The 280,659-nt window shown below is 42.1% G+C and overlaps 22 protein-coding genes and 6 non-coding genes across 37 annotated transcripts in view; 9 read left to right on the top strand and 19 right to left on the bottom strand.

The window, feature by feature from the left end:
* The window catches only part of LOC114450004 (glutamine synthetase), a 3,238-nt gene extending 2,820 nt beyond the window's left edge, over positions 1 to 418 (top strand). Inside the window, exon 7 of the mRNA XM_028427893.1 lies at positions 1 to 418. This exon is cut by the window's left edge and continues 625 nt beyond it. The gene's annotated coding sequence lies outside the window, so the exon portion shown is untranslated.
* A 30,841-nt stretch (positions 419 to 31,259) lies between these two features.
* On the bottom strand, positions 31,260 to 35,111 carry kncn (kinocilin). Its single transcript, XM_028427537.1, has 5 exons — positions 34,778 to 35,111; positions 32,629 to 32,697; positions 32,455 to 32,526; positions 31,950 to 32,043; positions 31,260 to 31,505 (listed from the first exon to the last, which is right to left on the bottom strand). The coding sequence occupies exons 1-5, from the start codon at positions 34,923 to 34,925 to the stop codon at positions 31,430 to 31,432; spliced, it is 459 nt and encodes a 152-aa protein (XP_028283338.1). The 5' UTR covers positions 34,926 to 35,111; the 3' UTR covers positions 31,260 to 31,429.
* Positions 35,112 to 36,068: 957 nt separating this feature from the next.
* On the bottom strand, positions 36,069 to 36,140 carry trnag-ucc (transfer RNA glycine (anticodon UCC)). Its single transcript has one exon. It is a non-coding gene; the product is annotated as a tRNA-Gly (tRNA).
* Positions 36,141 to 36,375: 235 nt separating this feature from the next.
* On the bottom strand, positions 36,376 to 36,449 carry trnai-aau (transfer RNA isoleucine (anticodon AAU)). The gene has a single exon. It is a non-coding gene; the product is annotated as a tRNA-Ile (tRNA).
* Positions 36,450 to 36,553: 104 nt separating this feature from the next.
* On the top strand, positions 36,554 to 36,625 carry trnaw-cca (transfer RNA tryptophan (anticodon CCA)). Its single transcript has one exon. It is a non-coding gene; the product is annotated as a tRNA-Trp (tRNA).
* A 1,138-nt stretch (positions 36,626 to 37,763) lies between these two features.
* On the bottom strand, positions 37,764 to 37,835 carry trnap-agg (transfer RNA proline (anticodon AGG)). Its single transcript has one exon. It is a non-coding gene; the product is annotated as a tRNA-Pro (tRNA).
* Positions 37,836 to 38,554: 719 nt separating this feature from the next.
* gigyf2 (GRB10 interacting GYF protein 2) lies at positions 38,555 to 50,131 on the top strand. 2 transcript variants are annotated; one of them, XM_028427536.1, is made up of 29 exons: positions 38,555 to 38,674; positions 41,081 to 41,131; positions 41,314 to 41,470; positions 41,619 to 41,714; positions 41,800 to 41,908; positions 42,324 to 42,429; positions 42,551 to 42,591; positions 42,684 to 42,716; positions 42,880 to 42,981; positions 43,316 to 43,527; positions 43,661 to 43,805; positions 44,114 to 44,365; positions 44,461 to 44,633; positions 44,786 to 44,942; positions 45,051 to 45,217; positions 45,380 to 45,474; positions 45,655 to 45,783; positions 45,864 to 45,991; positions 46,070 to 46,170; positions 46,308 to 46,448; positions 46,537 to 46,695; positions 46,774 to 47,022; positions 47,106 to 47,228; positions 47,365 to 47,607; positions 47,825 to 48,027; positions 48,169 to 48,320; positions 48,410 to 48,609; positions 49,189 to 49,333; positions 49,432 to 50,131. In XM_028427536.1, the coding sequence occupies exons 2-29, from the start codon at positions 41,094 to 41,096 to the stop codon at positions 49,497 to 49,499; spliced, it is 3,924 nt and encodes a 1,307-aa protein (XP_028283337.1). In that variant the 5' UTR covers positions 38,555 to 38,674; positions 41,081 to 41,093; the 3' UTR covers positions 49,500 to 50,131. The 2 variants fall into 2 exon arrangements, with proteins under 2 accessions (XP_028283337.1, XP_028283336.1); XM_028427535.1 differs by having other exon boundaries at positions 42,880 to 43,056.
* A 1,378-nt stretch (positions 50,132 to 51,509) lies between these two features.
* snorc (secondary ossification center associated regulator of chondrocyte maturation) lies at positions 51,510 to 55,787 on the top strand. The gene is made up of 3 exons (XM_028428133.1): positions 51,510 to 51,656; positions 54,963 to 55,130; positions 55,360 to 55,787. Exons 1-3 carry the CDS (start codon positions 51,581 to 51,583, stop codon positions 55,467 to 55,469), a joined length of 354 nt encoding a protein of 117 aa, XP_028283934.1. The 5' UTR covers positions 51,510 to 51,580; the 3' UTR covers positions 55,470 to 55,787.
* Positions 55,788 to 57,771: 1,984 nt separating this feature from the next.
* LOC114450159 (G-protein coupled receptor 55) lies at positions 57,772 to 62,180 on the top strand. Of its 2 annotated transcripts, none has more exons than XM_028428128.1 (3): positions 57,772 to 57,822; positions 58,647 to 59,379; positions 60,349 to 62,180. In XM_028428128.1, the coding sequence occupies exons 1-3, from the start codon at positions 57,818 to 57,820 to the stop codon at positions 60,547 to 60,549; spliced, it is 939 nt and encodes a 312-aa protein (XP_028283929.1). In that variant the 5' UTR covers positions 57,772 to 57,817; the 3' UTR covers positions 60,550 to 62,180. The 2 variants fall into 2 exon arrangements, with proteins under 2 accessions (XP_028283929.1, XP_028283930.1); XM_028428129.1 differs by having other exon boundaries at positions 57,793 to 57,822; positions 58,676 to 59,379.
* Positions 62,181 to 62,330: 150 nt separating this feature from the next.
* itm2cb (integral membrane protein 2Cb) lies at positions 62,331 to 67,452 on the bottom strand. 2 transcript variants are annotated; one of them, XM_028428131.1, is made up of 6 exons: positions 66,734 to 67,452; positions 64,838 to 64,966; positions 64,548 to 64,736; positions 64,348 to 64,458; positions 64,085 to 64,235; positions 62,331 to 63,478 (listed from the first exon to the last, which is right to left on the bottom strand). In XM_028428131.1, exons 1-6 carry the CDS (start codon positions 66,818 to 66,820, stop codon positions 63,387 to 63,389), a joined length of 759 nt encoding a protein of 252 aa, XP_028283932.1. In that variant the 5' UTR covers positions 66,821 to 67,452; the 3' UTR covers positions 62,331 to 63,386. The 2 variants fall into 2 exon arrangements, with proteins under 2 accessions (XP_028283932.1, XP_028283931.1); XM_028428130.1 differs by having other exon boundaries at positions 64,548 to 64,739; positions 66,734 to 67,448.
* Positions 67,453 to 68,753: 1,301 nt separating this feature from the next.
* On the top strand, positions 68,754 to 69,940 carry hes6 (hes family bHLH transcription factor 6). Its single transcript, XM_028428132.1, has 4 exons — positions 68,754 to 68,877; positions 68,971 to 69,057; positions 69,140 to 69,221; positions 69,466 to 69,940. Exons 1-4 carry the CDS (start codon positions 68,803 to 68,805, stop codon positions 69,885 to 69,887), a joined length of 666 nt encoding a protein of 221 aa, XP_028283933.1. The 5' UTR covers positions 68,754 to 68,802; the 3' UTR covers positions 69,888 to 69,940.
* Positions 69,941 to 74,648: 4,708 nt separating this feature from the next.
* Positions 74,649 to 97,527, bottom strand: per2 (period circadian clock 2). Of its 6 annotated transcripts, none has more exons than XM_028428122.1 (24): positions 97,385 to 97,527; positions 91,527 to 92,050; positions 86,453 to 86,545; positions 86,135 to 86,289; positions 85,497 to 85,618; positions 85,006 to 85,207; positions 84,143 to 84,194; positions 83,547 to 83,689; positions 83,262 to 83,340; positions 83,074 to 83,180; positions 82,831 to 82,984; positions 82,592 to 82,706; positions 82,308 to 82,457; positions 81,672 to 81,762; positions 81,417 to 81,594; positions 81,174 to 81,298; positions 80,806 to 81,012; positions 79,788 to 80,048; positions 78,701 to 79,599; positions 78,214 to 78,330; positions 76,513 to 76,720; positions 75,938 to 76,145; positions 75,140 to 75,290; positions 74,649 to 75,058 (listed from the first exon to the last, which is right to left on the bottom strand). In XM_028428122.1, exons 2-24 carry the CDS (start codon positions 91,922 to 91,924, stop codon positions 74,858 to 74,860), a joined length of 4,416 nt encoding a protein of 1,471 aa, XP_028283923.1. In that variant the 5' UTR covers positions 91,925 to 92,050; positions 97,385 to 97,527; the 3' UTR covers positions 74,649 to 74,857. The 6 variants fall into 6 exon arrangements, with proteins under 6 accessions (XP_028283923.1, XP_028283925.1, XP_028283924.1 ...); XM_028428124.1 differs by having other exon boundaries at positions 76,019 to 76,145; XM_028428123.1 differs by having other exon boundaries at positions 81,417 to 81,591.
* Positions 97,528 to 105,518: 7,991 nt separating this feature from the next.
* Positions 105,519 to 111,942, bottom strand: LOC114449646 (solute carrier family 12 member 9-like). Its single transcript, XM_028427461.1, has 14 exons — positions 111,735 to 111,942; positions 110,810 to 110,944; positions 110,417 to 110,554; positions 110,249 to 110,346; positions 109,694 to 109,895; positions 109,432 to 109,539; positions 109,125 to 109,236; positions 108,778 to 108,935; positions 108,244 to 108,326; positions 107,359 to 107,483; positions 107,050 to 107,242; positions 106,798 to 106,972; positions 106,555 to 106,701; positions 105,519 to 106,438 (listed from the first exon to the last, which is right to left on the bottom strand). Exons 1-14 carry the CDS (start codon positions 111,940 to 111,942, stop codon positions 105,519 to 105,521), a joined length of 2,802 nt encoding a protein of 933 aa, XP_028283262.1.
* Positions 111,943 to 120,311: 8,369 nt separating this feature from the next.
* clcn2a (chloride channel, voltage-sensitive 2a) lies at positions 120,312 to 154,468 on the top strand. The gene is made up of 25 exons (XM_028428408.1): positions 120,312 to 120,523; positions 133,244 to 133,412; positions 137,275 to 137,406; positions 138,542 to 138,670; positions 139,028 to 139,161; positions 139,456 to 139,536; positions 140,681 to 140,704; positions 141,127 to 141,205; positions 142,869 to 142,994; positions 143,526 to 143,610; positions 145,706 to 145,807; positions 146,406 to 146,490; positions 147,716 to 147,871; positions 147,944 to 148,013; positions 148,098 to 148,208; positions 148,509 to 148,722; positions 148,843 to 148,976; positions 149,090 to 149,319; positions 149,685 to 149,796; positions 149,921 to 149,967; positions 150,992 to 151,060; positions 151,507 to 151,545; positions 151,670 to 151,774; positions 152,096 to 152,182; positions 152,295 to 154,468. The coding sequence occupies exons 1-25, from the start codon at positions 120,473 to 120,475 to the stop codon at positions 152,808 to 152,810; spliced, it is 3,087 nt and encodes a 1,028-aa protein (XP_028284209.1). The 5' UTR covers positions 120,312 to 120,472; the 3' UTR covers positions 152,811 to 154,468.
* LOC114450357 (zona pellucida sperm-binding protein 4-like) lies at positions 129,556 to 132,875 on the bottom strand. The gene is made up of 8 exons (XM_028428405.1): positions 132,529 to 132,875; positions 132,268 to 132,452; positions 131,722 to 131,819; positions 131,435 to 131,592; positions 130,253 to 130,445; positions 130,028 to 130,175; positions 129,871 to 129,946; positions 129,556 to 129,731 (listed from the first exon to the last, which is right to left on the bottom strand). The coding sequence occupies exons 1-8, from the start codon at positions 132,800 to 132,802 to the stop codon at positions 129,640 to 129,642; spliced, it is 1,224 nt and encodes a 407-aa protein (XP_028284206.1). The 5' UTR covers positions 132,803 to 132,875; the 3' UTR covers positions 129,556 to 129,639.
* Positions 154,469 to 157,124: 2,656 nt separating the features above from the next.
* On the bottom strand, positions 157,125 to 162,140 carry fam131aa (family with sequence similarity 131 member Aa). The gene is made up of 5 exons (XM_028428406.1): positions 161,919 to 162,140; positions 159,258 to 159,369; positions 158,991 to 159,173; positions 157,889 to 158,029; positions 157,125 to 157,761 (listed from the first exon to the last, which is right to left on the bottom strand). The coding sequence occupies exons 2-5, from the start codon at positions 159,346 to 159,348 to the stop codon at positions 157,223 to 157,225; spliced, it is 954 nt and encodes a 317-aa protein (XP_028284207.1). The 5' UTR covers positions 159,349 to 159,369; positions 161,919 to 162,140; the 3' UTR covers positions 157,125 to 157,222.
* Positions 162,141 to 163,363: 1,223 nt separating this feature from the next.
* eif4g1a (eukaryotic translation initiation factor 4 gamma, 1a) lies at positions 163,364 to 180,451 on the bottom strand. 2 transcript variants are annotated; one of them, XM_028426891.1, is made up of 32 exons: positions 180,003 to 180,451; positions 178,104 to 178,230; positions 177,929 to 178,015; positions 177,696 to 177,728; positions 176,584 to 176,604; positions 176,138 to 176,317; positions 175,877 to 175,973; positions 172,524 to 172,675; positions 172,188 to 172,280; positions 171,658 to 171,733; positions 170,695 to 171,558; positions 170,504 to 170,592; positions 170,199 to 170,376; positions 169,982 to 170,115; positions 169,703 to 169,822; positions 169,196 to 169,585; positions 168,834 to 168,980; positions 168,515 to 168,751; positions 168,222 to 168,326; positions 167,850 to 168,143; positions 167,608 to 167,725; positions 167,422 to 167,524; positions 167,012 to 167,313; positions 166,788 to 166,909; positions 166,523 to 166,695; positions 166,267 to 166,392; positions 166,024 to 166,105; positions 165,846 to 165,944; positions 165,459 to 165,602; positions 165,291 to 165,372; positions 164,973 to 165,113; positions 164,362 to 164,543 (listed from the first exon to the last, which is right to left on the bottom strand). In XM_028426891.1, the coding sequence occupies exons 2-32, from the start codon at positions 178,176 to 178,178 to the stop codon at positions 164,362 to 164,364; spliced, it is 5,046 nt and encodes a 1,681-aa protein (XP_028282692.1). In that variant the 5' UTR covers positions 178,179 to 178,230; positions 180,003 to 180,451. The 2 variants fall into 2 exon arrangements, with proteins under 2 accessions (XP_028282693.1, XP_028282692.1); XM_028426892.1 differs by lacking the exons at positions 176,584 to 176,604; positions 177,696 to 177,728 and having other exon boundaries at positions 163,364 to 164,543.
* LOC114450517 (small nucleolar RNA SNORD66) lies at positions 168,407 to 168,483 on the bottom strand. The gene has a single exon (XR_003672090.1). It is a non-coding gene; the product is annotated as a small nucleolar RNA SNORD66 (small nucleolar RNA).
* LOC114450519 (small nucleolar RNA SNORD66) lies at positions 169,082 to 169,157 on the bottom strand. Its single transcript, XR_003672092.1, has one exon. It is a non-coding gene; the product is annotated as a small nucleolar RNA SNORD66 (small nucleolar RNA).
* Positions 180,452 to 181,687: 1,236 nt separating the features above from the next.
* Positions 181,688 to 186,403, bottom strand: tfa (transferrin-a). The gene is made up of 17 exons (XM_028426925.1): positions 186,271 to 186,403; positions 186,010 to 186,158; positions 185,534 to 185,636; positions 185,272 to 185,463; positions 185,045 to 185,174; positions 184,877 to 184,932; positions 184,623 to 184,786; positions 184,388 to 184,541; positions 184,141 to 184,304; positions 183,963 to 184,059; positions 183,849 to 183,869; positions 183,541 to 183,705; positions 183,275 to 183,425; positions 182,801 to 182,868; positions 182,532 to 182,716; positions 182,171 to 182,363; positions 181,688 to 182,041 (listed from the first exon to the last, which is right to left on the bottom strand). The coding sequence occupies exons 1-17, from the start codon at positions 186,308 to 186,310 to the stop codon at positions 181,998 to 182,000; spliced, it is 2,076 nt and encodes a 691-aa protein (XP_028282726.1). The 5' UTR covers positions 186,311 to 186,403; the 3' UTR covers positions 181,688 to 181,997.
* Positions 186,404 to 190,214: 3,811 nt separating this feature from the next.
* ubxn7 (UBX domain protein 7) lies at positions 190,215 to 196,795 on the bottom strand. The gene is made up of 11 exons (XM_028428292.1): positions 196,688 to 196,795; positions 195,202 to 195,355; positions 195,025 to 195,089; positions 194,871 to 194,936; positions 194,633 to 194,745; positions 194,195 to 194,341; positions 193,411 to 193,501; positions 193,105 to 193,235; positions 192,270 to 192,771; positions 191,773 to 191,852; positions 190,215 to 191,576 (listed from the first exon to the last, which is right to left on the bottom strand). The coding sequence occupies exons 1-11, from the start codon at positions 196,791 to 196,793 to the stop codon at positions 191,415 to 191,417; spliced, it is 1,617 nt and encodes a 538-aa protein (XP_028284093.1). The 5' UTR covers positions 196,794 to 196,795; the 3' UTR covers positions 190,215 to 191,414.
* Positions 196,796 to 198,456: 1,661 nt separating this feature from the next.
* ppp1r7 (protein phosphatase 1, regulatory (inhibitor) subunit 7) lies at positions 198,457 to 202,557 on the bottom strand. The gene is made up of 10 exons (XM_028428151.1): positions 202,463 to 202,557; positions 201,662 to 201,757; positions 201,422 to 201,477; positions 201,153 to 201,218; positions 200,928 to 201,058; positions 200,677 to 200,839; positions 200,459 to 200,575; positions 200,254 to 200,358; positions 200,064 to 200,150; positions 198,457 to 199,428 (listed from the first exon to the last, which is right to left on the bottom strand). Exons 1-10 carry the CDS (start codon positions 202,500 to 202,502, stop codon positions 199,252 to 199,254), a joined length of 1,038 nt encoding a protein of 345 aa, XP_028283952.1. The 5' UTR covers positions 202,503 to 202,557; the 3' UTR covers positions 198,457 to 199,251.
* Positions 202,558 to 203,069: 512 nt separating this feature from the next.
* On the bottom strand, positions 203,070 to 207,489 carry LOC114450183 (outer dense fiber protein 2-like). Its single transcript, XM_028428150.1, has 16 exons — positions 207,443 to 207,489; positions 206,952 to 207,123; positions 206,745 to 206,868; positions 206,524 to 206,655; positions 206,334 to 206,408; positions 206,177 to 206,248; positions 205,967 to 206,083; positions 205,691 to 205,876; positions 205,510 to 205,619; positions 205,301 to 205,436; positions 205,000 to 205,110; positions 204,720 to 204,824; positions 203,845 to 203,945; positions 203,602 to 203,764; positions 203,324 to 203,449; positions 203,070 to 203,243 (listed from the first exon to the last, which is right to left on the bottom strand). Exons 2-16 carry the CDS (start codon positions 207,113 to 207,115, stop codon positions 203,070 to 203,072), a joined length of 1,896 nt encoding a protein of 631 aa, XP_028283951.1. The 5' UTR covers positions 207,116 to 207,123; positions 207,443 to 207,489.
* A 173-nt stretch (positions 207,490 to 207,662) lies between these two features.
* Positions 207,663 to 209,125, top strand: ift22 (intraflagellar transport 22 homolog (Chlamydomonas)). Its single transcript, XM_028427960.1, has 5 exons — positions 207,663 to 207,871; positions 208,292 to 208,374; positions 208,493 to 208,579; positions 208,671 to 208,873; positions 208,959 to 209,125. Exons 1-5 carry the CDS (start codon positions 207,833 to 207,835, stop codon positions 209,105 to 209,107), a joined length of 561 nt encoding a protein of 186 aa, XP_028283761.1. The 5' UTR covers positions 207,663 to 207,832; the 3' UTR covers positions 209,108 to 209,125.
* Positions 209,126 to 212,868: 3,743 nt separating this feature from the next.
* LOC114449645 (retinoid isomerohydrolase) lies at positions 212,869 to 215,906 on the top strand. The gene is made up of 14 exons (XM_028427460.1): positions 212,869 to 212,956; positions 213,166 to 213,248; positions 213,359 to 213,509; positions 213,603 to 213,710; positions 213,795 to 213,936; positions 214,020 to 214,167; positions 214,395 to 214,476; positions 214,563 to 214,695; positions 214,776 to 214,915; positions 214,999 to 215,128; positions 215,209 to 215,323; positions 215,403 to 215,497; positions 215,575 to 215,686; positions 215,761 to 215,906. Exons 1-14 carry the CDS (start codon positions 212,946 to 212,948, stop codon positions 215,904 to 215,906), a joined length of 1,596 nt encoding a protein of 531 aa, XP_028283261.1. The 5' UTR covers positions 212,869 to 212,945.
* A 914-nt stretch (positions 215,907 to 216,820) lies between these two features.
* Positions 216,821 to 220,643, bottom strand: LOC114450275 (RING finger protein 11-like). The gene is made up of 3 exons (XM_028428286.1): positions 219,988 to 220,643; positions 219,433 to 219,602; positions 216,821 to 219,001 (listed from the first exon to the last, which is right to left on the bottom strand). The coding sequence occupies exons 1-3, from the start codon at positions 220,108 to 220,110 to the stop codon at positions 218,821 to 218,823; spliced, it is 474 nt and encodes a 157-aa protein (XP_028284087.1). The 5' UTR covers positions 220,111 to 220,643; the 3' UTR covers positions 216,821 to 218,820.
* Positions 220,644 to 222,172: 1,529 nt separating this feature from the next.
* On the bottom strand, positions 222,173 to 259,973 carry LOC114449953 (voltage-dependent R-type calcium channel subunit alpha-1E-like). The gene is made up of 48 exons (XM_028427838.1): positions 259,561 to 259,973; positions 255,074 to 255,337; positions 251,960 to 252,065; positions 251,403 to 251,542; positions 242,966 to 243,069; positions 241,944 to 242,102; positions 241,232 to 241,422; positions 241,042 to 241,145; positions 240,833 to 240,948; positions 239,609 to 239,662; positions 239,077 to 239,145; positions 238,764 to 238,973; positions 238,571 to 238,683; positions 238,350 to 238,462; positions 238,124 to 238,255; positions 237,810 to 237,879; positions 237,275 to 237,392; positions 236,777 to 236,844; positions 236,622 to 236,689; positions 232,750 to 233,510; positions 232,161 to 232,427; positions 231,830 to 231,956; positions 231,606 to 231,735; positions 230,357 to 230,416; positions 230,139 to 230,245; positions 229,722 to 229,733; positions 228,994 to 229,090; positions 228,741 to 228,901; positions 228,212 to 228,349; positions 227,918 to 228,119; positions 227,671 to 227,835; positions 227,346 to 227,456; positions 227,176 to 227,256; positions 226,795 to 226,914; positions 226,647 to 226,712; positions 226,450 to 226,541; positions 226,173 to 226,347; positions 225,976 to 226,103; positions 225,682 to 225,778; positions 225,451 to 225,556; positions 225,195 to 225,302; positions 225,009 to 225,109; positions 224,728 to 224,831; positions 224,552 to 224,651; positions 223,535 to 223,639; positions 223,036 to 223,174; positions 222,796 to 222,959; positions 222,173 to 222,700 (listed from the first exon to the last, which is right to left on the bottom strand). The coding sequence occupies exons 1-48, from the start codon at positions 259,971 to 259,973 to the stop codon at positions 222,173 to 222,175; spliced, it is 7,164 nt and encodes a 2,387-aa protein (XP_028283639.1).
* Positions 259,974 to 266,957: 6,984 nt separating this feature from the next.
* On the bottom strand, positions 266,958 to 276,491 carry klhl14 (kelch-like family member 14). The gene is made up of 9 exons (XM_028428094.1): positions 276,406 to 276,491; positions 274,680 to 275,580; positions 273,025 to 273,146; positions 269,929 to 270,018; positions 269,404 to 269,482; positions 269,072 to 269,262; positions 268,420 to 268,578; positions 267,291 to 267,448; positions 266,958 to 267,098 (listed from the first exon to the last, which is right to left on the bottom strand). Exons 2-9 carry the CDS (start codon positions 275,555 to 275,557, stop codon positions 266,958 to 266,960), a joined length of 1,818 nt encoding a protein of 605 aa, XP_028283895.1. The 5' UTR covers positions 275,558 to 275,580; positions 276,406 to 276,491.
* Positions 276,492 to 280,659: the final 4,168 nt, after the last annotated feature.

The following is a 280,659-nucleotide window of genomic DNA, read 5'->3' as shown; positions in this document are numbered from 1 at the left end:
AGCACATGGACACTGCAGAGTAGAGCTGCTAAGGCTGGAGAGTGTTGTGTAACTTAATAAATCTTGACTAGTTCATGTACTGTTTAATATATGTTGACCTGCCTTTTGAACTCTCCAGTCTTCAATGTTACTAACGTTCTCATTCCATGATGAAGTGTCTATTTTTAAATGGCAAAAGTTTTCTTTTTTGACACACACTGGGTCAACTTGTTATGGTACACTTTGTAGATGTCTGTACCCAGACGTAAGTTGTTGAAAATGTCGTGGATCTGTCCATAATGCCATTTGTAGATTTCCTCAAGGAGTTTTATCCTTTTGTTAACTGAAATATTGTAATGCACCTGATTTGGTAAAACATCCAGTTTACTGAACCTGGTGTTTTTTTATTGATACATTTAAAACTTTTATTTTTATCACACAGTGGCTGTATGACTCTTGACTTAAACGCTTTCGGAAGGAATCATTTTTGCAGCAGTTGGGTAACAGCCTTTTATTTTAGCTTAGCATAACAACTGGGGGCTTACATCAGTGTTTCCTAACCTTTATTGAGCCACATAAAAAAAAAAAAACTCCCACGGCACATCTGTTGATTTACTTATTACACTAACTAAATAGTCTTACGTTATTTATGTAATTGACATGGTTGAGGGTTAACGCACATGCCGAGTACACTGACCTAAGGTAGACCATAAACACACACAAAAAGTCGTATTTGCCTGTCACTATACGTCGCTGGCAAAGATGAAGACAAATTATTTACAGTAAGTGAATAATTTTCCCACCAATTAAGTGAAATTGGATAATTTCCCACAGCACACTGGTTGGGAAACACAAACCCACAGGTTTCTCATTGCCAGTATTTACGCTAAGCTAAGTATACACACAAACAAAGTGAAGACCTTAAGATTTATCCAGGTTACAGCCCTTTTTTCATATGCAGCACTAATAATTTTGTCCATATTCACTGCTAAAATTGTGAAAATAGTGATTAATTCTTGTTGCTTACAGCAACACTCAAACAGCTGATAGTGCTTTTTTACTCTTAACAGTAAAACAGAGTGCACCTAAAGGTGTCTGGTGAAAAAAGAAGAAGCTTCCTGGCCGTTTGTTTTTCCTTTGCCAAATGTTCTGGTGTTTCAGTCTGGCGGAGGTCTGGCAGGATCTCAACAGCAGCTTTGTTCTGGCTGGTTTTTTAGGATCTCGTGGGAAGTAACTGGAAACTTGCGTACTCATGCGACAGTTATTAGACTCATTTGCTCCTCCAGCCTCAGGCCAATATTCCCAGAAGTGCTGTGTCCACAAAACCACAGCACAGCAGTGTCAATTGTTGGTGCTCAGAACTAGACCTGTTTTGTTTGGGTCATGATATTAACCTAAAAAACAAAGCAGGAAAAAGTTTAGGTTTTTTATTTCACATTAGATTCATATTCACAAAATGTAACTATAATGCAAAGAACATATTCTTTCTCTTGTTTGTGTCTGCAAATTTAGCTGTAACAAAAAACCAGGAGGAGATTCTTTTAGGTTGTGTTGTGACAGGAGAAGCACACAATGATCTCATGGGACATAGTGAACATTCAGCACTGTTGTTTCCTCTCTCCTTGTAGAGAGGGGGGGTGGGGAGCTACACCCCGCCACAAAGGGCCACAACGTTTACATTGAGACCTTTCCCCTACATCCCAGCTGCCCTCACAACACAGTGTCAGTCAGCTCTCTGATTGGTTTTACCCAGGAACAAGTTAGCCAATTACAAAAGTCCAGGGCAGGTTTCTTTCAGGTTTCAGTGACATTTTTCTGGCCTGAAGACAGCATGTGCTCTAACTTTGTCTGTTTTCTTTTCTGGCTCCAGCTCAGACTTTTTTTTTTTGCTGAGTTCCTAGACTTAAAAACAAGCACATATTTGACCCTGCATGTAATACTCAGCATATAGAGGTTGTGCAGTACACTTAGAAAGCAGCAGAGGAATCATAGTTAAATCCCCCCCTCACACATACACAGCCATGCTAACACTAACAAGGCAGATATCAACACACATCTCAATAACAACCACTTCAACACACTTCTAACATTGCACAAAGCAGGAACACTATGTTCTTTTCCGACCACACAACACAAACTCTTGTCATTGTCAATATTTTTTTACATCCTTTTTGACGAGTTGCAAAACACTAGCACAGGTTATCTAGCCCCTGTCCTTCTCTTTGGCAGACTTATTTTGTATTGCTGCACTGCACTGATTCAGCTCTCGACTGCGTGTTTTCTTCCTCTCCCTGAACACACAAGTGTCGTAATGCCATTGCAGGATGCGGGGAGTTTACCACCCTGCTACGATCTGTGAAAGCCAACCTAATGACATTCAGTTACCATCTCAAAACCCCTTCCACTTCCTTGCTTTGAAGCTCAATTAGGGTTTCTGATTTGCATGCTGAATCCGAACCCCCTTTTCTGCCTGGGAAGCTCAAACGACCGGGGAGACACTGGACAAAGGATGGAGAGGGATGCTGCCCTGTTGCTATGACAACCACCGGAATGTACAGGCTGGATCGTGGTGGTTCTTGTGTGAAGTGGGAGAAAAGGGAGGAAAAAAAAAAACACATCCATGTTATGTAAGCAGAGGGAAAAAAACACGAAATGGGGTCTCATAAGTAGAGCTGCACAATAGACCCCCTGGCCAAACACAGCTTTAAGATGCAAGTCAGCTAGCACACACACACACACACACATACACACTATGGCTCACAGGCAGAGCAAATACCCTCCAATATGTTTACATCCCCACAAATTAAAACTGACATATTTATGTAGTATATAGTGCTAAATACAGAGCATGCATGTGAGCTGTCATTTTTACAGGTCTGTCCATGCATGTACAGTACGATTCTACTCATTTGTGTTGCAATGTTGTGTAACACATACTGGTTCAAACCAGTGCTGGCTCTTCTTTTGACACTGAAACAGAGAAGGAAAACTGTAGCTGGTTGATGTGTGTAAAAATGCTGCATAAATAAACTGCAGGAGATGGAGACGTCATGTCAGCGGAGGACAGAGACGTCTCATGGCTCATTTTTTGCAAAAAGCATGAATAATACTGTTCTGAGGAAAAACTAGAAGAAAGATGAGTTAATTGTTTTCATGATTTGACCCCTCTCCTACACAAGCACACAATATTCACACATTTACACACAAAGGGGATCACACATGTTCACATTAGATCTCCGAAAGACACGTGTGAACCCATCCCTGTGTAAACCAGACCACACTGCATGTTTACATCCACAGTCACACACACAGACAGATGCTGTAGCCCTGACTGGAAGCAACCCGATTGGCTGAGCACTCTGGTGTGATTGGGCTGCAGCTAGATCCCCCCCCCCCTCCTCGCAGCCAGTGGAGCTTACCTGTGCTGCGATTGGTTGATCCATTACGTATGACACAGTGACACAGTTTTGAGTGCACCACTGCTGCACAGACACAGTGTGCTTTTGTTTTTTTGTAGGTAGTCAAGCCAGATTAAAATCTGACAGTTTAGAAAAAAGAAGTTGAGAATGTGTTAGCAGCAACACCGTAAAATACAGACATCTGCTTGGTTATTTAAGTAGGAGGGAAAGTAACGCTCAGGCTGTCTGCATGCTCTTCCACAGGGATATTTGGCCAGACTGCCCTGAGTAAACATCTGTTACTGCATCCTCTGTGCTTCTGTTTCTTAGATGGGATTGTTCATTCACCATTATAACATATTTCTTCTGAGAGGGAAACAAGTGTTGAATTTATAATTAATTAAGTGTAGCCCTTTTTTGTTCACAAACTCTTCCTGTCACAAACAGTTGTGTTCTGTTCTGCCAAAGTTCAAACAGACCACAACTTGAATACTTGGCAGAGTGAGTGGCCAGATGCCAGGGCTCCAAACTCTTTAGGGCTCTGGCATGTGGCCATTCACCCCCACCTCTCTGAAAGCCTCCTGCTGATTTATCTGCAGGGGTCATCTTTAACACACAAAAACGAAGGATGACCCCACAGACCCCTTTACACAAGTCCACTTTCTGAGTAGGTTTCCACTTTATAATGAGGCTGGGGGAAAAAAACATCCATGTGCTGACATTTTAGGAGTTTGTTTTGTCTTCTACACTTTGCTCTTTGAAAAGTGAAACTAGGTCAAGTGCATTTTAGATATTTTCAGATATTAAACTTTATTTCTTTATGTGGGGACACTGGATGACATAAAGAAACAAACAAAATGGAAGCAAGAAATAAAAAAAGACTGCAAAACAGCACAAATACGCTATATTAGTATATATTTAAAATACAATTTTCAGCATGTAATGCAATACAAATGTATACGTTTAAGATAATTAAGTAAGGCTACAACATGTACTCTATAATTTCTACACAGTGTGTGCTGCTTCTTCAAGCCTTGTGATGCTAACAGCTGCTTCTCACATGACATTTATTACACTTAACTCATTTGGTTAAAACATTTACCCACAATTCAATTTGATTTTTACAAGACTGTCTCTAGGTGCTTTACAGAAAGTCAGAGTCTGAACACGCCAAGCAAGCCTCAGGTTGATGCCACTGTTTCAGGTCACTCCCAGCCGAACTTAATAAACTCCACCACAGAAAAATGACTCACCCATAAATTCCTGCTTACCAGAAACACACTCCCTCTCTTGAACACACACACCCTGTCCCCGCCCGCCTACCAGTATTCCTCACAGCTATGGTTAGGTTGTATTTTTAAGGTAACAGGCATCACACAGACAACAAGTCGATTCAGGAATGTGTACGTCATGTAAACGTGCTGTGTTGATAGTCAAGTTCAACAGAAATGTCGAAACAATGTGTCCTGTGATGTCACTGCTTTGTTTTTCTCTAGAGAAGAGGAGTGAGAGGAGTCAGTGATATTTTAGACATGTATAAATAATGTCTTTTTATAATGATAGGTCTGGAAACAACTGGGAAAAACACAACCTCCATGTTTTATCTGTGGTGAGACATAATGTAAAATCCTCTACAGAACAGAACATTACACTTCAGTACTTTACAAAACAGTCTGTGAGCTCAGCACCAGAGTAAACGTTCTGCTTGCCACCACTCATCAAGTTTGAGCTCTAACAGCTGAGATGAGACACATGTTCAGATTATGTCACTGTAAATGTGTGTGAGTTGTACCAAATTGTACCAATAAAATCATTTGAGTCATAAACGTTGTCATACATCAGATCGTTCACTCAGCTTCTCCGTGGTCAAAATACTACTCATACACTTTAAAAAGAGTTTGTGAGTCATGTTTAAAACGACAATCACAACTGAAAAAATGTTCTCAAGAAGTGAATCATATGCATCTCCATTGCTTTCAGGAGAACCCTGGCTTTTACCACTTTCTTGTTTGCTCTGCTGGTTGTTCCAGTCCGTGCCTTTGTGCAAACAATGAGAGCAATCATGTTATGATTAATACACTGGCAAATAAAACACAGCCAGTAGGTCTCACTTAAGAGAGGTTTAATAATGTAGAGAAAGTGCACAGAGTAAGAGGTGCACATGAAGTATCTGATAATAATTTGATGGGGATATAGTGCTAGGATAAAAAAGGTCTATTTCTAGAAAAGTTAGTTTGGTCAACTCTTTAATTTGGGACCTGTAGGGAGTTTATACGTCTGTTCAAATGGTGCTAAATCAGTGTATCTGTAGTTCAGAATCACTGGGTCATCAGCTGCAGCCACCATCACATGGAGCACTTTTAGGTGTGTTAATGTATTTTGCATATCAAAACACTCATGTTCCATGGAGTCTGGCATGGATCTACTCTCTCTGAGCCTGCTTTGCATCCTCTCATGTTTACTTCACTTCTAATTTTCAGTGTGTCAAAGCTGATTTGTTCCACACAGACTTTTTATTCATCAAAACCAAATCCTAAAGAGAATTCAGGTCACTGGAAGATATAAAAAACAACACAAACAACAACCAAAAACATGCACAAAATTACAGCATACTGATCATTAGCTTTATAACGAAGAATCAGATATATAAAGACACTGGTGATTGGAGATATTAGTACTACATCATGTACTCCATGTGCTGGATCAAATGAAACACATGGTCAGCAATTATGTTTTTATTATTTTATATGATTGATGGTGATTTGGGGGCATTACAGTGCACTGTATTGATAAATACTGACACAGCTTTTAAGGTTGTGATCAGATGAAATATTATTATTTGTCTGTGTAGCACTAGAAATGTAGTGGCAAGATCCAGTTAGAAAATCTAGTACACTTCCTGATATCTGATATACCGGTTCCATTGCATGCCATCTGTTGTATTTCCTTACTAGTTCTGCTGCGTAAGAAAAAAATGATGGCAGTTAAAAATGTCCTCTAGGAACTCAGTGAGTCTAGTAACGGATGAATTAAGGAGCTGGAGCAAGTTTTGGGCAGATTTCTCCAAAATTCAGACTGGGATGACGCTTATACTGTATAAATAAAGCTTAACTCCAGTTACACCCACACACAGGATGGAGGATATTAAGACAGGACTGACTCTGCATGAAGCAAACAACCTAGATAAATCCACTGTTTGCGTTTGGTGAACAGGTACCTCCTCAGGCTCAGAGTGTGGCAGTGGGAGAGTAAAAACACAGCTGCTTTGTCTTCTTTGTTCATCCATCCATGTGCTTCTGGTCCTAACCAGCTAAGACAGGAGAAGCCCGTTTGTTAGTTTCCCTATTGAACACCTCTCACTATTGTTTATAGGCATAACAGCGCAAATGCTTACGACTCATGTTGACCTGCTTTTCACCTCCTTTTAAGCATGCATGCACACATACACACACACATCTCTGGCCTGTTCATATTGGGGTGTGTTTATAACGCAAGCCTTTTAAAGGTGTTCCAAACTGCAGGGACAAACCACAATGTCAGAGTGTTTCTTCACACAGAGTGTCCGACCCAAGGCTTGATAACGCACACAGTCAGCTGGAAACAAGAGATTACACAGTATATAATCTTGATTGTGTTTGTTGTGCTGTTTAAGAAGCAGATATGACGACTTGTGTTACATAAGATGACCTGGCCAGGGTGAGGCGGGGATGACTCGACTTTGAGGTGTTAAAAGGATTAAATGCTCCTCAAATTTAGAAAGGACAGTCATGCTCCCCAGCTGATGAACTGTTGTAAAATCTGTGATCCCATGACTTTTTGTCCCTAATCTCCTTCATTATTTAGAGACATGATGGAGGATTCAGAACAAATATGACTGAAGCCAACAGATCTGGTGCTGGTAGACAAACTGACACGACAATGCAGCAAATATGTCACACAAACAAATGGTCAGCCATGTAAATGCAATTAACAATAAAAAAAATGTGTCCCTCAAAAGGGGGGTAAGGATGCTAACAAGTGGGTTTGCCTGATCAGGCCATTAGAGCTGACCAATCAGAGAACTGAGCTGAGCTCTTTAGGAGGGGTGCAGCCTCCACATCTTACAGTCAACATGCAGAAATAAATAGCACTAGCATCATGGACCTCAGTAGTTGAGCTGTACAAATGAAAACCATGGGAGTAGGCTTACAACAATCCTCCACACAAAGTCATGCTGAGGGGATGCTTCAGAAAAGCCACTAGTACTGAGTCATGCTAACACAGGTGTTTTGAGCACAGAAAACCCTGTGACACAAACAGTCCATATAACGAAGTGATCAACAGAGATATTTTGCTTCTGTGCTGCACCTGCGTTTATATACTTATTGCTGTCCACAATAGACTGATATTACATAACTTACAGAATGTATAGTGTGTGTGTGTGTAAGCAAATTTTACACACATGATTAGGTCTTTAACACACACACTGGCCCTTTGTTTAAAACCAACAATTCCCATAACTGTTGAGTTCATGTTTACATAATCCAAAAAGGCCCTCTAATGTTCTGTAGCCACTCGTGTGAGACGACGTTAAAAAAGAAGACGCTCACATGATGGTTATGATTTGATGATTATATAATGTTGACATTGTGAACGCAATGAAGCACGATCAGTGCATATGCTTTTCTGATTTTTGTTTTTTACATCAAAAGGATCAATCATTCGGTATCATCGGTATTCCAGCTTTTTCCAAGAAAACAGGAAGTTAAGACCTACAAGGACAACATGGCTGCCTGGATGGTGTCCACAATTTGTCTCTCTGTTGCACTCTATAGCACATTATCAGGTTAAAATATTTTCTTCTTCGAATATTTTGAGCAAACATCTGCAAAGCTAAGCTGTACAAATATTACCATGCTAACATGCTAAATTTAACCTGTGGTTCAGTGCTACTGTGCGTGTAGTGTGTGTGTGTGTGTAGCATGTTCAAATGCAATCAAAAATGTTTTTCTGGCTGTTTTGCCCACTCATATCTGACACTGTGCCACAATGCGTCCTTGCAAGTGTCACTAAAAGAACATCAGTGTTCACTAAAAGAACACTAAATGTATGCAATACTTGAGTCTTATCTTTATATTTACTACTAAAGATTTTTATTTCTATTTCTCATTCCAACAGAGATATAATTTGTGTTGTCATGAAAACAAACCAAGCTCAGTCTTTAATCTTTGTTCCCATCAGGGACCGGTTCAAATCCCACAAACAGACTAGCTGCTGCATGTTGTTGCATAATTGGCAGCAGTGTGTGATGGTTAACACGGCATCTCATGCGTGCATGTGATGGTTCTACACACACACACACACACACACACACAATTATTGTAGAGGATGTCAAATTGACTAATATTTCAGGCATGCACACTGCAATACGTACACGTTTTAGCCTTTCAATTAAGTATCCACTCTGCCCACAGTGTACAGTGCTAAACACCACTATCCGAGGCCAAAGACTGTGGACAAACCCTCCTGTAAAGTCTACTACTCAGTGTGGGAGGCTCCATCTGTCACAGTTAGTAATGTGTAAGTCTGCCTAACTTCTGGTTAATCCAAGTATGATCAAAGACGTGGAGATTGTTGAGTTAAAAGTATAAATAGTTTATGTTGTTTATGCTGTTTTAAATTATAAACAGTTCTGTTTGTTTTCTCTGTTAACACATAGTTTAATGAAGAGAATGTGTCTAAGGGGACCATGTTCTTTACTGACAGCTGGATCCTTATTACCTCTGCACTGCCATAAGCAGAAGAGACTTTGCTTGTGTATTAAGCATGATGCTGTGACGTCTGCTGCTGAATTGTGGTAAATATTTGGGTTAATGACTACTTATAAAGCTAGAAGACTGAGTTTACAGGTGCAATGAGGTTTGCAGTTTTGCTAATACATTAGCTGACCACCAACCATATGTGACAGTCAATGAATGCTGTAAATGTTGTACTTGTATTTGTTGTATTTGTTTTGTGCATTTATTTATTAGTCCTCATGGTAGTTTATAATGTATAATGAGAAGTGGATTTACTGAATGTATTGTCTTTTGGAGAAACTGCAGCTTTGAGCACCTATATGGGCCATTTCTCAGCTCCAAAGCTAATCTGTAGATTTGACCACATACCTTTGAAAAAACAGAATACCTTGCACATCTATCTTAGTTTTTGAAGTATAATGGTTTTCACCTATAGCCTATATGTGCAAAACAAATCAAAGCAGTGCCCTCTGGCCTTCTGGTGAGAGTGACTTGAACTCTAATGGTCACTGCGGTGTGAACAGAGAGGTCTCGGCAGTCACAGCAGGCTATAAACAGGGTCTTTTCACTCACCACAATAAAAAGACATCAATATTTACGGACAATGTAAAAATGAAGACCAAAACACCAGATAAAGCATTCGCTGACCACGAGTCCTCCTTCTAGCCCAGAGATTTAAAAATGATTACAGGAAAGCAGTGCCCTCTCCAAACCTCGACAACCCCCCTGAGCTCCTCTAAGATTAAAGGCTGATCATGTATCTGATGGTGCCACAGCAAGTTTCTTACTGCCATTAGTCTGTTGCAAGGGCCTAATCCCAGCAAATCCTCTATTTTCCTCAGTACATCCAGCACACACTACTGCCAGGCTCAACAACAAGTGCACTAAACGAGTGAAGTAGAGGCACAAGAAAAAAAACGACTGCTTCGCCCCGCTAAGGATTGTCATCGCTGCGAATCAATTTTCTCCTAATCCACCACCAGTAATCAAAATAGAATGATGCACAGCAGACGGGAATGACGCATTTTCACATAAGGCTGTGTTCTTGATGTACGTCTGCGACCTGTTCAGGGTAATAGGATCAGTGTAGTAGAGAGCAGAGGTTTTAGGGAGGTCAGAAGCAGTGGGGGGGCGGTTTCAGCAGGTCGCAGAGAGACCAGCGATTAGACAGATGCATGTCTGGCTGCTTTGAAGCTGAAAAACATGCGTCCGAGCATGTGTGGAGGGATCGAGGCCACATTTTGTGAACCATGAGATGCTTTTTACAACTGCTTTGGTGTCTTAAAATCAAATCAACAGATAAATTAAGAAGAACTTATACAGTTTTTTAAAAAACTGGTTTATAATAAAAAAATATATATTTTTTAGAAAATGTCCAAAACAGGAATGCAAACCAAAACAAACATTCAGGTGTTGTGTGCGTTGATTTACGTCTCTCATCACACACGTTTAGGTGCTTCTTGAGGTCACAGTCATTGTTACAAACATCATAATAGATTCCTGCATTTGAAAACAACACACACACACTGCCTGCAAGTAAAAGCACCAACCTTGAGACCTCCTCTGGGAGTGCCGGACTATGCAAAGTAAATAAAGAAAGCACACAAGAAGAAAGTACATATCACATTGATAATCAGTCTCAGTAAAAAAAAAACCGGCATAGCAGCTGTCTCTGCATGACGACCTACGTCAGCAGCAAGGTGAAACAACTCAGATTACAGGGTGGATAGACAGAACGTCAAAGATGTATGACTTTACGCAGCTCAAACAAAGCATGAAGGAGATGCAGGCACGCAATTCTACCTTTAAGATAAAGATATTTTATCAGTGTTATGGGCTTGTTTTCTTTGTTTACAACCACTTGCATGTGGCTTCCACTACCAAATAAGTTCATGTTCATGTCACTGACCTGAAAGCAGCCTTGACTCTGAGAGTCTCATTCTTACCAAACAGAAGGTTGAAGGTTGAAGGTTGAATCCTTTATGTCCTCCCACAGACGGGCTTAATGTTTTGGCACCTGTTGTTTTGTTGTTCTCTCACCAGACAACTTTTCACAGCACTGTCTGGACAGATAGAAAACAAAACAAGCCTCTTTATTTTGGAAACTTTCAAATACTTTATCTGCTGAGATTGCACATTCTCACACTATGCTTACAGTACAATCAATGTGAATGTACAATTGAGACAATTGTCAGAGTTTGGAGCTCTAGGAGTGGCTGGTGCTTTTCTTAATCAATTCAATCATAATTTGAAAGCTATATGCCATAATCGCCTTATTCTTCAATTAACTGAAGCTAAATAGATCTTTGACAAAATTTATCTTGACAAGGCTCAACAAAATTCACACAAATAATACACAAACAAAAACACATTTAAGGACACACAACCTACAATCGGTAACAACATTAAAAACATTGTCCTGTCAACAACTGCTAGCTTATACATGTAAGTACAGCTATTATCGCGCGCATGGTACCATGATAACATCAGATGGGCTACTGTGTCTCTGCAGTGTGATCGGATCCCAATCCAGTGCTGCCCAGAGAGTCAGCACATTTAACATGGACACTGGTCCCATAGAAAACATCCAACAACCAACCTGTGTGGTGCACTGCAAGAGGGGACCATGCAAGAAAAACAAATGCAGTAATCCATCCTGCTCTCTAATGTCTGCTTCCTCCCTACTTTATCAGGCTCTTAACAGACATATGACCCTTTTTGTGTGCATAGAATAGGAGGTTGGCACCAGCATTTCTTCTCATCTTTGGTGGTGAAGTTGTACACCTCCACATTATTGCATTTAGCAAATTGCCTCTTTACTCTGCTTCACTTACAGTTTTTGGCCAACGCAGTGTGCTGCCGGATGAAGTCACACTGTGTTTTAGCAGAAGATTGATCTGTTCCAACCTTTTTTGTTGAATGACCCTGAGAGTTTCCCCAGAAGCCTTTGCATTGGTAGTCAGCAGCACCACCAGTCGGGCCTCATTCAAATCAATGCATGGGCAGAGTTATTTCACACAGGGACAAAGTTGCTCTGAATGATACTTTTAACTCAAGTCAGGAGCAGGCATATAAAATGTTCGGTGGTTTGGTTACAGTGAATGAGCTGATTAAAAAGTTTGATTCAATGTATTGATTTTATGCAACAAATACTGATCTTTGTTCACACTGTAATTTAAACTCACAACCACGATTTTAGCCTCCAATCCAAGAAAAATCTATAAATCTAATACTGCAAGTTTTTATGTGACACTTTATATATAGACAACACTATATATAAAGACACACACGCTCAACGGCCATTTGTAAATGCCTAAAATAGCTCGAAATCAAGTTCACAGTGAGTGACAGGTGTGCAACATCCCCACCCAACATGTGTCACCATCAGTCTGAAAGGAGTTAGACGACATGGAGACACGGGCAGAAGGTTCTTGTAGTTAAAGTATTTTAAAAAACTACTCCAAACTGAACATGTGCTGCATGTCTGAAATGAAATGTTTTCAAAGCTGCTTCACTAAAAAATGTTCTGTTCCATTCAAATGAATGACACGTGCAGATCCTGTTACCGTGTGTAACTGAAAGTGTGAACAGATATTGCATCATCACCTTCACCTTCATCAGCATGATGCAATCTGTCACAAGTACTCATTTGGTCATGAAGAAAGACGTTACCATATGAAGGCGTGGTGCACTTCCTTAGAACTAAAGTGTGGGACATTGTGAAAATAAACATTTTAAGTTTGTGTTAAGGCCAGGCAGGGTGTGTGTGTGTGTGTGTGTGTGTGTGTGTGTGTGTGTGTGTGTGTGTGTGTGTGTGTGTGTGTGTGTGTGTGTGTGTGTGTGTGTGTGTGTGTGTGTGTGTGTGTGTTGCGCTATTTATAAAAAAATGATGTATAGGGATTTTGTTCCAAACGTGCAGTGTGCATGATGTTTTCTAAGTAACTGAGGTTACATGTATAGAAAATATAGCTTACATTAGAGCTTAAAAAAAGCAAATCTTAGTCTTATTATTTAAACTGTATCCCAGACTCTGAGGTGTCAAATGTCAAAACCCAGTATAACCACTGTGAACTGTGAAGCTAGGGATTGCCCTCCAGTGGCCAGAGGAGAGGAGGATTCACAGAAGTGCTTTAAAAACCACAAAGCACTCAGCTCATGACAAGAGAAGTTACTAAATCTGGTCAGATTATCACAATCTCATTACTTTTGTTTAATCTTTGTTTTGTGTTCTTTGTCTCAGCTGTACCAAAAAAAAAAACATCCAGTGCAGCCCATGTGCAGCATGGTAGAACGTACTGCACAGAAATGGCGGACGTGGTCAAAATGAACAGAAATGAACTAAAGACCCTGTGTCAGCATTAAAGTCTTTTATAAATCCTCCCAAAATAAAGTGGCCTAAAGAAAAATACTGTAAAACCTCACATCCTGGCAGCATAGGTCTGGAAAAACGCACCTTAACCTGGCTGAACTTTCCTCTTTTCTCTTGTCTGGACAAACTTCCGCCTCATCATTTTCACATCTTCTTTGTCACTTCGGTTCCCCAAAGAAGGTTTTCACAATAGCATACCAGAGAGGTCATTCATCTTAAAAGATTCACCACTCCTCTGCTGCTTTTTTTATCTTAAAGAGCTCCCTGCTAAACAGAGGCTCCGGGTAAGCACACACTGCTCCAGGTAAGCACACACTGGTGCTGTCTTACACTGCTAACCACACAGTGTGTCCCAGGATGGCCACCATACCGTGGGAACTGATTTGTGGAGAGCAGTGCATTGTAGCACAGGAGCCGCCAAGAGGGACAGCAGGATAAAACAGGAATTGTCTTTCGGCATGGACCCAATTCATTTAGCTGGCACACGGAGGCCTGTTCGTGTAACATCACCCGACTCAACCCGAACCGAGTCAGGCTAGAAGTGTCTGATTGTTCCTCTCCGGGATGCAACACTGAGCTCTATTATTCAACCTTCCCTGCTACAGCAATGTCTCAATTAAAACCTGGACACAAAGACAACAAGTGGGCTCTTTATGTTTCCAGAGCTTTGACTGAAAATCCCTTTAAGACGATGACACCTGTCTGCTCTGGAGGAGGCACTAGAAATTCCACACATTAAAGCATTATATTATGTAGTACTGTCTAAGTATATGTACAACCACAGTGAAGTGTTTAACTTCCTTTTTATGGACATTTTAGAGTTGACAGTACTTTATGGTCATCATTATGGAAAATGGTGTTGAACTTTAACTGAGTTAGGTTGTTTACTCTTTGAAAAAAGGAGGACTAGAGCTGAAACAGGTCAGTCAGTAATTACTCTGGAATTCAAAAATATGTGTAGTCAGACTAAATATGTTTGGTCTGTTGGACTAAATATTGCCTGTAGGAGAACTGAGCACACAGCATTAACATTGTTCAGAGTGGTCCTGTACATGTATGTGCCTTTAAATCCCTGAAAATTGGAAATAATGCTTTCAAATCCTATTATTGCTTTTGAACATTGCATGAAAAGCATACACACACACACACTTCCCTCAGACATGTATGAAATGCTTGTCTCAGTAAAAGGCTGATGGGTTGTCAGTAAATGTCCAAACTCATCATAACATCAGAACCAAACCAGTGCTGACACCACGAAATTTAGTTCGGAAGCACATTGTGTGAGCCTGTATGATAATTGGAGTTGGCCTTGCATGCCATTTATGTAAGAGGGGGCTTGTTTATTCATAGTTCAATTTGTGCAAAAGCTCCATTGGTTCTCAATGGCTCCATTATTAGGCGAGTGGTTAAAGCCTCTTTCAAACTTCAAACATAAGAAGCCTCCTACTCATGCAAACAGGCCCGGTGATCTGCAAAAAAACCCCTCGAAATATAAGCACTCGCATATATATGAGGCCGGCTCTCTGTCGTTATGCACGTTCCGCTCTCATTTACCTGGGGACCACATGAGAACGCTGTGTTCCTGGTTCCTGGTGCAATAAATATAATGTTTCACCTGTAGCCGTATACACCACAAAAAACATACGTACAAACCAGCTGAGGACATGTTACATTGCCACTGACCTGTGAGCAGAGCTGCACAACTCCAAAGAGAAACCGCACACAGCTGGGTCATTGTTCTGGATTGGGGGGGCACGGAGTGTGCAAATCCTCATTAGGAGCGGATGGCCGTAAGCCTCTTTGACTGTACTCTATGCACCGGCAAGCACAGGTAGAGCTCAGAGCTGCAACATAAAAGTGTACATTTAAATCCAGCAGAAACAGGTCAATACACATTTCAACACCAGTTCAATATACTGTGCAGGCTTTATTGTTACACCGTGGAGGAAAGGTGCCCCATATTTGTTGCAGTAAATTCAATTGAAACTGAATTTTGAAACTCATACACTGAGCTGCTTTGTAGATTTTTAGATACAGCTGAGCACCTGGCACTGTGTCAGGAGCAGCAGATCTGACACTGATGAACTGACGGGCCATTCATCACCTAGCTGTGTGAATGCAGTGTCTCTTTATGGCTTCCTGATTACGCTGATCTCACCATCATGCTGGCTGTGTCACATGGTTTGCCATATGCCAATCACCGGGCAAGCGACACTAACACCGGGCACAGTTATCCTGGCAACTCACACACAAAGCCTTTGAGCTCAGCTGGGAGGGAAAGCACTCAGCCCAGAGTGACACAATTATACCAGAAACAGGATGTTGTAAGGGATTTGTTGTGTTCATGCAGTTCTTTGGTGTTTGTACGTGATCGTTTTTGGCCACTTGAATTAAAACAAAATATTAAGTGTGTTGATTATCGGTGTGTTTTGTCAGTTTGTCAGTTAACATTGTTTTGCGTCAGAAACCCCTGTGAGACCCCAAGAAGACATGCATGGGAGTCCTATGGGTCCGCCTGTAGTAGGCCCACAGCAGTTTTGCCCACACATGCTCCATTTGGTTTAGCCTGTGCAACCCCCGCAGCAGTTTCCCACACAGGCCCCACGTTTGATTGTCAGTTTTGTCACATTGAGGTCGACACACTCACAGAGACTCTTTATAGACACAGATATAAACCTGTAAGATCCTTCGGTGTCCCTACAGTGCCAGACCTCTAAGTAAGCATTATGTCCACATGCAAGAGAACTGACTTTGCTCTTCATGAGTCAGCTGAGACGACGCCATGAGTCAGGAAAAGTGAAGGAAACAGCTGCTTCCTAGTGTCTCCTGAATTTTGTTTTATTTCCACTGTGAACCTGTAACAGCCTTTTATTGTTTCTGTGGAGCTGTAAGCACACATGGTCTGCCATATAGTCATTTGCATGATACACCATAAATCATGTTATTTACAGGAAGTGGCATCTCTAAATCGATTTGACCCGTGAATGACCAGCTGTTATTATAACTCTGTTTAGGGTGAATGCCAGGACTTTGACTTGTTTTCTTTCAGCCTCTCGGGTTCTGGTTTCCAGTTTCATGTGATTCTTTCTTTCCTTCTTTCTCTCGCTTTGTACAGCAGCAATTGAATCGCACATGTAATCAGATCAGGAGGAGGCGAAGAGCAGAGTTTTGTTCGGTTTCAGGCGGGTAACTGCCCACAATGATCGCATATTGAAAAGTAATTTTGAAAGGAACAGAATATTAACTGGTCTGTTCAGGGCCTTTATTAAAGCTTGTTGATCAGAGTAAAGCTCATTTAGATTTTTTTTCAGGATTTTACACAAATTAACCTGCATTTATTATCACTAGTGGTAAAACTGTTAAACATGTGACATCGAGGCTCTTTCTACTCCTTCTTTCTACAGACATCCAAACCAAAATCAGCACTGTGAACACCAAGTGCAGATGAAGGTGCTGCCATGTCAGTGTGAACCTTCACGCGCACACACACAAAGCACACCATTACAAACATGGAGCTTTTCTCTCTCTCTGCCACATCATCACTGTTTGAGCCCAAGGGCGTAGGTTTGGTCTCAGCTTTGGTAGGGACAATAGGAACCCCAATCACTGTACATCAGTAAGGTTATACCTTATATCAAGCAAATTTATTTGGCCAAAGTTGCTTACAACAGAAATTATGGCCTGACTGAGTTAACACTGGGTCCAAATGAATTATGAATTTGACATATCCTCACCTCAACGACGATTCATCATTGACCTGGCTTGCATCCGCCTTATGTTGTCTTTCCTGCACACAAATGATTGATTAATTATCTTTAATAGTAGCCTTAGTAACAGGCTAAACTATTTATTAACCTACCAATTTGTAGCAAAACGGGAGATGGTTAGCGTTTATACATGAATTGCATGGTTAATACTGTAACGTGTGGGTTAGTTGGTGCTTTAAAAGAGATGAAACGGGTAACTGTGCTACAGCGCTTTTAGTGCAGATTTTTCAATACACGCGAACTTCCTTGTTATTCTTGTCACGTGACTAAATTAACAAATCAGCAGCTAGCAGGACCTGACTAAGGCAAACGAATTAATACGAATCAGCAGATTCAACATCCGCTAAACTGTAATATAGGCCTAAAACAAATAAACATATATATCTAATTCATTAATATATTAATTCTGTTAAATTAATCTTGTACGGAAACATAAATAATCAATTAATTGATATAAAAATAACTTCTAATTTACAATATTATTACCCCTTGCTAATATCTGCCACCCTCTGTTTCAGCCAATGAAATTGCAGCATGGATTACCCTGTTGCTCTACCTCTGAAACAGACTACAGAATGCTAGCATATCAGGAAAACTACTAAAACTATTGAGTTGGCAAAAGTATGTGAATAAATTCACATTTTTCTTGCTAAATATTGGTAGAGGGACTATTTCGGCTCACATGGACCATGTCCCCATGCTCCCCATGAACCATGTGAAACCTGTGGACCTTTAACTGCCTCTGTTCGGATTTTCTATCTTAGCCTAGAGGCTTTTGTTATTCATGTCATCTTTTCACATCATTAAAATCACTGAAGTCTGTGTTTGTGTCCTCTGCTCTCTTCACACGAACCAGGTCAGCTGTCCATCACAGGTTTTAGATAACAGATACAACAGAACATGACGAATGACCCAGTTTGTGTCACAGCAAGTTGACACCTTTTTGTTGGTTACAGCATGGTTCGTATTGTCTAAACGTAGAGGGAGAGACGACACATACATGACTGGTTTTAATACACACAGACACACACAGCAGGCTCGTTGAGGATTTGCAGCTGAAGGGGGATTACAGTTTATTACACATGCCATCTCTGCCTGTAATCCACTTTAACAAGGCCTTATTTGCTGACATGATACAGATCAGACTTACAACTGAAAAAGAATGATTCATTCAATAAGGCATGGTTATTATTATTAGCATTGTGAACAGGAGCTGTGCTGCTATATCAACATCCAGTGCTACAGTCAGACCAAGGGATTAAGGGTTAAATCCATTTTGATGAACCTCTTTATCCTAATATCTGTAAAGTTATTGCCTTGAAGCTTTATTTTACACAATATTCACAGAATGATCTTACTAAACAAATATGGACATGTTTTTGGAACTTAGGCTGGTTTTGCATAATTTTGTAGGAGTGTGTAACATTTTAATAAAAATCTGTGCAATTTCTGTCACCAGACTGGTGTTTAAATAATATTAAAATCCCTATTTACAGCAGCAGAGTGGTAATCTATTTTCATAAAGTCCCTGGAGAAAAAGAACCAGCTCTGCACTGCACTTCACACATCTCAGTGGTTATGTAAGGGGCTTTGAAATCAACACTTATCTTGTGAAGCTAACATGAGGATTGTGCGTTCAGTGTTAAGCTGGTGCAACTATTGTTGACATTTCTTTTGCATTCCAAAGATGTATGAGGAGTGATTGATAAGGTCGTGGCCTGAAGGAGAAGTAAACACATCACATTCACAGTCTTCTTCTGCAAATCACATGAATGGAGTGAATGCATGACTAGTGTGCACCCCTGAAAACAGAGGCCATGTCTTAGACTGCAGACCTCACTGATCTCATGGCTCTCTTTGGAGAATAAGCTTTGGTGTTTCCACTATTTGTGTTGGCTGACCCAAATTTCATCTATGGCTACAAATTCCTGAAAAAGGTCTCTCAGTATACACCTTAAAAAGGCAGATAGTGATGATGTGGACTCAGCTGGCTGACGCCCTAATCATACAGAGGGTTGGATAATTGCATGGACAGGTCCTTGAAGATCTGGGTGGTATGCGCTGATTATGACTGTTGCCTCACAGTAAGAAGGTTCCTGGCCTGAGCCTTTTGTTATTGTTGAGTTTGCATGTTCACCCTGTACCTGGGTGAGGGACTCTAAATTACAGGGTTATCACAGAGAGAGAAGCAACTACTCACACCTACAGCGATAACCCTGCGATAGTAGCGAGTGGGATGGTGTGCCCTGCCTCTCGTCCATTGACAGCTGGGATCGGCTCTAACTCACCCTCACTTGTCAGTCTGTCATGATCATGGGTTGTTGTCAGTTTCCTCCTGTGTGGTGGTGGGGTTTCCACACTCTATCTGAACTCATGGACCTTCATAAGTATAAAGATGTAAAGATCAAGGTAGAGGATGACTGCAAAAAAGGCAAGGGATAACCCAAAAGTTAATTTCTGTGTGTAGCTACATGTGCATGCAGTCCTCACCTTCTGCCTTTGGTGTCAAACTTATTAAATTTGTAGCCTTTTACTCTGGTAATGTCACACAATAGCTTCTGTCAACAGTCTCCAAAACAGAACATTTCTATCAAAGGAGACCATGTGATCGTAGCACTAAATATTTACATTCATAAACCTGCCAACAGAACACAGCTACCTGGAACACTAAAGCCCATCTGAACGAACACATTGCTTCATCTGTTTGCTTTAAATTGGACGTCCACCAGCTGGTTGGTGTGTAGATGTACAGATTCTAGGTTTTGCTGTGGGGGTGTCTCAACGTGACCATGTGTCGGATCCAAAAGGAACAACAATCAAACTAGGATAAGGGGGAGGGCTGCGGGGACAATACCAAGGCTGTCCCCTGCAGGCCCCATGCCACATAAAGATCTGATTATCTCTCCTCCCTCCCAGCCTGTTGGCTGGCCTTGCAGTGGAGTGGACAGACAGTGGACTCAGTATTTCCCTTCCTCTGTTGAGCAGTGGGGACTCTCCTCCAGGCTGAGCCAGTGCACAGCAATTTGAGGGGAGCCGTTGTTTTGGAGAGCCACTGTGGGAAAGTCATTAAAGTGTAAAGCATCTCTCTTTTATTTCCTTTTAAAGGAGTCCTGGATGAGGCTTCCACTAAGGCGGTGGATGGTAATGAGTGCTGACACAGATCGGCCACCCCCATAGTGCCATGTGTGCCGATAGTTGCTGCCATGGCAAACCGATTCTCTATTAGAAAGACCAGCCTGTCGGACGCACAGTGAAAAAGGCTTCCTCTCTCCCACAGGTGGCCAGTGTCAACAAATACCATCAACCCACTAAATCAGGTCTTTTTCTTCAAGGACAGTGTGTTCTGTCACTTGATTCAGATGTTTTCAAAGGGCCATTATCACTTGTTATTATTCTCATCATATGACTAGAATGGCCTGATACCTGGCAAATGTGTCACTGCATGACTGGATGACACCAAGTCTTTGCAGAAGTGCCAGCTCTGCAGTTTCTCACTTGGCCACTTGAGTCTGGCTACAAAAAAACAAAAAGTCAAACTCCATGTCAAAACGTCCAGTCTTACAGCTGAAGAAATTCACGGTGGAAAGCCATGGTTTGACTTCTGGAGTGGATTATCTGCCTTGTGTTAAAAAGGATATTGGTGTGTGTTAAAATTCCCATTCTCATATGTGCTTATAGACATAACAACAACACTTTGCTGACATAAACTGTAGTACTTTTATGTCAGCACAATGTTGCGTTGTGCGGTGGGTGTTCTGTCATATGCTCCCCAGACCAGCCTGCCATTATTTATTTAAAGAGGACTTACCTGATACCCAACACATGGCTCTGAGCGATCCTGATACGACACCTTTCACTTGAACAAGACTCATTTACTCAACTATCTCCTCTTACTGATCGTATTGTAATTATTCCAAACAATATATACTTTAGTGGTGAACAACAGAGTGCGCAGGTAAGCAGAAAATGACCTTGTATCCTTTCTCTAGTGAAACAGCTCCATTATCATGGCATTACAAAACCACAACAGCAGACTTGACAGCACGCTGAGGTAAAGTTACAAGCAGCAGTTTGCATAGTAATCGCCCACAAGATATCAAATGTACAGGTGATGCACACTTCAGTTCAGTGCACAGAGATGCAGCAAAGTCAAAAGAACAAGCTGACATCAGTGTTGAGATTATGACAGTGTCCCTTGAATGTGGAGCACAGAAACCGGTCTGAAGCAGTCTGCTGTGGAGTGTTTTTCACTCATTGTTCCCTGAATTTCTTTGAAAAACAGGGACCTCTGCTGGAATGAAGTGGCACCACATGTTGTTTACAACCTTCCAACACCTCCAGACACCCCAACATAGGTTTTACTGGGTCCTGTGAACATAGGAAGCCTCTGCTTATCAAACACTAGTACATACAAGATGATACACACATTGTGTAACTTCCACTGCAGTGTGTCTGTTCATACGATGGTATGCTGGACACACATATTGCATATTTGACCAACGGTTACTCTTTAATGTTAGCACATGCCAGGTCTATTTTTGGCCTATCTATTGATTAGCTTGTTTAAATATGTATAAAGGTAAACATTCAAAGAACAGGTCAAAGACATCAAGATTACAAAACTGTCCAGTGTGCGTGCAGCAGCAGCATCACTGAAGCAACAGAGTGCCACACATTGATTGGCGTTGTTAATGGCTGGATGCAGAAAAGAGTGATTGATTTCACATGACTCCCGGTGGTCACCCTGTTTTATAATTTTCCCAGAACTGCACTGAGGTCCTCCCTCTGTCAGCTCAGTTGTGTACGTCTCCTTCTCACAGGGTCCACATATAGATTCATGAAAAGTGAGGTTATGCAACAGCCCAGGCCGCTTGAATATGCTGCCATTTATTTGAGGGTGAATGGAGGAGTTAAGAATGAGCAAGGAGCCCATTGTTAGCAATCATTTAGTATGCAGAGCACTGCAAGCATCACGGTTAGGGACCCTCGTCCAAGTATCTTTACCCCTCTGATCTATAAGGAGCTTTCTTCTCCAACAGCCCAGCAGTCATGAGGCCGCCGACACACGGCACATGGAGAACCAAATAAAACCCTATCTGTTTTCTAATCAAATCAAACCCATGTTGCTGTTCTCATCAACAGAATGAGGACTGAATCATTAGTATTTCCACCTACATGACTGAGCTTTGTGGAGAAGCAGAATTTTACACCTCCTGCCACCTGAACTGACAGCACATGCAGGTAACCCATGGCCTGGTTCAGTTTAGTCTAACCACAGGGATTCACCCCTGTTCTGTAAATCTTCCATCTCCTCCCTCCTCCCAGTCTGAATTTTGGAAGCAGAGTGAACTGGGTTAGGGTTATATAACCAGTGTCTGTTCTCATAGATCTTCAGCAGCTCGTCTTCCCCTAATCTTTTCAGCTTGATTACACCCTTCATCCCTCCCCCTCCATCCGTCCCCCTCCTCTACTGCCGACTCATTCAGCTGAGCACATCCATGCTGGAGCACAACAACAGAGCGTCAGGATCCGCCACGCTCCGGTTTAGAGCGGATGGGATGCTTATGATTGCAGGTGTGTGTGTGTGTGTGTCTGTGGCTGATGTTTTGATGGTTTGCAGCATCCTGTCAACACAAAGACTGGCTCCATCTGAGATCAGCTGCTCCACCATCGTACCACTGCAATTTCCAGACTTTTGTGCTGGTATATTTTATCTCAGCTTCATGATCGGCCTCAGTCATTATTACAGCTCCAGATATCTTGGTGATGGTGGCACTATCTGTCCACAAAGACAGACCGTACACACACGTCTGACATGTCAACAGTGATGTTGAACAGGGCTGTTCTGACATCTGATTTTCACTGCATGGTCGAAAATAAGTCAAATTTACTATATAAGGTTTAGGCATTAAAAACAGGTGTGTTCCATCTTTAAGGATGGAAATATCTACCGCATGTTACATGTTTCTTGTCCATAAGGGTAGCTGTAAGACCATGATGTGAAACAAAACTGTTCCATTTTAGCTAACAATGCCATCCTTCCTTGTAGAGAAGGATGAAATGGATGAATCCATAGTTCCATAGACTGTATATAGGCTACAGATGGACAACACTGTTCCACCTCCACCTCCTCAATTCTTAGCCAGCAACACCAACATATTGAAAAAACTGAGCATTTAACCAGAGACCAGTGTGATAAAAAGCTTAAAAAGACATAAATCATCTCTGAGGAGTACTTTTAGTTATTTTCATTGAGTCTGTGTCCCATCCATTAACATGGCTGGCTGCTATACTGCAGCCACCAGGGGCTGATTGAGGGCTCACTTTTGTGGAGCTGTTCTTTATTTAGGTCTACAGTCTATGCTCATGGTTCATCCCAGGACTCACTGTGAACTGGCTGGACAGTAACCCCTTCAATGTTAGCATCAACTGCAGGTTGCCAAGCAACAGGAACAGAGTTCTAACCAGCAGGATGTTTTTTGCAAACCAGATTGTCTCCTCTGACATCTTTAGGTGTCATTTTTGTGGTTGATGAAGGCCGTGAGGTGATTTTAAATGACCATATTGTCAAACATTCTCCCGTAACTCATCAGCATGCATGAAAAAACAAAGCCTTACTGATTGCTTAATGCATGACTGTGCTTATATAACTTTTTTTCTCATACTTGATTTTTTTTCAATGGAAATCAGACACGTTGTTCTAGTTTTTGTGTTGGATGATTAACAAAAGCTGCATTTTGCATTCTGAAGTTGTCCTGGATCGCTGCTGTGATAAAACGTCATTCAGGTCAGTGGCTTAGACAGTAAGTCTGCTGAAAGCATTTATCATTACCCATCATTTGGCGTGAAGCTGTCATGCAAGACAGGCTATCCAGGAATTACAACCTAATTTTAGCAATAAGAACTTTAAGCATTCCTACACTGTGAAACTGTAAAAGAGCCATTTGGCTGGTACTTAAAGGGATGGAAAGTCCAACAGAAAGTGGTCTTTTGACAGTATGAAGGGCACTTAGTATCACATATTTTTCCACATAAGTGCTTATAGAATCGATTTTAAAAGCAATCCGAGGACACCAGGTGACTCTGAGGTTCACTGGGGCAAAGGGTGATTTCCATTTGTTCCATTTTTTTGTGACAGGTAAGCTGAACTGTGGCGGTTAACCATGACCTCGCTCCCTGAACTTTGCTCACAAGGACCATAAACACATAGGGACCCGGCTATAGCCACAAACCTATTCACCTCCAAAAGGTAGTAAATCTCCCCCACTCCAGCTGGCTAAACATTTCATGTTTTGCAAGCCTTTTCCTTCAAGGCCAAGAGGTGGAAGACGCGGGGTAGTAACACCCTGACAGTGGCCCCATGGGAAATGTGTGGCTCAGTAGTTTTCATGTTTTCCCCAAATATTAACCGTTCTGGTGCAGGTTTAATCACAGAAAATCCAGTTCATTGGCTGCTTCATCTACTAACTTTAAACAGCCTCAACTCACCATCTGCTGCATTTTACTTTGTTGCTCCTCTAAACATATGTGAAAATGCATCAAGTGGTTCAGAAAAAAAGGGGAATCTCCATCAGTTACACCATCAGCGCTCATAGATCTTTGTTGGTATCACCAACATCAACCTCGTTTTACATTAATCCCACAATCAGAACTGTGAAATTGAATCAGCAGTTTTTTTTAGCCCTGAGACAAAGATCCTGAGTCCATTTCTGTCATCTGTGAGCTGCCTCAGAAACTAGGACAGCCCAGATCTGTGCCTTCATCATCATCTTCATCATCATGTGCAGCTTCATCAGCATTCTTTAAAATGACAGACAGCAGACGCTCGTGGTTCTTTTATCTAACCAGACATTGCTGCTTTGTGGAAAAAAAATTACATGTGTCATATTCATTTATACGCAGTTTGCAGTGTCACCAAATTTAGTTAATCTGCTGCAGCGTTGGTTCTCTGACAGCTTCAACAGTGATCTGCACACATTTGTTGTGATCTACTGACATCTGCTGGTTCTTTATGACATGGCAGCAGCATTTTATGTAACCTCTGTGTGGAAATTAAAGATGAGGCACCAGCGCCATCTGGTGGTCACTCATATACAAACACTTCGCAGAGGAGCCAGATGGAGCTCATATTGAGCTCTTTAGGCCATCTTGATGTAATAATGTGTTAAAAGACGAGGGTGACATTTCTCATCCTTCACGCTTTCATTTTCAGCCAGGCTGCCCTTATTGATGGTCTGGGACAAGATTTACCCGCAAAATTTGGTAGCAAGAGGAAATATTTAGTCAGGAAAAATGACTTTTTTATGTCACTGCTTTAGAATATATTGCAATATTCTTCTTCTTCAAAAATCATCACAGTCTAGAAAAATATCTGATCTCCTATCAGATTACATTGAAATCTCACTTTGAATTTTATCATATAAACAAACCCAGTTGGACATTTTTATTCATTTCACCCCATGGTAACACTAAGTGCAATGTAGCGAGTACATGATGACACGCATACATAATCAGCAGCCTCATGTTCTACTGAAAGAGACTGTCTTTATTGATGTCTTCACATCAGTCACATTTTGTTACTATAAATTATATTCACAAAAATAATTTTCTGTCCTTTACATGTTTATTTTCTTCTTCTTCTATCAGACTTTGCATCAGTGCTACACAAGTTAAAAATACACAAACAACATCAACAACAACGATTCACAACAGGGTGTTTTGCATTTTCATAACTCATTATTCTGAACATGCAAATTCAAGCCCAGCTCAGGAGAGAAGAGCTTCCACAGGGGGAAAAAATACAGAAGCCTTCTGAGGAGCTGCGTCACAAATCACTTCTGTTAACAGTGTATAAGGGAATGCTCTGGTCTGTGTGTGTGTGTGTGTGTGTGTGCATGCACTTTACAACAATCACATAAAAGTTTGTTGAGGCTTTGCTAACAATATGGAAATACAAATCCAGAGCCAAACAAAAGGCTGTCTGAAGAAAACTGCTGTTGTGCACTTTTATATATAGCCCTCATTATTTGATCCTGATAGCTCAGTCTAAGGCAACGTTCCTTTCAAAGGAAATCAGGGTTTGAATGTCTCCTTTGTGCAGTCAGGCTTATAAACTGACAAGAAGACATCACAGTGATGGGGAACACATACTGTGTATATAATCGAATATCTCTGTGTTATAACTTCTTGGCTTTCCAGTGTTTATGTTCAGAGGAGGTAACTATCTGCTGTCTGTGAAATATGCTGCAGATCCTCAGCATACACAGACTACAGAGTCATCGACAAAACTGCATCAAACTGTGTGCAAATTGCTGAAATGAAAAAAGTCAAGGAAAAAGGATGTCCACAGTGTTAAAGGTTCCAAATGTAAGAATCAGAAACCTGTGATGAATAGCGACACCTGTGGCCGGAAAGTGAACTGCAGCCAAACTAACAGCCTGAGCATCACTTCAGGCTGTTGCACAGTTGTTTACATGTCTACAACTGTATGTTTGTATTTTGTACCACAGCTGTATGAGCTTCACGTTGGACTGTTTACCTGTGTGTCAGTTGTTGAAACAAATGTTATAAAGAAAGCAAACACTGATAAACTGCACTAGCTTGCTCACTTGCTAATCTAGTTCAACACTGTCTGAGTGAATAACAGATCCATCCACGTTACAGCTAACAGCTCTTGAAGCAATATATAGGAATGAAGCAATTATCCACTGAGATATTATTTTGCTATTAACAGACAGCAGACAAGCTGCGCTTAGCCTACGCTCATCATCATCACTATAATAAAAAGCAAGGTGGCACATTTAGAGCCCTGATCAGTTCCGGGAATTTGGATAAATTGAATGCTGTTATGCTCAGACAGCATTTTGATAATAATAATAATATGAAGCAAGCTTGCAAGCTAGACCTGCATGGATCTGCCTTTGGTTCCTTCCTAACATTCATTTATTCAGTAATGTGCAGGCCTGCCAATTGTGCCATTTGTTTAGATGTAATTATACATAAATCTATTGACAGGCTATATGTGAATTAAGTAGAGGCTAGTTTTTACATTACTTTACAGTCCATTCAGATATTGGTAATACACCAAATTCTTTCATACAGAACCTTTAACACAATAACAGAAGCTACATCAAGGTAGAAGAATAATGCTTCCAGAACTAAATCTGAGGTGAAAGCATATTGCTTTGGGACCTCTGTGCCCTATAATATGTTATGCCCCCCAGAACAAGTTCAGCACTGATGATGGATCATAAAATGCCAAATGTCTCTGCAGGTGTACCTGTAGAAGTCAGCGTCTGACCTTTCACATGTAATCCTTTCAGAGTAAATAAATAATCTACATGTTCTGTTGAGCCCTCTGGTTACACTGCAGACAGCTGAGGTTTGTCCATTGTGAAAAATGACGTTTATGGCGTTTTAAAACTGTCCATAATGCCCCGCATTAAAACAAAGACAGCACGAGAGAGAGGTAGGAATTTGAATTCCAAAACCTATATGATCCACAAATACTTGATAATGTTTCATTATCTTTGCATGCTAATTACCAGTTAGCACAAAATAATCAAAAGCATACTTTGGACAACTTGTCACAACCAGAAATATGGCACTACAAACACTAGAAGACACAATCACACCCAGCAAGCCCTCGAATCAGACAGGTATTTACACTGGCAGCACACTGGCCATGGAAGGGCTCCTGCCCTGCTAGGTGACCACTTCCTCACATGGCAGGTTGAGCCTCACCTCTCCTCCTGCTGTTGCAGAGGCTGAGTACACAGCGTTGGCAGAAACACAAGAAGGGCCGTTGGCCTCCATGGTAAAGAGCCTGCAAGGTCCTTGCTGAAGGGCATCAAGAGTCTCCTTTTCATGGCTGGAGGACCGAGATGATGCAGGGGATGATGTTGGGCTGAGCTGCACCGCCGTAGTGTCCTGCAGCGTGTGCTCGCTGGTCTCTATTTCAAATGCCGCCCCACCAGCCAGCCCACCGTGTCCCATCAACCCCGTGCCCCTGCCACCCACCTTAGAGCCCCGTGAGCTGTTGGGAGGGGGGAGGCGGCTGCACACGCAGCAGGCCCCGAAGAAGGAAAAGGCCACCAACAGCAGGACGGGTCCGATGATGATTGGGGGGTTGGAAGAAGGCATCGGAGTGCTGAAAGCGAACGCTCCCACCAGGGTGATGTTCAGTCCAGCCAGCATGATGCATAGGCCACAGGCGCAGCAGAGTGCCGGAGAGGGCAGGCCATGGGGGCGAGACTTCCTCTTCTTCTTCTGGGGCTCCTTTTTAGGCACAGGGGTGCCGGTGTTTCTATCAGTGATGACCATGGCTTCTCCTCCAGAGTCTCTGACTTCTGTCTTCTATCTAAAATAAAAGATCATAAACATGTTGGTGACACATGGTGAAGTGAGATACCTTCAAATTACAGATATGTAAAAAAGAAAAAAATGACTCAACACATCAGCACAGCAACGGCAATGTCAACACAAGACGATGATTCTAGAGGCTGTACAAACATTGAGTCCAAAGGATTATTTGGTGTAAAGACTAAACATGACCAGCATGTTAGGATAAAAAAAACATCTCAGGACTCAGTTTAAGAACAGAGCATGTGATCTAACTGACAGACACATGAATGGAAAACACTGAGGAGATATAAAGAGGAGGAATCCATTCAGGAGGAATTCACCTTTTTAGTCCCTGTAGAAACATATTTCACATCCTTCCCTGTGACTCTTCCCTCACTATTCACAAAAGGTAATAAATTAAAATGGCTGATTTATTTCCCTGTTGATCTTTGGATGGAGTTAGATGGATGTACAGCTGCTTCATTCATGCCAGCTAGGCCACAGGAGGAAAGCATTTGGGCGCTAAACTGCAATCAAATCAGCCCTTTCACTCCAGCGTGCACCCATTCAAGAGCACATGAGGAGGGAGGATTTTCTCCTGTAAATATGTCAGTAAATCCTGCAGATGTTACAAAACAGCAGGTTTAAGCATGAGAGGCTCGATCACAGCGCTGCTCTGTTGCATTCCTGTGAAATCAAAGCGTAAAGAAACCATCTTACCCTTTGTGTCGACACGCTGAAGGTCTTTGCATTGTTCAGTCTGTAGATTTTCACCAGAGATCCCCAGTCTAATTACGGTGCGTAATTACTGAGAGGCTGAGAGGACGCACATACACTGAACGGAGGGTTTTCATCCTGCTTTGGTGGCTCCACAGTCCTGAGGGCACAAGTCATGAAAGCCATTCAGTGAGAGTCACGGCGAAGACACAGCAGGACCCGCTGAGGAGGAGCAGAATAAAATCCGACAGCAGACAGAAGATCACTTAGGTGAGATGGCATTTCTTCTGAGTTGACGCGCAGATGCAACACCGCGCGCTGATCCCGGTGTGGACAGAGACGCGTGAAGCACCTGACAGGTCACCGAGCGACGGAAACGGAGAGGAAGCAGCCAATGTGCTGTACGAGCCCCCGCTCCGGCAGCCGGTGGGAAGTCGTCATTTTTCATTACTCCCTATCAGATCTACCGCGCAGAGCATTTCCCCTCCTCCGTGGACCGCTGGACCACAGACTGGAGCCTCCTCTTCACTGATCCATCCTCCTCGTGTGTGTGTGTGTGTGTGTGTGTGAAGACTGCTGTCTACAGCTTATATTTCTGATTAATAAAAGATTCAGTAATGGATAATAGCTTAATTAACAGATAAAAATCATTCATTAAGATCTTTTTGTGTCTTGAATCTTTAGTAGACAACATGGAGTATTGAAAGGATCACGAGCGTGAAGCTGTAATAAATCATGTTTAAAGGATTGGGTGTGAAAACACATCTCACTCTCAGTGGTCACCATCTTTAACCTGACAGTTAGTTACAACACAACCATCTGGGAGGTCGCCCCAGGGAAGAGCCATGGCTTTTAAATCCTCAGCAGAGGATTGGATGAACTATACTATCCATCAGTCAGATAATGATGGTCTAGTCCTTGTCTCCTGTGTGAATTTGCCACACAGGAGACAAGGACTAGACCATCAGCCGTAGAGGGAACAAACAAAGAAGCTGGAAAGCGGTTGAAATGTGGACTGAGTTTGAGTCCAAACAAGTCCAAAATAGCTTCTTAGAGTGCTGATTGGTCCAAACCGCCACTGGTTAAGCTGCAAGCACAGAGCTGGGAGAATGGCAAGGTGGATATGTGAGTTTCTGGTCTTATTAATCTCTCAAGAAGCTCGGCAAATTAATGCCACCTAGCAAAAGAGGAGGAACTATTTGGATCTCCGCTGATGTGTTTGATATAACACACACAAATATGAACACTAACAAGCACATAATAAACGCAGTAACTCCATCTATGCATGCTAACGGAAGTTCATCTCTCAATCACTGTAACAGATTCTGGATAGAGCACAATTAGCTGCTCATCATCTGTCCCCCTGTTGTTTAACTTCACGCAGACACAGAAGGATGGTGTGATTTGAGGCCTGACAATCACACTGCTGGTTGTCATCAAGGCGCTGTATACTCCTCAGGGCTCCTGTTGCTGAAACTCATCAACACATCCCGGCATTATTCAGTCTCACAGCATGTTAGACTTTTTGTCAGGACACAGCACAGCTCAACCTCGCTGCTTTTCATGCAGCAGCCATTCTGCATGCGCTGTCCTGAATATCAAAGCATTATGTTTCGTTGCAGGGGTGCGGGTCACTGTGTTTATGCAACAGATGTACTGTAGCTATCTGTGCACATGTGTTTGCTTTGCTCTAACAAATACAAGCAGGGGAAGTTAAGCTAAAAAAAAAAACAAGTCCCATCAACACATAATGACTATAATGATTTCTTAATTGGCAGCGTGGCCAAGAACATTGTGTGATGATAAGCTGAGCTGCGCTGGAGCTGGACCACTGGGCTTAATTTACCTCACTAAGTGTCAAAAACTAAGAAAATACTCCAATAACAGCCACAAAGTAATCTTCGGGGGTGTTTAATGGACAACATGGGTTCACTTTGATGATATCATCTCAACTAACAGTTAACAAGGATAGAAATAAGATTCCAATCTGTGCTGTTTGTCACGCACGTCGGCGATGCTTGCTGCAGGGCGTTTGGGGGGGAGTTAGGTAACACGGGTCAGTTCTGTCACGTGCTGACTTCATGGTATGTCTTGATCAGTAGATGACAGCTTCAGTTTCCGTCTCGATAAGACATCTGGCATGTCTGAAGAAGTCCTGCAACAGACCGACGTGAGTCATGTAAGCAAAGGGTGTCACTTGTGTGTACTTGTGTGTGATTAAGCCGGTCTAAAACATCTCTGTAACGAACTGAGTTTTGTCCAGCTGGCTTAAATTAAACATTAAAAACAAATAAAACATTAATTTTTGATAGTCAGTGTAAACGGTATGTCACATGGGTCACAAATCTGACATGACTGAAGTGTCTGTGTTACCATAGCAACCGCATCCAAAGAGACTGTCCATGACAGGGAGGTGATACATTGTATGTTTAATTTTTTCAGCTAATAAAAACAGAGCATATGTCCTCATGAAAGGAGCTTTGTGGGCTCTTTCACTCACCTATGTAAAAAAAATACCTTGTTTTTCCATGTCATTCACAAAACCACATAATTACACAAGAACATTAATCACCGGTGAAAAAAAATGTCGGGCTCCTACCCCTCGCCTGGGTTGGTCTCTGGCATTGGTCCGCCATCCACAAAGGTCCCCATACGACTCTTAGAACGTTCTAGATTTAACTGACTCTGAGTCCCTGGAAAAACACAAGAGAGCAGCTGCAACATGCAGGTACACTGATGGGCATGCTTTACTAGCTGTGCATTAGTCTTACAGAATACTGTTAATATTTCGCCCTAAACTATTGATCCGTCTTTGATGACATGTATATAAGAAAAGAGCGAAAGAGAGAGAGGCAGCTCCTTTCTCTCTCTATTTCTCTTAATCTAAAAAGTTAGTAAAACGAGTTTAGATGTTTGTATTACATGGATGATCTCTCTACCCTGCCACTCTCTGGAGTGGTGTTGACTCTCCATGGTATCTACAGGTGTCAGAGTTTTGATCAGTGAATAGAGCACACAGACAGGACGTATCAGTGTCCGGTAGCTCCAAATGTTATGTGATAGCTGTATTAATTAACATCTTCTGGGAGATTCATTTCACTCACCTTCTCGTCTCAGTGTCTCAGCTGGTTGCTCAGGAGCAGGATTGGGAGTCGCAGGGTGGACTCTGAAGTTCCCTAAAGGGGTTAAAAAAATGTGTTTAGAGCCAACATGGTTCTCTGATGTTGGTGCCGTAAACAATAGATGCATCACCTCATTAAAAAAAAGAAATGACTTACCAAAGGATGGAAGAATGTGGTTGATGTTCAGCCAGGCTTTAATGAAGGGGTAGATTGATATGAGCAGACCTGGAGAGAACAGCAGTATGTTAATCGCAGCATTAGTGTGAGTATTTGTCACAATCCAAAGTTATTCTTCATCCATTTGCATTGAAAGATACTCACTATGAGAGCTGATTGGTTTGTGGCCCAAAGAACACAAGTAACGCAGCTCTTGTTACATGTATGTGCAGAGTGATCATGCAGAAAGTCAGAAGATGATACCTAAATTATTTCTAAGTCATTCAAAGTCTCTCCTATGGCCCGAGGAGGTCCCTGAAGACATGGGGGTGTTTCATCTTACAGCATCGTAAGAAGGTAAAAGGAGAGATGTCCAGAGAAGATGGACAAGATCAATGACAATATCATGAGGGATCATCCATGTTTAAGATCCATGTTATCCACAACAATCTGCAGATTCAGCACGTGTCAAAGGAAAATCAGCCCAATTTCTAACCGTCTAGATGTCCACTATAACCGGACTCACTGATCTTTAAAAACACCTATTCACATGCCCCCTTAGACCACTACCTCCTCCCCAGCAGGACCTTGGTGGTTCCCTTTGTCAGTGAAGACTGCTGTGGAACATTTTCTGGAGGCCCAGACTCACAAAAAAAGGGATGAGTATGCTCTATAACCTCTGGATTAAATGTGTGAATCTAGGACAGGATCATGTTGAAAGATGAATGCGTCAGATTTTCTAAAATTCAAACACTCACACACACACAGCCTCAAAAATCAATTTTTTAAAGAAAACTTCAGATTTCACACTGATGTAACAGCATAAACTGCTCTTGATGCATACAGAATGAGCCACATCAGGAGGTAAAAATATGCTTTTTCATAGAAGTCTTCATACTTGAAGACATCATGACCAACAATAAAATTGCCTGATGTAACATCTATTCCCACACTGTAATCCTCTTGACGTAGCCTTCAGATTATTTTCAGCGTACCAGATACAGAGTGTGATGTTTCTTCCTCTTCAAAGCATAAAGTAATATCTGAAGCGCGGGGCTCATGTAGCTCTCTGTGGCACTGCGCTCCAATTCAACACAGTTATTGATTTCCCTTATAAGCCAGAAGGGCTGGCATTAAACCCTGGCAGGTCCTGAGGGTGGCTGTGATGCATGTCTGTGCTTAAAATGTCATGAAACTGCAGAGGGAGTGAAAACAATCTGCCGAGAACACTCTGTTCATACTCATTAGTCAGCCTGTGTGTTGGAGGAGGCATCGTGGCACACAAGCCCCAAAACACATAATTAGATGCTGCTCAGCTGCACAAATGCTGCCCGAGCGAACGTCTCTGTGGCTGTTTTGATTAGCCAAATTCTTCAGGACGTCAGAAAAGTGGATTAATTATTGAAAGCTGATCAAATAATCAGCGAGAACGTGTTCCACATTATGCAGGCTGATGCTGCCTTCCTCAGATCAAACGTCGTACCCTTTGCTCTTTCCATCCAGGAAACCAGTTGAGACACTCCTTTATCTTGGCAGTGCAGTTCCTCCAGCTATCAGCTGGTTCCAGTTACACTGTTGTATCAGATGAACGGTGGATGGAAAATGTCACAGGCCAAAGATCCTTACCTGAGTATTTCTTTAAAACGATTTCTTTTTTTTTTATACATTATATATTCAAAGATCGTATTTTGAATGAAAAATATAATGGGCGTTTATCATAACTATTATTTTTACAGAAGACATTTAAACATGAGTCAGTGAGAAATGCACAGGTGTGAATAATAGAATTATAATTCTGCTTTAAGAAGGCATACACGTACTTTTGTACTTTTAAAATATATATCTCACATCTACATATACAGAAACATACTCTGTTAGATTACTGAGTCAATCATATTTAATAAATGCTTTAAATATTGTTGCATGTAATGTAAAGAATTATTGTGTTCACAGCTGTTTGGTCAATGCTAACAAGTTATTCTGCAGTTATCTGGCATTTGAGCTAAGCAGCTAGCTGCAAAGTTTTTAACTAAAGCATCAGGTAATTTTAAAGCCACACTAAAATCATGCTGGACCCTACATGGTTAATCAATCTTATCACACTACCAACAACAGTATGACTCCCTGAAAAGTTTTGAACATCACTTACCGAGGCCCCCGGCTCCCAGGAAAATACCTCCTACAGCATCAGCATCACACTCCCTGGACACCCCGATCAGGATGCAGCCTGCCACGATGCTAAGCAGGGAGGAGCCCACCCGGAGCCCATGGTACTCCCCAGGGCTGATGGGGTTCATACAACAGGTGGAGACCCCCCACCTGCCACACACACATACACACACACTCACCCCCACACACACACGGAGTGTATAATCCTGACTCTGTACTCTGGTTTAACTTGGGCCTTCCTTCCTCTGGCAACTTTACTGTTGTCTGCACAAGCCTCGCCCCTCCCTGTTTTTCACTCTTACTGACACAGAAACACTTTCTCTGGCAGCGCCTTCATCTCTTCTCTGTTTCTTAAGACGTCTCATGCATCTTTAAAGATGGAGTCTGGTTTCCATTGCCACAGAGAGCTTGGGGTGCTTATGATATCGATACACACACTACAAATCTGATCACAGACCTCTTCCTACCAGCACTGGCATCCAGTATCATGTGTGCAGTGAATACCTAGAGTGTAATTTACAAAAGATGAACGCTAAAACCACAAGCACGCTTGTGTTGGGCTGCCTTGGAGATGTGCTCCGTGGCATGGACTTATAGGTAAGACAATCCAGTGTGACTTCAAGCATGGAGCAGCATGGAGACACAAGGACAGAGAAGGGCAGAGGGCAGAGTGGAAGAGAAAGGGCACCAGTTACAGGGTTATACGATGTACTACTTGTAAGATTTGTCTGTGAGCTTGATGGAAATGTGTAATGAAAGGTTCAGAGAGTTCTCTACGGTGGGGGCCCGAGGCCATCCACAAAGGCATGCAGTTGCCATAGGAATAGCATATCCATGGCAACAGAGGGAAAAGGAGGGTAAGCAGGATTAACACCGGTGAACAGGATAACAAATGAATTTACTGGGTGAGAAAGAAACAGTGACACATTTCCTGTTTAACAAGTGAACTTCTTTCCATCTTTCTGCAGAGGCACAATCAATTCTGGTAATATGGTGGATGCTGGATACTGTTATTGAGCCAAGAAACTTTATGGGACTTGTGTATTTTTTATCACTTCAAATATTATATGCAAGGTCTTAGTAGGTATACAGTACAGTTTTGCTACAGTAAGTCTCTTGGTTTCAAACTAAAACTTATATGATACTATGTCAATACAATTGATACGTTTCCTACCTCTCTGCAGCCCTCACAACATATCAGAATAAAACAGCTCATCTAACCGTATGATGATAGAGTTTGAAAAAAATGTAGCATGAAGCATTAAAACGGCTGCGTTGGCCGGGAATCGAACCCGGGTCAACTGCTTGGAAGGCAGCTATGCTAACCACTATACCACCAACGCCACACTAACCATGTTGAAAAGGACTCTACTTCACGGAACACAGAACGAACGGAGACGGTACTGACAGATGTTGGAATGCGTTGGTCTCAAAAGAGGAACATTTTTAATTAACGTTGTACATTTAAATCTGATAATGTTTTAATGAGCAGCCGAACATCACTACGTTGGTTAAAGTAAAAATCGTTGAAGAGCCTTACTGCATTGCATACTGCAAGTCCTAACAAAAAAAAAATAATGGCCCGTACGGGGATCGAACCCGCGACCTTGGCGTTATTAGCACCACGCTCTAACCAACTGAGCTAACCGGCCACTGAACGCCAGAGTAGTCAATGTGTAGTATGCGTTTTCACTTGCACCGGAAAGACGTGTCGTTATGTGGGTTATCTGAGACTTTGTTGGAAAGGTGAAATATAGACCTCGTGGCGCAACGGTAGCGCGTCTGACTCCAGATCAGAAGGTTGCGTGTTCAAATCACGTCGGGGTCAGTTTGTTTTTATTACAGTTTTTTTGTATTTGATCGAACACTGGACTAGTCCTCTTTTATTATGTCTGTCTGTGTCTTATGGTCACAGACAGACATAATTAGGTCCCAATTAGTAAATTGCTACAAAAAACATACATACTGTTCAATTCTGTAATATCTTTGAATGACAAACTTGTGCAATTCTTGATTAAATGCACAATACAACAGTAGTAGGCAGCTTTACTGATAACGTTTAAGCTGGATCCATACTCCGCGAGACAAAGACATTTTCCCCCCCTGCAGACGTTACGCCCACAAAATGACGTCATTTTTTGTCTCTGACCGCCCGCTGATCCGCACTCCTGTGCACAGGGTCCGGGCCGAACTTTGTCTTTCAAGGCTGTGCGGCAACCATGCTGTGATTGGTCGGAATTTATTGTGGGCGTGATGAAAGTGGAGAAGCGCAAGAGCCTCTCCAGGTATATAGGTAGGTGTATAAACAGCGCTGATTCAACAGATTTAGATAAGACCATACCGGTTTGCATGATGAGCAATAAAAGAAAGAAAGAAAGGCAAGTCAGGGTGATTTGTCACCAATAACTCCAGACAGCCATTCACACATACCAGATGGTGACTGTTATTACCATTCTATATACTCCTACATACCCGGGCATAATAGGCTCGTTAACAATGTCTGTATATCTTTGCTATTGTTACTTTTAATGTCGCATCTTCACAGCTCATCACCGGACAGTTTGAAGTATCGCAGGCACATTGGAACACAGTAGATGTGCAAATGTGGTCATAAAGGGACAAACACTGAATCTTTGCTATTGATACTTTTAATGTCGCATTTTCACAACTCATCGCCAGACATCTCACGCTGTTGCAGGCACCCTCTCTGTATAATGCCCTCTTGCCATGGCACAAGTCCTTGTGGTGTGTTAAAAAACTCAGTAAAGTCTTTCCTTATAGTTTAGTGGGCGGGCCGTATGAGGAGTTCTGCACACACGCGTCTCGCGGAGTATGGTACCTCAGTGCGGAAAAGACCTTTTTTTTGTATCTCTTACCACCCGTGGAGCGCGTTCTCCGCTCTTTGTCTCGCGGAGTATGGATCCAGCTTTAGACTTGCAGCAATGACGACCAAAATACAAAAAAGAGGGCTCGTCCGGGATTTGAACCCGGGACCTCTCGCACCCTAAGCGAGAATCATACCCCTAGACCAACGAGCCAAGATGTTGCACCATTCAACAGTTACTCAGAAAATTATGAACACTTTGCATGTATAGCATGTCGTTAATTATGATTGCAAAGTAGACAACAAGGAGACAAAACAATGAGAGGTTGTGTGTACTGTGCTACAAGAGTAACAGCTTTTCATAGGTAATAATTTATGTTTGGTCTTTGTTTAGGAATAAAAACTCCAGATACAACCTCACAGCAACAGGTGGCATTTCTGTACCAAACACAGGCAGCAAGACAGCCACAGAAAAAGTGCTAGATAGATTTCTGTCTGGTGAAGCTAGGGATTTCTTCCTGACATTCGAAAAACCTCAAAACAAAAATTCAAAAATTAGAACACATTAGTCCATAAATAACCAAAACTATTTAGCAAAATGAAAAGTTGCCTCATTCTCTAGTGATAATTGTAGTTATTCTTTTATGCTATTTACCAATGTTGTGTACAGTTAACACACTTTATCCATGAGAGTCTCATTTAAGACTTTGGCTTGTGGTGAGTTGTGGAGTAGCAAACTGGCCCCATGTCCAACGTGGTTTTAATGTGTAAAGACTTAATACCTGATTTATTTAAACGTCACTTCATGTGTCATGGTTTATATGAGTGGGAATACAACGTAAAACACACTAATGATCGATACAGTAGCAAGATTCAAGCCTGTTTGCCAATACGTACCAGTCAGCAAATCTGTCCACGGCATACGGGTTTATATCTGTTGTCATGTGACCCATGCTCAGCCATCTTGTGGAAAACGAAGAGAGAGAGAGAGAGCCCAGAGAGAGAGAGCCACACAACTCGCATACAAACCTTGTGCTGTCAGAACAAGCAGAGGTAAGACAGCCAAAGTTAAATACACTAGCAAAGAAAATCGTACCTTTACGTTAAGTGTCATGTCAGACGGGCGTATACTGACGATCTGGGCTGCCTGTGATTGTAGTTAAACCACCATGTTTACTTGGCCTTGCAGCACCGGGCTCTAGTTCTCCGTGTGCTTGTCGGGGCCGTGTGAAGTGCGGAACGGTTTGACAAGGAAATGTTGTTGTGGATCCTTGCAACTCGGAAGGCCGCGTGTAGCAGTTAGCTAACCTGTTAGCCTGCTATCCACAAGTACTGAGGATAGTGATTAACCTGTGTCAGATTTGGGTTACATTCTTTCTACTTCTTCTGTGGCTGTGTATAACAAAGCCGCGTCGATACATATGTCGACATAGATGTACGAGGATTATACATTCGCTACGTTCGGATAAAACGCAGCTAGCTAGCTAGCTAGCTAGTTGGCCAACTACAGCTAGCTAACGCTAAAGCGTTGGCTGTCGTCTTGCTGGCTAGTGAAAAATACTCTGGAGTGGCACAAGCATGCTGCAGAGTGGCACTTTAACTACAAGTCTGCTGCCACGTTTTATCATACCTATAACTACACCGTCAACCTTTAAGCAACAGAAAATATGCTGGCTAATGTCAGGCACTAATGTCCAGTGGATCGTCCAAATATCATGCCTCTTGGACTGGTTAGCTTGCTCGATTAGCTAACGCAACGTTGGCCCTGTTAACCTTTTGTGAGTTCCATTTAACGTTCCCAGGTGCTCATTACTTGCTCGTAGTGAGTCTTGCCAAGTCATCTTTCATAGTATCAAGCACCGCTGACTTTGTATGATCTAAATTAGTAGGACGAGCTGCTCTGGCTAACGTTAACTCTGCCCCATGCTTTACTGTCAAAGTTAAACAGTTGACTCAGCGTTTTAAAGTGAGTAACAACACCGAAAACTATCCAAAAAAATTATCATCCGTTTTTTTGTCTGCTGTCAAAATGCTTACTCACTCCGAGTAGCTGTAACATAGCATCTAACGCAATCAAACTGGGAAACGTGATGTTTTGTAAACACATTGGTTACTTGGCAAAGTTATGAACTTCAACCATTTTAGCCGTAACGTTATGTAAACTCAAGTCAGTCAAAGGGTTTACAGTATGTTGTGCAAAACGTGCAGATGGGTAATGATACATGTCGCTGGTATTTATTGCTTTAACTTGCAACTTACACGTGGCTTATCCGGTCTCCCACACACTCGGTGCTATTGTGAGTCCACTGTCGCCTTTTGTGTCCGATATTTGAGGAACCACTTACACTTACATATAAGGCAAAAGTCTCGACAATGGAGACCTTGATGTTAAAAAGCATATTATCTCGTTGTCATTGACATAGTTGTTTTTTTGTATTTTGGGGGAGGGAGGGGGGGGTGGTTCTAAAGTAAACCCCGTTGTCAATTACAGGTGTCTGACATAACCTCCTTGCAGACCGTGAGACGTCTTAAAATAGCCTCAGCAGATTGTAATTGTACACGGGTTGTGTGCTGGTGGGATGGGCCGTATATCATGTGAAGCTGGAATTAGGTTTGTGCAAAATCGTATCGTGTGCAATTAACCGTAAGAAAAACTGTCACCGATTAATATTTGCCACTTATCGATTACGGCGATTAGTGCCGCGTCATGTCGACGAAGAATGCGCAACGCCGGCTACAGCTGTAGTGTATATAGTGCCGCGCATGCGTACGCGACACGCATTAGGTGTGAAGCGTGGAGCTTTGGTCGTTGCCATTGTGCTCCTTACGACCAAACTTAAGCGATGGAAGGCCGTAACAGGTTGATTTGCACAGACATACATTTAAATGAGGAATTGCCTGGTTTGTTTGTAATGTTCTTTCTGCTGCTGTTCTACAGTATGAGTGAAAACATGCACTAGTGTGTGACATATTCCAGTCACAGGTTAATTTGCACACACTTGAAATAATCACTGATGTGACTTTTTTTCTGAACTTATTTGTCCCGTTTAATTTTAATGTTGATATGCACTGCTCTGTGACCTTAAGATAAGAACATTTGAAGGACAAAGTTACTTTAAATGTTTGTTTCATTATTAATTTGAAGCAGTTTGTGCATCCGTTATCAATACATATTTCAAACATGGCTGGTTTGTGCCTAATCACTACTTACCAGCCTAACCTGTTAGAATGAAGTAGTTAACTTGACTGATGATTTGTCAGTATCATTTTAGAACAATGTGGCGATTTAGAGTCAAAAACTTGCAAGTGCAATTGTCATTTGTCTCATCAAATTAGTCGTTATTGGCTAAATGCCACAATTAATCGTGATTCTTTTTTTTGCCAATATCGCCTAACCCTAGCTGGAATACATTAAAGCTGCTACATAATAGCTTTTTTTCTCCCTTTGCATATTTGCAGAACTTCAAGAAAAATGGCTGAAACCCAGACACTTAACTTTGGACCAGAATGGTAATAGAAACTGCATGAATTAATGATCAGTCTGAGCAAAGCAATGTGTTTATTTTTAGGTTGTAAAACTAGTTTTCTGTCTCACTTAGTCCATACATGTTCGTACATGCTAGTTCAGCTGCAACATGGCCTCTCCTTCCTCTGTCTGTTCTGCCTTTACTACTTTGTCCTTCTCCCTGTAGGCTCCGTGCCCTGTCTGGAGGTGGAGGCAGCGGTGGTGGTGGAAACAGCAATGCTGTTGCCTCTCCACCCCTCTCACCTGCATTGCCAAAGTATAAACTTGCAGATTATCGCTATGGGAGAGAAGAAATGTTAGCACTTTATGTAAAGGATAACAAGGTGTGTATGTGTTAGATGTAGTGGTCATTATGATCTGTATACAGAGTATTTTTTCAGCTTTTGTCGTGTGTTGTGTTATAACAACAGTCTAGTAAAGCATTCTCCATAGCAACACTGAAATCTGTGATCCTAATTTCCTTTTTTCTAGATCCCTATAGACCTACAGGATAAGGAGTTCCTGCCCATATTGCAAGAGGAGCCCTTGCCACCTCTGGCACTCGTGTCCTTTACAGAGGAAGAACAGGTACAAGCACCTGTCATATTATCAGGTCACTGTCAGGTATGACTATTTGGTTGCCTTAATTCCCCTCTCATTTTTGTATTTGCAGAGAAATTTTTCCATGTCCGTAAACAGTGCAGCTGTACTCCGACTGACAGGACGAGGAGGCGGACCCATAGTGGGGGCACCAAGAGGCAGAAGTACCTCAAGGGGTAGAGGTAAAACTTAACTACCCTCATACACAAATGTGTTATTTCAAGGATAAGGAGTAGTTAATATAATGTATGTAAAATAATTATCCTTGGCCTTATGTTTAAAATGTGTTGGGCTATTCAGCTGCTCTGTTTGCAACAACTGTGGATAGTTAAGATGCCTTTAAAGAGCCCTCAGTCAGGGACAAGGGTTAACATTAGCACTCTATAGGTGTTGTGCTTAGGCAGCATACCTAAACCTCAGCTGCTTGTGAATGATATGCCATAAATATATAGAAAACCTGCTCTCAAAACACAATCAAGACATCAGCCTAACCTAACGTCTGTACCTTCTGAAGGCAGCAAAGTTGACCATAGTCATCAGCACCTCTCTTACCAGGTCATACTGGGTTACGTCAACATGCATGCATATGTGTTTTAGGCCGAGGAAGAGGAGATGGGGGATTTTACCAAAGAAGTTTTGATGATGTGGAAGGTTTTGGTCGTGGAGGGAGGGAGATGCATCGCTCCCAAAGCTGGGAAGAAAGGTATACCTGTTTAAAGCCATGAAATTTGAAAGTAATCTGACCTGGCTTTGCTTTCAGTGTGCATTTTATAAGCTCTTCACCCATGACTTGATGACATAATTGCTGTTATTTCTCTTACCAGGGGAGACAGAAGGTTTGAAAAGCCAGGTCGAAAAGACCCAGGTTGGTGTTGCATATTGTGGCTCAAATAATCAATACTTTTTTTTTTGGCGAATGCCCTGCCTTACTATTTGTTGCCCCTTCTAAAATTGCAGATGCTGCTCCGGGACATTTTCAGATTAATCATAGTAAGTGTACTTCAAGTTGAAACTACTAAAGGAATTTCACATGATTTGTGTCGATTTAAAAGGTGCTAAATAAACTCTTTTTTGTTTGTCATTGCATTAGATGTACTTTCAATTGTCAATTAAACTGTAAAACTAAATGTTTTTTTTTTGTTTTTTTTTGCAGTCAGAGGAAACTATGAAGACGGTGGAACAGGACTACCCCGGAAGCACGACTTTACACGCTCAGAGAGTGAGAACTGGCGTACGTCTCGTGATGATCAGAATGGTGAGGATGATGAGGGGGGCTGGCGACTGGCAGGTTCTCGGCGGGACAGTGACCGGTGGTGCCCCCCAAGCCCAGGTGGGCACTGCACTGACCACATTACCAATACATTTATCTTCAAAAGATAAATGTATTTGAGTATACTGCCCTGTTTGTTTTTTTAAAAAAAAGGTACATTTTATTTACCGGTAAGTCAGTCAGTCGTAAGGGGGCCATTGATTCCGTTCTCAGGTACATGGTGAAATCATAATGCCATCCATGTGTCCACATCATAAGTCGCCTGAATTAGTGAGATTTATGGTAGTTTTCGAATCCTAATTGATCTTGTTTTATTTAGATGGAGCTCGGCCAGCCGGGTGGCGGGAACACCCAGACCAACGTCGTCGCTTCCCATTTGATGCAAGAGAAGACGAGCGTGGCTATAGGAGGCCACGGTCAGGCAGCGGTAGCCTGGACGACGAGAGGGACAGTCTGCCAGAATGGTGTCTGGAGGACGCAGATGAGGAGGCAGGCACCTTTGACTCGTCAGGAGCCTTTCTCTCTCTCAAGGTAATGAAGGCATTCTCACTAGATACTATAGAAGAAATCATTTTTTCACTTAGCTGTTCAGTTACAGAGGATGGAAAGTTGTATAGGACACTATAGGCATGTTGTATTTTAAAACAAATGTTTGTGGTAACAGAAAGCTCCCAAGGAGCCTATCCTGGAAGAGGTGGAACTTGACTTTAAACCCTTGGATGAGTGTGAAGAGGCTCTGGAGGAGGACAGTCAGCCAAGAGAGACCAAAGAGATGGAAACAGAGGCCAAAAGAGAAGCTGACAGAAAAGGTTGGAAGTTTTACATTTTGCTTAGTTCAGTGATATGAAGATTTCTTAGAAGCAGTAGTGCAAGCTTGGTATTTATGAACGATCCAATCGTGTTAATGCTGGTTTGATGTATTATAATTACAGAAATATCTGTTTTAAAAAAATATTTTTGTGTCATTGTGTATAAAAGGAGAAAATATTGTACAATATGAAAGCATGTCAAAGAAGTAGAAAATGGGATTACGGTATTGACCACACTAGAACCGAAAAGTATTTTCAGATTACTAAACTATTTGGTTTTGATCCAATCTTGGGTGAACTATTTACAGAGTTGGCCAGACTGTCAGAGGAAGCTCCACCTGTCGCTCCACCTGTTGCTCCCCCAGTCTTGGAGCCCCAGGCTCCTATCCAGTCTTTGTCCTCTACTCAGCCCTGCAGAACAGAAGAGCCTGAAAGGCCAGCTGAAAGACAGCCTCCCCTGGAGCTCCACCCAGAACCCTGCAAAGTCCCCCTGCACGTCCCCATGTCTAATAGCATGCTGGAGTCCCTTCCTATGACCCACATTTCCACGACACTTGCAGGTGGGACTTCTTTCCTCAGTTTGATTTATCTAGTCAGGTGTGCCCCTGTGCCTAACGGACTAACATTTGCTGTTTCCTTGTTTTGTTCCATGCAGAAATATCTGCTCCATCACCCACCATCCAGCTACCACAACAGAAACCCATAGAGGTTCCTGTGGCAATGAACAATCCATTAAATTTCTCCTCAAGTATAATGGCACCTATTGGCAGGCCCTCCATTGTGCCACACGACACTGATGAAGATGAGGGATTAAAACACTTTGAGCAAGTACGTGATCTCTTAGACACTTATGGACATTGAAGGCAAAAGCATATTGTAAACACTAACAAGTGACCAGTGAAATGGCCTACTCAGCTGGGAGACTTTCCTGGTTGATGTTTAGTAATGTAATGTCCTTATACAATTCTTTAAAATTCCAGGAGGCAGAAAAGATGGTAGCATACCTACAAGACAGTGGAGTGGATGATGACAGACTTGCAGCAAAAACTTCAGAGAAGCCCAAGCCTGCAGGCCTACCACTTACCCACGAAGCTGCTCTTAAGTGGTTTTACAAAGATCCCCAGGGGGAGATACAGGGTGAGACTGTAGAATATTCTATGTACTTAAAATGTTGCTTCAGTTATTTATCTTATCTTCAAAACCCCATGTCACTGAATATTCTCTAATCTTTTTTGTGCTCCTCAGGTCCATTCAGTAACCAGGAGATGACAGAGTGGTTTCAGGCTGGTTATTTCACAATGTCTTTATTAGTCAAAAGAGGGTGTGATGAAGTATTTCAGCCTCTGGGCGAGATCATGAAGATCTGGGGGAGGGTACCATTCACTCCTGGTCCTGCACCTCCACCACTACAGGTATAAAACTGGGATCCAGTTGATTGCTTTTGTCAAAGGTTTCCTATAAATCAGCAGTGGCACTAGTCCTGCTAAATGACCTGTAGGGGGTGTTATAGTCCACTCTTTGTACCACAATGCATCAAAGTTTTTTTATGCAGCAAGTGCTATATTATGTTGCAGGGTGATGGTGATCAAGAGAGGTTGAAGAGGCAGCAGGAGCTCACTGCTCTCAACCTTTATCAGTTACAGCAGCTCCAATATCAATACCTCCTCAGGTATGCCAAGGCTCACATCTGACACTTTTATAACACCATCCTAAAGACTTCACACCTCATCCTTTGGAACCACATTCTCCACACATGCAGCATCACTACCTGAGACCTGTTGATCAGTTGAAATCCACTAACATGTCCCTTTCTCCATCTGTTTTTCTCTACCTGACTTCTCTCCTTCAGGCAGCAGTATGCCCAGGCCCTGGCCCAGCAGAAAGCTGCAGCTCTCAGCTCTGCCCCTATTCAACAGCAGCAGCAGCACCAACAGCAGATCAACCTGCTTCTACAGCAATATCAGGCTCTTAAGATGAGGTAGGCATCATGGCATTCATGTCACGTCTGACAGTGTAGTATTGCATTTATCAATGTGCCTACATTCTTATACTTTTTAGAGCATCTGAAAGCCTCCTACCTCCTGTTACCCGATCCCTGTCTGTACCAGACTCTGGTTCTGTGTGGGAAATGCAGAACCCGTCCTCTCAGGCTTCCTGCACACCAAACCTCCAAGCTGCCCAAAGCAGTAAGTTTTATTTTTTTATACATCTTAGATTTTAAAAAGCCTTTAATTTATGCATAATATTTTTATCTTTTACAATAGCATGGGATGGCAGCAGCGTATGGGATTTACCCATAGACTCCCTGGCACAAGCTCCAACTATTGAACAGATGCAACAGTTAGAAAAGGCAAAGTCTGCAAAGGTAGGAACAGCATTTCTTTATCTTATCCCTTAAGTTTGAGGATGAAATGATTTACAATAACAGTCTGAATTTCTAAACGCTTCATCTGGTGAATATTTTTTTGTATGTAAACCATGAGCATTTTTTTTGTCTGAAAGCTGGAGCTTGAGAGGCGTGAGGCAGAACTGAGAGTCAAACGGGAGGAAGAAGAGAGGAAACGTTTGGAGGAAGCCCTTAGGGCTCGGCAGGAGGAGGAACGAAAACGCATGGAGGAAGAGGAGCTGGCACGGCAAAAACAGGTTGACTATTTTAATACCATCTGATTCAACTGCAAGCTTTTTAGATACTGTTCTGTAGTTTCACTTTTCTTTGGTGGTAAATTCTTAGGAGGAGGCACTGAGGCGGCAAAGGGAGCAAGAGGAGGCACAGCGGAGGCAAAAAGAGGAAGAGGAGAGACTGGCACAGGAGGAGGCTCTCCGAAGATTAGAAGAAAGGCGAAGGGAGGAGGAGGAGAGAAAAAAACGGGAAGACTTCCTGCGCAAACAGGTATGCTGTCAAAAACTTGTTATATACTTTATACTTTCTGAAATCCTCTCTCTAAATGCAGTGTATATATTTCACCAGGAAGAGGAGCGCAGAAAGCAGGAGGAACTGGAGGCACTGCGGAAGCGTGAGGAGGAGAAGCGAGCAGAGGAAGAGGCAGCAGCCGCTGCAGCAGCAGCTGCTCTGGCCCAACAACAGGAGGAGCAGAAAAGAAGAGAGCAGGAGGTTCAAAGACTGCAGGAGCTGCAGAGACAGAGACAGCAGCAACAAGAGGCCCTCAGGAGACTGCAGCAACAGCAGCAGCAGCAGCAGCAGCTTGCACAAATGAAGGTAAGAGCACAAGATGATTGGTTGTCAAAAGTAAACACAACAAAATGTACATAAAGCTAACTGTATCTGGTCATGCTGCACAGCTTCCATCCTCTTCTAAGTGGGGACAGCAGACACCCAACACCATAAACCAGACTCAGAATGCCCTGTCATTGGCTGAGATCCAGAAACTAGAAGAAGAGAGAGAGCGACAGGCACGGGAAGAGGTGAGGACAAAGAGCCACACCCTCCTTTAAGTCAGCTAGGGATTGTTTAGCAGCAGCAAGTTGTCTGTCTTAGGTTATATTTCATCTATATAAAGATTTGTGCTTCATTCATGCTTCATGCTTCTCATCCCCACAGCAACGACGTCAGCAACAAGAGCTGCTGAAACTACAGCAACAGCAGGCCCTGCAGCAGGCTCAGCAGTCCCATGCCAAGCTGTCTGGATGGGGGAACATGGGCAAACCACCAGTTGTTACCAAGTCTTTGGTAGAGATTCAGAGGGAGGAGGCCCAGCAGATGAAACAGCGGAAGGAGCAACAACAACAGCAACAACAGCAACATGCCACTGTCACCCAACAGACCCGCACTCAAAACAGAACTGTACGTGTTATCAGAATCAGAATTCCTTTATTTAGCCCCGAGGGGAAATTAAATGTGGCTTACACAGGAGGAAAGCAGGAAAATCACACAAGCAAATTTCATTTTACATTTACATGAAAGGATGACAGGATAGTTGTCAATGTGTAGGGTGGTAAATCAATAATGAAACAGCTCTCTTTCTAGCGCTTGGTAATAATATGTACCCCTCTTTTGGCAGACGTCTCTGAGCAATTCAGTGTGGGGGGCTGTTACTGCCAGCAGCTGCACTAACTGGGGCTCAGACTCTAGCAGTATCTGGGGCGACACCCACAACTCAAACATGGGCTTTTGGGATGAGGCTGCGAAGGAGGCTGTCCCGCCACCTGCCCCCACCAAAAAAGGAAATGCACAGAAGAACAACAAGGGCAACGCCAACCTCAGGTATTTATTTAGAATGCCAAAATAAGAAAAGTGCTCTTAGTCACAGCCTCTGATAACATGCATGACTTGGTATATGATGGGTGTGAGTAATACACTCATTTGTTTTGTCTTCCTCCTTCATTTATTTGTGTACACATGAAGTAATTCTTTGAGTGGGCGAGCCAATAAGAAAGTTGAAGAGGAGGAGAAGCTGCTAAAGTTGTTCCAAGGTGTCAATAAGAGCCAACAGGACACATTCATGCAGTGGTGTGAGCAAACCCTGCACACCCTCAACACAGCCAACAATCTGGATGGTAAGTCTTTAAACATAACATAAAGTTATTTAACCCACAGCGATTTATGGGAGGCTGAACTCACATTATTCTGTCTGTCTCTTTGGCAGTTCCTACATTTGCATCCTTCTTAAAAGAAGTGGAATCTCCATATGAGGTGCATGACTATGCCAGGGCTTACCTGGGGGACACTCCTGAGGCCAAGGACTTTGCCAAGCAATTTCTGGAACGTCGTGCCAAACAGAACGCTAACCAACAGAAACAGGCACCACAGAACCAACAGCAAACCCTCAAGCAGCAGCAACAGCAGGTAAGCAAGACTGAAGCTGTACTGGTTATTTAAAGGCTGCGCATATGGGGTACCAAATGTTTCATTCCTGTTTGTGCCTTGAAGATCAAAATGAGAGATGGCTGTCTGGCACTCTCCCCAAAAATAGTTTTTGCTCTAGATAATTTTTTTTTCTGCCAGCATCGTCAGACCAATCAGAGCTGTGATATGACCATGGCCAGTTGCGTCATTCTCTGCTGTGAGTGGGTTTTGCGTCACCCCTTTGAAATAGCCCCAAAAGATCCTACCTGATCATCTGACATGCATGAAATCATGTGATGTCATTGTAAATTACGTTTTTCACTTTTTAAAATGATATCAGCAAGAAATTGCAACTTCTCTGTTTACTGGATTTTCCGAAACAAATTGTGCAGTTTGATCTGTCCACAGTTTTGCAAAAGATTTTCCACAAATTTGATTTATGTTGCAATTAAGTATCATCTACAGTCAATCTCCTGCTGTCAACACTTTAACCCTATTTGGTTGCTGATAATAGATTGTCCTGAATCCTACACACTGGCCCATTAACTAATGGGTTAATCTGTCGTTTATTTTGATAAGGATTCTGTATGGGGAGGAACAGGATCTTCATCACTCTACCAGTCCAACCACACAAGTGGGCAGCAGCAGCCACGCTTCGAGACCGTCACCTCAGGGAAGAAGAAAAAGAAGCAGAAGATGGTCCGGGCAGACCCCAGTCTTCTAGGTGAGATGAAACGTCTTTCTGCTAAATCTGACATTTCTGCCTTTTTTTTTTATTCCACAAGCTGATCTAACCCTTCTTATGTTTGTTTTGATTCTCAGGTTTTTCTGTGAATGCGTCATCTGAGAGACTGAATATGGGAGAGATTGAAACGTTGGAGGACTTTTAAGGGACTGCAGCTAAGCAAACCCCCCACTGACTGTATCCAGTTTGAACAGCCGCTGTCTGATCCTTGCCCCCTCTTCCCCTAACTGCTTCCACAGTGTTCACCTTTTTTTTAATTTATCAGGCATTCTCTGGTAATTTCTAAAAAAAAAATCCCAAACGAATTGTCACGTCTAAAGCAGGGTGTGTTTTCCTGTTGCAAATGGACCTATAAAAACTGGTGTGTGAAGTAATGACTTCTGAAGAGATGTCCGTGTCTCTTTACCGTTAGCTGCTCATGTAAAAACTCACGGTAACAAATTTTGGCCTCTATTGTGTGCTATATTATTTTTTAAGTGTGGATATGGGTGGGGTGGTACGGAAAAAGGTTAGAGGTTCCATTGTTTTTGTTTTATTTATTGAAAGTTTTCCCCCCTCCGCTTCAACCCCCCCTTTTCTTTCCCCCTTCCTACTTTTCGGCTGGGTGTTCATGGATAATGACGGAAAAGTGTAGAGCCCAAGGATTCGTGCCCACTTATGTCCTGTTTTAAGGACATGTTCAAAAGTTCCAAGTAGTTATCTATTTCTTGTAAAATACTAGGCTGTTTAAAGAATAAACTTTCAATTCTGCATCTGTATTATAATATATAAAAATGATCTGCTGGAGTCATACTTTTTTTATTGCAGTATGAAATAATAAAAAAACAGTCTGTTAACATCTGTGTCTGAACCATTCGGCAAAAGCAGATAATTCACTGGCTGTGTGTGTGCTCAGTACCCAGTCGCTACACTAAATCACATTTTACAGGGATCTTGTTTAAAGCTGGGGACAAATGAATTAAAACCAATCCCTGCCAGGTAGTAGGATTCACTCATTAATGTAAAAAAACACATTGAATCCTAAGAAACTGAGAAATTGCTTTATAACATGATTTCCCTGCTATACTGCTGCATGTATTATGCACCGGTATGATTAGTGTTTACATTGGATCCTCTGTTTTTCAGAGAACAGATATGCAAAGCTGGTGTCTTTTCAGGAAGTGTCACCTCGAGCTTTTTTTCACTCCAAATGACAAAGTAGAAATGAAACCATCAATTCCTTCTAATGAAAAGTGTCTACTGTTTTTATAAATAGGCAAGTAATGAGCGAGGAAGCAAGGTTTCCTACATCTGTTGCTTAACTGACTTCCAGTAAAATGTCAAGTTGCTGCTGTACTTGCTACTGGATAGTGTACATAAATAGATCAAATTAATTTTATGCTATATTCAATATATTTTGGCTCACACTAGTGTAATCACCCTACTAATTATGTGACACTCCAGTTTCTAATTCACAAAGGAACAGCAACATGAAATTTACCTGTGATGGAGTGTAACCGCACTCATTCTAATCTGTCCTGGAAGCTAGGTGCCATGTAGAAAAACAAAGGAGATCATACTGTCTATTTGCCAGTTATGGACATTGCTGTTATAAGTGCAAAACAACTGGAATCAATGGTTTTATTTACAGTTTTCTATTATTTCTTCCTGTGACTCCTACTGATAAGAGGAAGTAAATGTTCAAAGTTGAACTAGTTTGGTGCCTCTAATCACATGAGGCCTCTCACAAAAGTCATTAAAGACCTCAGATTTCTCTATAAGTAACTCACCATTTAGCTGTCCATTAAAAATGAGGACAATATAATATGAGCTACCTCCCAACATATCTTTGAATCCAAAATGAAACTGCTCTTATTAAACAAATTCTGTTGCATAGGTGTCAAAAGTACATGACTTCAGTATATTTCAGTGGCATGTCTGCAGTGAGAGGACATTGTGAGACTTGTGATGTGACCTGGCCACATTTAGCAGCAGCCACCCAATGTTCACCCTTCATGCCTTACTATGTGGCTGGAGGAGTTCTGGAGTGGGTGGGCCCCGTCAGGGTGTCCTCACAAAGTCTGCACTGTCCAGACACTCCTGAACACACCTACTCCCACCCATGCTCCCACCCCAGAGGTGCCTACCTTTATGCGCCTTTCTGCACTCTTCTCCTGCTCCCATCCCAGGGTCAGTTGCTCATCTGAAGTCGAGGAGTTTTGGAGACGCTCATCCTTTGTAGCCACGATGGTTCGCAGCAGCAGTGTCTGCAGAGTCGTCGTCCTGGTTCTCTTCAGCCTTTTGGTAGCCTTTGTGCAGACAGGTAAAGCTCTTGTTAGGTGGGGTTGATGTATATGTTATTTATGTAATTTGGTGACTAGTGTGGGGCAAAACTAATGAAATCAGCACTCCGAAGCATAAAAAATCAGTGGCTGACGCTAGAAAGCAGTGAAACTAGACACTTTTTAACAAATAAAGTTACATTCTGAATGCTTATAAAAAAAGACAGTGTTAATGATAAGATGAGCAGTTATAGATTTTATTGTTACTGTTAGCCTACCATGTTTAGTCACATTAATATGTAGACGTTTGCTTCCCTGCTGTCCTGTTAAATCAACAGTGTGTATTTGTGCCATCTCTGCCCTCTTCTCCTCATGCGCACACTCTGCATGAGTGTCGGCAGCCTGATGTAAATGATGCAGTTGTTAACGCGCTGAGAGCTGTGAAAGCTGCTCTTTGACAAACAGGATGACTCAGTTGCTTTCATGATGTTCGTTTGAAACCCACTGCACTCTCACTCCAGCTAAGCTGAAGTGATTCAGTGCAGCTCTGGTTTGGATTTCAGGGGCTGTGTTACACCACTCCATATGCATGCGAGGATATTTTAGAGTCCATAAAAAAGCCAATGATGTGGTGTAGTGTTTTGATTTTTTCCTTTTAACTGCTTTTCAAAAGGAGAGCTGACGCACATCACAACTGTTTCTTACACTTTCACTTACTTCTCTCTACAGCTTCTCTGTTCCTTCCTGTGATATCTCTCAGAATCTCTGGAAATAGCAGAGCAGCTCTCAGGCCCAGAGGTCAGAGTAGAGGTCAAGAGGGCAGTGGGACAACAAGGCTCTAACCAGGATGACAATGTCCTCCCTGTCCTGTGTACAAAGAAAAAAAGTAGCTGTAAGGTGTGATTTGTTGTACCATGTCTGTCATGAAACAGAAAATGGTGAGTTCCCAAGAAGTGCCACAAGCCTTGACCACAACATCATCCAAGTGATTGCACTGGCATGACTTGCAGACTCATCGTTTGACTCATGTGGGAAACACACTGAAGTGTGTCGAATAAGATGTTTAAGCAAACAGCATGATAATTACTCACACAGTGGTTTTAACTTCAAAACAGAGTGAACGATTCACACCATCCATCACTTGCATTGTAAATAGAAACCAGTTTTAGCAACCAAAGGCTATTCCTGCTTTAGTAAAACACGCCAGTTATTTTTCTAATATTTTACTATGGCTGTCACCTGCAATAGCTGAGGAGGACATACTGCCATGTTTGGGCTGCATCCTTCATGGTTTCGATGCACTGCCGGGTTGCTTTTCACATACATTTGTGTGCTCGCTTTGTCATCTGTGTGGCTTGTGTGACATCTTGTACCAACAAATGCCTTCTGTGTTTTCAGTGTCTGTTTTTCTTACAGTCTGCCACGCTCTGAGGACTCTCTCTCACTTGTGTGGTGGATTTTGACAGACGTGCAGTACAGTATGTCTTCAAAAAAGCAACCTGCAGTGATCTCCAGCTAAAGGTGTTCCCCACCTTTAGCTGGAGATCAGAGAACCAGAGGATGCACGAGTAGCTCAGCTAATTTGCACTTGACTACACTGAAAATGTGAGATATTCAGATACGATGGTTTCATTTCAGCTAAATTATGTGTTTAAGTAATTGTTTAAAACATTGTTTAATGGAACATACGGAAAATAAAATAGCAACATTTCATAACAAATGTGTAGAAACACCCATCTTAAATTACTGAAAAACCAGTTAACAGAAAAAACAAACAGTTTGACACTGCTGATGTTCAACAAAGCAAAAAAAACGTTTTAGTTAAAATGATTAGCAACTAATGAAAAAAAAAATTGTGATTAACTTGATAAACAATTGTCTCAAACATTTGAGAAGTTTGGCCAAACCCTAATATAAGAGTTCAAACGTCCAACAAAACTCTAACTTTTTATGCAAGTTACTGATAACACATACTGTAACAATACTGTTTGTTATATTATTTGTTATAGTCTTCTTAATTCAATTAAACAGAAACTAGAACCTTGAGTACATCCCTCCTCATGGAAACAAACACCAACTGAAAACATCATGTTATTATTTTTTGCCCTATTAAACCAGGTTGTCCAGAAGGCACAGCCTTTGACACACAGGGACTATTTAATAAACAAGTTTGTTTGACATCCAGTGCCCAGCCGCTGCCTGCTTTGGGCCTGGCCGGTTGTTACTGGTTGCAGCCTGCCGCCCTGCGTAACCGCACAAGCTGCCTTTTGTGCCCTGGGCTGAAGGCCTTATTGATGGCTGAGCTGGCCTCTGGCCCGAGGCTCCAAGCCTTCAGCCAGCTACAGGACAGGAAGCTGCACATGACCCTGAGTCAACACGGCAGTATCAAAATACTCACATCGTAAGTGCATATCAGAATTTGGGAGATACCACATCTAAGGCTGATGTTTTGATTGGGCACCTTGCTATGATACCTGTGCTGTGTTATCAGTCATTTCATCATGGTTTCTCCTCTGCTGAGGCGTCTTCACTAATGACAGCATATAAGAGAAAAGGGGTGAAGAGGGATAAAGGACTTTACTGAGGCTACAGGGTAAATATGTAGCGTTAAATAAACTGAGTGTAAATATGTTTGGATTAGGGTTTTGTTGGTATGCGTGGCGTTGAGGACAGGATAAGTGAATCAGTGAGTGTCTGAATGGGTGGGCCTGGGCATGTTTGTTTTTTCAGGGACGATGACGATCAGATTTTTCCTTCTTGCATTTTTTAAAGAAATGCTGTGCAGCTGCTCGGTTACCTCAGAGATGGCAGCAGCCACAATCACAGAGCCGTGACAGTGGTTCAGACTCTTTAATTGAGCATTTCCATCCAGAGGGTCACAAAAATGTAGCCTCTGTCTGCTGCAGAGGTGTGAAAAGTCTCATGCTCATAGCAGACAAGAACAATTTGGGCTGGACAGAGGAGGAAGAGGAGGGCAGAGTTTTAGGCACAGTCAGCAGATCACTGCGTCTCCTGCAGGCTGTTTGTTTATTCTGTTTCAAGTTTGGTCAAAAAGAAGCAACATATTGAGAGGCTACCGGTAGCTCAAACGGACAAAATGTTCATCTTCTACAAAGACATCCTTATACGCAGAGCTGAGTACGACAAGAGAGCAGCTGTTGGAGTTGTTACAGAAGGGCCTATGCACGCAGCCCTGCATCCCTCACAGAAAAAAAGGCAAACAGGCCCATTAGCGCTGCCGTGCGCCCCGTCACTGAAATGACTTAAGAAAACACACAGTAAGCCGATACTGCCTTCTAAGTAAGCCAAACACACACATACACACAAAATTCTTTTTGGTTGTGCAGAGACATTCGCAGACCCCGCCTCAACATCCAGGGACAACCAAGACACTATGTCAGGGGAGCCGCCAAGTGACGTCACCACCAAAGATCCCTTCCAGGACATGACGGAGCAGTCCTTCACCTACGACTATGAGGACAGCACACACCCTCAGGACGAGGACGCCGAAGAAGGTAAAACATGCATGTTTGGCCAGTCTGGAGCCATTGTCAGTTAAAACTACAGCATATTTGCATCCTATTAAACATCCCAAGTAACCATGTTTACCACTTTATGACTGAGAATGTTAAAATGTCAAATCTGATAAACAAAACTTGTTATAATTTAAAGATAACTCCAAAATTATTATTAGAAGAATTTAAAATAATAAGTGTGTGTGTGTGTGTCTGTGTGTGTGCGCAGGGGTTCTGGGGCCTGGCGCCATCACAGCCATAGTTATAGCAGTCTTCCTGGGAGCATCTGTCCTCCTCGCCCTCATCGTCATCACACTCAGGAAGTTCACCGCCTCCTAGAGCGCAACATCTCACTTTGAGTGTGTATGCATGTGTGTGTGTGTGTGTGTGTTTGTACAGCACGAGTGTTTGTGGGTCAGTATTTCTCATCTCAATCCGTCAGCTCTGAGCTCGTCCATGAGTTCTTGCTTTGCAGTAGCTGCTGAATCTTGTGGCAGGTCCCTTAAAGCGATTTACTCTTGTAAACAACATGTCCACTTTTTACTGAAGGAATCATCTTAGAAACTGGCTGGCTCTTCCAGTGCAACCACAGTCAATCCATGTCATTTTAGCTCTGTAGAGCTTTTTTACTTTACTCTTCTAGTTCTTGCAAGCATGCTTTAAAAATCAACGTTTGCTATTTCGGCTTCTGAGCTTTCATTTTCTTACAGTAAATGTTCAGAAGATTTACTGATTATTGTGCCAATGGATGAGGTTTTTATTTGCCTATTAATGACTTTGTCTTGTGCCAAAATGATCTCTAGTCCAATTTTTGGACAAATATTTGTAAAATCAAAAAAAGAAGAGAATATTTTTTAGAAAGTCTTCGTCAGTGAATGTAAACAGCAGTCGGGATGTTTGTACCTGCAGAGCAAATATAAAGTGTGAAGTTGGATGAATGTGTGTTTGTGCTCAACTAAGTGTTTTGTTTATCACAGAGGGATAAATAGTTTTAGCAGATTAGATGCCTCTAAAGTCCTCAGCCATACAGCTCGATGATGCCATGGTAATGTCATTTGTCTAAAGTTAAAATGAATAAATCAGATGCCAAATATGTGTGACTACTGTGTGCTTTTTTTAATAGCAAAATAAAGCTAATGCTAGGTATACAAATTAGAAGGCAAGGTCACTTTTTGCCAGTGGAGACCTCATTTCTTTCACATAGACAGTGGGTGGCAGTGTGTGTGGTGGAAGGAATGGCTCTACCAAGTGAAATGAAAGTAACACTGAGTAACCATATGTGCCCTTATTTTGATCTTTTTTTATTTAATCCAGTTCCACCACATTTATATGCTGACTGATAAGGGCAGGCTCTCACTGTGAAATTGTGCATTTTACAGCTGATAAAAGGTGAACACATATATTCTCACACTTGAAATTCAGTCATCTCAGCCCCGGAAACCAGGAAGCCATGAAATATAATCACAGTCTAAATCTGCTGCTGCAGTTTCTCACAGGCTTGAAAGAAGAAATTCTTTGAACTCACTCTGTCTGACACATCAACACTCAGATTGATACCAGCGCTGCGTACAGCAAAGGTACGGAAATCACAGTACTAAACTTACCCCTGCTTTTTCTCACTGCTGAATACTGTAAACAAACTAGTCATTGATCTAAAATCACACTCAGGCCTGTTCCTCTGACATGTTTCAACATCACGAGACAAAATAATCCCGTCACCCTGCAGTTAAGTAGAAATTTATTCACATGGCGTGACAAAAGCTGACAGTTTGCTGTTTTTTTTTATATGGTGGTGGAAATTTTCACACGAGAGTCCTGTGGTATTGGCCAATGCTGCAGTTTCCTCAATTCCACTTCATTTCATCAAGTTAGCACCTCCTGTTTAATCTATTTGTGCCCTTTACTCCTTCAGTCTAATGTCCATGATGTGGTGCTCGGGGTGGTGAAGTTGGTCTGTTGGTCAGCGGGTCGGTTCACCACTTCAGGCTAAAATATTTCAACAACTACTTACTGAATTGAGATTACATTTTGCACCAGTGATTACTGTGCCCAGAGGATGAATCCTACTGAACCTGAAGACCCTTCCACCATGAGATCATGATTGGTGGTTTTGAGTGAAATGTCTGGACGGACTTTGGCACAGAATGACTTCAGCATCAACCACGTGCCTCCGTGTCTATTCATGCTGATTTGCTGAGGGCTAGGCAGAATCAAGATGGCCACCACACTGAGCTTTTAAACCACACTTGTGTGGCATCCCTGATAAACATCTTTATGTTAGCATTCTTGCGTAGTATTTCCAGCAGTCCAGCAGTCATCGTTAATATATCAGAGGCTGATGTCTTTAAATGTTTGTCCAACAAGCCATTAAGAAGCCTCAGCTACAATAGGAAACAGATTTATCATCAAAGATTACTTTTTGTTCACTTCTCCAAACGCCATCTACTGCCCAGGCAGTTTGCGGTGATCATGCACACAAGGGATAAGGCCTGTGTGTGATGTATGACAGTAAGACCTGCTGGACAAGTTTGCCCTTTGTTGATTTTAAACAGCAATAATGCACACCAGGGCACATATGTACGATGTGTGGCATGACTCAGGAAGTGGTGATGAAACAACAAAGGTAGAAAAGCAGAAGTGTGTCTGGCACAGCACCGTCAGTCAGACAGACACTCTGAGACACCAGCATGAGGTAGGAGCAAACTAAATTTCACATTTAAACTTTGGTAAAGCGTTGCAGTTAAATGTGCTATCGATGAGTCAAATGTAGGTGTAGCTATTGTGTTAAATTGGTAATTTTTAAAATAGATTTTCCCTTAAACTATACAATATAAACAGAAACACGGTAAAAATACTTTCAGTTTTTTTGGAGAATGCTTGATGTAATTGACCCTGATCGTCATAATAAGTTACTTTTACAGCCATTGATGTGTGTCCAATGTTACTTTAAGTAGTAGCTGTTGTTTGCGTTGTTGATACACTGTCCTGTACTGTACTTGACAGTATTTTGCTTTCTCTGTAAAGCCGAAATTGAAAAGTTCACAACAGAAACTATTTTTATTTTGTTGGTTATGTTTCAGTCAAATCTAAATATGACCTCTGTTGGTGTTAAAGTAAAGACAAGCACACTGAAAATGATAAACAGCTGGGTATATTTTAAAAAATGAAAATGTTAAGTGCCTTATCTGATTCAGACACACAAGATCAAGCCACTTCCTTTCAAATCTTGGTATGGACTAGTTACATTAAAAGTTTACATTCAGAAAAAAAGAACATGCGATTTAAAGCAGTATGCATTGTGCTGTCAGTTCTCGTTTTGGCCTTCACTGCAAAACAAAAAACACCTTCATCGCTCCCACACAGCTCAGAGGTTTCAGGTGGCTTAGCATGGCGGTGCATCATACATACTGTATGTGTTTTTGTGTGTGGGAACACAGACAGGAAGGACACATTCATTTTGCACATACTTTTGCAATCCTGGCAGAACAGCTGAAATCAAATCTTATTTTCCTGCAGTGACAACATGACAAACTGTTCTTTTAAAGAGGTGGACGACGCCATGAGATACGTGGAGCTGATCATCTACTTGCCCATATTCATCATTGGTGTTGTTGTCAATGCTGCGGCACTGTTGGTGTTTTGCGTTTTTCTGCGAAAGTGGACCGAGACAACAATCTACATGACCAGCCTGGCTCTGATGGACACACTCCTCCTCCTGCCTCTTCCCTTCAAAATGCATGCCACTAACCACCAGTGGCCTGCAAGCTTCCAGCTGATCTGTTCCACCTTGGAAAGCCTGTATTTTGTTGGGATATATGGAAGCATCTACACTATTATGTGCATAGCTGTGGACAGATGGGTGGCTATTTGTCACCCGTTCAAAGCCAAGCAGCTGCGCTCACCCAGAGCAGCGCTGGTAACCTGTGTGGTGGTCTGGTTTGTGGTGCTTTCATCATTGTCTCCAACTATCTACCGCTTCAGGAAGGACGAGGAGAAGGCGTTTCAATGCTTCCACAGGTTTTCGGAGGCAGGCTGGAGCCCTCCACTGATCATCTGCGTGCAGGTGTTTGGGTTTCTGCTTCCTGCGCTGGTGGTGGTTTACTGTTCAGTTCATACCATCTGGACTTTGCAGCAGTCGGGCCAGCGCAGCGCCCAGAGCCGGGCCTGTGTGAAGATCATCTTCAGCAGCCTGATCGCCTTCCTGCTGCCTTTCACCCCGAGCCACCTGGGCATCTTTCTGCAATTCCTGGTAAGATTAAATTAAATTAAATTAAAGTTTTGAGCAAAAATCAAAGAAACTGGTTCAAATTGGTATGTAACAGCAGAAGAAAAATCTCACCTTGAGGAGTTGCTTTGAAGCTGATAGTCCCACGCAAAAGATTGTGGTGAAAAAAATATGATTTCTTTAAATTGTCCTTTACTCAGTCAAAAATATTACAGGGTCCAAAAATTATTAAATGTTCAACAGAACATTTTTTAAGATGCTTGGTCATAAACTCACAAATCGTATTATTATTATTTTGGTATCAAATTATATTATAAAACCAGCTTTTTGTGGAAAGTGTAGTAAACTCATTTCCAGTTGTACTGTTTTTAAAACACATTTCTTGATTATAGAATAAATGTTTGAAATGTTTTAAAATAAGTGAAGCAAAGAAAGCAAACAGCTTAAACATAAGACTAAAAAATGATTGTATGCTGTACATAACTACAAGGTCTGATATACAGTCCTTTAGATGTACTGTATAAAGTATACATTTATCATTAATAATATCACATTTCATCAACATCAATAACATAGGCCTCAGAAATTCTGTATTTCCTCACTTGTTTGTAGCCCCCATTATTCAAATCTTTGAGATAACTATAACAATACATACAGGGAACCTTAAAAACCAGACATTGCTCTGTAACATCTGGTAGGGTGAGATTTAAAAAATTCTCATATATGGCCGAATTGCACGATTTTCAAGCATATAGAAATTTTTGGCGTCCCCAATGAGGTTCTTGGTAAAATATGGGTTCCAACAAAATAAAATAATTCCATTTAATTGAATAACTGTTAAACAAACAGAATGGTTAAAAACAACAAAAAAAGCACAGATTTCTGTCAGACTCATTGCCTTTGCACCAGCTAACTGTTCTTATGGCAATGGCTCATTTTGAGTCAGCAAGTCTCTGATGTGTCTTTGTGTATACTATGTTGTGTAACCCATAGGTACGCCAAAAAATTATTTTGGACTGTGGGGCCCAGAGCAGCATCAGCCTGTTCATACAGGTCACCATGTGTCTCTCCAATGTCACCTGCTGTCTGGATGCTTTTTGTTACTACTTCATCGCCCACGAGGTGAGGAGCAGCAAACACTCCTTCAGGATGACAAGCCAGAGAAGAGCCACCTTCAGCACATCAGAGGTCTGAACAAGGGTTCAAGACAAGATAGAATTTGTCCTAAGATGGCCCCTGGCTGTGAAAGATCTGTGGTCGTTTCCAGTAGCTGACAAACAACAGGCATGCACTAAGCATGCATGAAGCAGGTCAGACTGCACTTGAAGGAAAGCTATGAACAGGAAAACAGTAGGCCCCTCTGTAACATCAAAGAAGCTCTAATACCCATGTATGCTAAAAATACATCCACCAACAAGTGACAGGTTTCTAGACTGATTAGGAGGAGACAGCTCAAAATGCTTTCCTGACGTTCAGTTGTAAAAACTGACAGTAAGCGAGAAACTGACATGATTCATTTTAGCTCTTTGCAGAGCTTTGTCTTGTAGATTCTCAGACGTGACACGCAAGAACATGAGGCCGAACAAATCTTTGTTTGAAAATGTTAGATTAGTTCAATGTCAACATATACAATTAATGATCAAATGTATTATTTGTTATGTGATCATAACAATATAATAATAATAGGACTTATTTATATCCATTTTCTAGTATATGAAGATGAGGACAGATTTACATTAAGACAAAGTGAAACAATGATTCAGAACAATTTTAAATGAATAAGCTATATAAATCTGACCACTTAAGTTCCTAACCCATATTCATTCTAATTATTTAGAATTATTACAAATATATTATGTATCCACCCTTTAAATCTTTTAATATATAAAGCATAAAGATGCAGCATTAGAAAGATGTTCTACCTGGTATAAATGTTAAAAATATCACTGACTTTATTAATGAAACATATTTAGAGGATTTGTCTCTTACAGTTTGACTGACTGCTTTTTTATGTGTTTTTCTGTACATACCCGACATACTGTTCATTATATATGTAAATATTATTCATATACATTTGAGCGTAATATTTTATTATCAGATTTACCCTGGAATGTGGATATAGATGTGTGATATATATATTTGGATTTTGTAAATGAGGTCAGTTTTTAAAAAGTGTCGGAAACACTCAATTACGAGATTTATTGTACATTATTGCTATGTCATTACACAAGAAACAAGACCTGAAACTATCATCTGCTTTGCATTACTGTGTGTCGATACTTTCGTTGTGCACCGTGTCCTATTTACTAAGTTTCAGTATTATTTGTTTGTGCTCAGTTGTCTTCTGTTTTATATTTTGTATTTTATTTACAAAGTCTTTGACAATATTTAGTTTGTATTTTGTAACTGGTTTGTAAAATAAGTCAGACATTCAAAATGATTGTTTTCAGTTGATAAAACGTATGATCAGACTTTATACTTTATGGCAGACTCACTGCTGGGTCAGTTTGACTTAAGTAGAAAATTACAGAAATGGTCAAATTGAAAAATACCCAACCACATTTCAGAAAGAAGGCCATCATGTGATGTGTGACTTCACCACAATGAAACTGCACTTATTCTGCTCTTATTAAACGTAAATGCAGGTTAACCCTTTGAGTGACTTTGGACTTGTGTTGTCTTTGTGCTTCAGTCTCAAAGGCTTTTCAGTCTAGAAGGTCTGTAAGGACACTGGCAAGACTACTGAAGAACGCTCCTTCATACAGCAAGATCAATTCAAACATTGTCCATTGCTCAGTTTTGACTTGTCAATTACAAAAAAACAGAAACACTAAAGACTAAACCTGCATGTGCACGTCACATCTCCTTAACTCCACAAATTCATACTTAATTGTTTAATCTATTCTAACTTGTTAGTTACTGATTGATTTATGTGAATACTTGAACTAAAACTGAAGACCACTGAACAAACTATACAAGTTTGATCATTTATTCTTAAAGCAGCAAGATATTACAAGAAAATTCAACTGTACAGCAAAGTATTCAAGACAAAGAATGAAATGAGCAAATATTCTGTCCTCTTTCTCAACAGAGACGGTTTCGCTCCTGGTTGCACATTACAAAGACACTCCATATCTTTTGTGTTGTTGTTAAGCTGCGACAAATAGACATTAACAGATATTATAATGCCAAGATAGGAAGAATTGGGAACTGGCAGGAGCGAAAGACAACAGGCAAAATCCAGGTGACGAGGAGGAAGAGCAAGACAAAGATGGGTTTTTAGCCTTTGATATCATCTACAGTGAGTGATCTAAACTATAAAGCCTTCTTTGTAAATATTTCACAGATCCTTAACCTCAATACTATGCAAAGCATCACTGACAGTAGACTTTGGTTCCTTCTGTCCCTACACAGCACTGCTACTAATTACAGTCTAAAGCCATTTGTTTCCAGGGAGTAGGAATGTGTGATACCAAAGAAATGAAAGGGAAACCATAAAGGAAGGAGTGTCCACAAACAAACGGTTGATTTCAGATAAAAATCTATGCATGTAACCAATATGAAATAAGAAGATTTACATTATATATTGCTTAGGAACAATCAAAGTTATATACACCATTCATTAATGATATAAACCAGCAAAGAAACATCTTAACTACATGAGGTATGTTTTGCCATTTCCTGACATTCAAACAAAATTACAAACATTATTAACGTGACAGCAAAGTGGACTGGGTTTCAAAAAAAAAAAACTCTACAAGGACAGGTCTAAAAATCTAATGAAATTCTCTGATGTAAATGTCACAACATTAACATCTTCTACACAACATGACGAGCTACAGAGAAATCTGAAGACATCTATACACAGTTTCAGTTTTAAAAAAGACATCAACATAGTACATGGAACGATAAAACAGCAGACACGGAAACAAACAACTTGCTTTTAAAGTGCAGTTAACCGCCTAAGGAATTCAAGAGGTATGGTTTGAAATTGGCTTCAGTGTTAGATGGCTGTGATTTCCGCCTCAGATTTAGAACCGGTCGCAGATGACTGTCTCCACCACAAAAGTGTTCTCAAAGTGACGGATGCTGTGGCACTTCTTTGTCTCACGCCTCTCAATACCTGGAAGAGAAAAAGAGCTTTTAGAAATTCTGTTCAGAAAAGAAAGCTAAGGATTGCTCATATGACTACTGTTGCTATGACTACAGCATCCATTTTGAATCAGCATTGGTGATCCCCTCAGATCACATCCATATATGTACAGAGGGGAAGTTTGTTGCATCACCAATCAAAGGCGTCTACGACAAGAGATATCACTCATGTGCATCACCAACTCCTCCACAATGTGTGGATGTGTCCACTGCACTACCAGTGACTCACATAGCAGGAAGTTCCCAGGCTGTTGCCCACATACCCACGCACAATTAAAGAGAGCATTTCACACTGTGGACACACCGTCTCAAGTGTTCACAAGGAAGACCCCAAATAAGGTCCAAACTCTGGTTTGTTTTCTGTATGGTCACTCTTGCTTCTCTCCTACATACCAAATCTGAACACTAGATTCCCTGTGACTCATATTATCGCTCCACAGATACAGGGAGATCACAGTGACACAGCACATGTCACATGACTCGTCACATCTCACAAGAGTTGATGTGAAGAGGTAGCGGATGTAACCCACATATCACACTCCTAACTTTATGGAGAGAAAAGGGTGTGTTTACTCACGTTGGCGTTGGCTGCGGCGTCTGAGGCGGTAGGTTTCTTTGCCGTAACAGAGCCTGTGAATGAAAGGGCCCAGCTGCCTCATATTCCTTATTCTCCCCGTCACCATCATCTCTTCGTGGATGATGTAAGTCTGAGGAAGGTACGTCCCTCTCTGTGGAAAATTGACACGAATGAATCACTCTGTCAGTGTGTCTGTGGGAGGAACATTCTGTACTTCACTATCTAATAATGCTTTACAGCATCAATGATGCCAAGTGTCTCACCTTGACATTAACCAGCAGCTCCCACAGGTTCCGTGGAGGCATCACCAGAGTTGTGTTCAGCTCAGTGATGTAGCATTTGTCCAAAGCAAGGTCATAATAAGCTGTGAGGCCCTGGAACACATAAGTAAATGACACCTGTTAAGCCACAAACTAAAAAATAGAATAAGAGATCTGGTGAACACAGAAATGTCTTAACATACCCGCTGAAAGTCGTGGATGATATCAGCAGGGTCACTGCCCCCAAAATGTGGCACAGGTACACTGATCTGTTCATAGTTATCATCAAGGTAGATGCCGACATTCTCCTCCAGTTCTTGCCTTCCCCTCAGGGGAGCAAACACCGAGTCCTCAAAGATCACCCGACAATGGAACAAACTGTCCTCTGGGATCTGCTAAAGAGAAGTGACAGAACCATGTTAGCATATGCTTTATGTTGTGTCATTTTTAACCACCGAGTTCATGTGCAAAAAGACAGGTAGAGTCAACTAACCTGAGGTATAAAGTAATAGCGATAAATGTAGACAGAGGCGAGCACCAGTCCTGACAAGAAGACAACCAGGCCAAAGGTGAGGCAGCACAGGCCAGTTGGAAAAGGTTTCTTGGGTCTGACAGGATGCCCCTGGAAATAAAAGAGAAGCCTGGTAAGATGATGTGCAAAAGTTTTCCAAAGACATTTTTTAAAAATGTGCAAAACAATGCTAATATTGTGCAAATGCTTTTTTGAAGAATATCCAACAATGTGATCCCAACTCTGCAAAACCTTTATATTGAATGCTGAAACCATTTAATAAATGATAGAGGTTCTCTTATGACAGAGTTTCAGTGGATGTTACATGCTTTAAAATCGTAAGAGGTAATTCTGACAGGAGGCGGCTGCCAACCCATTAGTCAAACGAGGAGATCTGATAGACGTAGGATCGGAATAAGGCATGCCAGATGCCCACCCACAGTCTCTCAGTCAATCTGCTGCCTCTCCCTACTACTGTTGCTATGGAGAGCGGAAGCAGAGAGAACAGATTGTGCCAGGCTCTGACGAAGACGCTGGCACGTGGCCGTCTGGGTCTATTATTGGAGGCCTACTTCCACACTCCATATTTGCAGATACTCAGTCTTTATCTCCCTCATTGGGAGTGGAAATGAGAACAATTGCGTGAAGCAGGAGTCTCTCGGCAGAGGTGGATGTAATAATAGATCTACACACGTTGGCTCAGACGCCTCGCCTCTCGTTGCAGCCAATCATAATCTACACAGTCGTTGACATCACGTCTTGTACTTGCGTTGACGTCAGAGAAAGGTGAAAAAGAAATGTGTTTGCAGAAGTGATGGATGCGTCATTCAAATGTAATGACTGCGTACAGCGGGGTGAGGCTTGGTGCATGTGGGTTGTGTGCCAGATATCTAATTATGTTTCCCCTCAGGGGAAGTGGTCCAGAAAGGAGGCTAAGTATATCTAGTCTCAATGAGACAGGTCTTGACTGAGTTCAATTCACTCAACCATCACACTGATTTCAGACTAACCAGTTATGATATAGTCATGTGTATTGAATTCACCCATCTACCTGTCTGTCTGCGTTTCCTTCAAGATTTTTTTTTTTTTTTACTAAATGCAAGAATTACATTCAAACACAGTCCTCATTACCATTACTGACACTTTGAACTGTTAATTTTGAGACAGCATACAAAGCTAAGCTGCTATAGCTAGTACCCACTGCTTCTGTACAGCAGTAATCTAAAGCGCTCCCTGCAGGATTCCCGTGGTATAACACCTTTGTAATTGACTGGTGCAGTAGCCCCATCTGACAGCTCAGCTGTTTTTATTTTATTTTATTTCGACAAGAATTAAACCCAAAAACACCTGAGGCTGCACCTCAGACGTTTATATTAATGAATGTTTATTTATATAAACAAATTAATGTGGTCATATTTAGCTGTGGGCAGGCATGCACAGGTCTAACATCTGCAGCGTGTGTCCTGGCGGTGGCAAAACAAGGTGACGTAATGTCAACATCCTCAGGCTATGACTATAAAACTCTCCCCAGTTATTATACTATTCCTGAACCATAAACTCAGAAAATATTGTCCTGCTTAGGCTCCTAAAGCAAAAATTAAGTCTGCAACCTTTCAACCTATAGACAATATTATGTTAAGTTAAAAAACAGTATATAATGCAGTATATCGTTTTAGCTTGGGTTCATATAGATGTAAAAAAAGATCATGGATTTACAGTGTTAAATTAAATCCCATTAACTGTCACGGGGATGCACGAACCAACATATAATCTACTTATCCGCTGCACAAAGAGACTGTCGTCTCATGCTACACTGAGGCACAGCAACAAAACACCACTCAGCGTGGAACAAAGAAAGACAAAAGTGTGCAAACTCACGTGAGCCTGAGGTATAATGATCCTGTCCACGTCGTCGTCTTTCTCGGGCTTCTGCGCCGACACTGGCTGGAAGGTGATCTTCACCATGTTTGTTTGTTCAGTGTGTGTTTGCTTTGAATCCTGTCTGATTCAGTGAGCTGCTTTCCTCCACCGGACCGGGTAGATTATATAGCGGCGGACCAGTCTCGCCCCCGGCGCTCGGTGACCTCAGAAGAGCGTCTTCTCTGACGAACAAGCACTGTGTGGGACTGAGGGGAAAGCCGCCTCGCCGCTGTCAAAATAAGAGTCCGTTCCGGGCTAAAATGTACAAACCTAACACAAAATCTTTAATTTGTGGGTTTACGGGCGTGTGGATAAATGCGCAATATTATTTAAAGCTGTTTACAATAAAACAAACTGAATGGATCTCACTTTTACGGATGTTACGCTACGTTGTACCCTTATTTTGAAGGCAAGCGCCCGATATGGTAGTGCTTTCCGTATTTTATTTAAAGCTGAATCTCCTTCTCAGCCGTGTTCTCCACACTATCATCCGGAAATGTAGTGATGTTTAAAATTGGCTCACTCGGCTACTACACTGCAATAAAGTTATCATTAGGTTACTACTACTGACTGTAGTAGTAAAATTACTTTCACATTTTAAAGGCTCATCCACTCCCACTATGGTCGTGAATGTTCAGGTGTAAAGTCATATTTGTGAATAAGGCACATTTAAATTATGCATTATGAAATGAAATGAAGTTTCAATGCTTGTATTTTACAAAAGCAGGTCTTGTTTTTTTCAAAATACATTACTCCATGTTTGCCTAAAGAAGTCATTTTAAAACATGGTGAGGTTAAAAAGTTGCCAATAAAGATGAACTCAAATTAATGTGATCTGCAAAATACATAAACAATACATAATAAATGCAATAAACATATGTACTGCATTAAAGATATAAGAAATTTATCCAACTTCAAACTGCTAAATGGGCTAGTAGCCCTCAGTCAACAAGAGAGGAAGAAGTAGTAGTATCAGAGTTCAGTTTTAAAATCATCAAAAAAAAGCAACATAAATCAATGTCTGCTGCACACTATGACCCACCGACTTGCTGAGAGCTCCAAGCCTCTATTCATCTGCACTACCTGATGTTAGAGGCAGAGGGTAAGTTGATTCTCCTGTCCACCAAAACTTGCTCATTGAACTAGAAATTGTACGTTGCCTAACTATAATCATGATGAAAGAAGTGGCTAAATTGAAATTGAACATATAAACCTTTCAGAAAAAGGTGCTACACGTGTTTTTCCCGAAATTGCAACCAGTAATACAAACCACTGCAACACTGGACATCATACAATACTACACATATCAGATATGCAAATTAATAACACATGCAAATCATCACACACAGACTATACACACATCTCCTCACCATATGTGACCAAGTAATGATTGTGTCCACACGATAACTCATATGAGCCACGTTTGGTGTGATTTGAATGTGAACAATCAGGATGAATAGACCACACTGCTTGTTTAGAAGATAAGAGTCATGAGAGTGATATTCTTGACAAATGGCCCAGATCGTCCAATTTACATCAGTTTAATTAAAGAGTAGTGGAGCAGAGAGCCATAGGTGGGTTGATGGTTCACAATTAAGCAACAAACAGTTCAAAATAACTAATGATCTAATGTGAGAATTGGCCTGTAGTGGGGAACACTCTCTCTAAGAGGCTGTGTGTCATATAAATACTATTTATTTTGCAGAATGGACTTGATTATCTTTGACTTTACTGTTTCAGGTGAAGCTGCAGAAGTCTCTCATATTATGTTGGTGCATATGCCTCTATGTGATGTGGGTCTATGTGCAGACACAAGCTGGAACAAAAGCTCCAACCGGCGTTCAGTGAGGACGAGCGTTGCGCGCCCTCGATGTCTCCTAGCCCCCCATTCACATGTAAATGAGTCTACTTAAATACCCAGTGCATGCCCCCTCGAAGCAGCAGTAACAGCCCCATGCTCCATCTGTCGCACTGACGGGCTCTAACGGCTCTTTGGATTATACACCCACCTCCAGTTCGGCAACAACATGGCCCCCATCCGAAACAACACACCCGGCATGGACAGAGGTGATAACAGCAGTGGCATCAAACCTGACAGAAAGGTAAGAGGCTGTAGTGAACACCGTGTGCCTGAATGATTCATAGTTATGATTTGAATGTGAACTAACGCGTTGTGCTCTTACTGTTTGTTGCAGATGAGAAAGCCTCTGGTGGAGAAGAAACGAAGAGCTCGGATCAATGAAAGTTTACAAGAACTCAGAGTTCTCATCGCGGACGCAGACGTAAGACTTTTTGACTTCATGTACCCGTATGTTTCTGTTAAGCTAGCTTGTGTTGCTAATGTTTTGTTATTACTCACTGCAGTTACAATCAAAGATGGAGAACGCTGAAGTGCTGGAGATGACAGTGAAACGAGTGGAGGGCATCCTTCAAAACCAGGCTCAAGGTAAACTTTTATGTACATGTCCATCTTAGCGTAAGTTTGAGCAAAAGTTTTACATATACCCAAATAATTCTCCTCAAGTTATACTTCCGCTGAGAAGCATAGTTCTTTTATAGTAAACAAACTGCGGATTAATATTACAGTCAGCAGTACACAGGTGCGCTTCGACCACACCACAGCCAATCAGAGCAGAGACAGACGTTTGGGTTCAAAATGAACGTTTAATTAACGAGTGTTTTTTCCGCAGAGGTGGACGCTGTGAACCGGGAGGCCTGTGAGCGCTTTGCCGCCGGCTACATCCAGTGTATGCACGATGTGCACACCTTCGTGTCCAGCTGTCCGGGAATAGACCCCACAGTAGCTGCGGAGCTGTTGAACCACCTCCTGGAGAGCATGCCACTGAACGACGAGGAGCTCCTTCGGGTGATGCTCCCGGACAACACGGCAGACTACCCCGGCTGTAACAGCACTTGGTCCCTGCCTGAGAGCATGTACACGCCCCTGGTGTCCCCGGCACCCTCCACCGCTGCCTCCTCCACGGATGACCTCTGCTCTGATTTGGATGAGACGGACTCCGAGCACAGCCAGGTGTCCTCCTCAGAGGAGGCAGACATCCAGGATGTGCTGCCTTGCTTGTCTTACTCCAAGTTAATGTGGAGGCCATGGTAGATGGTTTAAAAATGGAGCAGTAGGGTCAGATTAGTTTGGGACAGGCCTCAGTACATGACAAAACACTGCTGGAATGACATCTTGTTGAAAGGCATATGAGAAGCTCTTTGTAAAAAAAAATATCCTGGAACTAGAATTAAAAATATTTAATATTAAATAAAATGTGTAATTAAGTCTTTCTGCAGAGGTCAGTGACCTGGAAGTGTATGGGCCTGTATGGGGCTGTTGAGGGTAAATGCATATGTAAATATGTACTTGTTGAATATAAATAGGCTGTGTCAAAAAATAGGTGTCCCACTAGAAGTGAAGTGTCAGTTGTGTGTAAGTTATTTCCTCTTTAGGGTGTCTTTTTATTTATACAGTGTTGTAGGCTACCTCATCTGACTAAGTTTCAAGTTTTCAATAAATATCTTTTTAACAAGTCACTTGTTTTAAATTCTATTTTGTGCTGCAGACGATTAAAAAAAAGCCACATTTCACACACACATAAGAATCCCACTAACCACCCACCCACTGCTGTTTCAACATATTATTTATTACTCTGCAAATGTGGGCCATGTGTGTACTCTCTCTCTCTCTCTCTCTCTCTCTCCAAGATCCCTTAGCACATCGTAGGCATTTGTGAGGTGTGAAATGAGTAATCCACTCACTCCTTATATAGGCCTGGCTGAGAACTTGACAAAAGGGTTTTATAATTCCACTTGTTCATAACGGGTACAGAACTTGCTCAGTCATGACTCCGGGCTCTTAGGTAACCATATTAAAGGACAAATTGGTGGAATAATGTGGAAGCTTTATGTTAAAATGTAATTATTCATGCACATAAACCAGCAGGAGGAGAGCTCAGGAGTCCCTTTCAGACTCTTTGAGTCTGCAGACAGGATACCTGTAGTCCCAGTGGGAGCCCTCATAGACACTATTCTGTGTGCTGCTGCACCGTCATGAATAAGAAAAGACAGCCATCCAGAAGCCAGTCCTCATCCATGTCTGGTGATCTTGTGATGTCCACTCACAAAGTGTCACTTCTTACACAGTCTGCAGTCTTAACGCCTCTGATACTACTCACAGGGATTTGTGGTGAAATGACAAGAAAAAGACTAATACAGTATATTCCTTAAATTTAGCACAGGGATCATTAATGTTTAGAATTATATTAGGTTTTACTTTTATTCTACTTGTACTATTTTACCTTATTTTATATTTCTAACCTGTTTTTTGAGTGCACATAGAGCACCTGGAATGCAAGCAATTTCCCCCTGGGATGAATAAAGTTTTTCTGATTCTGATTCATCAGTGATCACTTCACTACATGTATCTGAACCTATGATTGATTATAATCTGACACATGATGATGTAATTTCTCTGTAGATATAATGACCAAAAAAGTGCTAATTACTGCTTAGCTATTTGTTGTCATGTGTATTATTGGTACATTGTATATGACAATAAGAGTGTTATTTTACAAGAGTAGAGTATTTTTACTCAAACACTTCCATAAAAGTGTCTGTTAAATAGAGGCAGGCATGATAGAGGATGATGAACTTGGTTCATTCCGCTCAGATCTTGTGTCAGACCGGATCCGCAGAGGTGTAAATGCCCGCTGCAGGAGGCCAGTTTGTAAATGTTCGCACCTCGACCGCAGCTTCTTCTAAGTACGGAGGTGTTAAAGCGGAGGGAGGGCGGGCAGAGCGCCGCTTTGATCCGGAGGAGCTGCCTGTCTGCAGCGGCCAGACACAGATTTGCACCAGGAAGGTGAAAGTCACGAATTCCGGCCTGTTTCATTTCAGTGATTTAAACTCCTCTGCTTAGACCTTGATTTATTTCAATGCATCCAGTGTCAATGTGCTTACTATGCACAAAAAAACTTCAGTTATCCTCACGTTTAGACGAAATAAATATGAAAAATAACATGTCTCTTTCTGTGTCTGTCCTCAGACTTCAACGTCGTGCTGTGGACAAAGAAGACACCACGACACAGCTCACTGTAAAATTAGGCGACATTTTATTTCAAAAAATAATCAAATGAAGTCTGAAATTAAATGTGCATTATAGGTCAGAAAGAACCAGACACAAAGACAGAAGCGAGGGCACTGTTTCATCTCAAATTACAGCATGAACTTCAAAGTGAAGGAAATCTGTCCACGCAGCCACCTGACATCTGTCTGAGCCGCTTTATACCCGTGCAATAACCATAAACATCAGTCCGAGGCGACCACACGTTTGTTCTGAACTGTAATGAGCTTCATACTCAGGATGTTATCTCTCTCTTTTTTTTTTAAATGTTTATATTTATGAGGGCATCATCAGACCACGTCATGCAGCACATTTTAAAACTGGGGGGAAAACATCAATATTCTCCCAAACCACCAGCCACCGTGAACAAACACACAGCTCTGCCAGTGTCCAGTATATATTAGTGAAAAATATCCCATTCTGTACAAGTCACACAAATAAAATATTTACATTTCATAGTAATCCTCTTGGTCCAGTTTACTTTTTTTTATCATAACTTAAAAACGCATAAACCTGTTTAAACAGGAACAAATGTTATATGTAAAAATAATTATATGCTCAGAGACAAACGTGAACACAAACATTTTAAATACATAAAAAAATGCTTCTTTGAATGGGAGCCATCTAATAAAATAAAGGAACTTAATGTTTCACAGCTGACATAAATGCTGCATTTTGGTAAGAAACTAATGTGAATAAACCATAAAGCTGCAGCTATAGATGATGAAGAGACAGAAAAAAAATACATTTTTAAATTATTAAATTATATGACAGGATGGGCTGGTGAGTAAACGTAGCACACAGCATCCTGCATCCTGTTCCTGACTGTCGTCTACTCAGTGCATCCAAGGTTTTCACCACCTCCATTCTGTGTGGGGCAATTTCAAATCAATGCTACATGAAATTTAAGCAGGAATATACATGTCCTTTATCCATCAGCTTAAATGACTTAAAATAACATTTAAGCACGGTATCGGGTTTTTCCATTTATGACAACATGGTGCTTAAATGTTAAGACATCAACAATAATAAATAATATAAAATGAGCCTTTCTGCATGATGAAAAATAATCAAAGTTTTCAGCTGGATATTTGCAATGCATGGCATTTAGTTGTAGTAGTATTTGTAATATTGCTGTTCAAGGGGCACAGTGCTAACATCCACAAGCACTCTGTATTACTTTCAAAAAGTGGGAACTTGCACTGCTGTAGTACTAAACCTCCACCCGTACATAGTGGAAAGTGGAGAGTTCAGGTAGTACTTTGCTTAGTATTATGCTCTGCACTACTTCCCTTAAGGGGTCAGTTGCACTTCTGTAGCACTGATATGAAAGCAGTAAGCCTTCACATACACCCAGCACTGTGTCCTGCTCTACTTTCACTTAATTGATGCCAGTGCATTTTCAAAACAAACTGTATTTTTTTTCATGTTGTAGCACTTTGATCCACCTGGTTGTTTTCAAAGTGCGTTATAAATAAAGCTGCAGGTAATGGCGGGTATCATTCCTGCATGTACGAATGCTTCGTTCCATTTTAGCTGATATCTCATCCTAGTGCTCAATTGGTGTTTGATGTGTATGACTGACCGGACTCACTGCAACCAGCCTGTCTGAAGCTGGATCCATACTCCGCGAGACAAAGACATTTTCCCCCCCTGCAGACGTTACGCCCACAAAATGACGTCATTTTTTGTCTCTGACCGCCCGCTGATCCGCACTCCTGTGCACAGGGTCCGGGCCGAACTTTGTCTTTCAAGGCTGTGCGGCAACCATGCTGTGATTGGTCGGAATTTATTGTGGGCGTGATGAAAGTGGAGAAGCGCAAGAGCCTCTCCAGGTATATAGGTAGGTGTATAAACAGCACTGATTCAACAGATTTAGATAAGACCATACTGGTTTGCATGATGAGCAATAAAAGAAAGAAAGAAAGGCAAGTCAGGGTGATTTGTCACCAATAACTCCAGACAGCCATTCACACATACCAGATGGTGACTGTTATTACCATTCTATATACTCCTACATACCCGGGCATAATAGGCTCGTTAACAATGTCTGTATATCTTTGCTATTGTTACTTTTAATATCGCATCTTCACAGCTCATCACCGGACAGTTTGAAGTATCGCAGGCACATTGGAACACAGTAGATGTGCAAATGTGGTCATAAAGGCACAAACACTGAATCTTTGCTATTGTTACTTTTAATGTCGCATTTTCACAACTCATCGCCGGACATCTCACGCTGTTGCAGGCTCCCTCTCTGTATAATGCCCTCTTGCCATGGCACAAGTCCTTGTGGTGTGTTAAAAAACTCAGTAAAGTCTTTCCTTATAGTTTAGTGGGCGGGCCGCATGAGGAGTTCTGCACACACGCGTCTCGCGGAGTATGGTACCTCAGTGCGGAAAAGACCTTTTTTTTGTATCTCTTACCACCCGTGGAGTGCGTTCTCCGCTCTTTGTCTCGCGGAGTATGGATCCAGCTTTAACCTTCTTGTTCTCACCAAATACTGACATAGCACAGTGTTGTAACTGAGAAATCATCACAAATTTCATTCATCAACCACAAACAAGTTAGAACCACTTCCTGTCGTGTGAACGAAGCAGCGTACTGACGTTTGTTTGACCTCATCCGTGTTGTCTGGTGTCTGAGCTCTTCCCTTATCTAGCCCTGTGTCTGCTGATAAGTACATATCTCTTTCTGTCCCATATTGCTACCTGCTCCAAATGAATAAACACAAAAGCAACAAAACAATCCTGCTATCAATGTACATGAGAGAAATATAAAAATAAAATCCATAACATAAGTTCACATTCTACAAAAGTATAGACTTTTTGGTAAAATTGATAAAATAGCAAGACAGAAACAGTAAGTGTCGTCTGAAGCCGGCCTCTCTTGAAAGTTCCTCTTTACAGTCCTGCAGACCAACAGGCAGATGGGTAATAAAAGTGAGAAAAATCAGTTTATTGTCTTGCTGGTTTTGTCTTGGGGCTGGAACCTGGAGAAGACCTGTGACAAGGGATCACAACAGTGTTTGAAGGCTCCTCTCCGGGTCTCTCATGGCAGCTAATGTCCCCTGTCTCAGTATCACCGAGGTCCAGGTCTGGCTGATCCTCAGCTGCTGCAGCTGCTGCTTCTAAGGCACTGTCACAGCAGGAGCACCCCTGGAGAACACAGACAGGCTTAGATGAGACTTTATGGGTGAGGGGGGGCAGTATGAGACAGAAACTGATATTTTATTCTACCTTGATGTCTATGGCTTTGGGTAAACCACCCTTCTTGATCCAGGGGTGAACCTCCATCAACTCCTTCTTCTGCTCGTCTGAAAAGCGTGGCTGGCTCTTCTGCAGCAGTCTCAGCTTCTCCTTGTCTTCTCTGAGCACTGTCTGGATGTCACTGCAGACATAAGCAAACACACAAACACAATCACATTAATATAACACTCATATAAGACACATGTTGTGAAGTCACAGGATCACAGTCTTTGATTATTTTGATTTATATCAGTGTTTGTTACTGCAACTTCCTGCAGCACTTAAAAGTTCTGTTGACAGTTTTTGTCACTGTGTTTGAATAGGACGGCGCCATCTAATGGTCAAAAATATCAATACAATGGTTACACTTTTTTTCTGAGACTGATTTTGAAATATTTAAGGGGACAGGTTACAGCAGAAAATCAGGAGTATGTTCTTAAACGGAGACAACTATAATTTAATAAATGATTTAAAAGCTGTTCACACTAAACCACATTTTATGGTGGTTAGTTTATAAGAGCATTTCAGGGAAAAGTATAACAATAGTCAACAGCACTGCACAGACTTGCAGTAAGAGGAGCTTCTTTATCAGTAATTGCTGCACAAATACATTTTCTATTCTAGAGGAAACTAGTCTATTAATGAGGGACACAGGAGGACAGTTTGCCTGAAAGCATGCTAACTATCTGCATTCCAAAACAAACACAAATCTGATAAACTATCAAAGTACAGTGTCTACAGGACCAATATCCTCTACCCCACTGGCTGTGCCCTGGTCCTCCTACTCTCCGCGAGGGCAGCTCATATGTCATCATGACCTTGTCATCTGTATTGGCCATGAGGAGCCACACCGGGTCCTGCAGTACATACTTGATGAAGTGTTCGCTCTGCTCCATCTCCATGGCTCCTCCCTCACTGCTGCTCGAGTGGCCTTTGACCTTCTGGCTGTTCTGAGATGAGTCCACACTGCCGAAGTAATTACTACTGTTGTTGCTTCCTGAGAAGAGCCAAACAGCAGAGTATTATACACAAGAAGTTTCCTTTAGTACAAAAAGACTACAGTTACTTCAAAGAATGAACAATGCACCAGTAAGATAACAGATATAGATGTGGAGTATGAGGGTATGACCACATTAACTTGTGCTGTCTTACAAGTGGTAAGTTTGTCCCCTTAAGTAGAAGGTTTATTGTGAATATCTAACATGGACGCTTCCCTTTTGACAGACAAGACAACAGACACCTGAAATCCAAAATTATTATGAAAACAAAGCTAATTCGGTTTAGTTTAATGCTTTCTGTTTCCCTCTAAGAAGACGTAAATACAGCTCATAATATCCATAAAACACTGAAAACTGCGTGCAGACCTGTACCGCTGCCTGAGGTTCCACTAGCTGACGTCCTGCTCTTAGATGTCCCGCTGGCTGAAGTTCCGCAACCGTTGGACCCTGAGCCCATGGACCCCGAGGTGGCCGAGCCAGTGCCTGAACAGGAGTCCTCTTGGAGAATAATGTCCAACATGTCGCTGAATGAGGAGTTGGCATCACTGTTGTTTCCGTCACCACGTGAGCTTCCCTGCAAAAACACAAATATTAAAACGATACCATTAAAAAGGAGCTTGACTACATGTAGCATCTCACGCTGTTTTATATCCCAATATCTTTATATCACAGGTAGGTGCAATATCACCGGCTCCTACCTTTGACTTTAAAGACTCACCTGGGAGTACATCTCTGCTTAGACATGAAGCAATTATCTGGGCCTCAATAACATTATCCCATGTCTGCTGATTTAAAGTCTGACATGTACAATTTATTTAGAAAGATAAAAATCACCTATGCAAACCACTTCCTTATCTTCCTGCTCATATCTGCATACAATACAGTGCAGAAAAAAGACTTTACTTCCCCACATTTGATGCTAAAACAGAACGTGGAGGTCCCTCATGCAGGAGTGCACAGTATGTGCAGTGGAAAAACCAAATAAGTGAACCCTGGAAGTATTTGCATTTACAGATGCATATAGCTTAAAGTGTGATCACATCTTCATCAATGTAACAATTCAAATGATTGTATTGTTTTTTCATTATTGAGCGCATGATTATGACATTAACAAAGCATACCTGAAGCATAGACTGTATAATCATATGCACAAAGTGTCTGGGACACCACCTGCTTTTTTGAGTATCTGTTGGTGAATTCAACTGTCGCCATGTTGGCAGTGTCACAGTCTGTCTAAAATCCCCTTACAGGCAAAGAGGTAAAGTGTAGCTGAGCAGTCGTGGAATCGGTAAGCTGTCACTCAAAGTCTTCAATGAGTTAGTTATTTTAAAAAAAAGGGTCACCCCTGTACAGTTGTCACAGGAAAGGAACTCAGTAGAGACCAAAAACCATTTTGTACCAGCCTGTAAACATGATTATTTCTGCTATAAAGTGGCCATTGCAACAGTGGAGTCTATGGGGATTTGAAACAAGTTTGAAACCATGTCCTAGAGGCTGCGGGGTGAACTGCAATTTTCATTTCCACATGGTCTTCATTTCTCAGCCCTGGAGGTTACTACTTAAGTAGTAGTATCGAGATAAGCACTCAAACCTGATTGTTGGTGTGTGTTGTGCACAAAAAAGTGAAAGACAATCCTTCTTGAAAAATGCTTTGGAGACATACCTGAATTTATTTAAGTTGTTTGGGAAGAATGCTGCTCTACATGTAGTATAAAGCCCCTAACCACTGACCAGTCACCAGTCAATGGTTGCGTGTTTGTGTTATTAGCTTCAGCGCACTGTGTTCATCTGTACTTACGCAGATGAAGATAAGATCACATTTAGGACATTATTGCAGATAATCGTATGATTCCAATGGTTATGTGACTGTATGTGTACCACTTGTTTCCAGGTCATTATGTCTTACTATGCTTTTACAGTCTCATGCTTTATCTTTTGCTGCATACAGAGGAAAAGTGCCTGTTATAAGTATAAATCATAGGTCATGAAAAGGAAAAAAGGTACAGTTGACATGGAATTGGGGAGTAATGGTATCTGAAATATGAGGTTTTCTGATGATTTGCCTACCTCTTTGCTGTAAGCCCTCAGTCTAGAGCACACTTTATCCCAAGACAAACCCTCACACAGACAGGGTGTGCTCTCGAAATACAAGGGTCCAGGTGGACCAAGGAGACTGAGAGATGGCTAAAGGGTGTAAGGGATAATAACATCATGTGTTAACACCCTGGGCCACATTTCATCTGAGGAGTCTTGACTGACTTTACACACGGTAATACAACAGCAAAAAAATGCAGCAGGTTAATATGGTTATTATTGTGGATGTGTCACTGTGACGATGGCAATGAGTCCCAGACCAGAAACATAGGATTGATGTCTTGGGGGAACATGCCACAGCCTATCTTAGGTGGTTCAAACAGCCCATAATGATCAGCAAGTTATTTTATGTCCACAGTTTAAGTAGGCTACAGGTGAATAATATAAGCCAGAGGCAGTGGGAAGCTTTTTAGAGGAAAAGGATGGTTAAAATTTAATAAACTTTTGTTTTGGTGTTTACCTGTTTCAGCTCCCTCTCCTTGGCCTGGCTGCCACTGGCTCCTTTCTCCCTTTCAGCTGTATTATTCCCTTGTCCTCCGGAGGAGAGTGCTGTGCTGTCCTGCCTGTCCACAGACAGCTCCAGCTCCAGCAGATTGAGAGGTGAGCTGCAGCGAGACTGGAACAGCGGTGGAGACGCATTGCTTCCTCTAGCTCCTCCAGACTGTGGTGTTGAGGAGCGAGACTGGCCCTCCATGGGGGCCTTAGGGGTTTCTGAGGTTGGAGGAAAGTAGAATGACGGAGTGAAATAGCCTCCTTGAGAAGTAAAGTGGTTCTGGCCGTTGAACTGATTCTGACTGCTGAAGAAAGGTGGAGCTGTGAAGCCCTGGCCCGGAAAAGCAGCCTGACCGTATGACTGTTGGGCAGGAAAGCCCCCAGTCTCTGCTTGGTATAGTGGATGTGGTGGGAAAGGTCCAGAGCCCATGAAAGGGTACAAATAGTTCGGCAGCACTACGGCCATGATTGGAGTCACCATAGGGGAGGTGTAAGGAGCACCAGGGATGGGCGGAGGACATGGAGGGGCCTGGGCGTGCTGGTTTTCCACATAGCCTGGTAAAGTGGGATCAGTGCGGGTAGCTATGGAGCTGGCACTGGGGTAAACCTGGAGGGGGTAGGCTGGCATCACAGCAGGATAGGCCATGGGAAATGTGGACTGTGAGGTATCAGAGGCAGACCAAGAGGTCTGGTTAAGGCCGTGGTTTAGAAGAGGAGGCCGCTGCTGCCTGCGATGGGACTCTGTGCTGTCTGATGACTCAGTCTGCTTTGCTCGCTTCGACTTGGTCTTCTTATTCCGTGTGCTCCGCCGTGTGGTCGGCTCTGCAGCTGGTACACTCTGTTTAGAAGGTCTAGCAGCAAGTGCAGCTAAAGAGTTGAGAAGAACAAACAGAAATTTCTAAGTGAATACTGACAAAGATTTGTCAGCAAGTGAACAGTATTATAGTGATTAACTCGAAGGACTCTCTGTTTAAGCTATGATGAATGTTTGAGTAAAATTTGTCTATTGCCCTGCCAGACGTCTCTATAAGTGTGGTGTGGGTGTTTAGTTGTACCATCACTGGCGATCTGCTCTCTCTGTCGCTCCAGGTACTGGGAGCTTGCTTTGAGCCCTGTGAGTCCACGCAGCTCCCTAAAGCGATACAGGAAGGCCTGCTCCTCCTTCTGAGTGTGGGCTGCCAAAATCTGCTTTGTCAAGCCCAGTTTCTTGTAGGACTCCCTCCCCTGAATCTGTGGTGAAACGGCACAAGGAGGAGCCCCGGGGTTCTGGCTGGATTCTGCTGCATCTCCTGCAACCAGGATGTCCTCTATGATTTCTGCATAGACAACAGCAAGAAAACACCTTTAACAGCCTGTCCAACATGGAGAGGTTTACATTCAAGTATCACTGTTTTTAAGGAGTAATAATAAGAGATAATAAAACATTATGAGTAGGAGACTGTTTATAGACACTGTTCATCAGATAGGCCATTCTACGGCTGATGCTAGCTGATTCACGTGTGGTAAAGTATGACACCACTACACAAGACTTGGCTTTTTATTTGAGAAACTTCCTCAATAATACCTGTGATACTGTATTTTCTCATATATATAATCTGGCCAGTGGACAGATCTTTGTATAAGGTTGAGGCAAACACAACACTGTAATATCATGATTTGTTTTTTTTTATATTCAAACTGATGGATGAATTGAGACGTAGAGCTGTCACTTGTAATCAGACTCCACTGCAGTTATTTTGGATGCGACCTGATTGCTCTTGTAGATATTTGCTTGTGTTTGTTACACAAGCTGCCAAGCATACAATGATGCACTGACACATATGAGAGGAATGCATTTACAGTACTGTGAGAAAACATTTGCCTCTTCTCTAATTTCTTCTATCATTGGATATTTCGTATACTGAGTAGATTTTGCAAATGTGGACAAGGCTAAAAAAAAAAAATACATAAAAAAAACATAAGCTAAATATGTTACTAAACTCTGTGTCTGACACCTACATTGTTTCAGTATCAGAAATATGCAACAATAAAGGGAATCTGGCCAGAGGTAAATACTTGTTCACACCACTGTACCTGACTCAGGCTGAGGTTTCTTGTCCCCAACATGCACTATAGTGCTACTGTAGCTACACTGGCTGGTAATGGACACCACGCTTTCGGGTTTGTTTGGTACAGGTAGGGGCAGCGAAGTGCCCACTACTGCAGTAGCTGCGTCACTGGACTTTTTGTCTTGACCGTCCAAAGTAGAGAGACCAGACTGATCCTTCAACAAGGCTGGTTCTGCCAAAGAGAACAGAGGACAATGGCTGCTGACAAGGAACAGGAAATTATAGACTCTGAGAGAGAGAGAGGTTTAAAGGGGAGAGTGAGAATGACTTTCAAGGCACCAAAGGAAAGTGTCTTGTTATCTTTAAGACATAAAGTAAGGTGATGGTGCATACCTTCAGACACCTGCATGCTGTTAGATCCTTTCTGTTTGTCCTCATCAGAAATAGAGGATGTGGTGTTAGAGGAAGACTGACACTTCCTCTTCATGGTGATGGGAATATTACAGCTCTCCAAGTACCTACAAGAAGCATCAATCACAACATGGTGATCAGCATTCTGCATTTTTACCATCAATTATTATTGGTAATTTGCTCACTCTATCTTGTAAAACAGAGAGTAACAATTACTCTATGTACCTGATAACACTGTCCAGACAGCTGATCTGCTGGTATGAGTAAACAGTCTGATCATTGAAGGACAGCTCCTCTTGGAACGAGCCTCTGCTGTCCATCATGGACCCACACTCCCTCCCATTGAGGGGAGCAGCCGAGTCTTTGAGTCGCACCACTGCAAGGCTCTTCTGTACGGACTCTACTGAAGAAAGGTCAGAAATTAGGGTCTGAGTGCATTTGCATTTCGCAAATACACAGAGGATTATCAGATGGACTTACTGCCATTGCTTTTCTTGTTGTCTGGTTTGGCTGTCTGCTGCTCTTGGCTCTTCTGAAGATGAATTCCCTTACAGATTTCCTGAAAGGTTCGCTATAAAATAAAATCACAGTACAAGATCTGTTAAATATACCTTGGCTATGTTAAGACTGGACCAATAAGTGATGATAAAGAAACAATAAAACAAGTGGAATTATCCAAAATCAGGTCAAACGTTGTTTTAGGGTGTCATCCAGTCCAAGCAGGACATCTGTGATGTGTAAAACCATTCATTCAGAAAACGCCCATGCCCTCTTTCCAGGAAACATTGTATTCTTGTAAACTTTTTATTTATGATAACTTCATTAATTCTCTAGTACCAGAGTGTCACAACTGCTGAAGCAAATTCCGTGTACATGCTACATACTTGGCCAATAAAGCTGCTTCTGATTCTGACCTGTTTACTTATTCACTGTGTAATGGACAAGGATAGTTTACTTAATAGTAAGTGGTCAGTTGAGGTTTCAGACTCTTTGTTATCATATTGCATTGTCATGAGATGGTCACAAAAAGAACGAAAGCTGCTGACACTTCATTTATACAACACAAATTGGAACACTAATGTAGTAAAATGCTTGATAGTTCTTGGGTTTACTCACAGGTCTAGCTTTGCCGCTCACTTCCTCTTCCTCTTGCTGCAGCTTGCTCTGGTTGCCGTTGTTGAGGCTCTCACTAGAAGAGGTCGTTCCCAGAAGGTGGTCATTGCTGTTCAGACTGCCGTAGCCACTGGAATTGCTGTTATGAACCGGCTGATGACAGACACAGAGAAGGTAACATGGAAATGGGTTAAAATGACAAGGGCAGAGAGGAAGTAGACCAAGGATTCTTTGTTGTGTTGGTGTTTTGATTGGTTTAACCCATTAAGTTCCTTATTGTCAGTCACCTGCAGCAGGAGTCGATGAATCTGCTCAGTGATCTCCTGGATGTCGGAGTCCATTGTCTTCATCTTGCTGATGGCAGAGGCTGGGGCGACAAAAACGTCTTCGTTCACAGGGCCCCTGGCAGACATGCACATCAGGAAATTGAGATACATCCTACAGCTTTGAAACCTAATTATAGTGTGATCTACCTGAACCAGACTGTGTTGTCATCTTATTTAGATATCACATGAGTAACACTCACATTCGGACTTTGTGTCTCCCAATCACAAAAGAGACCTTTCGGCTCCAAGGGTTGACAAAGCTGGACCAGCTCGTATCCAGAATGATGTATTCTCCGTTTCGTGCACAAAAGCGCAGGGACGAGTGGTCAAATGGCTGCCCTGCATACTGAAGGACTGCAGAGAAAGGAAAAATATAACAGTCAGATCATGGCAGGGTCTGAGCACATCAGGCCTTCGTCTGTTTAATTCATCAGTGGACTCACTTTTTCTGTGAATGGCCAGCATGAGGGGACGGTCACTGGGGTGCAGGTGAAGAAGGACTGGTGTTCCGATCAAGTCCTGAGGGAGGTATCCAAGGAGAGGAACCGCCCTGATACAATGAAGGCACACATCATTTCTGCTGTTCAGCATCACAGTCAGTGTTATTACAGTTCAGAGGTCTTTGTCTTACCTCTCATCCACATCCTGGAACACACAGCTTGGAGTGTGTGTGGTGGTGAAGATGCGTTTGTCTGTTGGAATTCTCGGTGCTGTAAGGGATTCAATTTTAACATGTAGTTAGTTACTATATTGAATATCTTTAGCAATGTCCTAAATAGATTTTTAAGAACTTTGAACACACATTTCAAACTTTTTATCCAGATCATTACCTTTAAAAATAATGTATTCTAATAGTGAGCAAAACATTAATAAAAGGACCTGACTGGATACCTCGTGTTTAAACTTGTGCTCTTACCATCGTAGCCAGAGTGAACCCGCTCAGCCAGCAGGAGGCAGCAGAACTGGTCTTCAGCATGCTCTGTGTCTTGGACCTTCATCAGGTAAGGGGTCATACGGAACGGATAGTACTGCAGGTCACCTTCACACTCCTTACCACCACTGGGAGCAGAAAAGGAGTTCAAATAAAGCCAAAGCATTCTATTCCACTATTTCAGCTTCTGAACACATGGGGGCAGTATGGAGCTGCTTTTGAGCCCATACATGTGTAGAATCAAATAAAGTCTATAATGTTGGTGTGAGTGTAACAATTATGTGGAGTTTAGGAGTCAAAAGTGAAAGCAGATCAGGTGACTACTAAGACCAAATTAAAAAATAAGAAGGTCAATAGAGTGACCCAACAAAGAGAAATGTGTGTGTTTTTAAGATGTAAATGTGTCAGCCTATATATGTATGACACTGGCCTGGAAAAAGCATCTTATTACAGCTTACACGCATATGATGTCACAAGCTAATTGAAAAGCGTTTTGACTGGAATGATAGCATGAATATGAACTACAAACTGCTACGGACAGCAGATGGCCTGACATTGTGTTTGAATCGCCACCCACCCACCTGATACGGCAGAAAAAGGACTTCTCCTGCATGCAGTCAGGCGGGGATGACTCTGAAATGAGAAAAAGACATGTTTTAATGCAAAAGCAACACGATCCGGCAGGAACGGCAGGCTAACTCCTGCAGGCGTGGAAGGTTTGATTAATTCTATCAAAAAAACATCATTCAGAAGCAGAGCTCTGCACCGCAGGCAATGGTTTTTCTGGTTAGTGATTATGTGAACTAATATATTTACAAGCAACAGAGGAGAGGAAGAATCACAACAGAATTGGAAGTGCAGGGAGACAAGCTGGTCTGTACCTCCTAACAGGAGGGCATGTAATGAGCATGTGTTATCATCTGAATTCATATTGTGTCCTCTGTGAATGTCTGACAGCCTTCCTATTCACTACTCACCACTACACTTTATTAATGGTGCTTTAGCTCTCAGCCTGTGCGATCTGGTTTATGAGGAGGAAACATCAGTTTTATGAATGACTAAAGGTTGGGTCAGCTTGAACTTAATGCACCACACTGCTTACGGGGTGCATTTTAGCCACTTGTTATTGTCCAAAACTCTCAGTCATTTTTGCATCTGCTGTTTAACGTCTAAGGTATGCAAAGTACACCATGCAAAATAAAGAGTACATCTGAAGCTGGAGGGTTTGTGCAGCTAGATCATCAGAAGCTCCATGATGCATTCTCTTCTCATACATTTGTACTTATATTCTGTAATATGAGTTATTTTCCGTCTACATCGTGTAAACAGCATCTACTAATTGTCTGTCTGAGCTGAAATGAAAAAAATTCCTTCTCTCCAGCCCAGCCCCCCCTTGAAAGGACTATTGACAGTGTGTTTTAAAAGACCTGTATACTGGCTGTACCTGCTCCAGTGCACATGCTCCAGGAGGGCAGTCGGTAAGGCGTTGTGAAACTGTAGAACACGCTGACATCCTGCGGTGTCAGGAATTCCACAAACTTGCTGTTCTTGAACACATCTCTCTTACAGTTGAGGATGGAGGCAGCCTGATCAGAAATGTAGACTATCCTTCCGGTGATAAGAGACACTGCTACTGCAAAAATGTCCTGTTGAAAACATAAAATTCAAATTGTAAGATGAATGTTGGAATAAGAAAAAGAAGTTGGATAAAAATATTTTTGTATATACTCTCCATTGAATAATTTAAAGGACCAATGTGATAGATTTAGTGACATCTAGAGGTGAAACTACAGATTGCATCCAACTGATAACCCCTTTTCCAAGTGTGCACAGACCCTCAGTGTTTTGTCCTTTCTAGGCTGATGGTGGCACAACATGGCGGGCCCACTGCACACTGGTCCTTTAAACCTCCCAAAGATGATGTCAAAGCCTTACATTGTTTTTGAGTGTGTACTCAGAAGTGATGCTGTCTATCTCCTCTATCGTATAGGAAGACACATCCAGGCCTGAAGGCTGACTGTCATTGATCATGAGGAGCTGGTAATACTCCTCGTTGGCTGAAAGAGAGAAGATGCAGTGATGCTGTAAAAATCCAACAGCCAACATACAACACAAATTGATACTTTAAATAAGTAAGGCTTGACATAATTAGATGCCATAATCTCAATGCTACACTTAAATTACATTCAAAGTGCCTAAACAGCAGTACTGTACTGTTGAACTTTTTACCCACCCATTTACATCTGTAAACATTTACACAGGGCTGAATTACAGACCATTACTCGTAGATCTGCCTACAGAAATGTTCCCTCTTGCTCAAAGGTATGCCTTTGTTTTATCCAGCTGTGGCTTTTATGCTTCCCTTTCCACATTTAAGACATTCTTGTGAAAGAAATGAAGAAATAATACTAACATTCATGGTTTAACTCAAGAATATTAACTCATGAATATTAAATATTAAAACACAGAGAGGTTCAATAAGAATATCTACATGGGGAAAATGTGAAGGACCACAAAAATAATATTAGAGACTTGTACTGAGCCGGGACAAAAGCAGAGAGAGGAATACACACCTTCCACCTGTTTCACGCAGCGAAGGGCATACTTGAGGGTGTTCAATGTGGTGGATTTGTTATTCTGCCTCTTCTCGGTAGGCAGATGAAGCTTCAGCTCCTTCAGAGTTTTAATCACCTCCTTCTGGGTCTTGGTTTTGGCCGACTCCTGACTACTGTTGGATGAACACACACACACAGCAGCAGCAAATCAGTGACAAAGAAAACAGTTCCTGAATAAACAACATTTAATTAAAAAGTGAAGCATGTTTTATGATATGAAAGTGGAGAGTATAATCGTGCAGTCTTCTGTGATACAGCAGTGAACAGAGCACTAACCTGCAGCCGCTGGTTGAAGGGTTGTCCTGCTCTGAGCTCAGCAGACTGAAAGCATTGGAGCTGCTCGGAGGAGACGGACTGTGGGAGTTGGAACTGTAAGAGAGAGAGAGAAGGACAATTTAACAGTGCAGACTGAATAAAATGACTTAAATTACACCCACAGTGGGTACAAAAAAAGAGGAAGAGGCTCACTACAGATTTAGTACAGTCACCCTAATTATGAGTCCTCCTCAGATCTAAAGCACATTTTTCACATGTTGCATTCGTACGCGAAAGGTTTGAAAGCCAAGGGGGAACAGTGCGAACGCTGTTTCACATCTCATTTGGTGGCTGCTTAACAAAAGAACCCCAACTCCAAATCTGAGGTCAGCCTAACCTCCTTGAGGACCACGAGTGTCCCTGCAGCCCAGGGGGTGCACAGCAGGAAGGCACCACTAAAACTAGAACACCATGAGGAGCAGGAGCAGCCAAAACTGTGGATCTGTTGCTGCCCTTAGCAGGGGCAGACCGTAGCTAATAAGTAGTCCAGTACATTTCGAATAGATTGTACTTTTTCTCCACTATATTTGTATAATTACTCCTACAAAGAAGATTTTCTATAGAAGCTAATATAATAGGCTTTAAAAATACAATGCAGTCACAGGGCCCAAATCCATGCTTTAACTACACTTTGATGTTTACTTGCACCACTGCTATGAAGATAGTTTTCGAATAAAATCTTAATAATTATAATTGGAAATGTGTTTAAATCTCCTCTCCCTCCACCTGTCCTACATTTGGCAGTTATATGTTGCACAGAAATTATACTTAGTACTTCCTTCTCTAATTGGAAATGATCTATGTGTGTATGAATAACTCAATTTTTTCCGAGCTATGTGCAAACAATGTGCATTGCAGTGTATAAAAATACTGAACCATTTGGAGAGCAAATTCATTTAAAGTCCACTGTGAATAGAATGGCCTTCATCCGCCTCCAAGTGCTTAGTTGCCATGATATTGTTATGATGTCTGCTTCAATAACAACCACTCACAATCAGGCCATACTCAGGTCATAATGAGCAGCTTCCATTTACAGAGAAACACAGACATTGTCCTGCAGTTTAAACTTTTACTACACTTTACAGAAGTGGTTTTCATACAGCCTGCCTGTGTGTTTGGGTTTTAAACACACACAATGCGGTGATGGCAACACAGTGAGATTAGAAGACCTGCATGAAGCCTACATACAGTATGTGTGTGATCCAAGGTGTTAACCTACAAGCTTAACACTGAACTAATTTACTAAAATTAACATCTCTCAGAGACACTGACTCACTACAACAACAGCTTACTATACATAACAGGCTTACCTGCCCAGGAATAGAAAACACCTTTACAAATAGCCTCTCCAAGCACAGATGGGTCTCTAATTCTAATCTAATACAGCCGTGGCACTTAAATTTACACTAAACAGCTGGTTTTAGACTGGACAGACCTAACATGCATTAGTGTGTGAGACTTAGAGACAGTTTTGTGGGCTCCAGAACAGGCTGCTCAGATGCACAAGTTTCATTTTTAGTTTTCACTCTCTCGCAAACTCACAGAACCAGCATCATCAGCAGTATCCCGGGCGGCTACACGCTACATACATTTTATGCAGACTTTCAATGTATATACTGTCATAGTACAAAGAAAATACCACTCGATAAAGTGACTAAAGTGGCTTTTCTATCCAATCAAAATGGGACCTGTATCAGACTTCTTGTAACATCCTAACACAATGACAAATTGTTACACAGAACTATCAAGAATATTGGAGGGTAGGCTTTGAATATTAGTGGATAAACCATCTCTCTCTCTCTCTCTCCCTCATATCTTTCAATCAGGTTTGCTTCTCACTGTCTCTGGAAATTCCCATAACCTTCAGTGGCTCCTCTGATTGGCCCAAACTACAATTGTTCAAATGTATAACTTAAAAGCCTGGCAAGATGGATTTTTTTTATTGTTGCCATGCATGATAAGTAAGAGCCAATCTTTGCTTTACGTGCAACAGTAAATGCAAATTCTGCACAATGATTTCTAACAGTTATAGTGAATGAAGGAAAACAGTGCAAGTGAGTTTTATGTGCATTGTGCACATAAAAGATGATTCTTTCACCAGGTCAGAAGCTGTTTATCTGTTGTCACAAGGTCAGGCACATACAGAGTGTGTATGTAGTCCACTGCATTAGCCGACGAGCTTAACTAAAGACTATTAACAGCTGTGTGATAAAGTCACTCACCTGAGCTACAACTCTACTATATATATCCTGCCTACTTGGCTAAGAATAGACCACATCTTCACAAATAGGTATTTAATGCTGCCCAGCATAGCCTGGAGTACTCAAGAATGCCACAGCTGGTTTTAGATGGGACAGTCTGAACACGTATTAGTGCCGAGTAGACTAATTCACAGCATGGTAGTAAGTCTGCGAGTCGTGGAAACATGTTCAGAAAAAGAGCAAGCTCTGTTTTAGATTCTATACAGACTCAAGGTGAAGTTCAGGGCAAGGTGGCTGTTAATTAGCAACCTTTCCCTGATAAGCTGTGAGTGTTAGATGCATTTAACTGCATATAAATAAAGCAGCTGAAGCGTGTTTTTCCACTCCAACTGTATGATGACTTTTAATGAACCAAACAACTCATAATGAATTCAGAGGGAATCACTGAGTCATCGTTCAGATACAATTACTATACATAAGAGACTTAAAAGGCTTACTACAGACACAACATGAATAGTAGCATAGTTGTTAAACACATCTGTATCTAGTTGCATGGGACAACGCAGGTCTAACCACAAGTTGCATAGGTAGGACTTGCCTTGCCCTATATAGTGGGTAAAAATCAGATTGTTCTGCATCTTGCCCCATATTCTTAAAGTTTTATGACATCTCTACATCATGATGCTGCAAATAGTATGATGGGGATTGATGATGGTTTTGTGTGTTTGAGTTGCACAAAACAAGAAAGAAAAATAATGTCGGGTCTCACCGACCCTCCTTTCCGCAAAAAGCAAACCAGATGTGGCTTTAAATCATCTTCCTCTCTGACTAATGAGCTGGCACATCATCATCATCATCATCATCAGAATGTAAGAAGGGAGGAAGAAAATGAATCTCAGTATAAAACTGGAAATACTTTGAGTAAAAGAGAAAGAAAGAAGAGAAACACAGGGAGAGATAGATGGCTATTTAGATGTTGAGGGAGTGGTTGACAAAAAATGGGTACAAAAGGTTAGGAGTTGAACTGCAGAGGGAGTGGTGAACGAGGGACAAAGGGAAACAGAGAAACACGCTGAGAACTGGAGAAGCAATTAAAATTGGCTCATGAGCAGAGCAGGGAGGAAATGCTGAGTGGGTGAGAGATACAGTACGTGAGAGAGAAAGGAAGAAGGAGTGACTCAAAAAAAAAAAACTGTCAGGCTTGGCTGAGAGTGACGTCAAAGCATGCAACTCCGCTAGCTCCACCCAGAGACAACAAACACAAACACTATGTTGCCATAGCAATAACAAGGAGTTGGAGAGGTTGACACAACCCGTCTGGTATTAAGACAAAGTAAACCTCCAGGATGACATCAATTCAGCTTCTTTTTTTTCCCCCCTCACTGCCCTGCTCGTCTCTTGAGCAGCCAGCAGTGTGTCTGAAGTGAGATTTAGTCACGTTCTTGTCAGACTTGGACAATCTCGCTAAGTTTTGCATGTTTTGTGCTTGTTATTTAATAAAATTCCAGCTTCTGTAGTTACCTATTTAAACAAGTAGGTCCAGCAGGCCTGAGAGCCAGTCTCAGAGAGTATGTATGCAGTACAGCTGACTACAGCTGTCCATATTCTGCTAGATTTTTGCACCAATTTCCTACTGTGTTCATCAGGAGATGTGGAAAAAGAAGTCAGTTTCAGAAAATATTCAGCTGGATGAACAAACAACAAATGAAAGCAGGAGAAAACAGTAGCAGAACATATGAGCAAATAGCGAGTGATGACAGAACTCAGGTCTAAAAGGAAAACTAAAAAGTTCCATATTGGATTTAAACTTAAGCTTCCTGGGTGAAAGTCCTGCCACTGAGTCCTCACATGACCTCACCTGGCAGGTTGCTGCTCTACCCTGCAGACTGAAAAGTGACAGTGGACACACAGTTACTCAAAGCTGACAGGAAGATGATACTCAGTGTATCTGACATAATGCAGGGAAATTATTTATTTAGTATCTAACTTCGTATCTTTCTTTGCTTATTCTCTACATCAAGCACAGACCACTCAGCAATTTTGTGCAGGTTAGGGCGCCTTTCACTGTAACAGATAACATACTTTCTGTCCCACAAACAGATCTGATAATGTTGACCACGTGGCAGACGACGTTTAAATCAAGATGAAGATTCAAACAGGATTTCGGTGCAAGCAGGCCACATGCTGCAAACAAGCACCAACTGCTCACACCAGATGCAAAAGCTGACTCATTTGTAATGTGAGCTGGCACATGACCTGGTTTGAGGAATGATAACATGATTACAGTTAAAGCAAATTATGTTCAAATATTCCCCGTCCAAAGTAAAATGTTCAGGAACAGGAAGGCTGAAGGTTTACTTTAATATTATAGGGGGTGCTCCCTTGGCAATAAGAGAAATAACACTTAAAACTATTATTCAGACCAACCTGTTTCTATTGCTTACTCATCTGCTGCTGAAAGTTGCATTCATAATGACACACAACATGGTGGTAGAGAGCATGAACACTCATTTACCAAAGAGACAGAACAGCAGCTTTGACTACGACGACACACGCCTGAGCTCACTAATCAGTGTGAGAACAGTGTCGGGGTTACGTTGTGATTCTATCTATATGTGTCAGGCTTTCAATGTATGTAGGTAGATTCCAGAATACTGAAAGTGTATTTGTGTTTGACGTAAGTGGATCTTCGCCTACAATAGCAATGTCACACATTGAGGTTAAAACTTGAGGAGAGTACTAAGCTCATAAAACAGCTTTTCTGTACAGTGGAATATTATGCAACAAAGCAGCGTAACCCCTTGCCCCCTCCCACCACCACCACCACCACTGACCTCTTATTACTTTCTGAAGATTCCAGCAGTGCAGAGTCTTTGCTGTTATTAGAGCTGCCCAGTGACTCATGGCCGTTACTCTCGTTTCCATGGCTCTCATTGCCATGGCTCTCATTGCCATGTGATTCCGTCCCGCTCCCGCTGGACCCGCTGCTCTTCATCTCCACATCCTCTTCGGGAAGCGATCGGGAGCGGACGTTCTTGCGAGGATTGCGCGCGGAGGCAGGAGGGTCTTGACCGCTGCTGTCGCTGCCCTCCGAAGCGAGGCCTAGGTCAGGCCCACCTTGGTTGTAGCCACCCATGCAGTGCAGCTGTGCCATGGAGCTGCACCCAGGATCTGCATCCTGGTCCTCCAGCACTGGGAAGCGATAGGGCTTGGAGTCTGAATCTTCTGACATCAGGAGGAGGTCTACCCTGGGCTTGTTCCAGGTTATTTAAATAGGTGATTTAAAAAAAAAAAACACACAATCACCCCATTTTATCAAGGGTGGTGCCAGAGGGAATAGGAGAAGAAGTGGACTGATCTGTTGAGAGAAAGAGATTGTATGTGTTAGTAATGAAGCAGCATGCATTCACAGATGTTGCCTTTAAATAGTTAAAAGCGGTCATTGAGACATGTGAATCAATGCTGCACCAATCCTTTTTCAAAAAGGTGTTTCGTGTCTTTTGTCTGCTGAGATAGAGCACATCCAAGGGTTTAGCCCGTGACCTCTGAAGAGCCCTCAGATGTACAGGGAAAAGACTCTCTAGCACAGACAGCATGGCCTTTACAAACAGCGGGTCTGTCCCATCTGAGCCCTCCGACCCTTTCAAAGGATCGTTTACTCTACAACATATAAAACACCAGGGGGTGTTTATCCTGAAGGCCACCACAGGCTGCTACCCAACAGTGTGGACCTTTACCCTGTTTTCTGGACATAAACAAGTAATTTAGTAAGGAGGGCATCAGGCATGCTGCCCTGTATAAAACCAGTGCCACCAGATAGTGACGTTACATGAATGCCAGGTTTCCACACAGATCCTGGTTACAGGAAATGACACATACCACGTTCTCCTAAGCATCAACAGTGGTGTTTTTGGAATAAACACAAGGCAAAGAGGGAGGTCACACAATCACAAGACTTTTCCAGGGTCTATCAATAGAGGCAGAAATGTTCAGTGACACACTAAGGAAACATTCTTAAAACCTAAACCTGGTAACATTCGGAGTAAATATTCACCATGTCCAGACAATTGGACAAATGTTGCTGTGCCCTGTTAATAAGAGCAAACGTGAGATTCATTTAAGCTTATCACTCACATAATCCTGTATGGTCAAAGCCACAACAAGTCCGAGTATAACCTTCAGCCTGGCAGTATTCCAGGGATAACTTGACCAGGCATTGGCATGCCTTTCACTCGGCCATGCAATGGAAAATGTCTATTTTCTACGCTGCCTGAAGACACACAGCTCCACGCCCTCCTTAATTCACCTGAGCTCTACAGAGGACGTGAACTTAGTCTCAACAGGTTAATTATCGTCAAGCCCATGCTCGCACAAGCCTTCTTTACGCAGGCATTTGCCTGTGTGACGCTGATGTTTGTTGATTGTTGTCCTGATCATATTGTCTTCAATGCAATTATGCTCCTTCTAAAGTGTGTGTGTGGGTGTGTGAAGACAGCAATGCTTCACACAGACAAAAAGAAAGTTAGATATGTGACAGAGCAAACATTTCAAGTTATTAATGCATTTCATATCTAATGTTTATCTTGCATTAGTTATTTGCACTAAGAAGCTAGTCCTCTTCTACTTTCTCTCTTGGTGCCTTTTACTGTCTGTCATGTTGAGTATCTGCTTAAGACTTAAAAATGGGCAAAACTTAAAACCATAGAATAACATTGATCCTAAAAACACAAGGCCCGGAACACAAATTTAAAAATGTATGTCTTTTTTTATACATTAGTTACTTGCACAGTTTATGATCCGTATTATCTAAAAATCACTGTGGCTCAGGTATTATGCAATTTTACATCACGGTCATGACTTTGCCAAAACTGACATGGCAGTACCAAGGTATTTACATTAATAATTAACTTGTCTGTCTGCCTTTTCAGATGGCAGAAAGCAATGCCTCCACAGTTACCTGTCTGCTTATCACTGACCTCCTGCATTTCCCCGTCCGTTCATCTGTGTGTGAACTGGGTCAACATGGCAGAATTACTGAGGCTACAGAAGAGACAACTGGAGCAGTCAGTCTGACAATGAGTTATCTACTACAAAAAGTGCTGCACTTGAGGTCGATGCTGTGGTTCCATGTTTTTATTTTTCACAGGGAAAGATTAAAAAAAAACCTTCACTGAAAGTTTTTTTTATTACACTAAGTGGACCATTACTCACCCTACATACTGTACATACCGAACATTCTGCACAAACCACTGACCAGTGTTTCTGTGTAACAGTCTGGTCCAAAGTTAAAGAGCTGTCTGGCAATGTGTGCAATATTCACAAAGTCCAACAGATCACCCGAGTTACCCGCATCATGCCAGACATTCACCTTATTAGCTCTTCTTTATCATGTTAAATCTACTGGCTAGACTCCAGCAAATAAACTGAAAGAAAGATAGAAAAGAGAGAGACAGAGGAAGACATAACACAGATTCAACAGACAGCTGGGAACACACCGAGATCAAGTACGGGCAGATCGGATTGTTCGCGGACATAAAACTTAAAACAGAAAGATTGCAAAAGCGTAACCAAGTGAGATAAAATCTCTACATCTGTGCTGATGTCCCAGATGAGGAACCCTTACTATAGGTTGAATACTTGGCTATGATTGGATGAACCATCTGTCAGTCAACACCTATCACAACTTCAAAAGGTGAGGCAACTGGACTTTCGCTGCACCGCTGAGGTGTCCCTGAATACATAAAGAGATAACTCTATAGCTGCAAACCAAAAGCACTAGTGTGTTGGAAAGAACAGAGTATGTGATGTTGCATCGCTAAGAATAGACAAGCTAATATTTACTCTAGCTACGCTTAAGATTATTTTTTGCACAGATCCATCATGTCTGATGAGACACAGAGAACACTATCTGGTTTATAAGACCCATAAACAGCATAAAAAAAGTTGTTAACCGTTTACACCAAGCATTTATTTGTCGCAAATCACCTGTTTACCATTGCTGATAAGAACCAATAAAGGTCTAATCTGGCCTGTTGCACCCTGTGGAACTGAGACAGAAGCAGAGTAGAGAGTGGCATAGAAAACCACTTAAAACTGAACAAACTGGATGATCTATAAACAGGGGTCATAACGACACAGACTAACGTCAGTGCTGTTCCTGTCGAAGTGCACAGTGCCTTGCGGACAATCTGGGAAGCTGCTACATCCTACATTAAATGTAAGTGAAATGAGGAACAGGTGGCTAACCAGGCAAGACGAGAACATAACACAATTAGACTTTATATATTACTTTTTGCAGACCCTTTCATTCAGTTTAATGCAATCAAAGGCTTGTTACAGACAAATGGGAACATGACGCTTACTCGACCTTTTAGGGTAAAATAAGTCACTTTATATCCCTTCCTCCAGACATGGCTTAAAAGCATTAAAGCTAAGGCTGCAATCAAGGTAAGAAATGAAGACTTAATTACATCTGTTATGTTCCTTGGGACCTTGAGACCTGCTGTGGTGGTGAACACCATTTTTGCCAATTGTGAAGCCCTTGCAGGTTAGAGTTTAACCGTACAAGCAGTCTATGCAAAGGATTGATTTTAAGCCAATCAAATACAAGTTGAACAGAGACGAGCAGACCCACATTAGGCTTCCTATCACTTCATCAAAAAATATTCCAAGTCTCTGACATGTGATGTTAAAAGATCCACATGACTGTGCTCAAATCATATGATCTAACTCATCATCTTGGCATAGCTGCAATTGTAGAACAGACATATCACACTATAGGCAATAATTGTAGCTTCCAATGGCTTCCAACAAAAACGTGTTTGTTCCTGATTTCCTCATGATTCATATTTTTTTCCTGTATAAATTTAAACACCTAACCCCACACACCAAATGGTCTGTGACATCGAACCATCTGGAAAATCATCCTTGGAAACTGTTAGGAATGAGCAGGCAGGTGATAGGATGAACCATACCTTTATCAAAGGCTAACAATCAACCAATGACGAACCTTCTTTCTGTTGTTGACTGACCTAAAACCTACCGGTAGCTCAGCCAAAGTTGGTTGGACACAAATGCATAGCTTGAAGCCTGGAAAGACAGATTAATTTGTAATCTCTAAATTTAGGTGCTGACAAGATTACATCTGTCCTGCAGAGCCAAATTTCCATTACACAGAGAACATTAAGGTGAGAGCACTGGTGGCTCAGAAGTGGTCACATCAGTAGTTGCAATGCTGAAGATAATGAATGCTACTGCAGTTATTGTGACACAGGCCTTCATCAGTATCAACAGATTGTGATTATCTGGTTGGATTTCTCACAATAATCTGGATTAATTTTGTATGCAACCATACACCTTAGGCCTAACAAGGCCTAACTGACATTGTGTCTGTGTCTGCACATATTCTTAGATTATCAATAGAGTGGCAGGTTCTTGTTGTAGCTGCTGGAAGTAGATTTGGAGTTTGAATTATTCTGAGGCTGCAGATTCATCTGAAATGTGACCAATACCGGTTTTACAGATCAAAAAGGATAAAACAGTGGGTTATTTAATAGATGGTTGATTGATTTTTCTTCTTAAGAGTAACTAAAGCTGCCAGATAAATGCAGTGCAGTAGAAAGTACATTACTATCCACCACTGCACCACACACTGTTCATACCACAGTTCAATCGGAAAACTAACCCCACTGTTTCAGAGAAACTATTTCCTGTTGTGTAGCTCCAGGAGGATGAATCCAGTCACTGAATTAATTTTCCTTATCAAGCTCTTCTCTTTCTCACTTGTGCTGCAGTTGTGGGTGGGGAAAACTGTACTAATGCCAACCCTTCCACTGACTGCAGATCTAAATAAGTTCTCCCTTGGCAGCCTGGCATACGTCAGACATCCTTTCTCCTCCCTTTCCAGGCACAATGGGCAAGCAGAGCATGGGTGGCCTGCAGACCTGCTGCTGCTGCTGTACTGCTTAGCATACTAGACTGCTGTTATTTTCAGACCACTGTTTTAGTGCTAAAATGATGAATGAGAACGCTACATTTGAATCATTCCCCATCATCTCTTCATTGAATTGCCTTTAGGCTGTTTTTAAAGACATGTTAAAAGCAGCTGTTCCCTTCTGAGTTGAACAGACTTTAAAGTTTAAAACTAAATTATAGAAGCTACAGCACATTGTCATGAATGAATGGATAGATGCCTCTAAAAGGTGAATCCTGTTTCGTGTGAGGATCGTTTCCCTCACAGTTAAGACAAACATCATGAGGACCAATAGCGCACATCTTCTCGCAGTGGCTGCATGTGAAGTTGTACCATCATGTGCCGCTGCAGTAGACTCTTTATGTAAGGCGCTACGCCGGAGTTTTCATGTGACACCAGAAGGTACGACTATACCATATATGATTCAGACATTTATACCACAGTCAGCCTGGCAGCTCTGCTCTGACATTCCGCTCAGTTTAATTGCTTTTCATGTAAAGTTCCTGTGAGCGCAGCGGTAAAGGTTATTCCCCCACCGCGGATGAACTCCGGGTCCCGCTGTGAAGACTAGTCTACTGACCCGGACTGAACCTCACCAGTACCTGTTATGCAACTTTCACGCCTCCTGATCGTACAGTGTCTTACATATTCAGAGCTGAGCTAGTTAGCGATGTTGTTAGCCTACATATGTTTTTACAGTACAAGTAAAACTCCACCAACCTCTCAAAAAGCAGATCCTCTGTTGATACCGATATCTCCGTCAAATAAAGCCGTGTTATCACTGCTGTTTGTGGTCGAATCCCCGTTAGAGATACCTGCCGCCTGGTCCTAGCTTGCTATGACAGACTACGTTCTGGTTCTCACACACGCCGGGACTCTGTCCCGGATCTCCCGCACAAGCAGCGACCTCATTTCTAGCTCCTCCCTAAGCTCCTCCCCCAGCTCTGCGACTATTGGTTTGCAGATTTGTCAATCTTTACGTCACTGCGCTCTGGCCTAATCAACGCTGTTACCTCAGAGGTGGGCGGATCCGGCAACAGCCGCTCCGCAGTTTCATTGGGCTCTGCTGCTGTCAGTCCTTTTACATAAGGATGGCAACGCTTTCACGTGGAAACCCACGGCTTGTGCCGGCGTGAGAGGGGCGAGAGCAAATCACTACGACGCAGCTGCCGGTGAATGAAGCAGTGGCGATGGTTGGCTCAGAGCGGCTCAGCACGGCCGAGTGTTATCTAAACGGTTATACAAGTGTGTGCGCGGCCAATGTGGGTGAACTATGCGGTGCATCGTCATCCGCGTAAGCACCGAAGTTCCTCAACTCTCGTAAAATGTGATATAACACAAGGTGTCTTTGATCGTGGCGGTTATCTAATTTATAGCCGAGTTGCATAAAAATGACTGCAGAGATTTCAGTTACACTGCGCGTGTGGTGAGACTTTCAACAGTGGAGTTTATTCATGTTTATCATTAAAAAAAGACAAACCTTTAATCCATTATTATTATTATTATTATTACAGCTGCACATTTCAGTTGTGTTGTTGCAGCATCAACCTGTGTTTCTTCATGTAATGTGAAGCTGAAAGGATGACATCAGTTCTTAGTGTTTGTCATGCAGACTCCTTGAGGAGGGTTTTTGCTGACTCAGAATGGGTCTTTGGGGTTTGACAATGCACAGAATAAGGCACGTTCAGCTGATTGGTTTGTGTACATTTAAGGCAATAAGTCTGTTTTACCTTGCCTGACAGAGATTTTTGAGTCTCTGAGTATGTATTTCATAAATAAAAGCTGTAGTAAATGAAACCCTTTATAACAAAACCTGTTAAAATATTACATTACAGAAATGTCTGACCACAGGTTTTGACTGCTGGAAGTCAAAGATGGCATTTTGTTTAAGAGATGTTTTAAAGAAAATTCTCATTTAGAGAAGGAAATAAAAACATAAAAAAACAGCATGAGTCACACTGTATGTCTGAGGTCAGTGCAAGATTGAATTTAATGTTAATCTGAAGCTACTTAAATAGAAGATAAATTATATGTAAGATATAATACAGACTGGTAGAGTCTAATAACCAGAGCTGGCATGTCTCTGCCTTCTGTTCCTCAGAGAAGGCAGTCAAAACACAAACTGTCCCCCTAGTGGCTGAATGAGGACTAGTCCTCAAATTATTTGTCCTGTATGTAAGTGGTGGATTTATGACTTGCTTTTGGCACCAAGGATTAAGTGAGCAATGCCAGCAGTTGTTTTACCTTATTGTGTCTGTACTTGTAATGTGATGTTTTTCTTCTTGTCTTGTGTGTTATGTGTCGTCAGGCAGTATAGCTGCTGTAACAAGCATATTTCTGTTTTGGTTGCCACTAAGTGTTGAGTACTCACTCAGCTGAAGCCAGGAAAACATTTTCACTTCACAGCATACATTCTTATTTCTGGGGCTTGTTGACTCACTGGGATCTGGAGCTCTTTGTTTTCACTGTCTGTGGGTGGACACCTGAAAGAGAATGGATGCAATAAAAAAGATCCCAGAATAGAGCAGCATGTATGTTTGAATGATGATGTTTCTACTGTCCTTACAACAGCTCCCAAATTACAATATTCAGGTCATATTTATATATGGCAACTGTTTTCTCATGTTGTCAGAAGGTGTAGGATTATTACAGATATGGAGAATGTCCTAAAGGACAGCATATGCGCTGTGTCGGGAGGAGCAGCTGGAAATAAGCCAATCATAATAGTTGTTATGATATCATCATTATCTTATTAATTATCTGGGGCCCACAGATTGTGTAGCATGATCTGTGACATAAATAAGTTTCCACACGAGGAATGAATTACCAGGTGGCAGACAGAACTAGCCAGTGTTCACTGGTGCTGCTTGTTTTCTACTCCATGTCAACCTGAGCCAGTAAAGGTGAGAAAGTGTGAGAGCATGCCAGAAGTGCCCAGCCCCCAAAACAAGACATATGCACGTATTTGTGGACTTCCAGTGAAAGAAGGGAGTAGGCAGGTGTTTGGATGTATGGATGCATAGGCATATTGAGTTTACATTGCTCTTAGGCTAGCCTTCACATGGTCATAACTTGTCTTTAAATACATGTTATTGTTTGTAAAAGCGAAAGAAGGTAGAAGATGTTGCTATTCTTCTCACCATGAAGCATCTCTGATATGATTTTGTATAGTTTTTTAAAAAAATTTCCCCCCAAAAAATCCAGTCACTTGGTGTGAACGCCTCCCAAAATTAACCAGTGTTTCCAGTACAGCTAAAGCGTATCCGCCCCTACGCAGTCAGTGACACAGACATCCCAACATGTCACTCAATAAGGATTAATAATATCCATGTAACTGACGGCTGACAAACATGACGTTTGCATTATGATGCAGCATCACCTTTTTTTCCTTGTTTGGTGCTTGAAAGTATGAGTGTGAGAGTGACGCAAATCAGCTCAGCTCGGTCCATGCTGTTATCAAGGCCCCCATGAAAAGAAGGGCATCCCCGGTATGAGGGGGTGGAATGAGCTACAGCTACCAAATATGATGGGCAGGATCACCAGTGTCACTGCTAAAGCTTTTTGACCATGTGATGAAATAAACACAAAAATGGATTTAAAAAGTGTGAAAAGTCTGAAAAGCACTATCAGCAGCAGAGTCTGTGAAGTGTGTTAAAAATAAGCACATTCGGTTGGCCTTTCATTCGGTGGAGCCTGCACTAAATTGAAGGTTATAATGTTCAGTTTGGGAACAGAAACACCACTTAGTATAATGCAGCACAGTCTAACAGCACCAGGTATTCTGTCTGAAATATACTAAAAACTGAACATTACAGCCTGCTTTTTATTTGTAGGTCTGTTTAATCTTTGTTGTCTCGGTGCACAGATTAAAGCAATGATTAACTTGAAAGCACACACAAAGGGCAAACATATACTGAGACAGCAGGGGCAGAAATGGAAAATATTCCACGGCAAGTGGCAAAGCTGGCACGCATGGGAGGCCTGCACGTGGGGGTCAACATTCAAAAACACCTTTATCAGTGAATATATGTTCTTTTTCTCGGTTTGTCTTCTCTTCCTTTTACAGGTCGGCGGATATGTGGACATCGGATTAACCTTTGTTTAATGTAGCTAACATTCTGCCCAATAATTTTAAATAGATTAAATCTGTGGCTCCCCACATTCTGAGTGAATGAGTTCTTCCTTTAGATCATGAACTAAGAGAGGACGTAGCTGCTCAAGATCCCACCAGTATAAATTATATGTTAAGCATTGAGATAAACATAAATTACATGGCTGAGGTAAAATCCGTGTGTTATTAGTACCCCACAAATAACTTGATATATGGAGGGTGTGCGTGAAGTAGGAGAAAGAAGTGTTCGCTCCCACAGGATAATACAGTCTGCAGTTCTCCTCCCACTCTGACCCACTCTGGAGCTATTTCCACAGTAACAGCAGTTTGAAATACGTCACGAGTGCAGATCCACAGAGCAGAGGCAGATGATGTGGGATAGCTTCACATCAGGTTATATACGGAGTACCAGCAGCACCATGGGGTGGACTGTTGCCAGCTCCCACTCTTCTCTTTAAGATCTTGAGGAAAGGTGTAGCTGATAGTTTGTCAGGTAGTGGGACTCTGCTTTTTTAATGATGCTAAAACTGCAGAAAAAAACGACTAAAGTTTATTCATGGACTGAGAGTCCCTCTGGGTGAGACAAGGGTTGTTTTCACTGGGCATGTAAGGATGGTACCATTAATCCAGGTTTGAGCGCGTCATGGAAACACTCAAACCAAGGATAATCTGTTTAAAGAGAGTTCAAGATTATGTGTCTGCGGTGCCTATATGTGCTTAGTTAATTATTCGAGGGTGCAATATAGGTGAATTCTATGCACTGCACTCTTCCACTTCTCACTGTGCTGCTGGTAGATTAATGACAGTTGGCTAATTTGAGATTTTGAGCCACACAGACAGACAAATGTGACTCAAACACACCAACCAGTGCTTCTCCCTTCAGCAACACTGAGAAACACTGTGATCGTTATCAAAGTGACTGAGGACTGCTGTGCAAAATCACTCGGTGTGCCTTCACTTATTAATTATACAGAACATAACAGGTCCTATGGCATGTAACTTATAAAAGAGGGAACAAAAAGCTTTAGAGAGACTCCGGAAATCGAGCCAACACAGACATGAGCAGACGATGTGAGTTTCCAAGGCCAACAGACTTCAGACACAGAAATGTCGAAAGATCGTGTCATCCGAGCAACAGCAAGCGAGCAGCTTGGAGTTTGTTTTCCCACACTAGCGTTAACTATTTTTATCTGCAACCCTGCTGTCATGTTCACAGGCTCGCCAGCGTTCCTGCAGTTTTCTTTAGTTGTTGTTGTTTTTAATTTTTATAGTCAGCATCGTCAGCAAGATTTGGTGAAAAAAGTCACATTTTGATTTCAGAGTTCAATTTGAAAGTTCCATAAAAAAACTATTTGCGAGTTTAAGAAAAACTGATACCAAATAAACAACAATTTAGACTGAATTTCAGAAAAAAAGTCATAGTTTAAATTTTATCATCAGAACTGTGACACAAAAAAGTCAGAATTCAAGCTGACAGCGCCCCTGTCCGCCCCTCTGTAACGTTTGGCAGACCAAACAAATGAAACTAACACTAACAGATGTAAATGAGCGGGAGTACGTGTAGAAAAACATTTCTAATATTTCCTGTTGTCTATTTAACACAGCCTGTCAGGGCCCATGGATCTGTGTGTTGATTCAGCTGCCTCTGAATGAGAATTCTCATTGTCCATTTTACTGAAGACACAACACACTGGTGCCCACTCTCTGTCAAGGGTCCATAATGCCTCCTACTGACTGACTGTCAGTGCTGTATTGTACTACTCTACACAAGTGCACAGACTGGTTTTTATTAATGACGGTGCTCCATACTTTCTGATATCAGCTACTGTCCATCCCACAGCCAGTCAGTCGGAAGTGATTCAGAAGCTTCATCTTGATCTCAGAGGAAACACCTTTCTGTCAAACCACCTTTGCTATAGAAAGAACATGAGCAGATATCTTTGTGATCGTAACATTTTGCTTTGCGTAGGAAGCATGTAGGACTGCTGTATATTGTATTGAGTCCAAAAATATAAATAAACATCTATACAAGTAACTTTGAGGCCTGTGGACGTGGTATCCCCTTATAGTCTAGGCTGCCTCCATCTGCAAACACGCTCCCTCCCACATGCAGCTCGTCAGTGAGGTGTAGGCGACTATCAATACACTTGTATGAAAAATGTTGGAATTCTGCCGCAAGTGTGACGTTTGCCACAGATGGCACCGTCTCTTCGTCACAAGATGCATTCCGCGACAGAATCTGCGTGCCAGTGAGAAAATGACATCCGCCAAGTTGTCTCTCATGCCAATCCAACCCAGGTGACAGCTGATGCATTAGACTTCAGGACTGGGCTGTGGAAGTATGAGGGCTGGTATGAGGAGCACGGCTCACCAACACAGTCATGGAGCCAGAAATCCAAATCAGGGCAGAGGTGGTGGAAGTCACGTGGCTGGATGGCACTGAGGTGGAGGCACTCTGAACCTGTTGTTAACCCTTTAGTACATGGACACTGAAACAACCAGCATCCTCCAACAATGTACTGATGATGCTGAATCATCAATCAAGACCATATGACCAATAACATTAACCCTTCAGCTAAGGCTTTTGGTTCTGAGCAACCACAAACATTTCCTGCTATTCACATATGGAGCCAGATTCTGGGGCCACGTGTTCGGGTCCCCCCACTTTAATGGCTGAATCATTGATGGATGTTTGACAATATGGTGACCAGGAGTATTTATCTAAAAAGATCCCTTTACAGTCCCCTTACAGTGGCAGTCGGAAATTGAAGATGTTCGTCAGCAGGCTACAAGTATCACTTCACACTGTGAACCGCCGGCCTGATCCGATCCTTTTATGTGTCTCTGACGATGAGAGTACATGCATTCTGTTCCAATGTGCTTTTAATTGAAGTGTTAGGGTGAATAAAAAGTTTCCACCCCAGCAAAATGAGCACTGAAGAGGAAGTTAATCTTTCTGGTATTTGAAAAAAAAAAAGCAAAAAAGCTTTTAATCAGCTACAAAATAAATGCTGTGGGCTTGAGGGCCTCTGACATATCCGAACACTAAGAGTCTACTTTGAATGAGAATGAATGGACCATCTGTTTGTACGCGCAACCTGCCTTTAACATTTACCTAACACAGGTACTAGCCTTGTAGAGGATCACTTTTCTTCTTTCCTCTCCTAACTTGCCACAAGTAAGTGAATGAGTCCTATCTACACACTGCAGATCAATCACCCTCAAAGTGTCAGAGGAGACACCTTCTACCGGTAAATTGTATCTTCACAAATAAAAGTTATAGTAAAAAACAAACAAACATGGAGACTGTTACCGGTATATTGTGGACTGCCATGTTTCTTGGATTGAGCCGAATCTGCTTCCATCTGTGAGCACATTCCCTCCCACATGCTGTTTGTCAGTAACATGTAGGAGGGTGTCAGGTGTCCTCTGTGTAAACTCATGGAATTTTCTCCAACCAAATGTCACATATGCCACAGATGGATCTGGCTCAGGGTTTAGACTCTTTTCTTTAACATTTTCCAGGACGTGATCTGTGACCCCACTGAGCACTGAGGTTCTTGCACTGTTTATATAGAACACAACTGGCCATATATATATATATGTGTGTGTGTGTGTGTGTATATCAGTTTTCTGACACAGACGGAGATTGCATCACAATATTATGACATTATAAATACACATACAGATTGTCTTAAAAACACATCAAATCCATTGTGTGTGCAGGCATACGCTAGCCAATTTTAAGTTAACCATCTTGTCATTTGGCTGCATTTTAAGGGTGCGTGCCATCTGAACCAACCTTAATGTTACAGCATGTATTCAAAACCCCACAAATTTGGCAGCGTTCATGGTTTCAGGATGTAAACTGTTGCTGCGCTGCTCTAACTTCAGGTGGTCCTTGAACTTCACAAAGCTTCAGTTTCTCTCAGGAAAAGACGTTAACGTCACTTCTTAAGATAACTCGCTGGGTTTCAGGGCATTGAATCATTTCCCTTGATGTTTTAGGGCTACAGAACAGTTTCACCTTATTCCTGAGCCTTTCAGGCAGCTCTTCCACAGGTCATAAGGTTGCTTCACTCACTACATTCTAAATTATTCTATACATTGTAAAGAAATAACATCACAGGATAATATTCAATTGTCAGAATGGAGTATAAAACACAAATTCCAACACACTGCCTCCTGCTACATACACAAGACCCATAAAAGGGAAAAAAATAGTTTTTAATCATTTTAATCATGATATTAAGTAAATATCGCCCTCTGCTGGCAGACAGGAAACTTAAGTGCACCTCAGCCCTGCAATGTCAAAAGCAGCTTGGAAAACACAAGCGGCTTAATAACCAGAATCAGGCCATTGAGAAAATACAATTTATTATTAATAACATAGAAAAAGTCTCAAATGTCAATATTTAGAAACCCCCCCCCCCCACTGTGGTAACAGAGAGTGAAAAGATAAGCACAGGCCTAATACAAGTTCAGTTTTTGTTTTGTTTTTTAAAAGAGAAAACAACAACCCTGTTGCCTTTTCCCTCCACAAAGTGTGCAAAGAGAGAGAGACACAGAGAAACATGGATTAATAAAACTAAACAAAAGCCAAACCTGGGTTTGGCTCAGGAATAAAACTGGGGTTGATGACAGCTTAGATATCAGATCAACAAATGCGAAGGCAACATAAACAGTGGCATCGAGTACCAGATTATAGTTGCTGAGAGATTAAGAGATATTAGTAAAATTTTGTCAGTATTCAGTAGTAACCACAGGTTTGACTCCATGGACAAGCAATGTTGGGCCAAGGTTTCGACTCAATAGGTCCAGCTGATGCAGGTAGGCACGGTAACGGCTTGTGTCTGCTGGGGGGTGTGGCAAATACAGAAAACGCACAGCTGGCTGTGGGGCACCATGCTGGCTAATCAGACTGTTGACGGCACAGATATATTCATCTGTCAGTTGAGAAGCATTATTGGGAAATGTTTGGATGCCATCTTGTATCTTCCTCATCTCCTCATTCTGTGCAGACTCTCCCAGGTTCTCTCTCCCTATTCCTCCTTGCCTCTGCCAATGCAACGCCACCACCTGGTCCCAGGCCACCATCTGCACCTGAGCCGATATCCTTAGTGCCTTTAGCATCCCTTGCAGTTTTGTCTCCTCCTCTTCCTGCAGACTGCAGCCAGCCTCCACGCACAGGAACAGTCGGAGCCTTGCCTGATTCCAGGCACGGGTCTCGTGGAGTACGCAGGCCAGCTGCAACAGGAACAAGGAGCAGATGTCGACATAACCACAGCTGTCAGGTCGCAGTAGATTCAGAGGCCACACATCAACAAAAGGCCCTGCCCTGTTTCGGTGGCCTCCAATCTTTCTTCCCGACACCAACACTTCCTCTCGGTTGAATTGGTTAAAGTAACGAGCCAAAGTGACATTCTTTCCCATTTTCACAGCATCTGCAATCACTGATACATATTCCTCCTCCTGAAGGTCTTTGGGTTCCTCAGGAACTCGCACACTAGGGAAAACTGGAAAGCAGTGCTCTCCAGGCTCTTTGGCTGGACAGGCTGTATCCAGGCCATAGCCTGTAGACAGGAGGACTTGACCTTGGAGGTGGTCTTGAGGGGTGCAGTCATCATAGAAACCCAAGACAAGGGTGTTTGGCCTCATTCCACCTAGATGCAGAAAGAAGTATAAGGCGGATGCTCCAAAAACAAACAATTTCCATAGGTAATGCATCTAATTATAGAACACTGACATTATTGCACAACAATACAGCAAACTTGCCTACCAAAGCCAGAGATGAAAAGCAAATTCTGAACTCCATGTCGGACAGAATCGGCCAGGGTGAGATTGACAAATGCTTTGATTTTTAGATGATCCACTAAAGACAGCCAGGAGTCGTAACAGCTCTGCAAAGGATCAGAGGGCAACCCGTCTGCAGAACCGCACCCAGACACACAAAAAGTTTTAAACATCATTTGAGAGCTGAGAAACTGAAAAATTATTTGTCTCCTTCCAAAACAAATCTCACCTAGCAAACCCAGCTTAACATGTCCAACCACATAGAGGCCACTCTTCTTCAGGTCGTTAATAAAAGTCATGAGACCCGTGCAGCTGCGAGGGTTCGCAACCATCAGTAGCACCTGGGGCCTCCAGAACTTCACATGGTCCTTTCGCACATCTAACCTCAACAAGTACTTGCGTACCTGAAAGACAGATGGAGGTAAATTAAATAAAATGTTAAAAAATTAATTGGATATGTAAAAAGATACCGTTTATCTACCTGGTGGAATATGAGAGCCTGGCTGATGTAGCCCCAGTTGCTGATGGGCCCCAGGTAATGGATAAGCATCAAGAGCAACAGCATAAAGGCAATGCTGGCAAAGGCATAAATGGCACTGATCAAAAACATCATGGTCAGACAGCCGAGGATGCCTAGAATGCAGGTATGCCACGTAAAACAACGGAAAGAGGGTCTGCAATTAAATAAATACATTTAGAGAAGGACAAAATTAACAATAAGATCTTTTCTAAAAAAAAATAAAAATACAAAACAGATGTGTTCTGCTCACTGTAATGTCTTACACTGTACCTGAAGTTTGGAGCAGAAGCCCATTCTAGAGCCAAACAGGCCAGATTCACAGCAGCATAGACCAACAGGAAGAAGACCGTTACAATACCGGCAATAGTGTCCAATTTACCAGAAAACAGCACCACCTAGTGGAAACAAGAAATACAGCTGTTTAATAAACAAGAAATCCTTAAAAACTGACCCAGCTTGTATTAAAAAATAAAAATCATAAGCTGAACAAAAAGTTGCACAAAATGTTTCGCCTGCTGAGGGATCAGAAAATAAAAATGTAGTTATAGTACTACAGCTTTACCCTAACATTTACCTGAAGGTAGCACTGCACTCCCCACAAAATACATTTAGGACCAATAAAAAGTAATGCAATGTTTTCCACTTTTTAAACTAGACACTTTCTGTTAGTTTGACACATAAAACAGCAATTTATTTCAGCTTTTCTTATCAGATACTCATAAGGGGTGACAACAAGTAAGCAGGTAATCTTAACACCTCATCAAGACCCACAAACATCTGACTTTCCTCCGACTCCTGGGTAAACATCAGTCAAAACCAGCTGACTGGCAGCAATGTTCTAGTAAACATGACGTGCACCACTTTCAGTAAATTCTGTGACTTTTTGCCATCACAGACAGTGACTTATATAATAATAATGTTTAAGATGAAAGATGTGACCACAAGGGAACCAGACTGGCTGGCAATTGGGCAAAGAATTATTTTCTTTAACCCACATTTTAACAAACTTAATGTGCACAAGTTCAGTGTCAAACTGACTTTATGCATTTGAAAGTGCAATTTGAACAGTAAAGGTAAGTGACCTTGAGAGAACAATACAAAGACAAAACTTTATGTGGAGGGGTAAAAAAACATGTAAACAGTGAAATGGTCTACCTGTACAAGCAGCCAGGAGACGAGCACCGACACCCAGGGGTTTCCACCCTTAGAGGTTTTCTTTGCCAGAGCCAAGACACCACCTGTAGATATTTTAACAAAAAGCAAAGTCTCTATGTCTGTAATTGCTCATGAACCTAAATCAGATAAACAACTGAGTCATCTTGCACTTGTTAAGCCAAACACACAATGAGCGGACTTCTTCTGAGAAAGTCAACATCACAAGCCATCTGTTGTCAAACGGTGCTTTCCAGTTAACATGTCTCCACCAGGAAAATGAGACATGATGAAATTAATAACAAGTGTCAACTTCTCACATTTGAGATGGAGGCCCATTTCAACAGATGGCGGATTATTAAATTGTTGACTCAGCTCTATAAGATCAGCTCAGATGAATATACACTGAATCAACTGATCATCCTTTTTATGACAGAATTTGGTCAGAAACCAAGATTCATTTAAACATGAATGCCATTTCCAATTTCACTCTTACAAACAATACACAGCAACACATATCAAGTTCAAGAATCTCACCAAACAGGTTGTCTTTGGATAGGGCGTAGAGGACCCTGGAGGCTCCTATGAGGTTACTCATTGCAGCAGACATGGTGGAGGAGTAGACGCCGATTTTCACCATGGGAGGCCAGATATTAATGTCTCCCAGGAAACCGTAGTCTCTTTGGAGAAGGTAACTGGGAGTGATAGATTAGAAGATGACTGTTTCACTTGAGCATTTAAGACTTAAAAACACTACTTGACCTGTGTACAACACTCAGATTTTATCATTAGATCACTCACTCATATTCAAATTACACACTTCTTATTTAACATTCTGATTGCTAGGCCTGTTGAAATGAGTTTGATGTGTGTGTGTGTCTCACCGGTCACAGGATGAAGCAACCATCAGACTCAGCACATTGTATGTGACGAAAGTTATAAAAACAGCTGTAAGGGTTCCTCTTGGGATGGAATAGCTAGGGTTTTTAAGATCACCTGGTTAAAAAAATACAAATCAAAAGTTTGCTTTTTAAGCCAAATAAAGTCTTTTCACACCTTCTTGGTGCTTTATAACACTGTATGTGTTAAAGCTGGGGCTTGAACCAACAAAGATTCCCATTTCTAAACATGCCTCAGTGAGTCAAGTGCTTCATTCAGGGAGAGCTCAAACACATTTTAATCAAGTTATACCTGACATGTTGCAGCCTGCCATGATTCCTGTGCAGCCGTTGAACATGACTGCAAAAACTGTGGCAAAATTCATCATGGCACCTGTGGTGTAGTCTACTGTGTAGCTGGCTGCAGAGAGACAGAAGTCTTGATCAAGGAGCACTTAAGAATAGACACATCTGGAACGTTCAGTCAATAATGCATCACATAACACAACCACAAAACCACACACACACTTCTTCAACAGATCAATGCTAGACTTAGCAAAACGTGCAATACTTACACAGGAGGTTGTGCTTCAGCGTGTGCAGCTGAAAGCCAGTGTAATTGGCAATGCTCATGCTGGTATTGTTTAGAACAGAAGTGTCAGGAAGGATTACCATGAAGGGCCCCACGATGAAAAAACTCATGAAAATAGAAGCCAAAACTGTGATGACGATGATGAAGATGATAAAGGTGGCTTTGGCATAGATGTGGGCTCCAACCTGTAATGAAAAACAAATATATTTCAACAACTACCACACACATCTGTGTGAATTAACTACAGTCTACATCCACCTCTCTCCTTGCAGAACAATGAATCCACATTTAACAAAGTGTAAATTGAGCCCATTCAATTCATGATGATCTCATTACCTCTCCTCTGGCATTAGTTTTTTTTTACAATAACAAGAAAATCTAATGACTCAATCTATTTTAATAATCCTGCAGTGTAATCAGCAATACAGCCTCTTTTTAGTTACAGAAATAATAGTTCTGAAAAAATACACAATAGACTGAACCTGCTGACAGAACTCAACTCATTTTAACATATGATAATAACAAAAAAGAGTCTCACCAAACAGACAATGAAACACAGGAAGAGCAGGAGTGTTCCATAAAGCAGAGACCACCAGTATCCTGATGGCAACAACTGATGGAAACTCGCAGCACCATCTGTGAGGGCAACAAAGAAGTTACTCAATCAATACACCAAGACTTCCCTTTATGTCCTGATAAGCTTTACCTTCTGGGATCCCAAAGCTGGACATGACTGCCTCGACCAAACCCAAAATATAGAGAGCACTACCAAACACATTGGCAAGGAAAAACATGATCCCGATGCTGCCACCAAACTCTGGACCCAAAGCTCTGCTGATCATGTCTGTGGATTCAACTTGAGGAATTTCTGACTGTACATTCACAAATATAAGTGTAGAAAAGCTGCCTAAATAAAGGCAGCTAAGGATCAGACTCTCATTTAAAGTGCACCAAGGGGGAACCTGTGCCATTAATGCACAAAGTAAATCATGAGGGGGAAAAAATTAAGAGCAACCCATTAGTCAGGCTTATTCACAGACAGATACCCAAGTGAGGCTTTAAAGCCACAGCATTAGTCTCTTAGCAATAAAAAGGATACAGTAGGCACCTCCAGCATCTAAGGCCCCATTGGTGGAGATAGCACAGACAGAAAAAACAGTCATTGTGATGATAAAGTAGGCCACCAGGAACATGGCAATGGACTGATATAGTCCTGCTTGACCCACAATAAATCCTGCAAGAAGTAAAAAAAAACAGTCTTATTGACAAAATGTCTGCCACCAACATTTATATTATGGACACAGATGGATTAAAGTAAGTTACCGGTAGTTGACTGTGTGTCAGGCCACTTTCAAGTGAACTATTTAACACTCCTCCACAATTAAGGTTAACAAAAGGAAACAAAAACTAGTCAGACTTCAAAAACAGGAGACTTATCTCAGAAATTCAGAACAATAAACAGTGCACAGTTTATATTACTGCATTTCAAAGCACCACAATTGGAATGCAGTAAACACATTTAGCAAATAAAGGCCTCTCATTAAGCTTATATTCATTTTTAAGAGGCAGCGGTGTTTACAAACATTACAGCAACTGCAGGAGACACATTTAACAGCAAAATTATAAAAACAATGGCAATAAGTCCATCCTCCAACACCCCCACCCCCTTCATCTTCTTCCTTTAGCCATGTCCGTCCTACCTGAACTGTCATTGGTGGAGCTATGGAGCAGAGGACTCAGACTCATGAGTCGGACTCGGGACAGGCAGTGGACACACGATCTGTACAACTTGCAAGCACTACTTGCATTTTCAGATCTAAAGACTTATTTATATGACATTTTGGTCATTTTCCAATTCAAATTACAACAGGCAGTAGCAGTATAGTGACTCAAAAGAGCTAGCTAAAGCTCATGCTAATCCAGGTTACTTAGCTAAAGTTAGCATAACTTGTTACCATGAATTGAGCTGGGCTATATTTAGCAACACGTTTCTACGTCTGCTTTCATGTTCGTATAATACTCACCAATTCTCAGAAACACCACGACGCTAAACATGGACAGTAAAGTGGGTATGACCACTCCAAACACCACTCCGAGCTTCGGCGCTGTTTCATCCTTGGACCGTCGTTTTCTGCCCAACTTGACCCCGCTGCGCTTGAACACACTGGCCGGCTCCGGGCTGCTGCTACAAGCGGTAAGTCGATAATGTAATAGTGGAGCTTTTTCTGACATGGCGGCTATCACTACACCAACTGAACTACAGCTCAGCTGCGCCACTGGTCACCATCAGCCTCCACACCTCTACCCAACAAGCTCAGAGCTCACCTTGCGCAGTTAATGACGCTCCACTAATTGAAAAAGTCGTCACTTCCTGTAATTGGTTAAACCAATCAGATGCAGAGTCACATGTTGTTTATCTCTCATATAAATAACAAAGCGTGACAATATATTAGGAGTATACTAACTAAATAAACAAGCAACTAATTGTGATATAAAGAGCTGTTTATTTAATAAAACATTTATGCATCTACTGACATATTTACAGAAAACTGAAAAAGCAACACAATAAAGTGTAAACAGATATAATTTCTCACAGTGCAATAAGGATAAACAATTCTTTCTTCTTTATACTATATGTTAAAGCAGTCTGGTCTCCATATTATGATTTCATGACACATATTAAGTACTTTTCAAGACCTTTGTACCACTAATAGACAAAAAATCCAATCCGTCATGAAAACATAAATCCAAGTTGACATTTTTATTTTCTGTCTGGCCACATGATGATGAAAGCCTTTCTGGGGAGATGATGGGACGATCATTTCATATACACTTGAGGCTTTGAGACGGTTACATAGAAACCATCCTTTTTCACAGTTTTCAGGGCTCACTGTTTTCATATTTAATGGTACAAATGTCATCTTACTATAAAACATGAATCTATATTTGTGTCTTTTTTTACCCCCTGTTCCCCCTTAACTCTTAACAGCAAGCAAAGAAGGGTTTCCACTAAAGAGAGCAGATGAATAGTAAAGCCAGTAAATCCTGTTGTCAGGACCACAGTCGTAAACCTCTTCCTGGTGAAGGTTTGTTCTTGTGTTACTGGGACGTGCACCTGTCTTCCAGATTAACCATGAGCCGCTCCAGCTTCCCTGAGAGGAGCCTGTTGTAGCTCAGCAGAACTGTTCTCAGGTTCTGGGTGCTTTGGGGTACACATGACAATGATGGCGTCACTACTGGCCCCTGCTGGTCAAAACAAATAACAACGATGAAATGTTTTAGAATTAAACTTGAAGCCATCCCAATTTCATTAATGAAACAGCACAAATACAGAAATTAACCCACAAAATGTGACCATATAAAGCAGAAATTGCTGTCACTGGACATTGCCTTTTGAGAAATTTTGTCTCACTTGGAAAGTATGCACTGTTATCTTGTCTCTGTCCTGAGGAAGGAAGGCGTAGGGTTCACACAAAGTAACATGATCACTCCCCCATTGCATATTCGGGAAAACCACACATTCAAGAGAAACCAGGATATTTCAACACCAGAGTGGACTGATAGTGTTACTCTATCAGATTCCAGTGAAAGAGAGGACATCAACATGTGTGAATTTTCATTAAGTGATTGTCAAAGCCAGTAGCTGTACTGACACTGCAGACTTAAAAAGCAAAGGTTTCAAAGAAAGATAGGTTATCTTTATTATTGTTAATTTTAATAAACAGTAATCATATGTATCCATATATATGCTGCCCTAATATTGACATATACACTCCCTTTATGAAGCTAATCACTATACGTGTGTGTAAGCCTGTTTGCAAGCAATTAATCTCTGTGACTGCTTCTTACTTTGAGCTGAAGGTGTGTGAGAATGAGCAGGTAGTTGTTGATGTTGTTTTCCAGTCTCTGCAGCAGTAACGCTCCACATCCTGCCTGGGTCAGGCCCCTTACCACCTTCACACCCTCAGTGAGAAGCTTCAAGGATGCAATTACATCTCCTCTCTTCTCCTGTTCCTGCAGCAACACATGCAGACAGAGACGGAAAGGTAAGCAAAGCTGAAAAAGAAAACAAATAAATCCACCATGGTAGTGAAAGGATTCATGATCCAACATACTGATTTGCTTGCCCAGGATGCCACGTGAAGCTCAGTGCAGGGTAGCTGAACTGTTGTGAAGAGGGTGGTAGAGCCATTACAGACACTCTGAAAAGGAAGGGACAAGAAGAAGACAGGTGACGAAAGCTACACAGACAGGTGGGTAACAGGCAGATGGGTGACTACAGGTAACAGCATTTACACAAGAAGATCAATGCAGTCAGTCAGAGACAAAGAAAGTGTGATTTTCTTACCAGTGCTGTGGTCATCTCTGGTACAATATTTAATGCCCTCCTGGCAGCTTTATTACACACAAAATCTATGGGTTTGGTGTCAGCGTCCCACACCTCAGAAGCTACCATACACAGCAGCAGGAGTCCTGGATGAACCCATAAACAGACTGAAACTGAGGCTTCGTTAGCCAGCTTGTACCATTTAAATACTCACAAGTTAAACAGGTTACACTCAGTGCTCAATGCTCAAAGCCATGCCCTGCTTGTCTGCTCCTTATGAATCCACATTTGCTCCATTAAGAGATGTGCCAGGTAGAAAATGCCCTGAGTCCACTGTAGTGTCTCAGAAAAAAAGAAGCTGTGTGTCCTTTTCGTCTTCTCACCACTTGATTTGCCACCTTCGCATTCACTAGTGGGAAGTGCGAGTGTTATCTAGCCTGAGAGCAGGATGCGCTCCAACTTCTCTGCTGTGCAGCATAACAGAATGTTATGGACTGAGAATGGCATTTCATTGATATTAGCAGAGCTGGTTTGCGTGTTGTTTGGCCGGAGCTGGCTTTGGTATAGCCCTCAGGGAACAGCATGGTTGCTGACTGAAAGGTTAATGATTTATTATTGTGAAAGAATCCATTTACACAGCTTGCATCAAATCCAGTAACTTCACCACTGGAGGATATTTACTTTTTTGTCATGGCTTCCTGAGGCCAATAGAAGCAGCGGTTTCAGTTAAGAAAACTGGGCTGCAGGCCAGCATGAGTGGGTGTGTGTGTGTGTTTTTTAAGACTTACCGGTATTTGTCTGACAGGATGCATATGTGACTTTGACTGATTTGCAGGGAGGACAAGGTGACATCACTGCCAACGTGATCAGAGGATCATCTAATAGCCGGTTGTTTACATCTTCCAGGAGGAACAGTGGACAGCCTTCACACCGAGATAGCAACACAATCCATGTGTTTGTATGGATGGAGGCAACAGTTTGGCAAAGCTGTATTCATAAAATGTAGCGACACATGTTGTAGGAATGTAGTGGAGTAGAAAGTGCTTAAGTAAAGTAACGAAGTACAAATACTTTCCATTCATTACATTCCACCGCTGGTCCCGGCTAGAGGACGTGCATGGTGGCGCTCCAATTCGATTTCCACGTGGGGGGTTGAGGAGGTAAAGCTGTCACAGACGTGGATAGGAGAAATCACGAGGAAATGCGCTGTCCACTCTTATTTTCAGACACATGTGCTCGGCCCCATCACTTCAGCCTGGACAGTGACTGAGCCCCTGCCCGTCTGCTATTTGCGCCCAAGGTGATTTTGCGTGCCAATGATTAAGACGCATGACGCCTAATATTAGATCTTTAAGTGTTCGTGCGTGTGTCACATACAAAAGAGGGGATGCAAAGGAAAGAGAGAGAGGGGGTGGGGGGCGGACATTAAACATATGTTTTCTCCCTCTGCACCTCCTCCTATATTTCTGCAGACAGCCCTGACCGTCGTTAATTAAGACGAATGTGCGCCGCTACTCCGCAGATAATGACCGGAGCGCCTGGATCTCTGCACACAATGAGAAAACTGCGGGCCGTAGCACTGACGGTACCCGCATTGCATCACGGACACGACACCCGGTACCCTGCTGTCTCCCTCCCACCTCAACAGGAGCTGCTGAGGAGACTGTAGCGTCTTATCAGAGAGTTTCTTTGACTCACAGTCTCATGCAGCTGCGCTCTCAGACGGCTGGCTGTTGTCGCTCATGGTCTCCAAAAATCCAGCCAACAGCTGGAAACCTGCTCCGCTGTGCGCTGCTGTGGAGGCGCAAAGCCGGTAATTACGCGCCGTGTTGACAACTTTGGCGCGGTGCTGTATGGATTGCGCATCAGCAACAGGCCAGTGTCTGGGATCTACTGAGATTTCTCTCCGGTGGAGTCAAGTGTGATACCCGGGAGTCAAACACTGCCAGATCGCGTTATCGATTAAGTGAGCGCTGCAACCTGTAGCTGTGCGCCCCTTCATTTCAGTCAATATTCCGCTAAGGCGCAATGGAAGGGCACAGCTGACGGTTCTGAATCCGTAGCCCGAGGAGGAGAGAAGAAAAAGAGGAGGGAAGCAGCCCCGGAGGAAACCGTGAGTATACTGCGTCCTGACATGTGGGATAACTGTATCTTTTCTTTCTCTCTGAAGTATCAAATCGAACGTGTATAGCTCCCAAACTTTGTCCATATCCGACTCAAGGGCAAATGGTGATTGAAGGTCTACGTGGGTTGTGTTGTGCTTGCTGATGTCCTGGTTTGGTTTTGTGATTAATTCTCCGCAGTTTGTGCATCTTCTCTCAGCTGTAGCCGACAGGAATTACAGAGAATTGAGAAACTTGCCACACAAAGCAGAAAGGGACACAGGTGGTTGTACATCTTAATAATGTTGCGCAGAAAGGATTCAAGGTCCTTGCAGCACTGTGGCTGGACTACAGCTCATTGTAAGTGTGAAAAAACGCACACTTTGTGTCAGAGTTAATCATTTCTTCTGGTCCCAGATAAAACATTTTTTTTCCAAAAATGGGACAAAGCACAGAAAATAATAGCAACAAACCAGCCTTCACTGAATCCTACAGATTTGTGAAATTTAATATTAAGGCAGGAATTTTAGTATCATTATGTGAACATTGAGCTTTCTTAGATGGGAAACCCTCTGATTTCCGTCTTTACTGTCAAACACGTTTGTCCTACCGGTGCCACACTAGCCTCCATTTACAGGTGGTGCATTTCTACAGAATTCTGTGGAGATGGAGAGATGTGGGTCAGTGTGTTGGTGCTCGGGGCTGCAGAGCACCCAGTTCCTCTGCTGTCGGGGCCACAGTAGCCTACCTCTGCCTGTCCGTTACTGCCAACTCCCAGATAAATGAAAGCAGTCCTGGGTTATGAGAGAGGGATGCGATGTGAGGCACAGATAGGCCCAGGGTGCATGAACATGGAGCGCATGAATAATAGGATTTGTGTGTGTGTGTGTTTTGGGGTGAAATCACTCAGTGGTCTCACAGGCCCTTGTTCATTCTGGTGGCTTGTGGTCCAGCACTTTGAATTGGTTGCCTTGCCAACAGCCAATCAGCTCCAGCCTTATGTGGGACTGTTTTATCTGTCAGAAGCCTCGACTCCCAGAGGAATTAAGTCTTTAAACCTGTAAAGGATCACACAGTTTGATATTCAAATGCATGCTGGCCTGTAACCAGTTAGATTGTTTGATGCGATGCCAACAATTTAAAAGCATGAATTCATTACAGACCCGCCTTCATGGTGGTGCTTCTAACACTTCAATGAATGGATTAATTGACACTATAGGCTTAAGAAAGTTCTGATGACCTCTGAATTTAAAGTTCCTGGATTTCCCATCCAACTATAAGGGAATATTGGCAAACAGGAAGGATGTTTGGCTCCCGACTAAGAAGTGAATGCTTGGAACAACGGTTATCTTTCAGGTGTGAGGCCCACTTGGCACAACATCTTTCAGTGCAATAGATTTCACCGGCAGAATGTAGCACCTCTGAAAAGCCTTCAGTGAAAGCCCAGAGAGACAAGCTCTCACGGTATGATAATACACGTGTCAGCTGAGAAAAGGAAACAATCGTAGATTGTAGCAGGCCTTCGTGTGTGACTTTTAGTACTGGATACAAGCTCTGGCTGATTCTACACACACAAAGAACAGTTTTATGGCACACAAGAACAAAGGAAGAAACTCTCTCAGAAGATTTGTTGTGGTGCCCATGAGCATGCTGGGCAGTCACTGTCGAATGCTCTGTGTGTGGCTGTTAGGTTTGGTGGTATTTTGCTTTTTGTTCAGCAAGCCTTCAAAAAAGGTGGGGTCTTGCTCCTTTTTAGTGATTTTTAGCTGTTATTGACAGAGACAGTATAGAACAGTATACAACTACGAACGGAGCGTCACCCATAGGTTTCCTTGTGGGAGACTACTGCTGTCATCCTGTTGGCAGTGTTCACCTAAAATCCTGTTTAATCCAAATACAAGCAAAGTGGTCATACTATAGTTATGCAAAATGTCAAGTCTTAATTAAAACCAGTTTATATATATAACCTCCTGTACAGCTGTCACAAAATGGGAACTTTTCAGCAGAGACCAAAACCAGGCTGTTAACTTGTTTATTTTTGCTGTAAAGTTGGACATTTTTAAATGGGGGTTTGTGGGATTGACTCATATTTGGAGTCAGGCCACAGAGGCAACAGGAGGAACTGGAACATTAGTGACTTCAGAAGTTGCTGCTTGACTGAAAAGCACCAGTAATCACAACAGCCCTTTACAACGTCTCAGTATCTGTTTGAGACTCCGGATATTAGCAATTAGCGCTTTTATCAAATTATTATGATCTGGGCTTAAAATAAAAGCCTCAAATTCACATCATTCACACTTTTTCAGTGAGTGTTACATGGTGTAAAAATGCACTGATGATCAGGTTTTTACTTCACTTTGTCTGCTAGTGTTTTTGATTCATGATTTCTTTTCTAGATACATATTCAGCTGTTGTCTTCAGGGGAAACAAAGAGCCTGACAGAGTGAGAACAATATGGGACACTTGCAGCCTTTACATTTTCTTCATTGTCATAACCATTCATCATCCAGTAATCACCTAACATTTACACCCCCCCCCCCCCCAAGGACCTGTATTGCCTTCATGCTTCAAAGAGTCAGCGAGTTACTGTCAGTCTGCCTCAGATTGCATCAACATGAGAATGTTTACCATTTTAAAGGCGCAGTGGGCCGAGTTCACATATGAGACCATCCACAGCCTGTGAACATGGAAAGTTTTCTCCAAGGAGCTTTTTAAATTCTGGGAAAACAACTTCTTGGATGACGCCATCAGACTTTACTTTTTAAAGCTTTTTAACAGAAAGGCTGCATCACAGGCTGAGAGGGCTTAAAAATAATGAGTTAGGCGAAGTACAAAGATTGATTCATCACTTAGTTGGAGTTAAGGACTGAAGCATAGTACTGTGATGTAGATGGATGTCTAACTCACATGCAGCGTTTTCTAGTCTACTGTTGTTTACTCTTATTGATCCCATTAAATTGCTCATGTTGGAGGTCACACTGTAGTTTATGATCATCCTCTCTCTTGTCCAGGCTTTGTTTTAGTGCTTCTTTGCTGTAAGCTTCGCTGCAGTCATCCTTGTTATAATCTAAGCCAACATTTCCACCAGTCACCATTCAGGGAGTGCTGTTGTTGTGTTGTCGGTCTCTACACACTGAACTGACCAGGATGTGTATATATCCAGTGTCCACCTGCGGCTGTGTCTTTAGACGACAAATCAAAGGTGTTGTTCAGGGAATGACTTTTCACCACTGGTGGTCGATAATTTGACAGATGGGCCAGTACATCATAAAACACTTGATGTTGTGAAAAGCTCTTTGTTTTTTTTAAACCATGAATTAACCATTAATCCCTATCCTCCCATTCTCCATAAGTGAAAGTAAAAAGGTTTCAGACAACACTGTGACAACAGCAGCGCCTCCCTGTTACTGTGGACGTTCTGCATTAACCATCACACGTCCAGGATAGGTGATAGCTCCAAGGGCAATGTTGCATTTTCTCCGTCAGTCTTGAAATCATCCAATACAGGTACACTACAACAGTTACTACTAGAATGGAACCACATGTGCATGTAAGATATGCTTTATAACTCAAGTTCTTCTCAAACCACTGACTCCAATGTGTAGGCCACAGCCCAAATTTGCTTTGATTTTTAACAATTTTCTTGATTCAGAACAAACAAAAACCATAAACATAGCATAAAAATCAATGAGACCATCTCTCCTGTTATGTGACAGTTGGATCCAACCATTTCTATGAAGTATAAATGACACATAAAGTCAGTTATAGGTGCTGAGACCCCTCTCTCTGTTCTGCAGAGAGCCTCTCTTTCTGACATTGATGGAGCTCTATAAACCTCTGTGCATTACTCATCACACTTGATCAATCCAGTAATGACTCAAATCGGGAGCAAAGGGACAAAACACCACGCATACTACAACACACATCGCGGTTTGTCCAAACAGTCACGTACCTGCACCTGCCTTTTCTCTCTCTCTCTCTTTCACACACATACACTCACAAAACCCCTGATCAGAATCACATCCAGCAACTCCAGAAAGACACGGCAGCACAGTGAGACTGGAGGAGGGAGGCGGTGTTTCGCAGTTAAACCACACCAGCACTGCTGTGAGCCTCCAGCCGGCTCTACGCTCATCTGGCGCGTACACACACACACACACACACCCTCACGCAACGTGGCAGCGGCGCTTTGCACCATGCAGGAGAGATCATGACTGGAAACCTGTTACACAGCGCACATGTGTCGGCTTAGCTCGCCTCCGCAGATTAATTAGCGGCCGCCCCGCGCGTTCCTGAGTCTCGGATTCGGTGTCTTAATGAGGATATTGCGGCAATGGTGAAGGACAAGGCCGAAAACCGGACCCTCCAGTACCAACAAACTTTGGTGAGTTTCGGATGTTTTCAGACGTCATGCGTCGGGCATGTATATGAATGGAGGCAGAGCTGCTGCTGTGTGCTCCTGCAGGAGGGCAGGAGGAGGCTGTGCGCAGCTGCTGTGTTTAAATACCACCAGTATTACAGCGGTTTGGTGTGCTCCTCCTCCCTCCACGCTCTCTATTCATTCACCTTGATCCACAGGTGTTGCATCACCTCTGCCTGCACCCACCCTCATTATTAATTCTTATCAATTTAGATTTCACCAACTCATGTCAGATCAATTTGTGCATGTATGGCTTCTTCTTCTATCTATTCACGTCCAGCCTGATGGGTCATTATGTTAATATCCCTGAAATATAAATTTCAGCCCTGCACTGCTCAGCGTATTTCACTCACGTCCCATGTTTCCTTATCTGCTCTGTTTCTCCTGCAGATCTTGTCCCCGGTTGTGCCCCCCCTCATCTGTTCCCCTGTCACCCTCCTCTCAGCCCTTCCTGTTTGCCAGAGCGGCCTTTTTACTTAGGAACTAAAAGTGGAGTGTTTCTGAATAGTAATTGCCTCATGCACCAGTTTTACTTCCACACTCATGTCATTGCAGGACTGACAGTGATAGCCTAAGGGAGTTAACTGGGAGTTCTATTGTCAGACAAAGGGATAGACAGAGGACTAGTGTCACTCACTGCTGATTTCCACTGTCTCTTTTCTTCTGTCTTCCCGTTTTTTTTTTCCCTTTTTCTCGTGGAAGCATGCATTTGCACATGTGCACACTGGCCACAGATGAGATTTGCTGGTCAGTTTTTCATGCGGCTGTGTTGGGCCCAAGTGGTACAGATGTGTTTTTCCCACTCTCTTTGGTGTGAAGATCGATGCCGAGCTCCATGTCTCTGTGTAAAAATCAATAGTAATGTAAAATGGCAGTCGGAGCCTCTGAGGATTGGAATGTGCCGTCTCCTCCACCCTCTCCTCTGGCCATAGGTTTCAGATCAATTGCTTTATCATTCGCTCACTGCATACCAGACCACCACAGCCAAAAATAGATGCAGGTTTGCTTCTGCACATGTGACTGCGTCTACGTACAGTGTGGCAGCACTATTGATCAAATATGCTTCCCCCCCAGGTGAAATGTAGCATCTGTGTTTTTCCTTCTTGAAAAACAGATTGATGTTTAGAGATGGATAAGTGAAGGCTCACAGAGTTACTTGCAGGTGTAGCTGCAGTCTAAAATTGGATTGTAATGTTGACAAAAGGAGCTTTTGTGTTTCATTGTTTGCCATCAGCAAGACTGAGAGGATTTTTCAGTTATGCTTTGGATTTTGGCACCGCTGCTGTAGCAGGACTGAGCAGATGACACAGAGCAGATAGAGAAATGCAGAGAGATTCTGTCTGATAACTTCTCCAGGAGGAAGAAGCACAGTGAAAAGTCATCTCTTCATTCAGAGCTATTGTACTTAAAAACAAAATGCCTTTTAAATTCTGTATTTACACATTTCCTGTAAAAAGTCTTCTAATAAAACCACCAGGTGGTCACTTTACCAAGATGTGAAATAAAAAAATGATGTGTCATATTGTTGCATTGAGCAGTGTGGCAGTCTATTAAGATAAAACATGAGGGTCACCATCACGTTGTGATACTAATGACTGAGTAACAGATATAATTGTGTTGTAAATGGCCACATTTCCTAGTAAAAGCCACCCTAAAGAAAACAATTTTCTCCTATGTAAATGACACTCATTCATATACTGTGCACTGATGCTGCACAAACCCTGATTTTTTGGAAATTGCTTAGAAAGCATTAAACAGCCTGCACTAACTTCTCTAAATTCATTATCCAAGACAAGAGCAAAAAATAACCATTAACATATTCATAAGGGAAGCCAGTGTGAATGAGCTTTATTTCAGGCAGCAGCCACTGGTTTCTGTGCACAGGTCACTGGCTTCTACAACTGTCAGGTGCAGTGCATGATGGGATAGCATGGACAGTGGCTGTTTGCCTTGCTGCTGTCTCGTGGGATGGAGCAACAGAGCAGGTTTAAAAAAAAATGGACAAGAGGCAGGTCAGATAAGAAAAGAGGCAGACAGCGCTGAGGCGACTTGGTGTCGGAGTGTTTCAGCCTTCCATCTGACACCTTTTTCAGAAGGTGTGGGAGGTCTGGATGTGTCATATGGTCCACGCGTGTGTTTTCTCTCTTCAGAAGCGTGGGCAGGTTCGCCCTGTAAGTCCGGCATGTGCAATGAGTTTGTGAGTGTACTGTCTGTGTGAGTGTGGGAGGGTATGCACAGCGACTACGCATATGTACCTGCCTACATACTCACAGGCTTAAATGAGTGTCTGTAAGAGCAGATGTTAGTGACAGCATGTTTATGTCCCTACAGCAGCAGGAGGCGTGAGGATTTGACTGCTGCAGGCATCAAAGTCAATACCCACCTGAGAGAGGGGGGAGCCACCCCCACCTCTACCTGCACCATCTATGCTCTGCAGCACCACAGAACTGTATACAACCTACTGCACTGACAACACCATTAACACTCATAAAGCTCAGTATGTGGTAGATACTACACAGAGAATATTTGTAAAATCCAGTCTTGATGGATGGATGATACTTGTGTTTGAATCATAGAATAATAGTGCAGACATTCAGTACTAACCGTGCACATTTCAGCACACACTATGCGGAAATCAGACACAGATTGTCTCCTGAGCGAGCAAGCTGGACTCACCAATGTGAGATTTGGTGCCTGTCTTCTCTTTTGTATGGTTTAGTGTAAAGTGTCACAGACCAGTAGGGTTCCAGATACAAAGGATGCTGGTGGATGATTTGGGGGTTGCAATTGTGATTTATGAAAGAACCACAAACATTAGAAGAGAATTCAAGTCCGTACTGTATACAGATATTTTTAGCTCCTTTCTCTTTTTCTGCTTTAGCTTCACAGACACACACACAAAAGTGCTGTCTCTTCAGGGGGGTCTAGTTCCTCATCGTCAGCATTCTGTCCGTTCTCCCACACAGAGGCTGGCTTGAGTCCATTTCGGGTCCTGTCACTTCCAAATAGTGCCGTTACCTGCTTGCTCACTGAACAGGCCACTGCAGAGACTGCAGGCATTAAAAAAAAAAATCTAATTTAATTTGACTCCTAAAATAGACCACACTTATTTCACCAAGCAAGGGTATCATTTAAAAAAACTGCATAGCATCCATAATAAAAATGTTAAAATACTTGCAGTCACCAAATGAAAAGATGCAGGGAAGACTAAATCATTGGTATGATCAAACTGAAAAAACAAAATGAGTACTCAACAGCTGCAAAAGTGTATATGCATGATACTAAATATGAGGTAACGATCAACAACATACAGAAGTGAACTGTTCTAATGCAAAACAGGACGTGTAGAGTTAAAAAGTATACATACAGTAACAATAATATTGATGCATAATCAATCAAGTCCCTTTCTGTTGTGTAACAGTGCACCATATGAATTATGCTGACAATATGTTTTGTGAAATCTTACAAAGTGAAGCTGATGGGTGAGCTGTGAGGGTTCAAGCCACCTGAGCATATGTTTGACTTTCAGCCAGCTGGATGTGTAACTGCACGTCAGATCCTTTCTATAGCTCGGTGGTAGGACTCTCCCAGTGAAGTAAGAATGCAGCAGCAATCACAGATCCTTACTGTTACATAAAACAAAAGGCATGGTACACTTAGAGCCACAGTGTCATACCTTTACATAGACATCTGTTGCATTCAAGCCGATGCCAAGTAACTTCATAAAATGTGGATTAAGCCTATCAGTGCCAGATACATTTCAGTGTCCCAGCATGCCAGGATTTTAAATCTAGTCTGTGACAACATTCCCACTCCAGTGCACCTGTAATAATATATTTTACACTGGCATAAAATTGCTTGTTTGCCAGAGCTAAAATTGTAATTGTAATTCCTTTTACTGCCAGAAGAGGGAGCTAAAAGCTCCACACTGTAGCTTTAAGAACCTTGAAATATTATCCTCTGCAGCAAAAAATACATATTATTATGTCTTTAAATGCTGTTGCAGTCGATGTTCTAAGGCTCATTTTAAACCTGTTGCAGACATAATCTCTGAGGATGAGTGTCAGGATATGTACACAACAACCCGCTCCCTCCCTCAAGTCTTTTTCTGACAACATGTCACCGTCTCTGCCTGATGCTTTAGTCACCCTGACATCACCCCAGCCACTGCCTCCACTTTCCTTTGTGCTGCTTTCTACTGTGATTGGAGTGTGTCGCGGTATATTGTCACTTGTCTGGGTTTCACAGGTGTGCTAAAGTCTGCTCGCTTGCATCAAGGTTGTGCATGTTTATTTCACCCCGTGTGTGTGTGAGAGAGAGATAGCTCTGACTCATAGCTAACTGTTTTAAAGCAGCCTCTCCAACCTATATTAATGCAAATGTGGACAGCTGGATGAGTCAAAGTTGTCACTTCCTCCAGTAATTCAATTTTCTGTCTCGTCCCTGGAGGCGACCGGGTTCAGATTAGCTCCAGTGCTTTAGTGCTCCCTTGGTCTCATCAATACACACTCAGTACACGTTTAAGTAATCACACTGCCGTAACATTGTATAGGAGTTTAAGGGTCTGAAGCTTCCATCAGTCTTCCTGCATTGACGCCTGCAGTTTTAGAAGAGATTAAAATCCACTTATGAATATGTATTAATAAAAAGCAGCATGGATGAAAGTTTTACAAGCATTCATCGCCAGCACGTCAATATTTGTCCTTGCTGTGTCCTCACGATGAATAAATTATCCTACAGTGTCTTGGGAATTGCTGAATAATAAAGAACTTTTTAGCTCATCTGTGGTGCTAGGCTTGCACATGGACAGACATAGAAAGGTGGCAGAGTGAGTGATGTAGCAGTAAAGTGGGGGGTCTTACGCAGAAGACAGAAAGTTGGCGGACATGTGGTGCTGTCTTCTTGCTAAAAAGACGGTGGGTGATCCTGTACAGTAAGTGTCGCTTGTTGCATGGTGAATACGCTGCATAGTGGTGACACTAGTTGTAGATTACTGCATTTATATAGTGCAGTTTCATGGCCAGTATACAGAGTAAACATCATCTGCAACAAAGTAATGTCAGTAATTTAGATTTAGCTGGACATTTTAGTGGTATATTTTAATGTCACGTACTATATTCTCACCGGCCAGGCCACTGGAGCTGACCAATCAGAGCGGACAGCATCTCAGGAAGCACTACTACGTAGCTATGTGAAAAATTTCACCTTTACAAAGACACCACAAGACACAAAACCAGTGGCACCAATAAAACAACAGTAGGAGTCAAAGTTTTGTGAGAGGTGCCTGTAAACTCTGGTCAAGATGGGACACATCAACATGATAGCAAAAAAAGGAGAAGCTTGTTGTAGATGAGAAAAGTGTGCCTTACAATATGTAACAAATGTTTTCTTATAACCCAAACAAAGACCCTTTTCTAAATTTTGGTGCCTGAACCTCAATTCAAACAGCCAGTGAAATGATAATGAAGTCAAACAGCAGACATGAACCACAGCAACCTCTGTTTGAACTTCACATGTGAGATTTGTGTTAGGAATTACTGGCAAACAGCCTAATCTGTAGTTATTGCACAAGGCTTTTGTACGTGTTGAAAACATCAACATCCAAAACTGCGGCTCCACTTGGCTTTACAGAGAGTTATAGTGAGTCAGGTCTGCACCTATTTTGGTTCTCTCTCAAAGTGTTATTTTTGCCAGCTGTATTCAGTGAAACAAACCAACTGTACAGCAGCTCAGCGCTGAACTGCAGACAAACACAGTGTGTGACAAGCTGGAGAAGCCGTTAGAGCAGATGAAGAGCTACATATATCAATTATCAGGAACCAAATCTGGAGCAAAAACACTTGATGATGATATTGGATATACATTTAAAATGTGGTTTTATGCCAGTGGTGGTTTTGCTGCTTGTGTTTATGTTTAAATAGATGTAGTGCTCTGACCCAGTGTAAGAGAGGCTGACACTTTTTACCATCAAAAGTTATCATTCATTTATTTTTGTGTGATTGACTACCAGGTGACACTGCCGTCCACAGGCTGCCATCACTGCTGCTTCCTTCCCTTTGTGACCTAATTACCTCTCAGTTTTCGACACCAGTTTATTTGTGGCAAACACACTTTTTGTTCTCTCTGTGAGGATTACGATCTACTAGCATTCTGTCAATACCAACCAGCGGGAGGCGGGAGCTGAACTGGTTTACAGGGTTGTGATGTGGGAGGTAAACTGGTTACAGATAACAGCTCATTTAACCCACAGGGTCCCGCCTGCTGCTCTCCCAGGGGGCCGTGCTCCAGATGGCCAGTGATCGCTTTCACACAGGCCCGAGTAAAGACACACTAACAGGCCCCGTTTATAGCCCTAGTGGGAGTTTGTCTGATGCTGGTGGTGGGTGTGTGTTTGTGTGTCTATAGCGTACTGTGTGGGCGCATGAGAAGCTGTTTGCCAACACATACATTTCAGAAAGTTCAGATGTGGTGTGGCTGTTAATAGATTTTTAATTTCCCAGCGTAGTGACGATAACATGTGTCTGACACACTCCTCCATGCTCTACTTCACTGGATCTTTAGACACCGAGCGCTCCACTGCGATGAGTCCCTTCTATCTTTAGTTTATGATATTGAGATCCCACATGAATGCTCTTTTTGCAAAACACTTTGCAAGACTTGTTACAATGCAGAAAAGAAAATGTGTGGAATATAATATAATAATATTGCCTGAACCTGAACCTAATTTAATGCCACAAAGGTTCTAAAATCAACACCAGCTAAGCACATATTCTTTGAAGTTGACCATCGCTATCCACCACACCTTCTGTGACTTCAGCAAGTCAAATGCTAAACATTGTCTACATAGACATGGTAGATACATATTCCAAAACATCCTCATGTTAGCTCCTGGGACAACATCCACATACAATTGTATAAATCCATGATGCACTGTGTTCTTACACCCTTGTATCAAAAGCAGCAGCAACTTTTTCAGCAATTTTTGCTTGCAGTAGCACCTCTGCTGCATCAGACCAACCACACAGGCTCGCCACATGCTTCAGTGAGCCTTGGCCACCCGTGACCAGTTACTGGTTGACTGACTTTCCATCCTCTGACAACTTTTGATAGGTACTGAGGACCAGGAACACCCTCAAGACCTGCAGGGTTGGAGCTGCTGTGGCTCAGTCATCTAGCCATCACTTGAAAAATGACTCAAAAAATGTCTTTTTCCTGCCTCTAACACGTTAAAATTTGAGTACAAAATGTTCTCACGCTGTGCAGTAACACCCTGACAGGTTCCATGGTAAGCAGATAGATAGTGTTAATCACTTCACCCGTGGTCAGAATGTCATGGCTGAGCGTTGTATGCTGTTTTGATAGTCGCCCTGTTCTGTTGTTTGTATGTGAGGATGTGTTGGAATCATCACTGAATCTGCAGCTCCCCTCAGCTGTGCAGAGTTATGGTGGTTCAGGGTTTACAAGTTTACAGGGTTTCATTCAGTATTCTAAGAAAACGAAGCTTCTGTAAACCAAACAAAACAGTGACTGTAAACAAAAGTAATGGTCCAACATGGGACACAAACCCTACCTTCCTGAAGGAAAGTCTAGAATAAAGTTATAACTTTCACCAACCCCTCTACCCTCTACCCTCATTTGTTGCATTGTTGACAATCAGCTGTGATTCACAGTATGTTTCCTTGTTGGTGTACTTTACTATATTGGCCTGAAAGGAGCAGTCATGTTGATTTGTTGGCTGCTTAAAGCAGCAACAAACTGCTTTCCAAAACCCAAGACATTCCTGTATTACATGTACATTACATGACATGACAGAGTGATAAATTGATGATCGATGTGGTACGATAGTTCGGGTTACAATGCTGGATTCATTTTGTCCTCACTGCAGCTTCAAATCTGAACAGAAATGGAGACAGATGTGAATACCCAAACAGCTACTAGAATTGGACATATCCAAACAGTTGTAAACCTCATTTTAAAATCACAATGAAAGGCGACATATTCTACATGGACTCATTGTTGATGTGGAATATTAGTGGGACTGGGCTGAATGAGCCAGTTTTTGTTATTTTTTTCATTTCATGCCACACACATGCAATCTCTCAGTTTAATTGACAGCCTTTTTAACCGGTGGCAAAAGCTGTTTACATTTTCTCTTCACTGATATGTTTACATACATCCACACAGCAGCTGCTGTTAGTGCTCATCATTTCTGCGCCTGTATTGGCTGATCCGTGAGAGAACCGTTTGCCATGTGGCTTAAAGATGAGGCAGTGCTGCTGTCTGCGTGTGATGCATAGCTGCATCTTGCTTTAATGCTTCCCCAGCAGGTTGGAGGTTAAAGTGGAGAGAGATGGAGCATCCTGACAGCATGCCCCCCCCTTCCCCCCTCCCATATCTGCTCGTCAGTCACTCATTCTGAACCTATAAGGCTGCTCTGCTTTCCCTCTGCACCTCCTGTTCACGAGAGCAGAAAGAGAGAGTCTGGAGGAGTCGTGATGCCCATCTCAATGAGAGAGGGAGGAGGAGTGGGACAAAGAGAGAGGTGGTGCACAGAGCAGTGGAGGGGAGATGTTGCAAGTTGTAGAATACATAGAAACCTAGAGGGAGCATTATCAAAAAAAAAGCAGGAAGGAGACGAGCAGCACGCCTGGAGGAGTCGTGCTGCTCATCTTAATGTGGCATGCCAGGAAGAGATCAGTGTTCGAATGGTGTTCATGCCACACTAGTGCTGTAAACCTGATGTTTCTAGTCAAGCACAACAGCTTTCCAGGAAGGTAAAGCTTTCTAAACAAAATCTGAAAAACATGCGTTTCACAGCCACAGTAAGATTTTTTCCCCCCCATTAATGATGCGATGAGTAACCAGCTGTAATGCAACCTTGTGATTCCTCAGCACAAATCACAAAGGAGGCAGAGGTCACATTACTGGCTCGACTACTCCACCTCTGTGTGAAATCCACCCCAGCAACTGACCTTCAAATATAGCAAAACACACAATTGTAAGGCACCAGCTTTAACAAGCTTTTATTAAAAGTCAGATATGACAGCCAGCAGTTACTCATTGCTTCAGTTTGGCACCGATCATGTCCATCGATTGGTCAGGATCAGCTGACCACTCGAGACGACAGCCCTCCGACTTGAGAAGACATTTTGTGTTGCAGCCACTGCTCTTCCTGAAAGAAGCAAGATTCCGTTAGATCAACAGTGCTAAAATTGTCAGGGTGGAATTTCAGCCATAGCTTTGCATGTATTAACAGCCTCAAGTGGCCATTCAAGGAACTGCTTTCATGGTATTCAACTGTAAATACTCACGTTTCCGAAGACAAGGCTGTTCACAAGAGTTCATGCTGCTTGGAAAACACACAGCTGTAGCACAGTGGATAAACACCTGGAAAGAGGGAAACAAAGGTTGCACATTTAGTTGAGGAAATTAGATCTGTTGAGACCATAGTTGTAAGGTCAGTCATACTGTGTTTTGCTGAGGAGCGTAGGACTCTGGATCCACAAACGTGAACATCTTAACGATGAAACGTTTATAGTGGGTTGGGTACTGAAGCTTAGAGGAGCTGTCCACAGGAACCACTGTGGTCAGGTATCGGTCATCATTGTATGGACACCTGTAAGAGTAGTGTTTAGTACGAGCAAAAAAAAAAAATTTACCTTGGTTGCAGATTTTCAGTTTGTTTTTATTCACCCATCAACCAGAAGGCTCCACTGTGGAAGGCTGTGAGGATTTGGAGTGGAGGTGGCCCAGCAGTGCTCCAGATTCAGGACAATGTTTGGATCCGACCTCTCCACCAGACGTACTTCAACATAAACAGGCTCCTGCAACACTTTAGTGATGGGGTAGTCCGATGGTGCATAGAAGGAGCTGTATGCTGCTTTTACTGCAATTATGAGTAGTGCCGTGTTAGCACAAAAAAAAAAATGCATTGTATCAATAAAAGCTCTCTTGCTACCAATGTTAATTTTGTTGACGAATCATTTGTCATAGTTTTCGTTAACGACCTTTTTTTGCTGATAAAAATGAGACGATAACTAAATAAAAACTAACGCACGGTGCCAAAAACGAAGACGAAATGTATTGACACTTTCGTCAACGAATAAAAACGAGACGAAATTATTGGAGACGAGATCCAATCAGAGCAAATTTTGTTTGTGGAAGGGAGGGACGAATCAGGAGAAGGCGGCAGAGAGCCAATCAGAAGTGATCTCTCTGCGTAAGGACGTTACCGTGCGATGCTGGAAGAAGGCGTCCTCATGCATGGTAACACAACACAGGAGAAGAACAGACACACGGACACGTTTGATATCAAGACAAACCGTGCGGAGCGACTATCAGCGATGAAAATACAATAAACCTGAAGCGACGTTTGCAGATGAGTCATCTTAACTTCCGTTCATACACGTGACAAAATCTATAAATGAAGACACCGCTGCTGATGGTTTTACAGCATGCGCACTGTAAGTTGTCACTGAAGTATTTTGCTGTAGTTATGGAGTATTCATGAAGAAGGTCATGACTGAACAGCGTATTCAGGGAGAGCAGCTCACTGTTCACTGGTTCTTTTGTGAGAAGGTCATAGCAATTAGAGGTGTTTGTTTCAAATAACACAAGTTAAAGCTGCGCCTGTTTTTTTTGCACTTCAAACCTTAATTATTTCATGAAAAAATATCATAGAATTTTAGTCGACTAAATCCACGGCAGATTTAGTCGACTAAAATTCTTTGATATTTAGTCGACTAAAACTAGACTAAAAGTTAAAAAATGTTGATGACTAAAACGTGACTAAAATCAAATGACATTTTAGTCACAAGACTAAAATAAAAACTAAATCAGAAATTGCTGCCAAAATTAACACTGCTTGCTACTTACCCTCCACACATCCTTTAGCACGACACTGTCCGCTGCCCAGTCTGAGCTCCACTCGTAGGGGTCCAAGTGCTGCAACTGGCACAGGCGGTGGAATAGAGTTCACCTCCATGATGAGAGCCTCCACAGATGTACCAGAATACCTGCACTGGAACAATAACCTGTGGGCAGAGCAGAAGCATTTATGGTTCAGTCCCAACACAGACATATGCAGTTTTAATAATAACTCAACTACCACAGTGCCCAAAGGCGTGTGGCCATTATGATTGTGGACATGTTGAAGTACTCACTCAAAATGGCTGTCCCTGGTGATTGATCCTCTGGGTCCAATTCCCACTTCATATGAGGATGACATGTGGTTTTCATAGATCACATAACCCTCTTCCTCCTGCAGAAAGAGACCAACACAGTCTCAACAAGAAGCATCCACTTATTTGTACAAATTGGTGATTCCACTGTAGAACATCTACATTAGAGAGGAGCTCCTGTTTGTATGCACCATGTGGCTTTAGTTTGGTGAAGGTGAGTGGCAGGGAGAGTGAGTGTCACTCTCCCTTTGTCCCCTTTGTGATTTGGGACATTGGGCATTAAAACAACTGGTTAAGGGTAGGTGTTAAGGTTAGGATTGTAGGTGAAAATGAATGTGTCTGCACAAAATAGATTAAATTACATCAATGTTTTACTTGAGGGGCACTGCAGACATGAAACAATTACAACTGAAATACCATAGTTTTAAAATACCAGCCTGCTGTCACAAAGTTTGTTTTATTTTGCATAAATGATGTCACAGTACTTGACTATTGACTCAAGACTTAACACAATCAACAAAAATGTACCTTAATTGTAGTTCCACATTCTGTCACAGTGAACTGAAAAATGACAAAGGCAGAGGTGGAGTCGACAGGGCTGCAGAGCGGGTCGTCTGCCAGCAGCCTTATTGAAGTCACATCTATTGGTGGTAAGGTGGCATAGGTGGCCACAACCACCACAAACTGGCCATCCCTGGTACACTGCACAGTCACTAAATAAGGAAACAGTATTAATGAATATTACAGCCATTCAGATATGTTGCATAATGTGTGAGAGCACACAGATACCTGCTTTGCCATAGTAGCATTGCCGCCCATCAAAGCAGCAGTTTATGCTCCCACACTGCTTGGCGGTGATATCTGGAGTCCCACAGCGGATCTTCTCGCCCTCCTCCACCTGACACTTATCAAAGGGGGCTGCAGGTGGAGGGAGCGTCGACTGCTGCGGAGGCTGCTGAGAAGGAAGAGATGGTTGGTATTTCTGCAGAGGAGGTGTCCTGTAATACTGGGCAGCAGCACCACATAACAAAACCACACCAAACAGACACTTAAAAAGTTCCATTATGGTGATAGCAACTACACACTGGCCAAAACTGTGACAACAGCAGGCCTTCCTTAGTCACGGTCTTTATAGAGGATTGATTGTGTGTAGTTTGCTGTGAACTCCGCCTCTCATTGTTGAGAGTCAATTGTGTGACAGCCCTGCAGAGTTAATCAGCTGGGAGCTGACAGGTGGAGCTTATTGTCTGCTCATCTGTCTGAAAAGAAGTCATTACATGACTGCTGAGTCAAAACTGAGAGCATTTTTCATTTCAGAAAGAAAAGCTGTGAAATCTGTGGAGTTTTGAGATGCAGACGGCTTCTGTTTACTCAGAGTTTAAGCCTCAGAAGTTGAATGTCTTACTGTGACCCTACATAAGAGCAAACCCAGCTGTATCACACGCTCACACACTTTTTTTCCACATGTATGAAAACTCTGTTTCTCTGTCTTCCATATACACAGATGTATGGGCGGTACACCCAGGAGCTGGGTGTTTATGCCAAGGAGGAGGCAGCCCGCCTACGTGATGGAGGGGTGCGGGATGGAGGTGGACTGCGGAGGAACACAAGCGTCCGTAGTCGTGCTTCGGACCTTCTGGAGTACGAGAAAGACCCCTGTGCAAAGTGCCAGTGTAAGTGATGATCACACAGCAAGCCCTAAAGCATCTCCAGTCTGTGCTTGCAGGGACAAAGTGTTCCATGTAGTCCTGAAGGTCAGACCAATGCAGTGTTTAAACAAAGTGGATCCAGTGTGTGTGTGTGTGCGTGCAGCCCTGAAGCAGCAGATTGCAGCGCTCCAGTAAGCATGAAAGTTGTGTGAAAACACTGACTTCTTAAAGTACAGCAGCGCGGCTACCTGACACAAGGGAGCAGGAGAGGATGTGAACACGATTAAATGTGACTGATCTGAGCAATGACCTCCAGAAAACAAGGGCTGTCTCAATGTCAAACAAAGACAGCACCCTCTGCCGGCTGCCAGTGCCCCACAGTGTGTTCCTTGGCTTGGGTTTTTGTGTGTGTGGAGATGTTTGCTTTGCTCTGTGTGTGTGTGTGTGTGTGTGTGTGTGTGTGTTTCCATCACTGTGAACAGAACTCTGATCTGAACTGTCAGATTATTTTACATCTAGTCTTCCCAGATGACTGCAGATAAGGGAGTGGCACCAGAAGAGAGCGCCACTTCAAACTGATGCACTCAACAATTATGGAGTGACAGATTGTGTGTGTGTGTAGGGATATTCTAACTGTATTTATCTTCAATGACCGTGTTGTTGTTTTTTCGAATGACACATTTCATTTGTCATTGTTTGATATGTTCAGGACCACAGATGACATCGTGTCGTAACTCTATTGACTATTGATTTGGTGAATAAAAAAAAATTTGGTGAATATTGATCAGTTAATTGTATTGATTAAGGTGCTCTCAATGACCTGTGTAATCTAATAAGAGAAGCAGCATAAATATAGAAGAATATGTTTAAACATCCAGTTTGCTCAGTACAAAGCATCACTAACATGACTGCAGGTTTCTGCCACACTGACTTTGTCAAGTAATTATGTGCATCCTCATGAAGAGGCACAAATGCATGTTCTCTTTCATAGGGCACTGGTCCTTTAAAACACTCAACCACTCACTTTTTACTGTGAATAAATGCCCATTGCCTTCTACACTTCAGGGTCACGGCTTGCTTTGTTAAACAGGTGCTGTGAAGCCTACATTCTTGTATATTGTGCACAAATATATTCACAGATCTCTGATGTTTTACACTGGCGGCAGCTCAGTAGTTTATGAGATCAAGTTGCAATTGCCGTTTCCCATTTTGTCTGTGGGCAGCCAAGACTTAAAAAGCGGTTTTGAGCTAAATAATCTATCAATAATCACACACAAAGGCGACAGGAAGTGTTTGTTTTCACACGTGCTCCTTGCAAGAGTGAACCAGTGTGGCTGCTTTCCAGAATCCATCTCAGCCTTTGTGCCCTTGTGACTAGAGATCTGATTAAAGTGCGATGGATTGCACCATAGGTGAAAGCGACATTATATCAGCCCAGCCTCACTCGTTCACTGTAATGGAAGCCATTTAAAACAATCACTCTCAGATCATCAGCCAGCCACAGTGATTTGTGCGCTCACTGTCTGCTATGTGTGTGTGTGTGCGGCCGTAGATCAGGAGGTGTTTGTGTATTTTTAGACTCCTCTTTGGAGAGAGACGCGCAGGCTGGCCGGGCTCTTGTCTTGTTAGGTAAGGTGTACAGAGAGAGCCTTCACATTTGGTGGAAGTGGTAGTTTTAGTGTTTTCCTCTGTGTGTGTGGGAGCATCATCTCTGTGGGTGATGCACTAAGAGTGTGCGCGCCTTGGTTCAGATCAGTAGCTGGAGCTTTTGAACAAGGCATCCTACACATGCAGCTAAAGGCTGTGCTGCCGGTCGTGATGGAGAGCTTAAAACATGCTCTGCCTCACTGTGTTTATTTTGACCCAGAGTGATTTTTTTGGAGGATTTTATAGCTGGTGTGACACTCAGATCTCTATTCAGAGCCTCAGCCTCAGTTGTATTATATCACATATAATGAATAACTGTACAGGTGAAAGATCAGCTGTATTTTCATCTAATTAAAACCTGTGTGTGTCATGTGATGCAATGCAGAGAGACTAGCAGAGGTGCAGAAAATGTCTGCCGTTGGGTATGATTTTTATTACAGGATCAGGCGAAGACATCTGTGAACGCCACTGAGCCTGCGGATGTGAGCGCGAGCCAAGACGCACATGGAAGTATGTGGCTTCGCAGGTGCCAGACAGGATGTGTGTGCACACTTGCATCACTATCTTTACGAGGATCGGCTTGACTTTTAAACCATCAAAGCGAGGACGTGTTAGCCTGTCCTTCACATGCCTGCAAAGGGCTGTTTGAGGATTAGGATCAGGAAATCTATTACGAATGTCCTCACAAAGACACAATCACACATCACACAAAAATAATAAACATTTCTGAAGCATTTCGTGTGTCCATGTGTGTGATGGGTCTGTCTGAATGTGTACTCCATGTGCGTACGTTCTCTGCTGGCAAGTTGTCATCCAGCAGGTGGCCTGGCTGCTGGGCAGCTTGCCCCGTCATGCACAGTTGTGCCTGGTTTCCCTCAGGAGACTCAGCATCCCATTGTGACCTGACTCCTGCACCACAAATACTGCCGCAGTGTTTATTCAGTCATTATAGTAATTTGCTGTTTCTATACAGGTACACAAATCATTTAAAATAACAACGCAGAACAGCTTTGACAGAGCAGAAAAAAATAAACAAATGTGGTGTTAATAAGAAAAAAAATGAGCAGGATACCACGATCAGCTCCTGTGTGATGTGTGATTTCACACATTTTCTTCTGCATTTTTTTAATTTTAGTTCTTTTTCTGCTTTTTTAAGCTTTCCTCAAGTATAATAGGAAAACGTGTGAGGAAGGAGAGATCTTTTTGTTGTGTTATTTCATCCCACGTGTAAATACAGCAATAAAAAAAAAGGATTACTAAAGTAAACATGCACAGTTGCCTATCATAAAGAATATGTAGTTTTATGTAAAAATGCAATTCTTACTTTAACAGAGGTAAAAGGGGTATTTATTTTTAAATCTAAAATATGAAATAAAGATAGTAAAATCAACATTTATTGATTACCATAAAAATATCACTAGTACCATCTTTTTCCTTTGAGTAGCTCTCCACACATCTCCATGACGAGTGTCTCTTAATGAGTTCCAAACTTGAGGTGTCTCCACTGTGATGTTTTTTATGAAGTATGGATCTTGCAAATGTGTTAGTAGTACATTTTTAGCCCCTCGGGGGACGGGCACATCTATGAATGCTCTGGATATTGAAGTAAATTCCAGGCTTTGGCAGTGTCCGCAGACAAGAGAGAAGAAATGAGTGCAGTGATGCTTCTTTTAGCTGACCCAGCTCAGAGTTATAGATTATAATGTAATAGTAGAATTTATAACCATGACCTAGCTTTGTTTTTGTCTCCACGTTCTCATATTCGAAGTGGATGAAGACAAAGCGACACTTTCACTGTCATGAAATTCACCACCACAGTAGTGTCCTTTAGTTTTGTATTATTGTTCCCTGCACTGCCTGGTAAATGGATAATATCTCTGTTTGCTCTGCTCAGTGTGTGTTTTCATTATTCTTTCTCCTGTTTTCATTTCAGATTGGATCCTTTATTCACACAGAGGAAACCTGTTTGTTTTCCCTCAAATTCATTTGTTCTCCAATAATCAGGGGATTAATGTGCAGTCATGGCTCAGAAAAATGTATTTTTTATGTTTGTGATTTGTGTAACGTCCTTTTCTCTCTTTTAGCATATATAGAGGATCAGAAACGTGATGTATGTTTAAGCTGCTTCTGCTGATCATTTATTCGCTTGAGCTTACACACACACACACTTGTCTCTGCGGTCTCATCACACCTTGAAGATTAAGAGATTTTCACTTTGTTTTCTTCTCTGCGCCTGCAGTGTGTGCATCTCGCTGCCAGAAGTTCCTGATCTCACGGGTGGGGGAGGACTGGATCTTCCTCATTCTGCTGGGGCTGCTCATGGCGCTGGTCAGCTGGGTCATGGACTACGCCATCGCCTTCTGCCAAGAAGGTAAGAAAAGTGTCAGGGAGCCAGAAAGATGGTGACAGACTCTACTCCTTGAGGAGACAGCCTTCATAACGAACTGCTAAAAGGCATCATATGAAGTAGAATAGCCATAAAATATTAATACTAATTGACTGGCATACTTTCACTGTGTAATATTGACCTGGAACAGGAAGTGCTTGCATTAATATTTAACACATAAATAACACAAATTACTGCACCAACCACAGTGCAACATTTACCTATAACGATGTTTTTATTGTTTATTGATGTTAAACAAGATGGATTTTCTTGTTAATGTCAATAAAATATCGGTAACCAATATCAGTAGACAGGGCTTCTCCATATTGTCAGTGCTGCCAATGTTTCATGAGCAGTTTGTGGTAAACATATCTGTTCAGGATGACACAATGCTAATAGTTGCTAAATGCTAAAGGTTGAAGGCGACCAGCAGAAGCATGAAAACATACACAGAACTGTGTGGTAAATACAGACAGGTAGCCTACAAGTCTGGATATTGCGCACATTTTCAGCACTGCCCCTCTGCAGCAGCAGCAGCAGCATAGCTACGCACAGAACCAGTGCTAATGCTGCATGCTGCAGTTTAACGCTGGTAGAAAATCTGCAAGTTGTTTCAAGATCAAGATCTAAAGTGAAATAAACTCACAGGTTGCACTCTGCTCCAATACAAACAGAAAGAAATCTCAAGCCAAAAAAGCTACAGAAAGTTGGAAGGTGTTAAATGAAACACCGCTCTGCTGTGACTGCATACATTTATAAATCCACTGTTCCCCTCTGCCTAAGGCAAGGTTTTTTTCAGTGTATGCTTTCTGAGCACTTTTGAAAAAGATCTTTTGAGGAGTGAAAGCTGCTGGTTTATTCTGGACAAAGCAATGGAGAGAAATAGATTCTCAGATGTAGCTGGCTCAGTTTAGATGTGAGTAGTTTTTCTTCTGTATTCTCTGAAATCTGCCAGTTAATAAGTGAACTGAATGATAAATGAGGAGAAGCCAAGCTGTTACAGGTGAAGGCGGCACAATGGAAGGTCAAAGAGAGGATCAGTGATAGAGAGGCTGGTTGGTAAACGTTTTGTGCTGCATTATACTAAGATGAAGCTGCTTCTGTGTATGTGTGTGTGCAGCACAGAAGTGGATGTATGGTGGACTGGACAGTAACATGCTCCTGCAGTACATCGCCTGGGTCACCTACCCTGTGGTGCTCATCACTTTCTCAGCTGGATTCACACAGATCCTAGCGCCTCAGGCTGTGGGTAAGAAACACACACACACACACACAGTTTATACATAAACATACAGTATGTATTCAGATCACTAATTCACAGTCATATTTCTGTGTTTGTATAATGTAATTGGCTCTGTAGTGCAGCAGAAGGGCTCCAAGGACAAGGTGTGCTTCTTAGTGGTCACATCTGCAGGAAATCCGTAAAAGATACCACTGATGAGATGTGCATACAGAAAACTATATGAATATCAATCAGCCCCTCCTCCCCTCTTCTATTCATTTATTCCTTTCACCCCCCCCCCCCCTCTCCGTCTCTGTAATTGCTTCCCTTCAACTCATCCTTTCCCTGCACTCCATCATCACACCTCTCCTTTTCTTTGCTCAGGTTCAGGTATTCCTGAGATGAAGACGATACTCAGGGGCGTGGTCCTGAAGGAGTATCTGACGTTTAAGACCTTTGTGGCCAAAGTCATCGGCCTGACCTGCGCCCTGGGCAGTGGGATGCCTCTGGGGAAGGAGGTAGGCGGCTTTACTTTTCCTTCATCACTCCTCCTGGCTTTGCAAATTAAAGATGTTCGGTAGCTTGACAGTGTTCCTGAAGTCTTTTTAAAGTCATAGCTGCAGAAATAAAAACATGATTTACTGCTAATAGAATTTCCCATTCGGGAGGTAATAAAGCAGCTTGAATGTGACTCTGAGCAGGGTTTAATCGCGCGTAGGTTCAGCCCTGAAGTTTAACGCATCATTTTAAATGTGCTGCCTTCAGTCATATCCTGTTTACTGACAGCTCTTTCCGTCCCTCCACACTCTCAGGGGCCCTTCGTGCACGTTGCCAGTCTGTGCGCCGCTCTCCTGAGCAAATTCATGGCTGCTCTCTTCGGTGGGATTTACATGGTGAGGATATTACAAACTGATGTTGTTCCAGCAGAACATCACTTTAAAGGATGTTCCTCTGACATCTCAAAAGAGCATCATAATTATCTATCATTAAATGTTTCACCAGGATGTCTGCTGGGAAAGCACATTTTAGACAACATTAAGTCTGTGGTTTGAAGAGAAAAAAAAACACCTAAAATGTAAAAAACAGGATATTTGTGGTAAAGGACCAGTGAAAAAATCTCAAGGTTTCATATACAGTAGGGCCCCTAAGGTCAATTAAAAATGTCTTTCTAAAAAAAGCACTTTTCACACTGAGAGACGTTTATAGTGTGCTCTATTTAGATACCAACTGAAGCCTGAAAGTGGGACAGTGTCTGATTTTACCCCAAATCCGTGTGGGGAAAGTGAAAGAGCAGCGTTAGGACCTCCCTCATTACAACCACTGAGGTGACCTTCAACCACCAACAGACACACTGTGTGCTGATCTTTATAATAGAAGCTGAAATGTTCCATTAGTCAGATGACTAATTGACTGATTGACTACTCGTCCTTCAACATAATTTCCACAGTTTAGAGTCAAACTGAGGCTCTGTGGGCAGACTGGTGTGGGTAGCTGGTAAAATTAAATCAGTTTATAGATGTTATTTTGTTACAGCTTTTTACATTAAAACACATTGTTAATGTTGTCGGCTGAACAGGTGTGATTGAGAAGGATGGCGGACACAAGGATGAAAAGAAAGACACACACTGAGACAAGACATTCTTTGAAAAGTCTTTGACGTTTCTTTGACTTTCTGCCATTCCCCAGGACACACTCTCACCTCCACTCATGTGAGACCTCTCCCCGGGCTTCTGTCTATTTCTGCACTGGACGCTGTGCGGTGCTTCTCCTCATTGTTCACCAGCGGTGGAAGATAGACTGGAGTGATGTGGAGGAAGAGAAACAGCACAGTTAGAAAAGGCTCAGGGTCAACGACGTGGCCACTAAGCCTAATCAGTCTGAGAAAATGTTAATTGAGTCCTCTCTGGAGTCCAGACTGTGTTTGCTGAAGCTCATTGGCTGCTTGTTTGATTTTGTGTTGTCTTCCAGCAGGAGGAAAAAAGGTAACCTCTACACTCACACATATTTCTCTCTGTTCTTTTATTTTTACTGCTAAAGGAAGAGCCCTGTGAGGGAAACAAGGTATGAATGCACGAGCCAGTTTCTTTATTTCCAATTCCATCAGCATTAATAATCCATGCTATCCATTTCAGAAGCTGAGACAGATTGATGTCCTTCCATTTGTCTGCGCTGTGTTTGATTCTGTTCAGTGAAGCGTTGCAGCGAGGCATCGATCTGTGTTGCCTTTGCTTCAGTACAAACATCTCATTCCATGATTTCAGCACTCAATCCTGGGTTTTCAATTATGGCCTCCTATGTACCTGAAACATGTGATCTCACACAGCAGTTTACCATAAAACTGCTGCATTTGTAAACTGGCACTTACTTTTTGCATCTGCATTTTTTCTTGTGTTTTGTTTGTGGCATTTGCACGTGCACTTGTTGGGATTTGTGTGTGTGTGTGTGTGTGGTTTTTGTGTGTATGTCTAACTCCTCTTGGACAGAACGAGCTGAGGAACACGGAGATGCTGTCGGCTGCCTGCGCGGTGGGTGTGGGCTGCTGCTTCGCTGCCCCTATTGGAGGTAAGACAACATGGCCGCAGCCTCTGACTGAACTGGATCTAATTATGGTACATAATTACAGGAGCTAATTAGATGAAGAGAATATTTACCCCGCTAGCAGCACGGGATGCCAATCTTGGTCAGTATATCTGTCTAACTGTTTGATACCGTGTCTCAGCAGCTATCAGACAGATTGTCGTTACATGCTGCATGAATATTTATATTTGAGTTTTCACTGTCTCGGGTGATCTTTGATGCTGTATGTACAGAAAATGTTTATTTATGCTTCAGTGCTTCAGTGAATTATCAGTCTAGAGGGGCTGCCTTCAAGCTCTTACAAAACAAAAGACGAAGACTGAAGGAATTTTAAAGTGTTTTTGCAGAACATTAACAGTCACAGTGATGTTTTGGATACAATTTGTCATCTAATCACCATTTGTGGGTACGAAATGTTTGAATTCTTCACTTGCATTAAAGGTCGCAGTCATCTTTGAACACATTTGTATTTAAAGGCTTTACTCGTGCTGTTGAACCACAGCTTTAAAGTAGCTTTGAACTCATCGTCCACAGGCACAGTGGGAGAACCAGACATCACCTTCAGCAGCAGGTGGTAGAGACCAAAACAGAGAGAGTTAATATTAGATTTCCGTTGCTTAAGAAAGCCAGAAGTATGACTTCTAATCCATATTAATGCTGATCTGCTTTGTATGCTTTACAGTCTCCACACAAGAGATGTTTTTGCTGCCCCAGAAAGGCCAGAAAAAACAAACGCTTGTTTCAGATTTAAAATGATAATCATGGAATCGAGGGGATGAATCATATCTTTTAACCTCCAGACCTTTCCTGTTCAGTGTCTAGGTGAAAGTGTCCACTTCAACCCCACTCCACACAGACTAATTTGCTCATGTGATGAATCATATCTGGTCTGCTCAGTAGCTGTTCTGCCTTCATCTGTGTCTTACAACAGATGGACTCGCCCACTTATAGAAATGTAAATGTTCAAATTTACATTAACATTTTCATTTCCAGCTCTTGAAGGACTTCTGACCTTTTTCTCTCTACTGCTGTTATTAAGATTTAATTTGATTAGATCTCTTAAGAACTCTAATCTTCATCAAACTTCTATCTGTTCGATCGTTCTGATGTACACACTGTGTAAACCAGCTTTCCTCTGTTTGACATTTGCTGTATAAACTAGAGCTACTTTTTTCTCTCAGTAGAATAACAGTCTTTTTGGAGTTATTGTTTTTAAATATATTTTTGCACATTTATGTTGTGTGCATCGTGTCAGATGAATAGAATTGACGCTTGTGGCAACACAACAAGAAGCAGATCGAGCTTGTTTTTGGACATGATTGACACTTTGTCTCATTCATTTAGAGTCACTTGACTAACTTGTACTGACATCAGTACAGTATGTGTGGCACACTCCCTGATCAGAGATCATGAGTGTCAGCTTCTTTGTAATAAAGAGCGATAGATGCTAATAATGAACATGGAACCCCAAAGCTACTTGATCAATTGATGGACAGGAAGTTCATTAAAAATGTTGATCACCAAATTCATTTTCTGACTCAGTGAATTTTTAACTCAATCAATAAAAGCTGCTTAAACAGATTTTTGAATACAGTTTGGTTGTGTAATGGAACAACTCTGTATGTTTGTGTGTGTTTGTGCACTGCAGGGGTGCTGTTCAGTATTGAGGTTACATCCACGTTTTTTGCGGTGAGGAACTACTGGAGGGGCTTCTTTGCTGCCACCTTCAGTGCCTTCATATTCAGAGTGTTAGCAGTCTGGAACCAGGAGGAAGGTAAGACTAAGATTAAGATTAAGATTCAGAATTACTTTATTAATCCCTGTGGGGGGAATTAAGTTGTAGTAACAGCATTTCAAAGAACAATACATACAATATATACAAGAAAAACTCCTACATTTATATACACTCACCTAGCAGCAGACAAATGAACATAATAACACAGTCAATGTAACTGAGAAGTTTCAAGTGATGCTTTAGTCCAAGTCACAGATGAGTTATATAGTCTGACGGTAGGAATGACTTCCTGTACTGCTCTTTAGAGCAGCGGGGCTGCAGGATTCTGTTGCTGAAGCTGCTCCTCAGTTTGTCCACGATGTTGTGGAGGGGGTGGGAGGAATGGTTCATGAAAGAGAGCAGTGAAGTAAAGCACAGGAGAGAAAAGTTCATGACGTCATGACGCTCGTCTATCTGTGTGTTTTACCTGTACCATGTTGTGTCACAAAAAAATGTTTTCTTTTGAGAACAGTGTGTAAATGTCATGTCGGACAAAGTGCCACAGAGTGACGTCAGTCTTCTTATCCTCAGAGACCATCACTGCTCTCTTTAAGACGCGTTTCCGTCTGGACTTCCCGTTTGACCTTCAGGAGCTGCCGGCGTTCGCCATCCTCGGGTGAGTGTGCGTCTCTGCACTGGTGCCACATTAAACTGAGCCCTGATCCCTGGTGTGGCGCCTGAGCCTTTGAGGAGATTTGAGCCCCTCTCTGAAGTCACATTCCTGTTGGAAGTCTGAGAGTTGATTTGCATTCAATAAACAGGGCATGAAATTAACTTTTTACTCTACTGATTACAAGCAGAGGCTGTATCCACATCAGCGTGTGCCAGATTTCATTTGTTGAATGTTTTAATAGAGAGAAACAAACTGGTTGGACTTTTGTCAGTCCATTAATCAGTGACTGACTAAAACGTGCAGCAGTTTTGTATAGCGCTTTCTGTGCACCTACAAACCGTGATACAGCGCCTCAGCTTCCTTAAGTTATACTGAGATCATAGGTTCCCATCCTGCAAAATATTAATATCTGCTAACTATGGGTGTATTATAATGAACTTAAAAACGGCATTTATTTCAGACACTGTACCAGAATGATCTCTGAAAAATAAAACAAGCGCATTAACCCTTTATAATGTGCTTTGGAGATTCCTCTCCCTCAAGGCTGACCAAACTCTGGGCACGGCCCCTTTGTGAAATAAGGAAACAAACCCCAGGTGGATAACTGGTACACCTGACTGATTCTATCTAAAAAGTTGTACATATATAGGCTGCATTTGTCTATAAGCTGCAGGTGTCCACATTATAACATGAGATATTTACACAGAAATATATTTTTTTTTTTAATTTTTAACTAAATAAATGTTTTTTTCCAAACGGTGCCTGTGACAGGCTCAGTAAAATGACAGTAACATGGCTGGTTAAAAACAATAAAAAGTACTATAGCCTACCAGAAAAGTCATCGTCCTCCTGCGCACTAAAACCACCGAAGTCGTCTTCTTCAGTGTCAAAGTGAACAGCCTCAGAATAACTGTCACTCTTACACCTTTGCCTTTGACTTAAAGCTGCATCATATGCATTTCTCCATGTGTTTTCCATGATGAGGGTGTGTGTATTATGCGCAAACTGACTGTTCAAAACACAATCAAACTACAGCATCTTCCTCGGCGCATTATTCTTTCTACCCGTCTGTCTTGCGCTTCCTGCTAGAGCGCCCCCTGGAGGCCATTAGCCGTAAAAATCTATATATTAGCCGCAGAATTTAAAGGGTGTGAAAAAAAGTAGCGGCTTATAGTCTGGAAATTACGGTACTATTTTCAATCTTAAGAACTCAGTTTAAAACACTTTCACATTTACCATATTCAGAAATGTCCTTTGCTAATGTGGGCCACCAAAAATATAAATACAACGGCCTGAGTGGAGTGGATGCTGGGCGTGAGTTACCTCGGATCTGAGCTGATACAGTCACCTCTTAAGTCAGTCCCAAAGACAACAAGGAGGGGGAAAACGTCCAGACTCAGTCCAGGAATGCTGGAATCCATATCCGTTCAATTAGTGATGAAGAGAAGAAACATCGGGCCAGGGGAACCACCGTGCTCACGGGGCGCTGTCTGGTGAAGCGTGTCTTGGCGATGAGTCGCTAGCAAGTTGCTAACTAGCAGCTAAGCTAAGTACTTCAAAGAAAGTCCAGTAAAAGCACTCAAACTCTCCAATACAGTTTGACGATATGACACGCTGCTAACGCGTGGGTTAGCGTCCAACTCTGTTTAGCTCATGTATTGCAGCTAGTGGCTACAACAAAGCAACATTACTCTAGCCTGCTTCTCTCCTCTCTCGCCTTGACCTCTCGGCCAAAAGTGACACTTAGTCCCGCCCACTTAGCCAATCATACGCCTAGAACCCTGATGTCCACCTGGGCAGACCAATTACCAGAAGGTAAAGAAGACACATACAGTTAGGCTGTAAATCTGTGTCAAACATTAAACAAAGATCACAATTCTTAGGGAAATAGACCATTTTAGGATGAAATCTCTGTAAAAAAAAAACAAAACATTTATTTATGTATTGCTGAACTGTTTACCTGACAAGCATCACTTTTTAACCCTATTGTTGTGAATATGAAATATTAAACCTAGAGCTATAAACCCAGAGTTACATTTGGTTTCACCTTCAGAAAACCAAACAGGACATGTCTGTGTGTGTGTGTGTGTTTATGCAGCATCGCCTGCGGTTTTGGAGGTGCCCTGTTTGTCTATCTGAACCGACTGATCGTAGAGTGCATGAGGAAGCAGAAGACGATTAACAAGTTTCTGCTGAGGAAGTGAGTATCTCACCCTAACTTTACACACCACAGTGACATGTTTGTTGTTTGTTTGATAAGCAGAGCCTCTGAATGGTCTTCATCAAATACTGATACCATCAGAGGATGCTCAGTTTACATTGGAATTATGCAGAAATGGTGAACGCAGGTCTGTTCAACCCAGAACACAGAGATCTAATAACCACATCCTGTTATTTTGCTAAGTTAAGCTAATGACGTTTGCTGCTTATAATCGTGCTTTTAATGGACGAACATTATTGTGATATTGATTTTCTCATCCAGCCTCCCACTACACAGCTTGTGTTCCCCAAAATGTTACAGACACCAAATTTATCACGTTAAATAAACACTGTAATGACTGATCTCCTGCTCAGGTGCCCCTACATTTGTGTTTAAATTTGTCCTTGTCACAATGTTAGTATAGTACTGAAAATTTAGGTGAAGTCCCCCTTATGAATTAGGTCAGTTTCACACACACACACACATCATGAGGAGCTATTAATAGACTCTCCATCTACTCTGCTATGAAGTAAAGTATGCACCTACAGTGTGAGGAGCGCACCCATTAATGACCCCACAGTCCCTCCCTTCCTGTCAGGCGCCTGGTGTATCCTGCACTCGTCACCCTGCTGGTCTCCACACTCACGTTCCCCCCGGGCTTCGGGCAGTTCATGGCTGGGCAGGTGAGAAAATACTTTCACACTCCTTTGACAGAATGAAAGCAGGCTTTGACTGTTGTGAGATGAGTGACGGTCATTTTAAATGAAGTGAGAGCTGGTGGCAGGCCACAGGTCATTATTTGCTCTTCCCTAAAACATAAGCTGTTTAATAGCCGCCCTGCTTCCTCGTAAACTTGATGAATATTTTTTATATAAATGTAATTACTTTCTTCGGCACTTCGACCTTTCTGCCTGCTCTTGTGACACAGGAGTGTAGCATTGCACCATCGGCTATAAAAAGAAATCTAAGAATTCACAAGTGTTGCCGAGCTGCCGCTGGAAAAGTTTAATAAGTGACACAACAAAGTGAAGTGTAGTTGGAGCAGTTTGGAGGCAGAGCTGCAGAACACACCATTATTTTGTGGCAGTAATACAGTGCAGCTGTCACGCTGCTTCATCATCCTGCTTAACGGGGCATTTAGAGTCAGATTCTGCAAACAAGAGGAAGATCTGTCATTGATGTGGCTGAGAAAACAAAAAGTATTCCATGTTATTATGCAGAGTTTGTAACCCACCCGATGATCCTTTGATGATTTTGCTAATATGGCTGCCTTGCCCTTCTGTCCAGTCCTCATCTAACACACACTGCCAGTTAAAAGAAACTCTGAGTTCACCCACAGCTGCTCCGCTTGGCTGAGACGAGTGAAGCGGCTCCTAATTGTGGTTTCTGCTCACATTTGGTGTAAAATCTGTGCTGTTCTGCTCCTAACATTAGCCACAAATACATAGTTGTACCGCACTAAGATTTAAACCCACAGATGTGTTACCCTGATTTAGGAACACTGTGGCTTCTGAGCCAGCACAAGCATCACTGCTCCCAAAGCACATCCTTGGCTACAATCACAGTTACAGTCTCAATCAGCCTCGCTGAGAGTGTGGGGTGAATTATCCTGTTTTTTTTTGTCCAGCTGCAGTGAGGGTGCACACACTGTGGCCACAAGCAGTGATGCTCGAGTAGATGAAGCATGATACTTTATCATAAAGCAGCTCAGTGCAGGTGACATACTTCAGTCAGCCAGTTCATCCCTGTGCTCTTCCCCACTTCCCCTGTCATAGCTTCAATCGATTTACATAAATATGGGGAAAACACTTTTGATACAGAGCTGGTGTGAAGGGTTCACAATCTTTTTTTTTGCAGATTTAAATAGACACAAACATTCAAATTCAGATTTTCCTCTCGTCCTGTCAGCTGACACAACACGAGTCTCTGGTTGCGCTGTTTGACAACCGCACGTGGTGCCGTCAGGGCGTGGCCGAGGAGTTTGACTACATCAGCCACCACCATGCCTGGAAACACCCGCAGGTCAACGTCTTCATTACACTTATCCTCTTCATCATCATGAAGGTAGGCCTTGCTGTCCTTTTGTTGATTTTTGTACATTTTTCTATGAGTCTGAGTTTTTCTCCCGTGTTTCAGTTCTGGATGTCCGCCGTGGCCACCACCATGCCTGTTCCATGTGGAGCCTTCATGCCGGTTTTTCTTATTGGTAATTCAGCGCTGCTGCTTTCTGATGATTTCTCCAGCATTAGTCAATGTATGACTTGTTGCCGTGTCTGTGTGTGACCCACAGGTGCAGCATTTGGAAGACTTGTTGGAGAAATCATGGCTGCCATGTTCCCTGACGGTATACATGCTGATGGCAGTGTGTATCCCATAGTACCCGGCGGTTATGCTGTAGTAGGTGTGTTGCTCTAAATCAGTTTTTAAGCAGTTACGTTCAGGATGCTTAATTTGACTTAAAGAAAAGGTTTTCTGTCGTGTTGCTGCTGAAGTGTTGCAGCCATGTCATCACTTCATATAAAGCGACCAATGAAAATCATTTGACTCAAAATTTAAATATATAAATATCAGGAATCATCAGGGAACAACAGAAATCCTGTTTGGGTTTGTCTCAGTGTACATTAAGTATTATTGGTATTAAGTATTATAGTCTTTTCTTTGTCAGCATGTATATGACTGTTAATTCTTTCGTTCCCATCAGGTGCTGCGGCTCTGTCTGGCGCAGTCACCCACACTGTGTCCACAGCGGTCATAGTGTTTGAGCTGACCGGTCAGATCTCCCACATCTTACCTGTGATGATTGCCGTGATTCTGGCCAACGCTGTGGCCCAGGCACTCCAGCCGTCCCTCTATGACTCCATCATTCGCATCAAGAAACTTCCCTACCTGCCTGAGCTGGGGATGGGACATCATGAGTGCGTCTGCCATATTTCTTTGTCTCCTCTTCCTCGCCCTTCATTTCTATCCCTCTTGTTTTTATATTTCTCTGCTCTCTCTTCTTATTAACCTCTATCGTCCCCTCTTCGTTGATTCAGGAAATATAATATCCGTGTGGAGGACATCATGGTCAGGGATGTGCGCTTCATCACTCTGAACTCTTCCTACCGGGAGCTGCAGGAGATGCTGCTGACTGGTCAGCTCAAAACGCTGGCGCTGGTTGAATCTAGAGGTAAGTGTGACTTGAGCTTTGCCTCTTCATTCATTAGGAGAAACCTTACTTCATCACACATTTACACTATAGTTTATGGAGGCACTTTCTCACTTCCTTTCTTCTCCCCTTAGACTCAATGATTCTGTTGGGCTCCATAGAGCGACTGCAGCTCCAGTCCCTGCTCTCTCTTCAGCTGGGCCGCCAACGGAGGCTGGAGTACCTCCGCCAGTTGGCCCAGGACAACGGCACCCATGACCACTTGCCCAGTTTGACCACTGACAGCACCCCCAGCTCTCCCTGCGCCCACACCCACCTCAACGCATCCACCAACACCAGCGCACGCCAAGGGGTTCGCTTCCTGGTGAGCACGCAAGAGGTGTGAGGCGTCCGGGGGCGCCAGGGCTGGGTTGGGGTGAAGTCTGGCTGGGGTTGGGATGTAGTAGTAGACTAGAAGTGGATCAGACACAGCATGTGTGGAGCATGTAGCGGTAGGTAAAGGCACAGATGAAGTGTTTGGACAGCTTTTTGTGGTAAGTGCGTGCAAACTGTTTAAATGTCATTGATTTGCATTTCTACATTAACACGTGTCTTCTGTGTCTCTGTCGTCTGTGCCCTTACCTGTGCTGTCCTGTTTGTTTACGTGCATGTGCTCGTCCTCTGTCTGTGTATTTATGTGTGTGTCTGCATGGTCGTGTGTCTTCCTGTGTTAATATATTCTCCATGTAGATTTCCACAGAGGAGTCTTCCTCCTTCAGCCCAGTGGTTTCCAACGTTCAGCTTCCTCTGAAATCCGCCTTGAAAACTGTGTCTGCTATCAGTGACACAGAGACGCCAAACAGTATGTATTTCACAACACCACGAGAACAGACACACACACACACACACAAAGGTTTGGGGTGATTATAAAGGTCAGAATCTTAATCCAAATGTAATAAAAACCTGTTTTGTCAACTCTTTCCAAGGCTCTCAGACTCTCTCCTGTGCCGACCAGGACAAAGAGCTGATGGAGGTGAGAGGAAGATTTTTTGTGAGTGTGGAAGAGTGTGTGTGTGTGTGTGCTCTCTCTGATTCCACGCATATACCGTCCACCTCGTCGTCCTCCTGCTGCTGACGGGCAGGAACCACCCACAGGCAGCAGGGCTTTCCTGTGTGATCTCATGCTGTGGACGTAGCTCTTTGTTTTAAAACTGCCGTGAGTCACTGCACTGCACAGTCACTGCCAGTCAGCTGCTGAACATCCTACATTTTAGCAGTTTATTGCTTTAACCATGTGGTAGCAGGAGTTCTATCTGTCTTCTTAAGCACCATTGATCTACCTGTGGGTCATTCTTTTTTAAGCTTCTGCTGTTGAAGTTAAACTGTAAATGCAGCGATGTTAGTCCTGTCATTGGTAATCACTGTTAAAGGGCTCTTGAATTGATTATTTTTTTCTTTAACTGTCATAAATCTGCTGCCTTAATAGCTTTGCTGGCATCAGTGTCCATTTGTTCCCGAATTAATCAGATTCTAGCAGTTTTTCTGACATTTTGACTCTGAAAATGTGGAACTAATAACATTATTGATGGAGCTGTTCCAGCAGTTATTGCAGCACGGAGCAGCAGTTAGTGATGTTATTAGTTACACCTGTGAATCACAGGTCAAAGTGTCTGCTGGAAAAAGGAACAGAAATGTGTATTTAATATCACATTTTTCACCCTGAAGTAGCAGCTGTTGGTAAAAAAAAACTAAAGAGGACGTTCAGTTCTTAATAAAACACTAAAATGTAAGATGTTTGAGTGTCTTCTCTCTGGCAGTGAATCTAGCATCCAGTGTTGTAATAACATCGAGCTTCTTGTGCAGACTCTGTTCTCTCATCAGTGGTGTGGTAATTATACCCTTTCAGCAACATTGTGCTCCCATCACAGAGACTTCTCCCAGCAGAAGTCAGACTGGGATCCAATGTGGCGCCATGTTAAAGGGCAAAAATCTGTGCAGTTTCATTGATGCTGTGTTAATGTTGTGCTGTGTTGATGCCTTCTCTCCCCGGCTGGAAGAGCCCGGCTGGGCCGGCTCCTCCTGAAAAAAGAAAGCCCAAGCCCAAACGAGTGAGGATCTCCATGGCGGTAAGATTGTCTGCCGCCTAGAGACTGTTGCTTAGTAACTGTTGCCTTGCGACACACACGTAGTGAGTGCTGGACCAAAATATTTGTGGTGCACAAATCAGAGCAATAGCAGAGTGGCTTTGCAGAGAGAGCGAGAGGAAGTGTGTGAGAGAGGTTAAAGTGACTCCAACACATCAGTGTTTCATCAACTCTTAGACTTCTGTCCTGTGTTTGCTATGTTTTACTCTGTGGTGTCAGTAGAATATCTGGGCTGTAGCTGCACTGTGTGAATAATAAACTTTTCCTTTGGCATTTTGGAGGATATTTTATTGGTTTTATAGTCCCTTTTAGTGATTACCCTCTGTCTAATGTGTAAACTATATTCACTATATGATGTGTACAGTCTGGTTTTGTTTGCTGTATTAATCAGAAGAATAATTTACTGACCGTATTTTTTGTCTTTGCAGGACTCCACTGAAGTGGAAGACTGCATGTCCCCCTCAGATGTGAGAATCACACTAACAGAAGATCTTAAAAATGATTTTTAGAACTCAAATTTTGAGTTTTTGAGTCCTCTCCTCCTCCACCTCCTTCTCCTCCTCCTCCTCTTTCTCCTCTTCCTCGCTGCAGATAGCAGAGTGGGAGGAGCAGCAGCTCGACGAGCCGGTGGATTTCAAAAACTGCAAGATCGATCCCGCCCCCTTCCAGCTGGTGGAACAAACGTCTCTGCACAAGGTAGAAAATCGAGAAGCTGTCATCACACTAAAACGACACTGACTTTCTCCTCAGTATAATATATAACAGGAAAAATTTTCCACCACACGTCAACACATGTGGCTCCACTATCCTCAATCCACATGTCATAACAAGCAGCTAGCTGTGATTGGTCAGTCTGAAAATATGATTCGCCTCCTCTCTGACACGTTGACCATCTTAGAATGCAAAAAAAAATATGATTCCAGCATCAGTTCATATAACCCAGATCCAAAATGCAAATGAACCCCCTCTGAGTTGGTATCCAGGCCGTGACCTACCTCTCCTCCTCCTTTTCCCCAGACTCACACCATCTTCTCTCTGCTGGGTCTGGATCACGCCTATGTGACCAGCATGGGGCGACTGGTTGGAGTCGTCTCTCTCAAAGAGGTGTGGATGTGTGTGTGTTTTCTATTAATCTTTAAAGTCTGATCATTTATTCATATGATCATTATTTTTTTTACTGACACCAGCTCTGCCTTCTTGCTTTTTGTTTCTGCAGCTACGTAAGGCCATCGAAGGCTCAGTGACTGTGACCGGAGTGAAAGTGCGGCCTCCGCTGGCCAGTTTCCGTGACAGTGGGAACAGCACAAACGTATCCGAGGTAACAGAACTACACAAGTTGTGCATCCGCCACAGGGGGCTCTCATTGCCACGGGAACCCAACCCTCCGGACGTGAAGGACCAGCCGGACCTCGCGTACAAAGAGATCCCCGTCACCTTCTCAGAACAAACCAATCTGCAGTTTGAAACCAGCCCCGACGACAGCACCAACCAGTCGTCGGAGCTGGTGCTCCAGGAAAGCCCCTCCTTCACTGAGGACCAATCAGAATTTACTTTTGACTGCAGCCCCTCCCACACTGAGGAATCGGACCTGGCCTGTGACTATGACCCCCCAACGCAAACTCCTGAACCCGACGAAGCGGAGCAAGAACAGGGGAGTCCGTCTTTAAACAAGGACCAATCAGAACCAGAGGGAGAGAGCAGTCCCGCCCACACTGAGGATCAATCAGAATGATCAGGTCCATACTGTCGCCTCATGAATGTTTATAGAGGTCACACTCACCTCCAAGTCCAGCCTAGATACCTGTCTTTGTACTGGTGTTGTGGTGTGTGAGAGAGTGAGCATGAGAGAATGGCTGAATAAACGATAAAGCTGGTTTTATTTAATATTTTTATTTTCACCAAATCCCTTATCAAATTTATCAAAGTCTGTCATCAGACTTTTGGGATTAACACATTGTATAAACGAAAATCAGAAAAAGCTGAGTTTGTCTGCTGGAGGCTGAAGACTACTTTAAAGCTGCAGTGCAGAAGTCTTGTCTCCCCCTTCTGGCAGGTAGTGTAATGACACAAACATCTGTGCACACAAACAGTATGTAGTGTTTCTCTGGGACATGTTTGATTCACATCTCTGGGTTGGTGCTTGGATTTTTTCTCCTATCTGTGAGACATAACAGGTGCTTATTTTCTGCAAAAGACAACACTGACTGTAAAAGTCTCTAATAACTACATATTGCCCCGCAAATAGTTTACAAATACCAACCTGTCCATGGAGGAGTATGTCACCGCTCTAATATTTTTCTGTCCTTTAGACTAATCCTTCCTTTCTGTATGAAGCTTTTTTTTGGTTTATTTAAATTCCTCGATCAGCTTCAACAAAACACTCACTGCTGGAATGTATCAGCATCAGTGCACCGGCACAGGAATGTCTCATACATATTCCACACTAAACCTTCTTTCTACAAAGTCCATAGTTATTTAATAAGCCTGTGGAAGATGGTTCATCAGAATTATATATAAAAATACAAAAAACAAAGTTGAAATAAGCAACAGACTCCTGATGATGAGCTCATCATTCCGTCGTTTCCAGCTGGTTTTCCGGCCCATTATACACCCTAAAAATGTAGATTCTGATATAATTAAATCTTGAGATCAGCTGCTTCGTCTTTATTTCTAGAACGTTGTACTAATAATTGTACAAACAGCTGCACAGTAGTTTTTTTTTTTAGCAGACTTTACTCAAATGGCTTATTAATTTGGGACAATATTCAGCTGTGGATAAATACACATTTTACTGTGGTGAGTATTCACAGTACCAGAGCTATATATTGCTCATAATGATCATTATAAATAAACATCTCAGTGTTGCAGTGGTAAAAGTTTGCAGCTGTGTCTTGGGATCCTCAGGTTGTGTGGAGGATGATGTCAAGCAGGGCAGCACTGACTTATTATGTTTGTGTATAATAATAATAATAATAATGGAGGTCAGTGACACAAATTTCTCAGTTTGGTCTATTTAATGGGATTTGTTGAAAATAAGAACACAACGCAAATCACCAGCTTTATCTGTGTGTGTGTGTGTGTGCGCGCGCCCATGTGTGTGTGTGTGTGTGTGTGTGTGTGAATTTTTGCCATGCTGAGTCTTCATGCTACAATATCCTGCAGTAAACATGACGGCAAACATCACAGGGATCAAAGTGAGTGCGAATAATAAAGAAAGCACAGAATTTATCATTATTTTAATGAGCACATGATGGTACAAATCCAAACGACTACCTATATTTACTAGCACTGGACAAGGGATCAGGATCACAGGCTTATAATAAACAGTGAAATGTAGTAGTGGTGGTTTATGTGTCGGTTGATATGCAATAAATCTACATGAATAATGCAGTAAAGGTGGGGCACGTTATTCACAGCTCTCTGCAGAGCTACATGTCATATCATTATCTTTATTTCACTACCATGTAATGGCCCCATAGTCCACATGCATCTGGGATCTACTCACAGTACAGACAAAGGCAGCTTTCAAAGTTCCACTATTTGTAGTACAGGGCTCTAAACAACATGACAGTGAAGCACATTTGTAATTAGCATGAATAATTTGAATGAATAATTTACTGCACATGTAGCCTTCTTGGGCTTTACAGGGGCTGATTTGAAAAGGGCAAAGAACTGCCTCTGCCGTGTGTGTTTAGAGGAACATACTGGCTGTTGTACAGAGCACACATACACACACATGTACTGTACTATTATGCGGCCTGTAGATATTTGCACCCTGACATGGTACATTTAATCCAGTCTGACCTCTGATGTAGAGATGTAACTACTGTACGAAGCCCCGTGACTCTAAAAGCTGTTGAAGAGCAAAGTGTGTGTGTGTGCATGTGTGCATGTGTGTGAGCGAGTCCTCGATTCAAATGTAAGTATTTTAGCTTCATGCAATGATTTTGAGCCATATTTCAATCTTACGTGAGATCACCCGCAGCTCATCTTTCTGTCTGTGTGAACATCTGTGCAGCGACTTTATAATGTCCTTCTGTTCTGCATATAGAATGTGAAGTAGTGCTCGCCATATAAGATAAGAGTTCAATGTAGAAGAGTGTACAAGCTAATTTGCAGCGTATCTAGTTAAGCAATAAGTCTGTAGTATCTCCCTTTATATGGCACTGGCCTGTATATGCTTTGTACATATGAAAATACACGGATGGAGAGCTACGTATACTGCTACTGTACATAGGAGAATTATGCATTTGAAATCAACAGCCATTGTTATTTTTCAGAGGACATGAAGTTGTTTTTGTACATGAGTGAATGATTAAATTTAAACAAAAAAAACACCTTTATAACAGGAGAAATTGTGTTTCTTTTGTGTTTACTATTACACAGAGAATTTGGGACACTGTATGAGAGTCAGGGTCACTCTGGGGTCTGATTAGGGTGGTGAACCTGTGTGGGCGGATGTCGACCACGACAAGGCAGCTAAATTTTGGACTAATATTTCTTTCTTCCCCCTAAAAGGTTTGTTTTGTTTTACTGTCTTTGTGCTATAATCAATAGACAGACAGCCACACATTCATAATAGCAAAGATGAAGCTAACAGCTAGCAGCTAAGATGCATGCTGAGGGCCACACCCTTAGATATCAGGCTGTATACCAAAAAACACACCTACACTGACAGTCAAATTAAGGTAAACCTGAATGTATCTGTAACACCATGGTGCATTGCAGCTGCCTCACCTGCAGAAGTCTCTTCTTGCTGTGTATGTAGGTGGCTCATGTAAAATCGCTCTCCTCACTTGCCCGAGGACAAAGTCTTGTGGTTCAGGTCTCCACCCACCTGGTGATGTCTCTGGTCGACTTCTTGCAGGTCAGCCCTCTCCGATGGCACTCTCCAGTGATTGCCCCTAGGAAGCCTCACTTCCACCAGGAGGTTCCAAGCTCCCCATCCTCTCAAGGATGAGGGATATTTTCTGCGCTTGCACTCATGCACCACCTTCTCCATCCTCTCCTCCCAGGGTAATCTCAGTTCTATCAGGAGAGATTCAACATGACTGAATGTGAGCAAATTTATTACAATATATGACAGAACTGAAGTGTGCTTTGGCATTTAGATCCCGACGTGCTGTCATCAGCAATGCGGGAGCAGGGGAGGGGAGGCCGACGAAAAATAGATCCCGCCCAGGGGAGTCTAGACCTGTTGGTGGTGAAGAGGACTGGAGAACAGAGAGATGAGGGGTTAGACTGGCGGCCCCTTGGGTCCCCTTTATAGGTGTTGTCTTGATAATTGGCTCTCATTTCCACCTGTTGTCTGTTCCATTTGTACAACAGCAGCTGGAATTGATTCACAATCAGTGTTGCTTCCTAACTGGACAGGCTGATTTTACAAAAGTGTGATTGACTTGGAATTACATTGTGTTGTTTAAGAAGTGCATATATCTCAATGTCACCCTGTGCAGCAGTCCACTACTAAAAAGAAGAAAAAAGACATAAATAATAGATAATAATATTTGTTTACCATACAAGAACCTATTCTAAAGCCTAGATGAGAGTCAAAGTCACAGTCATGGCAGATCTGCAGTATTTCCAGATAATCATGAAACTGATGGCTGCAACATGTTTCAAATAACTTTGGACAGGAGAAAAAAGACCTGGTGAGGCATCTGGCCTCTAACTGAGTGAGTAATATGGACTTATGTTATAATACAGAGTTTAAAACATAGTATTTACTGTGCTGCATCCTGACTCTTTGTCCTCTGTGGAGAAAAAAAACAACAAAAGTTTCTTTCAAAAAAATTATATTTATATGTGCAGGACATTCAGTCATTCAATATCAAACATCGCCCGACCCACATGACACAGCATGACCCAGAAACAAAAACCAACACTACAAAATATCCATAGAAAAAGAATGCAACACATGACTCCTCACAAAAAAATGTACAAAACAACAGCTTTACATTCTGATTCTCCAACATGTACACTGTTCACAGCAGCAAGAACTGATGGTCAGAGTGTGAAAGGCCTGAAGGATGGGAGACAGAAGGCAGCGAGTGGAGGAGAGATGAGGAGGAGAGAGGTTTACAGTGTGAGCAGAACAGATATCGTCATATCCAGAATCACAGAGACATAAAGATGGATGACACATCACATCAAATACTCCTTCTCCTCCTTCTTCTCCTCAGGTTCCTCTCTCTCGTCTTCTTCATCGAATGATGCCACTCCAGAAGACGCCCGGTCAGAGAAGAAGCTCCTGGGGCTGCAGTGCCACACGCGCACCTCCTGAAAGACGCTGCCTTCCTCCTCTTCATCCTCCTCATCCTCCTCTCCTGGAGACTCAGAGTGAGAGGTGGAGTAGCAGGAGTCAAACCTGCTGCTCCTCCCCCGAGGCCTCCACTCAGGCTTGTTGTGGATGCAAACATCGCTGTGTTGCTCCTGCAAAGGAGCTGGTTGCTCCTGAAGACCATCCAGCCTCTCCTCCTCCTCCTCCTCCTCTTCCTCCAGGAATGGGCTCATGCTGTCACTGGGTAAAGTAGGTGAGGTTGTCTGCGATGAATGTGGGTCATTTTGAGTTAGAAGCCTGCCACAGACCAGGGTGCTGCTGCTGCTGGAGCCCAGTGAACTGTCGGAGGGCAGCACCTCATGCTGGCATGGCTTTCCAGTGGTAGGGTTGGGCGCGGCGGCGTCTGAGGGAGGAGTAAAGAGTCAGAACACCTGGTGGAGGGATGGATTATTGGAGGGGAATGTGAAGATGCAATTTATCAGTGATGAAGAGAGATGAGATGAAATGAAGAAGGTGGTGATGTTTGATACCTGAGCTCGAGCTAGGTGTGATGTGATTCTGTCTGTTGGCGCTTGAGTCTTCATCATTGGAGTCTTCCTCCTCTTCATCATCATCCATAGATGCCCAGGCACGAAGCTTAGCCTCAGCGATGGCAAACTGCTCAGCCACTCCTGTGACAGGAACGCAGGAACCATCAAATCAAAGCGGTTAATTACAAATATCCAGCGGCAGAAACACAGTGTGGTAGTCACTGTTATGTGTGTGTGCAATCATTGTTTTTTCATTAGCTTACATTATAATATCTTTATCATATCACTCAACTCTTTGACCACATGAGTACACTATACACTCACAATGTAATGAGTATCAATCTGAGACACAGTAAGGGAGCAGGCCCTCTTCCATACAGCCACTTAGAAAGGGAGGATATTCAGTTGGTTGTAATACGCAGCCTGGCCACTAGATGTCACTGAAACCACCAAAAGACGTTCTTTAAGAATGATCTAGCTGTTTTTTCTGCAACAAATCCATATATATAATTTTACCATAATTACCATATTTATAGCGATATTTCAAAACAGTTATTAAAAATAAACATCTTAAGCCTCTATTTATGTTAGTTTGTTCTACATTGCCAGAGGATTTTGCCACTTTGCTAATTTTCCCCCTCTGTTTCATCTTAAAATAAATTTAGCCCAAACTGTTTTGGGTCACATGCTTCGTACAGACGCCCACTGCGTACTCTACTTTCTTATCCCTCATTCTCTCTCTCTCTCTCTCTCTCTCTCTTGATCAAACGCCGATGTCACTGGCGCCAGAGAGGATGAGTCACAGCAAAACAACAAGAGCTGCTGTACCATTGGTGGGCAGTGAAGTGTTTTGGGAGAGTGTCTAATAGGCCACCATCTGCTGCCAAGAAGAGCCGTCACCCAAGAGACACACACACACACACACACACAGTGGGCGGAGCAAACCGCTGACATGCTGGAGTTTTATGGGGATTAGGTTCATGACAGAAGGTGGGAGCCGGCCAGGAGATGATGCAGGAGTTAAAACCAGCTAAGCAAGAGGGTGCACATGCACACAAATACAATTTGGTTGAGAGTTAATATACATCAGATAAGTGAATACCTGCAGCAAAGCGGGCCTCCTTCTCCCCTTCAGTCAAGTGGCAATAAGAACTAAACTGGGAGTGGGCGGCTGGTGGAGGACCTGCAGGTTTAGGCCAACCTTTCCATTCTATGAGGTGGGCGACGCGGCCCTGAGCCAGCGAGGTGGGCTTTGTCACATGGTCCCTCACTGCCTGAGAGATACCTGGACACAGATGGGTAGAGGTCAGGCTGTAAAACATCAAAAAAGGTATAACAGAAACACAAGAAATAATGCAAATGTCGTCACCATTCAGGGAGGATCTGGCGAGTGCTGCAAACTCATGAATGCCGACACCTTTCCGCGAGTCTGCTGGAGATTTTCCGGACTTTGGAATCATTTCACTCTCCTCAAATTTCACCTGTAAAACAGATGTTAGCAAGTGTCAGTCATCCAGCTTCTGTGACATTGTTGCCAGAAATATTTACATTGCTAGCATTTAAAAAGTTCAAAGAAAGACCTTTAAACATCAGCATCACAAGTCAGGATACAGGCACAGATGTGCCCTCCGTGTCACAGTCAAAACCTTCAACCATTCCTACCTCCTCGTCACTTTGTCTCTCCCTTCTCTCTCTACTCCTGGACCTCAGCCTCATTGTGGACATGCAGAGACAGCGACCAAACACAACTGAAACATCACAGCCTGGGTTTACTGGTCTAAAGCGTTGGGCAGACAAGCAGACAGCTATGCCCTAAATTTACAGCACAGATGCTAAAGCCACGGTAAGCCGGTGAAACCGGTTAGAATGACTCGGGTGGAGGGAGGTGAGGGCAGCACTCTCCATGCGAGCGGCCAGACATATGGCATGTGACCAGCTCTGGTAAGCAGCTCCAGCCTGGCCTGCCCTACGCAGAGCTGCTGATTGAAACTGATAGTGCTACCTACATATCTCCACAACAAACACACATGGCTGAACAGATCTCACGGGTCAGGTAAAGCTACAGAGAGAGAGAGATTTGGAAAATGATTCGTTTTTATGGACTTTTAAAGAACAAGAATGTGATTAACTGCGTGCACGTGCATGACTTGACAGATATTCTTAAGCAGATTGGCTCCCAAAGCAGCTAAGAAAGAAGTTAAAGGCTTAAAGACATGACTGGGTGTCAGAGGCAAACAGGCAGGTAGGGACTCTAAGAAGAAACAACATGAAGGTGCACACAGCTCCTCCGGCCCTGGTGACATTCAGGGCTCCTCAGAGGAGATTCAGCTGTGAGACTCGTCAGCTGTGCTGATAAACACAACAGCATATTCGCATGTGGAGCTGTGCACGGCGCCCTCCTGAGATTCAGACACACAGATTTCACCAACACAGACAGATTATGTAGATACAACATGTTACATACAGCACACAACAACTGCAGCCAGGCTGAGTATGTGGATTATATTAGGTCATATTTCCATCTATCACAGTGGCTACCTTCATAAGTCTGACAGGAGAGGATGTAGCATTGTGTATAACAAACCAAAGAAACAGACAGCAGTTCTGCTCATTATTAGTTCTTTCTTGCGGACACATTTGCCGTAGTCCTCCTGCACCTCTTTTTGGCCCTCATACTGTGGCTACACCTTTGTTTCTGCTAGTTCTCTGATAGATAAGCTGCTAATGAGCGATTTTGTCATTCTTCTTAATTGCTTTTAAACAATCGATCACGCACGATAGAAGAAAAAGTGCGACCCACTTAAAGATCCAGGACCAGAGGCTGGGAACCATTCATCCATCCATCCTCTGACCCTGCTTTGTCCTGCAGTGCAGGGTCACGGGGGGGACCGCCTGGAGCCTATCCCAGCTATCTATAGGTGAGAGGCGGGTACACACTGGACAGGTCAGCAGTCCATCGCAGGGCAACATACAAACAAACAACCATTCACACTCACACCTTTGGGCAATTTAGAGTCACCAATTAACCAAACAAGCACGTCTTTAGAATGTGGGAGGAAGCCAGAGCACCCGGAGAAAACCCGCGCAGGCACAGGGAGAACGTGCAGACTCCACACAGAGAGGCCCCACAGTCAGAATCAAACCAGGAACCTTCTTGCTGTGACAGAGCGAACCACTGCACCACCCAGGCTGGGAACCACGGGTGGATAATACATGTGGGTCATGTGCTTCGGTTTGCTCTTGTGGTTTCTGGGCAAAAGTTATCATTTGAATAATGATACATATTTTTTTTTGTTTAGGATAGTAGCCATAAATAAATAAATAAATACATGTTTACATAAATCTCAATGTAAACTGAAGATTTCTAACCTAAACTTGCAAACTAAATAATCAATGAACTACTCTTTGTTATTATTTTTTCCCCCCACTGCTGCAGCTGCACGTGATTTGTCCTCTGAGGAGACGTTAATTGTGTGATGCTGGAAAAAAAAGCCTCGCACTGATTACCAAACTGCTGCTAATCAGCATCCATCCACCAACAGCAGCAGACACGTGTTATTGTAACGCCTTTCCAGGACGAGGTGTTTGGATTATTTGGTCCACTCCCTGCAGACTTGTTGACATGAACACATCCTGACAGCAGTGATGTCTCGTCTGACACTGGCTGTGACTTATAGGACCAACAAGTGGGCTGCTGCAGCTCTGTGTGTGGACGGAGGAAGCTGCGGTGTTGTTGTTTTTTTTCTGGGATTGGTGCATTCAAGCAGCGAAAGAGACACACTGACGGATGAATAACACATGAACATCCACCCCCGACTGATGTGTGTGTGTGTGTGTAGCTTGTAATTATGTGGAAAATAACGCAGGATGCAGCAGCGGCTCCCCTCTGAGGTCTCCATCTGCATACCAATAGCTCCATACCTGCAACGGATAAACACCGACAGCTCTGCCCGTGTGTGCGCGCACCTCCACGGCTCTAAGGAGGCTCCTGAGGCTGTCAATGATCTCCCCTAACTCTGTCGGTACCTACCTGTAAGTCGGACCGCGGCGGCGGCTCATGATAATGCGCTTAATTGTCTCCAATCCGATCAACAGATGATATGGCGCGGGTTGTCCTCGCGCTGCGGTGAAGCATTAACGCCACCCAGACATCTTTCTAGAACTCCAGCTTTAGCTGCATCCCCGGCACAGACGCACCATTTGTTGCTCGCTATGTGGGTTACATAGGCTGTCCAAATGTCGCCCGATGGCACGCGTCATCAACGCAAGGCGGTGTCATCCCATCTACCCCCATCCACCCCCTCCTCATGCAGCCAAGAAGATACAGCAACCTGCAGCCTGAGTCCTGGAGGACAGGCTGCTGCTGCTGCTGCTGCTGATGATGATGATGATTACTTGTTATTCAGGAGATCTGCAGTCACAACAGGAAGAAATAAAATATATAAAGATACAGAAAATCATGAGTGACATTATGCAAAATAGGGAAAATACAAAAAGCCCCACATCCACTGAGCATCTGTATCATTAATTGCTGCTCGTTAATAGGCTACTATTAAATAAAGCTCTTTGCATCTGTAGGGGCCTTAAGTAAACAACTTTATGTCTACTTGTCAACAAATAAACTATTCATTATTGTTTTAACAGTTACATTTGCTTATTTTGAATCCTGATTTTGTTAGCTTAGCATCAGAGCACCCAACTGCATATGAATACTAACATCCTGCAGTTCCTCTAATGGCCACATGAGACTGGATCAGAAAGTACAATCCCTCAGATCTCTGATAAAAATGAGCTTTGCCACACATGTAGATTGACACTGATATACAACAAGATGAAGAGGGCTTCAAAACTGCTCTTTAGATAACCTGTGAGTGACTTTACAAGAGATTCACTTCACTGATTCACTGCCAATCAACGTCTGGCTCTATGCTTTCTATTGTTGCTGGAGGCAGCCATTATGGGTCCTCTTACACACAGAGAGGGGATTCAGGTGATTGCAGTCTGACATCACCACTAGGTGTCACTAAATGTGACACACTGACTCTTAAGAATCTTTGTTTTGTTCAGGAAAGCAGGGCAGCTGGACTTACTAATAACGTTCAGACCCAGATTAGAACTAGCTGGAGAAGCAGGGGGGTGAATTTACAGCAGTTACCAATACTCACCTGATACCAGCACTCTGTTCTCTTCACAAGTTCACTGTGCTTTAATGGCCAACAGCTGAATGAGAAAAACATTTCAGACCAAACTCTGCTCAGCAACTTAATATGTCCTTTATTTGCAATGTTCCGTTACCTCATCGTTCCAGTTTCCGATGCAAAAGAAGCAACAATTTCTTAAATAAAGAAAGCAAAAAAAAAGAAAAAAGAAATATATTTACAAAATTCCAATAAAACTAATAATCAATGGATTATCTAAAGCACCTCTCTGCATCTGGACAACTGTGGTTTTCTGTTGGAAAAGGAGACACTGCAATTACATCAGCAATTTATTGTTTCTGAAAAATAAAACTGAAAAAAAGAGTTTTTATTATCATTATTATATATTTACAGAACGCTCCTGAAATGAGTTTCCACTTATAGTAGAAAAGGCTTTCAGATCATTTCTGTGTTTTTTTTAACCTTTATATATCTCATCAAGTCAAATTTCTGTAGATTTCAAGTTTTAACGGTGATTGGGTCATTAAGTGTCCTCTACAACAGCTCAGGTTTAAGTACAGAAGAGGTAAAGATGAAGAGTCAGTCAGTGTGGTTCACTACTGGGGATGGGAGAGGATGGCTTAGAGGAAGCATTAAGACCACCCCCTAGTAGTCAAGGTCATAGGTCAACATGATGAAAGTCCTCCTGTGTTTCTGTCCTCTGCGCTTATGATAGGAAAAAGGAAAATAGACAACCTTTGCTTTAAAAACTCCATCCATCAAGTTAAGATTAGTTCATGTACACTTCGCCTACAAACGGTTTGTCCATTTTATCGTTAATAGAAACACACTTCAGTCATGCTGCACACTCCAGTAAAAGGACAGACATTATGGCATGATTATTCCCACTACACATCACACGCCCTGCTGTTTCTTCCTGCTGATCAGATACGACGTTAGGCATTAGAATATTCTAGAACGATGAAAAAGCAGCCCATTGGTTTGTATTACTGTGACAAAAAAGAGTTTTCGTAGTGACGTGGGATACTTCACACCTCATTAACAAGCAATCCTGCTGAATCAGTTTTCAAGTTCTTCTGATGAGGACACTTGCTGTTGACAAACAGGAGGGGAAATAATGAGGAAGCAAGAAGGAGGGGTAGAGAGAAATGATTGTTTTCTGAGTCCGTCCCTCAAAGAAAAGAAAAACATAATAAAGATTTATCCTCATTGAGGATTAATTTGAGTCTGCCTCTGGCAATTTTGTCCATGTCTCTCTAGGGCTGCCTGCAGAATGCCCAGCTTGCCAACAGGGGGCGGCAGGTTTAGTTCAGTTTATTCCTTGTCAGATTCCTCCTCTGCCTCGCGGAGCCAGGTGAAGAAGGCAGTGACTGACTTCAAGGCCACACCTTTTCCTGTTTGCTCTGCGGGGTCTTTGCTGGATTCCCATTTGTAGAAGGCCTCCTCTTTAATGACATCCTCATCGTACAGGGCGTCAAAGAACATCCGCAGCAGGTCTGCAGAGACAGGACGCACAAGTCAATACACATCAAGTATGGATATGAAAGAACAGATTACACCTCCTCAGCCCACACTGTTTAGATTGTCCTGTGTGTTGGAGATACTAATAAGGCTACATTAGCGCTGCTGCTATCTCTGACACAATGTTTGTTTAAAATACTGTATTTCTTTGCTAATGCAGATGACCTGTGATCACAAATGGCACCTTTATTTTAGACATTTTAGACTGAATTTGATGCGTTACAGGTTTAAATATGCATTAAAACAATAAAAAAACTAAATAAACAAATAAAAAAACTAATCTAACCTCTAATGGATATACAATTCTACTAAATAATGTGTGAATGCATACATGCAGTTTGAATCAGTGCAGTATTTTGTAGATTTTGCTACTAGTTAACCATAATCATAAGCAGGACACTCACTTGCAGGTTGCTCCATGTGCACCATCAGAGCCTGGAGGGCATAAAGGGCCTGCAGCTCCTTCTGCTCATCATACAGGTACCTCTGCAGCAAACTGGCTCTCTGGTTGATCTGCTGAGCATCCACCTTGTATGGGTTGTCACCTGAAAGAGAGAACATAACCAACAATCAATGATGGTAAAACGTGTCATTATGTATTTATTTCCTAAGCTACTTCACGTAAATCCCATCTTTGTGGTTTGAGAAACACTTTCTCATTTTAACAGTGACTAAAAGATGTAGGGAAACTAACTTCTACATCCTGTATTAGTCATACTTACATATGATGGCAGACTGGCACACTGATGTCATCAATGCCCTTATAAACTGATTGGAAGCAGTCTGCTGCTCATCCAAGTTAGCCTGGAGAAGGGAAACATGCATATTTAACACACATTTAACACAGCCATGCCACTCAATTCTAAACTACATCTCTTATTGACACACACCTCAGCCCAGTCTCTGATGCGCTGGTTATTGGCCTTGTCCTGGAGCAGTCTGTCCAGCTGTTTGCTAAGTTCCTCTCCACTGAGAATCTTCTTCTTACCGGGCTCCTTTGACTCCGTCTCCTCTCCTGTGGTGAACTCCACTTTCTGAAATACACATGTACAGAAACCTTAATTTAAGCCATAGCAACTCGATGTTAGTCTTTAAAATATTTAGATTAACAACAACTGTAAAGCTGGTATAAGTATGTGTAAATGTATGATGGTCAATGAAAAACAAAAATGCTGTAGCAGGTCATCTGTGTCACTTTCACAGTACAAATATCTATCACATCCATTTTTAAGTAGCCGAGTGTTTTCATGTGTAAGATCTGATAGTGTTTTGTGTACCTGCTCAGTGACAAACTTGTTGACGTCTTCATCGGAGGGCAGGAAATCATTCCAACTCAGCCCAGCCTCATTCCACAAAGCTCCAACTTTCTTAGGGGTCTGAGAAGGAAAAAAGATGTGACAGATGAAATTTATGGACATGAGTGCTGATGTTTTCTTTTTAGATTTGTTTATGTACCATTTCTTTGCAGAGCAACTTGAGGATCTGTGCCAGCAGCACGCCAGCCTTCCCCAGAGGCACTAGAGGCTTTGAGATCTCCCTAAAGACAAAAGTCACACAAAGAACTATTTCAGTCGTAATAAAACTGCAGATCATCTGACAAACGAACGCACCCTGAAAGTAATCTCAAATAATCTCACTAAAGAATTTAAGGATGTGAATGCTACTGGTCAAAGATTTCTGATGAAATTCAGCACTCACCTGAAGAGCTGTCCCATAGGGATGCCTCCCTCATGAAGCATGGGTGTAATGAGTTCAGCCAGGTAGAGCCAGATGTGAGGTATATCTATTGCCATGTCTTCTGCTGCCTCCAGGATCTCCTCTAGCCTACAAGAAACAAAACAATCAAACATAAACAAACTGCACTTAATCTACATTTCAACATGCAGTTTTAGATTCATTTCAAGAGGTTATAAATAAAAACTAAAAGCTGATGATGTTCCTAGTAGATGCTTACCCTTTGTAGTACTGCTGTGTGAGCAACGTCCCTGCCTTTACAAGCTGTTGCAACAACAGGCCCATGTGCTCCCTTGCAATGGTGCTGCGTTCAAGTGTCGATTCCACACCGTTCCGCACAAACACATAGAGCAGTGAAGCACTATTGAGTTCGGACACACACTGCAGCGCCTCCTACAGTGCCAGAGGAAAACGTTAGCACTCGCAAGCCTTGTTAATGTGCATACACATAATAAATTAATGCAAACATAATAGTGTGTTTGTACCTTCAAGTCATTAATGTGGAGGTATTCTTCAATGATGGCGCTTGACTTTTTCTCCACCTCCTCTTCAGTCAAGGAAGGTTTGGGAAGAGAAGGAGGAGGAGTTGGGGCACTCTCACGTTTAACTGCAGAGAAACAAGAAGAAAACAATTTAAAACACATTCCTCTTCCCGTCTTATCATTATGTAACCAAATATCTGTTGCAGCTTGCTTTCTTTTCTATTTACCTGCGAGATCTTTGCTTGGACCCCTGTCCCGACTTCCTCGGTCTTTACTTCCTCTGTCTCTGCTGCCTCTATCCCGGCTTCCTCTGTCCCGATCATCTGTCATGCTAGCAACGCGCCGCACAGGTTCGTTCGAGCCTCGGCTGTCATTGCCTCTCCCACCACGCTCCTGTGACTCTCTGCTGAAGCTTCTCTTGGTGATTTGGTTGCCTTCCCGCCCCTCACTGCGGTCGAATCTGTCAAAACGATCCCTGTCGCGGTCGCTCCTTTCTCTGTCACCACCACGTTCACGACTGGAGCTTGACCTGAAGGGAGACACAGAGCACATTCATTGTACTCACCTATTGCATTTATCAGATTTTAAACTGACCACTAAAATAATTAACAAAGCTTAAAAAGCATCTCCTGAATACCTCTGAGGAACTCTACGATCAGAGTCATTAGAAGACAGCAGTGAGCCAGACTGCTGCAGGGCTGAGAAGCGGTTGAGAGTGCTTGTAGCTGGACGCCCCGAGTCTGAAGAGAGGGACGAAAAAAGGCAGTTTAAAACCGATAGGAAAACGCTAAGCCATGCTGTCTCTTAGGAGACTCTGACTTACCCTGATCTCCACTCGCTGGTTTAGCTCCACTTCCTCCACTGCTGCCTTTTCCCCAGCTACCCCACATGCCTTTGCCACCTGGAGCCAACAGCTGGTTGTTGAAGTCCAGAGCACCAGGCTGCAGAAAAACAAGGCCGTTACACCAATATGCCAAGTAGTGCATTTTTCATTATACCCCAAACACTACTGTATATTTGACTACACTGATGGTCACCAAGACCATGTCAGATTTTGGCTGTTACCTTTGTGATCTTGCTAAGGCGGGTGGTGTCGATAGGTCTGTTCTTGGAGATGGGCACAGTGTTCCATCCTTCATCCTGAGGCTGGCTGGTCCGCCCACCTCCAGGTGTGTGGGTGCCCCGGCCCCCCATATTCCCTCCCATCCTGCCGCCTCCTCCGCCGCCACCGCTTTCTTTCTTTGACATAAGCTGCTGCTGGACTTTGATCTGTTCCCTGTGCTCCTCCATCTCTGCATCCTTGTGGATTTGGTCAATTGTTTTAGGGCCCTGGTCTCCTCTACGAGGCACCCAGTTATTCTGTGGTTGAGAAATGGGAGACCAGTCATTTTAAGATTCCAGCTCACTTATTTGAAGAGTTGATGAATAAATACTCACTTTTCTAAGGTCCAAGACATCTTGCAGCATGAAGCGAATTCTGGATGAAGTCTTCCTCTCTTTGATAATCTTGTCCATCTGGTTGAAATACTGATCCATACGAGGCTGTCACACGAAAAGAAGACTTTTAAGCTATATAGCTATTGAATGATGGCTCATGTAGTATGATGCAGAATGTATCACGTCTCCTCAGTACCTCACATCCATCACTAAGAATCAGTGGCCCAGACACGTGGCACAAAAACAATACTCATCACTGGAGACAGTTCACTGAAAGCCATGCTTTACTTTACCTTGGCCTTCTCAAAGTCCAGGTCTTTGCCAATAGTGGATAGCAGTCTGCAGAGACACTCAAGAGACTCTTCATCGTGATTCTTCAATAGTTTCACTACACAGTCGTGCATGATGGCTTCTGTCAGCATTTTAAGCTTGAAGAGTTCACCAATGAACTTGATGTTACCAAGAGAGCGGCGTCGAGCCTTGTCTCTGGACTCTTCCAGCTCCACCCTCAAGCGCTCACGCTCCTCATCCTGAGGGCAGACACAAATATATGCTTGTTCAAACAAGAATTCTAGGTTTTAAGAATAACAGGGAAAAAAAGATGTTACTTACATCTTTGGATGCCTCCATCTCCTTTTGCTTTCTCTCAAAGATCTCATCATCATCTTGATCCTTCTCAAACTCCTTCTGGCAGCGATTGAGCAGCACTTTGCGGAAGTTCACAAAAATTCCTGGCTTGTCTGAGGTGGGAACTTTCAACTGGAGAAAACCACATTGAATTTAGTGTTCAGTTTAAACAGATGAATTTATTATAGATATTAATTTAATACAAGGCGTTGAATAAACGGATAAACGTGTGCTTCTTTAGTTCATCAATACCATCATTAACATTCTGTGGCTCAGATACATTGCACAAAACATAAGGCATCATTGGCACATGAGTATGATAATGATAAAAGCACTGGATGACTTACTGCAATAAGGCAGCGGCACATGTTGGCGTAGGCCACAGAGAAGTTGGGCTCTGAGATGGCCTTCTCAAAGATGAGATCAATGGCTCCCTTTAGCCTCTCCTCTGTGTCTATTGTCAGCTCCGTCACCTGCTTCATCAGCTCCTGAAACTTTTGCGGGGTCAGCTTGTTGAGGATACTGCGCAGGCGCTTAAACAGCTCCTGAGTCTTCATCTGCTCAGGATCGTCCTCGTCAACTTCCTCAGGACCACGGTTGCGAGTGGACTTCTTCGAGGTGGGCTTCCAGGCCTTCTCAGCCTTGTTGAGCTGGATGTCATCATTGAGGGACATGCTGCTGATGATTTTCCTGGGTTCCTTGCGCTGACCCTGCTGGGAGCGACGAGGCCCAGGTGGCTAAAAGGAAAGGATGCAAATTCACAAGTTTAGAAAGAAAATAATTATTACCTTAATAATTGTCAAAAGGGAACTACAATTTTCTTTAACAAGGAAGAAAAATACAAATTCACTAACTGGGCCTCGTGGTCCTCCCACTGATCTGCTTCCAAGATTCCCCAAATATGACGGAGTGAAATCAGGACCAACGCTCATCAGTCGAGCTGGATCAGCAGGACGCAGTGGAGTCTTGTTCACCTGAGGTTTAGGAGACAAAATCACCTCTATGCTCATACAAATTTTCAAAACAATTCAATGATTGTATGTTCTGCCATAATCTATTTTGTAATACAAGCCAGGTCAAGATTTAAGTAACACACAGAAAATTTGGTAGTTTCTTAGTTCTTCATCACCTACCTTGTCCAGGACAACATCACTAATGATAGGCAGGCCCTCTGGTTTGTGCATACTGGCACTGATAAACTGGAAGCCAAGGAGAAACTCCCTGTCGTACCGCTTCTTCTCTTCTGGGTTTATGGGCTTCCATTGTTCTGAATAATGAACAACAATGTGAGAATTGTACATAACATACATACAAGTGTTAACAATTCAACTGCACAACAACATGACAGACCTTCTTTGTACTGGTATTTCTGCTCAGTTGGCTCAGGTGTGGCTTTGGGCCTGTCTGCATTCTGCTTGTCCTCTTTCTCCTCCCAGGTCTCGTCTGGAACTTCAGCAGGAGGCTCAGCTGGAGCTGGAGGGGTGGCCTGAGTGGATGAAGGTTCTGAAGCAGGCTTGGCACTCTGCTCCTTCAGCCAGCAAGAGAAATAAGTTACTTTACAGAGAACAGTTAAATACAAATCCAGAGTTTTCTGTTTCTATACATAGTCTTAATGTGCTGCTCTCAGTCTTGTTGTCATTTGAAGTTATACACACCTCTGTAAAGGCATCCAGGAGGTCCCCAATGGCCTCCTTTTTGTTGAACTCTTTCATGCTCTTCCTCTTCTTTGGCACAGACATAGCAGCTTTGGGTAAAAGACAGCGTGCTGACATTAAAATCTCACATAAAACTAAATATGAACATAAACATGTGGCAATATAAATGCAAGAAAGACACATCTTTGTACCTTGCATAGTAGATTCCTCTGGGCAGCTAGCAGAGGCAGGAGGGGCATCCTCACTTTTCTTCATCAACTTCTCCCCTTTCTTCTTCTCCTCCTCCTCCTCCTGGGCTGGTGTTGCTGTTTTAGCCACAGGTGTGGATTCCTGAGTTTGGGAAGTATCAGGCTTGTCATTGGGTGTAGTGTCTGCAAATGCCATATCCTCAGACAACTCTTCAGGCTCCTGAGGAAGGCCATTGGAGAGAAGAGGCTCTTCTGTTCTGTCCACGGGTGTGGGCTCTGATTCAGGGGCAGCCCTCTGATCAGCGCTCTGGGTCTGTGGGAGAGCAGCTTTCTGTACAGTCGGAGGAGACTGGGATGCTTCAGTTGTCTTTGTTTTCTCGTTTGCCACAGAGACAGGGGTAGCTGCTACTGCAACCTCAACCACAGGTTCAGACTTAGGGCTGACCACCTCCTCTTCTTCATCCAATTTTTTCACTTCCTCCATTTTAATTTCTTCTTTTTCTGGTCCCTTGTCAGCTGGAGCAGTCTGTGATTCCTCTTTTTTCATAGGTACCTCTTGTGCCGCTAAAGAGGGTCCAACAGGAGCATCTACTGTGTCACTTACATTACTACTGATTTTATCTACTGCTGCAGGAGGATCAGGGGTAGATGGTGCTTCTGGAGAGAGAGAAGGAGGAGGCTGCTGATCCTTTACTGATGACGATGGCACCTCAGTAGCAGCTGTGGGGCCTTCAGGGTGTGCAGCTAACTCAGTAGGTGGTGCTATTTGGCTGTCCAGTTCCTGTTTGGCCTCCACCACAGGCTCTGTGTTTGCTGTAGCAGTCGGTGGAGGGGTTTCAGTACTAGCAGGGGGCTCTGTGTTTTCCTCTGGACAATGTGAATCATGACAAACACACACAAAAAATGTAAGGAGTACAGCCATATTGCATTTTATGAAGTTAACAAATAGTTAAAAACTATACTGACCTCTTCTTGTCACTGGAATGACAGGCTGTATAACTTCACCATTGGTCTGTGCAGGACTCACATCTGCTACAGAGGCCTACAAACAAAAAGCAGGGGTTAAAACAATTATTTATATGTTTAAAGGTCACACCGTTGAGTTATTGATTTGTGTTGCCAAACAGGTAACTGGAGAGTTAAGGATAAAGTTTGTATTAGCTTTTGCTGAGCATTGTTTAATCAGTGGAACTCTTTTCTAAACAGATGTTAAAACGGAAACAATTACCTTTGAAAAATAAATAAGTTAGATAGCTGAAGAGTGAAGAGTTTTAAAATGGTGCTTGGTTCATACAGACCAACTTAAATGATACCTAAACAGCCATTAGATCCTAATGTTTGTCAAAACACTTTATAGAAACAACAAAACAGAACATAGCTGTATAACGACAACTCATGTTGTATAGCTTATAATCAGCAATGTAGTCAATTAAGACTCTTGTTTCCCAAGTTTAAGCAAGTCAATAGAAATTAGGATCCCAAAAGAAAAGTCTTACCTGTGGGGGAGTCGGTGTGCTGGTGGACCTTCCACCTGACATGATCTCATCCGTGATGTCACGCCCGCCCTGGTTGGGGTCTCGTATTCTTATCTATCAAAAGATAGATAAGAATAAACGGAAATATTGGTTAAGTTTCCAACATTAACAATACAGTATGCAACTACCCTGTGACTACTGATCTAATGCTGACACCCATCATGACAACTACTATTGTCATTTTCAGGTTAAAAGGAAAGTTCCACATTGAACGGACAATACACTTTTCTCTCCATTCAAAATTTTTTTTTGACCTCAAACAACAGGCGCACAGCCCCTTTTGTTGGGACACAGTACCTGTTTGCGTTCCCTCTTTGGTGGGCCTTGTGACTGTGCCGGCGGTGGCTGAGGAGGAGGGGCTTGTTGCTGTTGCTGGGTGGGGTTGATCATGACTGCTGTAGGTTGGACAGATGCAGAGTACGGTGGCTGGGCTGGATAGTAGGTACCAGCTGTAAAGCAAGAATAAAACAAAAACACAAAAGATTGACTAACTGAAAATATTCAAGTGCAGAACTTCATTAAGATGAAATCCACAAGATTTATGATGACAAAAATGATCCATTTGCCACAGAGAAAATACACTGACATTGTCCAACGCAATTTGACTGATGTGTATGTACAGTCACTGCTGCAGTTACATTACTTATGATTAGGCAGATTGGTAAAATAAAACAATGTTCTTCAAATGTAGCATAACATTTTCCAAGTTAACTGGGCATATTTATTTTACATAAATCATTTACTCAGTATACGCACATGCACCCTTGCACCCAGACCACAGCCTCAGGGTATTTTATCTGCTTATGGATATTCATCATGTATTTTGTGCAAGAGTTTTTGGTGGATACTGTCATTGTGCATATGACTGCAAGTCTTATTTGGACCCCAGTCAGTGTAGTTATGATGATTTACAGATACAGTCATGTGAAAAAATTAGGACACCCTTTGAAAGCATGTGGTTTTTTGTAACATTTTTAATAAATGGTTATTTAATCTCCGTTTCAACAATACAGAGAGATTAAAGTAATCAAACTAAACAATGAAAACTGAAGAAAAGTCTTTTCAAGATCTTCTGTAAATGTCATTCTACAAAAATGCCTATTCTAACTGAGGAAAAAGATAGGACACCCTCACATGTATTCCCTCTTAAATTGGCTCAGATCTCACACAGGTATATCACACCAGGTGCACATAATTAGTAGATCGTTACTCTGCATGTTGAATGAGGCTTGCCCTATTTAAACCTCAGACATTTAGTTTGGTGTGCTCCTGACTGTTGAAGTGAGAGTGAGCACCATGGTGAGAGCAAAAGAGCTGTCAGAGGACTTCAGAAAAAAGATTGTAGCAGCCTATGAGTCTGGGAAGGGATTTAAAAAGATCTCAAAAGATTTTGAAATCAGCCATTCCACTGTCCGGAAGATAGTCTACAAGTGGAGGGCTTTCAAAACAACTGCCAACATGCCCAGGACTGGTCGCCCCAGCAAGTTCACCCCAAGAGCAGACCGCAAGATGCTAAAAGAGGTCTCCAAAAACCCTAAAGTGTCATCTCGAGAACTACAGCAGGCTCTGGCTACTGTTGATGTAGAAGTACATGCCTCTACAATCAGAAAGAGACTGTACAACTTTAACTTGCATGGGAGGTGTGCAAGGAGGAAACCTTTGCTTTCCAAGAGAAACATCAAGGCCAGACTGACATTTGCCAGAGATAAAGTTGACAAAGACCAGGACTTCTGGAATAATGTGCTTTGGACAGATGAGTGCAAAATGGAATTATTTGGACACAACAGCAGAGGACATGTTTGGCGTAAACCAAATACAGCATTCCAAGAAAAGAACCTCATACCAACTGTGAAGCATGGAGGTGGAAGTGTCATGGTTTGGGGCTGCTTTGCTGCAGCAGGACCTGGTCAGCTCACCATCATAGAATCCACCATGAATTCTACTGTGTATCAGAAGGTGCTTGAAGAACATGTGAGACCATCAGTTAGAAAATTAAAGCTGAAGCGGAACTGGACCATGCAACATGACAATGACCCAAAACATACTAGTCAATCAACCAAAGATTGGCTGAAAAAGAAGAAATGGAGAGTCCTGGAATGGCCAAGTCAAAGTCCAGATTTGAATCCCATTGAGATGCTCTGGGGTGACTTGAAAAGGGCTGTACGTGCAAGAAACCCCTCAAACATCTCACAGCTGAAAAAGTTCTGCATTGAGGAGTGGGGTAAAATTTCCTCAGACCGATGTCGGAGACTGGTAGATGGCTACAAGAACCGTCTCACTGCAGTTATTTCAGCCAAAGGAGGTAACACTCGCTATTAGGGGCAAGGGTGTCCTATCTTTTTCCTCAGTTAGAATAGGCATTTTTGTAGAATGACATTTACAGAAGATCTTGAAAAGACTTTTCTTCAGTTTTCATTGTTTAGTTTGATTACTTTAATCTCTCTGTATTGTTGAAACGGAGATTAAATAACCATTTATTACAAATGTTACAAAAAACCACATGCTTTCAAAGGGTGTCCTAATTTTTTCACATGACTGTAAGACATCCACTAAATTAAGACAGACATTCTGGTTACCTGGTAAGTTATAATGGTAACATTACCATTTTAACAAAAATGGGCTTAATACATTTTTTTTATATCCTTCATTTTATTAGAATTATTTGTACTGTAAATGTTACTGTGTCTTTGCTGCTGTTATTTTTTATATGATGATTACCCAATATATGCCCACGAGACAGACACATTGTAAACCATCTGTGTATTACTAACTGAACACATGTCTCACCAAAACAATGCAAAACATTTACACAGTTAGAGACTAAGTGCCACAGAGATCTTTTTGTTTTTTGCCACTGAAGCCTGCCGACCAGCACACAAGCGCACACGCACTACTCACCGGGGTAGCGCTGGGAGGTGAGAGGAGCACCGTGGAGAGAGAGACGGCTGTTCTCTCGCCCGCCCCCTCTCCCCCCACCACCCCGCCTCTCCCTCGCAGCAAGAGAGGGCTCTGAACCAACGCAGCAAAGGAGAGGAAGGGAGTGAGGGACGGGAGAGGGAGGAAAGAAGGAGAGAGGGCAGGAAGAGACAGATGCAGAATGAGTTAATGAGAGGATCCAGAGGAAGCAGGGTGTTAAAAGAAGGTCCCATGAAATAACCAGTGCCTTTACAGTTTTCTTACCTTTATTATGGCTGCAGATTATTTTTATGCCGATATATTCATATATTTCTGGAAATTTGAGGCCAGTACAAGTTCAACCCCCTCTACCCTTTGTACTTGAACAAATCTAGCCAGCCCCTATTTTTAATAAATCCCACCAAAGCCAGTCTTTAGACACATCAGAAAAAGAAAGAAGACGAAAACTGTGGCTGTTAACTGCATTTCATGGAACCTGTAAGGCAGTGTCAGGTGAGACTGCTGACAGAAAGGACACAGGGCAAAGCAGAATCAAGCCAGACCACATGCAACTGGCAGTTTACCACATACAGCAGTATTTTGAACCTGAAACTCAGTAAAACACACCAGCCAAGCAAAACCATGTCACAGAAAGGTGACATCTCACTGATCAAATCTAAAGCCACAAAAAATAGCAGTTAAATAATGTTTGTGGTTGTGCTTGGTTGCCGTTGGTCTTTGCTTAAAAGCCTTACCATAATTGTATTCAGCAGGGCTAGTTCCTGGGTAGAAGCCTGCTGTGCCACTTGTCACAGGATACTGCTGGGCAGGAGGCATGTATGGAGCCCGGTACTGAACAAAAGAAACACACAGTTAGGATTTTGGGACATTTGTGTAGCTTGTCTATGTGGCCTGATGGTCATACTGGCCGATATCATTCTGATATAAGATCAGGTGCAATTGCCTGGTGAGTGCATCTCTAATGTTTCTTAGAAAAAGAACTGATGTGAACAAACCTGTCCAGGGGGGATGAAGTAGCCCTGAGGAGAGCCAGCAAAAGGTAGTTGCTGCTGGGAAATCATCATCATCTGGGAGCTGGGTGGGTAGACGTGAGTAGGTCCAACGGGCCGAGGGCCACTACTAGTCTGTACCCTTGGAGCACTGGTGGCCATAGTGGGCCGGTTCTGATAGTAGCTCTGTAGAAAGAGTGGATTGAGGTAAAAGAAGAATGTTATATAGCAGGAGCTCTGTGCATTTAGTGTCTGAACTGTGGCAGTCCTAAGCAGGTGTTAAAATGTTGGTGTTGTTGCACAAACGTCTCTAACAGCTGCAAGCAAAGCATTCCTAGTGACCAATATATACACACTATGTTATCATGAAGTCTAACTTGTAATGAAATACACATCTCCCTGTAACACTGAGTTTAGCCCAAGGTAAGGGAGGGGAAGAGAAAAGCTGTTACCTGTAACGCTCTGTATCCACCCTTCAGCCGCACAACACATGAGCAGAGAGCAAGAGAGGCAGTGAGATTAAGGTGAAAATGAAGACCAGAGACAATGAGGAAGGTTGAGATTACAGAGTGTAATTAGCAAGAGAATGAGTGCATCTTGCAGCCATTAACGGTAAGCTCAAACATCTAGTGACGCACATGCAACTCCACACAGGTCTGGACTGAAGCAGAATCTTGTCTAGTCTACAGATTGCTTGTTTATGCAAGTGGTTAAAAAATTAAAGTAAAACAGCTGCAGGTGCAAGCAGAAACTGACATTAAAATGCAACAGTTACTTAATGATCAGTTCTCAATATCAAACTGACCCCTGTTAACACCCTTTCATTTTGTTTGCCCATTGTGGGCTAACGTGGTGACCAAAAACTCCTGCCTGTGTCAAACTCCAAACAATTTAGGCCCAGGTTCTGACAATAGGACAATGATATCTGCAAACTAACCTATCAGAACAGAGCACCGACTGTAGCAGAATTTACCGACTGGTGCAGCATGTCATACGGGCCACTTTTAAAGTAGGAATTAAGACATATGTGGTCACATTAAAACTCTGAGTAATGCTGGCAATGGAAAGGAAACCTTATGGAGCTGCATCTTTAAAAGCATTGGCACAGATAGATGACACAGCGATTACATACCTCTGCTCTCAGCTCGATTTTTTTTAATTTACACTGTAGTGTGATGACTCAAGAGGCATTTTTCACACAGTGTAAAACAAGTCAAACTTATATCATGGCACAGATTGATACCAGGACTTTACTGTAACCATCTTGCACAGTGTCGCGTGCAATAAAATTAAATTAGTGACCAAATAGAATTTAATTTAAATAATAATAATTTACATTTAAAAGGTTATTCTGTCATATACTGGTTTTGGAACAATGGCCTGTGAATGCTGTTCTTAGAGAAGTAATGAATAAATACATCACTGCCTAATTTTGCTTGTGAAACACTGAACCATAAACAACTGGAGACTTTCTCTCTTTCTCTCAAAAACATATGGATCAAAAAAATCATGCAATACACTAAGGAGACGGGGGGTTGAAAGCAAAAATGACAAGTGTTAGTACCTGTTGGTGTAAAGTACGGGGCCCTGCAGCAAACTGGGAGAACAGCAGAAGAAAAGAAAGAAGTCAGGACAGACATTCAAGAAGAAAGATAGCAAATAGGTTGTCACACGTGCACAAAGCCAAAGCCTTATAGCAGAGGAAGCCATTTTACACATCTATGCAACACAGCCGGGAAGAGAGGGGCTTCATACATATCACAGAAAGGAGAAACAAAAACATGCTGTGAATAATACCTGTCTTGGCTGTGGTGCAGAGTTCATTTGTGGAGGTGGAGGGGTGGCAAAAACAAGAGAAGGGGGCTGTCCAGGGCCGTAGGCAGCCTGGCAAGGAAACAAAATGTAAGACACTGGGGTTAATTAACTCTAATTTAAGAGGGAAAAATACTTCTACCTGGCCAGTGGTTCTCACCTGTGTCAATCCAGGGGAAGGGGCAGGGTTTGGGACAGAAGTGGGTCCCGTTATAGGCTGCGGTGGTTTGTTCATTTCACGTTCTTTTATGGTTCTGCATTAGGGTGGCGATGTGTTGCCAGCCTTTCTATAGAGAAAAAGGAATAAGAAATCCAACAGAAAAGATTAAACAGCCAAATAATGAGCAACACATTTATGAAGAAATGCACGATGACTGCAGTAACTCTGGATAAATATTAAACACTGTATGAGATGACATGAAGAGACAGGGTGGGTGTGGTCTGTGGTTTCGCCTATGATAACGCCACCACCTCCCAGTCTCATTTACTTGAATATTGCACAGCTCATGGTCTCATGAGCAATTAATGTCCTCAGGCCTAGATTTCTTGCTCAAATCCGTTCGTAATGGTCACATATGTTTCACCCTCAGCCCAAAGCTTTCTACCATTTTAGGGCAGAAGGGCTGTGATGAATATTAAACTTCAAATTCCACTTACAAAAAACAAATGGGTCACAAATCCTAACAGGGTTTTTCTTTAATGCAGACATCACACATCTACCATTAGATAGTTTACACTGGTCTAGTTCTGGGTAAATTTAAGAAAATGGATACCTCAGGTCAAAGTTCATATACTGTGTTAACAGTGGTTTCAATGTCCCCCTCGTTTTGCTAGCTACAAGTGCAAATAACCCATTCAAAAGACATCAACATTTATCTATATTACCACTGACTGCAACTTTCCCGTGGATGTTTAATGGATTAACACAAGTATGACATGCTGGAAATCATATAAGCTAATGAGTATTACTGGCAGACGTGTCACACACCATCCACCTGCTGACACAGGAACTATCGTTAGCTGCTAGCTTGTGCCATGCTTCTTTTAGATAGGGCATCAATATAAAATGTCACCTTATGGTTCGGCCAGTAGTGGTGGCTTAACAGTCTTTTCAAACGTCATTAAATATGCCAAGTACGACAGAAAAAAGTATTACCAACGTGTCCTAGCTAACAAACTGGATAAAGTACATTTTACCGGCCCGCTAGCGTGGCAACTTTCCCAGCCTAGCAGGTTAAATCGCTAGCCATCAGCCGGCTAACATTACGTGTTCCACTATCACACACAGGCTTAGTTACGCTACGTGGCTGAATACACATTAACCTTAACGTAGACAGAGCTCTGTTTCTTACTTGTACTGTATTGATGGGCGACTAGTTTACAAGTCAAACTAAAAACAAATATTAGGCCCAAGTAAAATAAATGTTCTAACACACGAAAGTGACTGGGTTAAATTACAGTTAAGCTATTGTTGGTTCACGTTAGCTAGCTAGCCCAACCCTGTCCTACGAGGTGTATTTAATTACAGGCCCAACGAGCTCAACGATCAAATGAGACCGTCAAGCGGACATTCAATGTGATCGTAAGCTAATATTATGCTAACAAGACAATGTGTGGTTCAAGTCTAACAATTCATGTCCATAATGACACTGTCTCATAACACGGAAAAATCGCCTTAAATCCACAAACCTGTTAGCATTAAGGCTAACTATCGTTACCTCACGGAGCCTGCTCTGGTCATGAAGATTAGCCACGAGAGCGAGTAAGCCTGGCTGTCATTTAAGCTAATGCCAAGTTAACTTCGGCTAAGCAGCTCTAATGGGTGACAAATGTTAAAGTGGCAACCAAGCCGACGTTCAACATTTCAATCAACTGGTTTTTTTTACCCGTTTCTGTATTCTCGTAAGGATTCTCTTGGTAGCTACGGTGCAGTATGGACAGCCGGTAGGGCCTGTTCAGCCAAAAAGCGTTAGCTAGCCTGTGTGTCTTTGACAAAATGAAGCCAAGATCGGTTGTACATTAAACTAGCATGACCGCCGTCAGTTGATTTTATTCTTACCAGGTATCAAAAGTGACTGTGTTGTAGATAGATAGAAATTCTGTGAATCGGCCTCTGATCAGTCCTCTCTTAATGAAAGTAGTGGTGTTGTAGGTTCCTTGTCCTTTACTCCAACAGAAAAGTGATGCCCTTCTTGGCTATTGACTTAGCAAGCTAGTTAGCTAACCGGCAGATGGGGTGAGTGCTACAACTGTCACTTCGGTTTAAATCCCAGGGCGTGCAAAAGTGACAGTGCCCAAAATCAAACAATATAGTACTTCGGGAGTACTATTGATAATTCCGATGGCCCCGAAAAAAGCCTCTGGACCGTAGGTCCATGTTCAAGGCGTCGATGGTGACGGATTGCCGGTTAGGTATGTACAGAACTGTCGTATACGGAGACTCAGAGCGAGGCCATAATGCGATGTTTCTGCTGTATGGAGCCGGTGCGCCTCCAAGTCGCGTGGGTAACTTCCGGGAAATTAAAATTTGATGCCGTTACCTTGGTCATGTGATACAGGAGCGTATGGCAAGCCGCGTTTACGTTTAATTCAACCAAACCTCGGTGTTCAATTAAATGTTGGTATTCACAATGGTCCTTGTCTGTATTCTTTAGACATCCTTAATACTGTCCTTAGTATTGTATTTTAAAACTGTATTTCAACATTAACAACTTTAATATTAACTTTATGCAAAATGGATTTTTAGATATCTTTCAAAAGAATAAGTGGTTGTATTGATCTTTATGAGGCTGTATTGAAGATACTGCACAGGACAAAGCAGATTGAGAAACTGGTTGAGGCATGGATATTCCAGACTCTCATTAAATTCTTCTTACATTTTCAAAATGAACATTTTACATATCAAGAATGACTTCTCCCAAATGGCGGCGAATTAAAAATGCAATAACAGGTAACTGAGAGAACATAAACACTGCAATAAAACAACAGTTCTAAACTTTAATCAGGTTAATTACAATCCAGTTGTCATTCCTAATTTTAGTTACTAATAAGTACAATAAGGACTAGAAAGAATGCAGCTGTTTTTTTATATTGTGTTAATATGCCTGCTCTTTGAATTCTGAGAAGACACAGACAGAGAATTACCACCTTCTTTAGAAGGTCTGTACAACATCTGTATTTTGAAGGGCTCACTCAGCCACACTACTGCTTCTTACTGAAGTAAAATCCACTACAGGAAAAGGTGTGTTTTGTTTCTAGGAATGTATTTCACATGCCAGCTATTAACTCCACAGCTGTGTGTGTGCAGGTTTTTCTGTGTATTCTGCTACATGTGATGATGAGCTGAGGAGCAATTAAACTGGAGCTTGCTCTGCTGGACAAACAACTTCATATGATGAGAATAAGTTGTAGCTGTACACATATGTTATTATGTTTATTTTTCATGTATTCCACTTTAAAACCTTCAAATACTGAAAATATTAACTGAAAATTGGAAAATCTATAAGAACCCAGCACCCAGCACCCTACAGCATTTCCCCACCCATGCACCTAAAGTCCATGCTGTACATACAGTAATCTGCTTTTTGCGTTTCATTTTTAGTTTCCTATGTTTATACCATTTTGCATGCTATGCTGTCTGTTCCTACGTTGCTACTGGATACCTGAATGTCCTCTTAGGGATCAATAAAGTATCTATCTATCTATCTATCTAGAAATCTGCATTGTAAAAAAAAACATCCCATGTTGTCACTGAAAGAGCGTTTTATTTGAGAAAGGGCAAAATGCATGTTAACAAAACATAGTTGATCCAATACCAAAGGCAGAGTGTAACATTTAGTTTTAACAACATGGAAAAAACTACTTGTGGACATGATTGGTTGTGTCACTGTGATTTGTGATTTGCAGGTTGGGGTAACTGTTGACTGCACTCTTCTAAAACCAGATATACAACAAGATCAGTAAGAAAAACCAGGATGGAATTCTAAAATCGACTGTAGGATGAGTGTGTGAAGTGACTGAATCACTGTGAGGCACTGCATGCTCCACATCGGTGTTAGGCTTGCTGACAGCTATGGAAAGTGCAGGACTTCTCAAGATCTGTTGGAAAGGAAGAAGACAAACATAGTATGAGAGTGCTGCAGAAATGTATTCTATAAAGTGTGTGATGCTACAAAGGGTGTTGTGTAGAATACATTGACTTGCTGTTTTGTGATTTAAGTGGCAAACCTGAAGCTGTTTCGCTGCACTGTCTGAGTGCATTCATGGCGTTCATGTATTCTTCTCCCAAAAACTGTGGATATTTATGTCCGGCTGGAACCTCCTGCAGACATTTAGTGGAGTCCTTGAAGAGGAGGTTGCGTCCGTTGTCTGACTGGAACAGTTTGAAACTGGGATCACTGCCACTGGTTCCAAACTTGGTCTGTAAAAGAATGAACATTTAAATGTAGGATTTAGATGTAAAACATCTGTGTGTAACAGTTTCTGTCTCCTCTATCTTGTGACACATTACTATCTATTTCTTTATCACACAAAAGTCTAAAAAAAAACAAAAAACGTTTATAAAAAGACCTCAAAGTTCAGTACTGACCTGCTGGTCTTGGAGGATGCTGATCACCTTGCTGCGGATCTCAGGGCGAGTCACCACAGAGTGTGCAGGCACTTTAGCCAGGTGACAGGTGAGATACTGATCGATTGGCACCGGGCTGCTGCTTCCAGGACAGATCAGCTGGTAGTCAGCAGAGTTGAGAGCACGAGCCCAGTCTGGACCATTACCTTTGATGGAAAGTGGGGGGATCAGAAGAATGTTGTGCTTTTACAGACAAGTGTAATATAAGAAAGAAAGACTTGGCCCCTTACCATCGCTGTTTTCCTTAACAATTGTGTGTTTGATAAAGGCAACATCACCAGCACCCTCAACCAGACATCTGGAATGATAAACCAAGCACAATGTTACAACAACTGGCAACACCTGCCAGTCACAAAAGCCTAAAAGAGTCAACTAGTGAGTTAGTTAGCAGGCTAACAAGCTCCTGTAGGCAATTAAGAAAGTTTATATTAATACATGCATAAGATTCTATGTGGGACCTTCAAATTAAAATATTAACACCAGCTTACGTAAGCTGGAACAACAAACTAGTTCAAGATAACACCTGTTAGCATGTCCTTAAACTATTGACTGACAGAAAGGGAGGATAACATGCAGTCTGTCCATCTTATGAGACATAACATGTATCTGCTCCAGAGGATGATACTGCAGAGTTGTTTTCAACTCCTCTCACCATAACCACCTTTGTTTTTGTTGTACACATGAGATGTTGCTTCTTACTGTACCTGAAGGCTCCAGCATAACCATAGTACTTCTCCTCAGGACTGGCCTTGCACTTGAATTCATCACCCACAGCCTTGCCGCTGCCGGCACACTGATTACAGAAAGGAGAGCTGGGTTCAGATCCTGGGGCGCAGCCAGCGCTGAAGAACTTAGCTGAGGAGAGAGAAAGACACAATAAGAGTTCAAAAAACTCCAACTTGTAAATATAGCATTTGTGTAATGCAAAATGGTTCATTTTATACAGAAGAGGAAGCTGGCCACCACTTACTGAAGTCACAGTCATTAGTCCTTTTGTAGATATGACCCATGGGGATGTTCCAGCCAGCAGTTCTGCCCACACCGGTGTGGCACGACCTCTTCCCCTGCAGGGTTTCCCAGGTCAGTCCTGAATTTTTCTTTACCACAGCAACAGCATAATAAGAGGAGGCTGTGCCTGTAAGTGTGAGTACAGGAAGAGATGGATCAGAACCGGATCAGTATTCATTAAAAATATGGACACATAGAGACAGTCCTGCTAATACAATACAGTAGTTTGTCTATATTAATAAAGCAAGAAAACATTGGTACATTTCCTACCTGTAGAGGAGCTGCACTGATCTGCGTGGACAGACACAAAGATTCATTTATTACTCATAGAAATAATAAAAACAGGCACGCACTATTTGTTTCTGTGTAATTCAAGAGTGATACCTTGATCATACTGTTCCACCATGGCAGGAACCAGGCCACACTTCCCAGCTGTGTACACCTCTCCTCCATCCACTGCTACTGCATCAGCCTCTTTACGCTAAAGGACAATTCAAAAACATACATATATAAACATATATACACACACACACATCTATTTATATATTGTTTTTTTTTTTACCATAATCTTTTTCACACACTCATCAACTGAAGGTGCATTCTGGCATTCAATGGAGGCATTTTCATCCACGAGGCTGTTGATGCTCCATGTGTCACACTTGGTGGTCTCAGCGTGTCCCACAGCACACCATCTAATGGCAGAGGATGCAATGCCTGGTGTCGGTTCTGGAGAGGGAAGTCAAATGTAACCATGAGTCAGACTGATGTGTGTTTGCATGTCTATCTGAGGTATCTGCTTTGGTATGTACCCTTCTTAAGGGACCTGATGACGCTCATGTACTCAGCACCCAGATACAGGAAGGAGTCTGTGTTTGACGGCAGTCGCACCAGCTTCGTTGTTGAGTCCTTAAACATCAGGTTCTTTGCAGGTGCGTAGGCTTCAGAAGAGTAGAGGTTAAAGTTCTGAAAGAAATCAAAGAAATGAATTTATTACTGTGGGGCAGCTATTGAAATGATGTGAGTCTTAGTTGTTATTGGTTTTACCTGTACAGCAGTGAGGCTTCTCCAGATGAATTCGGCCAGCTCTGGGTCCTTGCGGGTGACCACGGCATGTGCTGGCACTCTGGCCAGGTGGCAGTTGCGATAGTTGTCAATGGGTGCTCTGGTGTTGTCCTTGCACAGCAGCTCATATTGGGACTTTTCAGCATCTGAGTGTTTTAGGAGTTGTTTTACTTTTATTGGTTTCTTATGCGCTGGAATTACATTATAATATATAATGATAATGGTGTGATACTGACCAGGTACAGTGAGATGTTTTACAAAAGCCACATCTCCAGCGTCATCAACCAGACACCTGTGGATCAGACCAGCCCAGAGTTTGTCTTTTTCCACAAGAAAGATTCAAAACACAGCCTGAATGGAAAATAGATCAAGAAGATTCAAACTTAAGAAAGGGGGATACTGACTGGAAGGCTCCGGCATAATCGTAGTAAGGCTCTTTGTGGGACCTGGAGCAGTCTCCACGGCATGCCTGGCACAGCTTGGAGCCCCTTGTTGCCCCAGGGGCACAGCTGGATGAGAAGAAGTTGCTAACCGCTGCAAAATAAACCCCAAAACAATATTCAGAAACACTGAGGCTGGAGGCCGTGGACCCTGTAAAGACCAAAGATTCAGTCTGTTCTTTATTCCTCACCCTCCTCAATAGGTTTGTCTTCAGTGCCTGCCCACTGAATGATTTCCATAGACACCAGAGTTCCAATGGGAATGTTCCAACCTGCAGATTTTCCCAAACCAGTGTGGCATGATCTTTTCCCCCCAAGGTCTCTGATGCCAAAATTGGTGCCCTTCTTTACCACGGCGACAGCATAGTAGCAGGTGTCGGAGGCTGAAAAACACAAAATGGTAAACACCTTCCTGCTTGTTGCATTGGTAACGTTTCTGAAACACAGACTTACAGGTGCCATAGTCCTCGGCAATGATTGGCTGCAGGTCGTAGTTGTTCAGTCCGGCAATGTAAACGTCTCCTCCATCCAAAGTGATGGCGTCTGCTTCAGCAGCCTGTTAAAAACGCACATTATCACAACTAGCAGCAGCATGTGTGAGGTCTTTATGAGCATGCACACTCAGTAACAGAACATTTACTCCACAGGTGGAGGCCCAATTAAGTCCAGATGCTGTCCATGTAAATAGATGATTTCATCAAATCTTTGTAAATAAGCTTAGCATCCTGTATTAACTTTCAGTCTGTTTTTGTTTTTTGTTGTTGTTGTTTGTTCAAATAAACCTGTTTGCATTTGGTATTAATACATTTACTTAAAGTATTTGAATCCTTCAACAGTGGATTATGTATCAGCACGCTGAGAGATGCAGCGTGACAATAAGTGGGATGCACAGCTACTGGTGTGCTTTGAATAATGTTACAATTTCCCACCTTAATTGCAGTAATGCAATCGATGGTGTTGTCCCGTTTCACGCAGGAGAACGCAGGAGCTGCCGCTGCAAGGTCCGTACACTTCCTGAGTTCCTGCTCCGACTTTACGCACCATCTCACTTTGTCAGCGGGGGCCGCGAGCACGGCGGCTGCAAACACAGAGTGATCAATTGATTAATCAGTCAGTACGTGATTAAAAAAACTACCAAGATTAAAATGTGTTTGTTTTTCTTTTCTTCTTCTTCTTCTTTTTTTTTTTACCGAGGCATCCGAGCAGCGCCACGGGGAGGAGAAGCTTCATGCTGGACGGCGGGCTTTCCAGATCAGCAGAGCAGAGTGTCAGAGAGGCAGCTCAGGCTTTTATAGCAGATCTGACTGGACCGGGACAAAAGATAAGCCACAGTTTACTCAGGTTTCCTAATGTGCGCGTGTGTGGGCGAGGACACGTGTACTGTTCAGAAAACACACACACACACACACACAGTCAGAGAGAAAAACAGATTAGGCTTTCAGTCCCAAATTTCCACATAATGGAAATTCGCAGGTGCTCAGATGTAAAAGCTGTCCAGTTATTTATTTACACACATTCTCTCTGCTTTGTTACTGTGTCTGTTCTCACTGTCTAACTCCCCTGCTTGGACAAATAGAGTTGAAGGATTGATTGATTAGATTGACTAAGACTTCTCAAAACATGTGAAGGAGTTTTCATTAAATCTACCCAATCTGTTTAGTGGAATTAAGTTGTTTTGCCAAAATGTAAAAATGCTTCTTCTTATTATTATTATTAAGTCACTTGACTTTGACTTGACTTTGATTATTATTATGGAACTGATCTGGCCTGATATTTGCTGTAGTATAAGTAGCCTATGAAGAGTTTTATTGGCTTTTCCCATATTTCCTTAGTCAGACATGTTGCTATTCAACATAGCAGTATGTCTGAAGATATAAAGCAGTAATGTGTATTTTGTAAATAAATGCTGAGTTTATAAAACGGCTTCACTTCTGCAGACTGACTCTCCTGAGACATATGAATGTTAAAAATGACATTTATCTAACTTAGAAAAGCTGTAGACCCACATAAGAGTCATGTTTACAGAGTCAATATTACACAATACATGAGCTAAGGTTCATGCTGATTAGCAAATTAAACCAATAACACCTCATTCCTAGTTCTTTTCCAGTGTCAGATCATTTCATGTTTCACATGATACAGTAGAAATATGTAAATAGGTGCAAAAACAGAAACAGAAATTTGTCAGGGAGGTTAGTTTGTGCACAGACATTAAGCAGAAGGTGGTGATCATTGTGCAAAACTTCACATATTGCATGTTAATTGTCTGCCTGATTTGCTTCTCAAGCAGGCTACGATGCTAACAATGCTAATCGGCTGATCTGCAGTGACCTAGCAATTCATGTAAGGAGGCAGCTGGCCAGTCAGCAGTTTAATCAGCAAAAGTTTAACTAAACTATATAAAAAATTTGCCCTAGAAGACAAAGACCACATGAGTGAAATGTAAATAAAGTGATTCTTTCATCTTTCCATTTTTTACCCACTTTATCCCACACAGGGTCAGGGGGCTGGAGTCCTGGCTGTCAATGGGAAAGAGGTGGAGAACAAACTGAACAGGTGACCAGTCTATCACACAGAGGCAGCCAGTGACATTACACCTACAGTGTAGGTCTTTGGAATGTGGGAGGAAGCTGGAGTACCCCAAGAAAACCCCCAGGATCAAACCAGAAACCTTCTTGTTGTGAGGTGACAACAATTCACAGCGCTTTACAGAATTAAAAGACATAAAAATAAACACAAATCTACAATTTAAAATAAGGATGAAAGAAACCGATAAAGGTGTAAATATGAGAGAAAAATGAGAAAGAGTTAAAAAGCATTAGGAGTACTGCAGGCGGTGTAAGAAAAGGAAGTTTTTAAATTGAAAAGCAGCTTCCAACATGTTTAGTTCTGAGGACAACCAGTAGTATAGTTCATACTTCCTGGTTGTACTCAAGACCCAATATCAAAATGTACCAAAAGGGGGAATCTCCAGATTACGCAACATATTATTTGGAGAGTTGCAAGCTGATAAGTCTGTGCTGAATCGCTATAGACTATGTAACTCTGACCTTAGCTTCACTGCAGTTATTGATCACTTTTTCTCCCTACACAGAAATTACGTGTGCCATTCTGATAGCCTAATTTTAGTGACACACATATAAGAAAAAAATGCTGAAGTTTGATATTACACTCTAGTTGTTAATACTGTTAATGCTGCCCTCACCTGTCCACTAGTTGTCCTCAGTGTGTTTTCTTCTGTACGTTCTCACCTGATCCTTCTTCCTTCCTCCACACCTGTAGTATAGACATATCCGCTCTGCCTCCACTCACCTCCTGTGGTACCAAGCTCTGTGTGTGTGTGTTTCTTTTATGTCTGATCTCAGTCCAGATAAAGAGTTTGGCCTTCATTATCTGCTTTGTGAGCATCGTCCTTGCAGATTGCCCTTGTCAAATCTGTGCTGACACTTCAGAGAGCTCGTGCAGGCACAACGCGATATGCCCTTTTTGTCACTGGTCTCACTGAAATTTACAGTTCTCTTTCAATGTTCATATCTCACTATGGGACTCGCCCCCTCCACAGTGAGATAGAGCAGTAATCCCATTTACAGGCATGATAAATCTGAAAACTGCCCACAAAGGTTCGTGTTTACATTAGTGGTAACAACACATATTTAGCACTATATCTTTGTAATGTAGTTGATGAAGCATCAATGTTGTCTGTCTGACAGAGATCACAGACCACTAAGTCATCCTGACTGTGCTGAATGAGAGCAGATAAGACTATCATCCATCATTGTTCTCCAGAAACATGCTAAGGGTAAACAAGGCACACCAATGATTATGCAGTTTTTTTTCTTTATGTGGCCAGTCAGCTTTCCAGATACAGGTAAGATCTTGCACACAAGGCTAGCTGCCATGTGGTTAGCATTGGACTGAGAGGTAAAAGTGGAGCTAACTGTGACAGTTAACACACGGACGGTGATGACTCATCCTGACACCCAAACATATTAAAAATGCTCCTTGTCAGACCTTTTGACAGGAGGCATCATGGAAGGATGTTGCTGAGGAAAAAGAAGCACACAACATTCTACCTTGAGCATAGTCCACTCCTACACTGACACGCTTTCTCCAATAAACATGGAGAAGTCTTGGCCTTGTACTACTGCCATTTAGACTTCATTATCATCGTCTAAATGGCAGTAATGATGAGGAACAAATCAAAAGGTGCTACATTCAAATCTGAGCCACCAGATGCTGACATCCATTTTCCCAAATAGTGCTGACTTGGAAATACCTCACAAAGCTGAACTGCAGATGTAAAGCTATATAACACATCTTCCTGTGGCTCAAGTCACAAACGTACCAGTCATTTGTAACATATCTAGAGATGGTTATAGAAGAGAGATTCAAATCCCTTATTCACAAATATCTCTGCACCACAGGCTGTGAGGAGTGCTTAAACAGTCAGATTGGGAACTTGTAGGAGAATTAGCAAAGTCCTCTTTTCAACTACGCCTCGGCCCTGATCACACATTAACTTCTATTGATTTATTCTGAGAATGAACTGAAAGGTCCATGGATGACTGGGGTCATCGGCCTTTTATCCAACAGACAGGACCCTAAAGCAAACCAGGCCTGAAGGCTGACGTGATGTTTACCTTGCTAAACATTTCAGCACAGATTTATAAATTTAGCTCCAGTGTGAAATAAATACGGGACATCACTGCTCCGAGAGGAAAACATTCGGTAATTTTAAGACTCTTGAAGGCTTTTAGCGTCTAAAAATACAAACAACAAACCTGTGAAAAACTGATCAATTTAGATTATTTTTTAAAGGGAACTTAAAATTCAGTTATTTAAAAATGCTGACTGGTTCCACATATTTAGGTGAATATGACAGCAGGTATAATCTCATACATTTGTCTAAATGTCTTGACTCTGTAGGACACGATTTAAAAAATAAACATTAAATTTGCACTAACAAACCTGTAAATATGAACCAAATATCGACCAGAAGTTACCACATAACTTCTGTTCTGTATCTGGAGAAGAGACATGCGGCTGTAACATCAGCATCTACAAGTAATGAGTTAACTGGTTGGATAAGTCATATTTAGTGCAGACTGGATGCTACACTAACATGATGGTTATCCTTCCTCCTGCCCCAGGTATAAGCAGATCTTGGTTCTAGACTAAAGAAAGTGTTGATGCTGCTCTAAATCTATTTTTTCCTGTTATATTGTGCTTTTGAAAGAATTGGTGGCTCCAGCCTCTCCCTCTAGTTGTCTAAGTGAAGGAAGTTAAGTTTTTGAGGTCAGCCTGCATAACCAAACATTCTCTCATCTGAATTCCACACAGTGCATATTACAGGGTCTTTAATATTCTGTGACATCAGTAATCTTCCTTCTGTTTTGTTAGCATCTGTGGTACAGTATACATTTGTTTTGTAAACGGATGGGATGAGATTTGTATTTTTTTTTTTTAAATTTGTTTTGTTCCTTCAATCAAAGAACACAAACCAATTTCGAAATAAAAGACTAACAAAAGACTCAGCTGCGTGTGTCTTGGTTTTTTGGTGGTTATATTTCAACATCAGCATATTTTCTTGGCAGCATATAAAAAAAGAAAGAAAACAATGACTACAGCTAAATATCAGTCTCTCTAAACCATCTCCTTTGTACAGTGTAGGTCCGTCTGATGAGATGCACCACCTTTCATTTATTCCCTATCTGTATCAAAAGACACATTTTCCTGACTTTTTCAACTTTTTCTGAACATTCTAACAGTGACTGAGAGACCAAATTTGGGTCAAAATGAACAAGTATGAGCCTCCCTTTACCTGTCCCAGGTACAGAAAATAACAAGAGGAGCTAGAAAATAAACTCTGACATTTAATGTCCGTTCTGGGAGGTAAAAGTCTGTTTGTACAAGTCCCTGGCGACCCATCATCAATTAGAGATCCGTTATTCGAGTGTTTTTTATACGAACTGGAGCTATGTGAACAGGAGCTATTCTGTTCTGACATGCCTCAGTGCGCAAAATCAATTGAGACCTGCATCGGAACAGGATATAACATTAAAAAATATTAACGAGTGCTGGCATCCGTGACACCTTACTGGCCAATTGCAGAGCACTACAAAGGGATTAGGCTGTCAGTAGAAGTCGTCAGTATTCAGACTATTGGAGTGGTGGTAAAAGTAGTCCATCCACTAACAGATGACCTTGGCAAAAACGAGGGGCCTACTTCCAGAACAAAAGGTTTATGGGGTCAAGGCCAGTAACACTGTCCCAGATCGTTTGTGAAAGGGTGAGGTCTATCAGAGACGCAGACAAGCAAAAAAGTGTGTGAAGGCTAGTTCCTCTCCTGCACAAATACAGTCTCCTGTGGACAAAGACCCGCCTCCTGCAGTGTGATGTCATAGTCCAAGTGGGCAAGCTTTCTTCTGGGAAAGTTGGTGACGAGTTCAAAACGTTCATTAGGGTAACCCTTGGACTGGACGTGTCTTACCAGGGCCTTGAAGGGAGAGAGTAATACACGGCATGTCAATATTTTATACAATCGTTTGAATGATCATGCATTTTATTTTACTTAAAGCTACAGAGTGGACCTTTTATCTTCCCCACTCACAAGTGATGTCAATGCTGGTATGTGACGTGAATATGTTCCACACTATAGCTTTAAACTAAAAAGAAATCTGTGGTGTACTCACCAAAAGTTTTGCTTTAGAAGATAATGAAATCTGCTCTCTCTGTCCGTCTGGGTAACGAAGCATCAACCTGGCTTTGGGACCTTTTAAAACACAAAAACATGTTATTTCTTTTAAAGTACTGCTCCAATAGGGCTGCAATCACATCAGCATCAGGACAGGTGAACGCATTAAAAACTGACATTCATTTCAAGAGTCTGTCCAGCAGTACACTGGTGATGCCAGCACAGGGGACTCCAATGAAAACATGCAGTATCGTTTGGCAAAATATGCCTCCACCATACAACATGAGGACAAAGAGTATTTTTTTTTTTTAGTTCACAAATTAAATAATGTGGAATTCCTTCATCATATGTTTTCACAAGTACCTGACTGCTAAAGAAATTGGACAAACTCTTCCAAGACATACCCTACTCTAACCCTAATCAAAGGGCGTCAAGACAGCACAAATCTTTGCTTGGACATACTTTAAGAAAACGACAGGTTTGAATGTGTTGTACCATTATCATCAGGACAGTTCACATCACACGTTGTGGTGGTGCTAATCTTGGAAGTTCCGGCACTTTCTGCTGTTGAGGCGCAGTGGTTTCCTTCAGAGTCGGCACTGGGTTGCGGATGACGAGGACCAGTGGACAAGGGCTCCAGATGGTTCTTTTTGCTCTCCTCTTTTTTGTGACTATGGTTGTTTTCTTTGTATGGAGACTTTCTGTGGGAAGAGGTGGAACTATCAGGATGTAGATGCTGCAGGACAGCAGCAGCTGAAGGGGTCGGGGTGTGTTTGTTGGTAGAGATTTTCTCTGAAGGTGCTGAAGTTTCACTATCTGAGCAATCAACAGAGACGGGGCCCTCGCTGTCAGAGAAAGCCTCTGCGTCGGATTCGTCGTCTGATCGGGGTGAATCAGGGGGTTCAGGGACATTTGAGGAGTCATAGTGGGTCTCCTGTAGTGAGGCTCGGATCGCTGCCTCCAGCTGGCTGTCTTCACTGGCGTCAATCAAACTCTCCTAAAACCACACAAAGAGTGCAGCTGTAGCAAATGTATCAGTGGGCACAAAAAAGAGCAGAACTTACTATCGTAGTTATGTGACAATATTGAATCTAACAGCTATTGTTAAAATGTGAGAATTTCCGGAAATGAGTGATGATGCCTGAAACTAAAGAAGACATTTTACAAATTTTTCAGATAAAGTCCTAGATGATGATGATGTTTCGAAAACTGATCTGAGCTGTGGTAGAAAAAATTCCAGCAGAGTCAAAGAAAGAGAGAAGAGTTCCAATTAAAGCAGAAACAGAATGAGAATTAGAAGTAGAGGCGACACATGAGATGAAAAACCCACAGAGCGAGCTCGTTTGGCAGGGGGTGCGTGGCAGGATAGCCCATCGAGCTGCCCATGCTCTGCCAGGAAGCCTGTTGCCTGCTCCAGGAACGATGCAACATCCAGCTGGTTCCACTCCACCATTTTCTGACCTAAATTAAACATGGTTGGAAGAGAATAAATCAATATTAATAATCCATATTAAAGGCAGCAAACAGTATGCATGAAAGGGACACACCAAGTTTGGATCTACACTGCAGATGTGTGCAACTAGTGTAAGAGCTTTGCTGAGTTATCAGTAAGCTGCCAAATCACATAAAACCTCACCTGTGCGTGGATCAAGGATGGAAATGTAGGGAAACTTGTTCAGCTTATAAAACTGGATGTATCTTTGTCCCTCTTCACTGTCGTGATATACCTGTAAAGAAATACAAAACAATGAGTGATATAGAAATGAGTTTGCACTGAGTAATGAGTGTGAGTCTTTGTGCAGACTCTTTTGGATTCTGTCTTAACTGCAGGCTTTTTTCAGTGTAGGAAGACATTTTCATAGTTGTGCATTTTTGGGTCTGTGACACTGTTGTGTTCTGTTGACTCATGGCAAGTGAAGAAGACTAGTTGTAGTATCACAGAATAAGCTACAGTCTGTTAGCTGCAGGGTGTAAAGACCCAACAGGGTGTAATTAAAAAATTAGTGAGAAAGCACACTCAGTATCCTCTACAGAAAAAGGCCCATATCGAAAGCAATTAAACTTGTCACTGCAGTTCAGGATTTTAAATTTGCATTGTAAATACAGGTGCTTTTTTACTACCAGCTACAGTGGTGGCAGACTGAATCTTGTTGAACAAAGACTGATGCTCAACATGGTTGTTTCACTCAGGTTCAAAGACACATTGGATTATGGACACCATATGACACTTGTCCTCCCACTAGTGGCACACCACATAAAGCAGTCCGTTTTACACTTCCCTAATGGAACAGAGTAGTTAAAACATCCATCAAACCACCTCAAACTCTTTGAACAGAAAAAGACATCAACACAAAGTCTGCTGAACATAAAACTCTCCGACCACATACTGTATGACACGGGGCACTTCTGACACTGCATACCTGCCAGAATATGAAATGTTCTCTGATGATGGTCTTCACTGCATCATTACTCCACACATCCCTATTCAGGCACTGACAGGCAAAATCCTGAACATTCTGAATGTTGATCATTAGCCACTTGTTCTCCAGCTGCCCACAGTCTTTAGCCTGTAAGTGCAAAAGAGGAAATGTAGAATCAGACTCAAGACACCGATGTGGATTTATTTATGCCAAATCACATCTGTACCTGGAAGATAAATGGTAACAGTAACGAAAAGGTCCCCTTATAGAATGACTAGAACATCTGTATCAATGGTAAGTAATCACATATCAGGATGGAAACAGCCTGCACCTGGTTTCCCACCTGTGATCTACAAAGTCATCATCTGAAATTTCACTGAAAGTTCACACAAACTGAATAAAGGCGTGGTGTAAAGTGTCCAGCAAGTGATTCCTCACCGTCTCAAAGCTGCCTTTGTGCATGAGCTCAATGGGAGGACGGAAAAGGTCTGCCAGAGTGCTCAGTTTCTTATCCACTGTTCCACCGTTACGCAGCTCCTGTTCCTGGCGGACTAGAAAAAGAAAGAAAAAAAACATTCACAGTCACAGGAAGTAAATACACTGTGATACAAAGTTTGAAAGGAATTCTCTTGCTTCGACCTCTGCAAAACAGAATGTTTAGCTTGCACATACGCACTTGTTTCTGTTTGGAAGTCTCGGAAACCATCAAATATCGACCGAGCAGGTCTTCTTCTCTTTGGCACTGGATATATAACAGACACATACAGTCTCAGTCACCATCTATACCGCTATTTGTGTGAAGTAGAACAAAAGAAGAAGCCATATGATACCTCCAAATAGTGGTTCTGGCTCCACCAATATATCCTGCTTCTGGGGGATAGGTGCTCGCACTTCACTGAGACATAAGGCAAATCATATTTACTTTCAGAAGCAATAAACACTGAGAGCACGTACAAAAGAGAGCGTATCTCATTAAAAGTCATGGAGACAAACATCAAACATCTTACTCTGTCGGGGGAGCTCTGCTGCTTGATGCCACTGAACTGGAGCTTGTGCTGGGCTCCTCTGCTATCCCACCTCCATCCAGAAACATTGTCACAGCCATCTCCAGGTTGTTGTTGCATGCTTCCAGCATATGTTTTCCGACGCTCTCTGTGGCCCCTGGAAGTTAGTGAGATGAAATGTACAGATTAAAACTGTGTTTATCTTGAAAACTGAGCAGTTGTTTATGGATATTTTGATTAATCCATCAGATGAAAAAGCTGGATGTTAAAGACACTTGCTGATCTGTGTTGGTCAATGGAAAAACATCTGATTCTGTAAATGGTTAAAGCATTATGACCAATATGTAAACCACAATAAACAATGTAGAATTTGCATTGTCTCTGCAGCTGGTGAATTCACATACTTGGATGGATTCATATTATACTTTAATTTGCACAACCTGTAAGCACTTCACTACAAATATCTATCTATTTTTTGCCTCTTGACAATACGTTTTCATTTCACTATATGGTGACAGTGAATACATGCACAGGAAGTTATTTTGTTCCTTAAATTGCTTGAATCAAACGAGTCCTTGCAAAATAACTGCAGCGCTATAGTAAAATAAGTTACAACGAACACATGGTTCACATAGGAAAAATGAATACATATTTACGAAGGACGTGTTTTAATTAGCGGCAACGGGCACTGCTTGTATTATAAAAATAGCCAAACGATAAAACATTCCTTCATGTCTTCAGATCCTGAATCACAATTACCGATAAAAGTATCTACATCTATAAATATGACAAAACACAGCATCAGGATGAACTTGTAGCGAGTTTGAAGTGCATAGTACCGTGTGGCTACAACGAGCCATCCGTCTGTACTGCGCATGTCCGTTTCACTTTCCAAGTCAAGCAGCCCCTGTACTGTGTCCTCTCTTCCCCGTTAAATAACTTTAAAATGAAACACTGTCCATCCTGTCAAAGCGTTCATAAACTATCGAGGACCTCTGTGCCAATAGTCGGAGATAAAAAAGTGTGTTCATTCAAGAGTAGCTAACGTCCCAGTCACAGCAAAAAATGATAGCAACACAACATGAAGCCTGGCTGATGATGAAGAAGGGAAATGTTACACAGCCGACGTCCATTCCACACTATCCAACAACAAGCCATGCAAAGGAGCAGAAATCCGTTCTTATAGCGAGATACTGTCTGTGATGAGCACTACTAAGGAAATAACATATTTTTAAGTAACCGTGGAAGGTAAAATTCAAAGCCGGTGGCTTTATGATCCCTTTCGGAATCTTTCATTTTAGTTTAGCTTATAACTGACTGTGCTTTTCCCCTCTGCAAAGCATTGACAGCGCAGGGGCAAGAGCAAGACTTCACGTCTGCTTTCTTATCTGCGCCCTGATTTTGTGGTTTGCTGGGCAAGGGTAGCGTTCCTGTATGAGCACCCATACCTACTTAATAGATCAAATGTTAAATAAAAGGTTATTTTTACCTGTTATTGCTGTGAATTGTTGTATTAACCCGTTCACCCCCGGAGCTGAGGTGTCTCCGAGCGCCGCCATCTTACCGCCACAAACAACAACATACATGTGGCGCATGCGCTACGACATCCTTTTCCCCCTCCTGCCTGGCGCGGCGCGAGCACCAAGCGTAACCATAGGCTAGCGCTGCATTGTGGGTAATGTAGTGTAATGTAGTTAAACAAAACTACCGCGTAACTTATATTTAAATAAATATTGCATTTGTCAGGGTATCGCATATTTATGAGTAAACATAAATTGAAATAAATGTCATTAAATGTATTTAAATATGACATGACATTTATTTTAATTCAGGATGTAGATGCTGCAGGACAGCAGCAGCTGAAGGGGTCGGGGTGTGTTTGTTGGTAGAGATTTTCTCTGAAGGTGCTGAAGTTTCACTATCTGAGCAATCAACAGAGACGGGGCCCTCGCTGTCAGAGAAAGCCTCTGCGTCGGATTCGTCGTCTGATCGGGGTGAATCAGGGGGTTCAGGGACATTTAAGGAGTCATAGTGGGTCTCCTGTAGTGAGGCATGACATGACATGACATTTATTTTAATTCAGTTTGATCCTAAAACTTTATTTTAAAAAAAACTACAGACTTACTTTTTAAGTAGTGTCACTTTATTATTATTATTTGCATAATACATTCAGTTTTAAAACAGCATCAACCACGTCCAAAACCTGAAGAATCAGTTCTCACAACAACAGCAATTAATGCTCCTTCAAGGACCAGTCGGGTTCACCTTATCTTAATTACTGAACTTCACACAAATCTGTTGTGCTGCCTGGCATAAACAAAAGAATATCACTTTACAAAGGGGAGGTGATGATGGCACGGACTTTCTACATCATGAGCTGTTCAAACTATATTTACAAATAGACAAAGTTACACTCCCACTGGCCAATTTGTACAGTCATTTCAGTCCAACTAAAAATAAAATAACATTACATTCACATGAGCAATGCATCTGATATGGGCTCCTAAAATTCTATTTGATTGATGGCTAAGATTACAAATCACGGACAATTTAAAAGCTCTTATTTTGAAAAAGGAACAAATTCTCAGCTTGTGTTCTAAAATACAAACCAACATTTTAATCTCTGATTTTTCTATCCATAAAAAGAGAATTAATATCATCGCAGGCTGTTCAAGGGCCTGTGATAAAACCTCCCTAATGCACTGAAATTTGGTGCTCCTGTCTTGTATTGACATGTGACTGTTTAGCCCTGAGGTGGGGAATCATCTTCATACAAAATATGCATTACTTTTAAATTGTAACAGAGGAAATCAAGTGCACTCAAGCATTATATACAAGAGACTGAAAATGATTTACTTTTGGTTCTAGGTGATCGTCTGACTGTTTGATCTAAGGAACAGTATGGTACATTTTGTCCATAAATACACATCAATTATCAATTATCTTAAAGGCCAAATGTGTCTCTGTAGTGTCTTTATACCAACAGCATGAAATATTTCTCTGCACTGGTTAACACATATGTAAAATTTGTCAAATTTAAATTTCAAAACAATCTACATTTTACTATTTTCAAATAAACATCATGAACAAGAGAACCAAGTCATGTAATTTAAGGTTAAAAAAAATGTCTGATGGTATCACTGCATACTAAACTGAATACTAAACCATGTCAGTTCACACAATAAATGATTTCTACATTCTGAGTGAGTTGTATTTTACTGCAGAGGTAACTCTTGTGAAATGGATTTGGAGAAGGAATAGACAAGGCTGCTGGACATCAAAATATGCCCATCACTGGTAACGACTTCAGTTTATTAAAAGGATACGTCAGTTTAATCAGTAAACGATACGTTTTTCTTAAAATCACTGATGTATGCAAGTGCCAGGTTACTGAGACAGGTGTCAAAATGTCGTCTCAAGCTTAATTTTAGATGCTTCTCTGACTGTCACGTTTTTGTACTTGGATCAGGAAAGATTTTGGGGCGATGAAGCCAAATAAGGAGAATCCTAAAGACTAAAATTATTTAAAACCTAATGTTTTATCTTGGGCTCCCCATTTATTGTTAACTTGTTCTTCTTACTCGCTGTATAGCTTACATGAGCTGCATCATTCTGTACAGTCAAAGGAAACACTCACAAAATCCTTTCAGCATTAAGAACGCCACCCTTTGCTGTAATATGGCAACAGTGCAATTTCATAATGTGATAAATAAGACTGATTTTTCAACTTTTCTGATGGGCACTGCAAGACCAAAAACAACAAAAGTGCAGAGGGAAAATGAGGAAAATGAGTGTAGGGGTGTTTGGACTTTCACAGTTCCACCTTAATAAATAAAAGCTTCCACACAACAGCATAGACCAAAGATTGAACGGGTGCATACATGCATACATGTATGTTAGGTGAGGCATGGGTGAGTGTGATGTTGGAATGTGTACTGTGGTATGGAGTGAGTATGATTCAGTGAGGCCAATGTGTCGTTATCTGTAGGCAGGGCAGGCAAAGGGGGGTGAGGGGAACACTGTGATGTTGGCAGGTGAATCGTACACTGTGGTTTAGAAGCGGATAAAGGTGGCGTCAATCTGGCGGACGCTGGGCAAAGCCAGCATGATCTTTCGCCGGTACTGTGGATCCTTCTGTAGTGGGTTTCTTTCGAGGTACACCGTCTCCAAAGACTTGGCGTTCTTTAACTCATCGAGATCCGACCAATTATCGATCTGATTATCGTTCATCTGAGGACAGATCGAAACAGCCAATAAGACACAAAGATGACAAGTAACTGGTAATTAAGTAATTAAAATAAGGCAAAAATCAATCTAAAAAGCAACTGATCCATTGACTCTGGTGTAAATATTCTTTTACTATTATTCAATTTCATGAATTTCTAATGTCTCTCAAAAATAAACAGTAATCCGAGCATGTGCTTCTATTGCCAGAACCAGAGATGCTCAGGCCAACTGTTAACCTGCCTCTTGGCAAACATCACATCAAACCCCGACTTATGCAGGTGGTGGGCTCACATGATCCTCACATATGAGTATGGTGTTCTGCTGTCAATCAAGTTTGAAAAGTTATACTTATTGATCTAATGTAACATGTTATTAATGGCTTTCTATTAACTAAATAGCCTTAATTACTTGTTGCCCTTTGACAGTCATAGGATAAAAACCTTTAAATCAATAATTCAAAGACAGCTGCATTAAGTGTAGGTGAGCCTGTTCCAGACATCAGCTAACATCAGTGCTGCAGGATAACCTGCCTTTAGATGTTTAAAAGAAAAAAGAAAGTGGCTTGACGTTAACAGACACGTAATTGAAAGACTATCTATTAATTATTATTCTTGTTAAACTTCGCACAGGAGTCGTACCCAGAACTCCTGCAGGTCTGTCAGATGGCTGATGTTTTCAATTTTCTTTATTCGATTGGCTGCAATATCCAGAGTGGTGAGTTTTTTCTGTGGAGGAAAACATGTGTTTTAATGTCATGAAGAAACTCTGTTCTAACATGTTTGCACATATAGACCGCTGTGGTTGCAGCGCTAGATTTCTACAACTTACATTGTTTTCCAAGCCTTCGATGACCTCAACACCATTGTGGCTCAGATAGAGCTCTCTCAGGTTGACAAGGTTCTGCAAACCCTCAATTTTAGTAATCCGATTACTCTGCAAATAAATGTACATGCAAAATCATTAACTGTTATCTCGAAACACACACTCTTCAATTATAGTCTTGTGAAAACATAGAGAATTAGTGCGAGGATACCTGAATGCTTAAAACAGTTAGGTTGTGCAAACCCTCCAGATTCTGAAGCTTAGTTATTTTATTGGTACCAAGAAACAAACTCTGCAAAGATGCAAGTGTATCCAGATTCTCAATGACCTGTGAACAAAGAACAAAACATGTTAAATTGATGTCAAGCTGATGTTACATCTTTTAACTTGTATAAGGTTTAAAACACAAGAGCAGCTTCTGTTTCTCACCCTAATTCGATTGGAGCCCAGCTCCAGCATGTCCAGAGAGGTGAGGTGCTCCAGGTTGGCAATGCTGCTGATTTTATTGTGAAGCAGAAAAAGTTTCTTTATTTGAGTCAGCTGCTCCAAACCCTCCACCTTCCTCAAGAGGTTGAAGGACACGTCGAGCTGTCTGTGGGTCAGCAAAACAGAAATCCCTATTAGATGAAACTACATTCAACACTTGGATTATCAATCAACAAACCTTTGTGCAGACTTACTCCAACTCTTTGAGGTTGTGCAGGTTCTCCAATTTGCGGATTTGATTGTCATAGAGATCTAGCTCCCGCAGAGAGCTCAGACTCTCGAGATTTTCGATCTTCTTGATGAGGTTCTGTCGTAAGGAGAGCGTCTGAAAAAGACAAAGACAAACAGAAATCAATCAACAAATACAAACTACAGCTGTACACAAGCATTTTAGCATAGCATATTGGACCTTTACATACTTTTGCCTTCTGTAGCACCTCCAGTCCTTCAATTTTTCCAATACGACAATGAACAAGATCAACATCCTAAAAAGAATAAAGAACATTCAGCTGTCTGTAAATAGCAGTTCCTACCGTGCAATTCAGCACTTGTCTGTGGATTTACACAGTCACAGAGGTAAAACTGTGACTATATGTTAATCCACATAGCTCGTTACTACCAATGAAATATTAATAATCAAACTGAGTCATTACGGCCGAAGGGTTAATTCAAACAAAACACCTCTGACCTCTTCTTCTGGGTCCAGTGTAATGGTGTCCATGTCAACGGGAGACTCTTCCTTACCTTTAATGAGAGGAAAAATAAATTCCGTTCAATCAGGATAAGGTATTATAATAAAACAGATAAAAAAAGTAATAATCCCCCGATTCACAGTTATGTAATGTAATGTGTAATGACCAGTTGCTATGTGATGCACTTCAGGTCATAATGATGTAACAGCTGACAGATAAAAAAAATACACATTTACTTGTGGTAGCGGGTTGGCTGGGGTCCACATCCCCATTGATACTCTTCCTCCTGGTCTCATCATCACCAGACTCCTCAGACTCACCCCTTCGGTCCACTACAATCAGGCCAGAGGAGGAGAGAGAGAGAGAGAGGTGGAGAGAAGCTTAAAGTTACCACGAACAGGCATGGCTTCTATCTGGTTATGCATCAGTAACACATTTTGATGATGCATTAGTAATATGATACAACGACTTCAACTCTATTTACGGCTAACGCTGATCATTAACTGGATCGTGACAGTGCGTATTTCTGCGCAAACTGAATAAATTATTGGGACTAAACATCTCAGACTTAAATCTGTTAGTATTAACAAACGTGTTGGACACAGCTGTCCAGCTAAGGTTAGCTTACTTACACACACGATTCACACTGACTGCTATAAGCAAGCTAGCAAGCTAGGTAGCTAGGTGGATCACTGTAAACAGTTATACGAGCTAAACCTCGAACAAGAGAAGTGGCATTAAACACAAACGTCCACTTAAAGTTCAACACTGTGAACAACACAGCAACAAAAAGTGATGCAGATACCAAACATCAGGTTGGTTATTGATGGGGCTGACGTTAAATGAATTAGGGCAGCTAACGCCTTGTTGTTAGCCTGTTAGCTAGCAACCCAAGGATGGAGATTTGGTTATTCACAAGTAATACGATTCACCGGGTGCGGTAGTATAAACATAGACAACTTTGTGTAACTAGTTATCAGTTCATCGGGCTAATACAGACATGGTACGGCAGCATCCTCAGATGTTTGGATACTCACCTTCCATTTCTTGAAGCTCTCCAACAGACAGGGAAGCCATGTTTCCTGTAAACACTCCTGACAACCGCTCAGCCAATCCGGTGAATCCACATACGTCTGTCAGACACAAGGGGGCGCTGCCGCCACACACTGAGGCCTAACTGTGCTGTATCTGTCCCTAAATAAAACAGTATTATTTATTGTGACCGCTTATATCCGTTATCGGATCTCACGTTCCTGATTTATATACAGATTTTTTTGTTAAGTCCTAGGACTGTTGTGTTTTAACATCAGGCAGTAACCGCCTTCAGTGTACATTTGACACAGAATAAAGGAAGAAATCAGGCTTGGGCTGCATTCTGAGTCACATTCCTCTACGTTTTTATTTTCGTTACTGCATCTCCCCGCAGCAAGATAAAAAAATTCAAGTTCTTAAGGAAGTAGCACCAACTTTTCACAGTTAAAAATGTGCACATGTGACAATACATCGTAGCACCTTTAAGGACATGAGCCTAATCACCATGAATAAAGTCACAACAACTAAATACAAGACAGGTATCCAAACATAGCCTAAATCATTTTAAATATGTCTAATAAACATTACAGTGCATAAAAAACACATTTTAAATCATTTAAGAAAATACGATGATCCAAAACTTGACGCTTGTAGTCCTTCATCGAACATTGTCTTATAAGAGTTTTTGAGGAAGTCAACATAGTTCTGAATGCTTTGTTTGTGGCTCTCTGATTGGTCCAGGCTGAGCTGAAGGTCCTTCAGACGCACCTCAAACTGCTTCTCTGACTGCAATTGAAAGACATTAACAAATGTGTGAGCTTCAGGCACCGACACATTCATATGAGTTCTATATTTCAGACACTTACAGTGAGCTTGCTTTGGCGAAGAAGCTTCAGGTCGTTATCCCTTCTACTCTTTTCAGCTTCCAGCTCAACAATTTTAGTCTGAAGGGTCGCCTCTCTGGAATGAGCCTGATCTTTGACTTTACTGACCTGATATAAGGACAAATAGTAAAAAAACAAAGTGAGACGTGTCACTTCTGCAGCATAAAACACGACTATAGTAGTCTGTTAAACAATGTACAGACACCTACAAAGAGGTTCTTGACTATGTTGTTTAGTGGGTTTCACCGCCTGGTCTGTACCTGTTGTTTGACATCTGACAGAGCTGCCTCTAGTTGCCGGCTGAGGGCCTGACACTCCGACGATCGCTGATCCAGCTGCCGGTTACTGTAGCCGAGCGCTTCTTCCTGCGATGCCAGGCTGCGTACGAGCTGCAGATTCTCCTGCTGCAGCGTGTCAATTTTCCTACAAACATGACATATCCTAAGTAATCAAATGCTGAGATCGGTGAAAGTGAGAGAAACTTTTTATATCTGCCCTCATACCTTTGGAGAGAATTCTGTTTTTCTTGTAGCTTTAAATTTGCTTCATGAACAGATCCTTTCATCTCCACAGATGATCTCAGTTGTTTATTTTGAGTCTCCATCTGCATGTGGAAAATGTAAAATTCAGAACTGCCTGCAGTGGATACCAGTGAGCTAGAAAGCATGTCACATGCAAAAAATGAGACTCATGCCTAATTTAGTGCTATGTGTTAGACACCAATTCAATATTTCTGGTAGAAACATTTTGGTGACCGAAAAGGACTCGAACACAATAACACACGGGTACAGACAGTTCAGATCTAAATGTTGCACTGCAATCACAGAAGTTGTTTGATCACAAACTCACAACAGGACCAAACAGCATGACAGCACGACATGGGGATGTGCTACCACCTAGTGGTCAGAGTTAGGAAAAGAAAGGCATTTCACAATCTCTGACCACAACAGCTCGCCTTGCACACCTTAACCTGCAGTTGCCTAATGGACTCTGACTTTTCTGAGCACTTCCTCTCTGAGCGTTGCAGGTTCTCCTGGCAATCGAAGAGACCCTGCTCTGCTGCGCTCAGTAACTCGGGGTAAGCGCTCAGCTCGTCCACACGCCCCTGAAGCTCCTGCCTCACCTGGGTGCCAGGTGAGGACAGAAGAGCGAGGTGGTAGGAAAAAGACACAATAAATAGACACAATATTAACCTAAAGATGTCTGTGACAGGTCTACGTGTGACATATGTAAAAAGTCTAGCTGTGCACTGAATGAACATGCTGAGCTGGGCATATTTCAAATAAGTTCAAATGCAGAGTTAGTTAACACATTTGTTATTAACAGAGGCAAGATAAATAAAGCTGGTAGTCATGCATGTTTGTGCAGTGTGGTCTACCTTCTCCACTTCTGTCTCTTTTCCATCTCGCATCCGTTCAGTCTCTCTTATAAGAGCTGCATATTTTATCTTTAGATCATCTATCTCAGCTTGAAGTTCTGCAACCTGAGGAGGGAAAACACTGATGATTAACACAAATCCTGTCAAGACCTCTCCACAAGAGAAACCACTGACTCAAATATGACGACGAACGATATGTAAGGGTTATTATTAGATGACTGACAAATTGAAAGTCCGTTCAGACCTTATTATCTTGCTGTTAGTCAATGAAAGTAAACACCTGATATTGACACTCTTCTGCTTGATGTTTCCTCTCCTCAGAGACAAGCTTCTCCTCCACGAGAGCAGACTCACATTCAGAAAGCTGCTGCTCCAACTGAGCGACAGATGCCTGCAACCACAACAGAAATCAAGATATTAGAGGTAGACAGACAATATGCAGCAGAATGATTTCTGAAATAAGTTGGAGGTGTACAAAAATGTACCTCCTCCAATGTGGTTTCCATCAAAACATTCTACATAAAAACTAAATAGTGGTGTTTATTTATGTTTGGTAAACTAATGACACCTTCACCTCATACCTTGAGTGTTGCATTATTAACGTTGAGGGCTCCGTTGTCAGTGGTGAGTTTTTCAACACGTTGCATTACAGTGTCATTAGCCGCAGCCAGCTCGTCCTTCTCCATCTGCAGCCTCACAGTCATATCTGCAATTTGACTTCATTGGAGAGGCACACTTAGCACTTAAAATCTGTGCATATTGATTTGTGTGTAGTAGAGGAAAAACCAACCTCTTCAAGAAGTTGATGTGAGCGACCAGTTTGTCCTTCTCATCTGACATTTCCTCCTTCTGCTGTCTCCTGGAGTCTCTTTCTGATTGGGCTTTGGCCAGCATAGTGTCCTGAGAAGAATAAGATCCTAAACTATGACAGTGTATTTAAAAAAACAAAAATCCTTCTTTTAAATTTATACCTTTTCTTTTAACTGTGCATAGCATTTTTCAACAGCAGCTTCAAATCTCTCGGCCCGATGTTTCTGAGCTCGCGTGGCTTTCTTGAGGGCCTCTTTGTCCTGTTTGGCTGTCTCAGACAGAGCGGTCATGGACTCTTTCAGCTCGTCAATCTCCATCTTCTGTTCAGTTATTGTTCTCTCAAGAGTCTAAAAAACAAAATCAGACCCATAAATGTACAATATAATTCCACCCATCACTTTGTCTAGAGAGCAACAGGCTGATAACATGTTTTGTACCCGTAACTGTACAGTCAGACGATTGTTCTCGGCTTCTTTGTTGCGCAGCTGCCCCTGCAGGTGAGCCCGAGCTGCCTCCACAGACTTGGTCACTTGAACCGTACTTCTTATGTTCTCCTGTGGAAGCCAACGTGCACATACGATTTAAATACGGTACAAGAATTTTATAATCTGCACTAACGTTAGTGAGGAAACCTCCGCCGTGCTTACCTGCTCTTCTCTCCGCTGATCCATCAGTTCCTCAACTCTCCTTTCAGTCTCACTCAAATCTCTTTTTAAATGCTTGGGCAGAAAAAAGCACAATCATTCAACTGCATGCAGCTGTATTAAAATATTCCATTGTGTCTTTACATCATGAAACACTTACCTCATTTGCACTTTCTGCCTGTGTGATCTTCTTTAGTAAGATGTTAATCTGCTGGTCTGCATCAATTCGATCGGCCTGAATGAAAAATACACATAAGAACAGAACTTCACATCTTCCCTGGAGCTGTTTGAATACAAATGTTTTACTGTCCTAAAGCCTTATACACTGTAACATAAAATTAATAACTAACCTCTGCATCTTGGAGCTGCTTCAGTTTCTGTCGCACAGATTTGTTTATGCGTCTAAAATCCTCCAACTTCTCCAGCAGAAGTCCTCTCTGTCTTGCAATCTGCCTCTTATCTTTGGTAGAGTGTCGTGAATTCTTAATTGACAGAGAAAAATGTTAAAATGCTGCAAAGGGACTGCCAGATAATACACAACATTTTAATCAAAGAACTGCAGCAAACATACAGCAAACTCATCTTCCATGGTATCCTTAAAAGACACAAGCTGTATTGCTGCAGAGTTAGCAGCTGCTTCAGCATCCACCAGTATTTTGAAGAAGGGGCTTTTTCCACCGGCAATGTCGGTGTGACTAAATAAAGAACAGGAAACAAAGACTGTGGTTACTGTGACCCTGTAATGACCGTCTACATACAGTGTATCGTGAGACCTCACCAGGTGATGTCAGACTCTGGGGTCCTTGTCCGGATACTGCTGCGGGTCCTGCTCCTTCTCCCTGGATCATGACTGCTCTCAAGGTCTCCACGACTCAGAGGAAGATCCTCCCCGGGCGTGCTGAAACCAAGGGAGGGACTTTGGAGTTCATCCTCTGGAGACATCTCCCTCACTACCAACACAACGGATTTGAGTCAGTGTTAAACATGCAAACAAGAGGACATGAAGTCCACACAGACATTACTGTTATAATTATTGTTGTGACACTGTATGGCCTGGCTTGAATGGCAGCGTAAGCTGACTAATCTTCCTCCATAGCAACAGACAAGGTTAAGTGTCTGCTAAGGTTTATACTAAAAACAGCAACCAATTCGTTACTTCTATTAACCCAAGCTTCATAGTAAACACGTAAGTTTTCATCAGAACTAATAGAGCGAATACATAACAATAACTTTACAAACTATTCCTTTGAAAAAGTAAATATTACTCACGCCTTCGCTTTGTGTCTGTTGTGAGGTGACCCTACTCCAAACTGAAGAAACGCCTCTTGTGTCTTTGAACCGGATTGGTTAATTTAGATGCGACGTAATGACGCAGCCGGAAATGCTTGTCTCCGATTTGTTATTCCGGGGAAAAATAGGCGGAACTAAGTTTGACTGGAGTTACGAGCAGCCAATGGAAACACTGCAACCATAGAAACGAGCAGGAAGTTTACTGCCACGACTAAAGCTGCTAAACCATCAACATACGAAGACGATTGTGCCTATAACATTGTTGTTTATTATTGTTTACGCAGGCACCAAAGCGTGTCTTGCTAATAGTGGTAAAGCTTAGCATCGAAGTTAGCTAGCTAGCTTCAGTCGGGCTTCTGCTCTGTGGAAATGTTCAAGGCAAAAATACTATTGGTTGGTCCCAATGAAGTGAGTAAATGCAGTTTATTGTGTTATTTTAACTAGTGGTAGATATAATTAACAGTTGCGTTAGCCATATTAGCTCATATTGCAGCAACCGATTAGAAACCGATAACCTTAGTTAATTAGTTCACCTCTAATCATACACCTGAAACGAGCAACTGTGGAAAATGAACAGTAGTAGTGAAATTATCTTAAAAGATAAACAGTCACTCTTACACTATCACCGCCTTCAGAGAAGGTGTTGAACAAACAAAAGCTATCTAACAGGCGACTTTATAATAGACACTCCATCTACATTTATGTTTATTTATGTTATTTGCCTGTAAACCCACCTAATGTTGCAAAATCAGTGAATAATAAAGCCACTTTACATTTCTGTGGATACTGTTGCTGGCATTGTTACCAATGTGGTTGATTGTGTTTCAGAGTGGGAAAACAGTTCTTGCAAATTTTCTCTCAGACACAACAGAAAATGTGGGAGGTGAATATAGACCCACTCAAGGAGTCAGGTACAGACACTGCATCCACTTTTCACATGATACCTCAATTTATCAAAATGCTCACAGTTTAGTATAAGAGGGATCATGTAAAAAAAAAACACTCATAAATGACTTCTACTCTTTGAAGGATATTGGAATTTGAATCACATCTTGACAGCAGTGGCGACAACAACACATATGAGGTTGAACTCTGGGACTGTTCAGGGGATTTCAAGTACGGTAAACATTGAAAGAACAGTTATAGAGACTTAGATGTTCTTTTTACATTTAACAGATGCAGACACAGTATATTCTCCTTCACACAGATTTGAATCATGCTGGCCGGCACTCATGAAGGACTCCAGCGGAGTGGTGATCCTTTTTAACCCCGACATTCCAAGTCACCTCAAAGAAATTGAGACATGGCATTCCATGTTCATCTCCTCTCAGGGTCTTCAGGACAACCAGTGTCTACTCATAGCTCACCACAAGCCAGGCAGCGGAGTAGAGGAGGGACGGCTGCCTTTAGGTATCCTCAGTACAGTCCTCACAATGATGTTGTATGAGTGACTGCACTATGTCTGGCCTTAACATTCATATTTGTTTTGATGTAGCGTCACATTTGAACCGACTTCCTCTTATTCACTCCAACCTGGAAGAGGAGCCAGAGGATGTGAGGCAAGCTTTTTGCAGATACCTGGGAAATGTTGTAAAAGCAATGTCAGAGAATCAAGAACGGGAGGAGATGTCCATCATCGCATAGAAGGAAAATAATCAACAAATGCAGCTTTACGAAAACATATTAGCACATTTTACTAATTGTCCATCTTTTTTTGTGTCAATAAGCTTTTCAGGAAAGCTTCCAATTCTATTGCAAACTTTCTTACAGTTGTGTGTTTGTTTTTCAGTGTTTTAGTTTTGCCTTTTCTTCTTTTGTCTTTTGTGAATAAAATACGAAAATACAAAATGTCTCGATTTTTTTGACATTATAAATATATACATGCATTTTTATTTACTTTATAACACTCTTGCATTGGTTGACAAATTTGCCTTGTGAATGTTACAGGACACTTATCATTGATAAGTACAGGGAGCATTCATAAATGCTCTAAACGGTAAATCTAAATGTACTTATCCATCAACAACACTAGAAAAAAATGACAGGGTGTGAAGTGTAAATATTTTGTATATAGGCGTAGGTAGCTGGCTGTATTCGCCCCTTGCTGCTTCCCAGCTTCGCCCTCTAGTTCCAAATATGGTCACTCCTGGCTCCAAAATTTCAAGATGGCGAGCAGGAAGTAAGAAAATCGAGGCTTTATAACGGGTTGACAAACCAATGGCTACACAATGGCAATCAAACTAATTAATCATGAGTTGAAAATGCAAATAAGTGGTGGGTGAAAATCAGGGTGTTGATAAAATATTGGTTCAAAGCAAAAATGAGGTTTAATGGTGTTTTCATTGAAAATTCTAAGTGGTCATTGCAAATGAAAAGGTGAGTCTGACCTGTGAAAATCAGTTTGAAAACATGGGCCAAAAGAAAAAATGTTAAAGGTGAATTGATCAAAAATACTAAGTGAGTATTGCAAATGAAAAGGCGAGTGTCTAAACATCAATCTCCTGTAGGCCATCAGAGAAAGCAAAGGACATTTCTGTCCTCCTCCTTCACCTGGTGAAACGTAACCTGGCTGCCTGCAGCTGGTTATAATGTGAACTCAAAGGGTTTAATCCTGATCTGTTAACTGAAACAAGTGTTGGTGTAACAGCTGTCTGTCAGCCATACAAACCTCCAGGAGGACAAGGAGGCTAGAGCAGATTACACTTGGTGACCTGCTGTATGTGGTTAACACATGAGTTTCTGTTCACAGAAGCTGTTGCCAGTGAGGAAGCAGATGTTGCCTTTAACTACTGTATTAACTCTAACAGAGTGTTGGTTGGAAGCTGTTGAGCTTGACTTTGATGCTAACCTTTTATGTTCTTCTCACATGTGTTGCTAACGGCTTTCTTTGACGCAGGTTCTTCAGGGAGGTGTCATTGTGGTTGTGTATGTGATTTTTATGGGTTCTGTGCTGGCTGTTGCATTTTCAATTCACAGCACCATGATGACCTCCAGGATAGCTGCTCAGATGCCGGGCCTCAACAGTCTCCCTCCTTGCAACGATTGCTTCCTATGACGGAGGACCAGGGATCTGACCAATATGTGATGACTGTGATGAGGACTGCTAGCTGACCAGAACAAGAAGTAATTGTTTGTATGATTATGGGATCTATGCTTGCTGTTGCATTTCAGTCCTCAATCCTCCTTTCTGCTCCGTTTTAATCCTCAGGACCATGATGACTTCCAGGAGAGCTGCTCATGACAAACTCCCTCCTGGCAACAATTGCTTCCTATGACTGAAGTCCAACTGCAGATGCTGGATGTTGACCCAGATGTTAACAGCAGTAGGAGGGACTTGATCAAGACATTCTGACCGGTGTGACAGGTGCTGACATCAGATGGTGAGTAACAGTGATGCACAAATGAATAGACATGTAGGGAAACTCTACAAAGGTGCTTCTTGAAAGTTTGAACAGCGTGCAGAATGATTAAAAAAATGAAAGATTAAATAAGCCTGGTAATTCAAGTAAAATTCTCTGGTCACGGCATAATGTAAGATGGAAAATGGTACAAAAAGGTCTTCAAGGTTAATCGAGTTGTGTAATGAAATCAGGTGTTTTGCATGATTCTGTGTTGGGTTTGTTGCTGCAAGAGAAACAAAAGAAGCATGAAATATGGTTCAAAGCAAAACTGATGTTGAATGATGGGTTTAAAATACAAATACATAGTTATTGCAAATGAAAGGGTGTTTATGAAACATGGTTCAAACCAAAATGATGTTTAATGGTGCAGGAGCTGGACATGCTGTTCTATATGGGAATGATGGTTTTCAAACTGCACTTTAAACCCAGGAACAATGGAGATGGTGTGACAGGTGTGAGTGTGATGATCGCTGCGTATCAGATAAGTGACACAAATGAATAAATGTGTTGAAACTCTCCAAAGGTGCTTGTTGAAAATATGAACAGGTTGAAGAATGGTTCAAATACTAAATTAAAAAGCTGGTAATTTAAGGAACATTTACACAAGATTTAATGCAGGATGGTGAATGTTCAAAGGTACAAAACAGTGATGATGGTTCATTGAATTGTGTAATAGTGTTTGTTTTATATTGGGTTGGTTACTACAAGAGGAAAAAGATAATGATGAAGTATGGTTCAAAGTAAAACTGTTTAATGTTGAATCTGGGTCTGTTTAATGGTGAGTTTAAAATACATATACGTAAGTGGTTATTGTTAATAGGTCATGTGTAATCCAGGTGCTGATGAAGTATGGTTCAAAAAATTGTTCAATGGTGAGTTAAAAATGGAAATAAGTGGTGGGTGAAAATCAGGTTGTTTGTGGAATATTGGTTCAAAGCAAAAATGAGGTCATCAGACCTGGCAAAGGATATTTCTGTCCTCCTCCTTCACCTGGTGAAACATAACCTGTATTTTATCTACAAAGGCCACAGGCTGCCTGCAGCTGGTTATAATGTGAACTCAAAGGGCTTTAATCCTGATCTGTTGGCTGAAACAAGTGTTGGTGTAACAGCTGTCTGTCAATTTCAAATGTGACCTTCAGCTAAGTTTGTCATGGAGATGGATCAGATGCCGTAAGAAATAAATAAAACAATTCTGGTAAAATTTTTGGTAACGTTAAAGTTCTTTTTGTTGTTCAAAGATGATCACAACAGTGTTTTATACTGACCACTTATGCAGTCCACTGCTGCTCAGGGCAGCACATGTCACAACACTGCGTGACGGTGACAAAACCGTTACGGGCGACTCGACCTAATAGTGTTTTTCCCAGGAGGAACAATGTAGCACTTGTCTTCAGGCTGCGTCGATCATAATCCCTACACCTGGATTATAGAGGCACAGACAAGCAAGTGAAGGCATTCTATGTTCAGACCAAAGAACAACTGCCCACACATCTCATTAGAATTACTGAACAATGCCATCTAATAATAGCAACAAAGGCACACTGTTGTTGTTTTAATTTTCTTAAGTGTTTAAAGGTTCTTTTTAGCCAATTTAGTGTTAATCCCAGTGGTTCAGAACCACTGAAAGCTTTCAGTTTATGTAACTACAACTTTTTTTATTCACATAGATTCTAAATTATGCCACATTTAGTTGTGTTTTTAAGGCTCTTTAGGCTGTTTTTAGTCCTATATGTTGACCTCGGCATGATTATATCCTCATGTAAGAAATAACTAAACAGTTTATACAACTGGAGTCATGTGTTATTGCAACACGTTTACAAAGCATCATTCTCTGCAGCATTTTTCCCTTCCATAAATCCGGTTTCAGAGGGGTAGGATATTGGCACAATGGGATTCTTGTTCGCCGTGTGACGTGATTGGCCGGGAGAAGGACTTATGGTGCACATTGCAGTGACGGCAAGGAGGACCACACGAATAAATACCCCAAATCCACTGGGAGATCAGAGGCTTTCAGTTCACAAGTGACCAGAAGTTTTTCTAAAGAGTTTGCTTTGTGTGGCACCAGAACGAGGAGGAGACATGGTCAGCCGGTGAGTAATCAACTTTGTTACATCCTTAATAATTAAAGGAAAAAACAAGTCTTTAAATGATAATTTATGATTTTTCTTGTGTGTTGGAATAGTGAATGTTTGTGCAGCAGATTAAACTCAGCTCAGTGAGAGTTAAAAGCTCCTATAGACGTTAATTTGTTTGGTTGCAGACAGTGTGTCTTGATGTCTTTTACTGTTTTTGGCACCAGATTTGAACACCCAGCTGGTAGCTACAAGAAGATTTTTGAGACATGTGAGGACCTGTCTGAGCCTCTTCCAACAACAATCACAGGTTTGTTTGCATCTTTCAGATAGAAATAGACGGCAAGCAAATGAGTCTGTGACATTCACATTATTTGCACTGTTCTGGAACTTCATGTTTATATAATGGTCTCTCTGCAGGAAGAATTCCTTCATACCTGAAGGGAAGTCTTCTCCGTTTGGGACCCGGGCTCTTTGAAGTCGGAGATGAACCCTTTTACCACCTGTTTGATGGTCAGGCCCTCATGCACAAGTTTGACTTTAAGAACGGCCAGGTCACCTACTTCCGAAAGTAAGACTTACACATTTCATGTTACCTTCCTGTGGATTCAGAGGACTGTAAACAAGTGGAAAAACAAATATTTGCTGTCTTTTGTTCTTTTAGGTTTATTAAGACAGATGCTTATGTGCGAGCCATTACAGAGAACCGTGTGGTGATCACTGAGTTTGGTACTTGTGCATACCCTGATCCCTGCAAAAATATCTTCTCCAGGTCTGTCACTGTCCTTTGCATGTTTTTTCCCCAATGTGCTCTGCAGCACAGACGGCAGTCATTTTCTCTTTTCCATGTTTGCAGGTTCTTCTCCTATTTCAAAGGTGTAGAGGTCACAGACAACTGCTTGGTGAACGTCTATCCTATCGGTGAGGATTTTTATGCTGTGACAGAAACCAACTACATCACTAAAGTAAACGTGGAAACCCTGGAGACACTGAAGAAGGTACATCTACGATTTGTTTATAGAATTTATTACGGTGTGAGTTTAGGGGATGTTTTGGAAATAATATATTTTTTTCTATGTAGGTTGACATGTGCGACTACGTCAATATCAATGGAGTAACAGCCCACCCTCACATTGAAAGAGATGGCACTGTGTATAACATCGGAAACTGCATGGGAAAAGGAGCATCACTGGCCTACAACATTGTCAAGATCCCACCCACACAGAAGGGTGAATACAGTGAATACAAACCAGGCCTCTCCTTGGTCCAGTTTATATAAAAGAAATAGGCCAATAAGATAAAATATTTTATTACAATCCTGCTCATTAAAACAGAAAAACATGACACAGTACAGACAACAAGACTAAGATGTGTTTGACCTTTGGGAGGTAAAACAATAGGGGTTATTAAAGGACAATATTCAAGTGTTAAAGAGGTTTTAAACATTGTTTTTCAGACAAATCTGATCCCATTGAGAAGTCCAAGGTGGTGGTGCAGTTCCCCAGTGTTGAGAGGTTCAAGCCCTCCTACGTGCACAGGTGTTTTTTTGTTGTTGTCAATATTTTTTTTTTTTTTTTTTTGCATAAAGTCTAAGTTTGCACTTTCCCTTTTCTTTAAATCTCAGCTTCGGCATGTCAGAAAATTACTTTGTCTTTGTGGAAACTCCTGTGAAAATCAACCTGCTGAAGTTCCTGAGCGCCTGGAGCATCCGTGGCTCCAACTACATGGACTGCTTTGAGCCCAATGAGGCCCAAGGAGTAAGGATGTGCAGTAGATCCTCTAAATGCACTGAGGTGTTGTTGGCAGGTTTCCTCATGATGTCTATTTTTTTTTTAAGACCTTGTTCCACATCGCTAAGAAAGATCCAGGAGAGTACATTGATCTCAAGTTCAAAGGTGCACCCATTGGTATGTTTCACCACATCAATACCTATGAGGACCAGGGGTTCATTGTGGTTGACCTGTGTGGATGGAAAGGGTAAATGAATGCTTAAAGAATGTTTGTTTATTTTAACATCTTATCCAAAGGTTTCTTGTTAAGCTTCATTTCTATTCCTGCAGTTTTGAGTTTGTATACAACTACCTCTGGCTGGCCAACCTGAGAGCCAACTGGGATGAGGTGAAGAAGGCGGCCATGATGGCACCCCAGCCGGAGGTGCGCAGATACGTCATCCCACTAGATGTCCACAAGGTAAGCCACGTGTCCTCCTCACCAATCTGCCTCCTACAGATGCAGAGTATCGTGTTATTTATCCGCCATGTATCATGCAGGAGGAGCAGGGGAAGAACCTGGTGAGCCTGCCCTACACCACAGCCACAGCGGTGATGCACGCCGATGGGATGATCTGGCTGGAGCCTGAGGTGCTTTTCTCTGGACCTCGCCAAGGTGCCAGTACACCCATTCAGACGCATGAGTTTTTAATAGACCCTGGTTCACTGTGTAATCATTTATGATTGTTTTGTAGCCTTTGAATTTCCAAATATAAACTACAAGAGATTTGGAGGGAGGAACTACTCATACGCCTACGGCCTGGGACTCAACCATTTCATCCCAGACAGGGTACAAGACTGAAATACCCTTTTAGATTGAGAATGTATGAGAAGCTGCTTGTTTGTTGACTTACGTCTTGTGTCCAGATCTGCAAGTTGAACGTGAAGACCAAGGAGACCTGGGTATGGCAGGAGCCAGACTCCTACCCCTCAGAGCCTCTGTTTGTTCAGAATCCTGATGGAGTTGATGAGGATGATGGTGAGTCACTGTTTTCAGTTAAATTGTTAATTTTTTGTTTTGTTGTGTAAATCTGGTGTCTGCTGCTCCTGCAGGAGTGCTGCTCACAATCGTGGCAGCTCCCGGTTCCCAGAGACCAGGATACCTCCTTATCCTCAATGCAAAGGATCTGTCCGAGGTTGCCAGGGCAGAGGTGGAGTGCCACATTCCCGTCACCTTCCACGGGATGTACAAACACTAATGCACCACTCAGGGTGTCCACAGGAATCATCGCTGGATTATGATGTCTTTCAGAATTACAACAATGATCAATAAAAAATGATTGTCAGAAAAAATAAACGTTTATTTTAACACGTATCGAATGTCATTATTTACAGTCCTTTTAGTTAATGAAGCTTTGTTCCAGTTGTCAATACAAAAATAAAATATATGATGAACTCACTCGGCTGTTGCATTGATCTTTTGTGGTTCAACTATTGACAAATGATACATCAAGTCAGTCCTTATCAAACCTTGCGACCTACATTCTTTAGATATTTGTGGAGCTTAACATGTTACCACATAAAATCTCATGATGGTTGCAGTTTGTCCTTATTGTGTTGAATCTAATCTAAAAAGCATGCAGCATGGCAAAGCTGATTAACTGCCGCTGCTTAAACTGAAGAGGGGGAATGTGTTGCAATCAATTATTTCCATACAGCTAGATGTATGGTCATTGTATGGACTGCTGTGACCTCCAGAGAAACCACACATTGCATACATTATTGGATTAGGATTTACCTTCTCTTCATCACACAAACAGGTGATACAGGACTCACATGCCCCCCCTGACACAAGCAGTGGATACAAAACATTAAGGATTACCAGTATGGTTAAGCGGTCACGTTTTTTTGCTTCACTGCCAGGTTTTGGGAATGCATTCATGAAAGGCTCAAATGAATATTTTGCATTTGTGTAATCACAAGGTTACATATCAGGCCCTTTATATGCAGTTAGTCTACTTCACTGGCCAATAGGAGTAAGGTTTTAAAAATGGAGGAGGGACTGTTTTAATTGAACAAAAACCACAACTACAGTTTTTCTTTTCTTTATTTTTTTTACATGAAGGCTTATCAACCCTCAAAAAAGAAAGAAAGAAAACAAAGATTACAGGAAATTACTTTTTGGAAGAGACTGAAAAAAAATACACACAGCAAAGGAAAAGCTCAGTGGAAACAATGATATCTCTGCTTTTAATGGTCACACCACAAGAGAAGGCTCTCACAATCTGAAACTGGGACAGAGGTTTGCACAGTCAGGCTGAAACCAGTGTAAATGGTCTATAATGTTCTACATACACAGTGGAGTTAACACAAAAATATTACTACAGTGAAAATGTAAAACACATGAATAAGACACTAACAAAACAATAAACGATGCCACAAATTAAAAAGAACGATAACGTTAATTATGATGTGATAAAAGGAAGAAATTGTGATGTAAAGATAAAGACACTACAACAGTGTCAGCACAAAACTGGCCATTTTATTACTGAGGAGTTCAGCGTTGTTTGCTTTCTTGACAAGAGATAAGAGATTGTATACAAATACCATGACTCCGTGGTAAGACTGAAGAAAGAAGAGCAAGCTGCCCTGACTATTGAAGTTTCATAAACTGGAGTATAAACACAAAATATGTAATATAATTTAATGTAAATTGTCTAGTTTGAATTATTCAGCCTCGGAACAAAACTGGATAGAAAAACAGAGCAAAAAAATGAGTGATGTAACCATAAGTTGACATAAGTGCCTAAATGTGACTCCTCTGTACAGGCATGGAGTAAAGAGCTAAATGGCTGTGAGTGGTCTGACACAGGCAAGCCCAGGTACAAACTACATGATCACGAAATTAAGCGAGTTCTTTGATTTGACTGGCTCAAAAGATGGTAAACATCATAGAGGGATTTGTTGTCGATCATGGGCCTTGCGGTCTCTTTATCTCAGCAAACTCTAGCCATGAAAGCAAAACTTCCAAATTATTTCAGCCTAAGCAAGCCTCTGTCCCTTCATTCACACACACAATAAAAATAAAGAGAACAACAACAAAAAAAGCAAAACAAAGCAGATTTTCACACTACCGAATCACAGATTTGATGAAATGCATCTTCAAGCTTGCTTCAAGATGACAAGTGACTACTGACAGCTTTGAAAAGATCTGTATCAGCTATATAATGTTTGCATCTCAGGAGATAAAGGAATGAAGTTTTGATAGTGCAAGGTTATTATAAGGTACATATATTAATATATTGTTTTAGATACTGTCCTATAAGTAAAGTGCAAATCTCTGGATCAGATGAAGTGTGTGTGTGCAAGCGTTTCTAATTTCTGACTGACTGATCCACCTGCCCATGCACAAATGAGCCCTTTACACCGGCTGACAGCTACGTTACACATCATCTGGTGAAACATTCACATCACATTTTTTTTTACCTTCAACTGAAAATATTTGTCCACTTTAAGAAGAAAAGACAAAGCAGACAACTGTATACCTTTACACTCAGAATGATTTAAGTGTGTGTGCATATTTTTTTTTTAAACTGGAGAGCTCAGTAAACGTCAGCCATATATGCACTTATCTTCTAGTCTAGGGCCATTTTAATGTGAGAGCATGTTTAATGGATCAATACATTGCTTACCGTGGCCACTGGAAACCTCAACTTCATTCCAACTCATATCAGTATTTTGGTCAGTAATATGTTGCCCTACTTGGTGAATTATGATCAGATGGGAATGAAGGTGAACTGGGGTCAGCTGAGGTGAAAACCACCGAGACCAGCTCAGGTGGAAATGCACAGTCACCAAACAGCTCTCTCTCTCTCTCTCTCTCACAGACACACACACACACACACACAAATCCCACATGCTTGCCATTAACGGCCACACTGGCAACTGCCTTGGCAAGAAACAAACACATACAAACACATCCATGCAGGGTTGTCTGGAAACAGCTGTGTAGCTTTTGTGTAAGACCAGCTTTTTTTGTTTGTTTTAAGGATCAGACTTTGGGGCAGGAAAGGCCAACTGTAGGTGGGTGAATTTGAAAAATTTCAAAAGTGCAAGACAACAGCCAACTTTTTCTCAGCTCCTCACACTCTAACAAGAGGGCTGTTGTTCGGTTTAAGGAGCTGGAGGGGTCTCATAGGTGGAAAGCAGGGCAGCATCCACAGGCTCCATGCAGGAGGGACAGGTGAAGGATCTCATCAGCCAGTCATCTATACAGTCCATGTGGTAGATGTGCATACATGGCAAGAACCGGATGGGGTCGTTATAAACAAAGTCCAGCATACAGATCACGCATCTGAAAGAAAAGGGATAGTTTAAAGTAAATGCACACCGATAATTACAGTAAATTCTAATTAACATTACTGCTTTCTATTAAACATCCAATTAAATTATGACAGGAGAATAACTGTGAACTTCTCAATTACCACGACACGGCAAAATAAAAAGAGGGTGAAACAAATATGGCAAGCAGGCTCCCAGTTTGTGCATTAGCAAAGATGTTATTGATTTGTAATATTGAACTCATCAGTTAGTGTTTCAGCAGAGGTATAACAATTAAATCCCAGCTGTGTTTATTAATGGTGATTTGCTGCTCAGAGGCCACATAATGAGAATATGGCAGCAATAACAAGCCCGATACCCATAGGTTATTATATAAAAAAAGGTATTTGATAGAATCTGATACTCTTGTATAAACTTTGGTGTAAACACATGTAAAATGCTCACTCTCTAATCTTTTTCTCCGAGCCGTCTTGCCCTCCATCATAAACACCCTTAGGGAGGTGCTGGATCAGGCCGATGCGCTGAGCAATGCGGATCTGCTCCTCCTCTGTCAGCTGGGTGGCCAGACGGGCCTGACTGGGTGTGGGGTGGTACATAGGCATGTGAGCCTGCTCCTGGTAGCAGACAAGAGACACATCAGGCAAAAAAACAAACAAACTCTTATCCGCCCATACAGAGATCTTAGATGACACTCAGATAAACTGAGAAATAAAGCAGCTGTCTGGGCGACCTATACTTGACAGACCAGTTAGTAAGAACAACCTGAATGTCCTCTGTTTATTCAGGTGTAATACTGATTACACTGCTCTCAAAGGAAAGGCCACAATCTAACTGATACCAAAGGACGCCGTGCAGTCATTATTATATCAGTGCTACACATTGTATACTAACCTTTAAACTCTTAACTGATGTCAATATCACCCGCAGCTGCCCTTCATGTGTCAGAGACGTTATATCTTGAAATAATAACATAGAAGTTGAGTGCTAACAGCCCCTTACTTGGTACGGCGGAGGTGGTTCCAGGTCTGGATCTGTCCCGTCACCGAAACTCGCCCTGTCCGACTGGGATTCATGGAGCAGGGATATATCGTCAGATGTCGGAGACTTGAGACAGTTGCCCATATCTTCGTGTCTCCAGTCCTTAACTGACCCACGTTAAAATATTCTGATCTTTGTTGCTAAAGTTACCCTCGGTGGCTAATGTTAGTTTTGCTTTCCTAATGTCCAAGAAACTGTAATTTTAGTGTTCAACTACCTACTACCAAACACACTCTTGACATGATTTATAAAACTCCTACACAGATGTTAAATAGTAAAGGTAATAGTCCGCCTTAGTGCCGCTTCATGTTTACACGGACCGCCACCTTAAAAACAAAACAAAGAACTCCCTTGCTAACGACTGCTAGCAGTCTAGCTAGCTACTCATTCGCTAGCCAGCTGGTCGACTTCCTTGATGAGTGTCGCTCATTCCTTTGTAAACACACACAAGTTTTGCAAAATATCTAATTCAGCAGCAGCTTTGGCTGTAATACTAAGCTGTCAGATTGTCGGACGCTACAGACATGCCCTGTTTTTAACTTCGTGAGTAACATTAAACTGTTTGCTTTCTTGCTAGCTCTTTCTTCAATCGGAGGACATGTTATCGGTCCGTTGGATATGACGTTGGAATGTAATTCTGCGCGCTGATTGGATGATTTTACACACGTAGGCCAAATAGAGCCAATAGTCCCGCCCCTTTCGATGACAATAATAAAAACAAATGGAACCATATTGTTTACATAAAATAAATAAAAGTGGAATATGAGTTGTTTTATGTTTTGTACAACTACTTTAAATTGACTTTATTAGTAATGATAACAACTTTATTTAAATGTCCAAATAAGACAAGGTTTCAATCGAGGATAAAAAAAGACATCCAGTAACAGTAGCAACTTGAGGACACCTTTATTTGTATATACAGCTATTGTACACATAAAAACCCACAAAGTATTTGCATTCCAAACTTATGATACAAATCTCCATGTTTTTGGTTAAGTGAGTTTCACAGAATTGGCCTTTCTTCAGGCAAATAAAACAAATACACAAACCTTAAAATGAACACTTTCTTCACCTTTAAAGCTTGTCAGCTGATAGCATTTATTTTTTCCTCTCTAAATGTTACAAACAGCATAATTTTCTGTACATTATTAGTAAGTAATAGAGTAACATTAATTCCTTTTTTTTTTAAAGCAAAATGCGTCATGGTGTGCCTGCAGTGTTTCTACAGTCATTGTCTGCAATGATTCATAGAATATTCACAATCAGGAAAAAAGTAAAAAAAAACAAAAAAAGATGAAATAACCTTTTTTTTTATGTTGGTTTATGTTACAATTACACCTTCAAAAATTAAAAATAAGTGTTGGGAAAAGTCTCATTTAAAGGGATCAGACTGGTAAAAAATAAAAGTAAAAATACTGAAAAAAACCTGTTTCAAAGGATTATCAAGAAAATGTAAAGGTCTGAGGTTTGTTATGAGATTTAACGATAATGCAGGGCGGATTACAAATAAGCATCTCTTCTAAGTTAGCCTATATCTCTCACAACTTATTATGATCAATACCAAAAAAAGGAAAATGATTGGGGGGAAATCAGGCAGTTTGTCCCCCGCACATTCATTCATACTGTAAAAAAATCCAGCATCATTGAGTGTTACTAGCATCCATGGTGTCTGGTTTAAGTATCAGATCGCCTCGGTGTAATGGCATATTGTATTGATCTGGTCTAATAAATGGAGATGATATGATGATCACAATGTATTTACAAAACAAATAATTTATAAGAAAATGTAGTTACATATTCACACACCCCACAGATTAATACTTTTTACTGAATCATTTAGAAACATCTCCAGAAATGAAAATACCTATTAACACAAATGACATTATTGGACCCATTCATTATTTTCTGTATTTTGCCATTTTTATTACACTCTATCATCAAGTACAAGTCAGGAAGTAGACCTTATTTATTGTCAGTGTTCTGTGTGAATTGGCAACTACAGTTTCAGGAAGTATTCTTCTTTGTCATTTTTGAGTTCATATTTGATCAAACATCCTGGGGGCTCAAAGCCTCGATGCACTGATACAAAAAAAAGAGTCACATCAAACTTCACCACTTCTCTCCTTCTGCATACAGCCTCTGGACCCTAGCACCTGTCGTCCTCCTCTGTGTCACTGAGAGGGTCACAGGCTGCGACCGAAGTCGTCTGCGCCAGGCGCTTCCTGAAGTGTCCATTGGGGACCTGCCAGCCAGTCCGCAAGCGTGGACGGGCCGAGCTGATGGTGTTTGAGCGTCCCAGGCTGCAGGCCACAGCCGCCTCGAAGGTCAACGTCTCCATGGGACCAGAAGGGTCCGGACTGTGGTCGTCCTCCTGTGAAGCCAGAAAAGGCTCTGAAGGGTATCGTCGAGGTGGGGATTGGTGTCGCCCAGCATCACTCCGTTTCGCTTCCCCTGCGATGCCCTCTTGGGTTTCCCATGTAGACTTGCCTCGTCTCACGGTCTCTGGACTTCCGTGTTCATCCTCGTCTTCACCCACAGAGGCCTGTGTGCGGCAGATGAGCGGGGAGTAGGAGATGTGAGGGCGAGACCTGGTCGGGGTCTGGGAGAGAGGCCGTCGGCCACTGGGTGTGCTGGACTCTGAAGTTGAGGGGACCGGGCTGTCAGAGCTGTTGCCCTGGAGACAAGAGTAAAGTATATACAACACAGTTTAATCTGAAGGTCCAGATTATCTTGATAGTAAGTTTACAGAAACCCTCAGACATCCCTTACCTGTTTATCTTGAGGGTGTGGTGTCTCTACACTGGAGGATCGCGAGGGCTGCAAGCTCCTTTCCTCTGAGTTACAACGAGATGTGTCCGGAGACAGAAGGTGGCAGCGCTCCTTAGACCGACCACGCTCCCTATCGCCCTGTTGCCAGTGCTCAGACCGGGAAACTAGAAGAGAACACAAAAGAATTGATGTATGTGGCCCTTTGGGGTTTGAAATTAAACTGAAAAAACCAAAACTGACCGGCAGCCTTGTAGCTTTTGTGACGAGGTCGATACACTCGCTCAGGACTTTTTTCCTCTTCCTCCTGCCAAAGTCCATTTACGTGCTGATCTGCAATGGTGGAGACTGAACGCTTCATGGAGCCACTTGCAGCCTCTGGCTGCTTGTATAGAAAAACAAGCGAACATGCAGGTACATACAAAGGAAGTATTAGTTACAATCAGATTGTTTAACTGAGACCATTAAATATTGTTGTCCATGCTTTTGCCAGTGTAAATATGCAGTGCATCCTAAAAGAGGTTGTTTTAGTGTCTTTGATGCAAGAAGATGGGGATCAACATTCAAGGGTCACACCGGGTTCTAACAATCCACTAGGCCAAAGTCAGGGTCCCAAAGTAACTAAACTCTACAGATTCTCAGCATCTCGTGCACGTGAGGAACACTTTGGCTTAAGAGCCCATGCAGCCGCTGAAGTCTTCGAGATCCAGCCCAGAAGCCATATCATGGAAGATGTGTGTACCTGCGACTCAACCGCCAGACGGGGCATGGAGGAGGCCCGCACACACAGGCCCCTCCCTAGTGGAAGCTCCAGTGGGGCCTTAATCCCCCTACTGCACTCGCCCACCTAGGTGAGTACAGAAACAAGAGAGGAGGGCAAGGAAACACAGAGCACCGATCAGGCTCCTCCCTGCCAGGACTGCCTCTGCATAACGAGGTCCAGTTCAGGTGAGAGGAGGGCAGACAAGCCATTCGTAATCTGTCATTAGCCATCTCCATCGCCATCCAATCAGAAGCCATTCCAGCCAGAAACAGACGGACTATAGCTAGCAACAGAAAAACTGATCTCAAGGTGGAGTAGAAACAGAGAGACATTGTAGAAGAGGAGCAAAGAGTGAAGGAGAATACATGACAAACGTAACAGTTCACAGGGAAAGATGGACTTCATATATCGGCTTTAAAGTGCATTCAGTCATGCATGTTCAGGTCTACACAAACAGAGCCAAGCGACGTCTGTCTACGGGCCTGCAACATTCCTCTGCACACTAACATGGAAGTAAAGTTATTTATATCATTCAACTGGCAAGCAGTGTAGACCCAGTAAAACCAGACACAGCAAAACATCAACAATCTGCCTTCGCTAATCCAACCTCAGGACTAAAAGACGGGAGCACAGAGAGCATCGATGCGGTGCTCTGACAGGCACTGTGAAAGTCAGTCAAAACATGTTTATCTTGTCATCTTCAATGCTTTGTATTTTAACTTGCAGTTACTTAAAACTGAATGAGCCCACTATACACACAGCCACAGCACAGTCAAAGGAAAAAGATTAAACTTCTTATTCAGCTCTTTCAAATTCTTTTACATTAACAGGAATTCTATTACTTAACAGGAAAAGGAGGCTCCAGTAACATTACATTGAAACACACTCAATCAACAACAGAAGCCAAATCTGAAGGACGGATAAAAGGGAGAGGTCTGAGAACCATTGCCCTAAAGCACAGCTGTGTGATTAGTGTAGGTCAGTCGTCCGTCTTACCGGGTTCTCCGGCTGACTACCATCGATGTCCGAGCTGATGGGCTGCAAAAATAGTTCCTGTGGAGAGATGGGACTCAAAGCCACGAAGCCTCCTCTGGTCCTGTTTCAGGACAGAGAATAACAGTTATGAGAACACAGCAGAGAAGTTAAAGATGTGCCTACATAGGCAGACTCACAGGGCAGAACCAGCACTGTGGGCCATCATTGGTAATGGCTGGTTAGACAGGATGTCCTCAGGGAGAGCCGAGGCATCCAGACGCTTGAACATCAAGTTACTCTTCTGTAGTGGGACAAACAAAAAAAATAAAATGAGACAGCTTCTGCCAGTTTGTAATTTCAAGTATTTCAGGACACCTAAACAAAGACTTGTCTCATCCTAACCTAATCAAGCAGAATTGTTTCATAAAGACAAATTTTGATGAAGACACAAACCAAAAGGAAATCATCTTCAGCTAACCTGAGCTTCCAGCTGCTGTCTGAGCTTCTTGGCTTTGTTCTGTTTGAAATAGTCCATTATCATCATTGAAGCATAGATCTTCCCCACCGTCATGTCGGTATCTGTGAAGGCAGACACACTGCATTAATCATCACTGCTCGTCTCTCACCATTACACTCAGCACTGTCACTCAGAGTTAGAGCTGACCTTTGTTGATAGGCACCAGCAGGTCCAACGTCTTCTGGGGCAGGTAAGGCCAAATGATACTGATTTCCTTCTGCAGCTCTGAATCCAGAGCGACGCGGTCCTCACCACCTGGGACAAACATCCACATTCAGCCACTTTATAGAAGTCTGTATGATCTATTGATGAAATTAAAGTACGGCTGTAGGTTGGTTTGTGAAATGTTGAGATTTGAAACCATGCAACAAATATTTTGTCAATTTCTAATAAATAATCTGACCTCGAGCTATTTTGATATCCAAAGCTGTGCGGATGAGTGACATCAGGGTGGAGGTGAAGTGGACGGTCATGTCCTCGTCCACAGGCATGTTCATCAGCACCAACCTCTAAAAAAAAAAAAAAGATGGAGAGAGGAACAACACATGCCATGATAAAAAAAGGTAAGAAAATCTTATGATCTACACCCTTGTTTAAATTTGTTAGGAACAGAGTTGTCACATTTTCACTCTACCTTATAGGCGATCTTAGCAGGACATTTTTTCCCCAGGCCCAGAGGTGGGGACATGTGTGTCAACATCTCATACATGGCTGTGTAGTGAATACGACCACTTCATGGGAAAAACAAGCGAGAGGAGAAAACACACAAAAGATGGAGAGGATATTCTGAAAGATCACATCAACTGATACAAAGTAAATCTATATTTCACTGCAGCCTTGCCAGCTCATTGCAAAGAAACATTATTTCATGCTCTTTGGCTGCCCTCTGCTGGATTAACACGGAACAGGAATGCTGATCAAGCCTCACCATGCCAGCCGATCATACTCCCCCCAGATACGGACAAACTCGTCGAGGTGATGTGGACCCAGGATGGAGGAATCTCGTGTCAGGTACTCAAAGTTGTCCATAATCACAGCGACAAACAGATTCAGCATCTATAAACATAAATGATGATGAAAGAAGGAAACACACCTTAAAATAACAGATCCTGAGTGTTTTCTGACCAGAAAAGAGCTGAAGAAGATGAAGGACACAAAGTAGCAGTAAGCAAAGTCAGTTCCACAGCCGCCCTCGTGATCTGGAGATATGGTGAGGGGTGAGATGGAGGGGTCTGGTTCACATTCCTGACCAGACAGACAGGAGAGCATGATCTCCTGCCAGGACTCCCCCGTAGCACTCCTGGTGGTTCAAAAGCAAACACACAGCTGACATGAAAAAAGTCACACACAAAAAACCCCCAGCTGTTTCATTAGAGCTGGGAGATAGTTTGATGAAGCTCACCGGAACAGAAGCATGAGTGCACTGAAAAAGGTTTTGAAGTTGTTGTGCTGATTGATGTGGCTTTCATCATTCAGCTTGATGTTTCCAAACACCTGCAGACAACAGGTTATGTATTTAACTTTTGTTTATTGCAGATTTGATTTAAAGCTGTTGGCTCGTCCCACAGCAGTGGCTAGGCTAGTATAATGAGAGGATACCTGCATTCCAATGATGGCATATATGAAGAAAAGCATGGCGATGAGAAGACAGACGTAAGGAAGAGCCTGTCAGAGGAAAGAAAGACAGCTGATTTAAAACATGGTTTTGTCACACCTAATACAATAGAAGGACTGTAAAGTATCCAACCTTGAAAGACTGTACGAACGTCCACAGCAGTATACGAATGGTGTAACCCTGTCGCAGCAGCTTGATCAGCCTGGCTGTTCGGAAAAGTTTCAGGAAACTCATGTTGATGGTGTTCACCGACTGAGAGAGAGAGACAGAGAGAGAGAGAGAGAGAGAGAGAGAGAGAGAGAGAGAGGCAGACAGCAGGGAGAGACAGGATGTAAAACACAGATGGCGAAATTCAACACAACATGCCTTAAGTTGGTTGTGTGGGGCAGGGATCATCGCACGTGAGATAAGTTGGAAAGAGAGGATGCTGTGTTCAGAGCTGCCTGTTCTTGTCTTTTTTATTTTTACGGTCACAACATTGTGAAAATGAAGGGCGTCTTGGCAGTGGCTTACCTGTAAATCCACTATTATCTCTGTGATGCTGCCAAGAACAGTAATAAAATCAAAAATATTCCAAGTATCTCGAAAGTAGTTCTGCAGGAAGAGGAGATTACAGTTTTAATTCATCTTAAAATGTAAGAATGTACTTCAGATTTTCCCCTTTCTGCTAAAGCAACACTCACCACCAAACCAAAAGCCATGATCTTGAGTATACACTCCATGGAGAAGAGGACGGTGAAAGCTGTGTTGAGGTGTTTCAGGACTGTATCGTAAGCAGGTGGAGCCGAGTGATACTGAGGGTACACAGAGAACAGGTGAAAGAAAGTCAGTCTAACATTTAAATAGTACAGGTATATATTTATATAGGCTTTTGTCTACCTCCTTAAAGGTACTCAAAGCAACTTAGGGTTAAGTGTCTTGCCCATTCAGTCAGGGCTGTCAATACTGTGCACATGACAAATAAACCACAAAGAATCTTTGAATATACACATCAGAGTACTTATTCACCTTCATCATGAGAACTACCGTGTTGAGGGCGATCATGACGAGCACCGTGTATTCAAACGAAGGTGACGCTACAAAGTGCCACAGCCTGTACTGGAAGGTTTGTCTGTTCTGGGGCATGTAGCGAGTCATCGGCTTGGCACTGATGGTAAAGTCGATGCAGGCCCTCTAACGGGGAGAAAACAAACACAGGGCTTAAAATGATCCTTTATTATTATATTATATTTATGTGTGTTTCATGTATCCACACCTCGTTTTTCTCCAAGCTGCACTCCTGAATCATCTTGTCACCCTGCTCCTGGAAGGTGATGATGATAAGAGCCACAAAGATGTTGACGAAGAAGAACGGGAAGACCACAAAGTAGACCACGTAGAAAACGGACATCTCCATCCGATTACCGCGGCTCGGCCCCATGTTCTCCTCTGTGACATCAGTAGAGTGCTGGAGGACCCTAGATAAGCATGAAGACTTTAAACATCTATTGAAACACTACAGGTAAGTCAGTACATGCCATCAAAAGCTTGACTTTGCAGGTGGACTTACTGAGGCCACCCTTCTCCAGTCGAGACGGTGAAAAGTGTGAGCAGGGCCCAGCAGACGTTGTCGTAGTGAAACTCATGTCTCCTCCATTCTCTCCTCTTCACCTCCTTCTTGTCTCTGCTGTAGTCAATGTAGTAGCCTCTGTGGGGAATAGAGCAGCCCAGAGGTCAGTGTGTTACTGATTTTACTGATTACAACCAGCAGTTCTATTGAAAAGGAGAGTCTGAATGTCTGCAGCCAATCACAGGCATATAGGTATGTGTATATAGGGTATATAAAGTGTCATATAAAGCGTGATTTTCTAATGCTCTGCTGCCTGTTTATACCCAAAATCTATAGCTGCTGTTGAATGCACAATCTTTAGGAAGAATCCAGTATGTGGAGACAAATAAACTTACACTAGCTGCTTCATGCATTCATCAGTTTTGAGTGACATCTGCAGGCTGACGCTCAGGCAGTATATATTTAAAGAAAACGCTGCTGTATGAGCAGGCAGATGTGGACCCTGAAAGCGGTTCAGATATTCACTTACTGGCATTCCTTCTCTGTTTTCATGGAGCTGTCAGTACAGTAGAAGAACTTCCCTTTAAAGAGCTGCACAGCAATGACAGCAAAGATGAACATAAAGAGCTGGTACACAATGAGGATGTTGAAGACGTTCTTCAGTGATGTGACCACACAGTCGAAAACCGCCTGCAGAGGAGATGAGACAAGTGGGAGGTGAAGCAAATATAATCTGTCTGCAGACAAATCATCAAAGCTTTTGACGGATGTTCACATCATACCTTGAGTTTAGGAAGCCGCTTGATGGTTTTGAGAGGCCTCAGAACTCTCAGTACTCGAAGGGACTTGATAGTCTTGATGTCTCGCCCTTTGTTATTTCTGTCGACAGTGAAATACGGCACTGAGGAATACAGCCGTACACTCACATGATGCACAAAGACATGGGAAAAAACACATTTAAAAAAAAAAGGGAAAAAATGCAAAATGTCAACAAAACACAAGGACAGACACGTGATTGTGTGCATGTTTGGAGACTAGCAGACATCAGGGGTAAAACTGGTGAATGATTCGCTATTTGAACACTTAATATAATTATGTGAATTCTCTTTATATCTCAGAACTGTGACTTGTTTTCTAATTTGAAGGACACGACGACAATGACTCGACACTTGTAACTAAATTAAATTACAAAACATAAGCTTTAATCCGTTTCCTTTGTCTTAATAATCCCACACAAAATATAACAATGTTTTGCTCCATTGATTTGAGCGAATACATACTATACATACTATATCTAATTATAACGCAGAAACCACTTATATAGGTACTTAATGTGGCCAAATTATCAGTGATTTTATCCCTGATATCTGCCATATTCTGAAAGTGCTGTGAACCATAGATAACCAAAACCAAGAGAAAGAAAAATTAATACACATAAAAATAAAATAAAAAAAAAATATGTGAGAGGTTAATGGGAGATGATTACGTTAAGTGCGACTGAAATTTTTACCCCATCACATTCCTGGTAGCCCCACAGTGATAAAATCCACAGGAACAACAGAGAAAAAAATTGAGGCATAAAAAGAGATACACTGTGAGCGAAGGCTCAAAGGATCACAGTTATATCCACAACAGAGAAATTCACATAATACAACACACAAAGTTTAGTCAGTTAGCTGTCACACTCATAACTTGGAAAGACAAATCGTGACACCCATGTGTGAACCCTCCAAAAATTACCCAGAAATCCATCTTTTCCTCGTGCTGTGCTGAAAGTTACATCTGACACAGTGCAGAGCCATGCATGCCTCCATGTATGTAGTCTTTGAGGAGAGGCAGTTTATAACAATACTGTATACTTAGAAAAATATTTGCTGCAGTGAGTCAGTCATTAGTCATCCACAGGCAGCACAGTGTAGTGACTCACGTTAGAGCAAAGGCAATCAGAGCTCCCACCACTACAATGAAGTCCAGCAGGTTCCACATGTCTCGGAAATAAGAACCATCGTGCAGGATGAGACCCTGGTCTATCATCTGGAGGGTAAACACACAGAGCAGATTAAATGTGCACAGGGAACAGATTAAACCTGGAGTAAAGTTAAAGTCTTCAAATAAAAATAAATGGAGAAAAGAAGATTCACCCACCTTGATGATCATTTCAAAGGTGAAAACTCCAGTGAAGACGTAGTCAAAATATCGGAGGACCTGCATCGTTTCAAAATATGAGATAAAACAGTCTCTCAGTTAGCTCCACTGGAACACACACGACTGCAAGTACAGATCCACAGGAGCAGATAAAATGTACATTTATCCCATTCAGCCAGTAAAAATGAATTACCTCCAGTTAGTGCTTAAAAAACAGACATCATTACATCAGTACATCCGTGAGCAGTGTGGATGAGCAGCTCCAGTTAAACAGCACTTATAACTACACTTAAAAGATTATGAACACAAATAAGGAAATTAACTGCTCTGTGTGATCCTCGACACACACAATGTGTGGTGCGGTGAAATGATCACACTTTGTCTAAGCTGCATATGCATCTGTTCTTTATAGAAATCCTGTCTTGTAGTCCACCACTGTCAAAATGGCAACTACTCCCTTATCATCTTAGTTTAAGGATGGCATTTGAGATGAACAGAGGGCGTGTTGAGTTCAAATCCAAAATGTCTCACTGTAGACTGGTGTGCTGGAGCATTGTAGTGATGGAAAATCGTTCCTTTTTTAAAGTTTCTTGACTTTCTCATGAAATCAGTGTAATGGACCTCTGTAATGCTCTAATTCCGACAGCCCACCAGCAGCACCTCCTTCCCTCCTCAGAACACAGAGACCATCACCCTGTCAACCACGCTGCCTGATTGTGAGTCTCCCTTTAAGCTCTTCTGTGCTCCTTCACAGCGAACAAATACATCTCTGGATTAGGATAATTCACTCCAAACGGGACAGAATGTCTGTGTAGACATTTGCTATTCCAAATATAGGAAGTGACTTGCAGGCAGTTTTAGATGCGGCTCTCCATGGACTTGGTTTGTGTTTCTTATCCTGTCTGTCAATCATATTATTCCCAAATACAGCGCTCGTTTTACTAATGTGTGCTTATTTGGTTACTCTTGACACGTTGGATGATACTGAGAAAAGTGAAAAGTTGTGAAAAACAAACTGCACAGCTTTTTCCCAGGCAGAGCGGCTGATTCTCACCTTGAATGTGTCGTGAAACCAAATGTGTCACGACACATTGTTGCTGACAGTGTTATGTCAACTAGAGATCAAACCTGAAAGAGTCACACTGAGCTGAAACATCATCAATGGCATTTTTAAACTGAGTGCATCTGAGCTTTTAAATACTGTTCCACAAACGGCACACAGTTCAGGAGAGGTGCATGCTGAGCTCACCTTGTTTCTGTCTGAATTAGTGCAGACAGGATCCTCAGCTGCCAGTGCAATGCTGCTCGCCACAATCACCAGCAGGATGGTCATCTCGAAATAGCGCAGAGTGACCACATAGTGACAAATCCTCCTGATGCTGCAGTGGACAGGCAGAGGTTTATTATAGCTGGATGAAACAGTGCTAACTCTAGTGATTCATGTCTGAGTTAATGGATTCTGTGGCATATTACGGGTTTGAGGCCTTGAAGATGAACATGCTGTCTGGAGCGACAGGTTTGGGAGGAGTCGGTGGTTCCTCTTCCTCAGTCTCGTCCTCTTCCTGCTCAGACTGGTAAGCCTCTAACTCTTTACTGTTCACTAGACAGAGGTGCCAGAGAAGAAAAAAGGTGTTTTATCTGTACATGGACAGCTATGACAAAAAAAGAACAACATGAGTCACCAGAACAGACTAGTGGCTACTCTCATCAGATGTCAGAAACACCTACACACTGTGGTACAGTGAAACTGACACCAAAGCCCTCTTTAGGATAGACTGTGTGAAAGCAGTGCGAGAAGTCCTACCTGTCATGGGTGTGAGCTCCAGTAGAGGCTGTGCAGACATTTCGATGGCCACGCAGCCTTCCAGGTGGGATTTGTCACGTTTGATGGAGGCTGAGCGGTTCTCAGACTCGATGGCACTCACGGTGAACTCTGTGGCCTCCAAAGCAGCCTCCACCGGGATGTTCTGGCACAGTGGCTCATACTGATCTGAGTGATCACCCTCGCCTTTCTCTGCCCAGCTGCAGTCCAGCAGCTGTTCACACTGAGGAGGATTGGGGATGTCAGCAGCTCTGTAATAGGAAAGTAACAGTACAGATATTTGTTATGACATTTGCCCTTGAGGGAAAATAAGCACCATTTTATTGTTTTTATTATTGTTGATTTCATTTAATGTCAGTGGATATTTCCTTAGAAATGACTCTATGAATAGCAATGACAGTTGTTTGGTCACTCCAACACTATACAAGTGTGTTTCTTGAGTGATGAGCTTTCACTAGCAGTCAGTAGATTATCCAGTATATATGTCTGGCTGTGTGTTTATAGGAAGAAGTCACAGAGTTACACAGACAATCTAAACAAGAAATAGCCACATAATAGCATTACCTTCTACTGTCCTCTCCTACATCTGCATACGGGTTGACAATACACGTTCCACAGTCGTCTTTGCCTGACCCTCCTTCTCCTCTCTCCCTCTCTTCGTCCTTCTCTTCCCTCTCATCCAGTATCTTCCTGTCTTGGCTGAGTGACCGTCTGACTTGCAGCACCTCCTGCGGTGACTGTATACAGTCCAGACTCATGGCCTCCGAGCGGGCCTCGCGGTGGCGGTGGCGTCTGTGCCGGGCCCCTTCTTCCGGGCCCTGACTAGACCTAAACTTTCGAGCCATCCTGTGTCTGCCTCCACCTGCTCCGCCTGTGGTGCGGTGGTTTGCTCCTCCTGATTTCTCTTCACTGAGTTTTACTAAAGGCTCAGCCACCGGAGGCTCTGGGATAGGGATGGAGATGGACATTGGGGGCTCTGGTAGGGGCATCCCCACCGACATGGGGGACTCAGGTAGGTGAGCTGGGCTGGCCCCTGGGGAAAGGGCTGGGGCATGATGGGGGATGGTGGGAGTTTCAATGGTGTCCTCTGTAGGGCTGCTAAACAGCTCCTCTCTGCTCTGCATCTGACGACGTTTGCGTAGCTGGTTGGCTCTCTGCTCCCAGACGGACATGTTGACTTTTCTCCTCCTCTCACGGCGGTTGGCAAAGGTGCTGGAGCTGTTGAGGGGCTGCTCGTCTGCAGCACCCATCGCGCCCTCTGGCTCCTCGGGGAAGGTTGGCCGCCCTCTGTGGATCGCCCGTTTCCTGTATAGGTAGGGTCTTCTTCTGCCACTAAGGACCACAACATATAATATATTAATAACTGGCAACAACAACCCACATTTTAAGGAAGTGGTGAAAAAAATCACAACAAAACTAGAGTCCATTTAGCATACCAGTTATATAACAAAAACAAAATAGAGGTTGCAAGAAAAGGACAGACCTTTTCTGTGAATTTATCATGTTAGTTGACTAGTAAAAAATAACAAAAATCCCATGGAAAAAATGTGCAAAGACATTCAGAAACTCAAAAAATAACAATACCTGAGAGGTAAGGACAGATCAAAAGGAAAAGAGAAAAACCAAACCCACAAGAACAAAAACAGGGAAGGTGCAGGATTAAAGTGCAAACATCGTGTAGAAGTAGAAAAAACTCAAGAGAAAAAGTCAGTGTGACAGAGATGCATACAATCATACTTACTGGTGTTCAGATTCTTTTGTTGTCCATGTAATCAATGAGTGATTATTTGAAAACAAGACATTAGTGTTGTACAACATACACAGAACATTTGTTGTGGCACAGAACAAAATGATATCTGAGACAGAAGCAGTGTCTGTTTATGATTATTAACATAGAGATTTGATTCAAATCTCTGACAGATCCACATTTTGGTCAGTGCCACATAACAAGCATATAACAAGACAACGTGATGAAGCCAGAAAAAAAACCAACACTGTAATACACGTCAGCATTTTGGTCTCTGCAACAAGACTAACACTCAAATATGCAACAGAAAACAAATGATACATTCAGTGTCACAACTAGACAGTCAGAGAAGCAGTCTATGTTGTGTCCATGACTTCAGTTCAGCCTTATAAAGCCATTGGGGATTTTTTTTAATGTCTAGATATGGTTAAAAAAAAAATCAACTTGCAGAAACTTGTTTAATGTCAGAAACCACTAGCTAAGTGCTAGCATAGTCACTGCCTGCCTATGTAATTATATTAAATTCAATATGTTCTCTACAATTATCAACTTTTGTCATGTTCAAAAGTTAGTACTCCTCTTTAATTCTTCTGGGTGGGAAAAACATATAAATATGTAGGCCTGTACTGCTTCCAGAGGATTTAAGGAGGTAAGCTGCAACCAATCGCTGCTAATTATCAGTCCTTGATGAACTGATCCTCAGCAGGTGTGTGTTAACACAATGCCAGAGGGCAAGACATAAACAATGGTGTTAAGAGAAGCAATCGTTGCTGCAGATGAATCTGAAAAGACTTATAAAACCATTCCCAAATTATTTGGAGTTCAACGTTCTACAGTGAGAAAGATTATTCACAACTAGAAAGCGTTTATGACAGCTGTGAATCTTCACAGGAGTGGACATCCCAGCAAATTCACCCCAAAGTCAGAATGCTCAGAGAGAAAAAAAAAACAAATAAAAAACCCATGAGCTACATCTCATCTACGCATTGAACTATGTCGCATGTTCAATGTTAATGTCCTTGACAGCACAATTAGAAGAAGACAGAGCAAGTACAGTTTTTTTGGAAGGGTTTCCAGGAGAAAGACTCTTCTGTCTAAAAAGCACATGGAAGCTTGACTGAGGGTCACAAAACTGCATCTGAACAAAGCACAACATGTGTGGGGCAATGCCCTATGGACAGATAAAACCAACGTAGAGTTGTTTGACCTTAATGATCACTGCTATGTCTGCCAAAAAACGAACACACCTCATACCCACTGTCCAGCACGGCGGTGGAGGGGTGACGTTTTACCCTGCAGTCAGTGAGTCAACCATGAACTCCTCTGTACACCAGAGTATTCTTAAGGTAAATGTGAGGCCATCTGTCCCACAATTAAAGCTTGGTCCGAATTGGGACATGCAACAGAAGAATGATGAAAGTGGATCTACAAGCTACTGAATCATGGGGGGGATTTTGTATGTCAGCATTATTTTGTGTTCTTTTTGGTATCATTTGTACTAAATAAATAATAGCACAATAATATATATATATATATATATATATATATGTTGTTGTTCGTCTGAGGTTGTAGTCCCACTATGATCAAATGATCATGTTTTGAGACATAAACAAGAGAGAATACGAACCTTTAAACATGACTGTAGGTTTAACATGTCTTTCAAAATTATGAATCCCAAGTACACATTAAAGCTCTGCAAGTTGTTTTTCTTTTTTTTTTTTTTTTTTTTTAAAATTGTACTTACATGAACTGTATAATAAAGACCTACCTGGTGATCTACTGTAGATCTATTTCACAGGAGACATTAGTGATCATAGATTGTGTAAAGCATGCATCATTGAAGTCGGTCTAAATGTCTGCTGTGAAAAAGATCTAAGGTGTAAATCTGATGAGTGCAGCTTTAATCACACCAGGTCAGAGGTCTGAGTGAGACACTCAAATATCCACGTATGTTATGTTATTGTTTTATCCTCTATAATAAATGCCATTGTCACACTGAAAGCTGAACTAAGCTGGGAAACTTGGCCAAAATGTGACACACTGCACATTGAGCCTCCTCCCAGCAGAGTGACACATTCAGACGGCCCACTGTTTCCATCAACCCTTGAGAAACACCTCCTGCCCTCCTCCTCCTCCTCCTCGCTCACCGGATCATCAGACCTGTGGGAGGGCCACCAGGTCACCCATAGGAGCAGGAAGTTGGCGAAGAATTACTCCTCTCATTGACAAAAGATACTGCCCACAACCAATCGCAGGCTGACGCTGTTAGTAATGCAGCTGAAGCAGTCCGCGGTGACTCATGCTTTTAAACTAGCCTTATTCGATTTACATTCATAATGTGTCATTGGAGCATTAACCATGCGCTCTAACTTACATTCCCCAATGCAACTGAAGCAACTGAGTGACGTACACTTTCAACATTCAGCAGTCACGCCTACACCTGCTTCTGTGTCGATAATCTTGTGGAAAATTTTGACCTTACGGACTCAAATAACACGATGATCCCACTCAGGACCACCACCAGTTTTTCCCACAGCATTCACATCTTTAAGTAACTTGCTGTAAAAGAAATGTGGCAAATTTTCAGTCCAATTCAAATCCCGCGTTTGTGCATGAGAAGGTTCTGATTTGAATGAACTCAGACTTGGAGAGCTGTGAATGCTCGGGGTCTCTCAGCTTAAAATGCAATAACTTACTCGGATATTAAGCCGTCTCTTCCTCTGGCGTACCTCTGGTTAAAGAACTCCTCTTCTTCCTCTTCATCCTGATGAAGACACATAATAAACACAATTTAAAGAGCATCAAATGCACCCTACAGATGTGGATCACGTTTGTTTAAAGCAGTGCAAACCTTTGTGAGTTCCTGTGCGTTGGCCAGATTGTCCACAGCGATGGCCAAGAAGACATTCAGCAGGGTGTCTGTCATGACGGCAGTCAGAGGCAAACACGCCAAAAATTCAAACAGACTTTAAATCATGACAATATATTACATTTGGATCTATTTTCTGGCTTTTCAGGGTTTTCAATCACATCTGGAGAGCTGCCTCAAGTGTCAAACGACCTCCGGCATCAATTCCTCGCATGTGTGACATACATGGAAACAGAAAGTCAATCTAACCTGAATATTTCTGATATATACTTTCATAAAACTACATTTCAGACAGATGATTTGACATTCATTCTATTGTTATAGTACTTCTCAGTTTTAGATGTTACATAAAAGGTAATCATCTAGGACATTTGTCATAAATGGGAATATTTTTAATCTGTAGTATTGCTGCTTTTATCTGAAAAACCGATCTTGGTTACATCAGAGCTCTCTGACCACTTCTGAGGTCGAGAAGGATACAGTTTCCAATCAGTGTGAGTACGATGAAGTAGATGGATGACCACATGCCGTACTGCACGCCTCCCTGCGAGCGAATCCCGTTATACATCACCTCGTTCCAGTCCTCACCAGTCAAAATCTGTAGGAGGCGAATTCACAGAATATTTAGCATAAATAATTACATTGCTCACCCTGGATTCAACAGAACATTGGTCTAAAAATACACCAAACAGGAGACAGATCCCCTGTCTGCCAACTGGTTCACAATGTAGCATTATAAATGGCAGCGAGATAATAATTGCTATGTGTGCTGATCAAAACACTCTTTTTCAGAGCAGTTGGTTTTGTAGCAGATCTGATGTGGACTTGTTCACGTTTCCCTTGTCTGATATTCATGTGCGCATATGTGTGCATGAATGTGTGGGATGATAACGGAGGCAGGGGGGTGGAGAGCGAGTGAGCAGAGTTGTTTAATCTGCGCCTGGGGTGAGAAATATCCCAGGGTGCAATGTGTCATGGAGAGCAGGCAGAATGAGGGGATCTGTGGGAGCCAAACCTGAAACACTGTCATGATGGCAGCTGGAAACGTGTCAAAGTTGGTGGGAGTGTAATCTTCAAAGATGAACCTAGAGGGAAGGCAGATAGAAAGCAGGGTCAGATATGACCAAGGAGGAAGAATAGGAGGAAGGAGGAGGAGGAGGATGCAGATCTATTTTCATTCGGACGTATCATTTCCTCTCCTCTTCATCAAAAGGAGCCATTGAGGAAACTGTTGGGCGCAGAGTCCGTTTTCAAACTGCAGCACGATCAGATACGTAGGTGAAAATATCAGTGAAATCAAAACCAGAGCAGAGATTTATTTGTGCTTACCTCCCTCCAAAAAGCTGCATCCCCAGCAGAGCAAAGACCACAATGAAGAGGAAGAGGAGGAACAGCAGGCTGATGATGGACTTCATGGAACTCATAAGGGACACCACTAGGTTCCTGAGAGAGGCCCAGTATCTGGAAATAAAGCATGCTTTGCATCTTTAGCTGTGCTACAACCCGAGCTGACAGGTCCAGGTTTTTGAGGTAATTGTCTCGTTGTCCCACTTACTTGGTGATCTTAAAAATCCTCAGGAGTCTCAGTGCCCTCAGTACACTGATGCCAAATGACATGCCAGGTCTGAAGAAGCCCCAGACCACCTCAAAGATGCTGCCGACAATGACCTGCAAACGTCAGACATATAAAATCATGTCCTGTGGACAGCATCTCCAACTTCATCAGCAGCTGTGTTAGCTTCACCATTAGCTAAACAGAGACATGAAGGACCTCACCCCACAGTCAAAGCAGTTGAACGATGAATGGAAGTAGAGCCGGAATCCCAGGCCGTATATTTTCAGAAACATCTCAGCCAGAAACAGCCCCAGGAACACAAACTCTGCATAGTCTAGAGGTCGGTGGGGGAAAACGTTAAAAAGCTGATTTTTCAGTAAGAATGAGGTTATTAAAATCCCAGAGGACACTCACAGAGGAAGATGGTCAGCCAGTCAGGCTGGTTGTGGTGGACGATGGCCACACAAATGGTGTTAAGAGCGACCAGACTGAGAACCATCAAGTAGAAGGTGTCTGTCTTCACCATGCGGCGGATAGAGATTCGCAACATGCGCTCTTTACGTCGTAGGTAGGCCGCCGGGCCACGGCGCCCACTGCGGAAGTTCATCCTCGATCGTGACATGCCTGAAGGAGACAGATGTTACAAATATTTCGGTGAAATACAAGATGACCCCAAAAAAAAGGAGGTCAAGAAAAAACTGAACAGACTAAAATGTTCTTCACTCACTGTCTGTGTATTTGTTGTCCCCCGGAGCTCCTCTCCGTGCACCAGTCTTCTTACTCGCTCTCTTCAGCACTAAAAGTTTTCAGAAGAACTCTTCAGATTTTAAATTAGTCGGACAACTTCTTCAAAAACTAATTACCCATTAACTGATAAACTGGACAGTTTTTGGTTAATGTTACCTTTCGATGAGTGCTAGCAAACGCTGAGACACTCACTGAAACCTTAGTAGGAGGCAACAGTACATGAATTGCATATTATTTATGATAAAGGAGGACATATGAGGAGGAGCTACAGCAGCTCATCTGTTGGACGACCCCCACCATCTATCCATGCAAGCAAGAGCTGCACTTGTCGAGATGCTCTGACCCAGTCGTCATAATCTGACATAAACTTTTAAGAAGAAAATGTTCACTAGTGGACATTAGTTATCTGTATATAATAATAATATTATTACAGTATACACAATAATATATTTTGAATGTGTATAAGTGTTGACTGGAAATAGTTTAAGCTATAAGCGGGTGTGTGAACGTACCATCTAACGGTGATCTCCCAGAACTTTTATTCTCTTCTGCAAGCATTACTTCCTCTGTAATACAGTAAAACAAGAGATTACACACAAAAGTACTACATGCATTTATAGAAAAGACAATCAGACATAGAAAATAAACATTTCAGGGCGGTATTGTTCAGGATGTTTGCAGGAACTGAGGCCAAGTGGATGCAGCTCTAAGAGGCCGCAGTGACCTTCTTTAAAGACAGAGCTCTTATTCTCTCTTACATTCTCGCTGTATCTCTCTTTTCTCCCCCTCTTCCCACACGCTCCCACATAAATATGCACAGCAGCTCTCTCTCACGCACACACACACGTGCATGTAAACACACAAACACACACAAATTCTCATGCACGCATATACATGTGCACAAATGTAAGTCAGTGAGTCAGTATCACCTTTTCCTCACCCTCAGCTTGCGTGGGAGACCAGCGATGTAGATTGCCATTACAGAACTACAGTGTTTGTGCAACTCAACTTAGCTACTCTACTGTAGGTCTAAAACTCAGAGTATCTGTAGCAGAACAATCGCTTTTCCAATCCAAGAGGATAAAAGGACGCATATTTAATAAATCACCGGTCAGTTTATGGAATACTTAATTCTGTATACTGCCAAAATCAAATATTCATATGTTTCTTGTGCACAACATGGGTGCTTGTCCGTGTAGATTACTTTGATCCAAGGTTTGCAGATTTCTCTCTAGGACTAAAAAACACTTGGTCAAAATATAGCTGAACCACTTAAGATATCTCTTAAGATATCAATTAACATATCTCTCTCCAAAACTGCGCAACTTACATCAAAACTGTTTATCTAAAGGGAATGAGCAGCACTGTAGGCCATTTTAAAAGGAATTGTCCGACACTTTGACATCACTCCGACAACAGAGAAAAGCCAATTAGCCAAGCTTGGTGGAAATACTAAATAAAGCTTCAACAGCTACACTGGCTCTGTCTAAATGCCACATCTATATTGTAGCTTGTGTGTTTAATATGTGCAAAAGTGACGTGTAAAGACACCTATTCAGGTTATGTGCAGGAGGATTTACAGATCTTTGTGTCATCTGAGCATGATCAGATTGGACACGTGGTTGAGAAACCCCTTAACAGTGATAGCATTGTCCATTAGGTGTTGGTTGAGTCGCTGACACCCGCCTGCTCCCTCAGTGTAACATAAGAAGTGAATTTGGTCTGCTGCCCAGTACCTGCCCTGTCTATCCAGGCTCGGTAGCCATTCAGCTCTCTTTCCACCTGCTGCTGCCGACGAAGTTTCATGAAAGCCCTCCGGTTCTCCACCCTCTCTCTCTCCTTAGCAAATTCTCTGAAAACAAAGAGAGAGAGAGAGATATGAAAACCATGTGTAACACAGACACCGAGCCAGAAACACCCATCAAACAGGATGAGAAGCACTCACCCAGACAAGACTCCCAACACCAGGTTCAAGACAAAGAAGGAGCCGATGATGATGAGAGGAATGAAGTACATCCAGTTCCACGTTATACCCAAGGCATCGTTGGTCTGAAATCCAGAACATGTGTGTTATTGTTAACACCCTGCTGCAGTGAGTGAGATGCCCTGTGGCTCATTTGCTGACTGCAGCTCACATTGTAGAGAACGGCTGTCCATCCCTCCATGGTGATACACTGGAAGACAGTGAGAACAGCAAACAAGATGTTGTCGAACTGAGTGATGCCGTCGTTGGGGCCGATCCAGGTGTCGTTGCAGTCGTACTTCTCTGGACACTTCCTCACGCCGCACGCAAACGCCAGTTCTGATGAGTCAACAGTCTCGTTGTCTACAGGGATAAAACAAAATGATGACATCCACTCTGAACTACAATTCCTGTCTTGTATAAAAGTACTTTTATATGTATGGAGGACTGAGGAACTCAGGGTTGGGCTGCTGTTTACGTATTCAGGTTTCATGTCTTGATCCATCTCCAAGTTACGATGGGCGATGACAGTAAATGCTATGGTGTGGCGTGTGATTACAGTGTAGTTGTTGACTAATTAAACAGCCGCTAAATCAGCCAACTCTAATAATACCTCACTGCTACTGTAATCTATGAAGGCCGCAGTTTCTCAAACAAAGATGTTCACACCCTTTGAGTAAACCACACATTCAGTATTACCTGCTGGTGAATCAGTCACACTCACAAACAATCCAAAAACAAAGCCTGAAGATTCTCTTTGTAATAAAAGCAGGTGTTCAAGCCAAAATCTCAAACTGATGGATAAAATAACACATTTATTTTTCTTGATTCAACATTTTGACACTGTTTTAGAAAGAATCTGATGCCATGCGTATGGATGTTACCGAGAATGTCGTCTGACGGCAGGCAGGTTTGGTGAAGCTTCCCGCTGTAGAACTCCAGGCCGATGATGGCAAACATGAGGATGGCGAAGAACAAGAGAAGGCCGATCTGGAGCAGCGGGATCATGGCCTTAATGATGGACTTCAGCACGATCTGCAGGCCTGAGAGCATTGACAGGGAACAAGACATGCTGTCAACTTATACAGGATTAAAAGGAGAAATATTTTCCAGCACCTTGCAGCTGTAGTAAATGAGTATTTATCCATATCCAGCCAATGTTCATTAATAAGTCGACCCTGTTGGCATGCTGGTGCAGTCATGTCCGACTCGCGGTGTGTTTTGGGGGTGGGCTCGATAAGAAAACAGACACACACTCTGACTTATTTTTACATCACTCCACCTCTCACCATGTAATTCTACAGTGCAGATCTTTCTTTCCATTCCCATCTCCCATCCAGCCAGGCAGCTTATCTTACTGCCTTTCTGTATATGCAGAATTTCTTGTGAAAGAAATGCCATCAAGTTCAAGCACTTATCCAAAATTAAAAGTGTTTTCAATGACTTTCAAGCACTAATGCGGAACTCTGTAACCAGTGCTTATGTAGATATACACTGTCCTGCCATCCTTTGAACGAGTACATGTAAAATCTCTGGGCTGCAACTTCTTTTCACGGAAGCCAGGAAAATGTAAGTTTGTAAGTGACATGTTGTAACATGTTGTAACATGTGCAGTGTTATGATTGTTTCCTAAACTGTATCAAGTAAATGGGCTTAATCATCACAAAACAGCAGCAGAAAACAAAAGTTAAAGGTCTCATGGGTCTGTAGCTGCTTATTGCAGAGTTGATAATGAGATCAACAAACCATGCTGTTTAAATACCATCATCGGCCTTATGCTGTATAAACTACACAAAATGTGTCTATGATAGTAGAAAACAAGTGAAAACATTAACCTAAAAGAGGTCTCATGGAAAAATGCTCACTTTTCTTTTCTTTCTTAGTTATTGATCGGTAACTAACTCACTGGGGATCCCGGAGACGAGTTTGAGAGGTCGCAGCACTCGCACAGCCCTCAGGGTCCGAAGGTCGACTGGGATGTTCATGTGGGCACCAGCAGTGGCCAGAATCCTGGTGGGCACCCACACGCATATTATAAACAGACATTAGTGTAGATACAGTCATTTTATGATATATGTATTTTTTTTGTAAAGAATAACAGCTATCATTATTTGTAATGGCCTAAAAAAGAGAAAGACATTTGGGTTAAAATACAGAGTATGCAACAGGGACATATAAAAAGGAACATCCATTAGCAGCTAAATCTGGTACAAAACCTCTCTTCCCTTTTCCTGATATTAATGGTTTTTGTCCGTGGTGACTGAAAAACTGAATTCAAAAATAGACAAACAGGTGACAAATGGATGGACCTGAAGGACGGCCATTCATTTATCAAGGAAAAAAAAAGGTATGAAGTAAACTCATATTATGCCATGCAGGGAACTGTACAGCCGTCGAGCGGTACAGTATATTCATTTAGTGTAGCAGACTTGCATGGTGAGAGACAAAGAATGCACAGCCACATACACCTGGCAGGCATCTCTACTCACAATCGCCCACGCACACATTGATGTCCCTCCACCCACACACAAACACTGGAAAACAGCATCAGGAGCGACGAACAGGCAACGTCTCACCAACCTGAGCTCTCATCTGGATGCGCTCTTATAGGAATGGCAGACCAAGCTTCATTTTCAACAACGAAAATACAAAAACAAAGCAATAACCCATGACAAAAATGATCAGCTCAGTTTTAAACATTAGTGCTTTCACTAACAGAATGGCAAATATCCTAATGTTCACTGGCTAAGAATCAGCACACAATCATTATTATTTTCCAGGTTTTTGTTATGCCTCTTTTGTACACAAATACAAAACTTATAAAATCTTTGGACAGTGCTGGGAAGTGTGGGGGAGGGTATATGTGTGTGTGTGTGTGAGCAGGGGGTAGAAAGCACATGGCAGAAACTCAAGTGTAAACCCACGCAGAATCTCTCCTGAAAGCAGTGGGAAGGAGAGAGGCCAAGTGAGTGAGTGAATGAGTGAGACCCTGCTCACACTGATGCAGATAAATCTGAAAATGTCTTTCAAAGTGCTGAAAGCCTCACCGTCCAAAACACACCGCGCTCAGAGCCTTTCCTAAAAGGTAATGGACAGAACAGAACCTTGCACAGGATGACTGAGAGAGCTGGTGTTACAATCAATACACAATCTGAAACACAACAACAAAAAAAAAAAACACCTTCACGGTGTAGACAGGAAGGCTCACTGAGCTGAGCAGAAGGTTAGTGTCCATCTGCACTAATCATAACCTAAAGGTGTAGGCTATGTATTACTATGTGAACAGCATAAATAAGACGGTGGGGCTGGACTCAGATTTAACCTCACAACACTTTTTAGTCACTTTTTTAAAATTTATATTTTTCATAATGACCTCACAGACAATTTAAGAAGGTGGATTGTTGCTGACAAATAATGTTCCCTTAGTATTACGAAGGCACTTGAAGCACAGAGCAAGAATTTCCTATAAGGACGCATAACAGTTTGAAATGATATCCACTTCCTGTATTCTGAGTGGGTTTAAAGTGTTTTTAATGTTATGTGGATGGAGAAAAATGTATTTGTTTTATACAGCCTTATTTAAACTAGTTGGCGGTGGTGCCAGTGAAAGGTAGTTTCTAGATCCGCTGCTGCTCAGACAGAGACAGGTTTCAAACAAAGCTCCTGATTTCTGTCTGAAAGGCAATTTTATTCTCATTCAGCAGACAAATGACTGACAGCTAAAAGAAGCGATCAGAGGTCTTGCAAATATATTTCTTCCATTGATGGCAATAGGACTCAGGTCCTGTTGAGTCCTGTGCTGACACAGACGCAGGTTGAGTCTTTACAACCACCAAAATAACTCACAACCAAAAGATCTGTGGCAAAACGTCTACCAGTAAGTCTCATATTTATGTGATAGCATGCTAAATTAATAAACATAGCACCTGTTTGTACCTGTGTTTAAGTGTACTCCATTACAAATACCAAGTGTGCTTACAACAGGAGACAATGTTATGTGCCAGAGAAGAGAAAACACAACAAATCCCTTAAATGAGCATTTCTAGATTAGCACCTCTGTCAATTTAAATACACCAAACCATGTAAATCTATGTAGGTGTGAGAGACTACAGTTACATTTTGTGCATGTGTCAAAAGTGTCATTTCCACTGACACAGCAGCAGCCATAGATGTCCTGCATTTACTTGTTTACACCATGGCAATAACACACAATCACCATCGGCCATCCGATTAAAGTAAATGAATCAAAATGACAAATAATAAACACCAAAAGACATGTCTTTTCTGTAATTGTGTGGCACTGTGGGCATGCCAACACATCACCGTTACAGAGTGTAGTTATCAGCAGTAATTGGTTTTAGTGAGCATGTAAACGTACTGTGTGTGTGTGTGTGTGTGTGTGTGTGTGTGTGTGTGTGTGTGTGTGTGTGTGTGTGTGTCAGACAAAGAGATGACACAGCGAGAGACACTGAGACAGAGAGGGAGCACAGGAGTGGGAGTCTGTGGAAATAGCCTTCAAACCAAACACACTGAACAGAGGCAGGCAGCAGCTCGGCTCCTTCAAGGCTGCACTTTGAGCACAACAAATCAGCAGAGGCTCCTTCAAAATTAAAGCAAATATTCTGTCTGCTTGTGGCAGCCCGTGAATCATCACACACACACACACACACACATACAGAGGTCATTTTCTTCTGTTTAGTGTAGAAATTTGTTTTCCTGAAGAAATTCACTGAAACAATCAGCACTGATATGACCCAACAATTTTTAGTATTCATCTTGCAATATCAGAATAATTGCACAGCACACTCATAGTGTTGCACAGACAATTTTCCTCTAACCCCTGTGGGATGATAAAATATCATTGAATAAATCCAGAAACTGTTTAGGACTCTGTGAAGAAGTCCTAAAGGGTTTAAAAGCTTTCCGTGTGCACTTCAGTCCTGATTCAAAGCATGGAGCAGAATAATGACTGGATGGCACAGACCTCTCTACAACCCAGTGTGGATCAAAATTGACTATTAACTCTGGACTCTTATTGGTCTCTGTGTCACCCATGCATTCAAACTGAAACAAAGAGGTCTTGTGTCTGTTGTGTTGTCACAGATAGATTGGTGCTTGTGAAGACATCAGGTTATACACTTCCCGACCACTTTTCTTTGTTTTGATTTGGTGTCAGATTAGAAAACAACAACCTTCATGTTGCCCCTGCACATGTGTCCCAGCTCTGTTACAATCCTGCAGTGAGTTTGTGTTCACGCTGAGCAGCTAATCTCTTCCTCGTAGGCTCTTCAAGTGAAGCACTGTTGCACAGCATTGTACCAAACTGGCTCTGGAGAGGCTGAATTCATTACATGCGCACAGAATGCAGACTCTCCCACACACCTCCACCTACACGAAGCACACCACCAAAAAAACTACACTAATCAGCAGCATCACGTTGCTCACCATTACAGCACAGCCCTACAGATGGTAACGCGCAGCTGAATCAACATTAACATAATGCATCAGCAAATTAATGGCTTTGAATTAAATCTGGGAAAAACATAAACCATACATCTAATGGCAACATTAATACTCTTCTGTTGAACTGGGATTGCATAAAAAGAGGCATGTATTCATTATTAGTCATGGAAAAAAAATAGTTGGGCATATGTTTTCCACAAGAAAACCCACCTGGGACTGCAGGCTATTGTTTATACGGTTCAATTATGACAGCCAAATTAGAGATGAGATCACTGCACCCCCACTTTTAAGCACAATGCCACAAATTACATGATGCTCTTAATTCCTGAGAGTCACTGACATTGTTAGAAGCAACGGAACACCTACTGACTGCCACAAAAAGATACTTTACACAGAAAAATAAATCACACGTACCAGGTTCAAACTGAATCTAAATGCAGAGGTAAGGTGAAAGCTATCAGCAAATGTGTGTTCGTGTTATCCAATCAAAAGCAAGCAGTAGGTCTATTCATACAAACTGGACGCATGGAGAAATATGCAAGTTATCAGTACTGAAAATCTTTTTTATGCTAACCAGCTCGTGCTGCTCTTCAGTTGTAATCTTCCATTTCTATTTTGAGCACATTGTCTGTTCACACCGAATAATATGACAACATAAAGTGAAGTACAGATAGCATACTGACAACTGGCAAAAGTTTGTGTGTGAAACAATGGAGGTTTATCTCCGTCAGCGGTCGCCATCTTGGCGGAAGGGGAGCGACCGCGAACCAATTTTTTCAACCACTGAAAATGGCTGCCGTGGAACAGCAACTTTACACATGTGTGTATAATAATGGCATGTTTGATGAGAAGCAGCGTTACCCTGTCAAACTTCACACACACACACACACACTGCACAGCTGCACTGGAGTACCAACAGAAGCATGCAAAATAAGAACCAATATTTCATTATTTTATTGTAAAACTAAGAGAGAGATAAGTTGGATGTGTGTGATCTCACATTACTTCTCATATATTAGCAAGCAAATGTAATTTAGTTCAGTTATGCCTGGCGATTAGTAGATGGTAATATTTTGTAACAACACATCTCTTCATAAGAAAAACTTTGAATCAACATAGTTGTAACGAACTTTGATCTATGGCGTTAAAGTGACTGAAGTGAAATCACAATAACACGACGGAGGCTGGACCAGGCAGGTGTTTGTCCAATTTGTACCGTTATGTGGGTAAATGCACTGAAAATGGCCGATAGGGTGGAGATGTTAATTGGTTAATGTGGCCGTGCATGTATGACTTTTCTCACTCCTGTGTGTATGTCTTTGTGCCAGATGGCTAATGAATCACCCAACTCCCACCCAGTTATTCATCCTTTCTAAAGAGCAACCATTTTAGCGTCACATTATACAAGAGGGACATCAGACTGAGGCAACAAAGGAAACCTGATTTGTTTCATGCATCATGACGGGAAACTGACACATCCTCGCAGACATATGTGTGCAGACTGGAGTCAATGTCATTAGGTGTGATGAGGGAGTTGTCAGAACTAATCTACCAACTGGAGGGCAACAGGTTCGTTGGCAGCAGTCTATACCTGCCGCCTCAGAAATGGAGCAACAAGCACACAGAAGTCAGTCGGGACAGATTTCACTGCTAATCAAAGCATCCAGTCCACCTGTGCCAATTTGCTTGCCGCAGGATATAATTGACCATTTTAGGAATCCCATTGATTTAAATTGGATTGTGGGTAAGTTGATCTAGCTGTGGTGCTTTTTGCTACACACTCCTCACTCAGATTAAGGGTTTTAATTGAGCACAGTGTCCCAGCAGATTTGCTTCTAGCAATTCATTAATATGAAATGGAATGAATGCCGCCAGCGCTGGCCCAGTGGCCTCGATTTTATTCCCAGCTGGCCTCTATGACACATGTGTGTTTTCTTTTAAGTCTGACTTACTTGTACTGTGCCACCAGAGTGAGAGAGAGAGTCTGAACGTGTGTGAGTGTGTATGTGTGTGTGTGAAAGTCAGGGAAGCAGCATATGTGCTACCAGAAAATGTGTCAGATAGGTGGCAGGAAATCAGGTCGTCCAGCCGCAGCTGGAATTGGCAACACAGAAGAAGATCTGTGGGCCGCAGAAAGTACACCGGCGACTCTGTACTGTAAGTGACATGATTTCATCTGCAACACAGGAGCCTAACTTCCACTGTTCAGCCTACACAAACCACAGAAATGCCTCATTCTTAAATATATAACACAACATATCATGAAAATACTTCTTTTTTTTCTGACCAGCACTGGTGTCTCTGTTCACCGCACTGCAATGTTCTCAGTGGGAGGCAGCACTGCATGTGTCAGTTGTGAACATAGAAGAGATGGGATCAAAACGATTAACCAGAGAAACGTCGTCCGTTAGTCTGCTGTTGTTACTCTGGGAGAGAAATTCAGACAGTTTACTAAAGTTTAAAAGAACAATATAAGCACAAGTATCCAGATGTTAGTAAAATGTCCATTATTTTTTAATCTGAGTTATGATCAATCACAGAATTCTGTCTGTTATTTGTGACACAGTTGTGATTACAACCATAACCAACCAAGAACCATGTCTTATTCACTGAAATAGGTATTTTGTATAGAAGATTTTTTCACTCATTTTTGTGTCCTGGACCTCAACCCCTGAGTCAAGTCTAGGTAGTAAAGCATTAATACTGATGTGTTAGCGGCATTTTGTTGTAGTAATCCGGATTACGAGCACATAATAGCAGCCCTGGTATGTTGTGTAAGAAACTGCTAAAGCTACCCTCCCCCACATTTTCTCTTGACATCATGCGGCTCCGTCTGGAGTGACGCAAACTCTATACGTCCTTTTTACATTGTACCACACAGTCATACGACACAAGGCCTGTAACACCACACTTTGACATGTTCCCCTTGAACCTCAGCAGAATCACAAACTGTGAATTTGTCCAGTAATGCAAGAAAAAATAAACTTTTGGTTCAATTCTGTGTAAAGAAAGAAACAACAACATGTCTGTTATGTTTGCGTTTGCTCTAATTTGTGTATTATATAGTTACATGATATGCAACATGTGCCTGAAGTGGTGTGCTACACACAGTTCTATGTGATGCTGTGTGCAGAGCTCGTAAAATGTGAGGAGAGGAATTCAATAAAAATCGTATGTGGGTGAAATACAGGTTTGGTGATGATGATTATATGCTGCTCCTTACTAGCACTGTAGCGTAGTCAAAGTCTTCAGAATAATGAGGCAGTAAAATAAAACAAGCCTGTTACTTTATTTCAGCCATTTAATGAGGAACTGAAAGCAAAGATGATTTGTAGGATGCCTAATGAGATAATTTTTCCCACTGAAGTAATCAGTGTTGTTCAGAATGGGTTATTAAAACCGTCTAAACACCTTAACCTTGTAGAAATCTGTCAACAACACAGCTGCTGAGCGCAGAGGCCGGCACTAACTGGTCTGCAAACGTGATGCTGATGTCCCTTTTATGTAAGAGAGAGAGAAGAGAGAGACACTGAGAAAAAGAAAGATGTGGGTGTCAGATTGAAATGAGATGTCAACATGCCAACAGCAATCTTCCCTGCTTGTTGAATGTTGTACACTTAGCCCCTAAACTTCATACCAGCGCTAACAATTGTTACCTGCTGCACTAATAAGTCTTGTAGGAAATAAATGGCGCCTTTCCATCTTTCTACCCTTTGTTCTCCTCCATTGCATCCACTCCTTCTGTGCCTTTGCGTAACATCTCCAGCAATGCATTCACATTTAATTCACAGAGGTCTTGGGGGCGAACCAAAGCAGGTTTTAGACACAACTGCCAATCCACTTATCCACCCACCTATCTCTGACTGCAGAGCCCAACCGTGCCATGGAAACACACATTTTCCTCCATTTATGTGTTTTCCTGTGGAAGTGCGTAAAATGTATGTGCCATTAGAGACAACAATAATCAGGACCAGCCAACGGAGGTCAACTATTTCATAAAAGTCAGCAGCGGCAGCACGTGCGCAAATATGGAAAAAAAACGCGTTGACACAAGCAGCAACACATGCATGAAGGCACCAACACAACTTCACAATCAGTGTCTGAAATTAATCTTTTGGTCCACCGGCCACAGCCTGGTAAACTAAAAATTAAATCTGTCAGAATTAATTGCAGAATGCAGTCAAACTTTTTTCACTCTCATACATCACTGTGGAGGCTGTAATGTAAATCACCACAGAGATTAAAATCTAAAGAGTGAGAGGAGGCAAACTCACACATGCTGTGCTCCATGTCCGAATCAAGCATTATCTGTGTGCCAATACTACCATAACTTATTACTGTGTCTCACACACATATATGTTCAATAAAGCCTGGACTTTACCACCATCACAGCTGGATTCATGTGTTTGACCAATCAGCATTACATCTGGATGAAGCAGTGACCTGCGGGGCGTAGAAATAAGACCTTGTTGTTTCTACATTTCAGCAGTGCTGTTGAGTCAAAGGACTCAGTGATTTAGTAACACTTATTTGGCACTCGTGTCACTTCATTTTTTTCCAAAGACAAGTTGTGAAGTGGGCGGAGCTATTTCAGTCCCATGTCCCATTCATTTTACTGAATGAAGTAATAGCGCCTGCTAAAATGCATTTTCTAAAGATAGTAAGTCTTCCAAAGAGTGTTTTTTAAGCAACAAGGTGAAGTGAAGACATAAAAACCTTAAGCTATACTTGAACCACAACTTCATCTCACCAACACACATCCAGTCATACATTTTTAATGAATACCGAGACAAATAATACCAACGTGTGAACACACCAGGCAAATCCAAAATCATTTAGAGAAACAGAATTCAGCATTATGACAGACGGCTGTCACTCACCCACTCAGCACGACTATGAAGTCCATGACGTTCCAGCCATTCCTCAGATAAGAACCTTTATGGAAAACAAAACCAAGCGCCAGCAGCTTGATGCCCGCCTCGAAGCAGAATATCCCAATAAAGTACGGCTCAGTCTTCTCCTGTAGGGGTAAATACACACTGCAGGTGAGCGGATGAGCTACAGCAATACAGTCATGGACAATGTCTCAGCTAAAACCTGTACAGGTTCTACTGTAAATATATATATGTATTCCCCCAAAATAAGATCCCCTGATGATTCACCTGAAGGGACAGGACCCACTTTTATGGGTAAAATGACACCTTCAGAGATTTAATTAGTAATTCTTGTAACTTCACCCATTTTCAAAAACTTAAAAGAGAAAGAAACAGATTTCTTTTTGTTGATATTGGACATTTTCCAACCAGCAGATTACAGTTTCTAAACAACAAGTCAATCTGGTTTGTTTGTTTCTCCTCAGGCATCCACAGCTCTAAAACCTGTGTGTGTGTGTGTGTGTGTGCTGAGGATGTTAAAAACCGATTCTTTTTGTCCTCACCAGTCTCTTTGCCATGGGGGTTTTATCCTCTCCAGGGAGGTGCTGCTCCAAGGCCAGGACTACACAGTTAGCGGTGATGGTTGCGAGGATCATATACTCAAATGGTGTAAAGGCCATGAGGTTAAGGAAAATTCTTTCATCACGACAGAACAAAACTGATAAACACTAAGATACATCCAGAAAACAGAGAGAAACATCCAAAGCAAGAACATTTATATTAAAATATAAGCCATAATTTTTCATGTCTTGAGGCATCATCATCACCCCTAACTCTCTCCCTCCCATATTGTTTTTTTTTTTGTTTTGTTTTGTTTTGGAAAACTCCCGGAACATTTTAAAGATGTGGTTTAGCGCAGGGTAAAAACAAAGAAACAACAAAAGATGGATGGATGATTCGATGACAGTTGAATTATGGCATGGTTCATATTCTCTGCTATTCGAAGCAATCTGTTAGAGAGATTGCTGTATCCATGGCAACCTGCTTTAAAAAGTGCTTTTCATGAAGAGAAAGAGAGCAGGTTAGGGAGGGAACGAGAGCAATGTGAAGTCACCTTGGCCTGAGTGGTCTAACTGCACAAACTACAGCGCACAGTTCTCATGGCTCCTTTCACTGCCAGCAGCAGAGTACACTGTGTGCATTATACAGCCTGTTTCCATGTGTCACTGAATAAAAGCACCCTATAGGCTCCATAATTAGTTCATAATTAGCTGGCTGGAAGTGTTGTCACATTAAAATCGGGTGAACATCACATTAAACACTTTTTCTTTGCCATCTTCTGACATTTGTCTGTTAAATAAAGGTGCAGATGAATGGAAATAATCAGCAGTCAGACCTGAACTATTTATGAAATGTCCTTTAAAATCATCACACATCAGTGATCTTAAACTCTCAAAGCTGCCTGCTGTAATCTGTTAAATCCTTCTACAAATGTGGAATATGCCTGATGAGTGTTTGTGCACTGACTGTACAGGTCTGAGGACTTTATGTAACATTTACATCCAAATGTTTTCTGTAATCTTCTGTAGTAACTGAATATGTGTATATGTCCTGGCTCTGAGGGTGCATCACAGCCTGTGTACATGTATTCACCATGTCCGTGTCTGACTATATGTGCCCCGACACTTGTGACTTTCAGTCCCGCCGAGCTCCCATGAGGTGAGTGCTCGTCTGTATTAATTTTCCTGTCTTGACTGAAATGGGGTCACTGACTCACAGAGGAGTGCCGTGATGGGGGCCTCTGAGACCCACACTGACTCACATTGACAAGTCCAAATTGTTGCCATTGAAAGTGGTTGAAAATAGCTAAAAGTGGGAAATACTTAATAAATCGCACCCACTCGGCTCCTAACTGTTACCATGCACACCGATCATTATGCAGTTCTGAAACCATTTACACCAAGTCGCACTCACTCCTCACTTCCTAAGCATCTACAGTCTTACATTTGTTTCATTGTAAAAGTCAGTGGACACATTATATGGTTTAGGGAAAAAATTGATCAATAAGCAAAATGTATGGCTGCAACATAAAAAACTGATTTACTGATTACTTGTTGATTTATCTACCACAGACACATTTCACTGGTGAAACTAATGCCAGTAAAATACTGTATTTTTATAGAATATACTGTAGATTTGAATTACATTATAAATCTGTAAATTAATGTAGTTTATTATTGAATACCACTGTACATTTCCAACATTTATCCTGTATTGTAGGGAAAATGTTGAAAAGAAATGCCTCAATCTAAAGCCACATGTGTGCATGCATGTTCAAGCGACTTGTTCTGTACAACTAACAGTTCGACAGTCCTAAAATAATCATTTTAGAATCACAACTAGGAAACTGGAACAAGAACCAAACTAAAACAAACGCTCACTGTCATCCACATATGTGTGTATGTGAAATGAGCTAACATACAGATACACATTTTCTTTTGTCAATAGTGTTATGTTAGACATTAACTAATGGACCTGATGGATTACAAAACTAAGCAGGGAATTAGGCAGCCTGCTTGTAGGTCATTATGAGGTGATCTTAAAATCTACAGCACACACTTAAAGAGCAAATCCCTACACTTTTATTGGACTTAGCTATTAAGATGGACGTGGTCTCAATAAAAGTGAACTTTGGTCTACGGCCGGCCAGTGGACGGGGATTTCTTGCAGCCATGTGCGATCGAAGAAGCGCTTGGTGCTAATAACGCCTATAAAGTACCATGAATGTGATTTGCACTCACAGTCTGGGAACTTATGGGTCTCACCCAGTCACCACTCTGACATGTGCTGCTTTTACAGCCCACAATCCAACGCAGTACTACTGGCCAGCTCTCTCCCACATACCTCTGCCTCTGTGATACCGACAGTCACATTACACGTGCTGCCAATGGCCAGCTAGTCTTGACCACTAGCCCCACTCCCACACACCCACAGAGCCTGTGGTTAGGTAACAGTGGGAGACTGGCATGTTTCACTGGAGGGGGTGTAAGACAGGAGGAACTGTGGGTAGATATGGCAACTGAGCAATGCTGCTGAACAAACTTAACTGAGATAAATAGGAATAAGTAGGCATGCATGTTTTGTTTTCTGATTGTGCATACATGAAGACAAATGAGTACCCTGTCAGCTCTGCAGAAGTTCAAGAAACAGTTGGCCAGCGTTAGAGGAGGAAGCGGAGAGTTGCTGCCTGGTGGATTTGAACTGACACCTACTCATGGCCAGGTTCATATTCCAATGAGCACTAAGGCATCAGAGATGTGCCTACATGCCACCCCCACAGTGAGCAGAGCTGCTTCTAATGATCACCACATGCTAACTCTCCGTCTTCTGCCAGCAATGGAGCGAATGGAGCCAACAGATGAATAAATAAAAGTTACATAGCCGAAATGATGAATATGGTAAATTCAACAAAAAAAAAGGACAAATGGCTGAAAAATGGTCATTCAAGCTGGAAACCATCATGCAGATAAGCAACTGTGCAAAAAGGATGAAGTCATGCAAAACACACACAGAGACAGGATGGAGCAGTGCGCAGGAGCAGAAGGTCGCTGTCCAAGGTGCTGAACTGACAGCAGAAGCACCGATAACTTCTAACATGTGTCTTTATGTAAGGATATGGCCACTCTATGATTCGCCTGGCGTATTTCCTAATGATGTTGTCTTCTGCAAATATAAAGAGCGACCTGTTGACGGTGAGGCAGTTCTGCCGGTGGGGGACGGGGTTGTACAGAGCCATGGTCCGGGCCCGCTGCGCCTTGGCTTGCTTCATGGAAGCCGTCAGTGCTGCTGCCGCCGCGTCCTGCCCGTCTCCCCCGCGTTCCAAGTCGCCATCCCCGGAGTCCACCGTAGTGGGAGCGGACTCGTCTCCAAACCGAGCCATTCTAAAAAATAAATAAATAAATAAATAAACAAGAGAGAAAGATGAGGAGACGACCGGCTTTGGAGTGTTTAAGTAAAAGAGAGCAGCGTCTAAAAAAAAAAAACATCCACCTTCAATCCTCTGACAGTTTTACGAGATTCCTCCCAAAAAGTTACACCTTCCTCTCACTCCATATCCACAAAGAAGAGAAATATCATTCAGCTGACTGGTGAAAAATTTCCATGTAGTTATTACTGCTTCAGGTGCTGTTATCCATCTGTTTGACGGCGCGTAAAAATCAGCTCGGAACAACTTTTAACGTGCGCGCGTCTCTAAACTCGAGCAACAGAAGAGAAGAGAGAAAAATCCACCGATAATATATCTTGTAGTTTTTTTGTTTTTGTTTTTTTTGACCAACATCCACGCTCGTTCTGATCAGGCAAACCGGCAGCTACGTGACCAAACACTACTCTGTTCTCATCAGACGGACACATCCGAGGGGAAGTGTTCCCAAACTTTACGCATCTTCTCGCCGCGGTAAACTTGGAGAGAGAGAGGGAAGAGCTCGTGTGAAAGGAAGCCCGAATAGCTAGAACAGTCACCTACAAGAAAAAAAAATATCAGCCAGGAGCAGCAGCCCCCTCCCACAGCACACAGACAGAAGCCTACTATTTCATGGCGATTTCAAAATTCCACTGAATGAACACTGTTGGGGAGGAGGGACATATATGTTGTTACCATAGCAATTAGAGTTTGTTGGGGAAGGACAAAAACATTGTTTTTTTTTTCCTTAAAAAAACATTATATACAGTAGGCTGTGTGGGTATGTGCTTCAGAAAAACAATTATGTAAAGATGTTTGTGGGTTGAAAATGGCTGTGAAGAAAGCAGACAATGCACAGATATTGATAACAGCTGTGTGGATGTAAGTAAAAGAAAATACAGCAAAGAAATACAGGAGCTGGTCCTCCATTAAAACACTCTGACAGAGAGCATTGTCATATTTTCATTAATGGAGACAGTCTTGCACTATTAAAACATTTAAAAACTGGGCCATTGTGCTAATATTGGAGTAAAAGTCAGGAGTAAAAATAGAGCATGAAATAGATCTTAGGGCTGCTCCCTTTTTGAGGGGAAGCAGAGGAAAGCAGGGTCTTTTTCGCACTCAGTGCCACAAGTGAGACCTCATTAGGCAACTGGGCTCTCTCGCTCCATCTGCCGCTACCCTCCCCTCCCCACAGTCTCCTAAAGATGACCACTTCAGCCCCCACAGACGTGATATCATTCAGCCGAGGCTTGTTTCATGCCCGGAGCTGCAGTTTGTCACAATTAAAATCAGCATTAGTATCCCCAGAAATATCACGCTCTGGCTGCTGAATGACAGATGCAGCAGCACAATGCAGGTATCACAGTGTGTAGACAGGCTCATAGATGGGTTGGGGGGGGGGGGGGGGGTTGTGAAAGCAAAGCCAAGAGAGAGTGACACATTCATCCTTGGCAAACATGGCAAAATCTGGGGGAGAGGGGAAAAATGATTTAACAGCATCTATGAATAAGTTCTTCACTGAGCTCCAAACAAACTCAGCCATGACTCCTCTTCCTAATCTGCATGAAGCAGGCGGGTGTGTCACTTCATGCAAAGCAGGGCAGCAACAAAAGGCGACACTGACCCATCCAGAGCAGAATGTAAAAACAGCAGGACAATAAACAGCATGTAAGCGTTACAGACTGACAAAAAATATCTATCCAAAATTCATTTACACATTTTATGAAAAACATCTTTATAAATATAAACATCTCCTTGTATGTCACCCAACAAAAATATTTGTCCATCTCTGCAAACACTACATATCTCTCTCTCTTTCTCTCTTTCTGTCTCCAGCTCTCTCTTTGCTGTTGTTACCATAGCGACATAGCTCTCTTGAATTCCTGCTCCATTCTTTTCATTTCTGCCAACAAAAGCCATGTTGCACAATAGAGCAACCTCATCCTACAGAAATCTGTTTCTCCCAAGACACACACACACCTCCTCATGAGCAGGGTCACCGGACATGTTCGAAGAGGAAACTAACATGGCCTCTGTGCGGGAGCTACTCTACACTGATGAGCAGGTGTAGTCTGTTGCTTTAGGAGTGTTTGGCTTTTGTTCGGAGCCTACTCGAAGACATCCAAAAATATCAGTGTAAACAGCACAATAACTAAATTTGTCAAGGCCCAAGCAAAACTTTGAATGAGATGAACGTAGCTGAATAAGTGGGATCACACCGGCTTCTGCATTTATGTTCAAGTTGAAGAAGAAAAACACACACACATAGGGGGGAAGACGGATGAAGTGAGGCTGCAGGTGACATGCGCTGTGAGTTAAAACGTTAATAGGCGTACTTTGTGCCAGAACTCTGAAGAGCATTTATATAATTGCAGACAGGCTTTCACCCAACATTGACTGGAGTGGTTTTAGCATTTTATTTTTCTCTCTGTTCCCTAGCAACAGACATCCTCTAATACTGAGTTATGTCAGTTTGATTCGACCAATAACTGCAGTTTATAACCGTACAGACTGGCCATGACACTGTGTTTATTTTGAAATAAATTTAAATTTATCAGAGCTGGATATTTGTGGCAAAATAGCTTAAATATGCTAAATGTCCACAGATTAATCTAAAGGTTTCCCCATTGTCACTGATTAGTTATACAGAAAGAAAAGGCCTATCATTCAATAATGATTTATTTTATCTTTATAAAAGCCATTTAGCATTTTCAGGTTAAGCTAAACAATGACGAAACTCCACAGTTCAGCTCTGATGGCATCATGTGCTGCCTGCTTGCTGCTTCTCTACTCTGAATCCCTAGCATCCCCTAATGGACAAATAAGCACAATGCATGCACACAATCATAATCAACACATGTTAAAATATTTGCCATTACTTTAGATAAACAAGCACGAAATACCTGAATGTGGAGAATAAGGAAGTTTAAATGTGACATAATATAATGACGTTTACATTTCCGGTAAAAAGGACATGGAGTGGGCTTAACAGGGGAGGGGAGAGACATCAGAGGATGGAGGAAAGAGTAGGAGGTATAGGGAGGAGGCTTGCTGGCAGGTTGGAGGTTACACTGATGGAGTACCACTCTATATTCAAGTGGCGGGAAGCTGACAATCAGAGTGATGCGGCTTCAAGAGTTCACAAGTTCACAGGCAAGCACCCTGAGCCGTGTCATTAATAACACTAAAGCATCTGATTACAGTAAAGCGCAGCCAACAATGCTACACTAGCATTACAGCAAACAACATCAAATCAACGGATGAAAGTGTCGGGGACTGATTTGGTGATTCACTGGTCAAATACTGGCAGCTGAGGCTTACTGTATGTAGTGCTGCTATGGAGCACCTTTTAAACAGGCACTCTGTATCTGAGCAACAAAACAATAATACTGTGTGTTATACTTTACAGTTGGCTTAAACCTGTTGACCTCATGTTGCCATCGAATGCAGCCTGAGTTCTAGAGGAGAAAAAAGACTGCTGGTCACAAAACACACATGTGAAGTAAAGGAAGGTTTAAAGGTTGTGCATGAAGCCTCAATAAGAATACATTTAGCAGGTTTAATGGGAGATAAAAAGAAATTTTGGTGAGAAACATGTGAATTGCCACCTTTACAACTGCACAATTCTCCACCAAGAGGAAAAAAAAACACATCTGTATGTAAGTTTTTGTACTTACGTACGACCACCTACTGAGGACTACATGTGACTCTTTACATGAAAAATCCTCGCCATGTTCCTCTGCCAGCTGCTGAAAGCAAGTTACACATCGTCCTAATGACAATAAAACATCGCAGCTATTGATTAGTGCTTTTTTAAGGGAAGTATCTGTTCACAGCAGTAAAAGCAGGTATAATTACTACACTGTATGATTGCTACCACCCCTTCTCCATTCAGCAGCCTGGTTGTTAATATGCATGCTCACTCTGTGGCATGTCTTATTAGCACCCATGAATGGAATGAGGACATCATTAAGCCTTCAGATTAAGCCCACAGGCTTAAACGAATGTTTACTGAAATGTTTGAATCACATGTCTGATCCATATATTTGTAAACCTTTGTGCCTCCAATAATGTTCAGGTTGAGAAGTTATACTGCAGATCTCATATGTGTGTTCTTTCATCCTCCTCCATGGAGATTTGTCATCTTTACACGTACAATTTAAAAGGATTCCTTTGACTCTGAATCTCTTTTATACTTACTCCCACTCCTTCCGGCGGGCTTGCGGCGTGCTCTGTATTTTGTGAGCCTGGTGGGCCATGATGATGTCCTTCTGCTCCACGAGTCCCCCGCGTCGCCGCAGCATGCCATGTGGGCTCAGAGACCCTGAGCCCTGATCGGACGAGCCATCTTCCTGTTGACCACAAGGCACATCGAAGCTGGCCGCTCGCGGGGGGAGCTGCAGGTACTCAGGGACAGAATGAGGGACCTGCAGGGAGCAGGAGCGAGCTCCATGTGCCAGGCCAGGACGAGGGGTGGGGCTTGGCGTTCTCCAGGCCTCAGGCTCGGGGAGAGACAGGGAGGACTGGACGCGTGTCTGTCCAGCCCGGCTGCAGTTGGCTGGAGAGTTGAGGCCGCGCGTAAGGGAGAGGGACTGATCTGAACTGGTGAACATCTCTACGGAGGTCGGTAGATGACAGCTTCAGCATAATGCTGCACATGGAGAAAAGAGACAGAAGATAATAGATGAAAGGGAGCAAAACAATGAAGCATTGCTCTGAAAATATCATCCTGCCATCCTGCTTGTGTCCACACAGGCAGTGTGGGAGCAATCTGATCCACACATCCCTGCTCAGACGGTGACCTAACCAGTGTCACCAGCAGCTCAGGGTCACAACAACAACATCTAACCAGCAGACCTGACCACCATGATGATGTGGTCTCACCCTACTTTACTGCCATCATTAGGCTAAAAATTGTAACTTCCATTATTCTGGATTATGACTGCTATATTCAGTCATCAAAATGATTTAATTGAACCTTTATGCCTTAATTTATGTGATTTCCGACCACTCTGTGGCAGAGAGAGGAGCTTAAAACTCATATTATCATCATGAACAATTAGTAAAAATAGAAAACCATTGTTTACACAACAGGCAAATGCTGTGGAACATTTATTTGAAATGAATGTGTTTATTCACAGTTTAAATAACTGCTACATTTCAAATGAAGGAAAAAGGGTTTATGAAACAGACAAAACACAGAAGAAGAACTGTGGGTGTCTTTTCCTACGGTGCGAACTCAATTCAGAGCGGATGTCACCTCGTTCTCCTTGTAATGATCTGCCAGAAGGATCCTAGTTCATATGATTGGATGAATAAAAGCTTTGAACCAGCAGCTATGCAAAAATAGCATCAGTAATCATACAGGTGGGAGGAATAAGACTGAAAAAATAATTAGACGTTTTCTTTTTAGTGTTAATTTCGCATGTTTTCTTCACTGAACGCATAAATCTGTATCCTGCTACTGCCCAGTTAAGCATGTGTCTGTGTGAGACACAAAGACAGTGAAATATGGGGGGGATGAGGTGGCAAATCTGGAAAACAAGCAAGCAAGTTTTTTTTTTGTGTGTGTGGTGAGACAGTCAGAGACAGACGAAACAAGGCTGTTTCCACTAAGCCGGAGCTGAAAGGAAGATGACTGAATGTGGAGGAGCTGAAGCAAAAGGCACGGTGACTCACTCATCAGCAGCAGGGCTCCTTCAGACATGAACTGGACACAGTCTGAGTTGAGCTCTGCCCTTGAACGCAGCTCAGCACCCGTCTGAAAGCCCCGACTGAGGCACCAAGGTCAGCGCACACATTTACAGGGGCGTCTTCATCACAATGTGTGTGTGTGTGTGTGTGTGTGTGCTCATGGGTGGACTGTATCTGATTTTGTATCTTTTGTGTTATCAGACAGTTTTTAGAAGCAGATCAATGGGGAGGAGATTCAGTGTCAAAGCACTTGCATCAACACCAAGGCACACCTTGGAAAAAAAAAAAGAAGCAAAAGTGGGATGATAGACGGGTGATAGGGTGGATCCATGACACAAACACTGGACTGCTGTGGAGATAAACATCAATAAGTCTGTCTTTTAAGTTAAAATCACTTGTAGTGGAGATGCTCTTCAAGCCATTTTAAATTCAAATTTCAGCTCCTGGCTATGTGATCTCCTACGCTTTAATTAGTGCAACCACCACTGTAGAGTCTGCACTGGAACAACAGTGCAGCCCCCCTTCTCTCTCTAATTTGAGCCCGTCAGCTGCAATCGCTTTAGAAATGCATTAACTAGCCTGTTAGCAGGTAATGCTAATTAAGCTGCTGTTTCTGAATTGATGTGGAGTTAAGTGCACAAAGCAAGTGCGGAAAGAAATAGAAGGAGGGGGGGAAGCAACAGTCATAACAAGTAGAAACAGACGAGCTAAAAATACACACAAGCAAGAGGAAGAGGATCAATTCAGCATCCTGCACGACAGAGTATCAATTAAAGTGAATGATTTATGGATCTGACAGCTTTACCTTGAGGTGACGCGTGATCCGGAGCCGCGGTGGATCAGGTGGATCCTGGATTCAGCCCTCTCTCTCTCTTACACACATTCACACACTCCCAAGTCCAAGTTTAGTGGTTTGAGGATGATTTCGCGAGGATTCCTTGAGTGATGATTACCGCTGCACGGCTATAAATACAGCGGGGTGGCAGGAAGCCAGCGGAGTGTAGCACAGATGAACGTAAACAGGCATGGGGACAGGAGCGAGGCATGAAAATAATCCCAGTCATCTTCAGCGGAGCTGCATGCTGCCGTGATATGACTCACTTTTATATGTGCTTCACAAAGGCAGGCTGCAAACTTCATTTGAAGAGTTTACAGAATAACGTCCGTTCTTCAGGCGGAGGGCTTCTACCTGTCCGGCTGGTGTAGAAGGAGGAATATAAATGCAACAGGTCTTCATTAGCACACGCTGGTGGAGCTGATGTGTGAGCGGAGATATTTAACCACTAGATGGTGGACTAAAGCCACACACCTGACACACAGCAGGTTCAATAACATATTTACCTTTTGTCATCATTAATACTACATTATGTGTCGTACTTTCTTCTGTTGAGCAGGGTCGAGTTTGTAAATTAAATATTAATGCCTAAATTAGAGCTGAGTCCGAAAACCCGGAAATTGATGTTAGCATGTATCGCACTTCCGGCAATAGCGACAAAGCCCCGCCCCTTCCGGTGGACAACATGGAATTTTATTTAAACAACCAGAGCAATAATTTTTTTTAACCTGTTTTTAATTAAACATATCAGTTTAATTTTGTAAAATACTAACATGTTGTCGTATAGCATTTCTAAGGAGATAGCAGGAGTTAGCATTTTATTAGCTACCTAACCGAAAAGTGAAATGGGTCTGGAATCCCTTCCCTTGGGCTCAGTGCTATGACTCACTGCTAATATTTGCAGAACTGCTAATAATAAAAACTTTTTTTTTTATTTTTTATAACAAAACTGACAATCCTTTTCCACGGCACGCCATGTTGAATGTTTTTTTTTTTTTTGGCTATGCCTCACACTGTTTCTACACTACACTGGTTGTCTAACTTACAGTATATTCCATCTATTGGTGCTGGAAATACAACCTAAATTTACAGAGACAAGACTAATTCTTTGTATGGAATAGAAAACAATTGACGAATAGCCAGGATTACATTGCAGCATTGCAAATGTTTGTGTTATTCCTCCCTTTCAATGCTGCAGAGAAGCTGCCACCACTGTGCTTCACTGTAGGGATGCTATCCAGATGTTGAGCAGTCTCACTGACTTTTGATGGTTCCTTTATTTGACAGTTATTGAGCCCACTGTGCTCCTGGGAACACTGATCACTTTAAAACTGTTTTTTCTCCTAATACAACACACACATCTGTGAAAGCCGACTTACACAGGTGTGCCTCTCTGTAATCCCATTTGCCTCAAGTGGACTCATGTCGGGCTCTAGGCATCTCGAGGATAATTAAAGCAAACAAGGTACACCTGACTACGGCCGGGAGACGGAATAATCTCAAAAGAATTGACATTTTTAACTATAAAGAATTATCTTAAATTACTGAACCAAATTGGTAATTTTGTCAATTTGAAATAGCATCAACAGGGGAAGAGGGAAATCTATTTTACATATGATGTCAGTAAATGAATATTTTACTATGAACTTCACAGTGTGTCATACGAATCTGTCCCCATCATGCACGAGTCTTTGAATATAGAGCCAAGGACAGAGAATACTTTGATTAAAACAGAGCTGTGATGGTCCATGTAGGTAATTACAAGGTCGGCCGTGCTCATTTAAACCAATCCTGTTATTCCCCAAGCTGTGGAAGAGGTGCTAGAAATGGGACTGAGAGGAGTGTAGAAACCATCTGCTGCTCCAACACTGGAGGGTAAATGAAGACTTCAAATCCACACATGCTCGGATTAAAGCAGCACTCTGCTGTCTAAACCTCTTAATTTTCTCCCTCTACGTCTTTGTCTTAATCAAGGTAGTCTTTCTCTTTTTTTGTCTCCTGAGGACATTTAGTCACCACACTGACCAAAATAAACATTCAGATATCTGCAGTATCTCTGTAGTTGTTGTCAGACATGTCTTTAAGGAGCATTTTCTAATGTCCCGACACCATACTCTCAGAATTAGACATGGATTTATGTAATCTATCAGAATCATCTCTGTGAGGAAATAATTGAAGTCTTATCCTCTCGGCACATGGCCAAGAGGATGCATGAAATGGAGACGCCAAGCAGACGAAAGTGCTCTCACTGAAACAGGGAAGAAACATCAGGTGTGTGTGTGTGTGTGTGAGGAGATGTAGCCTACATGCTGTTTGGTGTTTGAGACAGTTGGTAGTAAATGGTTGGAAAATCAAATGTGGTCTGGCATGAGAGGCCGCCCTGAGGGCAAACATCAGGCGGGCTTTATGTATGCACAAATTGTGTTCCTTTATCTTGGTGTCTGTGTTTCATTAGGAAAATATTGTATTAAGCTGTGTTTAAATATAATGCAATATAAAATGCAATGTGTATAAAATGCACTGTAAACTAATAATAACAACAAAAAATAATGCATTTTATTTATGGTGCCTTTTGGCGGACTCCAGGAGACTTTACACATCATATGAATATGTTCATTTCTTTGGCAAATTGTGGATTTTGACATTGAGGTCACTGGAGAATGTTAAACTCATATGTACTCACTTCTGGAGCCAGCCCCCAGAGGCTATGAGGGGAATTGCAGTGTCTGACACTTGAGCTCTGAGGCTGCTTGGTCATATAAAGAATTAATAACACACCTGCTGAACTTAAAAGTCAGTGAGGATTATTCAATTAAAAATGCAAAATAATCTTCACAAATAAGTACTTTTATGATTTGTGAAGTTAAATACAATAACCAGAGGTAAAAAAAAACACAGCTCATCCCCTCCTCATCTCAGCAAACGCTTGATATTTGTAGCCATTCTTGGCCACAGCAAAAACATACCTTTTATAAGACACACATCATGCATCAGAAAATAAAACATGAAAACCTTGTGAGCTTGTGTTGACCACAGATCAAAACAAACATTAACTTGTTCACAGAATAACATTAAAAACAGGTGGATTTGAACAGTCGATAGTTGTGATTTTTATCATTTTATGGAGCATTTTGGCCCTATAGAACCCCAAACTGCTGAATAGTAACTGCGTATTTGGGTGTCTTTACGTCTTTACGTTTGTAAATCAGTGGACTTTACAAGCAAATATTCCTTCTTGAAAGTTACACATGTGAAAGCCGTGTTTTAATCATCAAGAGTCATTTTATTTTCATATTCTAAAATGCAAAGGACATAACAGGATTTGAGAATAAATCCAAGGTTGAGTGCACAAAAATGTTTCACTGCAGGCGATTATGTACAAGAATGAAATCAACAATCTTTTTACAGAGTTTAATTACTGCATCAATATTTAGAGTCGAGTTTCTGAACCCCATAAACCTAGACAAGACTGGATAATTTTTGTTTAAACACAGCACATTAAATCATTTACATTTTAGTGAACTTTGCTGAATTAAAAAGTTCACCATTAGTGCATTAAAGACCACTGTATGCTTGTTAGTTTTTCATACACTCACAATTAAAATCTCATCAAGGTAATGCTCTGCGGCCTCACAAACAGGCCGTTAACATTAACTTGTACAGGAGAACAAACTACACAAATGCCCTCTACATCAGTTCGTCTGTTTACCCAAACATGCTACCCAGAAATAAATCGGCTAGCAATTACAATTTGATTGTACCATCATTGTATAATTAGTGCTTCATGGTTATCCTTAATCTTTTCTTTGCTGCAGCTTGAATATGCCACAAGGCTTATGAATCAAGCTAATAACTTGTAAGGAGTTCAACAAGTCAGACAGACACACGTCCTCTGTCTGGATGTATATCATGAAGATAAGTTAAAAATTAGGGCTGGGTGATCTGGAGACATCAACATAAAGTTCACTGTGTCATTTTTTTTACAGTGTTCTCCTGCGTGCATGCTGAGTGCTACAACTAGAGCCTGAACATCAGATGGATGCTTGGCCAGACTTCCTGAGAATCGTACTTTAACAAGGAGGAGCCCCTTCAGCATCAGTTGGTATTAAATGGTCATCATGAGGCTGCAGTCACACTGTGGTGGTCATATTTTGGATGGATGCTGTTATGAGAGCCAAACTATGATCCACACACAACCAAACATAAAACAGCAGGCGTAAAGGAGTCAGCAGGATGATGCACTGAAATCAGACTCCAAAGGCGTCCCCACATTGTTATAATATGATCTGATGAGGAACCTGACCTCAAGTCCACATTTGACCAGTTACGAATAACGTGGTAAAGTGCAATAAAAAATTCAGATATCATTTTATCAGTTATCTCGACCCAACACTGATACATCATCAGTTAAATCAGATGGTTGATGTATCAGTCAGACTCTAGCCTGGACCTGTGCAAACCTGCTGTCAGGTCTATGCACAGAAAGAAAAAAGGCAGCTCAGAGGTTCATTTTCAGAGAATGACAGCAACAATGCTGCATAATTACCAAACTATGGATAATTCCAGGTGATGAAGATTATCCATACACTTTGAGCATCACAGTTAAATGTAAGTCACCCAGCCCTATTATAACTTCATCTCACTTTTTTCAGCCGTTGATGAAACAACACTGCATTCTGCTGGAATGATGCTGCTACTGAATACAAGATACAATGGATCTGAAAGCTATAATTCAGCTCATCACTATGCGTGCTATAGAAGAGAAGCCAAAAACACTTACCATCTGTTTAAATCAAAGAAAAACATGGGACTGACCATTTCCAGGAACACAGATGAATTTAAATACACAATTATCATTATTTTATTTTTTTTTTCTTCTTCAACGCTTCAGTAAAGAATAACGAAAGTGCTCCGGTCAAACCTGTAAAAAAATAATTTATACACACCCTCTGCATCGTGACTGGAGGGTTTGTCACAAAATTGTTGGAGACTGTTTTGCTTATTGATGGTCCTCCCCCCAATCACACTCCTCAGCCTCACCCTCACAGCCCCCCGGCTGGATTAGTTGTCATTTGTTAAAAGGAAGGCAGGCGGGCAGTATGACGGTGGAGCAGGCCGGGCCCGCCAAAGGCTCCGCCACCTCTCCCTCCAACTCTGTCCATGTTCCTTTCTCTGGGCTGTAGCAGATGGTTGAAGACTTATAGGCCCCCTAGGGAGGAAAAAAAAAGAAAACATTCTCTTCAGTCATTTTTAGTGCTGTTTGGATTTCCAACTGCTTTAAGAAACCCTAAGTGCACTGTGTGTGTTTAATTTCACATCTGAAAACACTCAGTATTTTTAAAAAGTTGGAAATGCATTGTTTTTTCACAATGACACAAAAAGTGTGCACTATGTTTAATACCATGCTCCAGCTGTAGCCCCCAACAAGAAAGATGCTGTCATTCAGAACAGCGCAGCCCGGCCCGCTGCGGCCCTCCAGGATGGGCGTCTGCAGGATGTTCCACTGGTCAGCTTTTGGGTCGTAACACTCCACCAACATGACGTCTAGATGGGAAAAGCCTGTGACACAACAGATAATTCAGTGTATTAAAGGCAGTTGTTTTTTGATTATTAGCATTTTTAGAATTTGAGTGTAATTTACTTTGAATGGTTGTATTTGTAGTTGTCAATATTGATCAATATCAATATACGCACAAAGAAGCCTTCTCATTTCTGATTGATAAGTTTGTAAGGTCAACACCATGTTTCATTACCTTCATCATATTCCTACATTATACAGTACATTTATACATATAGTCAAGAAGACACACAGATCCCCCTCGTTGTGGAATCTCCAAAAAGTGATCCACATCAGCGACCACTGACCTCCATCTTCACCTTTGGGTGTAGAGGTCATAGTCTAAGATTGCCAAATCATTGGAATATCTGTATTCTTGGATTGCTTGAAACTTAGCAAAAACACCTATAAGCATGTAATAAAACCTCTATAAATCAACTCCTCAAACTTGTCACCCTCATAGGTCCAAATTAATACACTGTGTGTGTAATGCCATCATGATTATCCCCTATGTATTAAATGCACAATAAAATTAATCAAATACTGACGTGTCCAAATTGTTTTTTATTTCTCTCTGGGCCTTTTCATTACAAGAGTTTTTACTTCTATTAGAAAATGTTTGAATGTGGACTCAGTGACAGTGATTGAAAGTTTTTCATGAGCTGAATGTATCAGTGAAGAGCCAATTAAACATGTACATTTTACAGTCTTTTAAATGGAGCCCAGCTTTTCATGATTCCTATTCAAATGCCAGCATTTGGACCTTTTTTCTGAACAAAACACACGTTTATTTGTTCACGTTTATGCTGAAGAGTGAAAGAGAATGGACACCATAGGGTGCACAGGCTAATGAAGGTCTCTGCCTGTTCATAATAAAAACATGATTTGAGTTGATGATGAGTTTTGAAGAAAGAAAAAAGGCAGCAGTCTTGCCCTGTTTTCTGTTAATTTCCTGAAAAGCTCGAGTGGCTACCTTTCAGATGGTTTCCACCAATGGCGTACAGACGGTCGTTCATTCCAGCCAAGGCATGAATGGCACGCTTTGTGTTCATATCCTGTTTCCTAGCCCACACATCCATTACAGGGTCGTAACAGTAGAGCCAGGACACATACTCGCCATTGTGCACTCCTCCTGCAAAAAGGTAAACACAACGATGTGTCAGACGAAATGCAGCGCACGCTAGAAGGACGAGGCTTATGTCTTCAAGACAGCAGACACTGGTGTCTCACTGCTCTTGGACAGGCTGGTAAAATGTGAAGAAAAGTTGCTGTCCTTCACACAGGAACTGCACCTTTTCAGAACTCATACATTACAGACTGTAACATTTCATCTCAAGCATCAGAAACTTTTCTTGGATGCTTCCTAAGTTTCTCCACCAGAGGACCCTCCACTCTGTATTTAGTTGTGGGCTACACTGTCTCTGTGGATTTCTCTCACATACAGAATATTTAAAACTTCACAACATACAGGATTTTGCATCTTTGTGGTGTAATGGTTTAGGTATTTATTATTATAAGACAACAACAATGAAATATCTGTGAGTCGACTGTATACTGAATGCAGCAGATCATTTTGAAAACAAGTGAGCTCAGGGTGGTGAATAATTGGAGTGGTAGGTTCTCACCTGATATGTAGATCTTGCCATTGTGTACAGCTCCTGCGTGGGCAGCCAGAGGCTGCGGCAGAGACGACACATAGTTCCACTCATTAGTCTCCAGGTTGTAGGACTCCACGCTGGAGAGGTAGCCCGACTCGTTCCTCCCACCAATCACGTACAGGTGTTTATCCAGCCGGCAGGCGAAGAAACTGGCTCTCCTGAGGGGGAACAGGACAGCATTCTATCAGTGTCTGTCTTCATGTAAGGAAAAGGCCACATGCTTACAGGTTATGAGCACCTGTTTTATGTAGCTACACCTGAAGTGATCTCAATAATATTGTGCTGCAGAGAAAGCTCACCTCTCCTGCATTGGTGGTAATTGTATCCAGCTGTTGAATCTGGGATCATAGCGGCTGACAAAATTAGTGCTGTGCTTACCTGCAAATCAAACACAAATCAAGCCTGTTAATTGTCTCTGAGCTACGTAAACACACATAATTAAATACTGTACTACTGTGACACTTCACGGAGGAACACACAGTCAGATTTTTTGATCATTTACAGTCTTTGCTTCTCACTGCAGCTCTGTGGTGGCACTACTTTACAAAATAAGTCCTCTTAAACCACAAACATTCCATTGTTAACAACAGTTATTTTCTGTGCCAATTATTGACAAGTGTTGATTGGAGTGTTGTTTGTCCACTGAGAGCTGGTCTGGCTCAGATAAGTGCTTGAGACCCTCTACAAAGTTGCATTAACCCTGATGGTTTTGACCTTAAACATTGGATTGGAGCTTTCACTGGTTGAATTAAACAATGAAGTGTTTGTGTGTGTGTGTGTGTGTGTGTGTGATCACTGGAGAGCAGTGTGTGCTGTTACTGTACCGTTGGGGTTCCACTGGTCCTCTCCACCCAGCAGCAGCAAGAAGTTCTCCACCTCCACCACACAGTGATGTGCGCTGTTGTAAGGCATTACTATGTGACACACAAAAATCAGAGTTTGAATAAAAACATATATTGTGGATCTATCTATCTATCTATCTATCTATCTATCTATCTATCTATCTATCTATCTATCTATCTATCTATCTATCTATCTATCTATCTATCTATCTATCTATCTATCTATCTATCTATCTAGTTAGTTGCAGCCCTGTGTCTCTGACTCAATCTTCATTAAACTAGAACTCAGTCCCTTAGTGCTCAAACACTGTAAACTTTATCTTTAAGTATGCCACAGCAATATTTTCTCCATTAAATAACAGAGTACATCTTATAAATGTTAAATTTGTAGTAGATTATAGGATAAACAGTGCACAGCTGCAGCAGGGCCTCTGGTGGATGAAGCATGTTGTTTTTGTGCTCTCCTCCTCTCCTCCATCTTCCCTTTTTTGCTGAAGTGACCCCATTGAGATGTAGAGAAATGGTCTTAGGTGACAGTCATAATGAACATGATCGTGTTCACTCAATAAATCTCGGGCCCGGTGCTTTTTGAGTACAAATCAGTGAAATGTTAAAGCCCACCTGTCTGTCTCCATCAGTCATTTCCACTGTCACCTCCCCACCGCCTGATGGATCACAGTTGCTGCAAAATTAGACAGCCTTGAATCTCATTTCTTTCCAATTGGCCTCTCCCTGCAATCTCACTCTAGCGGGCTGACATGTGTCGGTCCTCTGTGGGAGAGAAGTCTCAGATAGGAACTAATACTACATACCCTAAACACAGCTTTATCTCAGACGAGGGGATTAGGTTGCCTGCCTCCAGTGCACCTCAAAGACGAGCACCATACGACTGCCAAATTCCCTTACATGCTATTTACATTATCATTCAGTCAGCAGTATATAGGACACGGATGGGCGGCTTTTTATTTGATGTCTAGTGACTTGTACTCATACTAAAAATCATCTCATGTGAAAAGGAGATTACTGCTTTACAGTATGTCAGTATCTGGAGTACTGTAGGAGGATTTAGGGACATACAGGTGAACACTGGAATAATTAGCAGGCTTTAATAACATAGAAAAAAATGTATTTGTCCTTCTTGGAGTACAGTGAATAGGATTGCACTGTGCATTATCACCTGAGGAAGTGTATAAAATTAGTCTCTGTCTATTTGTCCTAAATCTTCCACTAACCCAGGGGAGGGTGTGTGTGTGTGTGGGGGGGGGGGGGGGGGGGGCAGCCATAAGAGGGCAGGATGAGCACGTCCTCTATGAGATGGACGCCATCACTCCAGTCTACAGTAAGCTGTAGGGCTCACTAGAGGGAGTCAGAAACCTCTGCATAGAGGCACAGTCGGGGTCGGTTGAATGACTCCACAGCTAATGCACCACTGCTGCTCCGGCTCTGATGTGCCTTTTAACACCATTACAAATGCATCCCACTGAGCTGAGTTCCTTTGTTCTTATGCGGTGGATGAAGTCCACGTTCAAGTCTTTGATTTTAATATCAGGGTGGTTTGAAGAAGGAGAAAAAAATAAACCCAGCACTGTGGCTGAGTGTCTGCCTGCCTGCCTGCCTTTGTCTAGTGTTTGTCCACGCTGCTGTGAGTACACTAGATGGCAAACTTTACACTGGAATCAGCGAGCAGTGGATATTATCTGACACAACGAGAGGGATCAGATTCTTCCCAAATTGTGTTGATGAATGTCTTAATCAAAGGCTGTCCCTCTCAGGTTTCGCCTCATTGAAAAGTTATGATTGAATGTTAATAATCTTCTATTCCACATCCATTGTGAGGAGGCTACATCAGATGGTCACTGGTGTGTTAAGGGGATGATTTTGCAGTTTTGTCCTTCCACTTGGCCACGGACCATTTGAGTGTTAACTTTTTTTTTGTAGTTCTGAATGATGGAAATCCCTATTGACCTTTTGCTTGTTGCAGTTTATACCCATGAGTGTGACTTTAATGAGAAAATGTAAACAGCAGTGAGCTTCAGGCTGTTGTGTATGCATGCTTTTTTTAGAAAAACAAAAACATTGATACTTTTTGGTGATCAGACTGCAGCCAAAACCAGAAAACTTTTAAACAGATTCAATAAAATTTAAGCCATAAAGTGAGATCATGACCTGCACGGGGACACCATGAACGGACCCACAGTGTGGCTAATGTGTACAGATGGAGAGGTGCTGCTGAGATATGACTTCAACCAAAACAAAGACAAAAACTCAATACGTCCAGCAATGATGATGCAAAGGGGAAGTGTGGTTTCCCATTAGCTGCATTTTTTGACCTTTGCAACATGGCAGCAATATAGTGGTGATCCTCAAAAGGTCAGGGAAGACAGAAATAGGAAGAGGAGTAGGCCTATATAGTACACTATACAGAGGTGAAAGCAGCAGGGGGGGTGTTTGTAAAATCTCATTTTCTGGGAAATTATGATGACTTACTTTCAACGTGATAATATGAAATCAATAAAATAAAACCTATAAGAAGCACCTTTTGTTTTCTTCTATTTTCTTCCATGCAGCCAAGTATAACTGACAATTTGAACGGCCACTCAGTAACCCCTCACCTGATTTAAACCCAACATCGATAGCAACATCAGGTCAACAGGCTAATTCCATGTATGGGGGTAATTCAATCTCACATATTGATCAGCGTGAGTGACTAATAACGCTACATTTAAAAGCTGTCGAGGAAAGATGTCATTCATTACTGTTCCATCTCTGCCACAATAGATCAAGTAAATCTCATCGTGCATCCTGCCAGCGTATTTCAGCAAAAAACAAGGGAAACCGGGCGTGACGCTCCACAGTGCTGTGAAGTCACGCTCTGATTAAAAACTTATATTAAAAGTGATAGTGATACATTATTACCTGAAGGATTTAGGGAACTCCTTTCCCCTCATTTTCCAGTGGAAATTAACCTGTGTTAAAGTCATCCATAGGAACAACTATTTCTCATCATAAAAGCCACACAAGATGCCTCAGGTGTTGAAAGGAAGAAGAAAAAGAAAAAGAGGAGGCTTTGCTACTCACTTGTGAGGATCTTCCATGTCTTTTTCTCGTCGTCATAGTACTGGACCAAATTGCTGGGGAGACGATCAGGTCCAGGAGGCAAACCACCCACCAGTAACAGCATCCTCTTATTGGAACGGATTCTGTAATGTCAAAAAGTGTGTGTGTGTGTGGACAAGTGTTAGAAAACAGTCCTGGAATAAAACATCCAAAACACAAAAATAAGCACAACATGGGCACCTTTAGTTTCACTCACTGTATGACTGAAAAACAACAAATCAAATAAAGAATAAATGTCAAAATAATACTAATCACACAATATGTGGCCACTTTTCTTATTATTACCAAAGATTGTATGTATCCCCTTTTGATGTGTTATTGAATGGTTATTGTACTCTAAAGATATCTTTTCAATTAGCAGTGAAGCCAGCCCCGGTCCTGCAGGGTGCCATGCTGGAGGCTAAAAGCACAATTGAGGACATAAACCTGTCTATACAATGTCTCCATTTCATTGGCTACGGTGATTCATGTGACACTGCTGGGCCAATTGTGAGATATTTCCTGCTGTTAGTATATGATCTATAACCTCAGTGCTGTACACACTTTATGTCTGTGCATTAATGAGCATTATCTGGCTCCTAATGGATTTCAATACAAATTCAGCACATTTATCACAATATGCAGTGAAAACATTAGGAGTAGATGGCCTTTATATTCACATTCACCTTTTCCCTCTATTTTTTTTTTCCATATTTGTACTTTTTTATGCTCGGGTGAATCGCCGTCGTCTCGGTGTGCTGGCTCACTCGGAAGTGTTTTGGGGTTATTCATATGCAAATGAGCCCCTGGACATAGATAATGGTGATTAATTGAGAGGAGAGAAACAGTGGCATGTGAAACTAATTATGAGGATTCCTGATTCTTTGCTCATTTAGGTCCATATGTGGGAATATATTACTAGAGGTAGATATGTGAACATGGATTCACGTTTCAATACCTTTTGGGTTTTTTTTTTCTTCATATGAAAAATACTTCAATACTTGTGCTGTCTCCTGTCAAACTCTCATTACTGCCTTCCTCCTTTAAGTAACATGCAAGTAAGCCATGCAACTTGGCCTATTTTTGTGTGCATCTAACCTGACTATAAAAAGCATCCTCCAGTTGTCCCTTGAGAAACATGAATGCTATATTTTCCCAGATACAACACACCAACAGAACGCCCGTTCACTTGTATCACAGGTGTGATTCAGTTACCATGTAATTGTGCTAACAATTCCATTGCAGCATTCCAACTTGTATTCATGAGACGATTCAAATGCACAACCTTTATCTAGATTGCTGCATCTTGTCGACACTGATTACAGTGCAATTACACAGATGTGTGAATGAATGAAGACGTGTTTTTTCTTTGGTAAAACACAAGGTAGCATTGTAATGTTGGATACGGTGTGGAATCAGAACAGCTGTCACTCCCATGTTCCCCATGCACCGGGCCTCAAGACCACAGACCCCCTACAGGGTCCAGACTGCACCAGCAGTGGATCACTATGCCAATTTGTTTAGATTTAACTAGTGGAAGGCACCTGCTGACCCCTCTCCAATACATCACTGTAGTGTGTGTGTGTGTGTGTGTGTGTGTGTGTGAATTCATGTTTGTGTTTGCGTCTCTGCCTCACCTGCTGGCCATTGTCTGCCTGCAGTGCTGCCTGAAGGGCATGAGGTGGTAGTTCATGGCATCCAGGAGCAGTTTCTGGCACACCGGGTCACTCCTCATGAAGTCAACAGACTGCACCCTCTCCACCAGCTCCGGGGCAGGTATGAGGGCAAAGCGCAGCCTCTTCATAAGGTCCGGTGCATAGTGCATGCGAGTCTCCCGGTCATGCTCCAGCCAGAGGACTGACATCTGGAAGAGAGCCAGCTCTGACTCCACCGGGGGTGGCAGAGCATCCAGCATGGCGCACATCTCCTCAAAGTTCAGCAGCAGCACATCCTCAACCAGGTACTTGTTGGCCAGCTTCTTGGTCTCATCCAGTCCGTGGAGTGCTGCAATCTTGCAGATCTGCTTGTAGTTCTGCACAGAGATCTGGTCATTGAGGAACTGCACGCTGAGCTTGGTGATCTGGGGGATGTTGAGGATCTTGCTGACTGACAGCACCTCTTCCACTGTGTCCAGGGAAAGAGTCACGTTGGCAGTATACAGGTACTCCAGCACTAATCGTAGTCCAATTGAGGAGCAGCCCTGGAGGACCAGGTTATTGATGGGCCTGGTGCTGGTGGTCACCAGTTTGTCATCAGGAGAGGAAGAGGGTGTCCCACTGCTGCCCTGGTCCCCTTTGCTTCCCTCATTGCTGATCACATTATGGGATGAGAAGAGAGATCTGAAATACTGGGAGCAGGATGCCAGCACAGCTTTGTGGCAGTGGAACTGCTGTCCCTGGGCAGTGAGAGTCACATCACAGAAAAGCTGCTTTCTCCATAAGAGATTGAGCCCGTGCAGCAGGGTGTCACTGTGTGTTGGGTCAAAGGTGGATGTTCTATCACCCGATCTGGACATGACTTCCTGACTGTGAACGCCACCTAGGCAACAAATAAACCATGCAAGCCATTTACCTCAGGTCATTTATTTGCACAACACACGCAGCCTATAGATGATATCAGTCAGCTATTACAACACAGATCCGTTTCTCCGGTTAAGTTGTTATTGAACAGATCGCCCGTCCATCCAGCGGGGAGCAGCCGGCGAGAATCTCCATCCAAACACAACGCGGCTGCTTCAGACGCTTTCAACTTTGAGCTCTGGTCGTAAAGCAACAAACAAAAACGTAGCAGTTCCCACAGCGTGCCACTCTTATTCATTCTTAACTCGACCCCCACACACACAAAAAAACCAGCAGCTTTTAAATGGAGGCTGAGGTTTGAAGGGCGCTGTCAAAACAAACCGAGGATACGGAGATGCTGCGGTGCTTCCCCCCTCGGTAACGCGGCTGAAGTTGTCGGATAAGGAGAAAAGAGAGACAACGGATAACATGCAGCATTCGCCTTATCTCTGCACACCCCCCACACAATGAGGACATTACACATCGCACAGATTTACGGAGTCATACAAAAGCAATTAGTTTGTCTCCGAGCCGTCAGCAGCAGCAGCAGCAGCAGCACAAACGGATGCGTTTTTTTTAAGCCTACCTGAGTTACGCGGACGTGAGTATCGAGAAATATCCCGTGAAATGCAGCTTTCGGTAAAGTTAGCTGTAAAATGCATATTTGTTGTTTTTCCAAACGCGATTCCTACGTATGCGTAAATGTGTGTAAACTTGACACAAGCGTGCCGTAAACCACATTCAGTAAAAGCGCCTGTCACAACTAAATGATGTGAGCAGCTTGCTGAGAAGGAGCCAAACTTACCTGACTTCAAAGCTCTCGACCAAAAAAAGGAAAAGAAGAAAGTAAGCTTCGGCTTTCCAATAATCTCACTTCAATTTTCCTTTGTTCTTCTTTTTAAGAAATGTCCTTTAAAGTCTTGACTCAAAAATAACCATTGATTCCAACTCATAAAGTCACTATTTTCAGGTTATTTGTTGACGTTGATCATTTGTTCTTCTGAATTAACAAGAAGTGTGTGAGTGTGTGAGAGGGAGCTGTGCTTTCTGCAAGAGAAGAAGAAGAAGAAATATACGTGTGACAAATTATGCTACCAAGAAACAACACATCATTATCCTTGGGCCTGGGGCTCAGTGAGTCGTAACGAGAGTAATAGGAAATCCACGGTTGGGGAGAGAAACGGTCGTGCATGGCCGGTGGAGAGAGACCATGCAGGGGTATGGATGCTGGAGAGACTCGCAAAATTATGGCTCAAGGCTATTGTAAAAACTGTCGAGCGTAAATGACTGCGATTTCAAACATCTATGGAAGAAAGAAAAGAGAAAGGGGGAGAAAAACCGAGTCTTTCCCTCGCTGTTATAGAGAGAACCGTCAAGTTTTAGTGCGCATTGCTAATTAGTCAATTTCTCTCTGCCTTCACAGCCCGACGACTTTGCTGCTGAGCTGAAACTGCTAATTTCTGGGACCAGCCTTTTTTTGGCTGTGAACTGGATGGATGAATGGCTTGTCTCGCACAAATGACAAAAAGCCCCTGCCTTAATCTCCATCGCCAAAATAACCCCTCATCTCATTCTGCTCCTGCTAGTCCTTCAAAAAGAAGGTACAGCACACCAAGTTTCTGCATCTGTATCATAAATACTGTGCACAGACAGTGTTTACCATAATGGTGAATTAAAGCACATAACCACCCCCACCCCTTCATGTCAAGGTGACAAAAGCATCAGACCCCCCCCCCCCCCCACACACACACACACCTGTCCAAAGTGATGTAAAGTTATAAAACAACAACATGACATGCTGTGTTTTCATGAACTGTTATCTTGATGAGTTCATTGTTAAACGACCTGAGGCCTGAACTGCAGGCCCTGGAAACAAAGGGTGGAAACCTAATCCAGCACCCGTCACTGCACAGTGCTGTGCTGTATGTTTGCTCCATATACCTGCACAGCATCAAAAGAGTGCATGTGACATAAGAGTCAGTACTTTGCTGCACTAATGGTTAAAATAGGTAGAAATCAGAATACAAAGTTTAAACCAATACATTAAGTGAAGGGTTAACTTTAAAGCCTAGCTATAAATGCTGCTATGGTAAGCTACCTGACTGAATCTTCCAGTTGGATGGTTAATATGTCATTAAAATAGCCATTATTATCATGAATGTTCATTAAATGTGCAACTTTGTTAACCTGGATTCACATCTCATAGCTTCTGCTGAGTTTCACACATGCTTCTTTACAACAGGGTAGCAAGTAGATGTCAAAACAACCACAACAGCCTTTTGTGGTCATGTAAAACATGTAAAACACGACAAAAAACAAAAGTGGCCTGTTGTTAGTGTGCAGATTAAAGGGGACATTTCCAAGAACAGTCTCAGAAAACAAATCTAAACTACTTTTTAGTTTGGCCACCCTCAAAGATTTACATACTGTTCCGCTGTACGTGTGCAGGTCATTTCACAAATTTCCCAGAGGGACCTTCCCAAAGGGATTAATAAAGTATATTCTAGTCTATTCTATTCTAAATACAGCAGAGACACACTAAGCTGTCACAACATGGTGTCATGAACTTTCACCCACGTGCTCACAAATTGAAAGGTTGTATTGTTACTATGTATTGGTCTCTCAGATGTGTTTTCCATGCTTTAATACCTTTAGCATACCACATCTGATATTCTGTGTGTTTGGACATACCAACACAAAGTATGCACATTATGCCATTATGTTAGCACAGTAGCTAGCCTCCTAAGCAGGTCTAGCTAACAACAACAACAACAACAGGCAGGACCAATCAACATTTAGCAACTGTTTTAGAACTACAACTTCCTGTGCATCATTGCAGATGTAGTGTTTTGTATATATGTTTCATGCTGTGAATCAGGCATGTCAGATAACTACATCACACAAGTTCCTTAAAAAAAACATCTGATCACAATGTCTCAATTCCGATTCCTTCCTATAATCAAATGTGATCACAAATCCAACTCTTTGAAATGACTTATTAGCATAGAACAAACTGTCAATTACATAAAGAGCTCAATTAGAGTAAATACACTAACATACAGGAGTCCCATGGGACACAGAGTGACAGATACCTCACAAGTTATGAAATGACAGATAGGGATAAATGGGTTTGTTCATGTACTATGAAATAGCACAACACCATGCTACCGTCAAGCAATAACAGGCCACATACTATGGGCAGCATTAATAATAGACATTGTTTGATTGTTTGACAAGCACACTGCCTGCAGATCCCCCCCTGCTTATACTGAGAAATTTCATTCTACATGAACACTGAGAGATGACTGATTAGACTGTGCTCTGCATCTCAAATGATCATCACCACGGAAGGAAAACTATAGTACTGTAATATTAATTAGTGGTTTGAAACCACTACAGTTTGCACATTGTTGTGTTCCACTCTTTTTTGGATGTGTCTTGTTACTGCAGAGCATTACAGTAAATTCACTGTTTTTCACTTTGGAGCCACATACTGTTATCTTTACTAGCACTCAGTTAGCACTACATTAGCCGAGTCTCGAGCGAGCTATTCTAACACAATAAAATGACCATTTCCAACTCTTTCAGCTCTTTGTAGCAACTCAGTCTCCTGAGGCCACTGGTCTTCAGATTGCAGGGCGTTTATGGTTGTAAGTTGTTGCAGTGTGCAAGCGGGGTGGGTGGAGGGGGTGTGTGTGGGGGGGTGGGGTCATCAGATAAGAGAAGAATTTCTAGACTAATTAAACCCTTTGAGACAAAGAATCACACTACAGTGATTTACAACTCTCTGTACCAGTTAACCCGACTCATTTTTATCTGTCATATTACTCAGATACCATATCTACCTCTATGGCTTAAAAGGGGCTTTTCTTCATCTTTTATATTATGGTAAGGAGAAGGGCATGTGTTTTAGTAAATAATGTTAGATATGAATGCTGCAGCTTAGTTGTAGTTTACTGATACATAAAGATCCCAGGCTCTGACCCTTTTACTTTGCACAAACATTAAAATAAGCTCCTTATTTTTACACTTCCTGCTTTCTCTTTGTTTATAACAGCAGAATTCTCTGCCTATAACAACAAACCGCCAGCCTCATACCGGGGCCTTGACTAACTGATTAAAAAGTCAGCATTTAATCTAATTCAGAGCAAGAAACAAAAGCAGAAGCCCCAAAGTTGTGAATAGCTAAAGTCTACCAGGCATAATTCCCTTTTTTGTCTGGCTGTTGCAGAGGGGGGTATGCTAAGATAGAAAGTATTATTTTCCTAAATGGAAGGTGTCAGATGGTCACGGAAATGTGATCGGCTGTTCAAGATCACTGCTTCCCATCTGCAATTTGTGACGTGTGAAAGATTCAGCCCAAATGTGCTCACCGAGCGTAAATCCTCAGCACTTTCTCTTATCGTGGAAAAGCAAGATAACCAGCTGTTTACAGATCAGAGAACATATCATATTAATATCATGGAGAGGGTGATATCATCTTGTTTGTAAAATATTTTGTTAACTAAGTGTGGTGTGGTATGGCAACCTATAAAGTCAGAGTTGTTTTTGGTGTTTTAGTGAAAGTGTTAAAGGTTTTTTTTTGTCTCTCCTGATAAAACATATTAAAAGATGCTGCAGGGAGCCTCTTCAGTGAGGCAACATTAATGCAAACCACATGTTACAGTAAATACTAATTATAAGGTTTTTAGCAGTTACATTTAAATTAAAGACGCTCCCACCCTCCTCCACTACCACCCCCTAATTTCAGTTAACCTTTTATTAAGCTTCTGTCTCCCTGCGTTTGATCTGATCTCAGAGGAGCTCACTGTAATGTGTGAATTAGGGAGACTGATCCTAAAGAGGTTTTAATTGGATGCTATCTGCGATGTTTTCTTTGTTAAAAAAAAGAAGCATGTATTCTTATATTTGGTATTAGGACTGATTAGCACATATTTGTCATTTCAGATCAAAGTTGGGCCCATATGATTTATATAAAAAAATCAACTGTGTAATAAATTGGAAGCATTTATATTTGCCATTCAGGGAGTATGGGAGGCCTGCTGTTTTAAACCCCTAG

This window comes from Parambassis ranga, chromosome 17 (genome assembly GCF_900634625.1).
Source record: "Parambassis ranga chromosome 17, fParRan2.1, whole genome shotgun sequence".
NCBI lineage: Eukaryota > Metazoa > Chordata > Actinopteri > Ambassidae > Parambassis > Parambassis ranga.
This window is presented reverse-complemented; position numbering and strand designations above follow the sequence as displayed.

Excerpts from the sequence above, each read along its gene's own strand:
- kncn (XM_028427537.1), bottom strand. The coding sequence starts at position 34,925 with ATGAACCCCATCAGCCCTGGGGAGTACCATGGGCTCCGGGTGGGCTCC. Across the intron at positions 32,527-32,628 it reads CCACATTCTTCCATCCTTTG|GGAACTTCAGAGTCCACCCT; the intron begins GTAAGTCATTTC and ends TAACCCCTTTAG. Across the intron at positions 31,506-31,949 it reads GAGACCAACCCAGGCGAGGG|GACTTCTTCAGACATGCCAG; the intron begins GTAGGAGCCCGA and ends GGTCTGTTGCAG.
- gigyf2 (XM_028427535.1), top strand. The coding sequence starts at position 41,094 with ATGGCTGAAACCCAGACACTTAACTTTGGACCAGAATG. Across the intron at positions 44,366-44,460 it reads CATTTCCACGACACTTGCAG|AAATATCTGCTCCATCACCC; the intron begins GTGGGACTTCTT and ends TGTTCCATGCAG. Across the intron at positions 47,229-47,364 it reads AGCGACAGGCACGGGAAGAG|CAACGACGTCAGCAACAAGA; the intron begins GTGAGGACAAAG and ends TCATCCCCACAG.
- snorc (XM_028428133.1), top strand. The coding sequence starts at position 51,581 with ATGGTTCGCAGCAGCAGTGTCTGCAGAGTCGTCGTCCTGGTTCTCTTC. Across the intron at positions 51,657-54,962 it reads GGTAGCCTTTGTGCAGACAG|AGACATTCGCAGACCCCGCC; the intron begins GTAAAGCTCTTG and ends TTGGTTGTGCAG. Across the intron at positions 55,131-55,359 it reads GGACGAGGACGCCGAAGAAG|GGGTTCTGGGGCCTGGCGCC; the intron begins GTAAAACATGCA and ends GTGTGTGCGCAG.
- LOC114450159 (XM_028428128.1), top strand. Across the intron at positions 59,380-60,348 it reads GCATCTTTCTGCAATTCCTG|GTACGCCAAAAAATTATTTT; the intron begins GTAAGATTAAAT and ends TGTAACCCATAG.
- itm2cb (XM_028428130.1), bottom strand. The coding sequence starts at position 66,820 with ATGGTGAAGATCACCTTCCAGCCAGTGTCGGCGCAGAAGCCCGAGAAA. Across the intron at positions 64,740-64,837 it reads GCTATTACTTTATACCTCAG|CAGATCCCAGAGGACAGTTT; the intron begins GTTAGTTGACTC and ends ACTTCTCTTTAG. Across the intron at positions 64,236-64,347 it reads AGCTGCTGGTTAATGTCAAG|AGAGGGACGTACCTTCCTCA; the intron begins GTGAGACACTTG and ends AATTTTCCACAG.
- hes6 (XM_028428132.1), top strand. The coding sequence starts at position 68,803 with ATGGCCCCCATCCGAAACAACACACCCGGCATGGACAGAGGTGATAAC. Across the intron at positions 68,878-68,970 it reads GCATCAAACCTGACAGAAAG|ATGAGAAAGCCTCTGGTGGA; the intron begins GTAAGAGGCTGT and ends TGTTTGTTGCAG. Across the intron at positions 69,222-69,465 it reads CCTTCAAAACCAGGCTCAAG|AGGTGGACGCTGTGAACCGG; the intron begins GTAAACTTTTAT and ends TTTTTTCCGCAG.
- per2 (XM_028428122.1), bottom strand. The coding sequence starts at position 91,924 with ATGTCAGAAGATTCAGACTCCAAGCCCTATCGCTTCCCAGTGCTGGAG. Across the intron at positions 83,181-83,261 it reads TTCCAGGATGTGGATGAGAG|GGCGGTTCCTCTCCTTGGAT; the intron begins GTAAGACAAAGA and ends TCATTGTATCAG. Across the intron at positions 82,707-82,830 it reads GGGAGACACAAAGTCCGAAT|GGGCCCTGTGAACGAAGACG; the intron begins GTGAGTGTTACT and ends CATGTCTGCCAG.
- LOC114449646 (XM_028427461.1), bottom strand. The coding sequence starts at position 111,942 with ATGTCAGAAAAAGCTCCACTATTACATTATCGACTTACCGCTTGTAGC. Across the intron at positions 110,555-110,809 it reads AGATGCTGGAGGTGCCTACT|ACATGATCAGCAGAGCTTTG; the intron begins GTATCCTTTTTA and ends TTGAATCCACAG. Across the intron at positions 106,973-107,049 it reads AGGCTCTCATATTCCACCAG|GTACGCAAGTACTTGTTGAG; the intron begins GTAGATAAACGG and ends TCTGTCTTTCAG.
- clcn2a (XM_028428408.1), top strand. The coding sequence starts at position 120,473 with ATGGTGAAGGACAAGGCCGAAAACCGGACCCTCCAGTACCAACAAACT. Across the intron at positions 151,775-152,095 it reads AACAAACGTCTCTGCACAAG|ACTCACACCATCTTCTCTCT; the intron begins GTAGAAAATCGA and ends CCTTTTCCCCAG. Across the intron at positions 152,183-152,294 it reads GAGTCGTCTCTCTCAAAGAG|CTACGTAAGGCCATCGAAGG; the intron begins GTGTGGATGTGT and ends TTGTTTCTGCAG.
- LOC114450357 (XM_028428405.1), bottom strand. The coding sequence starts at position 132,802 with ATGGAACTTTTTAAGTGTCTGTTTGGTGTGGTTTTGTTATGTGGTGCT. Across the intron at positions 129,947-130,027 it reads ACGCTCCTCAGCAAAACACA|GTGTTTATCCACTGTGCTAC; the intron begins GTATGACTGACC and ends CCCTCTTTCCAG. Across the intron at positions 129,732-129,870 it reads ACAGCCTTGTCTTCGGAAAC|GAAGAGCAGTGGCTGCAACA; the intron begins GTGAGTATTTAC and ends TGCTTCTTTCAG.
- fam131aa (XM_028428406.1), bottom strand. The coding sequence starts at position 159,348 with ATGATTCCAAAGTCCGGAAAATCTCCAGCAGACTCGCGGAAAGGTGTC. Across the intron at positions 159,174-159,257 it reads CGCCAGATCCTCCCTGAATG|GTATCTCTCAGGCAGTGAGG; the intron begins GTGACGACATTT and ends ATCTGTGTCCAG. Across the intron at positions 157,762-157,888 it reads CACACCTAGCTCGAGCTCAG|ACGCCGCCGCGCCCAACCCT; the intron begins GTATCAAACATC and ends CTCCTCCCTCAG.
- eif4g1a (XM_028426891.1), bottom strand. The coding sequence starts at position 178,178 with ATGAACAAACCACCGCAGCCTATAACGGGACCCACTTCTGTCCCAAAC. Across the intron at positions 168,981-169,195 it reads TGTGCCGCTGCCTTATTGCA|TTGAAAGTTCCCACCTCAGA; the intron begins GTAAGTCATCCA and ends GGTTTTCTCCAG. Across the intron at positions 165,603-165,845 it reads ACAAGTTTGTCACTGAGCAG|AAAGTGGAGTTCACCACAGG; the intron begins GTACACAAAACA and ends TGTGTATTTCAG.
- tfa (XM_028426925.1), bottom strand. The coding sequence starts at position 186,310 with ATGAAGCTTCTCCTCCCCGTGGCGCTGCTCGGATGCCTCG. Across the intron at positions 184,060-184,140 it reads AGTGTGTGAAAAAGATTATG|CGTAAAGAGGCTGATGCAGT; the intron begins GTAAAAAAAAAA and ends ATTGTCCTTTAG. Across the intron at positions 183,706-183,848 it reads TCAGTGCAGCTCCTCTACAG|GCACAGCCTCCTCTTATTAT; the intron begins GTAGGAAATGTA and ends TCACACTTACAG.
- ubxn7 (XM_028428292.1), bottom strand. The coding sequence starts at position 196,793 with ATGCGCCACATGTATGTTGTTGTTTGTGGCGGTAAGATGGCGGCGCTC. Across the intron at positions 195,090-195,201 it reads AGCAGAGCTCCCCCGACAGA|TGAAGTGCGAGCACCTATCC; the intron begins GTAAGATGTTTG and ends CTTATGTCTCAG. Across the intron at positions 194,746-194,870 it reads AGACTTCCAAACAGAAACAA|TCCGCCAGGAACAGGAGCTG; the intron begins GTGCGTATGTGC and ends TTCTTTTTCTAG.
- ppp1r7 (XM_028428151.1), bottom strand. The coding sequence starts at position 202,502 with ATGGCTTCCCTGTCTGTTGGAGAGCTTCAAGAAATGGAAG. Across the intron at positions 201,758-202,462 it reads AGAGCTTCAAGAAATGGAAG|TGGACCGAAGGGGTGAGTCT; the intron begins GTGAGTATCCAA and ends GCCTGATTGTAG. Across the intron at positions 200,151-200,253 it reads TCGAAGGCTTGGAAAACAAT|AAAAAACTCACCACTCTGGA; the intron begins GTAAGTTGTAGA and ends TTTCCTCCACAG.
- LOC114450183 (XM_028428150.1), bottom strand. The coding sequence starts at position 207,115 with ATGTCTCCAGAGGATGAACTCCAAAGTCCCTCCCTTGGTTTCAGCACG. Across the intron at positions 205,620-205,690 it reads ATGCACAGTTAAAAGAAAAG|GACACTATGCTGGCCAAAGC; the intron begins GTATAAATTTAA and ends TATTCTTCTCAG. Across the intron at positions 203,450-203,601 it reads TGTCAGATGTCAAACAACAG|GTCAGTAAAGTCAAAGATCA; the intron begins GTACAGACCAGG and ends TCCTTATATCAG.
- ift22 (XM_028427960.1), top strand. The coding sequence starts at position 207,833 with ATGTTCAAGGCAAAAATACTATTGGTTGGTCCCAATGAA. Across the intron at positions 208,375-208,492 it reads AGACCCACTCAAGGAGTCAG|GATATTGGAATTTGAATCAC; the intron begins GTACAGACACTG and ends TACTCTTTGAAG. Across the intron at positions 208,874-208,958 it reads GGAGGGACGGCTGCCTTTAG|CGTCACATTTGAACCGACTT; the intron begins GTATCCTCAGTA and ends GTTTTGATGTAG.
- LOC114449645 (XM_028427460.1), top strand. Across the intron at positions 213,249-213,358 it reads TCTTCCAACAACAATCACAG|GAAGAATTCCTTCATACCTG; the intron begins GTTTGTTTGCAT and ends GTCTCTCTGCAG. Across the intron at positions 214,168-214,394 it reads GATCCCACCCACACAGAAGG|ACAAATCTGATCCCATTGAG; the intron begins GTGAATACAGTG and ends ATTGTTTTTCAG.
- LOC114450275 (XM_028428286.1), bottom strand. The coding sequence starts at position 220,110 with ATGGGCAACTGTCTCAAGTCTCCGACATCTGACGATATATCCCTGCTC. Across the intron at positions 219,603-219,987 it reads AACCACCTCCGCCGTACCAA|GAGCAGGCTCACATGCCTAT; the intron begins GTAAGGGGCTGT and ends GTCTGCTACCAG. Across the intron at positions 219,002-219,432 it reads TCGGAGAAAAAGATTAGAGA|ATGCGTGATCTGTATGCTGG; the intron begins GTGAGCATTTTA and ends CTTTTCTTTCAG.
- LOC114449953 (XM_028427838.1), bottom strand. The coding sequence starts at position 259,973 with ATGTTCACCAGTTCAGATCAGTCCCTCTCCCTTACGCGCGGCCTCAAC. Across the intron at positions 255,338-259,560 it reads GCCCGCCGGAAGGAGTGGGA|AATGGCTCGGTTTGGAGACG; the intron begins GTAAGTATAAAA and ends TTTATTTTTTAG. Across the intron at positions 238,974-239,076 it reads GGACAACAAATACACAGACA|GCATGTCACGATCGAGGATG; the intron begins GTGAGTGAAGAA and ends TGTCTCCTTCAG.
- klhl14 (XM_028428094.1), bottom strand. The coding sequence starts at position 275,557 with ATGTCCAGATCGGGTGATAGAACATCCACCTTTGACCCAACACACAGT. Across the intron at positions 273,147-274,679 it reads AGGCAGACAATGGCCAGCAG|AATCCGTTCCAATAAGAGGA; the intron begins GTGAGGCAGAGA and ends TTGACATTACAG. Across the intron at positions 270,019-273,024 it reads GACATGGAAGATCCTCACAA|TAATGCCTTACAACAGCGCA; the intron begins GTGAGTAGCAAA and ends TGTGTCACATAG.